Source organism: Colius striatus, chromosome 4 (assembly GCF_028858725.1).
Source record: "Colius striatus isolate bColStr4 chromosome 4, bColStr4.1.hap1, whole genome shotgun sequence".
NCBI lineage: Eukaryota > Metazoa > Chordata > Aves > Coliiformes > Coliidae > Colius > Colius striatus.
In genome coordinates this window covers 47,650,531-47,926,570 of record NC_084762.1, presented here as the reverse complement: position 1 = coordinate 47,926,570, position 276,040 = coordinate 47,650,531, and the positions used below count along the sequence as shown (strand labels likewise).

The following is a 276,040-nucleotide window of genomic DNA, read 5'->3' as shown; positions in this document are numbered from 1 at the left end:
GAACACTATAGCTGGGGACAGGCCAAACTGCCTCCTCCTCCCTTATCTGCACAGTCAGATATGCAGTTTTTTGCATAAAAGCACCAGACAGAAAGAAACAGAACAATAAATGGTGTCCTGGGCTGACGCCAGCCATGCAGCACAGCAGTTATATTGGGAAGGTGGGGCCCATCAGTACCTTGCTCCAATGCCATGACTAGCAGAGGCAGTCCTGCAGCCCTGGCTGCTGATTGATCACTCAATACCTGCCCATTTGCAGGACACTGCTTCTCATCTGTGCCAGCACTGGGACTCACAAGGACAACATATTTCTGTGACATGCCAAGCACTGAGCCTGGGGAAATACATTGTCTACATGCCAGCTGCATGAGGTAGCTCAGTGCTGGAGACATGGCCATGGGCTGGGCATCAGGGACGTGCACCATGTCAGTATGACCCGAGCTTAAATAGCAACACCCTTAGAACAGTGCACTCACATTAAATGTGATTAGCTGTCTGGAGCACCTCTTTTACGAGGAAAGGTTGTGAGACCTGGGACTGTTTAGCTTGCAGAAGACTTAGGGGGAAACTTATCGATGCTTAAAAATACCTAAAGGGTGAGTGTTGAGAGGATGGGACGAGTCTTTTTTCTGTAGTGGTCAGGACCAGGACAAGGGGTAACTGGCACAAACTGGAACACAGGAAGTTCCACTTAAACATCAGGAGAAATTTCTTTCCTGTGAGGGTGAGGAAGCCCTGGCACAGGTTGCCCAAGGAGGGTGTGGAGTATCCTCCTCAGGAGCTTTTCAAAACACCTGGACGTGTTTCTGTGCAACTTAACCAAGGTGGACCTGCTTTAGGAAGGGTGTTGGACTAAATGATCTCTAGAGGTCCTTTCCAAGCCACCTAGCTCACTTGATTCTGTGATTCCATGATTAATTCTTCCTATATGTGATATCTGCACACATGACACAAGCAGTGATCTGTTTATAGCAGATGTACGAACAACACCCATAGCTGCCACTTTTCTCCTAGGCTGGACACTCAGCTACAGCTGTGCTGTGGACAACCATCCACAGCCTAAACTGTTGTTACTGTCAGTGATACAAGAAGCCTTTAATTATCTACAGGTTTGTACCATTTACAAAGTGGAGGCTGACAGACATGAAGCCTTAATTAACTTGAAGAATTATGAAACCGTGGCTGTAACTGAAATATAGTTTTGCCTTTTGTAAACCATTTGACATAAGAATGATGAGGCTAAGCATTAGATGTAGGAATACATCTAAATATTTATACTACATTCATTACATCAGTATCCAAGCATATGTTTATGTTGTAACCTCCACTTCTACCTCCGTTAATTTTGCTTTACTATATAACCTTGAGTTACTTACTGCACGGTGCCACAGGTGCCCTCCCTCCTGCAGGGGCTCCCTGTGTCCAGGACAATTCAGGTAAAAACCTTTTCTCTGGGCAACATATTTCCCATACTCTCGGTGCAAGATTTAATGAGACTTCAAAATCAGGATACTGAACTGAACAGACCCCTAACCTAAACCAGGCTGGCAACCACTACCTTGTATAGCCCCAATGAACTAAACCCCCTCACGTCATATTTCAAAGTCCTCTGACACAGAGCTCTAGCCATCACATTTCGTTATGACAAGGAAATGCTGTGGTGTGGATCCAGTAGCTGTTGTCATCAAAATGCTGGCAGAAGCTGAGGTTAAAGGTACTAAATGGTTCACCGTTAACAAAGTCAATGTAGCTTTTTGAAGACTGGGAAAAGGATGACTGCCAGCAACAATTCTGAGATACGTGCCAAGCTATGAAAATAACATTGAATAAGATTTTAGAAGTCTTCTAACTAAAGAAAAAATATGTGCATTTCAGTCAAATGTTTTGCTCCAGCTTGAATGTTCTTTTCATTTAAAATGTTACTCAGTAAATAAATGGTTTATCCAGAATAATCCATCTAATTCTACATTTATTATAGTGAAAAGCAATGTTAATAATTATACACGTGCACACACTCACACAGGAATTTACCATTTTTCTTTTGCCTGTAGAACAAAATTGCAAAGGCTGCAGGCAGAATTTTTGACCAAAGGGCATTTTGTGTTAGAAAGCTAAACAATTTGGGAGGATATTTCTAATTTTTCCTACTAAACTTCATGACACTTTCCCCTTATGGCATCCCAGAAGATCTCTTTTGCAGTCAACATCTTCAAGGAAATAATCACAGCAGAGGCTTTCCCTTGGCATCTTCTGCCTTCCCAGCCTGTCTTTCCTGATGCCCCAAGCACTAGATACAGGCATTCAGAGGTGTGATCACAGTCTCAACATGTGACAGTTCTAGAACTGGACTGACGCTAGTCATTTAACACCATCACATCCTATCTCCTAAGCTAGTAAGAAAAGAAAGTTTTGTTATTCCCATGAACATAATTCTTTCTCCCACACACATCAGTTTCACTAATCAGTGCCCTCAGCATGGCACTGGGCAGTAGCAGTTCCCTTGCCATCCTTCTTGAAAAATGAGTCTTGCTTTGCAAGGGACAATTGTTTTGCTAGCAGGATGGAGAAGCGGAGCACTAACCCGCCTCTCAGACCCTTGGGGAGCGGGTGGGAGATGAGCCTGGGAGAATCAGCTTAGATGGGATGGGGATTTTCCCCCTGGACACATGTTGGCAGGCAGCTGCTGGGTCCCCAGTCCAGAGAGTCCAGGCTCCTCTCTTAGGGTAGCCTTGTGTTTGCACTGCAGGACATCTCTCACCTCCATCCTCATATCTAATAGCAATTCTAATTACTAGAACTCAGCCCCAGACTGTTTCGTGCTATTCCTATTTCTTCCACTTGCTGTTATCTTCTGCTCTTCAGAAATCACTGCCAAATTATGCTACTCTTCTTTTTTTTTTTCCTTTTTTTTTTCTTCCCTCTCTCTCCATCATTAATTTCTTTTCTAGGGTGGAGAGCTTCCCAGATCACCCTCCACCCACTTACACACATGCATGCACACACACTTTATAGAAAGTGTTTACTTATGCGGGGGCAATAGTTTAAAAGGTAAATGAAATAGAGGACGCTGCCTGGATTGGCTTAGCAACACAAACAGTGCCAGCAGGTAAAGGGCCCAGGCCTGTTCTTTCCCACCTCAGAATTGTTTTAAAATGACACCCCTTCATAATTAATTGTACAGCACCTGATTAGTCACTATTGACAGACCTAGAGCCAATTGACTCTCTTTTTTTTTTTTAATCTGGCTGGGGAGAAAATATGAAGTGCCTGCAGGCACACATACAATATACCTCCTGGTGATTACATCAGGCAGCTGAGCAATTACAGCCACTACTATCAGCTCAGGAGCTGGAGGCTGCAGTAGCAGGATCACAGCCCAGCCTTAGCCTTTAATATGAAAATGAAGAAGGGAAGCAACAAATCCAATAAACCCTAGAAGTCAAACAAAGCCAACTGGGAGTTCGTTTGTTGATAAGCCGAAGGAAGAAATGCGTCTGATAAAGCCAAGCGCTTCTTCTGCGGCTCCAGTCTCTCTTGTGGGCGAGGAGGATCAAACCACTCAGGAGGCAGCCCAAACCCACCCAAGGGGGAAGGCAACCCCAGTGACAGAAAATATGTGTGCGTGCTTCATTAGTTGGGTCAGAAGGGGTGCTTTTGTACCCCTTTCCACTTCCAGTTATCTGTAAGGGCTTTGCAGAGCAAATGAGTTCACTCTGGGACAGGGCAAGGACACATCACACCAGGGGAAGGTGCCAGTAGCTTTTGCTTGTCTTGATCTAAAGCATTATCTTGCTGAAAGCTTTGAAAGAACAAAAGCAGTCTCCACTACCCAGAACTCAGATGAAGTCCTCAATCTCCAGATCTCCATCAGCCCGCTTTCAGACATGTAGCTTTCATGCATCTCAGTGCTGTATCAGTTTAACTCGGCCATTGTTCAACACCATAAAGCTGAGTCCTGCCACTGTGCAAACACTTTACTCTCAAAGAAGAGGATCTGTACAAGACCTTAGCCAACTTCAGAGTACTTCTGAGTAAGGTATTAAGCCAATATCAGTGCCTACATAGGTGCTTGCTCCAGTGTGAGCTAATCAGTTTAAACCCATACCTTTATCTAAATACTTGTGTGCAGGCAGACAATGACTTGGGATTTGACCAAAGCTCAGTGAATACAATGTGAATGAATGTGTGCTCTGAATAAATAAGTAATTAAAGAGGCACTTAATTAAGGCTCCTCTGCAGCCATTCTTCTTGCAGAAGAGGCACTGTACACAGAAAACCTTGGAATCAGCTCCAAAGCAGATTACATGGATTTGGCAAATGATCTGCTGTTCTGGAAACTGAGAAGTTCATCAGGAATACGTTACTACTAGAAAGACTCCTGAATGGAAGTGCCTCTGCATAGCCCATATTTAAACTTCTTTTATACAAGTGATTTTACATCTCAAGTGTAGTGACCTCCAAACTCAAGAAACACAGGACACCCCAGAGCAGAGATATCAGCTCACTGACATGGACCGTCTTGGTTCAACTACCTCAGGTCCAAGTTGACAACCCCTTCTAAACGTGCCTAGCCCTGGACTGGGTTAGTATGCATGGTCCAAAAGTGCCCAGAGTTACCTTCTCAGTTGAAACTAGTATAAACTACGGCAAACAGATAGATCAAGATAGCAGAAACAGCAGCAGCTAAACTAGAACCAAATCACAGCAACTTATATTTACAGTTTAGTGTCCTGTTCTCCTTGGAAAAACCTTAGTATTGTACTAGTTGATATTCACACAGCCCATAGATGAAGCCTGAAATTGGGGCCACATCTGTTCTTCTGCACTTGTTCACACCTATTCCAGAGAGAATAAACAGTTATGTCTCAAAACAATGCTGCAAAGACCTTGAAGAAGAGAAACTAAGTCACACCTTTGCTTTTAACTGGGCTCAAAATTATTTTATTTGTGTAAAACCATTATTAATCTTAACCATCATTTGTTTACTGGAGTCATGTCTTTTGAAGAAACACTTCATAAATGAAACTGAACTCACACCACTGAATATTTGCAGAACAAGGGCCTACACAGAGGTAAGGATTCACAACAAAATGAAAGGATTAGGGAATAGCAAGCCTACAGCAGCATTTTGGGATCACAGTGGCAAGACAACACAGCTTCAGAGAAGAGTTCATGAATCTCACCTTGGCTCCAAAACTTTTCTGCTTGTTAATTTTTAGACCATAAATCATATTTCAGTCTTGCTTTACTACTTATTTTTCAGAAAGGGATCTCATACCAGTTCTTCATTCCTGTTTTCTCATTCCCTTAGACTTTCTGCAAGGAACAGGTGTTTCGCATTTTCCATTCCAGAAATCTCTTACAGAATTTGGCCCTACCGTTGATGTTGTAACCAGCAGTCACATCTCATATTTCTTCCTGCTGCTGCTGAAAGAAACCACAGAGCTCCTGCTCCAGTAAAGGGTATATGCATGTGGAGGACAGCTCAAAAGATAGGCACCCAAAGCCACATATGGAAAGAATACCTGAACTAATTTTCCATGGAGAAAAGGTACACAATTCAAAATGCTCTGTTGGTAACACACACAGGTACTCACACTGAAGTTCAGACTCTTAGAGTCAACTCACAACCCATTTAACACTGCACTATTAAATGCCGAGTCAAAAGTTTACGACCAGTTTCCTCTGACCCACCACTAAGCTGTGTACCCAATGCCTAACTCACAGCCTATTACCTCCAAAAGAAGCATTTATACTCTTTCCCCCAACCAAGTTTTGCTCTCTAGGTCCTCAGTTAACTTGTGCAGAGGCTTTTAAAAAGTGGTATTTATCTTCATCAGTGATCCATACTCAATGAAACCAGTAGCTACCTACATGCCTTAGTGACAGAGGACTTTTGACAACAGAGTCTATTCCAGTGGAGGAAGGGTAGAGTAATCTTTGAGGGGTTTCAATCCCCAGATTTTGTTAGGCTCTTGCCTATTACAGAATGGTGGGGGTTGGAAAGAACCTCTGGAGATCATCTAGTCCAACCCCCTGCTAAAGCAGGTTCACTTTGATCAGGTCACACAGGAACGCATCCAGGTGAGTTTTAAAACCTCTAAAGAAGTAGACTCCACACCTTCCCTGGGCAGCCTGTCCCAGTGCTCCCTCACCCTCATGGGCAAGAAATTTCTCCTCATGTTCAAGCAGAATTTCCTGTGTTCCAGCTTGTGACCATTACTCCTTGTCCTGTCACTGAGCACTACAGAAAAAAAGATTCACTTCATCCTCTCGACACCCGCTCTTTAGGTATTTATAAGTGTTGATAAGTTCACCCCTCAGTCTTCTTCAGGCTAAATAGCCTAAGGTCTCTCAGCTTTTCCTCATAAGACAGATGTTCTAATCACCTTTGTAGCCCTCCACTGGACTCTCTCTAGAAGTTCCCCATCTCTCTTGAACTGCGGAGCCCAGAACTGGACACAGTACTCACCAGACCAGAGTAGAGGGGGAACAGAACCTCCTTGACCTGCCCTTGAGGAACTGGTGCTTGAAGATTGACCAGCTTTCTTGGGCACCCCTACCACCTAGAATCCTAGCCCATGAGATTCCTCCAAGGAGGTCTTTGAAGAGGCCAAGGTCAGGTCTTCTGAAGTTGAGGGTTGCAATCCTTGCTGCCCTGCTTCTTCCACACAGGATCTTGAACTCCATCATCTCATGGTCACTGCACCCAAGGTTGTCTTCACATCCTCAACCAGACTATTTATTTATCAGCATCAGGTCCAGCAGCACACCCCTCTTTGCTGGCTCCTCAATCACCTGTGACAGGAAGTTGTCATCAACACACTGCAGGATTCTCCTGGACTGTGTGCACTTGGCTGTGTGGCTTTGCCAGCAAATATCAGGGTAGTTGAAGTCCCCCATGAGGACCAGGGTTCGTGATTGTGAGGCAGCTCTCAGCTGTAGAACGCCTCATCCACTTCCTCTCCTTGATCAAGTGTCCTGTAGTAAACTCCCACAACAGTATCACCCCCATTATCCTGCCTCTTTATCTTTAACCATAAGCTTTCAACCTACTTTTCATTCCCACCTAAGCAGAGCTCAATACATACCACTTGCTCTCACAGAAAGAGCAACAACATCACTTTCATTCTCTGACCTGCCTTTCCTGAACAGTACAGAGCCCTCCATGAGAGTACTTCAGTATAGATCTCTATAAATCACCGCAAAATTTCTCCCTTGCATATCTTCAGAAACAGGTAACTTTACACACAGACGCTGCCCTCCTGGTTTGAAATCATTTCCCTAACCTGTTACTCAGCCACAGCCAATCTTCTTTCCCCCTGACTCCCACAGCTGCTTCTCCTTTGCAAGACCTGTCTCCAGAGAGTTGTGCTAACAGGTCTCTACAGAATCCTTTCTAGTCCCCAGGGTCCTTCCAGCTGCCTGGTACTCGAGGTTAACCCTAGTGCACATAGGCAGGCAGGTCCCACATGATCTGCTTGGGTACTCCTCATCACTTCTTTCCCCATGCCACCCCATTTTGCTTTGCCCTGGCCTCAGTGCAAGGGTAACTTAGCAGGGGTTTGGTTTCCTGCCTCATGGCCTTCTTGCAGGAGTCATCCACTCTGAGTTTGCTTCATCAAGACCCCTAGTGCTCTCTGTTTCCAATCAGGGTATCTCCCTTCTCACTTCTTCCATTTTCCCCGTGAAAATGAAAACCATACCTTGCAGCTACAGTTTCTGTCTCCAGTACTCTGCAAGAGTGGGCAGTGTAATCAAGGAAGATACTGGCTGAGGGCTTGAGAGCCCAAGAACCTGCTCTGTCTAGTTCTTTTCATAGTCTTAACCTTGAGCTTTTATTTACCCACCCCTAAGTTAGGTTCCTGGTCTAAAAGAGTCTGAAAAGTAGGCTTTGCATCAAAGGATTGGCTATTACCCCAGGAGTGCTTCAGGCTTCCCTATCTGAGAGGCACTGGCATAGGTGGAGAGGAAGGACAAGCACAAGGAGCTATGGGTGCTCTCAGATACCTAGGACACAGAGTCATCTGGAAATGGAAAACCCTACTAACCATGATGGTGCCTCTGTCTTCATTAATGCTTGAAGTAAATAAAGAAGTCATTCATTCCTGGAAGACCTACCTAATCTTTTTTGCAGAGCTTACAGTGATCTCACTGACACCTCTAATAACCCATCAAAGCCACTCCACAATGCAGTCCTGAGCTCCCTTAGGATGAATCAATCCTTCTCCACACTGGCCAGTTTAGATATCAATGCTGTGCGGGGAAATGTTACAAATGGACCACTGCATGAGGTTAGTTCTGCTCAGGCTGTAGATTACTGTAGGCCCTGGGTGCCAGCCAGCTCCACATCACTATAACTTCTGAAGAGGACAGAGTCTCTGCAAAAGCAAGCTACAGACTGCAAATCCTTGTTAAGAGTTCACAGGTGAGGTAGTCAGCAGCGGATCATATGATAAATGTTATCTTTATCAGCACAGTCTTCTTACTGGTTTCTTTGTTGGGGAATACAACAAACTTTGTTGGGGAAGGGCTGAATTTAGAAGTGCAGCCCCTATGAAGGCAGAGGGGAGGTGGGGAAATGCTAGGGCAGAGGGTGAACTAAAAAACCTGTAGGTTGATGCTACCTGAGAGGAGACTGCAGGTACAAATGTCTCAGGTGATGCTGAGGTGAAGACCTGAATGCCACTGTCAGAGATAGAAGTAACCAAGAGACAAGGTCTTCCAGGAGTGACACCTGTTATTCTAGACCACATGGATGCAGATTGAAGATGGATATTGGGAAGGCGTTAAGGATGGGAAAGTTGAGCCCAATGACTCAGACACTGGCACGAGAGCATGGAAATTCTGGTCATTGCTCATCTCTACATCTGACCTGACAAGATGACTTCACATGAACTCAGCTCTACCTTACTCTAGCTACTTAAATAACAAGCATTCTAGAGGTTGTGGTGTTGTCTTAGTGTGTGTGTGTGACAGGCAGATTAACAGATTGCCAGATCTCAAGGCGTGAATGATCCTAACAAGAGAAGAAGCGAGGGACTGTGGAGTCCTTCTTCCTCAGGTCCTGGGCAGCTGTAATCCATTACAGATGACATCATAATAAATGTTGATCATTACTTGTTTCTGGAGGAGAAGTGTTTGGGAGTGGGAGGGTGATGTGTTTAGGCTGAGTGCCTCAAGCCAGATGCTGAGGAAATCCTGGCAAACCTGGGTGATGTGAGCACAAGGGACACCTTTCAAATCCTGCTCATCAGAAAAGACCTACCAGTGAGTTTGTACTCCCAGTTTTACTTATCTCTGACATCCTCATGCTTTCTGTGACTATATTTTTCTGGGTTTGAGTTTGGAGGAATGTGAGGAGGAGAGAAAAGAGGGAGATGAAGAGTGCTGCACAACAGGATGGCTTTGTTTCCACAGGTTTGAAGCTATACATATGTAAAAGCATCTGCACTCATATCAGCAGATATGCATTAGCCGTAGGTTTATCTAAGGGACATTGTGTGTGTAGCAGTTCTGATGGACTTGAAATATTACCCTTTCTCATTAGTAGGGGTTAGAAACCATTTGTATTCTGCAAATTATTTTATCACTACAAAATTTTGCACCATTTTGACATCATAGTATAAAGCTGAATTGCTGTCTTATTTTAAATTAGAGAATGGATATTCTGAAGGGCTTTGTTGGGATAATTCCAGAAAACCTCACTTTGACAAAGATGATTCAGTAGTTGAATAGAATCTACAGTTACTAAGAGTGAAACTCTGAAATAAGATTTCAATTTCATCCTCCACACAAGACTAAAGTATTTGCTTCAATATATTCATAGAATCATAGAATGGATAGGGGTTGGAAGGGACCTTTGTATAGCACCTAGTCCAACCCCCCTGCTAAAGTAGGTCCACCTAGATCAGGTCACAGAGGAACATGCTCAAGTGGGTTTTGAAGACTTCTGAGGAAGGAGACTCCACACCCTCCCTGGGCAGCCTGTGCCAGGGCTCCCTCACTCTCACAGTAAAACAGTTTTTCTTACGTTTAAATGGAACTGTTTGTGTTCCAGCTTCTTCCCATTACCCCTTGTCCTGTCACTAGATACAATACAAAAAAGAGATGCCTGAACCTCCTGACATCCACTGTTTATATACTTTAAATATTAAAAATTAATTTATTATACTTTAAATTATTTATATACTATAAATATTAATGAGATCCCTGCCCCCCCAGTTCCCGCAGCCTGTCCTCATAAGGAAGATGTTCCAGTTCCCTGATCATCTTGGTGGCCCTACACTGGACTCTCTCCAGAAGTTCTCTGTCCCTCTTGAGCTGGGGGACCCCAAAACCAGACACAAGACCCCAGACAATGCCTCACCAGGGTAGAGGAAGAGCAGAACTTCCCTTGACCTGCTGGCCACACTCTTCCTGATGCATCCCAGGATGCCATTGGCCTTCTTGGCCACGAGGGCACATTGCTGGCTCATGGTTAGTTTATTATCAATCAGGACCCCTAGGTCTCTCTCTCTATCTGCAGAGCAGGTCAATGGCCAGCCTGTATTGGTGTTCCTCCACAGATGCAGGACTCTGCACTTGCCCTTGTTGAACCTCACAAGGTTCCTCAGTGCTCTGAGAACTGGAGAATTTTTGCATGAAATGCTTATAATTTTCAAAAGAAATAATTGCTCCTCCCAGGCTTTATTGTATCCTGTGCTTACACCAAATGTCACTATTGCTAGTTCTTGTGGGTTTTATTCTTCTCTTTTTCCTTTGCTCGTGGTTGGTAACCCACAGGTACTAATACTCAAGAAGCAAGGCCCAGGGGAAGATCATTTAAAGACTTAATCCATGAGTAAACTATTTCTGCCTAGGAGAAGCCACAAATTTTGCCACATTTGGTCCATCTGTGGCTGTCAGGATGCTCCACAGTGCTCTCATCATCAGTCCAGAGGACCATTAGGTCCTGGAAACTTTGCTCATTTTTCAGCACAAATTTGACCAGGGGTTTGGAATGAAGGAAACTATGGAATAATATCCAGGCAATACCTGTACAATGGCAACATTTGCTGTTTATTGTTTGCAGTGTTAACTTCTATTGTCTTCAAGCAGTTCAGTGAAGATACATGAACTGCACCATGGGACCAGGACAATGTGTCACAAGTTGTCATTGATAAATGTTTTATCAGATAAGCAGCATGTTGATGTAACGACCTATCACAAAGACAAAAAATTGCTAGATAGTTTATATTCAAGCAAAACTGAATCAGCTTGAAACTTGGATAATCTCCTTCCACCAGCAGTCAATATCCTGTGCTTAAAGAAAAAAGGTTGGAAAAAAAACGGTAACACGTCTGGAGAATTGTGCATTCTTGTCAGAGCAAAAAGCTCTACCCCTGTCCCTACTACTTCTGCTAGGTTGCTAAGGGGGTAACGGGGTCCTATCAAGCAGAGACAGGGAAGTGGAGAGGGCATAAGTGTTTTACTGGCTCTTGGTCTGATGTTCACATTCGCAAAAAATGCCCAAAAAAGAGCTGAGAATGTGCAGGAAAATACAGATCAAAGGCACCATCCTTCAATGTTCAGCTTTTTAAAAGTATCCTGGGTCGACTTGCTGATGGTACAAATTTATTCAGGACAAAAAATGGTGACACATAGCAAAACCCACTCCTTTTTTGGTAGAGAAAGATACAACATAAATAGCTGGAAGTTGAAGCCATATTTGAAAAAAAAGCTTTGTGAGAACTAAGAACTGCATTTTTACCAGTGAGGATGAACAGCATGCCAGTAAAGAGTGGTAGCCTTGCTAGTAGACACAGATGCATTTCAGCCAAAGGCAAGCTGCCAGGCTCACCACAGGACTGAAACGCAGAGAGGAGCTGCAAGGCCAGTGTTAGGCAGAAGGCCCACAGAGCTGCACTGCCACTGCATTCCAGCCTTCCACAAATAACATAGGAAGCACTCAAACTACTAACACTTGTGTTTAGCTGCTGCTGCTGTCAGTAGCTGCCTGTTACACAATTTTTCCTGATTTTCATCTTTCACAATCATTTCTATTCCTGTAGGAAACATTCTGGAACCTCATGAGCATCTTTATCCACTTACTTCAGTACATATGTAATTTTTCACAGCACAGACCACCCTCATCCGCTTGCCAACCCCTTAGCTTTCCCAGATTGTTGCATTCCCAGATGCTAAACACTAATCACCAAACAGGGAGGCGTTGTGCGACCACTAGAAATAGATCTTTTACGTCTCACATTATGTCATGACAAATGATTTGCCATTAATGAATTTCACCAGGACTAGCAGGGTGGTGGTTGCAGGTGTGTTTTGCAGAAATCCCAGTGGCAGCCGTTTGAGGTACAGCAGCCAGAGAGACACCAGCAAGGGTGTGCAATGGTTGGACCTGAGAAGCAACTGTCCAAAAGGCAGAGACGTGAATGGATGCAAGAGGCAGAGGGGTCTGAGACCAGCTTAGACTGACACTGCTTGAACAAATCCAAGATGTAGGAGAGGTTTGTTGATTCAGGGTATTTTTCCTCTCTTTCTGCTTTCTTTTTTAATGCATCCTTACCCATAAGATGCCTTCCATTTGTTTTTCCACAGTTCTCCCAGTCCATAGTTCCCCTTCCTACCCCTGACCTATTATTTCTCCACTGCTGATGAAGAAAACCTCAAGCGGAGGCAGCACTGATAGGGTCATTACAAACCAGCGCTACACAAAGTCACTTTGGTGCTGGCCTTGCATTTCCTGAGGGTGGGATGGGGATCCCATGATGGTGCTTTCAGTAGCACTGTGGATGGCAGCACCCTCCCCAGGTTGTCCTGCAGCTTGTCAGCCCAACAGACAGTGGCAGAAGCAAGGCTTCCCACTGCATTCACACAGAGTTGCTTATTTCTTGAGCCTCTTCACCTAGCCTCCCCAAGAAACATCTTCCCTGGCCAGACATCCCATATTATGACTAAGGTAGAAGGCCATGGGTTTAGTGGGTTTGTGTACAGTTTGCAATTATTCAGCTGTTTTAACGAGAAGAAAGACCTTGAGGCCTGTGATGTCAGAGATAAGAAAGTGTGGAAAGCAGCAGATGTGTGACCTCGCTGCTCTCCTGTTGCTTTCTCCTTTGTTCTGTGTGCTGCAGCTCTTCAAGGTTTCAGTACCGGGAAGGGGTGAGGGGAAGGCAAGATGAAGGTTTCACAATCCCAGCTTGTGGGGCAATACAAGCCACTAATGGTAACTGAAATCCAGCAGCTGCTTGAGAGTTGGGATCTTGCAGGCTGCAGCCCTTCCTACTGTCTGGATATTTATTATCATTGGTGAACTGGGATAAAAGTTCTCAGTATTCATATTTTTCCTGGAGAGAGACGTTTTCCAAAAGAAAAATTTCAATTAGTGAACACCAAAAACTTTTTCCACACAGAACAGCATCTGTGAACTTGATTGACTGAAACATTTCAGTTTGATGTGCATTTGTGCCCTTTGGCCTAACAGAGAGTTGCACTCTGAGAGCTGGATCCAGCAAACAGGCATGGGTGCCTAAACCAAAGCCTAACAATCCCGAGGACATCTAAGTACAAAGGTTGGGTGCTTCACTTCTCTGCCCAGGTGCCACTACACTCTTCAGACACCTGAGATATCCCTGGCTTCTTGAGGAGTGGCCAAGCTGAGTTGCAAAACACCTAAACCCTCCTGGTATCTGTGGCAAGGTATCCCCTTAGGTGTCTTGTCAGCAGCATCTTTTCAGCTCAGCACAGTCTGGAGGTGGGCTTGGTGCTGTCTCACATGCCTTCAAAGCTGCCTCACATATCTTCAAGCAAATCAGAAAAACACAGTTTTCAGTGCAAAACTGGATGGATAATCCAGTCCAAGGAGCAGCTGTTTGTGGTTCATCATCAAAAATGAGACAGACATGAAGAGAGACACAGGGCCGGTCTACCTGACATCATTTGTCATAGCATGAGGGAACACAGAGTGCAACTGCAAACCTGGCAGATACAGCATTTGGGAGAGAGGATCAGAATGTACAATTTTAAAAAGGGAAAACAGAGATATGGTTTTGACAATCTAGAGAAACAGTGTGACAAAACTCAGCGGGGAAGAGTGGAAGGTTCTACAAGCAGGATAGAACAAGAGGAAACTGCCTCAAGTTGCACCAGGGGAGGTTCAGGCTGGATATTAGGAGGAATTTCTTTACTGAAAAGGTTGTCAGGCATTGGAATGGGCTGCCCAGGAAGGTGGTGGAATCACTGTCCCTGGAGATATTTAAGAGATGAGTGGATGTTGTAGCTAGGGAAATGGTCTAGTGGTTGATAGGGCTGGGACAAAGGCTGGACTTGATGATCTTAAAGGTCTCTTCCAGTAGAAATGATTCTATGGTTCTATGATTCTAAGTAGGCAGGAATAATCATCTGAATAAATATCAAGTGGAGACAGATGATTAATCAGCAGTTCTGTTGAAAAGATTCTACACCAAAACTATTACCAGAACTAAAACCAAAACCAATAAAACAAACATCATGATAGAAGAAGTAACAAACAGCATTGCCTGTACAAAAAAATAACCCTTTAATTCATTGCAGTCCTGTATGCTGCTGCCGTTACAGCTTTGGACAATGCATTTCAGGAAAGATGTGGACCCTTTGGAAAGAGTCAAGGGACAGCAGAGGTCTGGGAAATGTGACCTGCATGGGAGAGTGGAAAGGACTGGGTGGCTTAGGTCAAAAAAACCAGATAACTGATGCAGATGCAGTAACAACTCTCAACTATATGAAACAGCTCACAGATGAAGAAGGGAACAAGTTTGCCTCCCTGTTCATAATGAATAGGGTGAAAAACCTTTCTGATGGTAATGGGGGGTGCCCTTGAGAGTAATGTAAGAACATCTGTTACAACACAGCCCCTGTATAGCTGGTCACTTCTTGGGCAGAAAGATACTTTTGGAGACCTCTTCCACAGGCACCTCTGCACACAGACAGGCAACCACTCACCCTTATGTACCCAGCACCAAATAAACATCCTTACCACCAGCCTTCAGCAATGGGTCCTTCTGAAATTATTCCACTTTGCACAGAAGGACGATTGAACCATTTGTCTGGAGACAAAGATCACGCTTTCATGGCTCAGTCCTTGCAGATCTGGTCAGTGTGGTGTGGATTGGAAAAGGTTGTCACAGCTTCTGGTCCCTCGTCCTTGATGTGGCCAGCCAGCTGCTCCCCCTGGGGCATCGATAGGAAAGACAGGCCTATTTGAAGAGTATTTAGAACATTCGTGTTACCCCCGAAAATACTTCCTGAGGGAATTTCTCTTCCTTTCTTCACTACAGAGGTAGCTAGGGTGATCAGGAAGCTAGATAAACAAACTAGGTCCATTGGTTTATATAATCTCTCCCTTCCCCAAAATGCCTTGCTTGGAAAAAGCAACATCTTTGCATACATTTACCAGGATGTTGAATTACCTTGTCAGCATTTTCCTAAGCAAGCTGTAGACCTTCAAACTGTGAGGGGTAAATTAGATATTAAAAAATGTTAGCCTTATTGATTGCAGCTGGAAATCAGCAGGGCAGGCTGTTCTCACTTGCAAATATTTTGCCTGACACATCAGGGACAGCAGCTCCAAGCAAGCCACATCAGACATAGCACTGGGAGGAACAGTGACAGCTCCCAGAGCTCACCCCGTGCCTATAGGAGGTCACCACCTCGCCCCCAGCCCTAGCAATGCTGAAGGGATGAAGCAGAGGGAAAGGAGCCACTCTCAAGCTATGAGATTGGGAGCTGTGCTTATCCTCATCTTTACCTGGCTGCTGTGTTCATCAAGGCAACATTTTGGGACAAGCTGCTGCATTCACATTGCCTTGAAGCAATGCTGTGCTCTGCAAATAACACTATTCCTGCCGCACAACAGCTTTCCTCTTCTTAACTCCCATGTCTTCCCCAGAAACCCCTCCTGTTATAGCTTAAACATATGAGAGGACAGGAATGGGTGCATTAAGCCATCCTGCAGTATGAGGGACGAATATGGGTTGGAAACAGCCCCACAGCCACCCTCCCTCACTCCACCAAGCAGGTAGGCCGCTGGCCCCCCCAGCACCCCATTGTAATTCTTATCGGGCCAATGCACATTTTATGCTTAAGGTGGCAAAACGCCCAGGGGCTGCCAGGCTGCCAAGCTTTCTTCTAAAAATACCTTTGAGACACATTTCAGCCTGGGTCTATTAAAGAAAAGAGTGAGTGTATTCTCCTTGCAATGGAAATGACGTGGACTAAGGAAGGGAGAAAAGGAGAGTGAGACAAAGGGGAAGAGATGGGACAAAGGCTGGAGGGCTGCCCACAGCAAGTCAAAGCCAGAAGGAGGTGTTGGCTGTCCCTGGGTGTGATGGGTGATGCCACCAATGTGCCATCTCACGCCTCCTTCTCATGCTGTAGAAAATTCTTGTTCTTGCCATGCTTACTCAGTGTGGTGTCATCACCATGGCAGTGAGAGAGGGAGCACCCACTGCGCTGTCCCCTAGCAGTGCCACAGACAGGTAGGGACCTGATGTGAGGGAGAGGGGGACTGGGGTGAGGGCAGGAAAGAGCCTGAGACCAAGGGGAACCTGACAGAGATAGGACTAAGGCGGTCTCGCATGGGAGACAGAGGATCACAGAATTTTAAAGTCTGGAAGAGACCTCAAAAGATCATCTAGTCCAACCCCTGCTGCCAGAGCAGGATAACCTAGAGTAGGTCACACAGGAACACGTCCAGGAGGGTTTTGCATGTCTCCAGAGAAGGAGACTCCACAACCCACCTGGGCAGCCTATTCCAGTGCTCCATCACCCTCACAGTGAAGAAGTTTTTCCTTATATTTCTTTGGATCTTCTTGTGTTCCAGTTTTATCTGTTGTCACTTGTCCTATCATTGGACACCACTGAGAACAGCCTGGCTCCATCCTTTTGACACTCACCCTTTACATATTTTTAAACATGAATGATATCATCCTTCAGTCTCCTCTTCTCCAAGATAAAGAGCCCCAGCTCCCTCAGCCTTTCATCATAAGGCACATGCTCCACTCCCTTCACCATCTTGGTGGCCCTGTGCTGAACTCTCTCCAGCAGCTCCCTGTCCTTCTTGAACTGAGGGGCCCAGAACTGGACACAATATTCCAGGTGTGGTCTCACGAGAGCAGAGTACAGGGGGAGGAGAACTTCTCTCAACCTACTGCTCACAGCCCTTCTAATACAGCCCAGGATGCCATTGACCTTCTTGGCCATGAGGGCACATTGCTGGCTCATGCTCCTCCTGCTGTCCACCAAGACCCCCAGGTCCCTTTCCCCTACACTGCTCACTGTTCATTCCCCAGCCTGTACAGGTACATGGGGTTCTTCTTTCCCAGATGCAAGACTCTACACTTGCCCTTGTTGAATTTTATTACATTTCTCCCCACCCACCCCTCCAGCCTGTCCAGGTCTTGTTGGATGGAGGCTCAGAGAAGAATATTTCACACACATCAGTGGAGACAGAGAGGTGAGGACAGACAGTAAAGGGAAAGTAATGCTAAGTGAGAAAGGGAAAGGAACAGACGAAAAAGAAAATGAGAATAAACTCCAAAGGATGGTAAAATGCTCTTAGCATGAAAATCCTCTTGCCCTATTCTCTGTCAAATTAGGTGCCATTGGCTTGAAGATCACTGGGGAGATCCCCATTTAGATGGAGGTATATTCTGGGAGCCCTGCACGGTAGCAGGTTTTTCATTGACTTTCCTGGCCTTCGTCAAGGCTAACCTCCATTAAATGTAGATGATTCTGTTTTATCAATATTGTAAATGAAGGGAGCAATTTGGAGAGCTGGGGCAGGAAGGGGTTTATGTTTGTGAGAGTCAAGACTGACTAATACATTTTGCTTTTCTCCTTATTTTTAAATCACACCTCTGTGTTTCAGCAGCATGAGAACTGAAGAACCTTCGCTAACACAGGCTGTACCTCTCTCTGACCTTGCAGATAACCATGAATCAAAACGTACATCTCCCTGATTGCTGTTCCTGATGGCACTTTACAAGCTTGTGCTAAATTTAATGAGGAGGAGGAGGATCAGGCTGAAAACTTTTCCAAACGTTTCTTTCCTGTGGCTGGGGAAAGGATTGGAGGTGCAGGAGGAGTCGCTGTGTACCTCCTGTGGAGGGCAACAAAAGCACAACTTGGCTTTGCTGTATGGAGTTAATCTAACCAGAGGCTGCGGTCTGCAAGCACATATATTGACATTTATATGCCCATGGCAAACATAATACCAGGTTTCCATGTTGCTGGTCACTCTCTCCGTGCTTCTTGTCCTGCCACATACTGCCATGAGGCTGGTATGAAAGGGGAGGACGTGAGGCACAAGGAGCCCCTGCTTTGCCAGGGGTCCTCCTGCCCCACCAGCATGGTGGCAAGGACACGAGGCAGCAGCCAAGCCTGCAGGGCTGACATGCAGCTCCTCAGAGGCTGTGTGGTGACCAGCATCGTATCCCTGGCCCATGGGCACGCACTCTCCGAGCTGGGCCAGCCTCAGTGCCAAGACGTACCACTAACACACTGTAACTGCTGAAGGCTTTGGGGTTTTTTCAATTTCAGAAGATTTTTTTTCCTTTTCACCAATTCTGTCCCTCCTGGGCTGGTATGTTCCACACATGATATCTCAGAGGAAGCAGAAGTTGCGCTGAGCACAGCAATTATCACAGCATTTAGTTTCAGTAGGCTCTTTGGCCTTTTGCTCTCAGCACCTTTCACAAGCTGCAAATGCCAGCCTGAAAGTTTCAAGAGCAAAGCTGTCCCTCAGGATGTATTTCCACAGAAAGACCTTACCACCAGGAGACATCAGATCAGCTTGAAATTACCTGTTTAATGAGTTAGTGCTGCAGGAAAAAAAGGAAAACCTGCCAAAAATACACAAAATAAAAGTCAGAATGTCAAAAGATTGCTTTAAACGTTCACTGGTTGAGAAAAGAGGCTATAAAAATCTATTTAGTGTTGATGTCTGGTTCAGTGGGCAACTTAGAGCCCTGAAAAGCCCTTCACAAGCAGGAAGTTGCATTTAATTACTCCTCACCCTGGCCTGTCTCTCCATGTTTCTTCTCCCTGCCTTTATCTGCCTTGTCTAAGACGATTGCAAGTTCTTCAGGCCAGGGGCAGTTTCTCAGTTTAGTTTTGCATACTCCCAGGACAATGAAGCTGTGTTGGTTGTTTCTCCAATCTGAGGAGTGGCAGTAGGAGTAGTAGCATCAAACTAAACCTTTGGGCACATTCAATGTTGACAAATACCCCCTCTGACTGTTGATGGAGCAGAAACTACACCAGAGCCCAGGCTGGTGTGTCTTTTCCAATTGCACTGTAGGGTTTGGCTTCAAAAATAAGGAGAAACACATAATTTACAAGGATATGGGAGATTCTCCCATTTTCCCACTGTGTTTTTCAGTAAAACAAAATCCACCTTTCCACAGACAGTAAAGACTTAGTGCAGGTAAAATTAATGGTGAGGGTGGTAGATGCAGTGAGGAGGAGCCGAGGAGAAACAAATCAATTCACAAACAGAGAAAAGATAAGAAGCTGATGCAGGTAACTCAGTACAAAAAATATGGACCATCTGCAGAGAGCTACCTGAGCTGGAAAAAGCCTGTGTAGTATATAACAGATGAAAATCCAAACTGGCCTGAAGGATTAGAGAACCACATTCTCGTAGGTGTATAGAGGCAGATGGGACAACAGTAGTGACAGAACTCACTTCAGTGTCTCAGGAAATATTTAAAGGAGGACAGTGTTTTCCAGAGTGAGGGACAAAGGCATAGAGGATATACTGAGGGCTGTGGATGAGCTGCACACGGGAGAGAAGCATTTAATAATGCTTGTGTTGCAAAGATCTTGTTATCCATTTATTTTTCCTGAAAGAGCATTCAGCCATAAAATAGTGTAGGAAGCACCAATTAAGGCAAACACCCACACTCCTGCGATGCAAGGAAATGGGCTGTCAGTAGTCAGAGTCCCTGCGCTACATGTTAAACCATCCAGCTAACAACTCAAACTCCTACCCAAGCATGCCAGGAGTATTCCTACCTTCCCTTCCTGCCCAAGCATGCCCAGATGCACAGCTGCCATCCAGGCACAGTAGCAACAGGAGAGGATATCAGCAGGCAACCCAGGCTGGCCATCCTGGGGTGCTGCCATAACACACCATGAATTCTGCAAAATAGTACTTTAGGAGGCAAGTAGCACAAGGATTCTGGTCTGAAAGGGCCTATATAGGTCTTTCCTGTCTCTAGCCATTTGTGGATGCGTTGGGATGTAGTACCTAACAGAGCATATGTGAATGTCTGGGTTTATTTCTGCTGGAATCCAGGCTGAGCAGTGAACCCAGCCACCTCAGGCATCAGATAGGAAAATGGCAATATCGGCAGTTTGACCAAAATTATGGCCTTAGAACCAAAAATACAGCTCTTTGTATCTGCTGATAGAATCATAGAATGATAGGGTTCGAAGTGACCTTTAGAGATCATCTAGTCCAACCCCCTTGCAAAAGCAGGTCTACCTAGATCAGGTTGCATAGGAACATGTCCAGACGGGTCTTGAAGACCTCCAAGGAAGGAGACTCCACAACCCCCCTGGGCAGCCTGTGCCACTGCTCCCTCACCTGAACAGTGAAATAGTTTTTTCTTATATTTAAGTGGAACTCTTTATGTTCCAGCTTCATCCCATTACCCCTTGTCCTGTTGTTAGCTACTCTCTTTTCCTTGCCAGCCCCAGCTCCAAAGTCAACTGCTGTGGAAAGGTGAAGAAACCTTAACTCTAGTGCAAATGGCATTGGGAATTCCCACCTAGAAGTAGCCAGTTAATAATAACCTTTACGTTTTTCCTAACTGCCATGTTCCCGGGCACTTGAATTAACAATTCACCAAGCATGCTCATTTTGAATGAGTGCATTGAAATCAGCACAAACTCAAACAGAAGCCCTATAAAAAAAGCAAAGCTTTATCGTGTGCTCGGTGGTAGCAGCAAGGCGGCCTGTGGGAAGGAAACAATACCCGTCTGAGTAGAGCGAGGGTTTATCTGCTTGCCATCAGAACAGACCAGTCGTGTTGTTTTTCCGTTCGTTCACCATGTGAGCAGGCGCCGGTGTACAGTACCAGGCTGTGCAAAAGCCTGTGGCTGGGTCCTTCTGTTTGTAGGGCTTGCTGACATAAGGTGGAGTTGAGGTTATTGTGGTGTGGGATGTTTCCTGCCCTGGCTGCTGATAACCACAAATCCCAGCAGCCTTACAGGCTCTCTTTGTCCATCAGTCCAGGACCAGAGCTATGTATAGTCCATACCAGCCCAGCCCGAGGCGGGAGTGTTCTCATCCCTGCGCCCAAGGATGCTGCACTGCACGTTGATGACCATTTCCCCAGCGAGTCCAGGATGCTGAAAACCTTTCCATGTGCAGAGCCTTGCTGAACTTTTTACCTCTAGGAGCAGAGGAGGCTGAGGCTGTCTGTGTGGGGCAGCCCCAGACAGGGAGCACACATTCCTTCACACCAGAAGTAAAGGGATTAAATTGACTGCTAAAACCTGGTGTAATTTATACCAGCTGAGGTGTAAATGAAGGCCTTGCTGTGAGAACAGCATTGGGCTGACTTTGCACCCTCCGTCTCGTCTCGGATGTCAGTGTGGCTGGCAGCAGAGTGATGCCTCTGCATTAGCACGTGCCCCCTCCCATCCTGCTGCCCAAGCAGGCAGTGCCTCTGTGCCAGTCGACGAGTGTGGTGACGTGACTCTGTGTGTGGCTCTCGTGAGCACAAAAGTGATGCAGGGAATGTGTTTTCATAAAGAGGTGATACAAGAGTAGGTGTGGACAGTCAGTCAGAAGAAGGGTGAAGTGTGGGGATGAGGGAGAGGGGAGTGCAAGTGCAGCAAGGTTTGAGCACCAGCTGCCGGGATGTAGGCAGCACAGAGGTGCTGCAGGAGGCAGTGTACAGGGAGGAAGACCGCTCTGGGAAGAGAATGGAGCAGCAAAGGAGTAATGCCCAATAGATTCTAAAACTAAAGGGGATAGAGCCCCAGGAGTTCCTGAAACCGGGATTCTCTTCTGAAACATGCTGCCTACCTGCTGCAGGATGAGCACAGGGACTGAGCTCTTCCTGGTGCTGAGTGTGCACTACAACAGGGAAGGAAAGGATGGTTATAACTATGAAAGTAAATAAAACGCTCCAGGGATGTCCACTGGCCCCAAAGCCTGCTAGCCCAGTCAAGTCTCAGCTGTGCAGCCAGTTCTCATGCCTCTCAAAACACACCACAACTAACATGCTTCATGGGCACAGTTACTGCAAACACCTAGAATGCTTCTCATCTCATGGGGGTGGTAATTGGCATGTGCCAAAACTTTGTGAGTACAGTGCTAACAATTCAGTGCTATAGAACAGCTCCATACCAGCCTCATTTTATTCATTGTCATAGATATTGCTAATGACATGGAAGCTTTACCTGTTAGCATGGAAAAGGTTCCTCTTTCCCTTTCTAATCCTTTGTGTGTGCCCAGACTGGATGCTCCTTGAGCTGCCGTCTACTGATGTTTTCCATCTCCAGACCCAGCAGGCAAAGCACACAAGACCATCACTCCCAGTCAGGCAGGCTCTGCTGCCCTCACCTCTCTCTCTGGATGCATCATACTGGCCACAAGAGCAGAGGCTGGTATTACAGAGATGGGCTCAGTCTGGTGAACTTCTTTGACATGCAGCAGGGATTTGAAGTCTCTCCCCCCATCTGGACATCAGGACCATGCTGCAGGGAGCACAAGTCTCAGAATAAGCAGAGAGGCAGCACACATCCTTGGAGACTGGTAATCCCCTGCTTTCAGGCTGGTGCTGATACTTGGCAGGGAGATGTTAACAAGCAGCAGAATTTACCTGGACTTGTATGAAGCTGGTCAAGCTATGCCCCATAGCTACACTGTGCTGTTAAAGCAAATGGCAGTCTCCCTGAGCGCCATGGGGGGCTTACAAGGTGTCCCTAGTGCCATATCTTCTCCCAGCATGGAGAGCTTCTCCTCCCTGCCCCACGTGGTGAGCACACCCACTCTGCACTAGGGATGAGGCTGCCCAATGGCACCTGCGAGGAGGAAGACAGATATACCACCGATTCCCTGTCCTTTGCCACAGTACTCCACCTGCGCCCCAAAAACCTGCCTGTGCGATGGCTTCAGTGCGGGCCTGTGAGTGGCAGAGCAGAGTGTGGTGGGGGCAAGCAATTCAAACCTCAACTTGGGAGTCTTGGTGGCTAAACCTTACTATGCACAAAGTATGAATCACTTCTTGCCTCCAGAAGTAGCTCGGCAACTCCCGTTAGTGCCAGTAGGAGCTACAAGCCATGTGCTGCTGCATTCCTCCCACAGCAAGCCAAACTAGTGTGCCTTCCAGGCAGGAAGCACTGAAGACTTTCGCTTTTATACAATATTTGCTTTGCCATATTCACACCAGCTTGGGAAAACAGCACTAATGCCATCAGCTACCGACGTCTGTCTCCCATAATCAAACATCCTGTTCCCCATGAAACTCAGACACTGGGCACCAACACTGCTACCCCACAGGGCTGAAAGGCAAGATCCCTCTACTGAGTAAATTCAAGTGAGAAAACAAGCTGAATAAAGCTTTCTGCCCACCTCTATCTGCAGGCACATCCCCTCAAACTCACAAATTAGCCAGCCATGCAAATCCCATTTAACATAAATGTTGGTTTATCAGGTGTTTCATCTCTCTTAAAATGCTAATTTCACTACCATTTGAGCAGGCAACATCCACATCTTCCATTTGTGTCAGTGTTTCCTACCCCTTGAGTGCTCAAGGCTCTCATTCCCCTACTTCCACTTCATCAGCCACTTTGTTCACTCCATTCAGGGACTGCCATCCTCTGTGAGATGTCTCCTTACCCCTCGTGGGTAAAGACCTCTCTGTCCAAAGATGGCAGCAGGCATGGTGGCAGAGACTGGAAAAGGTATCAGGAAAAGGATGTGGCCAATGCAGTTACAGAAAACCCACTGTTATATGAAATCTGTAACCCTAATGGCCTTGTGAGTCAGGCCTTGGAGACTCCTCCTTCCACATACCGTGGCAGTTGCCAAGCCATGGCACGGGCAGCAGTTTCTCTTCACCCATCCCCATGGCTCTTCCATCAGCCTGGGTGTGTTCAGTGAGTGTTTTTCATGGAACAGAGACCCTTTGACCCCCCCTTGAGGGCAGTTTTTTGTGTGTTATCACTTCAGTGAGCGGATGTCCTCCAGTCTCATTTGAGCTGGAGCTTCTGCCTCAGCTTTGCTAGAGCCCAGCGAGCTCCTCTGACCAGCTGGCCATACTGGTTTGCACACCAACCACAGGAAGTATAAACCAACCTGTAGAAAAGAAGGGGAAATAAACAAGCAGAATGTGCAAAGCTGAGACTGGAGCAGATCCGTTGGCTGCCTGTGGTTTAGCTAGGCTGAGCTGGTGAGAGAGAGTACAGGTTCTGTGCTTGCAGAGCCATAAAGACTGGGAGGGAGGGCCCTCAGATTAAATCACATTGGAAACATGGGAGTGTGGGTGCACAAAGGATACCCAGGATGACATCTCAATCGAGACCAAATGCTCCATCCATCTCACTGTGCTAGTCATTGCAAATTTTGTTCTTTGTGACTGTTCTTCCTGACTCCCCCAACTCGCCTGAATAATGGCATTTCTATTCAAGTTGCTTAAACTAACAGCAGCACAGTTCGCAGCCAGCCGCTTCCCTCACTTTGTGTTCATTTGTTCAATCAACGTTCACCCCCTGGTAAGTGACTTTCACAGAAAGCTGTCACTGGTAGACAATGAGCTGGCAGTTAGCAGCAGCAGTTTTGTGTCTAAATGTTTGCAGAGTTGGGTAAAATGTCTCAAATGAAATTTAAAAGGACAGTTGCCTACCCTCAGTGCACGGGGCTGGAGAGGCAGCAAGGAGATAATGGTGCTTTCCTTTACCCCCGTCCCTATGCCGGAAAGGTGGGTGGAATATGTTTCCAGGTGGTGAAGCCCAGTGCCACTGCTGATCCATGACCTCCTGCCTTCTCCACAGACCACCAATGGGGAGTTCTTTCTCTGAAGGACACAGCTCTGCTTTGAAATACTGCTGCGAACACCCATACCTCCCAGGCTTGACGGCCCCCTGCCACCGGGAGCTCTCTGGCACTGCCTCCAAACCTCAGAACTTCATGACTATAATTTGACTCTCTCTCTGCGGCTCACTTCAAACATTTATTTTGACAATAAAAATTATTATTAATTCCACCCATTGATTTATTTTTCCCAAAAGCCCATTGTTACTCCTTAAATGTGCATGATAACTTGCTACTTCAGATACCAGCAAGTGGTTTACAGACTTGACTACCAGAAAAATCTGTGATAGTTTATAAATGGGCTGGTTAACACGGCTCCCTTGTGGCAGTGTCCTTATTTCACTTTGAGAGTTTATACTTTAGACATATGGTTACTTCAATTGATATGATTTTCTCATGTAGCTGAGACCTAACACGTCCTGGCTTTGATCATGCTGTACAAGCACTGAATACCTGCAGATCACCCAGAAGTTACTGTTGGACAACAGACTCTTGTCCTTCTAATGAGGAAAAGGCTCAAAAATATTGTCAGGCATCCTGTGGCCACAATGGAGAACAGATCAAAAATTTTGTAGTGATAAACGTTTTTGATGTCATTGTTTCAGACACTTATATGTGTGTGTGTGTCAGTAAAAAATTCCCGAGCACTTTTTTTCCAGAATGTGACTCAAATCAAGCTGCAATAGTCATTTCTATCCCCAGTGCAGATATTTGTGTCCACCAGTTCCCTCTTTCCTCTCATCTGGGTGTCCATGTTAAAGTATTGAGGACTATTTGTTCTCTCTGGATAGATGTGTGGATCCTTTCTTTTTCATCTCACCTTGCCAGTCTTCCTCTGAATCTGCCCAGGGAGCCCTGTGGGGTAGAGAAGGACCATCCCCCACAAGTGAGTGAGCCAAGAGAAAAAGGTAGACATCTAGACGTTCATGGGACACTCACCATGTATGTCATGGTACATACCACGTACATACCTTTGTTGTACCATCCACTAAAGTCATGATAATAACTGGAGAAAGTACCAGCTTGTTTTTAACCAGCATGCCCCAGAGTGCCAAAAAGAACAGGATCAGTGCACCTGAGGTTCTGCAGTGTTGCCAGTGTCAGTTCTCAGTGTACACTGGTATGTCTTCCTTAAAGCTTTTCTTGAAGTCATCAAATCTCTCTCACATCTTAGGAACAAAAAAAGAGCATTTCTAGTCTTCCTGGTTGTACAGCAAAGCTTGACAGAATATCTTCCAAAATATCAGAATATCTTCCAAAGCTTGACAGAAATCTTCCAAATACCCAAAAGTCAGGAAGAGAAAAATGAGGAGCGTCTTGGACTTTTCCTTCAGACTTTTGAGAGTCTCCAGCTCTTCAAGCCAGATCTGATTGCTGCACATATGAGGCTCTGGTAGCTCAATCTAGCAGCCTGGGCTCCTGTCAGGTGATGAAGCTCCAGGTTTGACATAGTGTGAGAAAACTGTGCCTGTTTTTTACCACCAGCATTTCCCACACAGCACACATTAAAATGAAAGCTAAGAGGATATGCCAGCATAAATCACCCTGTGCACCTTCCGCCTCCCCACAGATGCACAGAGACCATGCCTAAACCACGTGCTATCTCCCTTCAGAGTCTCTTTCCCTTCTCTTCCCAGTCACACTACCAAGACCCTCTCTCCCAGGGGTCTTTCCCCAGGGATGTCTCAGGGATATTCCCCCTTGGGAACGGATGGCAGATTGATCCAGGCTCTGCCACCCAGGGCCTCAAGCCTTCCAATGCACCCTGCATTTTGGGAAGGTAAATACACAACCAAAATATCCAAGCTGCGGGGCAGCTTGACCTTCGAGCGACCCTTAGCCTGACCTAATGCTGGTCACTCTCACCAGCAGATTTGTTTATCTTCGGACTTCGAGCCTCCCAACCTGAAAGCATGGGGTTGTCTCCCAGCTCCGAGGTCTGCTGGTGCTAGCTGCCAGCCCCCATTAGGAATGCCCGACGAGATGCAGGTGTGGTTTTCAGTCCTGTGCCCAAGACCTCAGGCTAGGCAAGCAGCTGTGGTCCTGCCAGAAAAACCTCAGTGAGTTAAATCAGAGGATGAGCCCCTTGGCCAGCCTGTTGAGCAGCTGTGGCCGTGCACTCAGGAAATGGGCTGCGAGAGAAGTTTTTTCTCAAAGGGTTTCCCCTCTTCTGGCTGGAGAACTGCAGTGTGGACAGAGAAGCGGTTAGGGCAGCTGATGTAGAAATGCAGGAGGTTTTTTCCTACCTTAAGAGAGACAGATGCAGTGGGCGGGGAGAGGCGGCAGTGAGACCCATCATTTTGGGAATGTCTGCTATCCCAGAAGTGAGTGGAAACAACCCATCTGAAATATGCAGAGCCATTATCAGGCCAGGGCTTAAATAAACTTTACTGTCCATTCAGTGATCAACCTCCCTGGGAGCCGCAGGCTCCATTCATCACTGTCACCTTTTCAAAGTGACTGTGATGACAGTTCATGATCATTAACTAGTAATGGTGTGCTTTGCATTAACAGGAGGGCACATCAAACGGGCAGGCTCACAGCTCCAAAGTTAACTAAATTATATAATAAACATTCTCCACTAACCATGTACAGATGGTGACAAAAGGTGGGACAAAGTGGCAGCCAAGAGAAAGAGGGGATGAGGAGGTGGGGGTCAGGAGAAGCAGCACTTTGGTGCCATACATATTGTGCCACTCATTCTCATCATTGGGAATGATGAAATATGGCTCTTTGTCCCAAGGGACCAGAGCTGTTCGCTGAAGTTGCAAAAGTCTTACTGTCAGCAAAGTTGCCTTAAGATTTCACAGATCCACTGTGACCATGGGCTTTTTTTTCCTGCATTTTGTCTTTTTTTTTCTCCTCAAATAGCATTCAATGTAGGCAGAACTGAGGCACTCTGGGCACAGTTTGGATAGGAAAGATTGAAAATTAAAAAGATGAGGATGTGGGGAGGGAGATTTCAAGCTCACCCTTCATCCTGGAGGGTCAGGACAGCTGGTCACAACTTTCTACTGGCACAGAGCACCGACCACAGACCCTCGCGCATCCCCTGGGAACCAGAAAGGCCGCCTCTCGAGTGGGCCCACCAGCTCAGCTGGCTCAGGGAGGACATCCTTCTTCAGGGAATAGCTTGGGAGGCAAGACCTCCTAGCAGAATTCCCAGTGCAAAATCTACTGACTGAGAAACATTTTTTAAAAAAAAAAATTAAAATTCTAGTTTTTTCCATCCATTCACTAGCAAAAAAGGCAAAAGCAGCCATAAATCTTTTTAGTGCAATTCATTATATTATACTCATAAGAAGATCTTTCACACAGACAAAAATGGTGCCTAGAATCGGGTTCCTAAGTTTGTCATTCAGTATGTTAGGGAACTGGGAAAATATCTTAGATGGGACTTCAGAGGGAGCTGTTGGATGCTCAGGGCTTTTGCAAAAGTCCAACAAATCCACTGAAGTAAAGGAGTCTCTTGCCACAAACTTCAGCAGCCTCTCTACTTAAATGCTTAACTGTGTATACAAGGGATTTAGATTTAGGCACACATGTCTCTTAACCACTCATTTTAATGTTTTTAATTAGTGCACAGTCAGAATCAGGCAGACTTTTGTGCTCCCCATGACTTAGAAATTAAGAAAAAAACATCAGTCACCGACAGTTTGTCCTCACTTCCCCACACCTCAGTCCCTTCACCAGTATCTCAGATTACGTACTTTTCCATCATTTACCTGGCTTTCATTTCAAAGTTTTCACAGAAGAAAGTCCCAAGAAAGGTAACCTGGACTCAACTTTTATCCTGACCTTAAATGGTCACTGGGGGGTGAGGAGAGGGAAAGAGTATGGCCTGATTTTCACAGTTCCTTTCCCAACAATGCTTCAGTCTGCACTTGAAGAGCTGACACCCCTGAATAATGCAAGAAACATTTTTGGACATGTATTTTTTCAAAGATCATCAACTTTTCAATATTATAATGATCTGCAGGGGACATTGACTTTTCTTTTGTGCATGTAAGCACCTGCCTCTGGGCACCATGGAGCAAGATGATTTTCCCACTGGTTTACTGTAGCTGTGAGGAAAATTTAGTTAGAATTCAGATTTTCTAGAGAGTCTTAAATTTGGGTCATTTGCTGTTTGGGTGAAAAATGTTGAAAGCCTGTGGTTTGACTTTCCAAGGTGCTCAGAACTTCCACTTGTGTTAGGCAGGGACTAAATATGCCAAGTCAGTAGGAATGCTGTGGGTACTACATCACTCGTTTCACAAGTAGAAGTGTTTAAGCAGATAGACAGCAATTCAAAGCATCTGTCACTTCCACCTCCTCTGTCCCAGAGATTGCTTGGTCCCTGCACCAGGTTGGCAGCAGGAGAACATGAGCTCTCCCATCTCAGCAACATCCCTGTCCAGCTCTGGCTGATGATAAAAGTGGGCTACTTCAATACCACAAGCTGTGAACTGCTTCAAGATATACCTCTGCTTCAGTGTCTGCCACTGCCCATGCATGAGGAGTCACCTCAGGGAAATGGGTAGAGCAGATGACATCAACTGGTTTGTCCATTGGAGCTCCTTCCTTCATGAGGCACAAGCCAGAGCTCTTTGTGCCCCCCTGCTGTTGCGGTCACTTTGTCCCCAGCCTTCCTGGGTCTGTAAGCCTGGATGAAATTATGTGCAGTTTGAGTCTTTTGTAGCACTGCCATGTGCTCTATTCAAGGGGCACATGAGAGCAAAATAAATAGTTGTCAGACACTGAGGTGAAACACCATGTGAAGTCAGCAATTTAAACAAGGAGCTGCAGGTATGGCAACCCCCCTCCCTTGAAGGCTGAGGAAATGAGAGCAGGGCTCAGCTTCCCATACAGCTGCCCTTGCTCCTTTAAGATGCAGGAAAAGAAGTGACAGTGTCCAAACTCTAGCAGGCCAACTAGGACACTCACTGTCTTTCATCTCTCCTCTCGTGCCCTGCCAGGATCCCAGCTGGCCTCCACTGCCTGCCTAGCACAGCATTCCTCTTCGGCAACATGTTGGGACACCCATCGTAGACTATCCTACAAGGGACAAAAGCCTTTCAGGAATCAGATAGGATGAAGAAGCTGCATTATTTTCTCAGGAGATTTATATTGCTCGTGGGATGTTGCTTAACAGATATTTCTGTCCCTCTTTCTTGGTCCCAAAACAATGCTTCTGACAGAACAGAAAAGCAGAAAACTGCAATTGCTTTATGATTTGTTCTTTTCTACATGAAGATGTTTCACAAACGTTTAAAATAACAATCCACCCTGGGAACACAGTGGGCGAGAATGGCAAGACGGCTGAGGACTTTTGTGTCCTAGTCCTGCTCCCATCAGTCAGTCATCGGCTCTGTCATCTCACCCGAGTTGCCGCAGGATTACTTCGTGCCTCTGCCTCCTGCTCCTTTTTCTGCTGCATTTCTTTAGCTGGTGAGCACGTTGCGAGGCAGGAACTCTTCCTTCTAAAGTGTTTGTGCAGCACCCGAAATAATGGGAACCCTACATGCAGCTGCCTTGTGAATCAGATGCTTTGTATTCTAGTATCGACGTAGTCCTTCAGGCAGCCCTGAAGCTGATACTGAGTGGGAGAGCCGATGGACTCAGATGTTCTTAAAGTAAAACCAACCAAACAAACAAAAAAAGAGCTAAGCCAGAGTGTAATATTAACTGTATGCCCCATACAGGATTAACGGAGATTTTGCACTTGTTCCTGAAGGTCTGTGCTGGGCTTAAGGTTACCATATGCTGTAGGAATGTTCTGTAAACAACAAGTGGCCATGAAAGTTGAAAACTTGAAGTTACTATACAGTCAAAGGTGGTTAATTGTAGCTTCTACAACCCCTTTGCCCAGGTATATAGAGTATTCAATGGCTTGGTGACAAGGGATGTTAGCTTTTCTCCTCACACATGACTGACTGATTTTCTACATACCATTTACAAGAAAATGCAAATAAAAGTGGTTTTCAAACAGAATGGGTTTTCTTCTCCAGTATGACCTCTACAAACCTTTATGAGTTCTACGGTGACTAGGCAGGAAGAGAAGATCAAGAGCCATAGCCAAGTGACTTAAAAAGGAAAAGGACTGGAATTTTAAGCAGAAAAGGCAAACTCTGATATTTCTAAGAACTGTTTTCTGACTGTACTGTATGGTCTCCATCTATTTTTCCAAGCAGTTAACTGCTTCCACACATCTCGTTTGTCAGACAACTTCACTGGGACTCTGATGTGAGTGGGCAAAGGCATGTGGCAAAGACCATATTTTCCAACAGTCTTCAGCTTTTTCAAGTGTTATGAACATTTCATCCTAAATAAAGAACAAGAATATAGATGGATATCAAGGAATGTGGGATCCACAGAGGCTACATTTATACCGACAAACTTCAAGGACTGTGAAAGCAGAGATGAGAAAAGTGAGGCAGGCAAACATATCAGAAGCATGAACAAGACTGGGGTTGTATTGTAGGATCCAACTGTAATCAACAGAAATTGAAAGAAAATAGCTATATTGGTCTGACAGTATCACCCAGATGGAACTATTCAAACTGAGAGATAGAGGTCTTTTTTCCAGGCATAACTCAAGCTGTGGGGGAAGACATTCCTCTGAAGGAAACTGTCTCTTCATTCACAGAAACTAAATGAAGGAACTCAGTGAGATGAGGAATGCCAAGCTAAAACACAATAGGAAAGTGCTTCTAAGGTGCATACTCCTCTGCTGCTGCAAAGAGTAAACTCAACAACACAAACCATAGAATAATCAAAAGTGCAAAAAACACTGGAAATAAGTCTGACACAGAATCATAGAATTATTCTAGTTGAAAAAGACATTTAAGATTAAAGCCAACTACTAATCTAACACTGCCAAGCCCACCACTAAACCATATTCCTCAGCACCTACTCTATGTGTCTTTTGAATATTTTCAGGGATGGGTACTCCACCATCAACCTGGGCAGCCTGTTCCAGTGTTTAATAACCTTTTCAGTGAATAAGTTCTTCCTAATTTCCATTCTAAATCTTCCATGCCACAACTTGAAGACATTTCCTCTTGTCCTATCACTCATTATTTGGAGAAGAGACCGACTCCCACCTCACTACAACCTCTTTTCAGGTAGCTGTAAGAGAGCGGTCATGTCTTCCCCCAGCATCTTCTTATCCAGGCTAAATAACTCCAGCTCCCTCAGCAGCTCCTCATCAGACTTGTGCTCCAGACCCTACATCAGCTTTGTTGCCCATTTCTAGACACGCTCCAGCACCTCATTATCCTCCTTGTAGTGAAGGGCCCAGAACTGAACACAGTGCTCAAGGTGTGGCCTCACCAGTGCCGAGTACAGGGGGACAATCACTTTCCTGATCCTGCTGGCCACACTCTGATACAAGCCAGGATGCCATTGGCCTTCTTGACCACCTGGGCACACTGCTGGCTCATGTTCAGCTGGCTGTCAACTAACACCCCCAGGTCCTTTTCTTCAGGACAGCTTTCTAGCCATACATCTCCAAACATTACCCGGGGTTGCTGTGGTCCAAGTGCAGAAGCCGGCACTTGGCCTTGTTGAACCTCACACAATTGGCCTCAGCCCATGGCTCCACCCTGTCCAGGTCCCTCTGAAGAGCCTTCCTGCCCTCAAGCAGATCTACACATCCATCCAGCCTGGTTTCATCAGCAAACTTACTGAGGGTGCACTCGATCCCCTTATCCAGATCATTGATAAAGATATTAGACAGAACAGGGCTTAGCACTGAGGCCTGGGCAACACAACAGGTGACTGGCCAGCAGCTGGATTTAATCTCATTCATCACCATGCTCTGGGCCCAGCTATCCATGGAGGTACTGTAGTGAGTGGCAGAACCCAGCTATTCTCCTATGGTCTTGATTCAAAAGTGATTGCTAATTGCACTGGAATCCATTGAGGCACTGCTGTCCCCAGCAGCAGCTGAATAATCTGTCACTAAATGCCTGTCCCGGTTTCTCAGCAAATAGCTACTCCAGACCACTGGCTTCTTTGGAAATGTTTTTCCCCACCCACAATTTATTCCTTCTTCACAAAAAAGACAAAAACCCAGGTAGAAAAAGTATGGCAAATTCATTCCCACCTGGTAAATGTGACAGACATTGTTAGTAAAATGACTTGAGGAGGAAACCATGTCAAAAGTTGTTCTATTCATCCAGAGAGACAGTAGAAGACAGTGTACAGGATTCTGATACTAAGCTTTGCCATAAAGGTACGGGAAGTACAGGCTGCAACTGAGCAAAAGGGAAAAAGAAGAAATCCCAAATAATGGAGGCTGGAAAGAAAGCGTTGCCCATGGTCCTCAGTGGCAGACGAGCTAGTTTGCCAATTTCAAGAAAAATGCTCCACAAAGTCAAAATGGCAAGCTCAGTGCTGACTAGGAAGCAAGTCTGGTTAACATTATGAAAGGAACTAAGTTTCCCTTCCCCCGGCCTCTTCAATGGCCAGAGATTTGTGTGTAAAATAGCTTGAGCTTTTCCCTGTGGTCAAAGACTGGTGTTTTATTTATTAGTGGTCAGTAATGTTGGACTTCTGTCATATTTCGCTGTGGTACTCTATTTAATAAAGTCCCATGGACACCAGCCAATGCCTTTGCTTGACAGAGACTACTTTCTGACATTGCACCTGGCCAACAGGATCTGTTTTTTTATTGAGAGGAGGGGAATTAAAGGTACAACAAAAAATTGGTTTATAGCCTGAAGGAAGGGGAGTTGTCAACCCTCGTAGCATTTTTTTCCTTAATGTGTTAGATGAACGCAGCTGCTTATGCCACAGAGCACTTGTGTATATATCTCAAGCTGCTTTTAAATCCTTCTAAGCAGCACACACCTCAGCAATTTCCCCTTGCAACAAAAGCAATAATGTGCCCAGCCACTGCTTAAGAAAGCATTGGGGTTTATTCTTGCTCCAACTCCAGAGTGAGATTCCTTGCACAGCTCCTTATTCCCTGTCCCAGGAAGGCAACCCAGCTCTGTCAGTCCCCTGTGCTGATAGTCATCTGCCATAGTCAGATTTTACAGCTTTTCCTCAAGGCGAGCACCCTTAGCACTGCTCACTGCCAGCCCAGGGCCTTTGTTCCTGTCCTACAGGCCTGAATTTTGAACATTATTAGACTTTCAGGATGAAAGCTTAATGCAGCAACACCACAGTATGTTCTGCTACTGCAGGGACAAAGTGTGAAAACAGGGACCTCTCTGCCTTCTTAGTGAGAATGCTTCAAGACAGCAGCTACCAGGCCTGGGAAAATAAACCAGGGGAATTAGACAAGAGAAAATTATAAACTGTTGAAGTTCTGGAGTACTTCCAGGTATTCAAACAGGTAATAGATTTGTTTAAATAAGCGGAAATAGTTTCAAAACGTCAACTTTACCACATTGTCTAGCTTCTCCTTTCTTGTCCAGCTCCAGTCTGGGAGGTTTCTTCATGCATGAGCTCAGAGAAAAGCACCTACTGTAGAAATATACCAAAACTCCACAGAATTTTGGGGGTGAGTGGGGTGTTCATCTGTCCCTTGTCTAACGTTTTCATGATTTCCTGTTGGGCAAGTAGCTTTGGAGAAATGTTTATGTGACCTACTGCTCAAATAGCAACAAGGAACTATCTACAGAACTACTTATGCAAGCTAGGTAAATGCCACACTTGTTACTCTCCTTGTTGCCAGACTTGTTAAGGCCGTTGGGTTCTTGATAACCCAAACACAAATCTCATCCAAAATTTTACAGCTAGTTTCAATTAGGTAGGTGGCACGAAAGAGCAGTAGCCCTACCAACTCCCAAAGGCCATCAGTAGAAATCAACAGGTACATCAGAAACAACAAAAATAATATAATGGTGTTTCACCTAGGATGCAGTATGTGTGAGTGTATTTCCTTCAAAGAGGAATGACAGCATTGTGAGTCTATGTGGATAACCTATTAAGCTCCACACATGCTTTAAGATCTTTTTACCTTCTCAATATGCAACATTAATTTGGGATAATGACTGCTATTTGAATCCTTCAGAAATCATTGTTTTTCTCTGCAGCCCTGGGTAAGACAATAAAATGACACTCGCAAACAACAGCCATCTACATATAAATCTTTTATAAATATGAATGGACTATAACACCTCTGAGGTTCTGTAGACATTGTCCTTAATCCAGAGGTACGGGAAAACAAGGCAGTTAGTGATTATTGGTTACTCATGAGAATTGTTGGTGGTTAAGAGATGAAACCGACCACACAGCTCTCACAAAGGTTCATAGACTTCAAGACAATCTCCCTTATTTGTGTTAATGATCACAAAGGGGATGCAAGATTTACACTGTTTTGTATTTAGCGCAGCATCCTATGGAACGGAAACTTGGGCAAACCAAATTTGACAAACTGAACTCAAAGTTACCAACTTCAACAAAACTTGAGGAAAATATACAGTGGCATAAAAGGAAAGAACAAGACTGGTGAGGGAGAAGAAGAGAGACCAGCATTGTTTACTTGCGTGGATTCTCTGAGCTTTAGCTGTTCTATGAGTGAAGCTGATGAAAATCTGACTGAGTTCACTCGGTTGCTCAGAGTGACTTGTGCCTCCATATGCTCCATAACAAAAGCACTACTGATGTCAGTAACATGTGGAGAAAGCAAATATTTCTCAATTGCAAATGATTCATTGACTCAATAAGCATCTGGCCTAAACATCTGACATATATTTAAAATTTCATCTATTTCCTAAAAAAATTCCTTATTTTTTGAGTGATCAAAACCAAATGACAACAGTAAAAAAGGTAACAGGATAGTCTTCTTTGATGCCACTTGTGATCAGAGGCAAAAGCTGTTTACCATTGGTGTGGACCAGATTGGGAGCAATTCTTTGCTAAAGCCCTTCAGTTGCTCTTTTCTCAAGCAGAAGAAGCTGAACACGTTTGCAGCCAACCAACTCTGGTCAATTAGCGACCAGCCCAGTGATGCTACTGTGGTGTTGTGGAGAACAATTGGGCAGGAGAGGTGCTGATAACATTCTTGTGCCAAGGGTTATTCCCAAAGGCAATTAGTGACTCACACACAGCCACCCCAAGAGGACATGGCTCTGGCTCCAAGTCACACCCTTCACCACTGGTCTCTATCAGATGACTTTTGCCATGCACGGAAACTGGCATAACTTACAGATCCATTTGTCACTTTGGAGCTGGATCAAACCCCAGCCCTCCAGGTTACTGTGGCTCCAGTTGTACGTGAATCAACATTTAATATGGCATTAAAATTCTCTTGTGATTGCTTTTAACTTTTGCAAGGTGTGTGCTTAGGACTGCAGGGTGGGGGTTCTCCCAATGTAGCCAAATGATTGTGTTTTGTAGGCCAGCTTTGATTGCATGTAACATTCCTCTCCTGGAGAAGAGGACTCAGAGGTGATCTCATCAACACTTATAAATACCTAAAGGGTGGGTGTTAAGAGGGTGAGTCTTTTATTTCTGTAGCACCCAGTGACAGGATGAAGGGCAAAGGACACAAACTGGAACACTGGAAGTTCCACTTGAACATCAGGAGAAACTTCTTTCCTGTGAAGGTGAGGAAGCCCTGGCACAGGCTGCCCAGAGAGGCCGTGAAGTCTCCTTCTCTGAAGGGTTTCAAAACCCACCTGGAAGCACTCCTGTGTGACCTGATCAAGGTGAACCTGCTTTAGCAGAGTTGCAATGATAACCTCTAGAGGTTCCTTCCAACCCTTACCAGTCTGTGATTCTGTTATCCCCAACAAGATGCTTCCGTTCCCTGCACTCATTTGCCCTCTCTTCACCAACTAGAAACAAACTAGCCTGGTCACAGTGGATCACTGTATACTGCATCCCTCTGATCATGCAGCCCAGTCAGGATATGAAGGAGCACGACACAAAGGCAAATTGCTATCATTCACTCTTCCAGGATTTTACTTTCTGTTTCTTCCTGATTTTTGCTGGATGTTTTTCTAACATAATAGGACTTACTCTGGGTATCTAGGGTAGATTCAAAGCTCAATGATGTTCTTTAGTTTCCAGGAAACACTCTTCCTTCCACTCCTCCTGTGATTGTTCCCACAGGTTTTAGAATTTGTTGTTGTTGGAGAACTTTTCCTCCTTTGCTCTTTTAGCAAGTGTCTTGAGGGTCTCACAGAAGGACTTAATGTGGTTGTGCTCCTGTCCAAAAGGGGACTTATCTGAGCAGATTGCAAGGCTCAGAACTTCAATCATTTACTCAACCAGTGCTTTGTCCTCGCCTTACTCCACATGGAAATTTAGACCTCCCAAGAGACTGCACAGGGCACTCATCAACGCAGGAATTCATTGCCTCCTCTACAGACTGCAAGAAAGTATGGCGACAAGAAAGGCAAGGTGATTTGCTTTCTTTTGCAAAATTTAAGGTAACACTTCTTGGAACTGAAGTATCCTTTTGAAACAGGAATATCTTCCTTACCCAGACATTATCAAGGCTTTTCACAAAACCTATATAAATATGTGAGTATGTATAAAATAGTGTAGAAATAAAATGTTGTCTTCCAGTATCACTTCCCACAAGTGCCTCTTCTCCAGGGCTAGGTAAGTACTTTTGCAAAGTTCACTACATTTATTCTGAGCTGCTTAATACCACTCTGCTGGCAGAGAAGACAAGACTTCAGGCAAGTGTTATCTGATGATCCAAAACCTTCACATCTTTCCTGTCCTTCCAGCAGAGTCCTTTTGGCTCATGACTGCTCCTGCCCTTCTTTTCTAAGGATCTCTTAAGCATAGGGTGGCGTTACAATGCATATTGCCCTGCCCATTGCCAGCTTGTTTGCCTCCTGTCTTTGTCCTCTGCAATATTACATTTTACCTCTCTCCTGCTACTGGGATTGTTTCATTCTTGTGTGGATCAAAATCCCACTCTTTATGGATAATGTTTCCCAACCCTAGGTCACCAGCACATTCCTACATTGACACTTGGTGAAAATACTAATGCAACTTGGTTGCCAAATTTATTTTTAGGAAACGCTGCCAAGAAAGCTCCCTCAAATCAATTATTTCTTTTTCCCACATAAGTCCCTCCTATTGCCTTACTAACCATTATTACTCATGCTAAATAATAATTTTAGCATAATTCAAACATGATGGGAATAGAATTTAAAATACTATAAATGTTTAATAAACTTGTGAAAGATTAAAAAAACATGTATTTTCTATCTATAAATACAGTTATATTACAAAAGGAAACAACCCTGCTAGTCTGTCATGAGTCGTTTTTGCTCTTTTATCTTTTTTCTCTTGGTCACTTGCCTGCAAGTATTTAATAATTCTTTCGTTCAAAATCTGCATTGAATATTTTTTTAGTATTTGAGGCTGGATTGACAAGGGAGTAGGTACTAAAATTCCATAACGCTGCTTTCTTAAATATAGGTACTTGCATTTGCTGTTCATTAACCATACACTGAATTCCCAAATTTAATAGCTTTACTCAAAGTTGCAATAAAAATCAATACCAGTAATTTCATCTGCGAGTTTTTCTTAGTTTTGCGAGACAGAAATGGAGATGAAACAGTTTCTTTCTATAACTTTTCTGTTGGTATTACCTGTGCCATCTATGCCTTCATTTACCAAAGCAAAAGGAACAGGCACTCTTAATTTCAGTTAAGGTAAAAAAAAAAATCTGCATTTAAAAATAATCAGACTTGTAAGTTGTCACGAGCTAGAAGGTTTTACGTTCCAAAAACCTTTTTCCCATTCAATTTCCTAATCGATATTAAAAGTACAAAAACATCCTTTACTTGGATAGACTTTGAGCTGATGCTGCATTAATTCTGATCTCCTAGCAGCAAGGAGAAGACTCCAGACCAACACTGTTTAACCAAGACCCTCCAAGACTTTCGCTCAGTCTTTCTGGTACATTTGGCCTGTGATTTCTCCTGCCTCTCTCTCCAAAGAATCCCTTAAATACAAGCTGCATGAATTGCTTTGCCAGATGCCAGTTGCAGTTTCTCCTGGAAAACACAAGGGCTGCTGTTAGTCTCCCATTACATTGGCAGATTACAAATACAATCCCTCTGGGGATTGGAAAAAAAAAAAAAAAAAAAGAGAAAACATCCTGCTCTTCCTTTTCTATCCTCATATAAAGCAGGTTACACGGAAGAAAGCACCCTGTGGGTCTGTGGCCTACCAGTATGTATGTTCAATTCTCCTTCTGCATCAAACTGCCCTAAATTTGTGACTCTACAGCTATGGACTACCTGTGTTTCCTTCATCCCCAAAGAAGCTCATGGGTTTGGAGACATCTTACTGAGCAAACACAGCAAGGAAAAATCTTATTTCCATCTCTTTGGACCAGAGCTAATGTTGGGGACTAAATTAAAAGAAAAGGAAAAAAGATCAGGTAAAAAAAAAAAAGACAAGCTGTGGCAGTTGAGGACGAAACTCCAAGCCAGGACTTATCCAATATTACCACAAGCAATTCTGTTAAACTAATAAAACCTGCATGAATGCAAGGCAAGGCAAAGTCTCGCACAACCTATCAATCAATTTGTTGGCACCAACTGTCCTCCTTTCTGGTAACCCACCACATAGCTTCTGCCTCAAACTCCTGGTCCTCTGTCAAGGCAATGTGGTGGACATGAGCCCTTGAACCCTTCTCCATTCCTTCTGGCTGGCCTCCTCACCCAGGGGCAGGCCCTTACATTTAGGGGCACACGTGCCGAGCTGCCAGGATTCATTAGCCAGGACTCGGTCTGCTTGCACAGCCAGGGAAACCCAGCAAGCTCAGCACCCTGTCTGAGGGGTGCCTGGTGTCTCTGAAGATCAGGCCCTCCGGTACTCACTCAGTGATGACATGAATGGGGCTTTCTCTCTGCTCTTGCCGCAGACAGTGGCAGCATTGTTAAAGCACGAGCACAACTGAGGCTAAAGTGGCTGAAAATTTGGCCCGCCAGCCTGTTCGCTGCAGCGTGATCAACTGGCAACATTGCTCACCGAGTTTGCAGGGCATGAAAGGATTAGCTGCCCTCCCCCCTTCCACCAAGCAGGTGAGCCGAAACCCTTTCCAATTCACTACATGTCAGTTTACAAGTAAAACATAAGGTATAAATGCAGCTATTGTTAAGGTGAAGCAGCCATCCTGGCTAGGGAGTTAGATTAGCAATTTAACCTTTGTAAAAGGATTAGCAGAGGCCTATTGTTTCAGTGTTTATACATCAATTTGCATTTTTAAAAGGGGGCATATGTCTGACAAGGGCCCACATTCTATGTACTCTGGGCCACACCATTTTCTTCCAACTCCCCATTGCCAGAACCTACCAGAGCATTTTATAGAGGAGAAATCAAGGAGAAGCCAAGTCTGTAGCACTGCCAGTGCTCACAACAACAACGTTTTGCTGGGCTGGCTGGCATTCCTGAGACTTTCAGCTGAGAACAACTGCTGGGGTTGCTCCTAGCCAGTGCAGAGCAAACACCAGAACTGGTTTCACCTTTTCCTCAGATAGCTGAGCTGATGGCACAGACATTTACAGCCCATTCACCAAAGTTTCTAAGCACTTGAGCTCTAGCACTCAGCCTGTGGAAAGCCATTCCCTCATATGGATGCAGGCACCAAGGTAATGAAGCATCTCTGTAATTAGCACCATTTCTACACTTTCAGTCTTCAAAGCTCCTCAAATAATTCACACAGCTTTCACAGGGCTCACAAAAGCCTGGGTTTGAGGCTGGTTGGTGGTGAAGAAATTACTTGGCCCATTAAACATAGAGGTTAGCACCAAGGCAGCAGTTTTTGGCATCCCCACATCTCCAACAGGTCTTCTGCTTCGGGCTCCCTGTAAAGGAGTCTTTATTGCTGCAACAACTAGTTCAGTCTCCACACACCCCAGGGATTCCTCGTTGGAGTTCAAGTTGAGGGAAGAGGTTTCACACCAAGCCATTAGCAGCACGGGAGAGGGGGAGCTCTGCTTGCTCACCCGCACTCCCCAGCAAACTCTGCCAGGAGCTCAGGCTGGCCATTTGGCAGACAACAGCTGCTCCCTCGGATTAGGTAAAAATTCCTTCGTTAGAGGGAACGGGGATGTTTGGGAAGGTGAGTGAGAGAGCACATTTTTTAATTAAAGCGCTGCCAGTGCCTCTGCGCTCTGGTGCAGCCCCACACCCGCTTTTTCACAGGACGGCGATTTAGGAAGCTATTCTTTTAAACCGTAAAAACAGCTTAGAAAATGAACAAGCATCCAGCTGTGCTAAATTACTTTCCTACTCCCCCAGGACTCGGCAGCAAACTATAGCATGTATTTTACAGGCCTATGATTTATTTACATAGCGTAACACACAGGTATTGGTTTTGACCCATAAAACCCCTCTATGGCCGGGGGCCTTCACATCCAAAAGCCTTCTCCCAGTCCAGGCTTCACCACCACAGCTGTGCTTGAAGCAGGACCTCTGCCCTTGAGCAACGGAAAATCAACTGCAGAGCGTTTTCTGGCTTTTTGTAGCTTTCTCCACCCACCCACCCACCTCTTTTTCCCCCAAACAATCAAACTTCGTTGATCATCGAGCATCCCGCACAGGCGATTCATTTGTCCTGGTCATGGGGGAAATGAGGAGGCTCTGGTGGGATGTGCTATAAAGATCTTAAAATATGTTCTGTGCTGCTGGCTTATTGCAGATACTCTGATTCATGGTCAGAAACTGAGGCCATGAGTGGTCTTGATTAAGGACGTGAATTTAGGAATCACCAAGAAGCACATAAGGCAAGCGATAGGGTTCTGCTCCAAGGATCCTGTACAAATATTTAACAGAAAAAAACCACATAGAAAGAAAAAAAAGAGAGTGGTGTTTCAAATGCAAGGGACAGGCCCTGTCCCACAGAGCTTACAATTTACATTTAGATTAGCACAAGTAGCAGTAACATTGCAGGGAAGGCGGATAAGGGTTACAACAACAAAACTTTGTGTCTGCCTTACATTGTAATTTCACTAATTAGAAAAAAAATGAAATGTTTCTACCTAATAAATCAGCACTATTGACATTTCCAAAAAGTTGAGAGAGGTACACAAATACCTGTGGGATAAACTCTTTGATTGGATTTAGTAATTTTACTCTCTAGAGTAATGGTTTTCAAGCAACAGTCTTTGAAGTGTGCTTTAGAGATATGTGAAAGGTATCTCTTGAGAAGAAACAAGCCTTTCCCCTAAACTTACATACACTGTATGTCCCTGGATATTTCTGGTGGGCCAGAAAGAACAAAACATGTAATATTGTAAGCAATTGCTTCAGAAGGACAGACGGGGAGAGAAAATTAATTACTCCATCCTCATGGGCAAGGCTGACAATCACAGAACCACAGAATCTTAAGGGTTGGAAGGGACCTTGAAAGATCATCTAGTCCAACCCCCCTGTCAGAGCAGGATCACCTAGAGTAGGTCTGCATGGAGCTACTAACCTCTCCATCGGAGCCAGGCTCACAAGGCCTTCAAGGATCTATATACACTGATGTACTTAAGGATGTCACAAACTTGCAAGCAACTCAACAGATCTGCAGAGGACTCAGCTTTTAGGCTGGACTAGCATGACTGTTACCAGCAATTATCTTAATCATACTGCAACACAGCAGGAGTCCACACATATTCATCTATCACAGCTGCCACAGCCACAACACAAAGCGCCACAGCAATGCAGTGGCTCTGCTGGCACCACCACCACCGCTTTTATCAGCGTTGTATGCACCTCCTGAAGCAGCATGCTTCAGGAAGGCATTGCTGATGGCACACAGTTATTCACAGCTCTTCCTGTAACACAGCCCCTCTTTCTTCTGGTTTTCCAAGGTTCCCCTCTCAACATGGAAGGGCAGATGTGATTGCAACTTTCAAACCTCCAAAGACCCCTCTGGGAAGAAAACTGCCAATGCCAGGACCCGGTAGCGATGCGCAGTTTCTGTCAGTTCAGTGTTCCAGCTTTGATACTGCAGGGGAAACAACCACCAGGCATGGCTGAAAAGAGCTGTGTGAACACAACCAAATACATTGCCTGAAGAATAAAAGGAAAAGTCAATTATTCAGCACCAAAAATGTCTTCCCATTTGACTAGCCAGAAACAGACCAGGGATCTCTTGGTGCCATCAATATTTAAACCAGTTTGGTTTTCTATACTGGATTATCATCAGATTTTCAGCCAAGTACTCTGCTCTCACAAACTTTCTGGATCTAAACGAGGAAATGGAAATCAATATCTATTCAAAGACGGATGACATTTTGAATGGCAACCACCTTCTGGCAATTCAGCAGAATTTGTGTTAAGCATATGTGACTGGGGCAAGACTTCAGCACAGAAACTGGAATTCCATCCTAAGGTATCATCCATTGCTATACTTCAGATTCCTCTTCCACACACTGCCAACATCGCTGAGTAAATGAGGCTTCCTGAACAAAGCACTTGGCCGAAGTCAAGACACTTTATATTTTAACTCGAAAAATAATAAAAAGGCAAATCAATGACGGTTTTAGAATGCCCACGGTGAACTGCTTTAAGAAAAAACAAGAGGACGAGAACTACTTCTTGTTGGCTGTTTCAAGGCAAGGAGGGGCGAGGGATATTGTTAGAAGATACAAACAGAAATCACAGAAAAAATAAATTGACATAAATTCTTAAATACAAATAAAGGTTTCTTAGAGATATTCAAACCAGAAAATTGTCAAATATGCATCCTTCAGAAAAGCAGGCAGGTAGATGGCATTGCTGCATACAGTCTTGAGCAAAACTTACATTTCTGTTATTTGGCTGCACAATGTATTAGTAAAGTGGACTTTCAATCTCCTCCTGGAGCCTGCAGATGTTCTGCAGTGATAATAAAGAACAGAACACAGAAAGCACAGTGTTGCATTCATGAAGCACTAAGGCGCAAGACCTACGGGTCACACTGGACTCGACACTGCTATATTCCAGGGATTCTATCGGTACAAAATAGCATTCTGCTTCAAAAAATACTGTAGTACTGGGTGACCAGAGAAGTATTTGATGCTTAGGGTCAAATGGACACCAGGGCATCAGGTAAAATAGCTTCATCCCAGGCAAGTCACAGAATCAGTTTCGGCTAGAAAAGACCTTTAAGAACAGAGTCCAACCACTAATCTAACATATAAATATTCTAGAGTGCTGTGACTACTGTTTAAAGGCAAATAGATAGAATGAATTGATAAGGCAAGGGTCAACAATTGGTTCTGATATAAAGCATTTCAGAAAAAGCAGACCAGATCATGCTACAGTAACTTTTATTGCAGGGATCAGTAGTCACAGCTATTCATAAGCAGCATACATACAAGTGGCTGCATGCCTTGGCCAGCCAACAGCACTAAAATGGAAGCATATAATAAATTAGTGTTAATAAGCAAGTAATCATTACAAGTGTTAAGAAGTGATGGTGGAGAGGCTCTTTTTCATTTTATTACTGATCTCTACTAAGTGTTAATATCCTCATAGAATAACATTTGATTATGAAATGCACATGTACAGCATTAAAGCCTTTGATAGTCCAGTGCTTGCCAGCAAAGCAATTTGCTGATTTGCAAATTTGCCTGCAGCAAAATTGTAAATAAAGTGAAAGAATTGTTTCTTAGATGCCAACAGCCATTAGTACTCACAACACTTATAGGACACAGAGAGCGCCAACGTTGAAGTGTAAATAATTTACTATGACCTGGGGATCTAAAGAATCAAATTGAATATTTTGTTTCTTACCATTTTTCAGAAGAGCCTAAACATACATACTTCATCTTAACTGATTTCTGCCTGAACTAGGGTCTTGAACGTTAGATATTTGCAATTCTTTTTAGCCAATAGATTCCTTCAACATTTCCCTCTTTTATAATAAACCAAACAGCTGCAACTAATATTTTTTCATTTTGGTTTTGTATGTTTTGTTTTACTTAACAAAAATGCAACTGAGCAACTTCTGCTCATTGTAGAAATAAGATTTTTCTGACAGTGGCAGAACTGTACATGACAATGTGTTTAAGCTATTGCTAAGAAAAGGACATGGGTTCAGGAAAAAACCTCACAACTTTGAAATAACGAACAATACAAATAAATACTTAGTATTTGCTTTCTCTCTATTACTGTTCATCACAACCAGATTACCTGGAAATTATTGGTGCATTTCATATGACTACCTGTTAGTTTACTGCAATCATTTCTTCAGCTCTGACATACAACCAGAACACTACGTCAACTAGGCTGACATTGCCATGTTGCAAATATGCAGTCCTCATCCATCAGGAAAAATGGCAACGGGAGCTTAGTCCACATTCTGTATCATAACTGAGTAGAACCAATCCTCTCCTGACCTATCTTCAGCAGCAACACACCACAGCAGATAAAGTGCACACAAGTCACTTTACTGCCACACATAAGCTAAACTTAGGAAAGTTTACTGAATTATTAAATAAGCAATGATGATAACAAGAGATATTAAATAAGATAGGGTTGTGCCAACCAAGCTACTAACTTTGGGTTGATTTGGTTTTTTTATTCCTCCCCACAGAAATATTAGAAAGCAAGTAAGTATGACATCATCCCTTCTCACACGTACCTCTCTTCAGAAATAGCTAAAAATCAGTGGAGTAAAAAAAAAAAAAGAATATAATACAGCAAAGTCCTACTGAGGAATAGAGTTTTAATGAACACACAAAGCAACTAGGTGACATCTTTATCAGCCCTCATAAACCTTGATTGAATACACAGTGATAAGGCCTGTTTAAACTGTCATCCTCATGATAACATAGGCAGAGACAACGTGGGCCTTAGCAACGACCTGTGTAAGAGAGGCCCTTCCAAAAGTGCAGGCACCGTTAGGTAATGTATATCATGTAAACAGTTCAAAGCTGGGTCGGCTGGTTTGTTTGTGTGGAGGTGGGAGGTGGGGGCCTGCCCAGGAGGGTACATGCACATCTTCTCATGGCACCAGCTTGAAAGGGCGCTGGCTTCAGAGCTAGTCTGGTTTTGGGGATGGTGACCTGTCTGGGGAAGATGGGCACTTTGAGACAGAGTGACCTTTAGCACTTAGACCTGCAAACACCAAGAATTTCATATAAGTGGTTTTAAAGGATTAAGGAAAGCCTGCTCTGTTTTGGGTTGGTGTGGAGTTTTTTGGTTTTTTTTTCTTTTTTCCAAACCCAACCTCACTCATGATGTGCATAACATTCAGCACCAGGAAACAAGTGGGCATTTTGGGCCAGCAGCATGACTGTGGAAGTTCGCAGTGACGTGACTTCTATAAGAGAACCTGGCCTCAGCCACCTGAGTTTTTAAGCGTTTCCAAGAAACATCTTGGCAACTGAATAGTTAGTAAGCAAGGATTTAATTTATCCTTTTTAAAAAATTATTTCTAGCTTGATAAAAAGAAAACATACCCTTGAACTTTTATTCTTTTTCCCCAAAATTGTTCTTCCCTCACTCCAATGCTTGCAGTGACCCCCACTGGCTGTGGCACCTTGAGTTTCAGAGTCATTACTAAAATGCTTTAGTGCACTGACAAGATCACCAAGAGACAAGAACTCAGAAATAACATTGCCACCCAAAAGCTGTCAGTTTGTCAGTTCACTTAATATTTAACTCAGTACCTGTATTCAATGCAGCTTTCTTCCATTAATAGCTTTAATAAGCAAATAGTGATCAAGTTACGTGTTAAGCCTAACGAAATATACATTTGTATATAAGAATAATAAAATATATATTTGTGTGTGTGTGTACATATATATATATATATATATAAAAATATGTAATTGCCTGAGTGGTGGAAAATATTGATTCGTTTCAATCCTATTTGGTGTTTAGCAAGTCTGTGAGGTAGCACTAGTACTAGGTTTTAGATTTTCCACCAGGAAAACACTGAGCTGGTACTCAACATGCCTGGCTGGCAGGGAAGGCATTTTAGTTCCTCAGGAACGAATTTGTGCTTCTTGTAGGCTTCCCTGCCCACACTGGCAGATTTCTCTTAGTAACTCCAAGGAGTATTTTTCCCATTTCACACACAGGAGAGACAGGAATCACAGAACTACATGAATGGAATAAGGACTCAAACCTAATAAATCCCAATGTAATGGCCTCAATTAGAATACAGCTTGTTCCTTCAACTCTATTAAAGCAATTTCTCTATAGCAGTGTAAGTTCTCAACCTTTAAACAAAATTACCCAAGTTTAAGCTGGAACACAGACAAATAGCTCCTGTTTCACAAAGCTGTTCACCAAAGAAAAGGCTAGGTTTTAATTTAACTACAATCTGATCGCCTGGAAAGGATCAAGGGAAACTTCAGAAATACTAGAAATAAAAAACAAAACCAAAAAAGCCCCAAGATAACTACCTTTGCCTGCTCTATGGCATGAGCCAAGAGCAAATGGCTGTAAGCACGCACAGTGTGTTTGCAGACTTACTCAGGTTAAAAGCATTTTAGTCAACTTTATTCCTCGCTCTATGGCCACTAACGTTCTCTCCAGAGGAGGGTCAGAAGCAGAACTATTATATTCATGGAAAACACATTTGTACAGAACTTCCCGTAAAGCTGAAAAAAAGAGGAAAAAAGTTATCCAGTGTCTTCCCAGCCAAACTTCCTCCTGAAGTGAAAAACCCTTCCCTTTGATAAGCTCTATCAGACCACATTTCTGTCCCTGAAAAAAAAAAAAATCCTGCTCTCCCTTGGCTTGCTCGAGTTTTGGCAGCTGTGCTCAGCAGAACCACACAGCTCTTTCCAGCTAGTCATCGTGCTTAGCTGAGCCACCAGCTTATCTTTGACCTGAACAATAACACAAAAATGAACTATGCACAAACAAGCAGTTACCGTGGGTAACACTACCCACCTCAGCTCTGGGGCAGGTAGTTCTTCTCTGGGTTAGAAATCCCATCAATAACCTAACACGTCATTAAAGACCTCCCTTCTCCTCCCCCTTCTCCCCCTTTTTTTTGCCTCTCTAGACTCACAGCTATCTACAGAGCTCTTCAATGCTGCATGTACATGCTTCGGAGAAAAATAAGCTCAGCTTGTTAGCTTCCCTTCTCCCCTCAGATGTCCTTTCCATATCGGGAGGAAAAAAATTATTAAGATGTGGGGAAGGACACTTTCACTCAAATATTGAAAGATGGTGCCTTTTAGATACCTTTTTTTTCTATTCCACTGACAACCAATTCAAGGATATATACAGCTACTTAGCAACTCTGTTCTAGAGTTTTGGGGTAATCATGCAGTGGTCTATGTCCAGGTTCCCTGCAGTACGACTGACCTCCTCTTAGGCTATTTACTCTTCAAGAAATGCCAGATATACTAACTCATGAATAACATTATGTTATTATGGATACCCTGCACTCACTGCTAGCTACTGCTGACAGGGTTATTGTTCTGTCAAGGTGTCTTAAACCACACCTGCCCTGTAAGCAAAGGTTTAAGACCGCAGTTCACACAAGACTGTCCAAGCTAGCGTTTGGCCATGACAGGGAAGAGCTTAACTTACGAAGTACCAAAGCCCTTACCCAGCTTCCCTAGAAACACCTGCCAGCCCCAGGCCACCTCTATTAATATTTCTATAAGCATTCAAGCTGGCTGGCTTAGTGGTTAAACCTGTACCTGATAAAATAATCAGGCCTAATTTTCTAGGAAAGTAGAGGGCCAAATCTAAGAATTCCAGCACATCAAGGATGCCCTCATTGACTTCCTCTCAAAATTACACACTGTCTGAAAAAATCTAAGGCAGCCCTATATTTGATAATTGAAGATGGGACAGAAAAATACCAGATCAACTCAACATTTAAGTCCTTTCCTTGTCCTGGAAAATTACAGAGGAAAACACTAGCTTTCCCCTAATCTCACATGTGCATCATCACACCCTGTTGGAAGGATGATTGGAGGAGAGGTAGGGTAGTCGTTAGGAACAGATGAGATGGACACAGGGGAGACAGGTGAGGAGAGAAGAGAAAAAAATACTTCCTTTGATAAATCCTCCAGTCTAGATGCCTTTTTTTTCTGAAGACTTTGACTACCTCTTCAGAGCTGAAAAGTTCCTGCAAATCAAAATACTGAAATCAAATAGTGACTTACCTTTTTGTGGAGTGTTCAACAACAGTTTCCCAAATTTTAGTGTCACCCTTTGATTCAGCATAGCACATAAAGGCTAAATTTAAACACTTGGTATCCCAGTCTTGTTAATGAAGATAAGCTTTTCATCTTTAATTTATATCCAAGCCACTTACCAATAAAGTAATGTCAGTTCAGGACAAGCTGATGCCCAGAGGGCCTGGCCCACTCAATCCTACTTGGCTGCAACACTTTAAAAGTGTAACTGGCCTCCAGCTACTGCCTGCGGCTGGGCAAGCACCTCACACAGCTAATGACTGGGCAGTTGATCTGTGCTAGCTTTTTTACACCTGTCGTTTTGCAGACAGCCAGAGTTCACACTAAACACAAGTCAAGATAACTTACCCACTTACATCCTCTGTGTCTGTTATGGGAAGAGTTTTATTAGATAGAACCATAACTTCTGCATCCCACACCTTCCTCCTCCACATGTGGAATAGTTACAAGTTTAGCTATAGAACATCTTACTCCCAGGAGATTTGCATGAAGGAACCTATCCAGCATAGTGGGACATGCAAGACAAAGAAGATGGAAAGATTACAGAAGGACTCAATATATCCCTAATACAAGCTCCCAGGAAATAGAACAGAATTTAAAACTCAAGAGACCCCTCTGCTCTCAGCCATTCAAATTTCTCACCTCACAAAACTTTAAATAATTATGCTTATGACTGCAGTTTAGTTTTCCCCATGCCCTTATCCTAACACACTATTCTATCCCAACAAGACATGAAGTGCTTCCAGACTCTATGCCCTCCACGTGAAGCGGCAGGATAACATGGTTTCACAGGACAAGTTACACAAAGACCCCCTCGGCCTTACACAGTATCAGAATCACCTGACTGAAATCCAAGAATAATATTAATTAGGTGCTTTATGTGCCACGTGGAAGTCAAAAACCTTGGGCATGATGCTTTGAATAGGAAGGCTATACTAGATACAGCTTAACTAAGGCCTTTATATTAGTAAAAACAGCCCTGACTAGATAGACCTGAAGTAGTCTTTATTTTACAGGTCTCATCACAAAGGAGGAAGAAGAGAGGAAGAAGGGTAGTACTGTAATTCAAAGCTAACAAACTAACATGCCTATTGGGGAATAAATGCTGTTTAACTGTGACTTTATATAGCTTTCATAGAGGATATCACAAGATACCTTATGATCATATACACAGTAGCAATTACAAAATCTTAGTAGAAGAGTATTACTTGGAATGTGGTTTCAGGTTTATGTTTTTCAATGAGGCAGAACTTTTTTATGCTTCTCTATGGAGGCAGCAAGAAGCCCAGTAATAGAGCTCTTCTCTTTGCAAACAATCCATGCTCTTGCAAGCAATCCTACTGAATTGAATAGATTGCCTCCAGGCAACTGAAGTTGCACATAACCAGGAGACAGTAACTTCCATCCAAAGTGAGTTTCTCTGAGAAGTACTTTAAGTTGTCAGCAAAAACTGAACCTAAGAAATGGTAACAAAGAAAACTTCAGGCAGCCAATGGAAGAGAAAAAAACCAAAACAAAACAAACTGCCAAAGCCAAACAATCCTGAAACTTGTTCCTGTTTTTCCTCATATGATCGAGAACAATTCTAACTAGACCAACACAGAGAAATAAGGGGTGTTGATAAATTAACGTAAAATTTTGCTATGACTGAATGCAGGAACTCCTCGTCGGTACATGCAATTCTGAGTGGAGTCAGACACAAGGACATGGTCCCACTGTGCTTATCCCAAAGCACCATGCCAGTCTCAGCGTAATGGAGGAAAGAAATACACTGAGAAGGGACATACCAGGAAAGCATTTCTGCTGTCAAACAGACATAGAAACAAAGGTAAGATTTGAGTAGTGGGGGACAAAAGCACTGAAGACCTGAAACACACGGATGTGAAACAGAATAATGAGAGCTGCAGACATGGAGGTTCATCCAGCAGGCCCAAGTACAGAGCTGTGCCAACTCTGTATGACACTGACCATCACAGATTCCTACTTGTGACGTACAACTTTGGTACAAGAGTTGGAATTTTTTTGTCTAGTGAATAGCTGCCTGGTCTGTTGAGCCTCTTGGTAGAAAGATAATGAGTTATTTCAACTTCTGTCTTCAAGTTGACTTGAATACTCAGGGAAGTATTGAGCCTGTTGAGCCTCTTGGTAGAAAGATAATGAGTTATTTCAGCTTCTGTCTTCAAGTTGACTTGAATATTCAGGGAAGCCTTGAGAAGCTGGACATTCCTTCCATCGAGCAGACTGATAGCCTTCAAAGCATATTTAAGTAAAAGCTGTGTTACTATAGGGCAGAAAATATTAATCAGCTCTAGCCATCTACAGAGACTCTGGTTATCATTAAGAATGTGTGAATTCTTTTCCCCTGCCTGCTGGATAAGTTCTCTCATATAGTTTATCTGCTCCAACTGCACGCTTTTGAAAAAAAGCTAGACTAAATGAATACTTTCAACTAGAGCTAAAGGTAAACACTCCACTGGAACTTTGCCCTAATCAATAGTGGCAATGTTCATGTCACATGAGAGTCAGAGGACAGAATATGGTGCTTACTGAAATCAGCAAATAAGCTAATTATACTTAGCCTGCCTGAAGAAGGGGACAAGTGAGGTCTGGTCCACCCACATATTAATGCAATCATCATTATCCTTATCCCTTGTTTGCTTTGTGCTTTTATTACAAAAAAAAAAAAATGGCCACAAACAGATGGTGCTACTGACCCCCTGCGGAAGAAACACTCAGTACAGTCAGGTGAGGCCGTGTCACCGGGAAGACCAGCTCACATTTCAGTTTGTACTGACGCCTTCCAACACTGTGACACCACTTCACTGAATTTTCCTTAAACCCATGGGAGGGAAACAGTCTCACATGTGTACTTTCCCGATTTTTGGCAATTTAGTGGAAATTAAAAAGTTTTTTATTAACTTCTTCAGAGCAGTAAATGTCAATAAATCCAATGTAAGAAACAGATTTTCGTACTAGATTTCCTATAACTTAAAGTCTTGCATTGCTACACATTACCAGCTAGCCCAGCTCCTGATTTCTAGTGTAATTTCAACCATTTCAATTCATCACAGCATCACTCTCTAAAAAAAAAAAAACAACTTTAAAAAAGTAAGACTTAACTATCTCCTAGAGAGCCTGAACATACTACTCTCATTACTGCAAAGGGAATAAAGTATTTAAATACCTAAAGTATTTTCCAGACAAAACCTTTTCCTAAGTATCCAGAACAGTTGACAGATTTCACTCCTTAAAGTAAAAGCTTACCAAGGCAGGCTACCTTGTTGACTTCAACAGGACTGCACCAAGCACAAGAACAAGACCTTCAACAACATGGTTTCCGACTGACATTACCTTTCCCTGTTGGGGAAAACCAGGTCTGAAAAGCAAAGCTATCACTTTTTATTTACTGCTGCTATTTTTTTCTTACCTACAGCATATCCAAGAAGCACTACCCTCTGGACTTAATTAAATGTCAAATCCAAAGGAAATCTCCATGGTTTCATTACCCTCATCACAAACGGATGGCAGCATACTGGATACAGCTGTAATTAGTTTGAACAGCAAAATGCATTATACAGACATTAATTATATCATACAGTATTTATATTAGAAATTATATTCATTATATCACACAGTATGAAGCAGCTGTCTCAAAATCTAAAATCATCAATATCAAACAAGCAGCTTTCATTGTGTCCAACATTAGGGCCTGAATATCCTGGAGACCACAGAGATCAAGTCTTAAACCTATGCAACTCTGCTCCCATTACCTTCAATGAACAGGTATGGAGATGTGACCGGCTTCTAAGTCCCAAAGCAAAAAAAAAAGTGGCTATTTAAACTGTATTTTGACAATTTGCATCAATTGTTTTCAAACACATTTTTTTTAAAAGAGATGTCTGGAAAGACCATATTTTCACATAGACCTTTCATATAAACCACAGCTGAAGAAATCTTGAAAAATGAAAAGAAACAGAGAGAGAACAACAAACTTTTTATTCTGTCAATTCATTTTTCACTTGTACACTATGATAAATTAAAACACTAAGCCATTGAAGTCTGGTTGTCTCTGTTGCCTTCATTTCTATTTACATATATTTCTGAAAGCACCCATTAAAAGGATTCCTAAGATGTATCAACTATGACGCAGCACTGTCTCAGAATATGAATTACTATATCTGGCAAAAGATTTTTAGATGATCACATTCACGCAGTCAGATCTGTAAAGGCCATTCCATTCCAAGTAAACCCAGAGACTAACATAAATTTAACAGCAGCTCTAAACAGTATCATGAGCTGCATATTTACAGAAAAATTTGCACAAATGTCATAGATAATCAACCTTTTTTTTTGTTACAATATCATCCACCCTTCACACTTCCACTATGCTGCTTAATATTTGAGTACCTGGGTGACTAAAAGGCACGTAGCATTTCTGATGTTGCTACAAACTCACTCTTTGGGATAGAAGATAAAGAATGAGAGTTTTTTGAACTTTGCAATCCAAACTTCCTCAAAAAAGAAAAGTCTGGTGAACTTTTAAACATTGTATGTCAACAACTAACAGTTACCAAACATTTGTTCACGCCTACAATTTTCCAGTTCTGTGGTGACACCTAACATTGTTACAACTAAAAAGGAGGAAGTTAAATGATCCACTGCTCCCTTGTCACCAACTTGTGTGCAAAAAACAGTATTAATTCAATCCAATTATACTTTTAAATGACAGCTTTGAAAAAGTCAGTATACATCTTATATAGTAAGTTTTATTAACCATACAGTACATCAGCATTTCCTCTGAAAAGCTTAGACCTTACTAGGCAATTTTAATGAAGGCAGTGATATAATGCTATCTACATACAGAAACCCACTACATTCACATAATCTTAAATTTCTCCAATAAACAAACTCCACTGTTTACTGAAAATGCAAAGTCAGTTTTAACAAAAGCAAAAATCTTCCTCGGATTCAGTAAAACCTGTTTTCTAATATGAACAGTCTGCATTCATAAAGACACTAACTCTTAGGACAAAGAAAATATTTTTTAGAAGCTCAAAATGAGACTTAATATTTTTTTTAACTATGGAATGGCATGCAAACACACAGATTTGTTGCTGATCATTTCTCTCTTGTATAAAAGACTTCTTGGGCCAGAGTAAAGCAGGTATTTTTATGTATTTGTTTATACAATGACTCTCCCTGCACACTAAAAATGTCACATACGGAACATTATTATCTGTCTTTGCCACAAATGCTGCTTCTGTAAATTTGAATACTATGCCCTTCAGACCCCCAAGACTGGTGCAACCATTAAATAACCTTCAGAAAGCTTAACAATACCTAAATTTGTGGATTTTCTTTTACAGAAAGTATATACAAGTTTATAAATCCATGGCAGGGGTATTACATTAATATCAACTCATTAACTAGATTCAAAAGTTACTTGCATTCTGTTAAGGACTCTATGGCTGCTGCCCACTTAATAGTTCTATCAAGGCACTGTATGGTCACTACATCTCTAATATTCTCCAAGATGTGCTGAAGGATATTGTGTATGTGTGTAAGTTGTTAAAAAGCCCTGAGTCAGAACTTGCCATAGGCTTAGCTATAAAAATGGAACAGACTAAAACTTCTGCAGATAACAGTTTCGCTTCATCAACACAAATTATGACATGCATAAAAAGACAACGGTACAAATCCCCGTAACTTACACAAGAACGGTACACAAGGTACATGGTGGCAAAGCACACACTTCTACTGTAAGGAATTTATACAGTCAGTAAAAAAAACCTTCACAACATATTCAGGCATCAAAACTGACAAAGCAAAACAAAATGAATGTGTTCTCTGTCACTTCCCAAAGACAAAGAACAACTAGAGAAGAATTCAACACGTTGACAGAAAGGAGGTAGCACTGCTAAAATTTAGGCTGTAGTGTTTTTCTTTTTTTTTAAGTGAAAACTTGACCCATGCAGCACAAAGAACAGGATAGGTTCTTCGGTTCACCAGCTGCTACTGGAAGAGTAAAAACTCAGTTTCTGACATGTAATTTTTTAGAGGAAGCTTAGATCACTAGCTCAAAGCAGCTTCTTCAGACAATTTAGTGTTTACACACACTGCAATTAATACTGCTAAAAATAATTAGGCATACATAAAACTTAATCTCTAGAAAATATCTACATAGTAAGTACTTAGATGATTTTTAAAGACTATTTCATGCCTTTAAAAGAAGCTAAAATATCAATTTTAAGACAATGCTAACAAGGCACAAGCACTTGGTGCAAATTTGCTATATCCTCACCCAGTCCAAGTTAAGTACAATGCCTCCTAACCAAGCTTTCACATTTACAAAGTAGCTTGTTTATTCTCTTGCAGTGTAATTTTAAGTATCCACATCAGAAAAAAAGGATTCTTGCAAACTCCTAATGTGCAAGTACACAGTTATTTCAACAAAACGGAAAGTTGGTAATAATAGCCCAAATTTTGAGAAGTGCCATGCAAGCTTGCGGTACAGTTAGTATAGTTAAAATGATAGTAGGCTTGGGGAAAAAAATCAAACGTAGTTATACAGAAGTTAACAAGATAAAACTATTTAGCATATTTTGTTAGCCTCTCCGGTTGTCTTTATACCTTAAAAATCACTGTGTACTGATGTGATCTTTTATGTATTTTACTAAACGGGAAAAAAAAAGTATTTTATTTAAACATCTGAGCACACCACACACCTGAACAAATATGTATTAAGTGCCTTCTTGATTGGTTCAAGAAACAAATTGAGTTATTTAATTCAATTTAATTTCAAAACCATTATTAAATACTGGGCAATAATTATAATATTAAAAACTTGCAATACTTATATTTTATGATTTTACAGTATATTAGAGAGAAATGCCTTCCTGGTTTTTCTTTCCTTCCACATTACTCATATTAGTGACAATAATAATAATAATAATAATAATGAGATTTACACTTTTATCTTTGCTGAAGATAGAGGCACAATGATATACCTTCAACTCTCCTACTTGTTATGATTCCCTTTGGCTTCCAACTGAGCTTCTGGTTTTAATCCTTCAATTATTTAAGGGTTATCCAACTAAATACTTGCACACTGCAGAGATGCACATTGCAGAGATGGTATCAGTTAAACTGAGTGAATGAACTTAACCAGCTTCCTCAAAACTGGTTCACTTTCTACATCAGAATCCAAAGACAGCATATGGATCTAAATATCTGCTTCCTTAAGTGATACTGGATTTGCAAACATTTTTCCTCAAGTTTTTTGAAATGCAAGCACTGTGTAGCCTTTCCCATGCAAGGTACAGCTTTTTCACCTGTTATTAAGAGCTGTTTCTCATGGCACCATAAAAGCATCAAGTTAATACACTTGTAATTTCAACTGGCTCACAACATTACCAAATGAATCCAATCTCAAGGCTGTATGCAGTCAGAAACTTCTGGTGTGACCACATTACAAAAAACTACTTCAGTCTTTGTCTCTATTTCCACAGGACTGTGATGGCATCCAAATATCAGAGTGTTATAAAATAACTTACAGCTTCTCTGTTGAGAACTACAAGCCTAACAGAGTACTCACCTATCTACGCTACTGTATGTGCCTCCTGCAGGTATGGAGTATTTAATGTTCAACTCCAGTTTTCCACCCAGAATGCTTTGGATCAGTTCTTCCTCATCTGAATTATTAAATTGCTGCTAAATTGGAGCATTTTCAAGTAATTTGAAAATAAAAGCATTTTCTGCCTTGGTTCCAGAGAAAAAGAATTAGGAAAGTGTCAATTGCTACACCCAAGGCTTATTAGCAAGAAGAAATCCACCCTGTCTTTGTGCTGACAACAGTTTATACAGGTCCCCTTGAAGAATAAATAGGATACGAATTTCAAAATTTGCCTACCCAGACCTAGAGGAAAGAGAGGTACAGATCTGAACTATTACATGCTAAAACTCAGAATGGATTGTCAAATGGCACATCCTACACTAAAATTACTTTTAAGTGGAAACGGTGAAATGCTGAACTGAATTAAAAGTCTTATATTAAAAACTTTAGAAGATGATTGACATTTAGATATTTTAGAATAGGGACTCAAGAAGCAAGAAAGGGAAGGCTATTTCATTTGGCCAAGACCATAGATACACAGGTTATCTGAGAACAGATGACTACCAGTATACAAAATAAACTATACTACTATATTGACTCTAGATTGGGATTGTGTCCAATGAAAAATTACTGAAAAGAATGATGAACATTTGCAAATCTGGATCAAGATTAAAGATTGCTATAGAAAGGCTGTGTGTTACATCACTTTGCTATGTTGAACGCCACTCTACATACATTTTTCTAACATACCACTGTAGTTGTTTCCTGGAAAACTATACTCAGTGGTTAAACCTTACTGCTTACAAAGTTCATTTGTCTTTACATTTTACTAGTAACACTCTTCTAAGACTTTTGCCAACATTTGCAGAATTCAGGCACATCAACATAAGCTTCAAAAGACTGAAACTGATTTATCTGAAGAGATCACAATTTGATGCCTTTATCCCTACTTGGATCTTCCTCCGAACTATCCCTTTTCCCACATTTTTCACATATGCAATGAGAATTAAATGAGAAATTAATCTTAGCTATAAGATTAATCATCCAAGTGATTCCGGCATCGATTTCTTTCTTGTTCTGCAAGCACACATCCAAGTGAAGTCTGCACAATGGCTAAGGGCTACATAAACTACGCACTGTAAAAATTGTCAGATCACTTAGGACTAAGCACACATTCCTTTTAGCTACAAGACGTCCTTAAATCAGCCTATCTTCTTCCATCTGAAAAGATGGAAGGATGTACTTGTTATCAAAACATTAATAGCCTGTAGTTCCTGACAGCAGCCTTTTCAGCGTCAGGAACACCACTGTCACATCAGTGACAGCTAACTCCTCCAGCCAATTTTAATTCACCTAGACACGGCTCACAAAATTCATTGCTCTGTCAGCAGTATCTTAATTTGCAGTATTACCCAGTAACATTCACAGGTTAAGTTCTGGCGTTAAGACACAACCTAGATAAATAAACAATATTATATCTTCTCTTTTGCTGATGACACCATTTGCCTAGAGACCAAATTATTTACAAGAAGAAATCTTGCAAACCTCTACTATTTCCTAATTCATAGATTCAGACTTTTTAAATGGCCCCACATACATAGATGTTCCTCTACAACTGATCAAATTCATTTGTCTCAAATGGATAACTGACTCAGTTCTCAAATGTTTTCCTTTGAATTTAAGTTAAAAGCAATTCCATACAAAATTAAGTGCTAGTAGAATTAAGAAGTTAACTATTTTAAGTTAGCCTGAAGTTCAGTTTTGGGGACATCATCTTCCTAAACTTTTTTTTTTACTGTTTCCTTCCCAACTCACCCTTAGCAACAAAGGGCATGATAAAACTAGAATTATTTTAATATTGTATTTTGAGGCCTGATCTTATTGGGATAGTATATTTATTACCATGTGTATACATTGGTATTGATTTTGCATTATTGTACATTTCAAGACAGAAATTATTGTGAATTAACTGTCACAGGAAATATCAACATTCTCCAGAAAAACATAAACAAAAAAAAATCCTAAATGTTTATATTTGATATTAACTGACAACATAAAAAAACTCCTTACATCACTGGACACCCAATACATACAGTAAAAAACATTAAAAAAACATGACTGAAACAAAAATAAGATTGTCCCTTTAAACTTTAAGGGGAAGATGACAGAAAAAAAAAGAAAAAAAAAGACTGCTTTAAGTTAGCTTCAGGCTTAGATGTGTTTTAAGAGTAAAGCTAAAAGCTGACTGTTGAAATACTGTTCTCTTATTTGGTGTGTTCACAGTCTTCAATCAATATCATCTAATGAACCTGTGCTACAGTAATAGAAATGTTTTCATTAGAACCCTTTACTGCCTTTCAGAGTTACAGAGGTTTCAGTCTTCAAAATGTCCTTACTATTTCATAAGCTAAGACAAGACATTGTTTCCACTGTTTAATACAAAAGGATCCTTCTTTCAATTGCCTTGCGGCATATAGGGCATTCACTCATTCGGTCTCCACAAAGCTGACACGTTCCATGGCCACAGAGAAAGATCATATTCTTCAAACGGTCCAAACAGACAGGACACATTGTCTGTAAAAGATTTGGACAGATTATGTAGTCAATGACAGTCATGATACATATGCAATGTATAAATTATGGAAATTTAACAACAGATAATAAATGTGCCACCTTAACCCCATGAGATCATTGTCGTGGCATAACTAAGCCACTGACCTTAAAACTGTTCTTATTTTTTTTCTTAAATCACATTTTTACTTCACATTGGCTTAAAATATTTGGGCTCTTCCAATACTATCATGACACAAAAACTATGTACCTTTTCTCCAAAAAATACTCCTAAGACAAGCCAGTAGTAGGCTGACATTGCTTTTACCCAAGTTTGCAATGTTAAGACATTCTGGAGCAACATGCCCTGTTACACCATGTAATCTTGCAGGGAACAAATGACACAAACAGCTTTGTATGTGTGATTCTTGGGTAATGGTTTACCAATTTCTTGTCAGGCTGCCCAGCCATTAATTTACTTACATTTATGTACCAAGCACCGAGCACGTGAAGAGGCAATAAAAATGCTACATAATGAAAAACATACATAAAGATTAAACACTGATAATTCCAGCCTTTGTTCCTGGAAGTTATCTATATTTTCAACTCAAGTATCAAATGAAGAATATTGAATATATCTGTGACCTTCAGTCATAACAGCAGCACAGCAAACTTTTAAAATCAGTTTTAATTGCTGAATATTAAAGTGACAGTGAATGCCCCAAAAAGATCTCCTAAAGTTCTTCAATGGCAAAATTCATTTTGTACCAAGCCGCCAGGGAACAACGTCCTTCACCTTTTGTCACGTGCAGAAATTGAAGTTTTGGTAAGGCATGTTCCTTCACCATAAGCATATTGCAGCTGTATTAAGATTTCATTTATAATGGTTTATCAAAGGTTAGTAAATGAATAGATGTTATAACTGATAATAGTTGTTAAGACCATCCTACAGTCCAACAAATCCAATCTAAGATGTCCCCAGATCTGAGACACACTAATATCTGACACTGATATACGTGGATGTCATATATGATAAGAAATAGCGACAAGGGTCATGTTTCATCAAATGCAAATCCATTTTATCACCACCTTGCACCTGTAACTGGTTTCCATACTCATCATTGGGGGTTTACTTCCATTTCTCTAATGAGAGTGTGAACACATAGCAGGAACCCTGCTCAGTATAACCAATAAAGCACACTTTCTAGGGAATCAACAGATATTGCTTCTTAGAGTTTATAGCTTAGTTGATGAACTAGAAAAAAAAAAACAAAAACATCACCTTCAGTCTGCTTATACAGAGTTTAAATTAGCATGCAATCTGGTCAAATGCCTGTTCTAGTCTCCAAGATACCAGTATAATGGGCTAGCAGGATGTCACCCTTCCAGACAAATTCTTATGCCAGTTTATATTTTAAAAAACCTCTTCATTCTTCCCAAAAATGCTGTGTTCAAGCTTTACCCCAGTACCGTAACAAAACACTCTCAAACTAAATATTTGCAAAAGATCAACTGTCTGTCAGTAACCCAGTCCTACTCATTTCTCCTTTCACACCAAGCCATCACCTTTACATCCCAATGGGACAATCAGAGCATTCTTCCTCCAGTAATCTACCATCTTCAAATATCAATGAAACAACTATTTCTGATGATTATATAGCTGTCCTGTGACAAGAATCTATAATCAGATAGGACTAATGTATTTCCTTTGACAAAGGATGGACAAAGCAAACTGAAATCTTATTTCTGGAGGAAGACCTTGTAGCCTTTATTCTATGTTTTCAGCTTAATTATATGATTTGAAAATGAAAATATCATCCATTAGGGGACTCAGAAATAAAAAACCAATCTGTTCAAACATCATCACTTTTTACAGTGAAGCACAAAAATCCTAACATTTTCATTTTATAGATCTTTTCTGCAATTATATATAGTACAACCAAATTGCCAGTTTCTCCTGCTTAGAAGAAATGCAGAGTAGATAAAATACATTACCTGGTTTATTTCTTAACGTAATACTATTTTAAGTTACTTCATACAGTAGGAGAATTCAGAAGGCAGGATCAACCAAACCTGGTTTGGTTGCTATGAATTGTTATGCAATTCCATTCTGACAAAGATTTTCTCAATTAGTTCAGCAGTTTCCCAGTGGGGTACAAGCTCAAATAACTAAGTTTTATCCAACTTTCAAGGAGCGTTCATTACTTAACCAATAGCTTTTCATGCTTCCAGTGGAAGAAAGTTCACTGCACACCTTATATCCAATCTGTGCCACAGCAACAGGAAATAAGCAGTATCTGTTTCTATTGTACTATTAGCTTGTTAGAACGTTCTCTATGTGAAATCATACTCTGTTTTTTTTATCTGCTTGAAACATCTGACTCTCACCTTTTGAAGGAAAACAAATGGTATAGAAAGGCACTATACCTGTTCTATGTGAGAATTACTTCTTTGGATAAACAGAAGTAGTCTGAAAAAGTGCTAATCGCATCTTTAAGTATAACTGGGTTTGCAATTCAAATAGACTTTTACCACTAACACACTGTTTCAAACTGCTTCAAATATCAATTCCTCATTACTAAAAACTGTTTTCCAACAATATACAGGTGCGCAGTGACAAAACAAATTTAAGGACAAAGTGATGTAATTATGGTGAAGGAACATACGTAAGATATAAGACAGATGATGGTGATTATGTATGAAATGGAGCAAAGGTATTGCAATTACAGTCAAAAAGGTTCACATTCAGGGAATCCCTGAAGAATGATGTGGTCACAGATATGGGAGACTTGACATCAGCATCACTTCTGCTTGGCATAAGAAACGGTTTTAAAAGCTTGCTGCACTAACATACTAGATTATCATTCAAGGCATGAGTTGAAACATAGGATTATACCTGCTGAAAGAAAACAAATGAATTTTAGGTACAAAAACATCAACATAACATGAAGACTGGACTGTTAAAGCATAAATCAGAAGAATACACAATTATAGTGGAATGCTGTGTGTCATTTGAAGCACAAATTTAAAATAGTATGTCTAATTTTAATCAAATCCAACAAGTCACCCACACATGCGACACACAACTTGCCCTGTCACAAGACTAAGCAGAAAAGACACTGAGGAAAACACAAAAGAGTCTCAAGCCAAGGTGCACATAAAAGTGACCAGAATGACCTCTTGCTACTCAGGGGCACTGAATAATCTTCAACTTTATACTGATTTAAAATAAATTACTGGACAGAAGTGCATTTCAAAGCAAAAGCATGCACTTAAAATTCCAAAAATAGATCTTTCTTACTACTGCAAGTACTAAAACCAGAAAATGCAAGTAGAAAATGACATGTATAAAGTAATTTCTGTCTCCACCCTAATACAGCAGCATAATCTTCTGGAAGCTTCTGGCTAGCAAATCTCAAAAGTATGACAAAATTTTTAAGAACAAAAGAGTGTCCAAGTAAAACTGGAAAAAAAACTGAGATCACATCTAATCAAGAAGAAAAATTGCAGTGTATTTTTCCTTTCATGCCCCTATACACAAGACTATTAGCATATCCAAATAGAACTCAAATCTTCTATGAACTCCTAAAATAACATAACCAGAAAAAACAAAAAAAATCTGAAGAAAACAGATTATTTATTTTTAAGCATTCATCTGCATGTTTTGCACATAGAATTTTAAATGCCAAAGAAGTGAGCTTATTCTTTTTATCCAATGTTAAGAAGTAAACCAGAAGCTAAACAGTAGACATAAGACATCAGAGAGATCTAGAACTCCCAGTTGTTATCATCAAGATGGACAGGCACTTTTCAAATGACAATTTTTAATTTGCATGTCTTTTTACAGACAAAAACTACAAAAGGAATCTGTTTTGAACTAAATATTTGAATTTCTGTTTCAGGAAAAGCTCTTCAGACATGCCACTAAGGCTAGCTCTTAGAAGGACATTAGCTTCCCAATTTAAGTCATTTAGAGATATGGTCCCTAAACCTGGCAATCTAAATATTTTAACTTTCATGCACATGGACAGTTGAGAGCAAAAACTCTCAGGACATCTCTACCAGGACAAGATGCGATGCTACTACCACTGAAGTATTATTGTCTATTATTAAGCCTACAAGAGGAAAAGGAAAGTAATACAGTAAGAATGCTTCTCTGTTTCCTATGCACATAAAAATCTCCTTCCAATTGTGTTATATGTAGGGGAGTCCAAAATTACATTAACAGGGTTTTAAGACAGTAAGTTCATACAACAGTCAGATACCCCAGGCCTTCTACTGCTGAAAAATCTCAAACTCAAGTTTTAATTTGTTCACATGGAAAGGCAAGGAAATAATAATTTCACAGAGGAAAGTTCCACATGCATACAGCTACTTAAGCATTTATAATGGAACTGGGCTTCCAGTTGAAATCCAGAAAGTAGTGTTTCAGGTAACGGACAGTTACCTATTAGAATTTGTTATATCTTTACTTTCTGGATTTCATTAAATTTCTAAATTGCATGTAACTTAATGAATAATCAATACAATTCATACTCAATTTGTATAAATTACTGTTCTGTGGAAACAGCTTCTGCTGTACCTATACACTCAGATGAGCTTAACAGACAAACATAGTAAATACTGGCTCCTTTTTTAGTCACTCCAACACAGGTACTCTAATAGATGAATTATCAAACATGGCCTCTTGATTTTTATTTGTTTAAATCTTTACACAGAAGACATACAAGTTACACCACACCTCAAAAAAATTGGTTATTTAACTAAAATGGCAGAAGTGAGGCACTTCAATATGCCATCTTCTTTTGAATAACAGAAGATGCATTGGCTTTCTCAATTATTTTGGTGGTCCGTAAAATTTTTTTATCCAGCACTTTTACCTGTTCCTTGATGTCTTGTAACTGTTGCTGCAGCTTCTGTACATCCGCATTGACGTTGGTGTTGTCTTTGTCCTTCTGTAAAACTGGAATGTTTCCACTTGCTGTAATTTAGAGAAAAATATACGTGATTATGCATCAGTCTAATGTCAAAGGAATAATTCTTTCCAGCGTGCTTCATCACTGCAGCTCAACTCATAAAGAATTTGAGTTTAGTGACAATGCTTTGACAAAAATTTCCTCAATAATGATGCTCAAAATGCCTGTAAGCCCCTTAATGTTCTTAGAGCTCTTATTTGCCAATTGTATTTGTCAATACAATCCTGCAGTAATTTTTTTTTGTACATGTGAAAAATAAAGGCAAATCCTTTCACATTGAAAAGACTTTTTATCTATGTAGATGATTGTATTTGGTGTTCAAAACTGCACAAGCTTCTTGGAAGTGGTTTGTTTAAAATTTGAACAAGCTCAGACTAACATTCCTGTATTTGATCTAGGAAGCAATGTCACAATAAGAAACTGAAAAAATGCGAAGTATATCAAACGGCAAATTTTTCATTTCCAGGGTATTTAAAACTTGATTTTAAGGATTATTCTTATATTTATCTATTTAGCAACAGTATGACAAGAATGATCTAATACTCTAATTCACATAAATTCAATTAAAACACTGCATCCCACACATACAGAGTTAATACAAGTAACTTATAGGAACTATTCAGAGAAGTCACAAGAAATTTATAAACTAGTCAAAGCAGAAGAAGTAAAACTGAACAATCTGTCATGTAAGTTGACTGTACCTTAATGCAAATTATTTACTATTCCTTTACCAGTCAGTTACAGAAGTAAAAAGAGAAAATATTTACTTGCACAATTACAATCTTCAGCTTTTGCCTTATAGGCCATTAATAAGTGGCCCAAAAGTCATATGTTTCAGCTTCTACTCTGGATGCTGAAAGCAATCCTTTAGTGCAATGACTTGTGTTACCATTGCATCTGCTGCTACCAGTGTGGAAAGTAGTGCAAAAAGCAAATGGAGTTTTCATTAAACTTTTCATTAAAAAGGAGAGGAAAGATTTAAGTCATTTAAAAGAACGAGAATAAGAAGTTGGTGAGGTAATGTGAAAGTCACTCACAAATATCATCAGTGATATCTTCTGTACCTTTCCCTCCGCAACACATTACAAAAGGCACTCGTCGCTCAACCACTGCCCGACATTGCACACACTTCTTCATCAAGCTTGCACAATCTGAGAGGACAGACAAATAAATCCACTCTGATTCCTGCTATTTAGTTTTTCTTCTTTCCTATCCGTGAGCTTGTTTATTCACAATAACTATATAGCAATGTCATAACAGATGCTTCTGTGAAAAATATCCACTTGTGCTCATTGTCACACAGTTTTCTGCAAATCATATCCATAAAAAAATGTCTTGTTTGGGATTCAAAGTAAATCTGTTTGTCTTCTTTTAACATATTTCAAGCAAGGAGGTTCCTCTTTCTCCAAATAGATGTCTATTCTCCAAGAATTACAGAAGTTTAAAAAGTAAAATCATACACATTTGAGACCAGGGCTTTCAAGAATGTCTTGACTACCTGCTTTTTCCTTAAGAACAAAGGATCTCACTTACTGTCCTAATGCTCCAAGGGCAAATAGGTATGGTTCCTTAAATGGGCAAAACTACATCTTTTGATATAGTTTGATATAAATAGCCCTTGTGTAAATTTGGAGATTAATAATAATTAATAATGAAGCATATTAGATGTTTATTTGCAATATTCTCTTAAAACACCACTTTTGCACATCTGAATGCCAAAAAAACCCCTCCACAAAGCCACAAAATTAAGCCTAATTACTTCAGAAGTTTTAATGATATACAGCAGGTTTCTATAATCTCAGCAAGCCCACTCACAATTAAGTAATTCAAATGGAAGAACACTTGTTTCCTGAATTTTTGAAAATCTCGTTTGTCCTCCAATTATTTCAGCACACCAAATAATGCCAAAATTCTGACTATCACATCTAACCCATCAAGTAAACTGGAACAGAAGTCGAATTACTTACAAGCTTTTAAACAATCCGATTAAAAAATGTTCTGTTTCAAGGTTAGTTCAAAGAGAACTTCTGTCAATTTTACTTACTCTCACAGGCACACATATGACCACAAGGCTGGAATAGCACTGCCGCCTTTTTGTCTGAACATACTACACATTCTTCTATCTGTAAAGAATGATAAATACACACGTGAGAAATGCTCTCCACATTAACTAGCTTTTACACTCTCTTTGGCACGACACGGGGACTTTAAGAAGCTACATCTAGTATTATTTTAACTAATGCAGTACCTCAAAAATGTAACTTATATGAGCTGTCACACTGACTTCTAAGAATATATACTTGTTGGCACTGTTTCAATGTTCAGTACACTGATAGACACAGAGAAGCAGCTAAGACAGTATATATTTATTTTTCCTTACTCTTTTCTCCTCTTTTGTTCCATCACATACACTTGGGGAAAAGAAGGCTCCAGGGAGACCTTATTGCAGCTTTTCTGTACTTAAAGGATGCTCATGAGAAAAATGGAGACAGACTTCTTATAGCAGGGCTGTTGCAACAGGATCCAGGGGGATGGTTTTAAACTAAAAGAGGGTAGATTCAGGCTGGATTCGGGAAGAATTGTTTCACAATGAAGGTGTCCAAACACTAGAATAGAGAGGTGGTGGATGCCCCCATTCCTTGACCCATTCAAGATGAGGCTTGACAGGGCTCTGAGCAACCTGATCTAATTGAAGATGTCCTCGTGCATTGCATGGCAGGTTGGACTAGATGTCTAACCTTAAACATTCCTTCCAATTAAAGGTATTCCACAATTCTATGCAATTCACTTACAAGAGACTTTAACAGTAATCTGTTTTCATATTTTGTTTCTCAGTATACTAAAACTAAAGGGTTTCTCAAACCCTTTAATGAGATTAACTGAATATACGGTGTGAGCATAGGCACCACATATAACTCCATTCATACTGGCCTGGACCACCTCTTTCAGTTCACAGAACTGTTGTGAAGGTTCATTACTTTTTCAGCTTTGCAAATATTACTGTAAGTTTTTACACAGAACAGCACAAGAGAAGTATTGAAGAGATAATCCACTCTCAATCTAGTTTGGCAAAAACTGAAGGTTATCCGAAAAAATTGAACATTATCAAAATTGAAGGTTAGCTTTCACCTGGGAAAGCAATTTCCATAGATTAGCTTCTTTAGATGGATGAATGGAAGCAGAAACCTTACTTTGCTGCTCTGAATCACCCAGTGGCAGAACCTTTTCACTAAGTATAAAGAAATTCTAGAGAAAATGAGCTCACACAATGTTAACGTTTGGCCTTTGAAAACATGCATTCCACAACAGTTAAGAGTGTAAGACGTAAGAATAAGACAGTGAATAGTAAAACCAGTACAACTTCGTGTTTACAATTCCTATATTTACTCTGAGGCAGAGAAAAAAATATCACAGACTAGTCAAATGTGTTTGGAAAAAGATTAAAAAGAACACAGTCAATTTCCTACAGATCAGAAAACCTGTGTGGGGAACGTGAGGGGTTTTTTTTTTTTTAAACCATCAAAAAGCAACAGAAAGACAAAGAGACTTGGTGTTGGGAATAAAAGAATACTCAAAGAAAAGCACCAGAGATGTATTCATATAATCACAGGTACTTGGGGACATCCATTTGAGAAACCCGAGGACCTCACTGAAACTAGGTCCCCAAAATACGGCAAAAACTGCTTGCTATTCTGAAGAAAAAAGACAGCATAATAAAATCTATTACTCCAAAGAAAGAGGAGGTGAAAGCTGGAAGTAATTATTAGCTTCAAAAACAATTACATATTAACTAACTCAGTTTACAGACAATTCATCTTTCTAAGTAGTGCTAAAGAATAAAAGAACTCAAAAGAGTTGAATATTACTGAAGGAAATTATACTCCAGGAAAAGCTGCAATTTATCTTAACATGGAAAACAAAAAAAACCCCAAACACGGGGGGTGGTGAGGGTGGGAAGGGAAAGTCAATTTAAATAAAGTATCCTCAAGTGACTGTGATTAGGAACTCTGAAGACTTCAATAATAAAGACATTGCAAAGTGGAGAGAGAATGAGAGGCAGGTAGGACATGGAGCACATGCAAATAGAAAAGAGTAACATACAATGTTGGGACAAGATACCATTATGATTGAAAATTAATTCCATTCAGTGAGACACTTGTAATGCAAAATACAGCTTAAAATATACTACACTTGTCCATGACCTCTTCTTCTACTTTTCCATTAAAAACAGATAGAGAATCGATAAATTTTGGAAGTTTTTACCTTTGTTCTAGACTGAACTTGTTCTTTACAGATGAGGCATTTTTTCACCCGTGGTGAGCACAGAGAACACGTGGCAATGTGTCCACATGGGCCAAACAGAGTATCTCTCTTCATGTCTGAACACACCATGCATTCTTCTAAGGTTTCAGAATCATTGTTGATCATAGATGGGCTTCTGGAACCAACCTGACCACTACAAAGAACCATGCAGTCAAACTTACTTTTAAGAATTTAAACAATTCTTAATTTTAAATGCACATCAATTGTTTGATTATCCATATACTCCAATGCACTCAGGCATCAGTGTACCTTCATAAAGCAATCTGAACTGTATTATTTCCAAATGTACAGCTGACACAAGAGAGTGCAAGATCATTTGATCAGATGAGACACTGTACAGAAAGAGGTCACACAAGTTAGAATAGCATCTCATGAATGTAAGAATAAAATCACCTTCCCTCTCATCCTAAGAGTTTATTTTATTAATAGCGATATATCCTGTAGACTCAGAACTACACAGCTTAAATCACCTTCATCTTGACTGTACCTCCAATACCTAGCAAACGACAGGCTTGTAATGGATTCCCCGGGCTCTGATGGTGGATTCCCTTGGGATCTTTGTGCTATGCTGCTGCTCGCCCAGCAGAGGGAGCACGTGCCGAACCCAAGCAGCTCAACCCTACAGCTCTCTCAAGCCCCGAAGAAGAGCGGCAGAGACATGGCCAAAGACAGACTCTATAGAACATAAGCACCTTATATACCAGCGCATCTGAGAAGTGCATCTGAGACAGACTCACTTCCTTCTTCTTTTTACAGAATCACATAATCATTCAGGTTGATGGGTACTCAGAAGGTCACTCACTTAAAGTGGCATCAATACTGAATTCACAACAGGTTATACTGAGCTTTGTCTCTTCCAGACTTCAAATCTGTCACAACGCTTAGTTATTCCTTCAGTGATTTCCCCACTACACTTTTGAAGTTCTAACTTGAACTTCAAACTACTTGAAGTAATAACTTCCACCTGCACATTGCTACCTTCCCAGCCTCCTCCCTCCTGTATTAACATGTATGAAAGGCCTGCATGGCCTGTGTAGTTCAAGTAATGTATTTGTAAACAGCATTCAATATATCAGAAAATAATTGAAAGTCAAGAAAAAGCCTGCATGTTTTAACACTATTTCTAATAAAAGCATCGTTTTTAAAAGATATTAGTTAATTTATAGAAAGCAGAGATTTGGAAACTTCCTGTTTTCTAAATATACAAACCTGACTTTTTCTTTGTGACATTTAGCCAATGCTTTGCAGAGACTAGGATCAGGGCAGAGATCGAGAGGAGACTGACCCTTCTTATTACGAATGCTGAGGTCAGCTCCGTTGGCTGCCAGGAAGCAAGCAATAGATGCTGCACTCTTCTTCTCTGCTCCCTGAGTGCCAAGTCCCATTATTAACTGAAAGAAAACAAATACGTAAGCAACTTAAGAGACTATCTAAACACTTAGGAACAATCTGGCTAAAGGAAAACTACTTGACATGCACACATGCACGTACACACACATATATGTATAAATTTGTAAGCCCAAGGAAGCACCTCTAGAACGAAAAATCAAAACAATCACATGGTTGCTTATTTTTCAGTCAGCTAACCTCAATTTTCCTTTAAGGAAACAACATCGAGCAATGAACAGTTCAGCTACTGAAGTATTCCATCTCCTGCACACCTATACTCACTTGTGAGGTTGCTATTTTTCTATACAAGCAATGTAAGGTGAAAAGTTCCAGTTGGTATATTCAGAATATACTAAAAATATACTAAAATTGCTGAGTTCAGACAAAATGCTACCATCACTACACTTGGACTGAAAACATAGCTGGCCAGAGAAATGAACACATGCTTAGTTTCAGTATAGCAAGTAAAGCAGCTGCCCTAGAGAGATATGATTTCAGTTACCTTCTCAGCCCAGAGGGATTTACACTCACACACCTGTCCTCCTGTTTTAATCACCTAATGGTCCTTTGCCCTTTTACAACTAGGAGTGTATTTCTATATTAGTGTACCTACTCAGCACACAATTCACAGGGCCAGCTAGAAAAATGAAGAGATAAAGCTCATCACCAGGGCCCTGCAAGGAGAGGATTCACCTACTGTGGAGAATTCTGGGCCGGTTCCCAACATCTTTTTCTATTAAATCTTTATCAGATAAAACACAGAAGTATAAAGCAGACTACATATAACATGAGACTCCTGGCACCACTACAAATCCCTCAGCAAACTACACTAGTCTATATTCAAAGGAAGACCTTTGGCACAGCTGGTACAGCTCTAATTCAAGGAGTTTTAAAGTGCTGAATTCTAAAATTATAAAGGCTTCAACAGTAGAATAGAGGTAGAATCACCCATTAATAGATTTAATTGCCCAACTTGACTGATATGCATCTTTCTATGCCATTTTCAGTTTGTACAATCTATCCCTGCAGCTGGTCTTCTAAAAGCTGAGTGCCAAGTACCACCCCTAAAATTAAGAAATTTGGACTGGATTAACAACCATTTTGTATTTGATGAACTGAACATGCTATTTTAGAGACAACAGCATACAGGAATACATTTAAAATACCAGATACCTGCCAATGCAGCCCTTAAAGGTTGCATATCTTGAAGTCTGAACTATGAAGAAAACAGTTTTTAAAACTTTTATACTTATTTCCCCCCTCTCTCAGCAATGATATGCAAGGGAAAAAGGCTAAGTTTGAATATATGTCTTGCAGCACCTGAAGTACATATTAGAAGTTTTTACCCTGCCTTGATAACTGCAAGACTATCCTTTTCATCATATAGCCACACAGTTTTCTAGGGAAGCAATTCTCTAAACCTCAGTCTATATGGGTTTTTTTCTAGCTAGGAGTTCTTGTATCAATAAGTATTACTGAAGTGCTACTGGACTTTCGAAGGTCACTTCATGAATACACAGATACTCAGAGTCTGGCATTTTTCCCTACAATCAGGTAAGAATAGTACTGCTTGAAAAACTTCATATTAGCAAATCCAGTAAGTTATGGAGATAAATTGTTTTGTGGTGTTCAGATCATAAAATATTTTTGTCTACGAATTCAGACCATTTTTCTGCACCTCAATTTCAGCACTGGCTGAAGAAAAGCAGAGTTTTTTTCTAGCTTCAGTCCAGCTACCTTGGACCATGTCCATAATTCAGCCAAGGCAGAACAACACAGTAAAAGTCGATTTGCTCTGAGACTGGCAGAGCAGACATCTTTGGAAGGCATGCCTAAAGCTAACAATTTGCTGTAGTCCCTTCTTAATTGCTGAGACAAGAGTTCTCTCATCATCCACACTTGAACCTTATGGGTTCTAAGCTGTTCCTAAAAGAAACAGCTATTGTATCTGCAGAAGAAAAATCAAATATAGAATGCTTGCTTCACTTGGTGTGGATGCACACTATGCCCAAGTCAGCTCCTCCACCTGTAACAGTCATCAACATTATTCAAGAAAATCTTGAGTCCTAAAAACACCTCTATGTGCTGTATGCTTAGCAAACACCATGACAATATTGCATCCCATGACACATCTCTGGTAGTCTGCAACACCTCAAGTACACAAAATGAAGAAACCCAACCAATAACCCATATAAAAAAAAACCCCACTCCATTGTGTCTTAGTGCCTAGTATGGCTGCATCAAGTTTCCTCTGGAGGGTGCCAGTCCTTAGACACATGAACACAAACCAGTCCTGGCCAATTCACATGTGAGGGAGAAGTCTTAGTGTAATCCACACAAACAGTAAATATATCAACTAAACGATCATAGCTACTGCACTATCTTTGAAGTTGTAAACATTTAACCAGCTTTCATTAGCATTTTTTCCTTGCAAGTTAGAATGTAGGCAGCAGCATAATTTTTAATTTTAGAAGCATTTTAAGGGTCTGAAAGACACATATTAAAATAAGTTACACTAAATGAACCTGGGGAATAGTATCTTTATTTAGAATAAAAAGTATCCTAGACTAAAGAATATGGCAACTGTAATAAAACAACTGAAATTACTTTTTCTGTGGCAGTAGAGACTGTACGTCTCTTCCTCTTCCCAGCTGTACAATCATCACAGTGTGTTGAATAAAAAACTTCAAAATTATTTAAAGAAATGAAGTTTACCACTCATAGCACTGGAACACAGAAATGTTTTTCAGATTGATACCTAAAATGCGTAAGGATTTGGGTACTATCAAGATTGACAGAATACTTAAAATGCATGTAGTTAACAACAACAAACAAAAATATCCACAAGTGAAGAAACCTGCCAAAAATTGTTTTAGGTATTCCAACAGCTTAATGTTGATATTCAGAAGGAAATACTGAAAATGAATGCTAAAGAAGTTATTCCATATAATTCCACTTCTGAAGTTCACTGTATCAGTAAAAAGTATGGTTTCATATTTAAAACATGCAAAATTAAATTCTATCAACCAATGACAGAATTCAACAAAGCTGTTGTCCAACCAACTTTATCAAATATGAAAAATATCTAAAATCATGCAAGTAAAATTTCTCTTTTCAGTTTATTCAACTGAAAAAAACCAAGTTGAAGTACTGTACTATAAAGAGGCATCCACACAGGGCTCAGTAGGTCCAAGATGGCAGTCTTCAAATTTAGCCAAGCAAAAATGAGCTCAAAAATACTTCTTACATATCAAACTTGCTATCATACATAAAGAAATCTGGCCTGCTTCCCTGTCTTTAAAGGGATTAATAAAAATTCATCAAAAAACCCCCAGATTCCATCTATTTAACTTGACATCAGATTCACATAAAGAAAGTCTTACTGTTTGCCATACTAAATTATTAACCCTATTTAGCCTCTTTTATTTGCAGTGCTACACAAGACAAATTACAAAGGTGTTCTTGGATAGCTTTAGAGGTCCAGACACCCACATATATTTTAGCAGTCTAGATCCAGTCTTTTTTAAATATAAAATTTTGGGCCAAAAGTGGTTTATTATTAAAACTGTTTACTGGTAAATGAAGGCAGACAAGCACAAGTACTGTTCCCATTTGCTGCTTTTCACAGAACAACATTTTCAAGACAGTTTAATATGCTGATCATCTTAAAGTTCTCAAGCATATTTCAGTCAAGCTTTACCCCATGTTTTCCATTTCAGCCACACCTGACATTGTTGCCACATAAAATTAAAATAAGCAAGTTTTCACCTCTTATCTGAAGGCAGTCTTCTCCACAACACTTAAACCTTCAAAATTTGTCTGTTAGGCAAAAATTTTCTCTGCTGCTAAACAAAGTGCAACAAAAATGAATGATAGCTTGATCAATCTAATATAGGAGGCAATGGTTGACTGTAATTTTTTTTAAGCATTAGAGCATTTTTAAGTGATCAGAGATACAACCATGCAATGACATTTTTGTTTGTTGCGGTGTCTCCCCCTCCACCTCTTCCTTAATTATCATTTCAGTAGAAGTAAACCGTAAGTGTAATTATTCTTTTTTAAATCAAAGTGCATCTCAGACGAAACTAGATTAAAAACTTCACTAGCTGAAACAGAAAATCCCCCAAAACTGAAATTTTAAAAGATGGCAGAAAAAAACCCACTTCTTGTGTTAAAAAACTAAAAACACGGCTCTATTTTCATTGTGGTTGCCAATAATAAGATGGGTAACAGAGAAACCTATTTGTGAAATTACAAATTGGAGAAAAAGTATTTCTTTCTCATTTGTTTCACAATTAAATAAATGAAGTATTTTGGCCATTTTGAAGTCCATTTCAGATAATGGAAAGAAGTGAACTGCAATTCCTTCCCCCCTCTCACTTAGAAGGACACAAGTATTTTCTTACATATGTCAGTCGTATTTTAAATCTCATTTCAAAGCTTATTGCAGTGTATTTCAGGGATATGAAGTAATCAGTCTGAAAAACATTTGTGGTACAGTAGAATTACTGGTTTGAACAAAGGCTTTTTAATAAAGTTGGTAGTTTTTTTTTTTTAATGAAATATAAAGAACTCACTTCATGGTTAAAATTAGAAAAAATATTAAGTCACTAATTAATGATTCAGCAAATCTGATTCACTATCGTGTTGTGCATCTTCAATATTTAAAGAAAAAACTGTTGGTTTTCCTCAGTCCCAATCACTTCAGAATTTCTCCTTTGCCTATCAGCAATACTATAAATTTCACCTTTGCATATGGGGTCACATTGTTTTTTTTTCCCAGTAAAACACTCTAACTTTTATTACGTGGAGCTATTTTGACCATTTCCTTACTGCAGCACAATTGCTGAAATGAAATCTGTCAGAAAGATACATACGAAGACTAAGAATTCCTTCTTCTAACAGAACAAACTTTAAGAAGGTTATAGAAGCAGCTAAACAATTAAAGCTATAAAGACATGCAAGATATTGAATCATAGAAAACAAGTTTAGTCTTATTCTGTACTGTAATACTGTTTATTTTGCTTCACTAAAAGCTACTTTTGAATTTTTGGCAGCAATACACATTCACTATGGAAGATGTATTTGTAGAAACATTTGGAACTAAATAATCCTACCTTTCTTTAAGAAAGATTAGGACTACAAGTGAAAAGCCATCTATAACAATATGATTTCTGCCCACACTTCAGTTTAATGCAGAACGTCCACGTAAACTTATGCTGCCAAAAATCAGTTCAACAGTACAGAACTAGACAGACACAAACATAGAGAGAAAAAAAAAAAAGAATAAATAAATGCATTTTATTTACTGTGTTCTTTGATGGCTCCCAAGCAGTATCTACCTTGCCCACATCTTGCATATCTTGGAGCTGGCGAAGCTGTGACAGGGTGTGGTGTCTCAGGGCTTCATGCAGGGGAGTATCCCCATCTTTATCCTGAATATCCAGCTTAGCACCTGCACGGACTAAGAGCTGACAAGAGAGGGGAGCAATTAAAAACTCAAAAAAGCCATTTATTCCTTTAAAAACTAATTTCACAAAGCTATGATTCAGGATGCTCTAGGAGGTACAAAAGATTTACTCTTTCCCCTTGCTACAATTCACAATTTATTTTATTTTCTATACTTGTAGCTCAGCCCTCTACTGAGGCATTCACCTCTTTCAAATATCATGCTTATTTCAGCAGAAGCCTAATCCTTGTCTGCACTCTGAGGGAGCATCACAAAAGATGATATTTGTAAAAGATAGTCTACAAACAATATAACATATTGCAGAAGTACCTCAGAAACAAGTGTGCAGTACTTCAGATATGTATATACTTTTTACTATTAGGTTTTGATGACCTCAAAAATAACCACTTTCACACCACGCTAAATTTTACAACTTAATTTACAGAATCCTCCCATTTACAAAGTAGTTAAGCATGTACTTTGGTTTATCCTTATTCAGCAGAGACAAAAAACCCCATGACACTATTAAATACTAATTTCAGAACAGTTTGGAAAGTAATGAACTGTAAGACTTGTCTTTAAGGCTAATTTTAGACACATGTTCCAGGTCACATGACATGAAAGCAAGCTTGAAGCTGCACAGGCATTCCTATTCCTGATGCATTTGCATACAGCCCTCCCACAATTCAATGCACCATAACTTTCTTAAATATGCTGTTAAACAATACAACACATGATACTATTAAAAATGAAACCCTGATGCTGTCACTCTTCAGAAACCTGTAGATAGAGTTGAGGTTTTAACCTCAGTTCTGAGATTTTCATATTCTGTAAAATTCTGATTAGCAGCACAGACAAAAGGCATAGCCTAGAGACAGGAATACGTGAAGGGGGATTTCTCTCTTCAGAGCCAGGATGTCAGCCTCTCAGAACTAAAGAAAAAGCCAAAAGGAAAATAGCTTAAAAGAAATTCAGAACTTAATTTTCAAGGAAATATTTGCCTGTAATTGACTACAGTTTACTATTCCCCCTATCCTTTTCCTCTTCAAGTAAAACCAATAAAACCAGCTAATAGTTGCAACAGTCTTCTCCCTTCTTCCACTGTAAATGGACTTACTCTGGCTCAATTTTTCTCCCTCCTGCCTTGTGTCTGCTGACAGCTATTTAGTGCTTAAGAGTTTCTCCTCAAAGGAAAACTGTGAAAAACCTGGAATCCTTAGTTACCATGGAAATTCAAAGCCTTTGCAGAAGTTTTAAAAAAAGAAAAACTTTAAAAAAAAGCAGCAAACCACCAACCACTCTTTGCATGGCAGCAGGGCTTTTTAAAGAACCCTGCTACCTTTGACCACTATTCCATAGATGCCTGAGGGTACAACCCAGCTCTGGAAGGTACCCAACGGGAATTAATTTTGAAATATGGAGCCAACGTGTTCTTTGCATGGCTGTGTGAGTTATTTTAAGACTTCTCAAAGTTAACCTAACTCTGAAGTACAGATACTCTACCAGGTCATTCACTTAAAACACTCAGATATAAGCACAACAGTTCAATACATATACTAGTTCTTCTAGGTGTCTGCTTCCCTGTTCATCTGCTACATTAACATTGTACTCCCAGGTACATTGGCAGTTTCAGAGGGCACAACAGCTCACCAAATACAGCTGATGAAGAGCTTATAGGATGCAAGTGACCCTGACTCTAGGAAACCATTCTTTCAATAGCAAGCAGTTCCAGATACAGGGCCATATCACATGTTTCACTGTTAATGGGATCACATCCATCAACCCTTGGAGATGGAGAAAACTTACGGCAAAACAATGCTGAACAGAATCACAGACACGGGCCTGCATAGGCAGAATAATTCTCCCTAGGTCTGAATGAAAGAGTTTTTAGCGTAAGACAACTCTCTTCAAAGATAAATTTGAAAAAAGTTACGAAAAGGGCTGAGGCCAGGTTGATGTATTCACTCATAGGGAACATTTCCTATAGCACTGAGTGCTCTGAGTCTCAGCAGCCCACAACAGCAATCTAAACACTAAGTCACATAGCTTCTACGTTGACAGTGCACACAGGACAGAGCACGCAAGCTGTGCCAGGCTCTTGTTTCCTGTGTCAGTAGCAAAGTTTTGTTACATTGATGTATTAACATTTGCAACTGTGTAAGCAAAACCAGAAACAGAGTTACTTTCACCAGTAAGGTACTTTGTTAACTGCTTGTAGCTCTCCCAAGATAAGAACAGGGAAAGTTAACAGTCGGAAGACTGAAAAGTATAACATGCATAAAAAGACATTTCACTTCGCTATAGTTTGCAAAACCTACGAACAAGAACAATTAGTCCTACAGGAAGAAGCATCAAAAATTCTAGTTGAAGGTCCCATTACAGGACCAAAGGACACAGACAAGTAACACATTCTACTTTACTCAACAAGGAAGGATCATAGAATTGGCAACTGTGGACTGGAAACCATCATGTATGCATACAATAATTTTGCGTTGCTGAAATATCCTTCATATGGGTGACTGACATTCTGCACAAGTTCACAGGTTTCTGAATTCATCAAAATTAATCATACATTCAATGGCTACATGTTGTTAAATCATTTTTTAAATGTTCATGGAATATCCATGTCTTAACAGCTACAACCGGCTTAAGCCAAGTACCATGAACCATATGGCTTACTGCAATTAAGATACTTACCCTAACAATTTGTGTATGCTGTCGTTCAACGGCAAGGTGCAGAGCAGTCTGCTGGTTAACATTCTGGATATCCAGGTTAGCACTGCCCTGAAAGATATTTAAAGCATTAGAGCATTATCATCCCAGTAATTAATCTTTATGTAAGGCAGTTCATTAGGGCTCTGAATACAACCTTGAATATAACTCCTAGTTTGCAAATTTGTGAGTAGAAATTATTAAATATTTTTCATCTTCCACTGTAGAGATGCTGATCTGCTGAATCAAACTAGGTGTCAAATTTTTCAGTCCCCCTGCACCATTAGGCCACTGTAACGATCTCAAAGACAAGGTTGACCTTTAGAGCTCATCATCACGTTCTTCCCCACTCCACTGTTTCTGCATTGTGATTGCAGGCATAAAGAAGCAAACTATTTTCACATCAGATTGTTAACCAAAGTGTGACATTTAAATCCTCCTGAGAAAAGAATCCTACCTGATGCACCAGAAGTTCAGCCACTTCCACATGATTATTGAGAGCTGCCAGATGCAAGGCAGTGTAACCATCATCTTTTTTCTCGTCAACAATCCATGGTCGCGGTAACTTGGACAGCAACACACGCATTGCACTGAAATGAACATGCAGAGATGGCACAAATGCAACTATAATGTATTTGTTGAACAACAACGGGACAACAGTAAAACAGTATTCATTCTCAAAATTATAAAGTAGTACAAGCTAAAATAAGTACTTTTTCAAAAACACAAAGTGAGTGAAGAGCTATACTGACAGTTCCAAAGCAAAATCATTTCATGGTCAGTTCCCTCTAGTTCAAGCATACAAACCATATAATACCCAAAATAGTATGTGGGATGTGGTTTTTTTTTTTCCAGAAGAATGTTATCTAGCTGTAAAAGTTACCTTCAAAAACAGCATTCACACAAATTCTGAAACAGAGACAACACAACCGTTCTCCCTTAAAATCCTTATAGCATTCTTTACTTCATTATTTAGTAAGCAAGTTCCACTACACTAGATTTCTCCAAAATCATCACTTTATAAACTGATGCCATGGGCTGCAGCAGTTAAGACTTTCAATTGAGATAAAAATGGAGCAAGATCTCTTAGGCATAGACAAGATAAATGCTGAAGTGGTAAATAAATATTAGTGGAATACTTTCATAATAGATAGTGCCTGAGTATAACAGACATCACAGTGTCTAGAGTACTCCCCACCACTTCTGTATGTGTTTACCAAGATGCCTATCAAAGGAACGGGATTTATTACCTTACATCTCAAGCTCAAGGGTAGGGGAAAAGCAACTGAGTTATTGGACTATTAAAGCAGACTTAAATCCATGAAGTCCAAAGACTGCAGTGTTAAGGGTATTGATAACACAACACTAGATAATTGCTCCATCTCGTATTCTCTGAGAAGTACACTTTTCTTAAAGTGTAAAAGTGTCTTCACTCAGCTTTTGGAACAGGTAAGTAACCAAACTTGATTCCCTTATTGTCTTTATAAACAGTACATGCATCTCCCTTATGACAGTTCCTGAGAGACAAACAAAACCAGAAAGTGCTATAATTTTGTGCCAGGAAACCTCTTCTGTCATCTGATCTTTCCCTATTCTTGAAGCAACACAGGAGAAAATACAGCTTCCTCATAAAATTCAAATTTCAAAATCCAAGTAATACTAGCTAATGCAAGTGGAACCACCCAGTCACAAAGAAGATATTGAAACTGAATTAAATAGTTCTTCATTAACCATCTGGTATCGAAAAATGTATGATCCCAATAAGTCTCAGAAGTATCCTCACAAAATGAGCAGTTCAGTTTTTGCTTAAAAATATTCTCAAGAGACAGCAATAAGATTATTGCACTGTCAAGCAATAACTGAGCTCCTAATTCATTCCAATATTAAACATTCACAGTGCATAAGTAGTACTTACTCTTAAGGTCTCTTTTAGAGTAAGTCATTGAGTTTGACACATGACAAACAAACAAAAAGCTGTGGTTCTGGGGAGAGCTCACTACAATAAGCTCTCCTAAAAAGCAGAAATGAGAGTCCATGAGGTAGGCTACTGTACAAGTAAAAAAATGCACTTCATCCTATACACTGCTTGGACACTATCTGAACAGACTCCTGCTACTGCAGTGACTATGCAACATAAGTCTTATTCTCACACCACACCATCCTGCCGCAGTGTAATAGTCACTTTTTTTCCCCAGATTCGGAGGACCTGAAGGAACCACAAATAAGCAACTGCATCCTCAGGCTGCAGGATCCCAGAGGCTCATAGAAGACCCATAACCAACTGCAGGTGTGGAGTACCCACAGCTAGACTGCCCTGTAGGTTTGTCCTCTGCAGAGTGGACATTAGCATTTGGCCAGTCTTTTTACATTTCGTTATAATGTCAGTTTTCTTGAGGGAAGCAAGTAAATATGAAGCCATTCTCAATCTCTTTGGATTTTTTGTTTTCTGGCAGGACTAAGCTTCTCACTTCCTCACAGTCCAAATCACTTGTAACACAACAAGATAAGACAACAACACTTAACAGATTGTACATCCCTTATTGCGAATCATTGCTCAGCTTCTATTCATAACACCTTCTACAACTCTGCCACATTCTAGGAAAAAAAAGACTTGAATATTTGGAAAAAAAAAAATCCCACACCATCATTAATTCTTTGAGAGATTGACTTAGGATAACTTTCCAAATTTAAGGATATAATAGAGTAAGATAAGCTACAAAAGCTTTGTGAAATGTGGCAAACTAAAGAAATATTAATTGCATTGATGAAAATAATTTATTTTGCAATGAAATGACATATCATCAAATCTAGGATACAAATATGTCTCTGGTTTGCAACATCAGAACTGTCAGGCTGCTGCCTCACAGAGTCTGGAACCCTGGGGTTTGCATCACACCTAGGACTGCACCTGGGCACACCACCAGCAGCTCTTCAGAAAGCTAAGCTGATACAGAGCATGCCTCAGGAACATAGGATATCATCAGCAAAACAAGCCTGTCTACTTTCTACAGTGGCTTCCCACAGAGTATCATATCACATAAGCTCTTATCTTCACCAGCCAGGCTCAGTGCTTATACAGACACTATAAAGCTCTAGAGTAATGTGCATCATCTAAATAGCACAACAAATATTACCTGAAAATTCCTCAGGACTGACAGAAGCGATATGACCACTGTGAGCAAACAGTAAAAGCTGGGGCAACAATAACCTAAGAAAAAACCCAAGGTCAAGAAGTTGTTTTTTGTTGTTGTTTTCTTACAACCACACCTAAAACTTGAAGAAGCTATGGGAAGACACCAACAAGCAATTGTAACAGGCTTGTCTCCAAAGTATCTCTAGTCATTAAACAGAGAACTGTCCCGACCTACTCAGATAATTTTATTTCTCGTTCTTCAGTAAGGAAATAAGGAAGTTGCCAACTCCAAAGATAAGTAAGATATAAAGTACATTCACACGATTTTAGCAGATACATTGACAAATGGGTATACTTCAGAATATAATTCTTTTAACACCTCTCAGATTTTAAAAAAAAGGTAAGAAATTAATTGACAATATTTTGTATGCGATCAAAAAAATCACTCATCTATTTGCAAGAGCATTATCCTTACCAGTCTCTCTTTCAAATCAAAACAAACAGGTTCTACATGTAATAGATTTTTATCGCACTTTTCACAGCATCAGAGGGCCAGTAACTACTCCTCAGTCACTTCTGCCTATGTAAGAGAGAGACCACATCTCTCTCTTACAGACTGTGCTAAATTACTGGACAATAGGATGAAAGGTCAGTTTTATGGAAATGACACCTTAAAATTCTGCAAGATGTTAATATGCCATGAAGAGCAAATTATTTTATGATGCTTGGTTGCTGCATCCTCCTTCTCAATTAGTTGAGAGGTAGTTTCTTTCAATGCACAAGATCCTGTTTCTTCATACCGCAGTCTTCCTTCCTACAGCTATCCTATTTTGCAGGATTTTCTAGACCTGCTGCCAAAATTTTGACAGCTAAGTGGCTACCATTCAGAACAGCACTCACTGGAACAGGCAGGCATCGTATCATAAAAAGTCATATTAGTGAATTAATGTTGCACGTCAATTACACGGTAATTCTTGATTCTCTTTTCCACACAAAGCATTAAAGAAGAAGCCAAGCTGTAATGCTCCATTTTCAAGGCCACAGTGTAGATGTGGTCCTGAAAACTTGCTTCCCTCTTATACATATGAAAACAGACCATAGATTGTTTTCTCTGTAACTATATTGAAAAGATTAAGAAATCAGCAAAACTAATGGCAACTACAGCCACGAAACCAGCCAAAGAAAACTCCTCAGACTATCATCATCAGGATATTCAACTATGCGGACAACACGGCTGAGTAGCTTCAAAGATTATATTAATAAAGATGCTTAAAAGCCTTATGAAAACACTGGAATTATGTCACAGCTATGCTATTTAAAGATTATTACTAATGAAAAAATATTAACAACAGATAAGTTTTGGCATTTGTTGGTCTGCAGTATTTCCGACTAGTAGGAAGCTGACAAAGATTTTGGCCCTTTTTCAGCTGGATGATCTTTTGTAAGTTCTTAAATTTTCTAGATGGGACAACTGAAGAAATGTCAGTGAAAATTTTTGAAGAAGTTGTCTGTAAAGCTTTGAAAGGGATAAGGAAACAGTTATTTCATATGAACTAAACACCTGCTCAGTCAAAAAGGTAACAGGAAAGCACACAAGTCTATAGGGGGCTGAGATCAAGGCATCTGTTGCTTTCTCTCAGCTGTTGAAGATACAGTGACTTATAAAGTCCACCATAATTCACATAATTCATCCTCATATAGCAACAGTCCAAGCTTTATAACTTAGAAGCGATTTGGTAGAAGGAACATCCATTTATACTGTATTTCATTTAATGTGAGAGGTAGAAGAATGACAGCAAATGCTGCAGCTGATCGCACCTTTAATTTGATCTTGCCACATGACTTTTTTGGCCGGTTGGGTTTTTGTTTGGGTGTTTTGAGAGTCTGGAACCACGGCTTAACATATATATGATTATATCAAATGATAAATAATAGCAGAATGCAATTTCAACAGCATGAATTTTATATTTACAACATAAAATGCATTGCACATCTGAGCAATACATTATTCTAAACAATTCCTTATTAGCCACAGTTGTTTCAACACCAGTTATCAATATTAGACATAACTATGACCAAAAGTTTTATCATATGGTATATTATTCCTTATCAACCTACATATAAAATCTTTTTATGTGGTATTTTACTTGTAGATTTTTTTTTTACAGGTGCTCATCAGCATTACCTGAGAAAGCTGTATACAAAAATTATCTGAAAAAAACCCTACAACACAAAGTACTTGTAGCAAGATGAAGCTAGCATCTCATTGTATAGGAAAGATTCCTGATTTAGCACGTTTAACTGCAAAGGCATCCTTTCACCCTATTTTTCACCTTAAAAAAATATATAACAAGAAACTAGAGAAGATTCTCTGCTATCAATTACAATTAGACTGCAGAATTACTTAAATAGGGAAGGCCAGGATTTATGGGATGGTGGTAGGGTGGTTTTGTTTGTTTGGCCTTTTGAGGTTTGTTTGGCTTTTTTTAAGGAACAGATACTTAGGCATAAAAAAATTGTGAGGCTACTTCACAATCATCATAAACACATTTAACTTAAATGGCTACTGAAAGACAATCTCACTTTTCCCTGCACTTCAGTTCCTGCATTATGTTGGCTCTACAGACATATCACTGTCTAGCAAGTGAAGCAATCTGCCAGACTCTTGATTTGGCAAGTTTGCTTTCAGACAGATCAATGAGATAATCCAACTTCCTCTGTGACTTCACAATCACTAGAAGTAATAGGAATAAGAAAATGATGAAGCTAGAGTTGCAAGAAGGGCAGACTGCCTTTTCCAGAAGCATAGTCTTAGATCATCATAAACTTACCAGGAATCATATCTCTAGGGGTTGTAATGATCCAATGCACTCTTTACTACAAGTTCCTCTACTCCCCTGCCATTCTCTTCCCTCAGGTCAGCTTTCTACTGGCTCAATGTGACATGGTTTCATAATAGAAGATATTTTACAGCAATCCTGGATTGAGGTATTCCCCCTCCACCGAAACAGAGCTCACCTTGTTTGCTTATTCCCACCCCTGGGTCAGCTAAACATGTTCACCTGTTTCCTGCTAAGTCCTCAACAGTTGAAGGAACAGATCAGATGTAAAGACAGTTTCCACTGCAAAATTTTACTTTAAGGCTATGTAGTCTGACAGGTATCTTACAACAAAATAGATAAAAGACTACTAATCCCATTTTTATCCTCTGACTGCCATCTTTGCTCAAAAAAAAAAAAAAAACACCAAAACCTCAAAGCCCAAAACTGCTGCCAACACAACATTTTAAAAGTTACCCCTTTCTGTTGGACTATTTCTCATACAGAATAGTACTCTGAGCCTGCTCACTGTGAAGTCAAAGAAATATTTGTACCAACATAGTGCAAGAAGTAACACAGGAGCAGGACAATGCTATTTTTGGCAACGATGTGATCTTAAGTGCACGTCAGCACACAATCCCAAGCCAAATCAAGTTCCCCAATGTGCTTCACAGCACATTCATTGTGCAGTACGGGGACTTATGCTGGAAGAAGGAAGTTTTCCTCAGGAACAAGTAACAACAAATAGATTAATGTCTTAGACTAGTCTTACTCAGCATGCTGTATCTTGAAAATAGAGTTTAGTATTTCATATCTGACTGATAGGTCCATTGGCACAAGTTTAAACTGGCAGGCTGTTTCCTCCTTCTTGTCTTCAGTTTTTCAAGTATCTCTTGGTATTTGAAAAATCTATTTCAACATTTCTGTGAGACCACAGAAACGAGGTAAATAAATTTACGTGACATTGATAAAAACATATTCAGTATTAGCCTAGGCCTTATGTGACAATTTTGTCTTCAGCGTGTGATTATGAAATTGAAGAAATTTTAAAATGGTCTTCTACCAGTAAGCTACAGGGTAACAGAAGTTACAGAGTAAGCAAAGGACACAAAGTCAACACAAAAAAAGAGAAAAGAAAGAAAGTGTAAATCCAAGAGTGTTCCATTCCGGACTCCGCAATTCACCCTCTACCCTACAGTAATGAACTTTCATATATTAGTACCTACTAATCACATTAATATTACTGAGATGCTTTTTCATTTAACAAGCTTTAATTAATTTTAGATTGAGAGATTTTCAGCTTTTTCACTTCTTGCTCTTGAGCAACAAAGCATTTTGTCTGAAAACTACAGGGAAAGTCTTGAAGTATTTGGGTTCCTTAGCACTGTACTTAAATGGCTAAATTTCAGTTTCTTTATTCTGTCCTGAAGAAAACACTGCATATCCCCCTTATAAATAAGAAGGTTCCCTTTTCATATTTCGAATGTGTAGTTATAGGTCAATCATTTGACACCAGATATGACCGCACTGCTCACTTGATTTTTTTTTTTTTTGGTACTCTTTTCTTCCAAAACATTTGAGATGTTTTCAAGGAACAGTAGTCCCTAACAGCACCTACATGTTGTGGCTTTCTGAAGTTACTTCATGTATTACAAACAAAATACTCCTGAGTTATTAAACTCAACAGTATGGAATTGTACGGACTTACTAATGAATGGCTTTTCAAATAATTTCTAAACTGAATATGGCAACGTGGGGTCACAAATCGGTACCGACTCAAAATACTGGTCATAATTTGCAGTCGAAAACTTTAAAAAAAGGATGTTTTTAAACCGCCTGCGACCTCAGGTTATTCGGCATGTTGTCGCCCCTGGCATTTTTCGCTGATCAAAAAAGCAAGTTACACAACTACGTGTCGCTGCCCCGCAGCCTAGCGACTGCTCTCTGTCTGCGCGGAGGCCGCGCCTCGCTATTAGCAGGGCTGCCTTCGCCCTCCCAAACCCCCGCCCCGCTCCCCTACACCTCCACCTTCCCCCCCCCCCGCCCCTCTCCGACGTTTCTAAGTATAGTGCCAACCTCAGCAGGGTTTACTAGTGGCAACGCAGGCTCAGTGCAAACCTGGGAAATCTAACTGGCAAGCCGAGAGCGCGCTTTATTTGGCAGTGCTAAAATAACCCAGGGACAAATGGCCGGGCGGCGGTGGCAGTGCAGGCTGCACAATCAATAGGCAGAGCGGCGGATAGCGGCTCCCTCCGCCGCCGGATCGACAATCGACAGCTGAGAGACTATTTTTTGCAATGGTTGACTAAATATGGTCAGGGAAGAGAGAGGCACAAGAGAGCCTGTTTGCCTGGGAGTGCATGTTTCAAATGCTTAGCTGCCTATAAAGCCGTAACAGTTTTGCTGGTGCCCTCTAAGTGGGAAATACGGTCAGTGTCTTCTGTAGTGTGCGTGTGGAAGCCCTGACCTCACTAGCAGACTTGACCTCTGAAGATGGAAAGTAGCTTCAACACAGACCTGCCTACAGTTAAGCCTGGAAACATAACCTCGAGCAAGAAAAGATGCAGTGCAATATCTAAGGAACTAGAAGAAACCAATATTTTCTGGGGGAGGGGGGAGACGATCGTGCTTTTTTTGTGTGTGTCTTTTTTTCTTTTTTCTCTTTTTTTTTTTTTTTGGAAGCGACTCCAACTTTTGGGGGCTTGGTTTTGGTTTTTTTTGTTGGGTTTTTATTTTTCTTTGTGATGGTGATTATTTTCATCTGACAGTGGGCTAAGTTCAGCTTTCCTTGGCTTCCTAGCATCTATCCTTGGAGTCTTTTAACTCTCAGTCCAGCAGACATAAGGTATAATTTCTATACAACATCATCCATATTTTAGCATTCCAAGAAAAAGGCAGCAGGTGCCAATTAGGCACCCGGCTTGATGTTTTGGGGTGGTTTTTTTCTCCTTTTTAAGTTTTATCTGTTTAAGGTGGTGAGGTACTGTGTGCACCGACATTCGCCCCCCCCTTTGCCTCCCCCTCCCATGTAAAGAAGAGCTGATTCAGCGAATAGAGTGAGAGCGCACTCAGGATGAGATGGCTGCTGCTGATGTGTCTCTAGGTCATTACCTCTCTTCCAACTGCAAATGCTGCATGATACTAAGCTTACAGGTAACAGAACATCAGGAGACCTGCATTATTCTGCACGTTTAAAGGATGTCTATGACTTTCTGCATGTATATCTTAATTACTAGATTGTTTTTTAACTAATTGTTATATTAATACCTCTACTCTGGGAACAGCTTAATTTCGAGTATGTTAAAGTATCAAGCATTTGTAGTGTAAAGAACAGGTTGAAAGAAAACATTAGTCCAAATTTCATAGCAAATAAAAAAACCCAACTTGCTTAGTATGCAGAATTCTTTTTCAAGAAGATAAACTCAAAAATTGCAATGCCATTCATTAACTGGTTGTTCATTTCAGTGAAATATATTCTCATCTTCCTATGCACAACTAAAAAAATTACCAACTTTAAAAAGAAAATCTAATAAACAATGTGGTAGTGTGATATCAAGTTCTCAAGTAGGTCTAAGCAAAATTTTCAAGGTGCTTTCTCTCAGATGTACATGAAAAACAACCTACTTAAAAACTAGAATGTGACTGCTGTGATTCTAATGCTGCATTGCTGTTTCTCCTTGTAGTACTGTGCTAGCTACTGCTACACTCTGATTTGCTCTCTATCAGCTGCACTAGGTTTTTGTCATGAGCTGCAGAAATTCTTACTTCCCTTGCTCTCAGCTTCCCTTACGATATTACATTTACTAATTGCTAAGCTTATTTCAAATTTACCTTTTAATGCTGCAAAGACAGAGCTTACTCTCTACTGTAACTCAAATCAACTCCTGAAATACAAATGAAGTACACCATAATCGTTATCTGACAGCCCCTTAGAAGTCAAATCTGTGCTGTACATCAAATATTTGAACTGCCATTCCAAACCAAGGTGCACAGAGTCTGATAAAATAGAGTTAAACTTGGCTTTTGTTTCTTTGAGGGTCTGGGAGTTTTTTAGTTGTCAAGTATTTCACATGTGAACAAGAATTTGACTGAAGCAGGTGAGTTCCAATTTTGAAAAACGAGAAAAGCTGCTCACAGAAGTGTTGAATAAGTATTAGCTTTCACATGTGACCTTTGGCCTAACAATCCAAATCCTGTCAAAGCAGTTAGAAGTTGTTTTCTTAATTCAATGTCATCATCTTTATGGCAAGCAGGGTCACCAATGGCATGTGCTGTTGATTTTTGGCTTTTTTTTTTAAATTGCTCTGAACTACAGCAGAAATGTGTATAAACCTGCAAAGAGCTTACAGAATAGTAGATAGGATACAAAAAGCATGGAAGTGGGACTGGGGAAGGTATGAAAATAAGTTTCTAGCTGACAGACAAGTCTGTATTTCCCTCCAGGATACTAGACGCAAACAGAACACCAGCATGGAAATCTGCTAGAAGACCTGGGAGGAAGTTCAAATCTTTACAGTGGAATACAAGTATGAATTCTGAGAAACCACGTTGCAGAGCTACCAGCGATTCAACTCTCCACTCAAATGTGGTCACTCAAAATGAGCAGCAAGAGGCTGCAAAAATCTGGAAAAGCACTTCAAATGTCCATGTCATCCCAGAACAATGAATTATAACCAGCTTTAAGTCACTGCAGGTAAATTGTATTGCAAAGTTCAGTTAGAACAGTAAGTTTATTTTTTTAACATCAGTGAATCATAACATTGTTCTTCCAAAGAACTGTCAGCCTGAGTTTTACCTAATTACGGCAACAGAAAGCAGCAAAATACTTACAGGTTCATCTGACAGGCAGTCAAGCAACTCTGTGTGTACCTGCTCAGAGTACATACTTCTTTATGTACCCATATGAACATACAATGCTATGGAATGTAAAGAAGTATGTATTTTTGGCAGGCAGGGAACGACTAGTAAGAGGAAACTAAACAGGTGTTGGAAGAAACAGGTTTTCCTCTTGTTTGAATGACATTTGTGTGACAAATTAGCTACCTAAGGGTCAGATGGTATTGCCAAAATAACTCATCCTTGTTAGTAACAAATCACAAAATATCAAATTAAACGTTTGTAAAAGTAGGCAGGAAGAACTGTTGCGCCTCATAAGCAGAACAGTTAGTTGTAAACAAAGAAATCAAAACAAGGCTCGAAATGAACCCTTGAAATGTAGCCATTAAGACTGCAGCATAGCTGCAAAACTTATCATTACCAGTACCTCTCACTCAGTAGATCCTAATCTTACATGCCAGATTATCAAAACATTTCATTAAAAACAAGCCCCTGATCTATTAAATCACAGCTAGTTCTGTGTGCTTCAGATAGCAGTATTTAAGTTGACATCTACCACAGACTATTTAATCTACAGGTTGCAACTATATCATAAGTAGAAACAGCTAAGAAATTAAGGCTGTGATTTAGAGAACAGGACAGCTAAAATAATTGAGTATGAAAACTTCTGCAACTTAATATATGAGACTTAAGTTAGAATTGTCTCCAAATCAGCACTTATTATGCTCACTGAGCTCTTCAATACAAAATGCAGTGTCAGGTTTATGCACAGAACGTGACAACACAGAGATTTCTAGGCCACAGTTGCAGATTAAAGCTATTGACAAATTCCTAAATAAAAACAGAAATGACAAATACAGCCTAAAAGGTAAGTTATCTTAAATATTCATTTCTAAATAAAGTGAAATTTGGATTTTTAATAAATTCAAGTAAATTGGCCATGAAAACATGACTTTGAAACATCCAGAAAACTCTAAGAACTATATGAGAAGTAGTCTTGCAACAGTTGCAAGTTCTAAAAATGGCTATTAATTAAAATATACTAGTGCATACCATTCCTAAGTAAAGACATTCAACATCAAATTCCGGAACAGGTCAAAACATTAGGAAAGACTGCCTGGTTAACCCATCCAGCCATTTCTATACATGACAGCAACCCTCTAAAAGCAGTTATTAAACAGGATACATCAATGAGAAGTAGGCATATTTGGTCTGGATTAAAGATCCTAACTATATGCCTGTGTCTCCTGAACTGTCTGGGAAGAAGAGGAAAAAAACCCACAAACATGAGAAAAATAAAAAAAGGCAATGCATAATTTTCAGATGGAGAATCTTATTTTTAAATACATAATTCTCAAATAGCTAACACTATACATAGCCTGCTATTTTTATTGCCTGAAACTACAGAACAACATATATACAAGAAGAGACATTATCTTATCAGAAGCATTCTCTTAAATATTAATTTTTCTTTTAAAGCTATTTCTTACAAGCATATATTTTGGCAGGAACACTACAGTATCTTAACATCTAAATTAAAACCTGCTTTATAGTGTGAAACAAATCAAATTGTAGTAGCTTTTCTAAATGGAGCAATGCTACTGAACTCAATCGAGCTCACAGAAGCAATTTGGTATTACCAGCAGCTTTACAGAGGGGTTAATTGCTAAGCATTTACTTCTTTTCCTGAAGAGTTCCTGCCCTCGAATCCACTAATTGATTTGGCTTCCACTACATAATGAGACCAACTTTTTAACAGCTTAAATTTATTTTGAAAGGTTTTTGATAGCAATTCATCACGTCGTTTTCTTTCTTGTTCTTTATATAACACTGCAATGCTATTCCGAAACAAAATGACAGTTTGGAGTGATACAAAAGTTAAAATTATATGTTGATATTGCTTCCTGCTAGTTCATGTTAGCATATCTCTAAGAATACATATCCAGTCACTCTAAAATGTCACATCCATCACTTAGATCAGCTGTTCACTTTTAACTGAGCACACGTTGAACTTTGGGCATCTGCTGACACAGTTGTAACTCAAACATTTCAACTGTGTGAGTGACAGGGATAACAGATGCTGACATTATCAAATGCTACACGGCTTTTTTTTCCATGGCCATTTTTTGTCCCGATATGGCCAGTACATGAAATGGTATTGCTATCCAAAAGTGCACTTGAGCAGCTGTATCTGTAAAACAGTTCCTGTATAACTAGTAAAAATAGAAGCTAACTTTATAGCCATCTTAATGCTTAAAGTCCAAGTGACACACCTGCTATGCTTCTATTAGGATACATAGTGTTGAGAAAATATTTACATAAATCAGACTATGCAACAAATGGATGTAGACTATACTGGCATAGTCATTACTAGTGAATGGCTTTAACTAAGGTTGCCCTCTACTTCCCACTGCAGCTAAAGCTCAAAAAGAATTCAGCATACAACATAGAAAAGCTACATGAGCATGTGCAAATGTATTAAGGACCTTAATTTAGATGAAATCAGACGCAAGCCCATATAATTCTTAAAAGCTGTATTTTTCTAGCATTAAACAAGTTTACATAGACTATCAGTGTAAAAAAGACAATCTATTCTGATATATTATATAATCATTCCTAAAAACTTAATACTAACCAGAGATATAGCAATGGAATTAGAAGCACTTGACATTTATATTTGTGCTAACCACTACAGCATTAAAGCAGCTGCAAAAGGGAATCTGCCAGAAAAGAAATGACGGGGAAGGGTAGGAGGGAAACTGAAACTTTCCCTGGTCAAGTTTAATGCAGAGGCAAGGGAGCCCTACGTGAGTAGGAATTGTAAGACGACAGTTTTTGGTCACTACTCTAGAATTTCGTTGCTGCAGACAGAAAAAGAAAGTTAAAACTGTAACTATAATTTGACTTGAGACTTATCCAAAAAGCCTCAAGGAAATACTCGAGGAACGAACAAACCTGGATCCTGTACAGGCCTTTCTGGTATAAAGCATTCCATTTTGCTGTCTCCAAATTGGTGACAGAATTTAAATTTGTGTTGAGTAGGAACAAAACATGTAACAGAAGAAAACCATATGCTCTTTGTAAACTGTTCATGTACTTAAAAATATATTACTAATTTTAACTTGCCTGCACTCCAATGCTTTGCTAAAGCTGGTAAAATGGAACCAAATCACCTCTTCAATGGATTTGGTCCCCTTCAACCAGCTGTAGCTATGCATTGATCACTACAGGATTTCTCATATTTTTAAAACCGGACATTAAGCTCAGTGTTATTATGCAGCTTCTTTGCAGTTGGGTTCAATTATTCTAGGTAGCTTGGAGATGGAAGTAACAGGGAGCATAGCAAGTTCTGTACTCCAAAATTTCAAGATTTTATTTGTAAATAAACAGCTACTGGTGTTTAAGATTCTGTGTACATCCACTGAAAATTCATCTCTTACAGCATTTATAAAGAAGATAGGTAAACAGTGAAATAAACACATTTTTCCAATGATTTATTGTCTCATGTATTTTTCCTCTACTATGTTGCCCTTTGTAACAGAACTGACTTTTGTACTGCCCTTTGTAAAGAAAAAAAAAACGAAAAACCAACTGATCAAAAAACAGCAACCACAAACAGTATTGGCAGTGGAGGGACAGTCTGCTTTCTGGATACCTCACTTTCCAAACCCCCTTTCTTTTTTGACTGCACAAGGAGGGAAACTCAACAGGGCAGAAACTGTATTTGCCATCCTGCACATCTTGGGCATACTATTTACAGATAATAAACTTGTTAGGCCTCAACAGGTACAGGTTAATCTGCCATCTAATTATAAGTCTGCTCATGAAGAATATTTTCTTTCTCAGGGTCAATTTGAACAGAAGTCTTTTTTCCAATCATTTTCTGACACAATACTTTAGTAAGAGGTTTCAGGAGCATGCTTTTTTTTTGCATTGACTTTCAACCAACCTTCAGCCTATACTTATGTTTGGGAACTGCGAATACAAAAGCGAAAGATCCCTTCTACTGGTTTGGAAAAATAATTGTACAACTCTCTGATTACCTCACAACTTGTCTCTGAGAATGACAATACAGCAGGAAGGTTGCCAAAACAGTCATTAACACTAATTGCAAGTGAGAAACGCCACCTCTTAAAATACATGGCTAAAGAGAGTTAAAGATTTCACCACCCACCAGTTCAAACTATCTGCAAGTCTGAAAAAATGGAGACCTATTAAGACAGAAAACCATGGGGAAAAAAGTATAACTCCATTTTAAACCACAATATCCTACTTGCTAGTTTACGAACATAAAGATGACTTCTTGCTATTGGAGAGCTATCTATGAAATCTGCATCTTACCCCATCATCCAAATTTTTTAATTTTAAATCCAGCAGAATGTATTGCACTGAAGAACTAGTTGTATGCATGTGCAAAGTCAGGTCAGCTCTAAAAGCAGCTTCTATTTAAGATGCTAGATGTGGTGTGAATAAAGCTCTCTTCACAAGATACAATGCAAATCTAAAACTAACTGGGGCATCGGATATAAAATACGCCTACACTTCACAGGCACGTCTTCAGCTCAAAAATCTGAAGTCACAGGTATCCGAATAGATCAAACATAACCAAGAGTTGAAAACATTGAAAAAAATAACTGAAACATTTTCTTCTGTCTGAAAAAATCTCATTAACACTGAAAAGGCAAAGCCTGCCAAGCTTTGAGGTTCACAGTAGTTGAAAAAAGTCCAAAATAACTGCAACTTTAATATGACTGACTCAGTTAAAAACCATGAACAAGAAACAACATATTAAACAAAAACCTTAACTTTCTCACACTTCAAATTTCTTTTAAGCACTCTCTCCCATGCACAAGTTTGAAGCTACCTACAACATAAACTCAGTGACTTAGAATCTACATTTCAACATTATACAGTAACATTAAAACACGAGGTTCTTTTTCCATACCAATTCACAAAGTATTAACAGAAGCAAATTATTAAAAGGGTAAATATTCACTGATAGTAGGATGCTCTCCAAAATACACTATACTTTGACTTCTGGGAAACACGGCTGAACTGTCATGGAAGATTAAGTGATGAAAAATAGCTAAGCTATTTTAGATAAATTGCTAGCTTTCTTAATATTTATCTAATATCCAAATGTTAAAAATTGAATATAAGTATTAATTTTCATATAAAAAATAAAAACTTCCAAATGTTATCCCCAGTATAGTTTGTGTGATTCTTTTTCTTGGAGATCTATCTCCTGACTGTTAGTAATGGCCAGAACTCAAGCACAAAACAGAATAGGTTTTGCACTGAAAACGAAATTGGTTCCAGATACCTATTTGCTATCACCTATAAAAAACTTTATACAAATCTGCTTTATTGTGGTATCCATGCAATTAACACATGCATTTATTTTACTATCAGTATCTAGAAAGATGGATACAGACTTCAACAACACTTACATTGTAAGTATTTTATGACTGTAGATATAAACACACATTCATACACACTTATATACATATATTAATATATGTTTAACTCGCATAACATAGCATTTATTTATTTATTTGACCTTAAGGGGAATTTAGTGCACTGTATTCCATACAAGGTACTACAGCTTGAAACCACAAAAACTCCAGTTTAGGTGGAACGGGAAGGCTTAGATTAAAAAACGCTAAGTCCTCAAATTATGTTTCAAACGATACATTATGCACTTAATATTTTAGCAATATCCATTGTCCTATATCAGATATTAAAAACAAAGTGGTAAATACAAAACCTTTGGCTTCATTCAGGAAGAGGTCAGTGGCAGAACTACATAATCAACAATGCCATTCTTAAAATTAAAAATCACTACAATCTTAAAAGAAAACAAAAAGTCCTACATGAATCAAGTTACTATAATGATTTCTTTGGTCAAGGCAGAAAAATAAAATAAAAAAAATAGATTTCTTTAGGTTTTAATTACTTTCTTCCCAGGTTGATATGTAAAATATCTAACAGCGAACAAATCGCATTATTCCTTCTGTGATGGAAACAAGATTCTCTCTTCTTACATGCTTCAAATGCTCAGATATGAGCTTACATGCTCAGATATGACCACAATAAAAAAAAATTAGATATCTAATAACTTGAGATATCTACCCATGGGAAACACCTATATGGGGTTCAAATCACTAATACTGGAAATATTTTCCTATTCTTCCAGTAAAAACTTCCATAAAGGAGAGAGGACTCTGGGAAAAAATTACACTATATCTCACATTCTGTCAACCATTAAAGTGACCTAATCCAAACTATAAATTGGATCCCTCCATCAAAGAAAAGCCTGCAGCTCCTAAAACATTCATTCACCCACAGAAAAATCTTTAGCATTCCTTTGAAGAGCTTTTTTTCGCTATCCTTTCCCTGCATCTCATAAGAGCCTAAGGAAAGCATCAGAACAAAAAACTAACAAAAAATATCCCATCTAGGTAACTGGAGGCAGGAAACTGTACTCCTAGCTAATGCTGTTATGTAAATACGGAGAATTCATATTGAGTTACCAAGTCAGATTTGAAAGAATTGTCTCCTGAATGCCAAAAATAAGTTCCTTTCACTAGGTCCTTGACATGTTCTCTTACAGACCTTTTAGACACTGTAGAAAACTGTAAACACATTTATTGTTTCTATCAACACTTCCTATCTCTACTTTTGCTTTGTGAAGTGCTATTCCATTCCATATACACATATGATTATGTTTTCTTTTTAACTATCAATCTTGAGACCTACGTTCTAAGAGACTAACCCAGATTTTATTCCCATACATTAATATGCAGCCTTATTTGTCCAATTGCACTTAACTGAAAAGAAGCAGAATTTAGCAGCTAAATACACCTTTATTTCATGTGAACTACACCAAATTCTCCATCAGACAATTAACATCTTTAGAATGTTAGACATCTAGATGGCTAGACTGACATCTCTGAACAATACCATTTATCCACAGCATAAGCAACCAGCAATGCAGTAAGTTTTCCATTAAGTTCTACCTACGCAATATAGTTTTTGAAAGCTATCTTAACTGAAGATTGTATGTAGATGTTTAGTACAGAGCTAGCACCAAAAAAAATATGCCTTTGAGATAAGCTGCTATATACAAGCTCAAGTGAGAAATTCCTTCATACATACTTTTAAGAAAAAACTATACTGACAAATACAATTTAATGCAATAACCCTAAGACCACTTTGGTATCTTCAATAATTACTCAAAAATATGTGTTTCTTAGAAACAAAAATGTCCTCCTTAATTCTAATATCTGAGAAGGAAAATATAACTTACTTACCAAAATGAGGACTGTCAAAAATCTTACAGCCACCATATGTCCCAGTGATTTGTAGTTACCTGAATACAGCATTAAACTGAGCAGACTAGCATCTTCATTCTGATAACGGCTTCCCAAGTATTAGTAAGACGCATATCTAAGCAACACCAAAATTCAAGACATTCTTGCAGGCAGGTTTAAGGATCTCTTGAAAGGAAACTATAATTCTAACCTCCCATGCACTTGTTGCCCTTTTACAAATGATAAAATAATCTTGAAAAACAAGTTTTTACCTAGGGTTTCCTCTTAGTGCAGCATGGTGAAGAGCATTAAACCCATTGTTGTTGGTGATAGTAACATCTGCTCCAGCTTCTAACAATACAGCAAGGATGTCATCACGCTTTTTACTTATTGCATCATGAAGTGGAGTGTCACCTTCAGAATCCTGAAACCAGAAACAGCTTACATGAAGTTTTACATGCATTCAGATTAAAGAAAGACAGATTTTTAAATATCACTGGGAAAATTGACTACACAAACATAAAGTCGCTTTTTAGTCCTAAAAGAGTTGCTCTACTGTAGAATTCAGAGCACGTTACTTTCTGATCTTGCTCTGGGTTTTGCAAATTCTTCAGCGAGTTCTCTCATCCAGGGCTCCACTCTTCAATCATTACACATTACTACTACTACTATAAACTACTACTACTACATACCACTACTAGTATGCTTTGCATCTGATAGTATTGAAGACTCTGATGTAGATGTCAACTCCTCTATGCCTCACATCCAGGTGGAGTTGATGTCTAAGTTAAAACTTATGTGTAACAGAGAGTCAACAAAAACTGACACAACAGAGAGAAGATCAGCCAGGGAGGAAATTTTGAGTGATGAAGGCTAAGATTAGTCCGGCAATTCATAGACTGGTAGGGTTGAAAGGGACATTTAGAGATCATCTAGTCCAATCCTCCTGCAGAAGCAGGTTCACCTAGATCAGGTCGCATTGGAACATGTCCAGGCGGGTCTTGAAGACCTCCAAGGAAGGAGACTCCACAACCCCTCTGGGCAGCCTGTGCCACTGCTCCCTCACCCTCACAGTGAAATAGTTCTTTCTTATGTTTAAGTGGAACTTTTTGTGTTTCAGCTTCATCCCATTACCCCTTGTCCTGTTGCTAGCTACTGTAGAAAAAAGGAATATCCCAACCTCCTGACACCCACCATTTAGGTGTTTGTAAATGTTAATAAGATCTCCCCTCAGACTCCTCCAGACTAAACAGCCCCAGTTCCCGCAGCCTTTCCTCATAAGGAAGATGCTCCAGTCCCCTGATCATCTTGGTGGCCCTGCACTGGACTATCTCCAGAAGTTCTCTGTCCCTCTTGAGCTGAGGAGCCCAGAACTTGACACAGGACCCCAGATAATGCCTTACTACGGCAGAGTAGAGGGGGAACAGAACCTCCTTTGACCTGCTGACCACACTCTTCTTGATGCATGCCATTGGCCTTCTTGGCCACAAGGGCACATTGCTGGCTCATGGTTAGTTTATTATCAACCAGGACCCCCAGGTCTCCCTCTGCAGAGCTGCTCTTCAGCAGTTCAACCCCCAGCAATTAACCATGTAAAAGACAATACCAAAAGAAAGTGTGAAATAAAAAACATAAGCAAATCAAAATAAAACTCAGTCCAAGTAATGAACTTAGGCATATGTGCTGTTGTAACTGAAGCAGATAATTTTCCATGAAGCGAAGTCCAACATTATAAGCAATATTAAACTTGCTATGGCTAATACCAGATTATATGACACAAGGTACATGAAAATATTTCAGTGCACAATGGAATAGAGAAAGAATTTCTATTTTTAGCTTGACATTTTATTTTTCAAATATGCCAAATAATGGAAAAATACTTTTTATTTCTAGAAGCATTTTGTACATTACTTATTCAAGGACCCAAAGGGCTGCACCAAAAAGGAATGCCCCAGACTAACAGTGAGAAAACACATCCCCTTAAGCATGTTTACTGCTATATAGGCAAGGTCTCTAGATTTATGCTTCCAGTAAAATTCTAACATCATGTAAGTCAGGAAGCCTTTTGTCACTGACTCAACTGCAAACTGACTAACACAAGAACTGAACATTTTAGCAATACATTAATAAGAAAAAAATCTTTACAGTCTGTAAAGGGAGAATCAAAAACTGCCAAACAAGAAGTGCCAGAATAAGGAAACACTTGAATCAGAGTATACTAGTTTTTGATAAACTGAATTATGTCTCTTATTTGGTTTAACTGATCGTGTTTCCTGAATTTACTGTTTACAAACTAGCATATATTTCTGTTCATAAAGTGAACTGGCTTGAGTAGCAATATACCGGTCAGTTGAATTCCAGTCATGCCTCAATCTGACTCCCCTGTGCTCTCATTCACCAAATCAGTCACCTACTCACATTTGCACATCAGAATTCCTCAGCATCAATGAAGGACCTGGAAGTTCATTATTTTCAACACCAATTGTATTTTCCAATGTTGTTTCACAGCAACATTCTACTGAATTTTTCAATCCAAACAGTATTCTATAATTTTGAGTCAGACACAACCATCTTTGCTACCCATATATCAAATATCATTGCATGATATACAATCAGCCTGTATTGGGCACCTTTTACCAAACTCCTTAACTGTTCAAAACAAACTACATAAGGACTGGATGGATACTGGCTAGCTAACACCTCAACTTCAGCAAGATCAAGACAGTACCTATAAAGCCAGGTGTAAGTCGATAAATAAACAATCACTACATTCACTAATTTCAAGGTAGTTTGCTCATATTTTTTCCATGGATATGCATCTTCCAAAAAAAGAAAAAAATCACTGCTTATTGACATGACAAAAAAAGGAAGAAAATGTGTTATTACCACTTATCTTGATTTGCTGAGGAAGTTACAGTTTTTCTTTCCGTTGCAAACCTTTTAAACCTTACCCATTCTGATTTGTTTTACTAATGCACTACATGAGGCTGCAGACTCCTGCAGAATGTGGATGGCTGCTTATTTGATACCAGATTTATACTTTACATTCTCAAAAAGGGGTTGCACATGTCACAGCTTCTGCCACATCCGTTATAGATAATACTCCCCATTAAATTATGGTACTTGAGACTTTAGGCATGTGAGGGCTTTTTAGACAAAAGGTTGAACATTTTTAAAAGAGAATCTGGCTAAATAGTTCTATTAATGATAGGTTAATTCTAGAAAAGGGTTTCTGTTAATCCAACATTCCACAGTATTGTCAGCCACTAACTGCCAAGCTGGGGATTTGATACAGGAGGAATTAATCTGGAGAGAAAGTTAAAAATTACAGATAATTACCAATCTGTGAAAATATCAATTAACATCAACTGGCTAGAATGTATCAGGTGCCTACCTAGCCATCAAGAAAACAAATGGATTCAGTAACATTTTTATTTTAGCTGATCACATGTTAAGGTAGAGGCGGTGACAGATAACTTCACAAGGTCTCTTCCTTTCAATTCTATTTTCCACTATTCTTTTATCGCCACCACACAATAGCTAAAAAGTGAATCTACCCTAATATCTACTTTACCTGGAGACTAGGATGGCAGCCAAAGTCCAGTAAAGTCTTCACAACTTGCAGATGACCCTTGTTGACGGCAATATGAAGTGGAGTCTGCCTGCGTTTGTTGCGGGCATTCAAATCTGCACTGCCTCGGTGCAAAACTTCTATCACAGCACCCTCATCACCAAAGGCTGCATGATGGACAGCCCTGTCTCCATCTTTGTCCTAAAGTAGAAACATTCATTTGAACCACTATATTCCACACTTCCTTTGTATTTTAACAAGTTAAAAATAACAAGCTAATTTAAACATATTTTATTTCTTTAAAGAGATAGAAAAATTAGATAACCATGATAGCATTCAAATACCCATTTAAAACAATTGCTCAAACCAGGACAGCACAGGATGAAAAATTTGTTTGCATATAAACATACACATTCCATGACATATGACATTCTATGCCATATATAACAATCACCCTGAATTTTTGTGCAATGTGTTCATTCAACTCAAAGAGATTCATTGGGGTTTCTACTACAAAACAGCATTGTCAGTAAAAAAACCCAACAAAACAACAACAAAAAAAACACTCAAACAAACAAAATCAAAACCACAAACAAAACTCAACCTCCAAAATCCCCAAAAAGTTACACCCCATAACCCAAGGCAAGCCTTCTTGTAACCCAGGAAGCATTATAGAGTCTAAGTCATGGTGTAAGACAAGAGAATTGCTTTGCTGATACTACTAAGTTACGTTTATTAGGTTTTACTCTACATGTCTCAAGTCATCAGTTAATAAACCTTTTCCAAAGGGAATTTTGGATGGATGCTGAAATTAATTAGAAGTTCTGATTGTGTGATGATGATTCAACATACAATTGTTTATTGGTTTCAGCCAAACTGAGAGTTAAGGTATGAAAGTTATAAATTTGTCAATTCACCTTATTTTAACATCTGTAAGAGTGGACTGTACTATGTGAAACAATTGAAAATATTAATCAAGTGATTTCAACATGAATGACAGTATACAATAGCTTAAAGTAAAATGGAAGGTATATAACAGGTCTTAATGAAATAACTTCCATATGCTAGCCTCTAACTAAATTTTTGTGCATGATGGAATACTACTGTATATTTGTAGGATTTGACAAAAAAAAGTCCTGAAAACTGGAAGGAGGAGAACCTCATTACTCTTAAGAGTGCACTGGATATCTCTCTTGGATAAGCTTAGTTACTCTTACCAATTTGCAATGTATTTTTAAAATAATTTTTATTATGTGTAATTCATTTCCAATATGCAGAAATTAATATTTCTTAGAATAAGTTATAGTTTTACAATTACAAGATAAAAATTAGACTGTATCATTTTTAAATTCGGGAAGGAGACATTTTCTAATTATCAAACATATCTTTTTGGAGATATGAAAACAATTTTTGAGATTGTCAGTGCAGTAAACAGCAGCTTCATTAGCTTTTGAAAACAGGACATTTCCATGCCTTCCAAATTAACTCATGCTATGAAGTTGTCTTCCAAAACAGCAGAATTCTCTCAGGCTCATCTAACACAAGAAAACAGTCAAAAGAAGCCAAAGCTTGCCCATTTGGAAGGAGATGTCAGGAAGGGGAACTTCTCTGTGTTTCTCATCTGGTTATAAAGATGATTACGAGATGAAACTTACCAATAGTGTAAGAGTAGTACTAAATTGCTACATTTATATTTACAGAGCACTTTGTTTCACAGATGTGTGGTAATTTGTCTTCTCATATTTGCAGTCTGCAAAGTACACTGAGATACTTACTGATGAAACTCCTTTTTTTTTAATTAAATATTAAATGGTTTAGATATAATACATTCCAATTTTTAGGTGAAACGCCCAATTTTGCAAAATCTTAATGTATAGAATTCCTACTTTAATGAGTACAGGTCCATGAAAGAACATGCTTTAAGATCAGCATCAAAACACACTATCTCAGGAACTAAATCCCACTGTCTACTTTCTCCACAACAGCATATTAACATACGTAGAAAAATCTAGCAACTAATTATGCATCAGTCCCAAGATTTGCATTTAGATACAGACCTAAATATTAAAAGCACTACATTTCTATAAATGCCAACAATATAATACTGTTGGTAGTGCCAATATAATAACTGTTGGCCATTAATTTCTGCAGACTAGAAGGCTATGTATTTTCACTAATACCTACATCAAGCTTTTTGACCTCTATCAATAACCAATCATTTTCTGACTTAACAGAGGCTACTTTTACTCTACATTAAGCTGTCTGTGACATAAGCACAGAGGAGACAACAGGGTGAAGCCATCCCCAGAAAATATCAATGTATATATCCTGTAGCAGTGTCTAAGTGTAAGTATATTCAATTTAGCTTTCAAGCAGGCAAAGTAAGGATTCTTATCCTCACTTCCATGCAACAGACCACAAACATTGAAGTAAACGGACTAAATTTTTGCTCTCTGCTTAATGGGATGACACTGCTGTATCTTAACATCACTAATTTATAGACAGCTGACATTTTTTAATGCCTGAAACACAATCATTAATCTAATAATATATGATTAATATTACAATAATGAACACAATTAAACAGGAACACCATTCTCACTTAAGCTACTCAGTTACACAAGAAACACCTGAAAATTCAAATAAACTCCCTGATTTTTTTTAATGTCACAATACTTCTGAAGCTTAAGCAAACACACACTTTCAACAATTCTAAGTACCGGTCCAAAACTTAACACAGCAGCTTTGATGCCACTATACAGATGAAAAGCAATTTAGTCTAGTCCATAACACTATATGCTACATAGTGCAGTAGTACTATGTAGTGCTACTACTTCAGACATTACTTCACAGAAATCAGAATAAGTATATACTGCATCAAATCTAAACCATACTTAAAATTTAGCACAAAACGTTTATAAAGTATCCAAGAATATAAAAATCATTTTAGTTTCAAGAATTACATCATTGCTTCATTAATGTTTTAACATATTATAACTGCTGTATATCAAATACAACATAATGCTAAATGTCCAACCACGTAAAGTTATTTTTCCATTATGCAAACAATAATTGGGCACACTTAAGTCTTCTGTTAGAGTTTCATTTATATTCTTAATAAGACTAATTTGACATGTTTCTTGTGGTTCACAAAATGAGCAAAGGCTGCAATATCAGTGCATTTTGTAAGTAAACAAGTCAAAATCAATTCAAAATGTAAATACCACAGTATGCCAACACACAATGTTCTCACAAACAATAATTTAAAAAAACTCTAAAGAAATAGTCCTATTTACTGAGTTAAAAAAAAAAAACACTACCACAAACACAACCAAAAATCAAAGCAAAAAATCCCAAAAACCCAAAAAAAAACTGGAAGCAGAAATACTGTTTAATACTTTCTCCTCAAACTTGCTTTTGTTAAAAATTAATAACTTTGTCTTAACTGTACACTGTATATAAGAAGCATGGTAAATATCTAAAGTTAGAGATGCAGGATCCAAAATCTTTCTCTCTGAATGCCACAGAGCAGTGTGCTAGCCTATTGCATTCTACTGTTGAAATAAAATAAAGGAAATAAAGAAGAGGCTTCATCCACTACAATCACATACTAGCTTACATAGCTTTACTGTATTAGCAGTATAGAATCATAGAATGTTAGGGGTTGGAAGGGACTTTTAGAGGTTATCTAGTTCAACCCTCCTGGAGAAGCAGGTCAACCTAAATCAGATCGCATAGGAACATGTCGCACAGGAGACTCTACACCCTTCCTGGGCAGCCTGTGCCACTGCTCCCTCACCCTCACAGTGAAATAGTTCTTTCTTATATTTATATGGGACTTTTTGCGTTCCAGCTTCACCCCATTACCCCTTGTCCTGTTGCTACCTACTATAGAAAAAAGGAATATCCCAACCTCCTGACACCCATCATTTAGATATTTGTAAATATTAACAAGATCCTCCCTCAGCTCCAGACTAAACAGCCCCATTTCCTGCAGCCTTTCCTCATATGAAAGATGTTCCAGTTCCCTGATCATCTTGGTGGCCCTGTGCTGGACTCTCTCCAGAAGTTCCCTGTCTCTCTTGAGCTGGGGAGCCCAGAACTGGGCCTCACCAGGGCAGAGTAGAGGGGGATAGAGATGCTAAAGAACAAGACATTGACCCTCTGTAGAAATGTTAGTAGGAGGCTATTTTGGGAACACAATCACAGCAACAAAAGCAGTTTTTCACTCACTAACATTTAAAAAGATGGCAAGTCCAATAGAATTGTTATTCCTATATGTAGCACAATTTAAACCTTAAGTAGACACAAAGTGTATTTTGAAATATTCAGGTTACCTCTGCTTCTACATCCACATTCTGTTTCAGAAGCAACTTCAAAATGTCAACATGGCCATTCTGACTAGCAGCTTGCATAGCTGTGTGTCCAGCACATTGTCCATTCACCTGGAGGCACATTAATACTTTGAAGTAAGTTACAAGATACACACACACCCCACTGTGAAACACTAGTAGTACATATACAAGAGTATTAGAAAATTTGAAGCAACAGCATGCATTTATGAATGAACAATGTTTAGGTATATGCCTTCCTAGCACATACAGATGATCTCCTAGGTCTTCTATATTTCATTTCTATAGCATTAGCTAGATTGGAGAAGAAAAATCCATTTATTGCTTATTTCAAACATTAAGAACTTAGTGACAGTTAGTTAAAAACTCATCTTTGGGCTACTGTAAAGGCAAGATTTTAAAAACAGGTCTCAGAGTTATATCAGTCCTCTACAGTATATTTAACTTCATTTTCTAATTTATGGCAACAACAGGAGTCAGTCTGAACAAAATGACACATTTTGTATAATCTTGAGCTACAGATCAACCCTCAGAACTGGTTTAGTCTCTTATCTTTAAGAATCACTACTGGTGTAGTGAGAAAAAACATTTGATTGTGATTCTAAAACATGTTCCCTGAATCAAATCCTTTAATTCTTAAGCACTTTCTTTTAGACTTTTCAGTACTAGGTGATTAGACAACTTTGTGAAAGGAATCAGACAGAACAGATTAGATGATGTACCCCAAACCAACCCAAAATCTATACCAGCAACAGCAAAAAGTCCTCAAAATCTAACTTACTCCCTTCTGTCCTTCTCAAAACAACAGTTGTTGAAGATCCTTCACCACTACTTTTGAGCATCTGGTTCTCTGCCCTAACTCAGGCAGACAGATGCTCAAAGGTATTTTAAATCATGGCAAACAATAGATTACAAAAATCTGTCCCATGAATAATGGTGTAAAGCACTATTTTCACACAACCCCAACTCATCTCATAGGACAATAAATGGGAGAGGAGACTTTGGAAACAGTTTTATTGTCTCTAGGCAGACACACTACTGACTGGCAAGGGGTACCTAGGACAGCTTCACTTCCTTTAGTGTTACAAGTCCTTCCAAAACAGAATACTCACATCTACATCTGGTCTCTTTAGCAAGTCTTCCACTTTAGCAACATCTCCATTGGCAGCAGCTTTAACCAACTCTTCATTGAGATCTCCAGATTCCTGGGTTTCAAATAATTTCTTCAGTAGTTGAGACAATCTCTCTATGATTATTAAAAAAATTACAATTAAGATTAGAATTGTGATCACAAAAGAACTGAAAAATAACTGCTAAATTTGTCATATTTCTAAAAGCGGGTATGTAGTAATACACAAACCACCATAAAATGGTAGCTCTCAGTTATTATTCACTTCTGAGTAACTACTGCACTCTGGTACTCTTTAGACAGTTGAGACTGTCACACTAGACACTTCAAAACAAAGCTGATTGAAAAACAAGTAAGTTTGTCTACCACAAAATGTAGAAGGGTGGGGACAAGCTAAATACATGAGTTTACATATTGATATAACAGACTTTTTTGTCTTCTAGCTTAACTTAGGGTATTATCTTGCGACTTCAAACACTAAGTCACATTACATTTCTAGCTAGTTTTAGAGCCAGCATGACTTTGTCACATTATAGAAAATGCAGCATAACTATGCTTTCTTGGGAAAAAAGTCTAGAAAACTACATACACAAAAAATGCTTGGTATTAAAGCAAATATATCAACAGGAAAAAACAACTAGCTATGTTCAAAAAATGGAAAAACATTCTGGTTTAATTGACCTGTGAAACAGCAGAACATAAAACACATTGGACAGTCTCTCTGCCTCAGTACTAGACAAATAGCAGGTGGTTCAACAAAACTGAAATGTGATTACATAGACAGAAGTCCTACCGCAATTAGTCAAAGGATGTCTGACAATTCTAAGACAGAAATTTTAAGGCAAGAATATTATCCTGAGTAACCAGTTGCAACAGATCCCTCATTCATGTTTGCTATCCCACACCACCTATTAAAAACAAAAAGTCTGCTGGCTACAGCCGGTGACACTCTCCTCATGCCTTGGTCCTTATTCCAACCTAACATCCTTTCCAATCACTTAAATTCCTTAGAGTAGGCCTTCATAGAGATAGCTGCACTGTGGCCAAACAGAAACAATCAACATCTCCATAGTGACTGCAAGCTGATTCTTGTATCTTTCTCAAAGGTGTAACATCAATTAACAAACCCCAAGTCTGAGTATTATTAATCGACATACAAACTACCTACTAGTAATTATTAACAATTTTTTAATTAAAGCAAATACTTGCCATACAGTACTGGCTTTTCTTCAAACTTACCCCCAGACGCATTACTTATAGCAGATCCCGCTGATGCCACCTTCGAGACAGCTGCTGGATTATAGGTCCAAGATGTCCCACAAACCTCTACCTTTAAGTCACTGTCTGAATAGATCTGCTGGACTCGACCAACTTTACCTAAAGTCTGCATGAAAGAAAACATCGAATGCAAATAGTACTAAAAAGAAAGTATTTACAAATCTGTTAATCATAAATTAACAAAGTAAATAACAAATTTTATGAAGGCTGTTGTTTAATAGTGCAGTCACTAATATCTTTAACTTACTTCGATCATGCTAAGTAGATCACTGCATCTGAGCAAGTATCACACTGAGTCTGATGAAATACACTTTCTTTATTTGTCTTAGAAGAAAATAATTTTCACTCCCACAAATTCCAGGTATCATTATCAATCATAACTAAAAATATTATACAAGTTTCACCATTTTGTGATTCCAAACATACTCACTGGAAGCATTGCTTCAGCCCACTCTCCATGACCTCTCTGAAGAAGCTTGATTCGCTCCAAGTCATAACATACTTGAACAAGGTCACCCACTTGAAATTGAGAAGTACCTCCTTCTGCACCTTGAGCAGCATCTCCACTTCGGACAACGTTAGCTTTGGTGAGAACAGCTGGATTAAATGTCCACCTAAACAATTTATAATTTAAAATAGATTTTAAATATTCAACACGAAATACGTGTTTAAAAATTATCTGCTAGACAAGATTCTGCTTGTATGTCTACAAACTTTCTGCAATGGCATAGTATGGCATATTTGGCTTTAATCTTTTTTTTTTGTCCATAAACTTGTTTGTGGCTCGTTAGTTTAATATTTCCCAGGTAACCGTCAGAGATGTAAATTTTTTAAACAAATGAAGAAATATCTTGCCTAAGTGAAAGTAAGCTGACAGCAATATAGTAGTTCTGAAAGTAGCTATACAGTTTTTTTGTTTTTTCCAAGGAGAGGAGGAGGTGTCTCTGGTTGAAAAGGGGAACATCCAAGCTGTCTCACAGAGGATTGAACTGTCAGGAAACCACAGGGGAAGAACATGGAATTTTCTTCTATGTCAAAAGTTGCATCACTTATAAAAACACTGTTCATTTAAATGGATGTCCTAGATACACCTTGATTTTTAATGAAACTACCTTAACTTGCACTAGAAATTTTACTAATTTAGAGGCATTTAGTTGTTTTTATGCTAAACAACATTGTAAGGTATAACATGGTAATCTCTCCTTTATGTGCCACTTGGTCTGGGGTCAATTTTCATTCAGCTATCTGATCTAGTTCAGAAGCATCAGTCTCTACAAAGGGCAAAGTCAGAGAGGAAACCACAAGACAGCAGCCATAACTGTTAGAAGAAATGCTACTTGCATCCCTTCAGCTTGCGTTAGTTGGGAAAACAGTTTTGTTTTGCATTACTTTGCAATATTAACAAACAATATATTAAGGGAAAGCCTGAATGAATTACACACTGTTTATCTTTCTGGACAAACTGAGTAGGTCAGTGTCCAGACACAAATAAAGTGATATTCCATTCATCAGACAACACAAAAACATGTGGACACATCAGCTCAGACCCAGCTGTAGAGCTGAGTTTGAATGCTGTTAGCAACCATGCAGCTCAAACTTCAAACCTAAACTGCTCGCAAGGAATGGTTTCAGCAACAGCTTCCCCAACACTTCCTATTCTTCATCCATATTTTCATTAATTAACATTCCTTTGAATAATAAAACACTAGAAATAGATCATGCCAAGGTCACCGTATTAAACAAAACCCCCAACTAAAGTTTGTGACCTGTCCTCTTAGCCCATTCTCCTGAAAACCCTCACAACATTGCTATTACCATTCTTCTTGATACCATGGGATATTTTGTAATTAAAAAATAAACTAAAACACTACACTTTAGAAATAAGATAGTCCAGAACATCATTCCTTATTTTGCACTCAAATTTGCACTAAGTGAGAAAGGCAACAAACTTCCTTTTCACACTAAAGCATATTTACAGGTAAGTCTTCATTACACATTGTAGAAGGAATGTAAAAATGTTCAAAGAAATATTGTTAGATACAAAAGGAGAAAGTTTCTGTTACTGAGTGATCACAAGTGCTGAAGGCAAAGGAAGTTTGTGAGAATCAATGACGAAGGCTACATAACAAACCTGTTGCCACTTGGATATTGTACAACAATGTCATGATCTTCATCAATGCCACAAACTGTTCCAGTTGTTGTTAAAGTTTCAAACATGCCATCGGTCCATCCTCCATGACCATGCTGCAAAGACTGTACAATTTCCAAATCAAGATCAATGTTTACAAGGTCACCTATTTGCAGTCCACCAGGGTTTCTGTTACCATTTTGTTCACCTGAAATGCAGTAAGAAGAAAATGTTTACATGACTACACTACTTTTCCATGCAATTTAAGAACAGAAGTTAGTTTCTGAGACTCAATGTCTCTTCAGCTCTAGTGGCCAACAGGTAGAAGGGAGTGTACAGATGAAAAAGAACTATGAACCTCTGACTGTGGAATCACATGTTTCTTGTTGAGTTTTCAAAGCAAACAGCAATGATACTGGCAAACGCTAAATACTTTTAAATAGGCTCCACTACTGACCCTAACTGGGATGGTAACAGTTATATAGTGTTAGACACCTAGATACATAACAGCTCCAACAATTTTTAGTGCCATCTATCCACTCAGAAGATGAAATATAAGCAGAAGGCCCATAGAAAGTGGTTTTGAATTAAGTCAGTCCTTGAATGTGGAGAAAGTACTAGCAAAAGAATACCTCCAAAATGACCAACAATGAAAATCTGTAACCTTCTAAGTGGGGAGATGACTACAAACAAAATACATTTTTAAAAACCCACAAAAAAAAACCCCACTGCAATTAAAACATTCACCCTTGACAGTGTCTGCTTTCAAAAGATGTGTCACAGCAAAACTTTTTTAGCTGGAGGGAAATGGTATACATTCATACACATCAAGCTGTGTTAACCTATGAAGGAATACACTTGTGGACTCCTCACTGTGAGAACCAGAGGACAGTACCTGGTGCCATCCACAGAACAGTGAAGAGTAGAACTGTAGAAGTTACGTAGATTGAGTTCACTGGCACCATTGGTGTCAATGGATGATCAGTGTCAGGGTGAGCACAGTTCCTTTAAGATTGCTGTCTCTAGGATTGGGTGGGTGTGGCTTTTCCCCTTCATAGAATCATAGAATTGTTTCAGCTGGAAGACACCTTTAAGATCACCAAGTCCAGACTTTTTTCCAGCCCTATCAACCATTAGACCACTTCCCTAAATGCAACATCCACCCTTCTCTTAAAACACCTCCAGGGATGGTGACTCCATTACCTCCCTGGGCAGCCCATTTCAATGCCTAACAACACATTCAGGAAAGAAATTCCTCCTCATACGCAGCCTGAACCTCCCCTGGTGCAACTTGAGGCCACTTCCTCTTGTTCTATTGCTTGTTACTAGGGGGAACAGACTGGCCAGTTGCCTTGCTACAACTTCCTTTCAGGTAGCTGTACAGAGCCACTCCCCCTCATGTCTGTAGCACTAGTAGGGGTTGTGGCCCAAGTGCAGGACCTGGCACTTGGCCTTATTGAAACTCATAGCACTGGCCTTGGCCCAGCCATTCAGCCTATCTAGATCTGATTGAGGGCAGGGAAGCTCTACAGAGAGATCAACACTTCCACCCAGCTTGGTGTCATCTGCAAACTTAATAAGGGTGCACTTTATTCCCTCATCCAGATCATTAATAAAGATGCTAAACAGGAGCAGCCCCAGTACTGGACCCTCGGGGACACCACTTGTGACCACTTGTAACTGGATTTAACTCCATTGACAATGACTCTTTGGACCTGTCCATCTAACCAACTTTTAACCCAGGAAAAGTGTATGCCCATCCAAGCCAAGAACAGCCATTTCTCTAAGAGAATGCTGTGGGAAACAGTGTCAAATGCCTTACTAAAGCCAAGGTAGACAATATCCACAGTCTTTCCTCCATCCAGTAAGCATGTCACCTTGCCATAGAAGGAGACCATGTTTGTTAAACAGGACCTGCTCTTCATAAACCCACGCTGACTGGGCCTGATCACCTGGTTGTCCTGCATGTGCTGCATAATAGAACTTAAGATGAACTGATCCATCAGCTTCCTGGGCACTGAAGTAAAACCCACAGGCCTGTAATTTCTCAGATCATCCTTCCATCCCTTCTTATATATCAGTGCTATATTGGCTGACTTCCAATCAGATGGGACCTCTCCAGTCAGCCAGAACTGATGATAAATGATGGACAGTGGCTTGGCAAACATCCCTGCCAGTTCCCTCAGCACTCTAGGATGTACCTCGTTCAGTCCCTTAGATTTGTGTACATCAGTGTGGAGCAGCAGGTCACTGACCATCTCCTCCTGAATTGTAGGGGGGACATTTTGCTCCTCGTCCCTGTCTCTTGGCTTGAGGGGCTGACTTTCCCCAGTGGAAATGCTAAAGACTGAGGCAAAGAAGGTATTAAGCACCTCAGCCTTACCCTCATCTTTTAATATCAAATTTCCTTCTGGATCTAATAGGGACTGGAGTCTCTCCCTGGTCTTTCTTTTATTGTTAATGTATTTATAGAAACTTTTCTTATTACCCTTTACCTCTAAAGCCAGTTTGACTTCTAGTTGGGCTTTTGACCTTCTAATTAACTCCCTACACAAGCTAACAACATCCCTCTATTCATTGTGAGTGGTCTGGCCCTTCTTCCAGAGGCCATAAACTGTATTTTTTCCCCTTGATTTTAAGCCTTCCAAGCAGGAGGTAATAATAGAGAAAGAGTGCTTGCACTGTAGCAATAAGGAGGTACAAATTGCCTGACATATAGAGACAAAAAACCATTATTTGGAGGGAGACTGCTTCCAGAGCTCGAAATCCACACCAGATGCTGGCAACACTTAAAGTCTCCAGAGGACAGAATGTCAAAGAAGAGAATCTGATACTACTGAAGAAGAAACTGCTGAGACAGGAAACACAGCGTTGAATAAATGCTCATGTTTAATGGACTTTGACTTTTATGACGACTCATTGATTTCCCTCCATCCTGGTCTCATTTTACAGGACCTATACATGGAACAGTATTTTCAGTCTGCACCCTTCACATTCACAGCAATACCCAGTGTAACATAACAGAAGAAAGTAGCCACTTCTGCAGAAGACAAAATCAAAGATTAATTCTGAAAAGCTAGAGACAGTCCTGAGGAGATTAGGGAAGTCCAAGAAAGGAAGAGATATAGAATAGCAAGAAGTTACAGAAGCGTTAGTCAGAGGAAACGATCTCTATAGAGTTCATCTGGTCTGATATTCCACACAAAGCTGAACTACAAATCAGTTAAGGTCATCTGCAGCTTCGCTTATCTGAGTCCTAAAAGCCTTCAAGGCCTAAGGTTCCACAATCTCTCAATTAACCTTCCAGTGCTGCAATATAGAGCTGTAGGTGTAACAGAAATATTCAATACATGACTTGAACCTCCCAAGTCACTTCAGGTGGCCTTAAAGTCACTACCATTTGGGTTTATGCCTATTGCTGCTACTGAAATTTTCAATCACCCTTCAAGAGGTTGTAGGTGGCTAGGCAATTATCTCTTAACCTCCTTCTAAACAAGCCCAGCCCCTCCTCCTTGCAAATCATGTCTTCTCAGTTTCTTAATCACTTTAGCTGATCACCATCAGACCCTTCTACATTTTCTCGAATCTAGAAGGAGAAGGAAGAGAAGATGGACAATGACACAAATAGGACATAGAATTCTAGATACAGCTTCATCACGAATGAGATAAGCAGGATAACAACTTCTCCTATCCCGTTACCCATCATCCTCCAAATGAAATTTGCTGGTTTTGCAATGACAGCACACTGCAGTCTCATTCAATTTTGTACTTAGTGCAATACCCAGCTATTCCTCAGCAAGGCTCTTTATTCAGGCCTTCACCATTTCCAGTCTGGTCCATAGGCTTATTGCAACCTGAGTGCAAAGCTGGACTTCCTATTGAACTCCAAGAGGTCTGCATTCATCAAATGCTTCACTTCCTCAAGGCTCTTCTGAATAAAGCTCTACTTTCAACCACATCCCTCTGCCAACTTGCCACCACCCACAAATTGCCTAAGATTGTATTCTGTCTCATCATCAAGGTCACAGATGTGGTATTGGACAAAATAAGGTTCCAGTATTTTGCCCCACTTACACAGTACTCCATATTAATTACTTATATTATTACATATTATTACTGCTGGAGTATTGTTTGCTCTCTATTTTAAATATCACAAAGCTTCAAAATAACTTTCTCAGTTTTAATGCAAGCATACATTTAAATTCACAGCATGAACATATCTGTGAACTACATGCAGAATACAAATAGAATGGGCAGATCTTCTAACAAAGAGCAAGACTGAGAAGTTGGAGCATAGTGGGGCACAAACGATGAACTGAGTCCATCATCATCCATTAACAGCAGCATCTGACTAAAATGACAAAATTCATTTCAACTACAGAACCAAGACACAAAGATGTGAGTACCTTGGCTTTTTACTTTCAAACAATTACTCAACAGTAAACAGCTTAGTCACCTCTTGGACAACTGCTTCTCCTCTAAACAAAACCGACTTTTACTTGTTTTTACATTTTCACCAATGCTGTCAATAAAATAACAGTGCCTGCAGGTCATATTTGAAGTATTTGTGCAAGGAATTGGATTAAGACTAATACATGAATTAAAACACTCAAGGAATAAGTGCAATACCTGATATGGAAAACCTCGACTAAGATTTTACAACATATATTAGTACTAATACAAAATAGCAGGTCACTAAATATCTCTGAATATTTTAAACAGTCTTATAAGAATGCAAAGCTATGTTTGTTGCTTTGGAAATAAACTGTACAAGATGTGACTCAATTTATTACTTAGTCAAGTAATAAATTGCTTAATTGCTCCCTTGCTACTTGGCACAGTATACAAAATACATTTAGAAAAGTGTTATAATTTGCCATTAATGAATTGAAATGCTATCACTTACATTTCACTAGCAAGGATAGTTCTTTTAGTTAACATTTAAAAAGGAAAGAGAAATACAGACTAAGTATAATTAACACACATTAACATAGGTTAACTTTGTCTTCAACTCACCTAATACAGGACAATGGTCTCTGTAGAAAGAGCCGCCTTTTGCATCTTGGACACATTTCAGGTCAGACTACGGAGAGAGATTTAGACAACTTTAGTCCTCACTGACTAAGTCTCCACATTAATACAAGTCAGTGAGAGTAGAACTGAAATGCAGTCAGTTAAGAAACACGGAAAATTACATGTACAAAAAACATGTCCCATGAACTTATTTCTGATCCATATAATCGCAAATACTTTCTGATCCATCAGTCTTAACACAAAGATTTTAATAACCTGTACCAGTATAGAAGACTGTAAAGGATGAGACACTTTTAACTCAAAGAAAGTTATTTTAATAACACAAAGCCCCTTTACATTATTATATAAAGTTACGTTTCCTTTTGAAAGTCTCTGAACACAAGCAAGGAAACAAATGAAAAAATATATGCAGATAGTGCTCAAGGCCATAGCCTTTCCTGTACAAATCATTTAATGCATGTCAGCACTGCTCCCGCTTCCAAACTCTTTTTGACAGATATATGTTTAACTTAGAGAAGAAAACCTGCCACCCAAACTCTACAAAATGAAGAATTTCCAATTGAGGATATACAGAACCCAAGATTATTACTTTATAAAACCCTCTATGCTGAGCTAAACATGATCTTTTTCAAAATTCTCAACCTCATCCTCCAGAAAGATTCTGTTTCATATTAACTCAGAAACAGAAGTTTCAAGTGCAATAACTCCTATTCATCAAGTCAGCAAAGTTCCTATAACTCTCCTTTCCTCTAGTTTTTTTCCTGTGGAACTCTTAAAGCCAAATGGCTACCATCTGCCATTGCTCCTTACTGAACAAGTCTCACTGAACAAAAGGCATCTTCTTTGCATGGTAAGTTTAGGAAGGAGTTAGGAGACTGTTTGTAAAATGTATCAGAATAGCCTACAGGATGGAGAACGAAATGGAGGACAGGTGGTAGTTTTGCTATAACCATCCAGAAGAAAACAAATACTTAAACAATTATTTTTCTCACACTCAAGGTTTATTGAGAGACAGTGCTACTGCAAAAGGATTAAAATGAAAATTTGAATTCTTCCAAGTCGAGGCACTGATGAACACAATACTGTCCTTTAGTAGTACCAATCTGTAACCACTACGCAGGCAGAAACAATACCAAATACTCTGATCTGAGGAATGCACTGACACTTTTTCAGAAAGTGATGAAAACAGACAGATAAAAATAACGAGATTTAGCTGCTCTCCAAATCCCATCAGAAATCAGAGGAAGATTTTGCTCAGCCCAGCGGCAACAGCAGGCCTGCGACAACATGCTGCTGCACAGTGGGCAGGTGCTGGGTTTAACTCAGCCAAAGACAAAGAGGCCACATGGATCATCCCAGATGGCAAACTCACTCATTCCCCCAGAGATTCCCCCAGACCAACAGAGATTTTATGAGACTGAGAGCAACTGGTCTCACCCACCAAATACAAACTCTTCATGTCATGCAACAATCAGCCAACTGTGCAGGAGTCAAGAAGGGGTATATATGCAAGAGTTGTTTTCACATTCTTCAGAGAGTTATGAAGAGAGCACAGAGGGTCCTAAATGGTTCTCCTTACAGGCAGGCAAAATCTGGGTGAAAGACAGCCTGCGTTACAGCAAGTGTTAATGTATTGATGTACATTAGTGTTAGCAGATTGATGGCTAAAAGCTAGCAGAAGAAATATTCAACAAAAAAGTAATCACTAACTTGCAGCAGAAATCATTAGGAAGCAGGTTAAGATACCTTAAATTTCACAGAAAAACACCACCCACCAGAAATCTACAAATCTGCTCTCTTTTTTTCACTCTGCCTGTACTGTGAACTACGCACTATTTCTGGAGTATAATTATATACTTGGCTGTAACATTAAGTGCTAGTTTCATGTTGAACCTCAGCTTCGTATCTGTCTTCCTTTCACTTAAACGGTGAAGTCAATGTTAGATCATGAAAGCATAAACCAAGAGTCTGATCTCAGTACCACAGAAATGCAAGGTAACATTTTGGGGTTTTTTCACATAAGCCTTCATCAAAAAAAGCTGAGGACTCGAAACACACAGAAAGATGAGTCACTGACACAGATAAAGGCAGTATGAAACTAACTCTTATATTCAGCAAAGAGTTCCTTCAGCAACTCTGTAAACTCCGTTACTAAAAGTAACATCAGTGTGATAAAGGCCTGCAAATGTCTTAAACCAAGCCAAACATGAAAAAGATCCTGAAGTTTTAAGACAGGAATCTGTACTTAGCCGTAGTTCAGTACACAAAAGCAGAGTAAACAACTATAATTCTACTTCTACCACTCAGTTACTCCATTTAATCAGAAAAGAAAACCAAAGCTTTCTTCTGCCTAAGTAGTTTAAGTAAAGAAATCAGGATTAAGGTCTTGGTCATCCTTCCCCAGAGACTGTGTGGCAAGGGGCCACCCTAGTGAGGATGGAGCACAAGCATACCCAAAGCCAGCCCACGGCAGGTGCCAGTGCATTGCTGCTGCCAACTCTTATGCTCGCTCAGTGATGTCTGCTCTACCAGCTCTACTCTACTGCACTTCGGAGAACCCCACTGGGACTTTGTACAAGTTATTTGAGTCTCCCTGATTTTTGTAAATGGACTGAAATAATGGATCATTTGGAGATGAGAAATACCAGTGCAAAAGGGAATGTACCAAACAAAATAACAGAGAAAGAAGTAACAATTGTGAGGCTTTGTGTAAATACATGGAGACAACTGTGCAAAGTGGAAATCAAAACATAGGCTTTCATAAGCTAAGTTGATGGAGAAATCATTTAATGAACCCTAAATAGGATTCTTTCAAGAAACAGAAAAACAAGTTGTAGATTCTGTGGAATTTGTGTGTAGTTAGAGAAGAGATGTAAACTCCAGCTAAGCAGAAAATCATTATGATGAAAACTCCAGAACAGTATGAGCACAAAGCATTGCACAGCAGGATTTTCACATCAGTAACAGCAATGGCTAATAAAGGGTTTGGCCTACAGCGAAGAACTTTGGTCTTCTAGCACTACCTTCTGTCTTGCTGAAAATTTTTTGCACGCCAGCTGTATGTGACTGGATTACATAAAGATTGTGAACTGCTCATCCAAACAGGAAACACAGAAAACTTAAGTTTAAGTTTTTTTACTTACCATCCATTGAAAAAAACAGCAACAGTTTCATCACCATAACTTCAGAGAACGAAAAAATGGACACTTCGGCAATGTCAGTAGTGTTGGCAGATAATGTAAAAGCACTATCACCACTCACCTTGAAGAGGAAAATAATGCTGAAAGAGCACCTGCCCACTGGAATAACTATTAAGTTCTTCCAACCAATATGTAATGCCACCCATCAAAACCAGGAGGGGAGTCTACAGACTTGCTAAGAAAAAAAATACCAATACAGCTAAGCAAAAGAAGAATGCTTGATCCAGGTTGCACGGAAATAGCATCCAATACCAGGAGGGAAATTAATGCTGATCTTAAAGATACACCAGCAGGAACAGTGCTGCAGGTGTTTGCAGCAGAATGTGTACATTCCTTAAAGGTCATTTTAAAGTCTCTAAACCCACATCAGCTTTGGAAAAGAAACAAGCCCTTACAGGGCAAACCAAGTAAGCCCACAGTGTGCTGCTTTGTCACCTAAGACAACAAAAGATTGGATAAATCCATAAGCTTTAAAAGTCTATCAGAAATGCTTATTTCATATTTCATGAACTCAGATCATATTGTCTCAAGAAGCAGAGAAAAGTGAAAGCAATAAAATAAGACATTAGAAAATGGTAGATAAAGTGGTGCAATGACAGAGAGGAGTGAGGTATAAAAACAATAGCAACGGCTTCTTACAGAAGAAATTGGATCTCTGCCAAACTGCTGAATTAAAAGTTTATAACGTTTCTGTCTATTCATTTAGGCAACTTTCCATATGTAACTTTTTGTAATTTTGGGGGATTTTTTTTTAAGAAAGGTCATTTTAAACAGTCTTCCCTGCACTTTAATACTGTTAATAACAACATTGAAAAAGGACCCGTAAATCATTTCTGCTTAACAGAAATATGTTCTTAAGCAACTCAGAGATGAAAATATTGGCTTGGTTAAGACTACAGGAGAAATGTAGAAAAATAAGACTACATAAACAAGAAGCAAAACAAAGTCTGCTGACAAATGCAAATAAATGCACAGGGTATTCGTAAGTATCTCTCTTCCTCACTGGAACAACTAACAACCTAACTTTGGCTACTGTAACAAAACACACCTGCTGCATGTGTAAAGGTGGCCAAAATTCATGTTGCTGTGTTTCAAATCAGTTTTGATCAGCACTTAGAAGTAACAGGAGGACTCTAAACTATCAAAGTAATGACAATTCTTGTTGTTCTTTCCTAAACACACTATTCTGAATATATCAGGAACAAGATAAAGGACTAGAGAGCTCAAGATTTTACTTACATTACAGACCTGACAGCTGTAACTGAACAGAATGCATACTTCTACATGTTTTACAACACTCACTTGCAATGTCTAGTGTGCTGATACACTTACTTTGTGGTTTGTTTGTTTGTTTGTTTTTTAAAAAGAAGTGTTAATAGTCATTCCTTAACTCTTATAGAATAATTTCAAGGATTATCTCTAAGAGTAACTCAAATGTTGATGAACAAACATTAGGTATCAATCAGGATAAGAAATTTTGAAGTAACATCAAAAACACAAGTGCAAGGAATCTTCTCAATTTCCCTTATGCACTCAACTTCAGAATTTCTGGAAAAAAAAAGTACAGAAACACAGATGGCTTACAGATTGTGACAATGATGGATGATAACTACAGTTACTTCTTTCAGAGACTACACAGATGAAAGCAAAATCTTCCATAATTAAAAACAAGAAGAGGAGGTTAATCACAGCAAAAAAAGGCAAGCGGTGGAAAGAAATTTGGTGGCACAAGACAGATTCCTAAATAATGAAATTGATTTAGGGCATTCTTGCTGATTGAAGTATTTTTATATTGAAACAGTGTTTATTGAAAAACCAACAGAAGTCACACCTTTACATCCTCAGCCATTTTGAAGAAATAAAAACTAGAAACAAGTCCAAAAACCTAAATCACAATCTTATCATTAACGCTCTAATTTTTTTATTGCAAAAGGCTAAGTTCACAAATTTCTACAGCAGGTATTGTGGTTAACAGCTCAGTTTGGCTCTAGGCTCTGAATACATGTAGATATGAAATGCAAGCAGTGTCAACAGCTGCAAAAGCCAACAGTACTTTATTCCTACTATGGATGTAGCAAACATTCAACCTAATAGCATCATAAAAAAGAGATTTCCATTTGGAAATTTATGGTCTGTGGCAGCAGAAACTCACAGATTTACACGTCAGGCTTCATAAAGAAAGGCAGGCAAGATGCACCTCTCAACCACTTCATATGTAAACATAGCAACAATAAATCTAAATAAGAACTCTTAAGGATTTGACCACAAATACGTGACAGTTCTCAGCCAGCACCTGCTGCCCCACCAGGCAATCCTCGCCTCTCCCAAGAAAAAGCAGGCAGGCAGGACAGATTAATTTTCAGGACCAGATGCAGCCTGTCAGCTATCAGACAAGCAACTGACTTACAATAAGCTGAGTTTCTTTAATCAGCTCCATTTGCATCTGAGTCAAGTGTTATTCACTTGCAAGTAGGGATCTCTTCCCAGCTGTATTTACATGGACACACACTCCACAAGTATTGTTCATTCCACATTCTATGGACACTCTTAACCATTTCCAAGACAAGTTTGCCCAACTAGATATCAACTTTCTGACAGTCCATTAGCTTTACATAATGGCACATAAATAGTATAAACAGTTATAATGAATTGTACACTTTGAAAGAAATGAATCGGTTATAAAATTTAGCATTACATTCAAATGAGTATTTATCAAAAATATCTAAGAGTCCTTTCTGTCTGATAATGTTATTGTAGAAATAGATTACCACCAGGTAAGCACTATGTATAAAAGCTTCAAATTATCTTCTTTATACAAATGTACATACATATACTACTTTTATACTATCCTATATTATACATATAAAACACATGTAGTTTCAAATATATTTTAACTTTTTTGTTGTTCTTAATTGACTACTTCTACATGTACAAATTTTGTATGTAGGATGGGTCAGCCTTATCCATTGAAATTTACAGCTGCAACAGGTATTCTAGGAATTTGTAATGCTTCCTTAAGTGGCAATAGTTTGACAACATGCTATAGTTGATCTATGAATACTAAATATATTTTTATTACTGAGGGAGTATTTCAGAACAGAATATAACTTCTTCTAAATGCATCTTTTCTGAGGCTGGAAGGAACCTTTAATGATTTCACAGCACTGCTGTTATGTAGTCCACAAATTTTAACATAGTAACTGAAATCTCAAATTAAAAAAAAAACCCACAAGGGTTGATCTGTATCTCCTTCTACCTAGATTTTGTAATTGTGTTCCTTTTCCATGCTTTGCAATCAAATATAAGAAGAAAGATAACAACCACTGATTTAACAATACTATACTAAAAAATAATACATATAACTTCCTTATCTTGGGTGGGGAGGAGGATCATGAAGCACATAATTCAATACTGACTTTTAAACCTGACACTAATATACATATTTAGAGTAAAAATGGTATTGAGTATTTATTTTTAATTATTAAAATGAACTTTATGTCAAGTGGCTCTATAAGGCAAAGTATTTTACTTTCAAAGAAGTAGACTAGTCATTATTTGACATTCTATTACTGATAAACATCTGACATGACACTTGATCATGAAGTTAACAAAAAACATGCAAAGAAAATGCTAATTAAGGTGTTATAGGCAGCTGATAGTAAAAGTAACCCTTCCATGACCCACATTAGGATAAAAAAAACCCAGGAACAGAAGGCACTTAGGCTACAGTCTGACCCATTTTCTTTGTAAAGCTGTAGAAATAGCTGAAGAAGCAGCTGTTGAAGCTAGGAAGTGAAAAACACAGCCCTACAGCAAATTAAGGTTGTAACTTAGTTCAACAACTTTTCATTGACAAAAAATTTCCCTGAAGAGGATTCTGAGTGTTGCCAGTAATTAAAAACTTCAGATGTTGTAGTAATCACACAAAATATGAAATAAAGAGTTCAGGAGTGAAAGAAATAGGGTCTTGAAAAACTAGGGTTTTTTTTCTTTTCTGAATGTTAAGCACTATAGTAGCATTGTCTTAAAATAATCCCATATGTTATGTCAATATTTACTATACCCTGGCAAAAAACAGCCAATAACTTTGTCATTCATTTTCTAAGTTCCCAGCTCAGACTTTCTTACTAATACATATGCATTAGCCATACAGCTGTATTCACAATGACCTGGCTAATAGCAGGCAAACTGACAGAGGCTATTACAAGAGCAGGATAACAAAGCACAACAAGTTGTTCTTATTACCCTTCCCCCACCATGCCTTTTGCCTTTGTGTTCTTTTATACTTACCATGCCCTCAAAGCCAACTCTGTAGAGGTTTTTAGCACCATTGTCCCAAAGAACATATGCTGCACTATGCGGACTAGAGGCACTCCAATCTTGGATTTCAGTTACCTATTCAATTTTAAAAATAAGAAAATTATTTCTAGAACAAAGACTCAGAAGCACAATTTGAATTTAAAGCCTTGCAGTTGTGTCTTCAGGATAATTCAGGATACACCAGTTTTACTGAATTGAATAAAAAAATTATTCTGAAGATGTTTTGTTTGATGAAAGTGTTCCCTGGGTGTCTTTAAGATGTGAACCTGAATGCATACTTTGTCAGCCAATTTTTCATTTGAATATTTGGTAGATAATTTAACTACATATGTAAAGAACAAAATCTGGAGTGTACAAATTAATGTTACGATGCTTTGTCATGTTTTTACAAAAAGCAACATTTAACTAAGAAAAACAACACAAAAACTACTTTAATTGCATGGATTTGTCTAGTTTATCCCGCATTAGCCTGGTAGCAGTTCACTATGTCAGGAGACAAAGTTTTATTTCCAGAGCAAATTTGTTTAACGATAGTACAAAAGAAGATGATCAAAAAGGCCTTTACCTGACACTTCCAAAATCCTGAGGCCAGGCACCAAATTCTGAAAACACTTCAATTATTTGAAAAAAGAAACCAAGTTCCGAAAGTTGTCTTCATTTTTATTTGTAACTAAAAGCTGTTTTCATTATCTACCAACTATTTTTCCTCGATAAAAACATTTACGTGCATTTAGACATATTTTCAGGTTGCAAATAAATCTAACTCACCTTTACTACATAAAGCAGATAATGCAGGACAAGACTCTTATTTTGCAAAGTTTCAGAGATTTCAAAATATCTTGCTAAATGCAAAATGTCCAGCAAATTAAAACTGTAACTTTTATTATTATATTTTTACGCTATAATTTTGAAAGGCTGCTGAGGCCATTACATGAGCACGTATTACATGAGCATGCATCTCCTTATTTAAATCAGTTTCATTTTTACCTTTCCTCTACGTCCATTGCCACCATCTTGATCTTCCCATTGCCAGTCAACCCCTCGCACCACCCTGGCACCTGCAAAGATTCCTCTTGCTGTAATTTTCTTTGATTTACGGCGAGACTCCAACAATACCCTGAAGTTATTAAAAGAAGAACCCACAAATGTCAAGATAATTATTAATAAAGTCCAAACCTTTAGGGATGGCATTAGAGGAGAGCATCTTGAAACTAAAATAAATCCACAAAAACAGATTTCAGTGCATGAATCACATATCCATTTAGTTCTCAACTTGAACAGCAGTCCATAAGATATAAAAAACCAAACAGGATCTTTCTCTATCAGATCTATTGTATGTTTATAATCAGTTTTTAATTGATAACTTCTTTACCAAACTTTCTACTACCAGGAATAATCTTCTGTTTCCATATAGATCTGTACTTTTATTAAAATTATTAAAGAAAGTGTATATAGAGTCATATAAACGATACACATCTGTTTCTCTTAGATGCACCCTAGGCTAGTATTACTGTCCCTCAAGTGCAGCACCATTTTTTTCACAATTACACATTAAGTGTAACATGTCTTTACCCTCCATGTCTCACTATTTTCCACATATTTCTTCTGGCCTACTTTGGCAAGTTTAGTTCAATATAGCAGCATCTATTTTTTCAGTTATATGTTATTTTTCTAAAGCAAACCTCTCCTTTCCTTCTCACTTAAACAAAACTGGAGCAGATAAAGCTGAAACAGAACAGCTCATCAGTATTTAACTTACAAAAAGAAACAGAGAGAAACATTTTGCTGCATTTTCAGTCATCCCAAAAGTCACTAGTTCACGTGCAGCCAGATTTCTTACTTCGTGCCAGGAAAATGCTGTCAGATAAAAGTGGTTTTCAGCTGAAATTCTGAATGTTTCCCGACTTCATCAGGAAGTGTATCACCCTCCTGCTAAACTTTTAACATCCAGCAGATGGCATACAAGGAAAAAGTTAATCTGTTAGAAGCAATGCAGAGTTCATGAAAATATTAGCCATTTTTAACTAAGTAATATGAAGTGACAGAAAGTGCACAAATAATATTGTGAACTTCTTAAAATACTGCCATAAACATCTACAAAACTGAGACAAAACCTAGCACACTGCCTGTATATCCCAGGCTCAAGAATAATATACGTAGAGCTTCCCTTCCATCCTTTAGATGTCTCTTGCCATTTTTCCTAAGAGATAGCCCTCAAATCCAATAGCACGGCTTTGACCTTTTCTGTTTCCTCAAAGGGTTAACTTTAATCAATTTTTCTCAGCTAAGCTTGATCCAATAGAAGCAGTTCCTTGGCAGATGAAGCTGCCTTCTGGATAAGAAGAGAGCAAAGCAGAGCTCAATGGAAGTAAACAAAGATAGGGATAAGCAACAAGATGTAAAAGATTTCCTATAATTCTAACAATGCATACAATCTATCTCCAAAACTAACACTTACGCTTTATACACCACAATAGATCATTTAAAATTACAAAGGAAACTTCAGCTTAAAGAACAAAAAGAAAAAAATCTGACAAGTGTTCTCAAAAGCAATGAGATTCAAAAAAAAAGGAAAAAGTAGTTTTATATTTTGTTACCTATTCCGTATTAATTACATAAAGCTAGCACTCTCTACTCTTGGATCCAACTTGTAAGTTTTGTTCTTCATTAAATATTGTAATTGATTACAATACAATTACAATTGATTATTGTAATTGATTGTTCTTCATTAAATATTGTACTAAGCTTATGTATCTATTCGATACCTAGATCTGCTGACAAGAATCTCAAAAACAATAAGTTACTTTTTGATTAAGCCAGCTACTTGGGCAGTTCAGCTACAGCCAAATTTCAAGACAAACTTTTGAGAAAATAGAGTCCCTAGAAGGAAAGATACAAGAACTCAATTTGTGTGCTCCAATCATTTCCCTTAACTATAAAAGCACTAATAGAAGCATATAATTCAATTACAACCTACTTGTAAACCTTACTTCTCCAATAAGACGAAACAAATGTCTTATATCAACCGAGTATTTTATCTAACAAAAAAAGCTTGATTTAATAATAGAACATTCTGGATAGTTAACACAAAGGTGATACTCACACGTACACTTTACACTATGCATTGTCACAGTTCTTCAAGTATTTACTAACAGACAAATAACACTGTACTCTTTTAACCAGCAGGTAAATCATGACAGAGAGGGGCTTTGGATTTCGACAAGTTATTTAAAGTCAAGAGCACAACAACAGCTCTGCAAGAGCACACTAAATGCCAACTGTGTTCAGACTTCTTCTTTGGAAGACAATAATAAATGTTGAAAAACATGAAAAACAAGGCAATGGTAGAACATGCCTCACAGCACCTTTTCTCTGCTTCCCCTAATAAGCAGTTTAAGTAGTTCCAGTCAGAGGTTTAGTCCCAGATCACTCAGTATTTCATAGCCCACAAGCAGGGTACTTTCCATCAATCTGTCTAAACCATTTTTTAGCCTAATAGAACTTTCACATTCAGGGATTAATTGAAAATTTATTTTGTCAATTACACAATCTGTAAAGATAGTTGGTTTTGTTTTCAAGCTGCTAAATGATAATATAAGAACTAGAAAGACTATAACGAGTTTAAAAGAAAGTGAATAATCATACCATAACTTTTTTCTCTACTCCATTCTTTCTAAAATTTCCATGTTTTCCAAGCTCCAAAGATCTGTTCTAGCTACCTTCCTTCATGAAGTGGCAGAACCACCAGTATGGAATCTATACATCAAGCCACTATCTTTCCTAATTCATGTTTCTGTAAGTTTAAAATTTAACCACAATTAAATGTTCCTATTTCATTTGATGGGGAAAAAAAAAAAATATGGTTTACCTTTCACTTCCTGGTGTGGTAATTCTGTAAAAACGATGCCTCAAGTGATGTTTGTCCCCATGATAGCAAACTGTGCACAAGTCATAATTTGTGCATTCAGCACATTTCCATCGGATGCCAATGATGGGCTGCTGTCGACAAGTATCACACATAGTCCCATCATGCTTGATACCTGAAGGAAAAGAAAAAAAGACAGACAACTTTGCTGTATCATTACACAGATTTATGTTGAAACCATATACTAAAAAGGTAGCAATAAAGAAAGGCTGCTAGTGATACCCTATCAGCTTATAAAACTAAGGGGAAAAGATAATGAACTTTGCCTCATCTCTTCAGATGTCAGTCTGTTCCTGAAACATTGTAACTTTTCTCAGATCTAGAAGTTGAGAAAGCTATGTTTGGGGTTTTTTCCAGCTATACATATCAGAGAAAGAACATGAGAAATTCTTTAACTACATGTTAAAGGGTAAGAAATATGTATGTCAAAATAGTCAGCAACCTGGAGTTCTATCTCTGGATTAAGACTATCAGCACACCTAATACCACAAAGGCTACTGCGTTCAACTGTGCATGACAGTTTGAAAATCACTGGTTTGACTTACTCTTTCCTTTTTTAATATGGCAAAAAAATTAAGCTATCTTGGATGGATGCCAGAGCTTCATGAAAATCTATTACTATTTTCAAAGCATTTTACTCCTTTACTTTTTTCAAAAAGAACGTGCCAAAGACAGACCAGATATAACCCACCAGCATGTCTCAGCCTTTCACAGAAATTTACTTCTCAAGACTGTCTACTCTTATAGCTTTGCTTTTTTGCAGAGTGAAAAGTGATCACAGTTTCCATCCATACATTCTAAATGCAGTGAACAGCTACAAGTTTTTTGGTTTTTTTTTTTTTTTTTTTTTTTTAAATCTATTTCTGCTGCTGTTTGGAAAAAAAAATGAGCAACAGAAGAAAGAAGCACTAGCACTCAGTCTATAGCACAAGATAATAAAGATCAGAGTAACATGGAATTTCCCCAGACACTCACTCTTAGAAAGAAAAAAAAAAAAACAGACAGAAAAAAAAAACCAAAAACAAACCAAAAACACAGATAACTCAAATTACCAGGGAACACTAATAGGTTTTGCCCCTTCCAGAAGCGATGCTTTTGGAAGTGTCTGCCAAATTCACTATAAACGTGTTAGTCCAATAGTTGAGTCACCTACAATGAAGAAAAATCAACAGCTGGAAAGGAGAAACTGAAGGAAATGCCTTTTTGTCTGATCATTTCACAGAATCATGCAATAGCTGAGGTTGGAAGTAATCTCTCAAGTTTGCCTACTTCAACCACCACTGTTCAAAGCAGGGTAAACTAGAGCTGGCTGCCCAGGACCATATCCACTCAGGTTTTGAGCACCTTCAAAAACATGCTCCATAATGTAGCCTGTGCAAGTGTCAAATCATTCCTATACCAAAAATGTTTCTTCTTAGGCTTAAATAGAAAGCCCTGTATTTCAATTTGTGCCCATTGCCTCTTGTCCTATCACTTGATGCCACTGAAAACAGTCTGGCTCCATTCTCTTTACAGACTCCATCAGGTATTTATATCCCTCTCCAGATCCCCCTGAGCCTTCTCTTCTTCAGAGGCTATAAATACCACCAAATCCCTCCATTACTCCTCACACCACATGCCTTAGGATCTCTTAAAAAACATTTTCAGCCCTTCATTTGACACACACAGTATGTCCATGTCTCTCTGGCATTGGGGAGCTCAGAAGTGGACCCAGCACTCCCAATGTGGCCTCATCAGTGATAGAGAGAAGTAGAGTGGAAGGATCACCTCTCTCGATCTGCAGGCAACAGTCTTCCTAATGCAGCCCTGGATACCGCTGGCCTTCCTTGCCACAAAGGCACACTGCTGGCTCATAGTCATTTGGTTGTCCAGGTCTTCCCTGAAATGCTGCTTTCCAGTCAGTTGTCCCCAGCTTGTACCGGTGTAGCAGTTACTTCTCCCCAGGTGCAGGACTTGGCCTTTCACTTTGTTGAATTACAAGAGAGACCTGTTGGCCCATTTCTCCAGCCTGTAAAGGTCCATCTGAATGCCATCAAAATCATCTCATGTTGTGTCTTCTAACCATGGCAGCTTCCCACTCTACTCTCTTCCAGCCTTGATGATAAAATGTATTTAGGAATTCTGGCCTCATGAATGATTATTCCTGATGCATGAACATCGGAATAAATATTTAGTCAAGAGTGGAAAAGGCAACAAATTTGGAGCAAGGTCTGCCACATAGCACCAGAGATCTGAGCAACTCTTTGGGGCAAACTTCAGTGACAACAAGAACTCTGAAACTGCTGATGTTACACTAAATGATTACTGCAATTCCTGAAGCAGTTAATGACTAAGGCAACATAGATACCTTGACCACAAAGTCTGTGCTAAAGTTTTGAAGGCCTAGCAGACAAGTCTTATTTATAATCCATCATGTTATTAACCAACTCCAACTGCCAAATGACATACCTCATATACCACAGCCATTCTTTTTAACTAGTCTTCTACATTTAAAAGTATTTAATGTCTGGAAACAACAGGTAAAAATCCAGTTCTTATACAAAACAATAACTTGGAAATCACCCACACAATTTCTTCCGCCCAACAACTCCATTAATGACCTTTTTGTTCCCAACCATGATGGTTAATATCAAGGAGAATGCTGTATATCCTGTTATGTGTCTGTTATCTGTTAACTATCTGTAACACTGAAAAAGATGGAATTATCTATGATCTTGTGCTGACTGTCTCATTGCTACGAATTATATTGAACCATTTTACTATCTTTTTGTTAGTCTTCAAGAGTAGGTGCATTGAAAGGCTTCAGACAACCTGTGAAGTGTTTTGTTGCCTTGATTAAGAAGTCTAACTAGTTAGGGTGCTTGGGGTCAAGGGGTGGTATTTGTTGGCTTGGTTTTTTTTTAAAAAAAAAAAAACACCCTGCTTGCTAAATTGGCGTTGCACATAGAAACAGAGAAGTTACACCTCTTTGGATTTTTTTTTTAGCAGTTGCTGAACTTCAGGAAAGACAGTTTGCCAAGGACCACATTTATTTTGTGCGTAAAAGGACTAAGGAATTGGGTGCTGTAGGATTCTTCAATTTGTCCAAAAACAAGAAAGAGGGCAAAAGAGAGGCACAATCAGGAGTCCCATAATACAGAATCAGGTCATCTCACAGTAAACAGTAATAAGAACTAAACATTTCTAGCCAGTGAAATGGAAGCCGCTGTGGAAACACTCAGAAAGACTCTCTTAGGAAAGAGGAATTAAAAGAAAAAAAGATACTTGACTGAAAAGTCATTTTATTGACAACAGTGTCCAGGACTCTCTATTTGGAGTCTCTGCTCAAGAATCAGATCTCTGTCTCACAGATCCCTAAACATCATCCTGATAGATATAGCCTTTCTTCATCCATTCCCTGACACATGATTCCAGCCACAACACCCACTTCAGCACATGCCTCACCTAACCACGCTGCTCCATTCTCTTCACTATGCCGACAAAACGGTTTTGCACAGCTGAGCTGTAAACTGGATCAAGAAACATGTCCAGCTGGAAAATAGCCAGGAGGAAAAGTAGACAGTTGGATTGGTTTCCCAATCCCATTCTTAGAGGTGCTGCACAACACTGCTGGCACAGCAAAGAAAGCATTGCAGAGCTGGAGCAGGCAAGTAATCCAGTTAAAGGATGTTTCAACAGTGTACTAAAGATCTGGAGGAGAAGTAGATTTGTATGCCTCTGGTGACAGTGGACTAAGGGACTACCTGCCAAAAAAAGATGGTAAAACAAAGTGCTACTATTGGATCACAAACTGTGACAACTAAACTCTTATGTACATAATACAAATGAAATAAGTTATTTAAATCAATAGTATGTTTTAAACGTTGAACTAAACATTATGTCAGATGCACACCCTGCTGTACTCTCACTCCCTCCTTAACAGGACAGCAGGTGAAAATCAAAGAAAAAAGCTGATAGGTCAAGAGAAAAGTTACCAATTATCATCACAAGCAAAGCAGGCTTGACTTGAGGAAAATTAGATGTATAGCAATCGAAAAAAAAAAAAAAAAGATGATGGACAAAAAAAAAAAAACCTCCTCCCTACAGCCCGCCTTCTTCCCAGACACAACTTCATTCCTTCATTCCACACTTCTCTATCTCCCCCCTCGTGCTCTACTGTGGCTCTCCACGGCCACAAGGGGACAACCTAGATCACCACATTCTCCATCTACTCATCACCACCTACTCACCAAAATTCTGTACTGAGGACCTGATGTTGGCACTACACACACTTTGCGGGAGGAAAGGAGATACTATTTCATTATTTGCAATGTTTCGACTAGATCTGCTCTAGGCCAGTGGACTGAATCCTCACCAGCATGCTCATTACACCTTCATCAAAAAGCAAACCAGTTTGTGTGCTCCAAAACCACTTCAAGATGTTAACTGAAGCACTGTACACGGAATAATCATAGAAGTGGCTCAAGCAGAGGCTCTGGAGCCAAACTGAAATCCTGACTCCAATGCAACCTGTATCTGTCGCATAAACCGCTTCCGCTCTTCAAAAGGCAGACTGTTTAAGAAAAGCTGAGACATACAAACTTTACAAAGTTTATATTAGGAAAGAATGCCTTAATTAAACTGCAGGAATGCATTAAAGTGCCATAAAAAATTTATGATTCAAACACCAGCTCTGTAGCTGTCCAGTTGAGAACCAGAAGCACACTTTAGCTCTCTAAAATGAAATCATGCAAAAACTGAACCTGTAGATATTCTTTGACATTTTCCAGAAGCAGACCATTTCAAAACAAAACAGGTTTTGCATCATCCTTTACACTGCACTGGAAAAAACTAAAGAAACCCAGTTATGAGAAGAGTACTTTCATCATGCTTTCATCATTACTTCTAAAAAGCTGACATTTCCTGATGTCCCTCCAACCTTAGTATACCACAAATCCCAGTACTCCTTCACTTGTCATTAATGTTTTGATGCATTTGAGTTTCTTACCTTTGTGTCCCTGACACAGTTATTTCCACTTTTGTCATCTATTCCCAAGATCTTGCCTGAATTACCTAGCCCACCATTCCTCCATGATCACTCATTCGCCGACTTTACATTCTTTGCCTACAAGTTTTTACAACCCATGCTTGCTCTTAAAGGTGTGAAAGGAAATAGAAGCAGTGTTGCTCAAATTGCTATTTGAATTTGTTATGAATATCTCTTTTGTACTAAAGAGAATTAGGTGTCAATATACAGCTGCCTGATAAAAGAACACTTTAACAGTAAAATACAATGTACAAGGGTATCCATACCACTCACTAATAAGCACAGAAGTCAATAGTGATTTCAATTACTTCTCAGAACCAACCAAATCTGGTTTCCAATGGGCTTATTATTCTCTATAGAACTCTAATAAGCCAAAAATCTCTTCATAACATAATGACAACACCACCATCAGACAAGAGATACCACAAACTGATTTATTTACACTCCACTTTAAAAAGTAATAACAACGTTTTGTTCTTGCACTTCTTCCACTCCAGAAAATTTTTACACCATGGCCAGACTCCAGGTAAATCAAAACCAAAGAATGTTTAGAGTTTAACCAGATTTCAACAAATTGTATGAAAACTCAGACGAGTATCACACAAACCCAACTCATCTATTAAACATCCTCTTTGGCAGCAGCCAATTGACCAATAATTATATGCAAAAGATATCAGACTTGCCAAAGCACATGTCCTATCTGGTAAGTGTATCACCAGATATATGAGCAGGGAGAGGATTATTGTGTAGGAGACATGGGGGAAGGGCAAGAAGAACAAAGGACATATTTAAAAAAAAAAAAACAAAAAAAAACCCAAACCAATCCAAACCCTGGCTTCCCAAGTGAGGAGTTCTGTAAGTGTGGACAATAAGATACTAAAAAAAAAAAAATCTTGACTAAGACAATTTAGTTTAAATTACATTTAATGTGGAAAAAGCAAGAACAAATACACAAGATAAACTATCTGAGGTGGTCTACCATTTAAAATGTTCCAACATGTATGACTCCATGATAACTTATGTAACCCTTCAAGTTTTATAAAACTATTAATACAAGTACAGAAAACCACTCAGATCGATCTTCGACAGAGAACACCTAAATTTTCAGTATTATCAGAACACAACACATAGAGCTTTTCATGCTGCACAGATGCTTGCTCTAGTTGTAGGATAATTCCACATCAATGTTTCATTTTCACACCCCAGTCTCTCTGCCATCTCCCCTCATGCAAACACAATTGGGTAAATATTTTAAGCTGAAAAACAACATTGTTACTTTGAACCAAGCATATAGAAGAGGAAATGGATAACAAACTTTTGCCCAAGCTTTGTAGAAAGCAAACCTTCAGAAAGATAATAAACACAGAAAGTTTCTGTCTTGATCATAAGCATTAGGTGAGCACAGTCAAGAGCGTTCCTTACAAACATGTTACGGTATGGCCTTTACCTTTGGCAAAAGGCTGTCCTCCCTTCTAAATATAAAGATTGGGTTTACATACTTTTAGCTTCTGTTAAGTATCTCGGAAAATTACGCCTTTCAGTTTCTTTCCCACAACACTGCCAGAAAAAGGGGATTCTCAAGACTCCTAGATCTCAGCAAGTGGCTATTTTAAAGAACGACCAAGATTTATTCGCAAGTAACTGGCGAACAACAACACTGTGCTGTTAAAGTATCGCATCTATTTGCTCCATGTAGGAGATCACGACACAGGACCTAACTGAAGTTTCCTCTATTTCCAGATTCTTGGTTTACTAATCCCTCTCGTACACTCTGTCTTGCTTAAAGAAATGCTGCTCAACGTAAATATGACCACCAACGGGCAGCTAATACAGCTAGCTTGGTAGGCATCACTGGAAAACAAGTCAAAACGTCATCTCACAAATCAATCGTTGCCCAGATGACTACATCTAGAGCAAACAGCGTACTTGTAAATCATCAGTGATTTTTACAATAAAGTTTTTTACAATAAAGAAGACCATCCTAAAACCTTAATACTAAGGCTATTTCAGTTTTAGAACAAGCTAACATAGTCTTGCAATGCTGGTAATGGTCTACAAGCATTAAAATACAAGAACAGTGTACCATTAAGTCTAGTAAGCATTGTTCTGGCATCAAAGGAAAGGCATACACGTATATACCTGAACATAGTTGTATAAAACTCAAGTTTGTTTTGTTAGTTGTTTGGGTTTTTTTTTTAATAGAATGAGCTTCAAACACCACTTCCATAATACAATGGGTTCCTGATGCATCACTAGTACTTCTGACTACATAGGCCTGAAACTCACCAAAGCAGTACCTCTGGTTGCAAAGCACTGCTTGTAAGAACTTATAATCAAGTCTGGTTTTGAACATCTAATAAAAAGATCTCCCAGCAATAAATAATTTCATTTTGCTTTCTACCAAGGTATTTTTATATTTATCCTCACTACAAATGTAACAATTGTCTTGTGACCGTAAATTCACGGACCAGAGATTTTTTTTTTACCATTTTAAACTATAAGAGCTCTAAGTATCATCAAACCAAGAAGTCACCCCATATTTTATAACATTTCCTTGCTCAATAGCATCATTAACACTACCATTACAAATTTTGTCACCCAATCCCACTTTTCCTATAACTATTTCCATCGAAGTTATCTACATGTCCCCAGAGAAAGTACCAAACTACCGTTCAGAGTCTCTTATTCTAAACAGTAGATCACTACCATGGAGGAAAATAAGTAACTACTAAAATGTGGCAAACTGAAGAACTGATTTGCCCAAGAATATAAAGCAAACCAGTAGTAAAAACGCGATTTCAATCCAAATCAACAGCAGGCTAATTCTATGGAGTTTGCCCTTCTGCTGCTACTGCTTTATGGATTTTTATTCTCTCTCCAGGGAACTGTGACCTCAAAAGTAACTCCTTCTAGTAAAAAGCAATCCTAGGTAGCTCCATAGAGCAGTTCCATGAGGATGATGCACATATTGGACAAAAACTTCAGGAAGAAAAATACCATTCTACAAAATGTGAAAACACCAATGTTTGAGTTTTCCCCATAGCAATATATATAGTCCTACCTGAAGAAGAAACTAAAATTCCAATAAAAAAGTGTAAACAAAATTGAAAATTAGAAGAAATAAACCAGCAAACTGACAACCAAAACAGAAATCGGGAACTTAAAACCGAGTATTTAAGTGTTGGCTTCCAGATGCAGTTAACAGAATACTATCAGTTTGCAAATACACCAAGCAAAGCTAGAAAAATGAGCATTTAAGGCTCATATTCATCACTTAGGCATACGCTTCAGTTTTAAGCAGAAGTAGTCCCACTGGTTTCTACAAGACATCTATGCAGGTAAAGTTTCAAAGCATAAACACATTTGCAAGACAAGGATCAACAACCTGAAAGACTACTCTAACTTATTGTTCCAAGGTCCATTTCAGAATTATTTCCAGCTCATTTTAATGGCATCTGCCCTCCAAAACAACAACAAAAAACCAGTCACAAAGCCAGAGGAAAGTAAAGTATCTAGACTTAAAAAAATTAAACCCATCTCAAAAGCCATACGTATGATGTTCACTTCTGAGTGACACTTTTGTAATTAATTAGAATGAATTCCATGATGCTGTCTCAAAAAGTCTATTAGCTTCAACCCACTGATACATTTTTAGCTCCAACCCACTGCTACAGTTTTCTTGTCCGTAATACTACACATGGCTGGCTCAAAGATGGTCTCTCCTCTCCATCATACTCTAAATGAAAGACATGTTATTTGTTGGAATACTTAGACGTATTGTTTTTATCAGTCCAGTCACCTCATTATTGAGGTAATCCTGCCTAGCCCAAAACCAACTCAGTATAATGGAACTAAAAGACATATTTTTCTTTGCGAGTTTTCACTGTGAAAACAGGTGCTAAAATGAACATTTCCCTGCAGCGTTTGCAACACTAACACTGCCGCATAATGTCAGTGCAGATCTAAATCCATTGTCCAAACTGACTAAATTTAAAGCATAACTATCAAGCAGCTAAGTCATTCAAAGAATTAAAGAATGCATTTTTTTCCCAGTACCTTCACTATTTTACAGTAGGTCTGACAATAAAGATAAGAGGCAACATACAGCCTACCAGACAAAACACTATTTCAACCACTTGCTGCGATCTTTAGCCAAAAGGTTTCTGTGATCCCCCCTAAACTCGATTCAGAACGACTGTCACCATTTTACAAAATAGCTCTGAAATATAAATTCGGGGTAGTGAGGTGGAAGTGGTATGTATAAAACCAAAACAAAATCTTGAGGTTCCCTTTCTCCACTGCCCTTCCTACCTCCCCAGCACACTGGGAGCCTGCTCTCGATGGCAGATCACTTTTGCTTTGTCTACGCCAATTCAGACGTCCCAGGACAACTTCTCCTCTCCCCATCGCCACACTCTATATGTTTACTCTAAGTTATCTAGTACATACACATACGCACCCACGCATATAGGCACCCACGCACAGCCATGCGAAAAGAGGGAGAGGTGAATTGACTTTTACCCCCCTGAAAAAAGAGAGGTAAAGGCGTACCTCGAAAAGGGAAAGGAGGGGAGCAATCCGCCCCCAGGGACGGGCCCCTGACCTCCACTCTGCTGCAGAGGTCTAGGGGTCTGAGGTCCCGCGCCCTTCACAGCCGTGCAAGCTCGCCCTTCCCTCCTCTTCCCTCCCACCGCGTCCCCGGCCGCCGCTCACCCGTGGGCGCGCTGTCGAGGATGCGGAGGTCGTAGGCCCCGGAACAGCGATAGTTGGCGGCGGTGCCGTTGTCCCATACCACGACCACCTCCTCGGGGCTCTCGAAGCTGCGGACGGTGCCCACATGGCCCTCGCCGCCATCCTGCTTCCCCCACTTCCAGTCCGGGCCGCGGACCACCCGGGCTCCGACTCCCTCCACCATCACCCGGTTGTTCCGCGAGCTGCTCATCCCGGCGAAGCCCCGCGGGCCCGGGCCCCGGGGCGGCAGTGGGGGGCGCGCAGCCCGCAGGTGGCGAAGGGGGATCCCGATGGGGACGGCCGCCTCGGGCGCGGCGAGGGAGGAGACGGGCCGCAAGTGCCGGTGCGGCGAGGGAGGGAGGGGGGCAATCCTGACGCGACGGTGAGCGGGGGAGGGCGGGAGGAAGGAGGAGCCCTTCCGACGGACCGGGGGACGCGCCCGGGACGACAGGGGCCGACGGGATGGCGTCTCCGGCCGACTCTTCTCCTCGTTTCCTTCCTACCTACGCACTCATCCCCCGCAGCGCCGCGGCAGTCCGCTCGCCCGCCAGCCAGAGCGGCAAGCCACCGCCGGCCCCCCGCGCCGCCGCTACATCCGGGAACTGCGGCCGCGACGGCGGCAGCACCAGGGAGACCGCCGGCGGCCGCCAACGCCCGCCCCCGCCGCGCGCGCGCCCAGGCCCGGCGCCTCTGCGCAGCCGCAGCGAGGCGCGGCCCCCGGGCGAGGCGAGGCGAGGAGGAGCGGCACTCGATCGCCCTCTGCGGGGCCGGAGTGGACACTGGCCGCTGTGCTCCGGTGCTGCTACTCCCGCGTCCTTCACCGAGCCGGCTGCGGGCCTGCGCCGGTGGAAATAAAAGGAACCAGAGGATGGAAGAGAGATGTACTTGTTCCTGGTGGCACAGCCGCCGGAGCTTCTTCCAGGTCGCCAGCCTGGCGGTTCTTCGTGGGGGGCTGGGGCGCTGCCTCGCCCCCCGTGGTTCTAAGGTGATTTTAAGTACTAGGTTATGTAAATCTGTATTGTATTTTCTTCGTTTTTCAGGATTTTTTTTGTGCTCCGAAATCCCATTTCATTTTCAAACTGGACGCGAGTCTCGCCTTTGAGGTGAGTCTTAGTGGGGCTGTACTTTTCCAGCCCAGGAGCTTTTTTAATTGGTGTGCAGGTATACCAGCAGCAAAAGGAGGGAATCTGTACCTCTGGTGGCCCTTCTTGCCTTGAGACATCCCCCACAGAGATGGACCTACTCAGACTTTGAGCACATACCTGCAGTGCAGTTCCTTATAAGCTACCCTTTTTGACTGCACTCTCATGACACTCAAAGAGTTCCTTTAACTCCACATATCCAGGCTAATCTTATATACAATATGATCCTTCGTTTTTAAAAAGGTCCCTTTTTTTTTGTCATCCTTCTCTAATTGTGCTCTGTGACAACTTTTAAAAGCATCCATCTTAAAAGACTGACAAATCTGAACCAGACAGAAGAATACCATTTGTTAGTCAACAGGGAAATGGCTGATAAAAGGCAGCCCAGCTACACTGGTGTTCTGGATATTTTTACTGTTTCTGTGCTTCCTTCCACCTTTGTGGTTATTAATGGGCTAGAAAAGTCTGTGAGATCATTTCCTGACTTCTTTTGTGTAATTTTCTCACAATATGCATAACAAGAGCAGAAGTATGAGCATGTAACCACCAGACTACCACCACATTCCTCACATAATTCATTCCTTCCCAACCCATGTTAAGGGTGAAAAATGTTGCCTTAAACGTGAAATTGTGTCCTCATAATAGGCACTCCCAAGCAGTGTCTGATTTCCACTTCTGCAGTAGAAACCTCAAAATGCTAACAGACACCACCCTAGAAAAGACATAAAATTGCCATGTTGTTTGGGTTTTCTTGCAGATGCTTCTCCACATACAAAACCTACCCACAGCTTGTACTGGCTTATTACATTTGGTACATGACATTTATAACACATGGCAGAATTTCCCAGTAGTTCTGGAGGGTTCTTCATTTAGAGAAGGATCTAGCTAGGCTTTATCTAGGGTCATTTCCATCTGCCTCATTCTACTTTTTTGTGCTTTCCTAGGTATGGGCAAGTATAACTTTCATGGATATCTAAAGATAACCTCAACTATGTTTTTTCTATTACTTTTAGATAGGATTGGATAAAAAAAGGCTTTTTGGAATGAGGAAAAGTATGCCAGGAAAACCAACGAAGTCTGAGGTCAGAATTAGACCTACTCATCTGACAACATGTCCTGACGGATGCTGTGAGGGACAGTATCAAAACCTTCCTAAAACTTAGAAAAACTACCTCCACTGCCTTTCCTTCATCCACTGGGTAGATGACTTTACCATAAAAGGATATCAAATTATTTAAACAAGACTTTCCTTTGTGAACTCATGTGCTCACACTCCAGGTATTTGAATCAATTAGTGGAGGACTAGTGGAAGAAAATGACGCCTACAACTTCACAACTACAGTTAGCAGAAAGGTTCTTTCTCTGTCTTTCAGGTCTGCAATCTAGAAACTCACTGGTAACCTTCCTCAAACCTAGCTCCAGCAGAGGAATTTTTTTTCTGCCATTGCTCTTATAGGATGAGACCATCAAGGCAGAGCGGCAGAGCAGTACTGCCTTAAACTTCTGCAGCAGAAGTAAGCAAAGGTATCTGCTAAAGGCCCTATTTACTTGAACACTGCTGCTGTAATTAACCACTGCTATTCACCTTGTAAGGCAGGGCCCACTTTAGGTACCTCAAGTAGTTATGACACAACAGTTAAATCAGAGACTGGTGGGAAAGAATCTACCATGCTTCAGAAAAACTCACCCGTAAATGAAAAGATTCATTAATGTGCACTCAGTGCACAAATATAGATGCACAAAAAGAACTACAGACCAACTTCCCTTCTGGCTACCCAAAACTGCGTATACTGCTGAGTCACACCATCCTTCCAGCTGGCGATTATGGTCCTCGTCATTACTTTCTGCCATATTAGAGCGATCCAGTGAGGAGTCCAGAGAAGACCTTTGGTTTAAGAAGAATTCAGCATTGTGCATAACCTAATGACATCCCCTTCAACTTCTTGTTATTGTTGGAGAGCATATTGGCTTTTGGTTAAGAGCAGCTGCTACCCTTCCAGAGGGTAGGACAACCCTCAAGAGTTATCCAGCCTATGCTCTTGTTCATCAAAGCTATTCCAGAGAGCTGCTGGCCTGATTGCCTTTTGGTTCTGCAAAATGTCACACTCCAGCAGGAATGTGATACTCACTCCTAATGTACATATTTGCATGGATTGAAGAGATGGTTTTTCTGGACTGTCTTGTTTGATTAAAGCCTAATTTGCAATGGAAAATGCAGCACAGGAAGGGGACTGTGCCTGTTGCAGGAAAGAATCCCATATGAAAATCCTGCTTTCATATGGTTTGGAAGAAAAAAAATCCCAATTTCTTGGAAAGACAATTATTAACTTGTGGAGTTACAAGGTTTTGTTTACAACAGTGCACAAATCCTGAGTTCTAGGGATTCATCATATGAAGATTATATACAAATAGCTTCCCAGGGGTTGCGAAAGATCATCTGCTTTATGTGTAATGAGTGGACTGTAGTTTTCCTTTTAAAATACAAAGGTAGAGCTTCTTAATTTATACCAATCTAAGTCCCAAAATTCAGCCTCCTCAGTTCAAGACTCTACATTGGAACAAGTCTTTCTTAGTCCTCCTCTTAAAAATTTCAGTTTTCTAGTTTTCCACAAAAAGATGTTTTTATACTGCATTTTTTCCTGTGGACTAAAGTGTTAAGAAAAAGTAAGCAACTGCCTTGGTTTTATCAAAATACTCCTACTAGGGTGGAACTAGACTAACTGAGATAGAAGGATGGAAATATTGGCAAATGTGATTAAAACTAGTGTTTTGCTGAAAAAAAAAATCAATTCCTCGAATAAATAAATAAATATTTTAATGAAAAGCATGCAATCATTCTCCACAGAAACTTTGGTCTGAGGAATACGCCACATATTTTTAAGTGAAAATATACATAATGCATATTTTCTAGAACCTGAAGAATCAGTTAGGAACTTAAGGCCATATCCCGTTTATTCATAGTTTAGTGTAGATTAAAAAGAAACACCAAATTCCTCAGAGTCTGCTGCCATCATGTGGCCGTCTACAGTCTCTCATCAACGCTAAAACATACCTGTCCCATTAACTGATGTACTATATATTCACTGCTCTATTTACCAGATCCATTATCCATAACACAATGCAGTTTCTTCATCAGTTTGCAGAAATGTGATCAGTAATTGGCATTGTTTTCCTGGTTTCTGCATATCGAAATATTTTTTAATGCCAGATAGTGAGCAAGCTGTCATGTAATAACAGCAAATGGCTTTACGGTGTTTGGTTTTTACTATGCTACTGGCATCCTCTGCGGAACTGTAAATTAGAACACATATATTAACCCACAGTGTCCACAACACTGTTTCTTTCCTGAAGGAGTTCTATCTGCTACTTTTTTTATAGGAAACAAAAAGAGTTGAGCAGAGAACAGATTATAAACACATGACTTCATTTTCTTGCTGTGAAACAAAACTAATCCCATGGAGATCTGCTAAAAGGAAGGACCTTTTTTTCCCTGTATCTGGCTAAAAACCTGAACATGTTGAAAACAGGATTTTAGGATAAAGAAGATTATACTTCCCTACCACAAGCATCATGGAATCTTCTCCCTTGGTTAAGGTTTTAAGTTTTACTAGGCTGAACTATTTTGAGTGGAGAGACAGGAACATATGTAAGAAGTTACACTCGATGTTTTAAATACTGAAAGACAAAAAGATAAAAATTCAAGTAGCAATCTAGAGCAAACACACTGCCAACACCATGCACATCTATGCAAATTTTAGTATATACCTCAGAGGATTAAAGAATGTATAGGTACACGATATTGCCAAATGTTTAGCCACATATTGATGTTTTATTCATAGGTAACTTTTAAATAAGATGGAAGAAGCAATTAGAAGGAAGGATTACTTTCTTCCCGGTATTAAATTCCATGATTGTGATTGTTGTAAAGAAAGTACTTTCTTGAAATTCTCAGATGTAGTCAGAACCAGCTACATCATAATTTTAGACTGATAGGAATATAAATTGTCTGCATGGATCATCAAGATATTTTAAGAATGTTCCTAATTTATGTGCATGACATTTATGTGCACGACATTTTGTTGTTGTGATCAATGGGACTAACCATGTGCTTACAGTCAAATACAGCTCTTGTGTTACAAAGGCACACAATATGCACTAACTAATCCCTGAAAGATGACTTAAGCACTGAATGGCAACTATGTTTTATTTTAATAATCTGCTAAAATGGTAACAAACATTAAGTAACTCAAACAGAATCTAAACATTGTATGTTTTACCATGAGAAAATAGTCCTAGTCACATTATGAAATCCTAAATTCTGAGATTTCCAGTACACTCTGATAGACTTATTGCAATTCTAAACAAGGCTATATGCTTTGCATGAAGTAAACATTTTTAATATACATAATATCTCATTTAAGATTGTGTGTAATGCTTATAAATATTTTTCACTATTAACATGCTAAAGCAAATCTAATAAATTGCCTGAAGCAAAAAGATTCATTGGACATATTTCTGACTCCACTGATGTGCTGGAGCCATATTGTTGATGTAGGCAGAACAAGAGTTTGCCAAACGTATATGGAAGTTGTTGGGGTGGTAAAAATGCTTTACTTGTGTTTGCAATGCAAGGTGCAATTTTTTATCCACTTTGAAATGTTTTATAAATGAATGAAAGTAGATAAATAAAAATGAAAGTATTTCACTTTAAGTTCTAATAAAGATTCCTTGGAGCACGGAGAGAATTTAACCTAGATTCAACATCCAGCTCTAGCATACTCTTATGAAAATTCTCCAAGTAGCAGCTGCTGTTAACGTTTTTAATGGGTTTGAGTTTTGGGGTAGGTTTTGGGATTTTTATTAGGAGAAACATCCTCAATATATTTGCTTACTTTCAATTTAGTTTTTACTGTACTGTCTCATATTCTCAGTTTTCAGCACACTGTGGATCATCACCTTTGGTTTGTGAAGAAAACAATCAATGTTAACTCACATTTCTGGGAATTATACTCAGCTATATATATAACAGAATTTTAACCTTTATTTTAACTCTTACGTGGGCATTTCAGATGACATGAAACAGTTTCATCATCATTGTTTAACATGATGAGTCAAATTGGTCTGATCCCCTGCTCACCACAATTTTCCATTTAGCTGTTTGCCAGCTGTATTCAAATGCAGAGAACTGGTTTCCTATAGCCTAGATCCTGCAAGACTCATTTCATGGGGGACAAACATTGGTCCTTCTTTGTGTTGCAGCAGCTGTCAAAGGTGTCTTCAACCACCTAAACAGAGAGTGAAAAGATACTTTGCGGTTGCATTTGTCATCAGGATACATGCTACACCTGCTGAACAGAAATACTCCCATTTGAATTCAAGAAAACATAGTTTAAGTTAAATCAAATTATCCAAAACACTCCTTTTGAATCCTATGTTCCTTCCAACTTCACCACTGGTAAGTGCTGAGAAATACTTCATGAGGGAGTGAAGAAGCATAGAAGAAAAAGATATGCATGCATGGATGCATGGGGATATGGAGATAACAGTAAGAGCAGCAAAGCTCAAGGGAACAATTAGATGTAGCTGTCCCTAATGCCACAATCATTGATTTTTTCATGAGCACCAAGAGCACAATCACAGCCAGGCTTTTTCCTCTGAAATCTGATGAGCCTCCAACACTGAACATTTACATTGACTTCATTAATTCCCTGCTTCTTTCACACTTTACGGAAGGAAAAACCTATGATATGCAAGAAGAAGGCTTGAGAAACACTGACTTGAATTTTTCAAATGCCCTTTTTTCTCCCATTCCCCTGCTGATAATAAATATCAGAAACAGTGAGTACCCTCATCTCAGCATTGATGGAAACCTTTTCAGCCACTTTAAACATAGACTTAGAGCTTTTTAAGTATTCCCAAAGTAGGTCAGGCTAACATAAAGATACTAGTCCCATTTTGTTAGATGAATGCTAAAGTTGAAACAAACGTTAAAATAGTATGAAAAAAGAGAACCTTGAATTTAAAACTCTGAGGTTAAAGGTCACCTTGACCCTCCTCAAAGGTGCTGCATCACGTATTGAAATCAATTCCAAGAGTGGGGCTAAAAAGAACTCTACTGGGATCAGCTTGCAATTGTCCACCAGAACGTTAGTGACACCCTCCCAAACCCCAAATGATCACAGAACTACCTTCTCTAACAAGAAAAAATAGACAACACAGCACTATTGTAGCCTCCTAGTTAAAAATATAAACTGAACTGTAACTAAACATTTGCTTCTGTAAATTATTACCTATTGCATCAGCAAAACAAATCAGGAGAGGATATAAAAGACCAATCCCCCATCCTTTTCTTTCTCCCTAATCTCTTATCCATTAGAGCTGGGTTGATCATTTTATGTTGAGCAGAGAGCATAGTGTAAGTCTCTCTGGGAATGTAGGACTCTCTTCCTCTGAAAAAAAATGCAGTAAGAGTTCAAAACACCACAGTGACCGTCTTCTTTTCTTCTCTCACACAATTTTGTCACTAAATTGCTTGGAAGTGGATGTAATATGAGCAGAATACAGCCCTTTCTTTTTCAACTCTGCAAAACACATTGTAGGCTGAAGGATAACATTTCAAAGACTTCAAAAAAACCCCTCAACACTGGAACTGGAAGATTTGATGGGTCTTGCTTAAAACAGAAGGACGTTATTAACAATACTGCTACTGACAGTGTAGTAACACACATAGTAAAGAAAAAATCCCTCAGCCCTTTTCAGTCCATGTAATTTGTTTCAGTTCACCTATGACATGTCATAGATGCCTGACATTGTTAATACTCCCATGAGTAATCCACACAGGGCAGTGGTCAAAGAGCAGATAAACCTCATCAACCTTTGTGTCTAGCTCTCATTTCATGTATTCAGTCTCTCTAGATTGTTGATCAAATCTTTAAACTGCTGATTTTTCATGCTGCAGAAGGGCTTGAGGGTGTGGCACAGGCTGCCTAGGGAGAACGTGGAATGTCCTTCTCTGGAGGGTTTCAAAACACGCCTGGACACGTTCCCGTGTGACCTGATCTAGGTGGACCTGCTTTGGCAGGGAGGTTGGACTAGATGATCTCTAAAGGTCTCTTCCAAACCCTACCATTCTGTGATTCCATTTCTCTTGCCATCAACAGCCACGCTCTCCACTTTTCAGTCAAATGTATGTACGTGCAATTTATAAGCCTTCCAGCCTCATAGACATGTGCTTGTTCTCTTCTTTCTCAGCTTTAGTTTTTGGATGGCTCAAGGATTTTTCAGCTTAATGGGGATAGGACTTGAATGCAGAACAGCCTGCTGCAACTGACAACCAGTTTCTCCCTTCAGAATTATCAGGTTCCTCTGCATCCTAAGGTCTAGTCCTCAGTTCAGCCAAATTTAGTGTCTCTTAATATGCCTACGTTCACATTGTTGATGAGGCCTACATGTTCTCTGAACTAAGCTATCTACTCCAGCTGCTCACACTGGAGTGTTCCTTCATGATAAATCCATTTATCTGGGTTGTACAACACACATTCCTAGCAAGTCAGGACCGAGACCAGGGTACGGCTGCTCTCTGTAAGCAGAAGCAGAGGAAGCCCAATGTTATAACGACAACAGGTTTTCTGCTCATGTAGTTAGTTTCCTTTAACAGCTGCTGGGGAAAAATCCCAAACCCCAGACCCTTCCTAGCCCCTGCTGACCAATTCCCATACTCATTTGAACAGCTGCTGTAGCTCTGGCCCCCTGTCTCTGGAAGCTTTGGTCAGCTGACTGGATAGGAATAGCTATTTTAAAATTTCTTCAAAACTTTGCAATATACCCTTATTAGTTTACCTTTCTTATTATAATATCAGTTAATTACTTTGCATACTTTAACAATTCTGATTCTTTAATGAAAAATGTACAAACTCCTTTTACTTGAGAAAAAAGACAAGTAGAAGATTTCTGCTTGTCAGATTGCATAGTAAAACATGTTTTACATTTCCAAATCTCACATCCAAATGACTAATATAATCAAAACCAACCCCTTGATTGCAAAGCCTTTAGATATTACAATGAGTTTTCAAAAATAATTGTCAAAGGAGGACTGGAATCCACTGTTGCTACACCAAAGCAGTGTTCTGTCATGCAGCAGGAACATGGTAGCACTTTACAGTACGGAGTCTGCCCAGGGAAGGTGTGAAGTCTCTTTCTCTGAAGGTTTTCAAAACCTGCCTGGACGTGTTCCTGTGTCACTTGATTGAGGTGAACTTGCTTTAGTAGGGGGTTGGACTGGATGACCTCTAGAGGTCTTTTCCAACCCCTATCAGTCTGTGATTCTGTGAAAGCTAAAGTCCCTTTCAGTATTTCTCTAAACTGTGGACCAATATCCAAGAGCTTGCCACCACCATTTCATGGTGAACAAGAAAAAGTTGTGCCTAGATGCTTTATGGGTGAGCAGAATCTCTCTGGTAAGATCTGAGTAAGGAGAAGCAGTTGAAATTGGCCACATTTCATTTTCTGGTCTTACATTTTTTCTTTGGTTATGGTCTCCAATTAAATTAGAACTTAAAATCTGGATATAGCAAGAAAACACAGATAATGAAGTAAAGGAAGAGTCTCACTGAACTAAGTCTGTCTTCTGTCAACAGTTCATGGAGCTGAGGCATAAAATCAGGAGAGGGAAAGTACTTCTGTGGTTGCATGCACGAATCTCAAACAGCAGATGCTCATCTCTGTGACCTTTGTGTTCTCAGCTGTGCTGCTAGGGCTTTGCCAAGGAAGAGATGCAGATACTGTGCGTCTTTTTCTGAAGCTGAAGGGGGAAGCATCTGAGTTAGCAAACACGAGGGCCTTCATGCAGCAATCCATACAGCTGAAAAGGGAGCAACTAGAATTTCTCTTTGGAAGTTAGAGAATACAATTACTCCTTTCTGATCCTCACTAACGCCTTATAACAGCGGTAAGAAGTAGAAAAGCAGTTGCACACTTAAGTCTCACTTCAAATATTTAGACAGATATTGCTGATTAAGCAATGCTGCACCTAGAAGCCCCAGCATCCCCATCCTGTAAGACACAGGACCTGTGTCCTCTATAAATGATGGTGTTTGGGAAGGGAGCATGCTGCCTGCCCTGGAGTGACTGCGTTTCTACATGCCTGCATCGGCTTGCCCGTCACGGTTTCGGACAGATTCCTTTCTACTTGACTCCAGGAGCCCTGCCAGAGGGGAAGCACAGGGTGACACGAAAGGCGCCCCAGGAAGGCACCTACCATGAGGTGGCCGATGCGGGCGGCCGTGCAGCGGAGGAGCCGGTCTCGCTGGCCGCCCGGCTGAGGTACCCCACGCCGCTCCAAGACGCACTCTGCCGCTTCGCCCGCATTTCCTCCCCTGAGAGCGAGGCTGTAGCCGCCGCGGCGCGGCTCGGCTCTGCGGCCCGCTTGCGAGAGGAGGCCGGCCCGCCGGCAGACCGCGTCCCCTCGCCAAACCCGCTCCCAGCACCTCCACGCCGGCCCTGGCCCCGGCCTCGGACCCCCGCCCGCACCCGCAGGCCTCGGCTGGCGGGGGCGGGGCGGGGGTGGTGCGGAGATGCCGCGGGCGGCGCTGTGGCGCGGAGCGGTCCCGGGCAGCGGCGGTGGGAGCAGGGAGACAGCTCCTCCTCCCTCCGCGCCGGGGTACGCTCGGCCGCGGCAGCCGGGCTGCGCTGCGCTGCCCTGCTTGTGCCGCCTCGCGTGTGCGCGATGGACTGGCAGGTGCTGACCAGGGAGCTCTCCCTCTACCTGGAGAGCCAGGTCCGCGTGGGGCTCTTCGGCTCCGGCGTGGGCTTGTCCCTGGTGCTGGGCTTCGGCGTCGCCTACGCCTGCTACTACCTCAGCAGTATCGCCAAGGTGAGCGGGAGGGCAGCAGGGCGGGAGGGCTCCTCAGGTGTCCCGCCAAGGGGGGAGCGTCCTGCTGGGGACCGTCCCGCGAAGGTCACCTCGACGTGCTCCCCTTAGGGGAGGCAGCCGGCGTCCTTCTAGCGAGGGGAGCGCGGCATCTGACACGGCTGGGCGCGGGAGGCAGGGCGCTGCGCCCGCCTCGTTCTCACACCTCCCGCCCTTCCTCCGGAGGAGCCGCTCCCGGTCCCGACTGCTCGAAACCCCTATCACTCTCCGCACAGGCGTGTCTCCGCGGTGGGGCCGTTGCGGGATGGGCCGCGCAGCCCCCCTGGCCGCCTGCCGGGCCACCGGCGAATTGCCAAGGCGCCTGTCGCCCCCGGGGACTGTCCGGACGGAGGGACCGCTCCTCTGGCCTCGCCCGGCCTGCGAGGAGAAGGGGGGCCTGGCCTCAGGATTCCCCTAAATGCCATTGTTTTGGAAAGAGAGGTCAGGAGCACTCCTTCCATGACAAAAACTCGACCTCTCTGGGTTCCCAACAGGGCGGGTGATTTAAAGTAGTTTGCTGTCGTTGTGTCTGCCATTGGCACCGTTGTTAATACCTTTGGAACCACTATCACGGTGATTTGGGGGCTACATCCTCTTGTCGGTAGGGTTTTCACAGATAAATTAGGCATTCACAAACTACTTGGATACAGTGAGCCTGATCAGGTCAAAAGTGGCCCCATGGTGAGAGAGCACCTGGTTGAATGCTTAATCAACTGAAAATATGCATATCAAAAGCTTTATGACTGTTGACCCAGGTTGCCACAGTCCTTCTTACAACCACTGAGAACATAGCCTTCCTCTTCATCGAGAAGAGGGTACTTGGTTTTGGTCAGAGGAGAAAAACGAAGAATGAGGAGGATGGGCCACTACCACTGTTGTAATGGTTTTATTTAAAGCATCTATGATTGTCCTATTAATGCTTGCTTGTTGGAAAGTCAATATAAAAGAGAAATTTAAGAAATGTGGTTGCTAAAATATGAGATGTTTGGTATACAGGGTTTTCCGTGTTATTTGGTACACAAACTGAAGCTGTAAGAAAACGCTGTATGCGAAGCGTTATTAGAGATGAGTAACCAGTGCAGTTGTGTACTGTACTATGAGATGGGAGGAGGAATGTCCTTCCAGGTTAGAATAGGTACTGGAAGTGAAGAGTCAAAGTACACAGATTAGGCATCATTTCTGCAAGGTGCAAGAAAATCAATTCAGTAAAATCTTTCTTGCCTACTGTGAGACAGTGTGGTTTTGATTTGACAGTGAAAGACATAATGCTGGTAAAAGCAGAGCTAGAATAACATGTTATTTGAAATAGGTAAAGAATCCATTATGTTTAGTGGGTTTCACTTTTGAGTTGAGCATTTTGTCATTTTGTTTGTTTTACTTATCTCTTTATTATGAAAGGAAATTGCAAAATATTATATGAAAGCAATCAGTTTATCAGGAGAGGATTTAAACAAGCTTTTAATGTCTGTCTTTTTTTGTTGTTTTATATGAATGCTCATGCCTGACTGTAGCCTCTTTTCCTAGAAACCCCAGCTGGTGGCCAGCAACGACCGTTTCTGCCGCTTTCTCGAAGAATATTGCCCTGTTGTGACAGAAACTTACTATCCCACGATTTGGTGCTGGGAAGGTCGAGTGCAAACACTCCTGCGTCCCTTTATCACCTCTAGACCCCAAGTACAGTACAGGAAGTAAGTGCCACCTTCTGGATGGTGACTCATTTGGTAGTCAGCAGTTACCTTACTCTGACTGTGTCACTTACAATGACTGTGTCATTGCTCAAGCTTGTGCCCACTTTTTCTGCTTTATGCCCACCTTTACAACTCCATCCTACACTGGGAACCATCTCTATCCTGGATTGAATATGTAGTAGCTTTAAAAGCTCACAGTTCCCAGATGGCCTTGTTTTAGCTCAGATAGTTTTGGAGTACTGAAATATTGATGACAGCATAGGAATTGATGTGATACAGATGTCCAGAGGATCACACAGTGGTTGAGGTCAGAGAGACCTCTGGAGGTCACTTTGTTCAACTCCTCTGTTCAAGCAGGGCCACCTAGAGGCAGTTGCCCCAGGCTCTGTCTAGACAGCTTTTGAACATCCCTAAGGACAGTGACTCCACAGCTTCCTTGGGCAACTTATGACAGTACTTGGTCACTCTCACAGTGAGAAATTTTACCTTATGTTCAGAGGGAACCTCCTGTGATTTCAGGTTGTGCTCATTTTCTCTTGTCCTGTCACTGGGCATCACTGACAAGAGCTTGGCTCTGTCCTCTTTGCACCCTTCCTCCATGTATTTAAATGCATTGATGAGGTCCACCTGAGCCTTTTCTTCTCCAAGCTGAGCAGTCTCAGCTCTTTCCATCTTTCCTCATAGGAGAGGTGCTCCACTTCCTTTGTTATCTTTTTGGCCCTTTGCTGGACTCTATGTCCACGTCTCCCTTGTACTGGAGTCTTAGAACTGTATCCAGCACTCCACGTATAGCCTCACCGGTGCTGAACGGAGAGAAAGGATCACCTCCTTCAACCTGCTGGCAACAGGAGGCTGTTGGCCTTCTTTCCTGTGAGGGTGCATTGCTCAGTCATGTTCAATGTAGTGTCTGCCAGGACCCCCATATCCTTTTCTTTCCCAGCAGTCAGCTTCTAATCTCTATGGGTGCATGGAGTTGTTTCTTCCCAGGGGCAGGGCTTGGCACTTCCCCTCATTGAACTTCATGAAGTTCCTTTCAGCCTGTTTCTCCAGTCTGTTGAGGTCCCCCTGGATGGCAGCACAGTCATCTGGTGTATCAAGTATTCTGGTGCTTGAAATCTGTTGTTTTGCAAAGGTCATGCAATCACTGTACGTGTCCATTGAACCAACATGTTCTACTTTGACCATAGCGTGGCCACGTTCAGCTTTGTTTCAAATATATAAAACTTCAGGGATTTTCAGAGTAGCTTTTACTTGTGGGCTTTATGTTGTGTTCTTTGATGCTTGAATTCTAAAAGGGAGAAAACTTATATTTATTGTTTGTCCTCAGCTGATCTCTCTCACACAGAAATGAGACTTAGTCTGGCAAATGAAGCATTTGGCACAAGACCTAAGGAGAAGTAGTTTTATGCGCCGGAACCTGGATGCAGCACAAGTTGTTTCAGCTCTGTTTGCATGGTAGAATAGATTTAGCATTTAGCAGCCTCCCTTAGTTTTAGTAACTAGGAAACATTTCAGTGGTATGACCATGTCCACTTTTTCTAGCCCTTCTTGTATACTCTTTATTTCAAGGTTTGTGAGGGAAGAAACATAGTTCCATGGGGCAATGCTTATTTTGCACCTTTTGAGATTGTATTGGCAGTACACACCAGAATTGCATTTACTTCCCATTACTGAAAAAGGGCAAAGCTGAGCTAATGAGTTCAATAAGGATGATGAGCTTTAAAATCTGCAGTAGTTGTCATCAAGACTTGCAAATGAAGTATCAAATGCAAGGTTGGCTTATATTTTGGTAGTTTCTACACCAACTCTCTCATACATTGTCTTCATTGCCAGAGAACCAGGAGGATACTGTATGTTTCTAAAAAAGACTGCAACTTTCTTTTCATTGTTTCTTGCATGCTTAGCTGCTTGGGATATTATCACATTTGTTGCATTCTTGAGATAAATAGTTTAAGAGTGCATTCTAGCAAAGTCTGTGGAGATAATAGGGTGAAAGACATAGTAGCGTATGTCTGTACGCTGCGTGTTTAAAACATAACAAAGTGCCTTCCATTATGCATGCTGCTTTGGATGAAAAGGAAAAAATGTGATAGAAGTTTAACACATTGCCCAGTGCACTATGAAGAGATTCTCGGATGAGAAAGGAAGCTTGCAGTACACAAGCCTATATAAAATAGAAGGCAGTGCCAAAAATCACGTTGGTTACAAGCTTCCTGTACATCGGCAGCAATTCTTGAAAGCCCAGCTCTTTATTTACTGTAAACAGGAATTACTCCTCAATTTGACTGTGCTAACTCATGTGAGCTGGAGGCATGCCTCTTTGAGTGGTATAAATGTGCAAACATACCAAGTTTGATGGCACTTTGAACATTCATATGTAATTAAAAATGCAGAATTCATACCTGGTAACTTGTGCACTGTAAGTGCTCTTAATAGTATGCCTGTATTTTCCAATCTAATCAGTGTTGTCTTGAAATGTGCCTTTCAGTGAGCTCATTAAAACAGCAGATGGAGGACAGATTTCGTTGGATTGGTTTGATAATAATGACAGCTTATATTATCCGGACGCCAGCACAAGACCCACTGTCCTGTTATTGCCTGGCCTGACAGGAACTAGCAAGGAATCCTACATTCTTCATATGATCCATCAAAGCGAGACCCTGGGATATAGGTGCCGTTGTATTTCATTGCTAGTATTTTGCTGCTTCTGCTAAGATCAAATATAAGTATGTATACGTATAAGATGCCTTCCTAGGGAAAATGAGATCTAAAGACATTAGTTTATGTAATAAAGTATTATTAGTAATAATAATAGTAGTAAAATTATGTAACAGGCAGTACATTTGGAAGGGCTGTTTTAATATTTGCAGATGTGCCCCAGAGGTTGCAGTGAAAACGTCTGGATAGGCTTTTGCTGATGCTTCTGAAATACCTGTATTTGTGTTACCTTTACACTTTCTAGAGAAGGGGTTTATACTCAGCTCTGAGAAAACTCATGTGGATGGGTTGCTGGCAGCAGGCCTCAGAGGAGGTCAGCTTCTGAATACCAGAATTGCCTGATTCAGCAGCCTCAAAACTTGGGAGTGCAGAAAGGAGAGCTAGCCTGCTCTTTCTGGTGGTGGTGAAGGAAGAGGTTTGTCACCTCTTAATTGTCACTGCTGAATTTAGGTTTTTTATTAAGGCTTCTGGTCAGAGTTGGGTAAAATAAGTGGATTAGTCAATGATCAGATTCCTTTATGTAATCATAGTGTTGCTGTGCTTTAAGTTGTCATTGTTCCAGGATCTGTATTTGGAAAATTACATTTTGTCTTTGCAGATTCGCTTCTGGTACTAACTGTAATAAGTTCTTCAAATACGTATATATGAGCTTTTATCTACGTGTCTGGCTGTCTGTTCTCTCTTTGGAGGTTTAGATAACTGCTTTACTAAATTATGAAAGTGAAATAGCACTTTAACTGTTCAGAATACTTTAAAATCACTTTAAAACCTACCAGTAAAAAGTATCAGAGGAGCAACAACTTCTCAAAGCAACAACCTTTAACTATTAATTTTGTAAGTATTCTTGAAAGAAATATCTGTATTTGATCACCTCAGAGAAGAAGGTATAGCATTAAAAAGGAAAGCTTTAGGTATAGCATTAAAAAGGAGAGCTTTAGGTTAGATTTCATCAGTGCTATGATTTTGTTTATAAACAGCAACATTTGAGAAAAATAATACAGTAAGTAGTTTTTCATGCCTTTATTTTAGATAGGTTATATATTATCTAACAAAATTATTACAGTGAGATGGTAGGGGAGGACTAGAAAAGTAAGATATATTGAGAAATCATACATCCTGAAATCATGGTACGAATGCTAGAAAATTCAGAGACTCCCATCAACATAGAGAGAACAGAGAGAAACTTCTGCCAACCAGACAAAAAAAATATCCCATCCCTGAGAACCTGCAATTCAGATGCAGCTGTCATCATTTTGACTTGTTTCATTTCTTGCTATTAAATACAGTTATGTAGCTTTGAAGGGTGTCTACACCTGAGTCTCTGACATTGTCTTTCAGTGCTCTGCTTTAGGCTCAGCCTTGCACAAGTCGAGCTTACGTCTTGTATTTGGGCAGATGAGAGAATGTACCCTGGGGCTTTCATCCAGCAACCTGACCAGCAAATCCCAGGTCATGTATATAGTCCCACTGACTTCAGACAGATCCATTTTGGTAAAAAAGTTGTTCCACACAGCTCAGACTTCAGGATTTGTAGGACTGTAAATATTTATGTGCTAAACTTATTCATAGAACTGTCTTGTTTTACTTTATGCATTTTCTTTTAGTGTGTGTATAAGTTATCTCTTTTTTTAGTGGAGTAAACAATATGTATAATTGCATTTACTGTCTCCATTTCTAGATGTGTGGTTTTTAACAATCGGGGCATTGCTGGTGAGGATCTTTTGGTAAGGATGACTTCTAAGATAAACCTCTTTCACTTATAAGTGGTACATATGGAATCATTCATCTCTATTTGTACAGCTGGATTTAAATAGAGAAACTCACAGCATATGTTGAAAATGCAGAGAAGAGAATCTAGTCATCTGGTAGATCAGTCAAGTGGCAATATTGATCTTCTGTTTTAAAACTCGGAGGTTAAATGGTCAACACAAAATTTTTGTGAACTCTTCACTTTAGGAAATAAATTACTAATATCTGTAACATTAGGTCAAAAGAAATCTTATATTTCTCTTTCAAAAATACTGTGGTATCTAAAATGCACATATCCAAGAAATTATATTAAGCCAGTGCATTTTTTCTCCTATTTTAACATAAAAATCCAATTATAAGCAATTGGAATTACTTTGTCAGTTACCAGTATGAGTTTTAAGTAGATTTTGATGTGTTTAAAAGGTTTTGCCATTAAAATTGATACATATTATGTGTTACTGAATTAATGAACCAGATTTTTACAGATAGCCGTATCCTAAAAGTTAAGTTGGTTTGTGTCTTTTTCTTAGCAGTTATGACACAAACTCAGCAACATAAGACATTTTTTGTGTTTGGGAGAAACATACCATGTTTGCTTAGAAATAACTGGCAGTTCCCCAAATGGCAAAGGCTTGAAGCTAAACATTTTCTGGAGCTAGGGACAAGGCATGATGAAATATTGCTGAATAAGCATTGTTTCTTCATACATGTTTTGTTGACAGTTTTGCAGCTGGATTGAATGTGCATAATACTGGGTATTGTTTTGCATTTTTTAATCCCCTGGTTTCAAACTTTAAAAAGCTCAGAAAGTTTTCCCATAATCAGATAAAGCATTTCAGTGCAAATATTGCCATGTTAAGAGTAGTTTTCTGCATACTTTTGGAGATGGATATACAAAGCAGTTTCGTGACACACAAAGTCCTTATTGATTAATTTCTGAATCATTAAGAGAAAAGATCTCTTGTTTCAATGCATTGTGTGTATTTTACTGTAATCGGATTTCCATCCTTAAGCTTCATAAGGTCCTACTGTGAAGGAAACCATCTGAAATTATCACATTTTCTGCAAAGTGGTTTCCACATTTTAATGTAAAATCCCTAGTTAATGAGTTTGCGGCATAGTAGAAATTAGTCATGCAAATAATTCTTTTTCTAGTCTCTTTAAAGATCCAAATGTACACCAAATAATAGCTACTTTAAGAATCAGTTTTAAGATTGAACGCTGTTCTCATTTGTTATTGAAAGTTTTTGTGAATTATTGTTATGGAACAATCAAATTTTAGGTTGACTATAGCCAATAGGAGCTAAGAGGGTGTTTTAAAATATCTTCATATGAGTAGATAAATAGACATTAAAGTGTCAGGAATTAACTGAAACTAAAATGCAACGTTATCTCTCTACTTTTATAAACTTTTAATCAAATACACATCTCTCTAGTTTTAAGCAGACTTTTAATCAAGTATGCAAATACATTAGACCCTAGCTACCAAAAAGAATTTATTTTTCCTTGTAAACTTGACAATTTAATTAGAATAAACCACATTCACACTGTTAATAGGGTGTAAACCAGTGATTCATGTAGATGAGAACTGGAAATGTAACATAGATTAAAATTAAGAACATTGTGTTTTAATTATCCAGATTTAGCTTTTCTTTCTCTTTTTTTTAAATCTTTGACTTCAACATTTCAATATTCGTCTTAGCTTCATCTAATTAAACTTGTTAAAATTGCCCACAAATATCCAGGATTAAAGCAATTAAAAAACCCCAACCAAACAAAAAGTTATAAAAAATTGTTGCTTCAGGCATCAAATAAGTTCAATTAACTCATAATTAAGTATTTTTATATTTATTTTGAATGTTTATACTTAATTCTGTCACACCAGCCACTACCTATAGTTAAGGTTACTAACACGTTAGTAGCAACTCTATAGTTAAAAGCTCTCTTTTGCTGTAGATGAAGTCTAGATAACACCATTAGAAAAAACCCTTATTTTACCATGATTCTTATTGTACCTGAAAGCATTTATCTCCCTTATACTGCTCAGTTAGTCTCCTAGATTGTGGCTTGTGGCAGCTGTCTGTGCAGGTGAGGCTCAAAGGCTGTCCCACTTCAAAAGCAGGGAAAGGGTTAACCAAATCCCAGTGATGCTAGTGGAAGCCATTCTGAGTCTTAATTCAAGATTTGAAGAGATACTGATGGTAAATAGAGAAGGGATAATATATGTGTTTCATTGCCTTACATAATACAGTATTGTAGTAAATTAGGTAAATGGCACTGATGATGATTATCTGTTTGTTTGCTTGTGTTGTGTATAGAATCTAAATATTGGCTATTTTTCAAATGCTAGTTGACACAACTTGAAACTTGCTTTTGTATTAGAGTGGGGATGAAGATGGCAAAAGTGTCATTATAACTTTCTTTTCTGGAAATTGTGGCCTTTGTGATATGTTTCCATTTCCTTAGGGTATTTTAAAAATAACGGTGCCTATCTAGTTCTGATCTAATTCTGTCTAGTTTAGATCATTGCTCTGTGTTCAGATTTTATCTAATGACCTGGAGGTTGCAGATACTGAAAATGTTTGTCACCTGATTTATTTTGTAATGATAACAAGTGTAAGTCCTTCCTCCACCTGCTTCTGAAACACTCTGGGTTTATATTTGCAATTAAGCCCAGCTTCACAATAAATGCTAAATTTATCTTGTTATATAAATGATCCACTGTTCAGTTTGCTTTGTCCTTAAAGGATAATACAAAAGCTTATGATGGCATTTTTCCCTCTGACTCCTTACAGACACCAAGGACTTACTGTGCAGCTAACACAGAGGATTTAGAAGCCGTTATTCATCACGTAAACAGCTTGCACCCCTCAGCTCCGTTCATGGCAGCGGGTGTCTCTATGGGAGGGTAAGGTATTATGTACCAAAAGCTTAACTATTACCATCAATTAAGACTATTGCAGCCTGATTGGAAGCTATTATTCTGCAATACTTAGCATTACTTACTGAACTGCAACTAACTTGAGTCCGTCTCTGACAGTCAGTAATCATGAGCCTTTTAGAAACTTCCATGAGGCTCTTAGCTCTGTGTCAGAGAAGGTCAAAACTGTCCAGTATTCAAAAGTCGAGGGGGATGGAGAATGACAGGCAGTACTGACAGACAGACTGACAGCCAAACAGGTGGGCAGTGCAGTCTTTGGAAACTGTGGAGGCTGTCGTTGGAGCAGAGGGGTAAAAAATAGGAACTAGAGATAATATACTATGTTTCTTAGCAACCTGTGGAAATGACAAGACTTATCTTCACTTTGTTTGGGTTCTGCACTGCGTGGGTACGTTAAGCTGGAAGAAATGTGGGTATCTGCTCTGTCTGTCTTGGAAGCAAAAAGTAGTATTGTTGTTGAAATCAGTATGGGTTGATATAGCATGTGCTATATAAGACCTACTATGTCCTGGCTTCTCTCCAGAAAGCACAGCTAGAACAGAAAATGATAGCACAGTTACTTAGAAAAATTACTGCTAGAAGCTAGGAGAAACATTCAGACAACCTCTTTAATGAAAATCATAGGAGAGGAGAACTTACATTAGAAACACTGCAGAGTGGTAACTTCCTGAGAGTTTCCTTCTTGCTGATAAATTTTATGGAGAGTGGGCAGATATATCACTATATATTGACATTAATCTACTATCAACTTGTAGGAGCTTTGAGAGAAGTACAAATTTGATCAAGCAAACATGAATTTCTCCAGCGTCTTCAGTATGAAGACGTATGAATCTTACCAGTATGTCAGTGTCTTGCCAGGAAGGTAAAAATTTGGCATAGTACTCCAGATGCAATCTCCCAAGTGCCAAATAAAGGGAAATAATCTTTCCTAGATATGCTTGTTTTGCTCATACTAACGGCACAGCATGCTATTAGTTATCTTCATTCCTACAAGGGTGCATTGCTGAGTCATGTTCAATTTGCCTGGGCCTTTGTCAGCAGAGCTGTTTTCTGTCCAGTTATTAAACCGTCCTATGTGCAGGACTTCACATTTTGCCTTTGCTTGAACTTCATGAGGTTTCAGCTGCCAGCCCATTTCTCCAACTGCTGAAGTCTCACAGAATGGTAGCCCTGTCTTCCAGCTCACCATTTGACCTGCAAGCTTACTGAGGATGCGTTCTGTCTCACCATCCAATTAATGAAGATGTTACACAGTATTGGCACCAGTATTGGCCTCATGAGGATCACTATTAGTAACTGGTCCAACTACTCCAGTTGGACTTGCAGTTTCTGACCGCAGCTCGCTGAGCCTAGTGGTTCAGTCAGTTTTCCACTGATGTTCCAGGTCACCTATTCAAACCATGTCACTCTAGTTTGACTACGTGGAGACCATGGAAGCCTGTCAAAAGCCTTGCGGAAGTCAAAATAAGCAACATCCACTCCTTTCCCCTAACTAGTGAAGGCAGTCAGCGCATCATAGAACGCAATCACGTTGTCTTTGACCTTGGTAAATCCATGCTGGCTGTCACCTTATTTGCTTTTACATGCTTGAAAATGGCTTCCAGATGATATTCACAAAGCATTGAGATTAGGCTGCCCACCTGAATTTCCTGCTCCTTGTTCTTGTAGATGGGTACCTTTTTTTCCAGGCATCAGGAATAGTCCACATTTGCTGCAACCTTTCAAAAGTCATAGAGAGCAGTCTCACGATGATATTGGCTGCCTCCCTCTGGAGCTTTGGTGTGTCTCACCAGGTCCCATTTACCTATCTACGTTCAGTTTGCATAACTGGGTCCTAACTCAATCTTTGCCATAAGTAATGTTCATTCTCCCATACTCTGACACCAGGTACAGGAGCCTGAGAGGCCTGAGAACAGACCTCAGCAGGGAAGACAGGTAGCCTTTGCCTTTTATGAGTCTTTTGTCACTAAGCTCCCTACTCTGTTGAATAGTGATCCCAGGAGGGAATAAAGCGGGTCAGCCTAACTTCGGTTCTTTGGGAACATCCTCTGGAAGCCATTTCCAAGCATATGAAGGATAAGAAGGTGACTGCATTTACCAAGCACAAAACATGCCTGAGCGGTTTGGTAGCCTTCTACGATGAGATAACTGGCTTCACTGATGAGAAAGGAGTAGTTGTTGTTTGTTCTAAGCCTTTCTTTGTACCAGTGTACAAGAAAGCCTGCAGCAGAAGCCTGTCTTGTTGCAGAAGCCTTTTTCTGGTTGTCCTGCATATCTCTTCCTAGTTCCAGCTCCAGCTGAACTTTAGTTGTCCTAACTGCATCCCTGCATGCTTAGGCAATGACTGTTTCTCCCAGAAAGCCCTCTTCCACCTTCAGAATGCTTCCTTCTTGAACTTGGAAGTTTTTGGTTCCTCCATGTGCTAGTCTTGCTCAGCTTCTTGCTCATCAGAATTTACCACACTTGTTCTTTATGTTCAATTGTCCTTAATGTCAGTTTTCCTAGACCCCTTTGCCCATCAGGGCCATCTCACATGTGCTTCTGTCCACCAGATCCCTCACCAAATTAAAGTCAACTCTCTCCAGTGTTGTAATTCTGCTGCTTATCTTCCCCACTTGTGTTTCATCTTAAAAATCCACCACTGAATAATCTTGGTGGCAACAACTGTTGTGCACCTTCTGAACCTCATGGGTTCTTCGTTACATATGAGTAACAGACCCATAGAACATTTTCATTATATGGGTCATCGATTATGTATCAAAAGATTGTCCTCAATACTCTCCAGAAATCTGGTCTGCTTGTGTCTTGCTGTGTTGGGATGGTTGCTCTTCCCCATGCCCCTGTTTAGGAAGCTTCCTAAACATACCTTTCCAAAGACTTAGATTTTCTAATTCCTCCTTTTCATCAGAAAATCTATAGCAGACACCTACCATGATATCCCCTTTGTTAGCCTCCTATCTCACTTTGACGTGTCAGCCCTGAATTGGCTTATAACCTGCACCAGGCTATGCAATTAAATGGTGGCTTTGTCGAAGGTGCAAATTCTCCTCCTTGCCGTCAAGGCCTTCATGAAGAGTTTCTTTACATCTATCATAGAATAGTCTTGTCTGCTTGGGACTCCTCCGTGTCTCTGTGATCCAGTAAGCTTGTTCTCTGACTACACACAGATATCTGCTTCCTCCTGTTTTTTTCTCATGCTGTACGTTCCTGCATGTGCCAGCACATGAGATGGGCCACAACCATGAAGCTTTCTGAGGGAAATGTGAGAGCCTCCCCTATTAAGCTAATCCCTTGAGTCTGCTCGGTTTTTGCTTCTCTTCAGGGTTTGCTCTCCATCCCTTGACAAACCTAGTTTAAAACTCTTATTTGCAAGGTTAGCAAGCCTCTTGGCTCATACCTCACTTGGCACGCCATCTCTCCCCAGCTCAGACTTCCTTGCACGCAAAACATGAAATAAAATGATGTATTGCAAAACCATGTTTCATTGGAAATGGGGAAAGCCAAAGAAGCATCTGTAGTAGAGGCTTGTTTGAGTGATGACATACAGATTTAAGGCACAGTAGTTCTTCATGGATAACTTCGTGTTTGGTGCACCATTAAACTAGAATGAAGAGGACCAGAGTGTAGTAGGCGAGGCACTAGGTTTTCACGGCAGAATGTGCAGCAGAAGTAGCTGTTCGGCAACCAGTTCAGCCCTGTCATTGCTGTCCTTGGCTTAACCTTGTTATGGTATCATAAATAGTGGTGAAGACACCTAGTATGGCAAAGAGGATCTGTGTTGTGTTCCTGGCTTTTACTTCACCACCACCACTGTGTAGTTTTAGGCAAGATGTTTCACCTTTGTCATCCAATATATTTTCCAAGTCCTGAACCACAAAGAGAAAGCATATGCTTAATAGTACAGGAAACTGGAAGAGTCCAGGTGGGAGCTGTTTCTATGCTTAAAAATTTATTGGAGCACTTGCATGTTTAAAATTAATCAGGAGCAGAGGTCTCACCAGGGGCATCACTTGTCTTAATCTTACAATAGTTTTTATTATCTATGCCTTTTAAAAGCTTTCTGAATAGCCAGTTTATACAGGACACTCTTGTCCAACTAAGAAGAAAAATAGTCACTTCACAAAGGTGTAAATGGAAATTAAAGCCCTCTTGTTCTACTGACCTTTAGTATGTATTATTTTCTAATATGAGATTACTAACCCTTCTCTCCACCACATATATTCTGTGAATTCTGATACAGAATTGACTTCTTCTGTTACTGTAACCTAGTTTTTATTGTTTTACATCTTGATGTTCTTATATAGAAATCGTGACACTCTTCTGTGAGAGGGAACATATGCTGCCTAACTCCTATATATGCCACCTCATTGGGCTCAACTGTGTGAGCTGATGGTAGGAGCCACCCTCACAAGCATCTGCTGTTCTTTTCCTGCCTGTTCCTACCAACTGACAAGTCTTTGGTAATGCCAAAGACTGATTTCCCTTTTGCACTGCTTTGCCTATGTTCTGCTAGATAGCTCATTTAGATAAAGTCTGTGATGGCAGGCTAGTTCATGACATCTTTGCTAAAGGTTGCCGTCTCCCGAAGTATGGTAGATGAAGCCAAGGTACAGACTGTTGGTGGTCCAGAGAGCTATAGTAAGTCATAGAACTTCTCACGTTTTGCGTTAAGGCTTGGTATTAAAATGTGGGTTGTAAACTTTGCCTCAGGCAATAAAGTAAGACCCACAGCTTTTCTGTTAGTATTTTTCTCTTACTCATTTGCTGCTATTTAATTTTTCTACATATGAACGGTTGGGTACTGGTGAGCTAGTCTATTTTTCCAACTTGACTGTACTTCATCAGTAAAGATGGGAAATTGTAATTGGTCAGAATTAAGCCATGTGTTTGGTTCATAATTTTGTTTTGCTAGTTTTACTCATTGTCCAACACTTCATTCTTTACATGCTTTGTGTTAAAGAACAGCTGTGTTCTCTCATATGTGTGAGGCAGGGTAAAGGCATTATCTTCATCTCAAAAGACAATTTCTTAGTGAGGCAAACACGCCAGAGGCAGCCTGAATTTGTCAGGCAAATTGATCAGATTTATCAGATCAGGAAGACTAAAAGCTTGTAGAACACTAAAACTTAACTAATAACTTGGGAATACCTGTTTCATAAGCCAGATACATTTATTTGAACTTTTCCTCCCTTTTGGTGACATAAATAAGACTAGTACATCTCTATTTCTAAATGCACTCCTATCCTCCATCCTACACAGTGCAATCAGCTCCTCTCTGACAGTAGAGAGAGAAAGCAAACTCCATGAGTTTATTTTATTGACTACCTTTTAGAAGTATTAGGCACATTTGTAGGGCTGATACAAGTAACTGTTGAAAAACAGACAAAAAGGTGTCTGGTTGATGTATTTGCTTTAAATTGAAGCAAAAAATTTGGTAGTATAAATATTTTTGTTTTTCATTTCTGTTTGTAGCATGCTGCTTTTAAATTACCTGGGCAAAACTGGCAGAGACACTCCTTTAATGGCAGCAGCAATTTTCTCTGCGGGTTGGAATGTTTTTGAGTCTGTAGAGTCTCTGGAGAAGCCACTAAACTGGCTTCTTTTCAACTATTACTTGACTACTTGTCTACAGTCCTCTATCAGCAGGTGAGTTGCCTTCTGAACTATTTATCAAGGTGGAAGGATGTTAACATGAGATCTACCGCAGGTATAATAATATTGACAGAATTAAAGCCGCAACAAGACTTTACATAGCTGTTCTGTGTGCATTCTTCTGTAAGCTTAGAAATCAAAAGGACCTTTGCAAGAAAGATTGCCACCAGTGTGACTAAATTTCTCTGCTACTCAAGGGACTTGGCACAAGACCAATATACTTCCATATTTATGGATTAAGTGAACGGTTTAAAAACATTTTTTAGACATGCACGTATTGATTTTGAGTGTATTTGTATACACATGAATTATACTAATTCCTCAGCGTTGACTGCAAAAGCATGGAAAGGACTAGGTCATGCTTTGCTTTATAAAATTAGGGTGTGTTTTGTATTATCAAATATTTAGTTATCTTACCTTTGCCATCTTTCTCACGACTTCAGAAATTTTTTTGCCGTGTTGCTGGCTGTGCCTGCATATGAATGAACAATTTGTCTGGTCTTAGATTCCAGACAGATTTTTAATATGCCATAAAATTATAAACAAGCGTGTTTTTGTTACAGAACTATTTCTATAAATGTATCTGTAAAGCAAAAGATTTCTGCATCTCTCTGTATATAAAAACCCAAGCCCTCCAATTTTTCTTTCTTTCTTTTTAGACATCGACAAATGTTGGAGAAATTGTTTGATATGGATCTCGTGATGAAGGTATGTGAAAATGTTATTTCTGCTTTGGCTGGATGCTGTTTTCCAAATGCTGACATAGTTCCCTATTTGAATTCTATACTTCAGGCTAGAACTGTTAGAGAATTTGATAAGCAGTTCACTTCAGTCATGTTTGGCTACCGTACAATTGATGATTACTATGAAGATGCTAGCCCATGTCGCAAGCTGAAGTCAGTAGGAATTCCAGTGCTATGTCTAAACTCTGTGGATGATGTTTTCTCACCAGGTCATGGTAAGTTTAGGCTTTAAAAAATATATTTATCTGCATATGCAATCATTAAGACAAACTACAAAGGTCTGAGGATGAACTCAGACCTATGTGTAGCATTGTATTTAAATATTACTTGTACATAGGACCAAAACCTCCAGGGCTAGATCAGTCTTGCAATTTACTTACAGCGTGAGACATACAAAATGCATGATGGTGGAGAGACCTGATTAGTACAGACTGCAGAAGCAGATGGGGTGGCAGTCATTAGCCATTGATAAACTCCGTACAGCCAAAAGAAATATGCACATGAAGGGCGTGACCTGTCTCACTGTAAGGAAGATATCAGATGTATTGCCCTCTCTGAAGCACTCATTTCTATTCACCAGGAGCAAAGAAAGCCTATAAAGAGAAACTCAGATTAAGTTGTCTGGATTGCAGACATTCACAGTTCAATGAAATTGAAAATAAGTTGGGATCTTTTAATTGTCATTTTTCAATACAGTCCCTACAAAGAATATCTGGAAGTTGCTTATGTTTCAGATTACTTAAAATCTGCAGCTGTTGATCTCAGTGCCACCTCCAGTGCCTGAAAATTTAAAAAGGTAAGAAAAAGTGTAAATTGGCATGTAGGCCAAAATCTAGGGTAAGGGAAGAGATATAGACAAGGTGAGCTCCTAGAAAGAAGCATGTTGAAATTAATAAAAATCAATCTTGAAGCAGCAGAGAGGCTGAAAACTCTTTTTTCCCCTTTCCTTCCTATTTTCTGCCAAACGTGATCATTATCATAGAATGGCAGGGTTGGAAGGGACCTTTAGAGACCATCTAGTCCAACCCCCCTGCAGAAACAGGTCAATTATGAATATTTTGCTTTAATCTGAAGATCAAACGCCTATTGCTAACTGTCTTAAAAAGATATGCTTGTTCCCTGCAGTCTTCTCAGACACTCTGACTAATATATAGAGAGGGAGAACAAAAGCTAATGTAGAGGAAAACCACTGTAACGAACACCTGGTTGAGGGGATGATCTTCAGCAGGAACCACCTGGCACCTTTAAATATGAAGTTCATATACTTAATTTATTTCAGGGAAGTTTTATTCTGCCACAAGTCAAGTGAGATTCTTATAGAATGAGTCACAAAAACAAAGTGAGGAGGCAACATCAGAACAACAAACAGAAGAATGAAGGAATTTGAAGAGATTCTATGTGTGTATGTGTATGACTTATCTGTGCACGCACATTACTGTTTATAGTTCAAAGACCTCTTAGAGACGAATGTGACATGAGGAGAAAAGGGCCACTCCAGTAGAGTGCATCAGAAAAAGTTTGATTTCTTCCCCTCTTGAACAAAAGGCATCCACAATATGTATGAACAGTAGAAAGAGGTGAGAGCTACCTAGTATGAGGGGAAAAAATGATGTTTCTGGATTAGCCGAACAGATGCTGTCTCTGTCACCTCTTACTACCTGATCGTTGCTTCTCATGTAGCATTTTGTACTTCCCAGCAAATATTTCTGAATATATTGTGAAAATGTGCCTTTTGATCTCAATCTATTATCAGGAAGGAACAATTAATTTGCAGTCTTTCCTTAATGCTGCTATTTAAAGTTCTAAGGGCTTGGCAGCTGATGTATCTGTAGTTTAATTCTGGATTGCATAATAAACTTCTGATCTTGCATAATTCTAACTAATCAAAACAAATGCCTCCTTCATTGCATGACACTTTTCTCACCATAACTTAAGCCACTGCTTCTGGAAATATGTAATGCAACCAAATCAAGCCCTTTTATTTTTCAACTGAGAAAAATCAAGAAGATGGAATTATAGCATTTGTTATCAGTGTCACATTTAACTTTTCATCTGAAGTGGCATTTTTCTCTTCTGGGACTTTAAATAGTGTATTAGACTTAAATTTCACTACACTTAGCTAATCACTGCTGGTGAGCACTGTGCCCAAGCTCAAAGCCTGCCCTTGAAGCTAGGTACCATGCCAGCTCCCTCTTCATCCACTGTGCCAAGTAAGTGCATGTCTGAAGCTCAGTTGTACTTTCTATCAAACTCTCTGAAGTTGGGTTGTTTTTTTCCCCTCTGAATCCAAACTTGGAGTAGTTGCTCATAGGTGTTACTTTGCACCCTATTAGGTAAACAGCACAGTTTGAATTAAGTTGTCTGGAGAGGCCAAATGGCCAAGGAATGAGCAGACAATAACAATCAGGGTAAGATTTTAAGGAACAGGGTGAAATCAATGAAACAATGGAACTGCAAGTCTGACTGAAGTGATTTACTGAAGCTGATGCTGCTTCACATGTATAGTTTTTCTATTGTTTTCCTTTTTTAAAATACTTTTTGCAAAGAATGTACAACAAATTGATTTTGAACGGGGTAATTCTGTACGTACGTATCTACATTGTGGTTCTGTGATCACAAACAACAGGCCTGTGCCTGCTGGATCAAACAGCAGTAAAGAATTTTGGTCTGTAGAAATCTAAGTACAAGGTTACACATGAATAAAAATTAATCGTATGTATTGGTATGCCATCCTATAACCCAGAACACATTGCATCCTGTGCTCCATTCATCTGCCCTTTGCACTGCAGAACTTGCTCTGTCGCATCGTAGATTTATTTGTGGATGGCTAACAGTCCCTAGAAACAGCCTTGAGAAAAGTACCACACCACTGCCAAGCATTATTTGCATTTTGGCACTGGAGAGCAACACAACATACTCAGTTCTCTCCTGGGAAGCTGCAGAGCAAGAAACTGTTGGGGAGGAGTCACACAAATGGTGACCCAAGTATATCTAGACTGACTATGCCCAGGGCAGGCTCTCCTGCTCACCACAGGGGAGGTAAGAGCAGAGAGGTAACAGCAGGTCAAACTTGGCACCTACTGAAAATCCTTGCTGCAGATGGAAGCAAATGCATATTCAGCACAGTGCTGCAGCTTGTGATAAGAACAATCATCTGTGGTGCAATTAGAATCATAGAATCGTAGAGGGGTAGGGGTTGGAAGGGACCTTTAGAGATCATCTAGTCCAACTCCCCTTGCAGAAGCAGGTTCACCTAGATCAGGTTGCATAGGAACATGTCCAGGTGGGTCTTGAAGACCTCCAAGGAAGGAGACTCCACAACCCCTCTGGGCAGCCTGTGCCACTGCTGTCACCCTCACGGTGAAATGTTTTTTCTTATTTTTAAGTGGAACTTTTTGTGTTCCAGCTTCACCTCATTACCCCTTGTCCTGTTAGTAGCTACTATAGAAAAAAGGGATGCCCCAGCCTCCTGACACCCACAATTCTGTGGTAATTTAGCATTTCAGTTAGAAGGGGGAGGACTTTTCAATGGGGAAGATGACATTCATGAAAGACCTGTGTGTGGCTCGCACCTTACCTGGCACAGAAGATATCCAGCAGCTTAGCGCTGGTAGGATTCTAGGAGGGAGCTGCTGTTTGGCGGCAGGCAGCACATGGCACCCACCACAGCCCTGTCTGTCAGTTTGGGAAGGAATAATTAACCACTGGCAAACCAATCTGGGAGATATCATTACGCTGACAACCTTTGAATGACAGGTGTGCAAGGCTTCCCCAGGTGAGTTGTCACAGCAGAGGAGACATTTACTCTCATCTCCCTTCCACACCCCCAGCAAAGCACTCTCTTGGCAGGAAAGGATATTTCTGTCTCCCCTTTGACACTAGTCTGACAAAGTGAACAATCATCATGTTTTTTGCCCAATCTTAGCTAGTCTGGAGATGTGTTTGCGCCAGTAGGCAGCTCATCTTGCATCCATTAGGATCCATGGAGTCCTCATGTTATCTCTGATTTTTGGAGATCCAATCTGTCTCTCCTCACACACTCCTCTCCATATCCTATCCATTATTCCCCTCAGTGACCAGGGAGACAGATGCAGAATAGCCATGGAAAGTGTGATTCCTTGCCAGACGCAGGAATGGAGAACCCAGCATTCAGTGTGATCCCTACTCCCCCATCAGGATTCCATTTAACATGGCCCACATGCAGTTCAAGGGAAGAGGAGCAGATGGCTTGGTAGAGATAAGTGGGCAAAATCCCATGCAGTCGGCAAAAGCCGACATGAGTCGTAGCCACCGTCTTTCTACGTGGCAGTATGTTCATGCACAGCATCCAAGCAAGCCAGATCTGAGACTGCTGGGCAGATTAACTCAGGCAAAACTCCAGACAAGCGCTTGCGGAGTCTGGAGTCTGAAAATGACGGATGTGTTGGATTGCAAGAAATAACACATTGTTTTTGGCATCTCTTGTTTTCAGCCTGTGCAATTTTGCAGTTGAGGCTGGCAGGCCCTAGGCTTTTATTTCATTGACTTTTCTTTTTAGTCTGGCCTCGATATTGCTTTAAAAGGCCCAGGTACTGCATATTGTATGTTCAGTTTTCCAGCTGAACAAAGGAGTCAAGAGCTTCTTGTAGAGAGCACAAGAAGCACCATTTCTTCCACTTAGTAAAAGAATTGAAATCACTTACTAAATACTGGAATCTATAAACTACTTAGATGCATGCAACTCTGCAAAGAGGAAAAAAATGAAAGAAATGAATAGCAGCGAGTAGCAAAGAATCTCACGTGCTCTACAACAGCATCCACATTGCTTTTTGGAACTCAGTCCGTGCTGCAGTCTGGGCACAATCAAGTGCCGTATATTATGAGCAGGAACCTTACAGTAACACAACATTCCTAAAAAACACTGAGTATCCTACACCGAGTATGGTTGGTTTAGCATCCATGCTGAGGCCTTGGGAGTGGAACAGAACACATCCTCCCAGGCACTGCCAGTAAGGACCTCTGAGTGAGGTACAGGCTGCTTCTCTGACTCTACAGGTCTGGTGCTTCTGCCCCTATCTATTTTAAGCTCACCACAGTCCTTGCATTCAAAATCTCATGTGACTGACTGTGGGGACCTTCTCTGGCCAAGGGATGGGGACCATGTTGTCCTGTAGTCATCAAAAATAAAAGCAAATCAGCATCTGAAGCATACAGCAATGAATCTGCCAGCATCCAAGTGAAAGCTGGGAACTCAGCTACAAAAGAAGGTAGTGATAAGCAGGGATAGTGACTATTCAAGGACAGTAACCTTTGAGGTAGCAGACATATAAAGGAAAGCAGACTCCTAGGAACAGGAGTGGAGGTTGTCTCTGAAGGAAGTTCAGTCAGAGTGGGATCTGGACAACCAAACACCCCTAAAAATTGAACCCAATTTTAAAAAATCTCTCTTCAAAAATATTTCAGAAGACATGAGGCTGCAACAGAAACCCTGCAAATGACTTGCAGCTTTGTGTTGCTGTGCCAAGGCATTTTTTCCTTTTAGCAGTCTATGATCTAAAATCAGACTTATTTTACTATGGAATCCTAAGCTTTTTTAGACGATACAGTGCAATTGCTACTACTCCCTTCTGTCTGGACAAAGCAAGTCTTCTTTTCCTGTTGTTTTTTTCTGTCAATCCTAAATAATAATTTTCTAAAAATCTATATGACACTTTTTTTTCCCCCTTCCTTGAAGTTTATTATTCAGAAACTGGAACTTTAAAAGACATGCTTTACTGAAACATGTTGGGATTTCTGCTTGTTCGGGAGTATATTTAGCACAAGTAAAGCTCCAGAGGAATTTGCCTAAATAACAATTTTTTTTGAGCTGTGGTGCTTGCACTCTTGATATAAAGCTCCACCATTATGACAACCAGTTCATACAATAACACGGTCATCCCAGCCTGCTGAAATGCCATTGGTAAAGGCACATGCTTTCTCTGTTCTCAGTCTGCACTAACTGACCTTTATTTTCTTTGTGAAAGGGAACTGACCAGGTGGTAGCATTGAATAAGCCACATATCTATGCATACTCAAAATAAGCTGCACTGAAGCCTCCCCTGCTGCACATGTCAAGATCAGTGCATCTCAGGGGTAGTTCACCAAGGACTTCACGGTAACCATAGGCTGGCACTGAAAGGACCACTGAACAGCAGGCCTCATCTTCACCGTGCAGACTGGCAGTAACAGGGGGAACTAGATCAGGGAAGATGAAACTGAAATGAACCCAGCAAAAGAAAAATCCTCGTCATATCTGGTCTAACAATCTAAATTGAATCATTTTCTAGCAGTCAATATCCAGTAGAGAATTGCTAACCTACTGGGTGACACAGAGCAGCTTTCAGTGTCCCCGTGCATTTGGCTGCCCTTCCTTTTTTTTCTGTTTACCTTGTGTACTTAAGTTAGGAGTTCCTCAGGGCAAGAACCATCTCTCAGTGTGCTTGCATGGTGTAGTCTGAACACTCAAGTGTCAAGCCTGATATAATGGTGATAAACCAGGATAATATTTTATATCAGCTGACAGGACAACTTACAGAATCTTGTCGTCATATTCAAGGTTTTGTGTTCAGTCTCCTACAAAGAGAATGGGATTCACAACTAAGGTCCCAGTTCCTCATTTTTTTCCAAAGTTGAATATTGCAACACAGGTTAAAAACGACAGGCTTGGTTGGCTTCTCACATATACTATTACGCCAAGTCATAAGTGTGCCTTAACGTGGGTGCTGTTCCATCAGTGGGACTGAAAGAAAGATGATGTCCAGTTGATTTCTGAAACTTGCACAGCAGGCAGAAAAATCACACAGGTAAGGCAAGTTAAATAATGAAGGGAGAAATGGCTTTGAACACAGCTGTGGTTCTACATCCTGTGGTACGTTTAAGCGTATGGTAACATTGTGCCCATTTATTCAAGTATAATGTGAGACATGATTAAGAGAAATTATTCAGTGGCTTCCACAGAAGGAGAAAGACTTAAAACTTTTTTTTTTCCCTCCTCCTTTTTAGCTATACCAGTAGAAACCGCCAAACAAAATGCAAACGTTGCTTTGGTTCTGACTTCGTGTGGAGGCCATATTGGTTTTCTGGAAGGAATATGGCCAAGGAAGTGCACTTACATGGACAGAGTCTTCAAGCAGTTTGTGCAAGCTATTTTTGAGCATGGAAATAAAATCTTTAGCATGTAGCTTTGGACCACTATTATAGCGCAGTGGCATGTTCTGAGAAGGGCAGTTAGGCTTAATGCACAAATTTTAACTCCTGTAAGCCAGCAAATGGATCAAGTCCATACTACATGCAAAAATATTTTTGCCTAAGATTTTGTAGCAAGAAACTAAATATTATGTTGTCACTTTTATATTTATTTTTAATATGCCTTACTAAGAATGACCTTAAATGAAACAGCATTCTGCATTACATCAAATTGCACTTAACTGAAGCACTCACGTAAACATTATAATTCCTCAGGATTTTCATTTAAACCAGTACATATTTAGGAGACTTAATTTAGGTGGCTTTTAATATTTAGAATGGCAACACTCAAAATAGCAAATATTATCCTGTCACACATAGTAAATACAAGCTGGCCCATTCCTTAGGGCACTGTTGGTGAGAATCCTAAAATATGTGAACAAAAGGAGGAGGGAACATAAGGAATCGCTGGTTCCTCAAATAACTCAGTAGTTCAGCATGTTATTCCATAGCATTAGACTGATACCTGCTTTTGCTATTCTGCCCTGAGAGTATTCAGATTTAGGGCTAGTTATTGGTTTTTAAACTATGTCAATGCCATACAATGTCTTACATGTTTGGTTTTTTTAAAACAGCTAATTTATAGTGTTTACATATAACCAAAAGATTCCTTTATAACAGTACTGTAATAACTTATGTAATTAAAAGATGTCTTGCATTTCAAAGTTCATGTAAAGCTGGGTGTTGTCATATGTGTAATACATAGAATCATAGAATGGTAGGGGTTGGAAGGGACCTTTAGAGATCATCTAGTCCAACCCCCCTGCGGAAGCAGATTCACCTAGATCAGGTCACATAGGAACATACTTCATATAACTGGTAAACTTGATGATTCTATTATGTTACCCTGCAAGAACATTTCCATTTCTAAGAATAAGCATTAGAACATCAGGAAAGTATGATATAATCTGCTTTAAATTAAAAAAAAACCAACAAAACAAAACAAAGAAGAAAAATGCACAGTAAACCCACCAAACCCTTTGTCTCTCCTATTGTTTCAGACAATTTCTAAAAATAACCGCAACCAATTGTTCAAAGGAAGCTGGGAGCTGGGATAGGGCTCAGAGACGGTTTATTTGATCATTTGTTAGCACTTCGGCAATAGGGTGTCAAATCGTTGAAACCTCTGCAAAGTGATTCTGCCCCAGAGGCTTACAAGTTAGTGAGGCTGACCAAGGCATCACTTCTTAGCTCTGAAACAGTGAGAGCCAAAGTGGACCTTTGGGGGAAAAGCATGTGTTTTGAAGGTGTTGGGAAGTCCTAATCTAGGGCATACTGAAATTACAAAAAGGCTTTTTAAGCAGCTTCTGTGGAGGTTCCACCTTGGGCCCATCGACTTGGGCCCAGACACACAAAATTAGTTGGTAAAGACATCTTTGCATTTTCATTTTTATCTTTTGAGCAGTACAAGAAGAAAACACGGATAAAAAAAGCAAGTCAGGTCTTTTGTCTCAAGCGGTACGTGAACAGTCCTCTTGGAAGGCAGGTTTCCTAGTAACAGCAAAGGAAGAACAAAAATACTTTTTGTCTTTAGAAAAAGAAATTGGGACATGCTACACGAAAGCTAGTTTTGTAAACTGGAAGGTTAAATTAAGAAATTAGAGAGTGCTTTCAAGTTTTGACTTTTCAGACAAGCATTGGCTCTCGCCCAAAAAACAGTCTAACTTATTTTTTCTCTAAGAAGAAAAATTAGAGAAGTGACTTGTAAAAGCAAAATGAAATTTTCGCATGCTACTACAATACACACGATCGGTGCATTAGTAGGGTGCCTTATTTATTCTTACATTAATTTTCAGTTCTTATGTTTGTACAAAACCAATCATCAGTAAAACAATGTATTGAGCATTTTATCTGTAAAACTGTTTGGGCACGGTACTGTTCAAAACTCAGTATCAAGTATTAATAAAAATAAAAGCACTTACATTAAAAGCAAACATTAGTGTTTAAATAAAAGTAACACGATTAATGGCAGAATTTCTGTCTCTTTGCACTGTCATTTCATTTAGGTCCAGTCCCATATACAAATCCCCATGTGACATTTCTCTTTAAAACTATGTCTACCAGATGTCTATAAAGTTAGGAGGTTTTTTTCCCCAAAGGTAGAGTGTTTTTCTTTACATCCCACTAGAGAAAGTGCATTATTGAAAGCATGGCATGCAAAGTGGCAACAAGCAAATTTTACTATCACAGCATCACAGAATCCTAAAGGTTGGAAGGGAACCTCAAAAGATCATCTAAGCCCAACCCCCCTGCCAGAGCAAGATCACCTAGAGTAGGTCACACAGGAATTTGTCCAGGTGGGTTTTGAATGTCTCCAGAGAAGGAGACTCCACAACCCCTCTGGGCAGCCCATTCTTCAAGCCTTCCTGGTCAGATATTCTGAAACAAACAATGAAGACACTTAACTCAGTTCTTGCCGGGGATGCACAAACTGGCAAGAAATGCATGACAGTTTTCTTACATTTTATCTTTGCACCTTGTACCCGATATTCTACCAGCAGGACAAAATCCAGAACATGCCCCCTAGTCAAAACAGGATGGATTCATATGGTCTTTATTTGGCTTTTCATGCCAAATATTCCAATCTGAGTACCCAGACAGCAACAGGAATATGAAATTATGGAGGTGGGAGAAAAATCATTAGTTATCGATGCACTTGTTATTGGAAAGATCGGAATATAATGAAAATGAAATTCCAAGTCACAAAGGTTGCAGACACCTCTTAAAACTTTCTTCCTCGCTCGGAGTCACATAGTAGTTGAAGTTGGAAGAGACCTCTAGAGATTTGTCTAGTTGAATCCCCCTGCTTAAAAGAGGACACATTACATACGTGCTCCAGAACATTTACCTCATCTCAATTTGCTCTTGGAGTCAATGCAAGGAACTCTTCTTTTTAGCTGGGAGGCCTTAGCTGTCTTAGTACTAGATCATTAAGACCAAGACTTTAAGGTGTAATTTATTTTGACCACTCTTGGCTAACAGATTTAGAAAACCTGAAAATTTCAAATTAAAACACATGATTCTCGGAATGCAGAGAAATTGACCCACAGAATATTTCACACTGAGCAGAAGGATTAATGCACAGTTTACAAGACTTAGCAGAATGGGCTATAGCACAGAGTCTACTATTCTACAGGAGCTGGTGTCAAGAAAAGGTTGACAAAACATGGGTGACTTCAGGTAGGTCAACATGGCCCTGTCAATATGGCACAGAGGATAGCAACATGCCAGTTGTTGCAGAATGTGATCACTCCAATGTTGTTCTAGACCTTGGAGCGATTGCACTCTGCAACAAATGAGACGACAGAGACTGGAAAAGGGCTCAATTTTTAAGGTTTACTCCCCAGATGCGGTTTAGAAAGCTTCCCTTTACCTCCTCCCTACTGCAAGCTGCCATTTTCAGCTGGATCTAGTAGTCAACTGTTCCAGCCCTTCAAGTCAACAGAATGGAACAGCTTGCTTATCTCAGCAGCTCCCAAATGTTTCAGACAGCAGCCCCTTTCCCCTTTTCTCTAACTGTCTGGACTCTTATGCACATATATAAACGTGCCAGACATATATATGCACTGCCTGGCCTGGTCCCAAATCTCTGCAAACCACCTGCCAGCCTTCCTTCCAGGTGTAGCTATGTACAGCCCTCTCTGTCGCTGCTCTCCCCATCGCCTCAAAAAAAAATCTCACATGCTCTATGCCAGCAAACTAGATAGAGCCCAGCCCAGGTTTGTTCCTGTCTTCCTGCAAAAAAGAAAACCACTGAGCCAAAAAAAAAAGTTACTCCAATATCTGTCCCCCCCACCTTCCCCACCTTTTTCAGCATGAGCCCCTGCTTTCTTAGCTAAATTGCCTGTAAGTTCAGGTAGTTAGAGCACCTTCCATTTCCTGTTGTCCCATCATGGGCCATCTACATGACAATTTCATAGGGGAACTGCCACATTCACACACAACTCCTACAGCTACTTGGCTCATGCCAATGACTCAGAGCTGCCAGGAAGAGACTGCTGCCCTGCATGTTGTGCTCTCGCTCCCCAGGCCACTGCAGCTCAATGCACCACCATTTGAGCAAAAATCCCCCAAGGCACTGAGTTACCATCATACACAGGCACCCTTCAGCCTGAGTCATGTGCTGTGGCTCTCATCCCAGGATGCCAGCTGGTCAAAAAGAGCCTTGGAATGCTCAAGGCAATGAAAAAGAAAGAAAAAGATATAAAAAAGCCCAAGGAAAATCTCCCTGGGGACTTGCCACACACTTGCAGCATACATGCTGCAGCCCCTTCCCACAGCAGGCTACTTGGTGCTTCTTGCCAGCCAGCAAAATAACTCTAATAACTCCCCAATAACTCCCCAGTAACTGCCAATCTGCCAATCCCTGACATTTTACTTTTTAATTTTCATTCCAACCAAAGAAAAGCAAAAAGCTGCCAAATGCACCATAAGCCACAACAGCCAGCGGTGCTTCAATGGTAAACATCTCTTCCTCTGAGGGGTGCAGTTTTCCTGCCTTTTTCTTTCTGATGGAGATGCAAAAACCAGCCTCTCTCCTTCCTCCTGGAGGAGCATAAAGTGACTTTTTGAATCTGCTGAATGGATGGAAGTCAGGGTCCTATGCTGCCTCAGCTGCTCCTCCAGTTCTTTAAAGGATCTATATATATTTAGTGATTAGAAACGCTAGTTTAAATCAGCTTCACATATGGACATAGCTAACTGAGGCATTCCTGATGTGCTTGCAGAGTTAATCAGAGCTGAGAGGCTTAAGCAGCCACTGCCTCTCCACTGTCAGTCACCGACTCCTAGGTCAGATGAGATGCCTCATAGGCAGGTTGGGAGTGTGTTAGCATGTCAAAAGGGGCTGCCAGATGTGTGTGGTAGTAGGACTGCTTCGAAGGAGCTTGTGATAAAGAGCTCAGCTCTCTATGTAGACTGCCCTAAGGCTGCAGTTTCACAAGCAGCTGTCAATGTTAACAGCTCCTTCACGACAAAAGGGGATGGCTTACTCTTCCTCCTCCCCTGTCTTTTCTTATCCTCCCTGGCTCCATATGGTCCTCAGCTTTTCTTGCCCTGGCAGAATATGATCCAGTTTTCCCTCTGTGTTAATTTTTTGCCAGCTCAGGTGCTAGAGAGAGGGTGGCACGAGGTAAGGGGTTGGAGTACATTGCTGAGAGTGAGGAAAGAAAGTGGAGAAAGAGGCTTGTCCTTTTTGGTGACAGCTCTTGCACAAAGGCATTGCATTTCCCCAAGCTGTAGCCCAACGGGACACTCTGATGATGGTGTATCAGCTGAGTTTCTGCTCTTGTGGAAAAAAAGCATATAAGCAAGTAATTTTTAACACAGCTGCAGTCCAAAGACAGTCCAACAGTATTACAGTAGTGGTAAACAAAGCTAAATAAACAAAATCCCTTGGGGGTTAAATCTGTCCTATCCACATACTGTACCTATATGGTGGTTGTTCCTCCTCCCTTCCCAGGTCCCCTAGCTCTAGAACAAATCTGTGCCGAAGCACGCCTGTTTATGTTCGCTACAACTGCTGAGGAGAGTAAATTTCTGTCAAGTTTGTGGGTTTTTAGCGAAGTGACTTTTTGCCAAGGAGTTCAGTCCGACGTGAGTGCTTCAAAATGCTGCCACCTTCTGAGGAAACCCAGAAATTTACTCATATTCTTCTGTTCCACAAATTGCATTTTCCCAAGTTTTGGAATGTACTGCTTTACAAGAATGCCTGCTTTTTTACTACTTCCCTGATGCACAGTGAATTACTGTTCCACAGAAGGATGTGAGAAAATCCAGCTTACTTGCTACATGTTCCTAAGAAAGAGGGATGGGAAAACATCCTGTTAAATTTACGAAGTCAGTGCCAACATAAAGAAATTCTTTTATCATCCTCCAGGAAAGTTACAGGCAACCCAGTGATTAAAATATCCTTCATCTGGAAAGTACTCTGAAAGTTGCTGTAGGAGAGCAGGAGACCACATGTTGCTGCGTTCATTGTAAAGTCACAGCAGATTATCATGCATTAAAGAGGAGCTGTTATAGGGAGTTATAAATAATATTTCCTCCTATCAGCTTTTTCAGAAACTGCAGCTGCTGAAAATTTCCATCTGTCTAGGACAAACTGTGCTTCGATTTGCTGTGTCCAGAAAGAAGACTTAGCAAGGAAGACAGATAAGAGAGACACACAAAAAATTTACAGGCAGAACAAAATATCTCGATCTATATATAAAAATGTTTACACTAATCAGCAACTTGACTGAAATTTCCAACAATTAATCCCCTAAATGCAATAGCTATTGAAATCAATAAAATTTTTGGAACGTTATTAAAAAGGCCTAAAAGGTTTAGTATAAAAATCAAAATAACCATTTTTCAAATACTTCAAACATCAACAAAAGAATATTTAAATATTTGTGTAGTCTGTCTGTTAAATCAGCAAACTGTCACCAGAAATCTGAAATCTCTGGGAGAAACCCCATCACATACTGCCATTCAAAAACTTTTCTTCTACCATCTTTCACAGTCATTTATTGGTTAGCTAATGCCAGGGTTCACTGATCCGTTCTCCGGTATGGACATCACTATGGAAATTTACAGTAAAAATAAACTGAGACCATGTCTGTATTAGCATCTAAAATATACTGATAGGAGAGCTACTTAATATTTAGATTCTGACACACATACTTATAGTATACATTCACATAGGGTGTACTTCAGGTTAGCCCTAGCCTAGTAACATGGATGGAGAGCACTAGGTACATATGAGATTATCTCTATGGTAGTATTCCAGTTAGGATCAGCAGAAGCTTTTAAAAGAAACCTGATTGCCCCCACTTGTCATGCAGGGTCTTGGAGCATGTATAATTGATTTCTTTCCAAGGAAACCAACTGATACATCTCCAGAACATACTCAATGCCTTCCAACCCTAGCAGGCACTGCATTCACAAGATAGACTAAAGCTGGTCTGGAGTGGCTTGCGAGTGGTATGGATGTCAGATGCTCAGCTCCACTTCTCAGAACATCTATTACTTACCAACACAGACATAGGCTTAGACTCAGAAACATCCTGAAACAATGAAGCCACAATGTAAAGTTAGGCGAGGTGCAAATCTGCTAACCTGTGTAGTAAGGACTGACATATCCCAGACAATGGGAAAAAAAATCACTAATATATGGTTACACTTCTAGAACAAATTGTGAAATATACTGCAGAACACAACCTTTAAAACAGCTAGTGAGCATCTGCAGGGTTCCTACTCAACTCAGGAAAGCAAACCTCATTGGAGTCAAAATGGAAGTTCAGTGAGTGAACTCACAGCTCTGAAGAAAGAAATGGACACTGCACAGGAGCAGGACACATCCAACTCTTCAGTCTCTCAGATACAGACAAACATCTGTCCTGATCTGATGCTCAAGTGACATGCACAGTGCTTGCTACACCTGCATGAGGACTGACTGCTGTCTGTGCACCTAAAGTTTACCAATGGAAAACCGCCACAAACTCCCAAAATGTCCCTCTATATCCTTAGGGAAGTTTCTAAAAGTGGAGACAACCTCCAGTATAGTACCAAACCTACCCTTAGAGGTATTTCCAAACCTCTTTTTCAGAAGCAGAGAACCGAACACCTCGGAAACGCTGCTGCGAGTACGTACTGCTCTAACACCGCCATTACCGGCAAGGGTGTAACTTGGGTAAGATGTTTCACTTTGTGCTTAGCCGTGCCAGCCGTGAGGTGCCACTGACACACCGGGGCCACCGCGCAACTCACTTCGTCACGGCTGGCCTGAGAGCACATAGTGCTGCCCTCTCCCTCGTTTCTGGCAGGCGAGGAACCTGACAGCATAGGACGACGCTACCAACCAACTCTGGCGCGAGCCAGTCCGAGCTGGCAGAGCCGCGGGGATTACGCCGGACGGGACGGCACCAGACGAGCGCCGGACACCCCGTGATGCGGACGGGACAGGCGGCCCGTTCTACAGAGAGTCGCTAAGGGAGGCCGGGCGGCTCCCGCGCAGCCGGCACCGCTTCCCTCACGCAGGCAGCTGCCGGGCATGCGCGACCGACACCGCCCGCCGGAAGTGTGCGGTGCGGTGCCGTGCCGTGCCGTGCCCAGCGGGGTTGGCTGGAGCGGGGCGGGGCGGGGCTGCCGCGGTGCCCGCCTGGGAGCGCGCCTGGGGCTCGCGCTCGCCGCAGCCTCGCGAGGGGACGGGGACAGGCCGCGAGCCGCGCTGACTTGGCCGCCGGCCCCCACGCGCGCCCCCGCTCGCTCGCCCTCGCTTCGGCCCCACGCGCGTGCGCGCTCTCCCCCCGCCCTCTGTCCCGCCCACTCCTCCCCCCGCCCCCGTCTCCCTCCCCCGGCCCCGCAGCTGGCGAGCCAGGCGAGGAGGGCGGCTCGCGCAGCCGGCACGTCGCTGACACCAGCGCGAGGTAAGCGGCCGCCTCGCGCCGGAGGGGGAAATGAGGAAGTTTGCTGCACACTTTCCCCCCCCAAACCCCCGACCCCTCTGCTAAAGGTTCTCGTCAGCCTCTCCCCCACCCCGACCTCGTCCAGGTCCGTGACTGGTGGCCCGTCCTCGCGCGGAGAGGGGCCGTGTGCCCGCGCCGCGGGGCCGAGAGGCCGTCAGCTCCTCCTGGGGCCTGCCGCGGGCCTATCGCCGGCCGCCGCTGTCTCCGCGGTCGCGGTGCGAGCGGGCGGGCGGGCGGGAGATCCCCTCTCACCGACTGCTCACCAGTGGGAGCTTGGACGGGGGGGGCGGCCTGCGGTGTGCGGCTGCTTCTCCGCAGCCCCCGCCTTGCCCCCTCGGTAGCACTTGCCATGGCCCGAGGAACTCTTGGCCGGGTGCAGGGGCTCCCTGACAGGCCCTGCTCCAGAAGGGTTGTCACGGGTGGGCGCTGAGGCGGGTGACACTGGGCCACGCTTGGAGGGAGGCCTTCCCTTTTCTTCCTTCAAGTTCTGTCCAGAGGTCTCGGCCGGGCATTAAGGCACGGAGGCTGGGGGTTCTGTCGTGGCAGTCAGTGGGGGAGGCTTATGCGTGAGACATCGGCGCCCAGTCAAGGCAATTGGGCCCCCCATCTCGGTAGAAACCAAGGGCTGGCCCCTGCTTTAAGGATTTGAGGTTGTGGGAGTCCTCTGCTTCTGTTTTTCCTTACTTCTTGCACCAGAACCTTTGATTGTTGTTTAGTTTGTTCATTTGCTTCTGTCTTCCCTTCTTTCCATAATCTGGCTTCTTCAGGGCAGAAACGGACAGTTCTTGAATGTCTGGAAAAGTCCTTGCGCTGTTGTGCAAAGTATTAGTAGGAAAGACGTTAACTGTTAAAAGATCTAGTTCTCTTTGTGGGAGGAGACTGCTATTTGTCAGTGTCCAGAGAAGCAGTACCGGTGAGGCAAGGATTGTATTTTCTGCTGGTGCTTGAAAGTCCCTGCTGAGTATGCCATGTCATGTGGCTAAGAGTGACAGTGATATCTGTGTACATCTGGAAAAAAAATGAGAATGTTTAGGGGTATACAGTATATGTCATGTTCTCAAATTTTGTGAGGCAAAGTTGCAGTAAAAATTGAGGGAATATATGACTGAAGACTTAATTCAACAACTAGAGCTGTTAATTTCAGGGCAAGTGGCTATACTGTGGCTCTGATGAATAATGTTTGACTAGTAGAAACCACTAGGCTTGTTAAGTGTCACAGAGGTTATGAGCTATTAGAAGTAAAGCACACAGATTCTGTTACCGGCTCCTTAGGGACAGACGTAGAAATAGCTCCATGAAGAGTCCTATTTGAGACTTCTTGCCTGGGTAAAATAAAAGTTTAACTCGAATATGAGTCACTGGTTATGCAGCTTTAGAGGAGAAAGTCTGAAGACAGCAGTGGTCACTGGAATTTGAGCATTTGCATGTTTAGATGTGTCTTTATAAAAGAATGGATAAATGAAAATAAGGTAAACATTAAGTCTGACAGAAAAAATGTACAGGTCTGTACATTTTCCTTTTTGATAATAAACAAATATTAAAAAATAGTTTAAGCGTCTCAGATTTTTAGAGAAGGACACATGTTTGTCAATACTGGAAGGCTTATTGTAGTTGTAATGAAAGTATCTGGTCTGTGTTATGCAACCGTTAACTTAAAAATTCCCGTTTGACCTTAAAATCTGTCAAGTTTAACACAATACTTAAGGTTTGAAAAGTAATGTAATTTTGTTACAAAATATTTATTTATCAATCTATCAGTGGCAAAAAATAATAGATTCTTTACCTGAAAAGGTAATTTGGAAGTTCTGAGCAGTGAATCTTCCAGTAGACTTAAAGCAGATATTAGTAAAACTTTGCTGAGTAATTATTACTTATGCTATAATACAAAACTAATGTCTTTGAACATGAGAACTTAAAAGTTTCAGAAGCCAAAAACAGTTGTGAAAGGAATAATCAAATCTGTGAAGACTTCTTAGTGAGGATCTCTGTTAGTTTTCAGACTCTTGTGCAGATGAACTCCTATGTTGTTAACATTATTTCAGTTCTCACAAAGACATCATCTTTAACTACCCAAGGCAGGTGTCTCAAATAATGGTACTTTATAGGATTTCTGTCTCTTACTGGTGACTCTTAGTCATATTAGGAGGAACAGTTCTAGGCAGTTGCTACAAAGTTCTGTAGTAGCAGCCACAAAACTTAGTAGGTCTAATGGATTGTTTCTGTGAGGCACAGGATTGACAGCAGGCCCACTCTGTGGGCCATGAAAGGGAGCAGCGTATAATTTTCTGGAGAAATGAGAAAGGCTGAGAAACTTCCTTTCAAATGGTACTATTATCTGCTGCCTTTTGAAAGGTAAAAGGATTTAAGAAAGCAAAAAGCCAAAAAATTGCTGAATGTAGAAATAAAATTTGTAGTTTGTTTTGTTTTTTAATTGTCAAAGAAACTTTAAAGCTGAGTATTGTTTGAAGGGGTGGAAGTGGGTGATAATATTAATTTCTTTCTCGGACTCTGAATTTAGCAAAGTGCTTACTGAATTAACATTTTATATTCTTCATAGGTGGCATGAAACGTCCTGTTTGTAAGCATCTGCATAAGGAATGCTCTTGGCACACCTTGCTAAGTTACTTTGGCCTAAACATCGATTGCCTTTTGTAAAAACCTGTAAGTGAAAGAGTTTGATTTGAGATTGCTTTGATGATTTGCTTTCATTTCACAGTTAGCATGGTCTACCTCTAAAAGGAAAAGTATCAACTACCTTATTTTGTAAAACAGGCAAATCTTTGGTTATATTAACTGACACTGTAACAACAGTTGACAAAGACTCTAAAAGCTGAATCAATTATTGTGTTTTACAGAAATGGCAGCTCAGAAAAGGAAGTCTACGTTAGTAGAGCCTTCTGCTAAACGTCCAAAGCTGGACAAGAACAGCAAACAGTCATCAGCAAAGAAAGAAAAAGAGGTGTCAGATACAAAACATGTCTCAAATAAATCAAAGCCTAATCAATGTGGAGTGCAGGAGAAAACTGTGCTCAAAACCTCTGTCAAATCAAACAGGTCAGTAAAAAAAAATTAAGTACTTGTTCTAGGTTATTATTGTAGACTAATTTAGTGCAGAAACAATCTAAGCAGAATGAATCTGAGTTAAAGATACAGCTAAATACTTAAATAGTACTAGTGGGAGGTCGGCCTTAAACCATAAACTGTGATATCTGCTACGTAGTCTTCTCTGGAACCATATTTGTGTCCTGAAATCCAGAAAAAATTTCTCAAAAAAAGTTTCTGAAGTGAGAATAAAAATACTTCATTTGAAAGTCACAAGTGTCAACAATTAAAAACTGCTAGAGATGTTAAAAGCATTCATACAGGGGTATTAGTTCAGTCTTGCCATGAATAAAAACTGTTAAGTACTGCACTTAAGCGTAACCAGGTGGAAGTCAAGTCTCTTTAGAATTATTCTAGTATTGAGGGTGCAAGATGTAGTATTTTAAAAAAGAAGATAGAAAAAGAGGCAGACATTAGTAAAACAAGAAGACTCTTATGACAAATTCTACTTTCTGGATGCTGACAAAATAACTCTTTCAATCTTTCAGTGACAACACCAATGAACCTGAACTAGGAACACGTATGACTACAAGATCATCAGTACTAAACTCAAATAATAAAACAATACCTGACAAAAAGGTCCAACAACAGCCTAAATCTGCAAAAAACAAGGAATTATGCCAGAAAAAATCTGTGCAGGCGATTCCTAAGTCAAAATGCATAATTCCACCAAATGAGCCAGTAATGAGGAGATCACAGAGACTGCAGCAACTGACACATGTACATGTACCAGCAAGATCCCTGCGCAACAGAGAAGTTAAAGAAGAAAAAGCTTTGGAAGTTAAACAAGGTAGCCAGCCAAAAAGGCACACTCACAGTGTTGCAGCAAAAATACTTAAATCTGCTGGAGAGAAAACAGAACAGAAAAACACAAAACCAAAGCCAAACAATACAAATGAGGATAAAGAAATACATGTTCAAGTGACTGGCTCTGCGAAAGAGAAAAAATGTAAAGCAGACAATAAAAATAATGCCAACGTCCAACACAGCCTTCAAGGGTCATCACTGTGCCCTGATGAGAGTCTTGAGGAAGTTAAGAAAGACCAAATAGGCCTTGTATCTCCTATTCCTAGCAACACACAGAAAGTGGAAACAGATTCTCTTAAGCCAAATTCTAAAACAACAACTAAGGAAAAGCAGCAAACGCATCAGAACATTAAAACCAGTACAAAACCAAAAAAGATTTCACAGCCATCTGTAAGTGAAACAAACGTGGCTGATCAGCCAGAGAATGATGCAAAATCCAAAAGGGTAAGCATCCTTGAACTTTGTGAAGAAATTGCAGGTGAGATTGAGTCAGACACAGTAGAGGTGAAAAAAGATTCCCCTAATGCCGAGTATAGCAAAACAGAAGAAAAGCATGCTGACGTACAGCTTCAGCAAAGTGAAATGCTTACTCCGAAAGAACCTAGTCAAAGTGCTCAATGCAAACGTTTTTTCCCTAGCAAAAAAGGAATGCCTGTCAAATGCACTCTGAATGGTAGAAACAATTCCTCAAACAAAAACTCTAAATGGACCAAAATCAAATTATTGAAAGCTAGTAACATGAAGCAAAGTAACTTAAATGCTGCAAATACTCCCAAGCTTTCATTGTTAAAAGATTACCCTGAAGTGTCAGAGGCAAATCAAATGGCTACAGAAGCAGAGCTTTCGAAAGCACAAGGCAAGCTGTCAATAACGAGACTCTCCGAGAATGAAAGTGCAGCTTGTGTGCAGAAGCAATCAGAGCCTTCATCTGAAAGAGCTGGAGCTAAAGAAGTAACATTAGAAACTAAACAGCCCACGAAGAGAGGTGCAGAAAATGGTTTGTTGCGTAATTTGACAAAACATTTCTGTGAGCCAAGACCAGATGAGGTTAGTCATTTTCATTATGGTGTGTGGTGGGAGGGTGTTTTAACAATGCCTTTAACACATTTGGGAATTTTAAGTTACTGTAAAATAAAGATCCTTTAGTGGTAGGATGATAGTAAGCTGGAGAATGAATCTCTTCCACTCTCCTAAGTTCTGCAGTTAGCTAAATGTTGATGGATAAATTTTCCTGATGCAGAGAGAGATTATACAGATTCATATGGACAATTTTCACAACTTATATTTACAAATCTGTTTTGTTCTGAAAAGGTGTATTAAAAGAAGTGAGAGGGACAAAAAGTAATATGTCTGAATGAGCTTCTATTAAAATTTAAGGTTTTACGGACAAAAGTGTTCTATAGGAAGTATTTTACAAATAAATATAATATGTTATATGATGTTATAAATAAAATATCATTTATTTTTGTAAAATTAATACCTCAAACTTCAGTATGGACTAGCTAATCAGTTGGATTTCATCTACTTAAAGTAACATGGGAGCTGAAAAACTGTCACTCTATTAAAAATGTTAATACTTGGTTAATTTTGTGATTTTGTTAGTAGATTAGAGGCATTAAATAGCTTGGGGTTTTATGTAATGGTTTCTGCTTTGTTTAGAACTTTCGATTACATTTGGAATCAAGTCCAGAAAGTTCTCCAGTAAAATATGTTACAGCTTCTAAACCACTGAAACAATTTAAAAAAGAACCTGGAGAAAGGGAACCTCAAGGTAAGTGTTTACTACTGATTTTTCCTCTTCTTCTGACCAATTCAATGGGTAGCATTGCTTTCCTTTCAGAGGAGTGTTTCACAGATTAGTGTACACTTGGTACAGAATTAAACTTCTGGGACTGGAGCAGTTCACCAGGGTTTTCATATTTCTTTGTATGTTACACTCATGTCCACTTTAGTAGCAGTGAATGTCCTTTTATCTCTGGACTATGTAGTGGGAAGAGAGAAGTATCTGATTTTCTACCCAGCTCTGCTTTTAGTACATCTTTCTGCTTTATGCATAAGTACTATAATGCATAAATATACTTCATTTGAGTGAAAGTGAAGTGCCAACTTTTAAAAGAAATAAACAGAAAATCTCCAAGCAAATTCTTTCATTTTTTTTTGTGTAATAAAGTAGTAAAATTTCCATGTTTCAGTTGGATTCTTCTCTTGCATCGGTTTCTGTTAAGGAGTCTCTTTTGGTTACCGTTTCCTTTGAATAAGTATACACACTTCTTTCTCCTGAAGTGTTCTACTTTTTCCTTTCTTTTACTATTCTTGATTGTTTCTTTTCCTTAAGTGTTATAGAACGCACCTCAAATTTAGGTATACTATATATTTAGGATACTAATACTATACATAGAACTATTTGTGTGGATTTAAATATAAACAGATTTAAACTCCTCTAGTTTCAATACTGGCCTTGTTTAGCTGCTGGCAATCTCCTTTGCAGAACTGCTGTTGAAATGCTGAAGAAAATGACTTTTTTTTTCAAGTATGTGTGGAGGAACATCTGAACACTGCCTCAGGGTTGTGTCTTTTTCTTTTATTGGCCATGAACAAATCGCATCATTATCTTGAATATATGTATCAAAATCACTGTTACTGTAGCTCACATTTCCTTTCCAACTAAAAACTTTATAATTAAGTTATAATCTTTGGTTAATTATAGGTTTGGCTCCCAAGCTGTTGACGCATACTTCATTTACAAATCAAACTTCTGAATCTGAGAACAGGTATAGTATTTAATACATCTTGAAATGACAGTAACCTTCCATAGTGTTATGTGAGGTTTTGTAATAAATACTAAATGTTCTTTTGTCTCCCAGCCGCATCTTTCAGTTTCAAATAAGAGACCCATCTTTTATAAAAACAGATTTTCATTTTAACTGGTTATTAATTAAGGGGTATTATTACTTTGTTAATAAAATTAGTTAGCAAGGTATTTGTTACTGCACAGGTCTTCTAAAAAGTGGAATTTAACAGAGTTGGATAAACATTTGTAATGCTCTCTTCCTCAAATCAGGTGATAACGAAAGAGCATGAGAAGGGTTTACTATATGATTTTCACATAGTGATCTATTTCACTCACTTCTGGGAGGGTTTTGTAATCCCTAAATTATGGTAATCTTGTATGTAATAAATCTTAGGTGAAGAGTGAATTTGATTTGGGGTTGTTTCATGATAGCTGTGAAATGAAGGAGTTGACTGTCATAAAAAATTATTCTTACTACTAACAGTTCAGATTTACATTTTATCTTTGATCATGTTGGCTGTTGTAGTTTTTGTTCAGTTCTAACATAGTCTTTGATTTTAGCTAATTACAAGCTAAAGACAATTTCTTCATACCTGATACCTTCAACAGCAACATAGTTGACACAGTGGTTAGTATTGATACTATTCTCTATATTCATAATGGAGACAAGAAGAAATGACGTAGTTAATTTTCCATACATCTGTTGGAGGCCAGATTATCAATTCTGACTAAGCAGCTCTTTTGTACATGTTGAAAACCTCTACTACTCAGGAATTTCACAGAAGAAGAGTGATAAGGTAGATGTAAAGCCACTTAAAGGAATGGTTTTAGATTTTTAAAAAACTTTGGTTTTTTTTGTTTTTTTGGTTTTTTTTTTACTTTTATTCTCAACAGGCTCATGGTGTCCACTCAAATTTACGAACATTATTAGCTGAATAATCCCATATTGGGTTTTATTATTTGGATATATATTCTTCTTATTCTGGTTTCCATACACTATGCAAGATTTAAGACATCATACTTTCAGTGGTACTCCTGCCATAACATGGAGTGAGGTGCATATCTACAGTGTACCTCTCTTTAGGGCTTTGTAAGAAAAGCTATCAGCAGGAAGAGGCAAACCATGAAGTAGCTACTTATTTTTGGGGCAGATGACAGGAATAAAAAAATAGCTGTGATTCAGTACAAAAAACCTCTGCTTTAAAATTGTCTGGCAAGAATTTTTGGTTTTGAAAAAGCTCACTGAATTCACCTGCTACACATACTACAGCAGCTGCTACAATTAATTTTTTGATCCTATATTCTTGTCTTGCTTAGAAACAGAAAATATGTCAATAGCTAGTTGAAGTACAAGTATTTTTGTATGTATTTTGCTTTGGTGATCTCCACAAGTTTTATCCAGACCTGGAATTAATGTTATTTTTCCCCTGAATATAGTCGGAAGTTCACAGGGATAGATATGTTGTTGATGTATTATAGTACTTTCCAGTGTTTGTTTCAGTTATGACAAGGAGAAGCTGAAACTGAAGGAGAGAGATTCCAGTGATATTCATGTATTTATTCCTCAGGTCCTCTTTTCCCTTCCTTCACTGATAGCCATTAGAAGAGAATGAGTTAAAGTTGAATTTGGGAAGCGTATGACATCCATTTTATATCATAGAACGGTAGGGTTGGAAGGGACCTTTAGAGATCATCTAGTCCAACCCCTCTGCAGAAGCAGGTCAACCTAGATCAGGTCACACAGGAACATGTCCAGGCGGGTCTTGAAGACTTCTAAGGAGAGAGACTCCACAACCTCAGGGCTCCCTCACCCTCACAGTAAAATAGTTTTTTCTTACGTTTAAGTGGAACTTTTTGTGTTCCAGCTTCATCCCATTACCCCTTGTCCTGTTGCTAGATACAATAGAAAAAAGGGATGTCCCAACCTCCTGACACCCACCATTTAGATATTTGTAAATATTAATAACATTGCCCCCTCAGTCTCCTCTTCTGTAGACTGAACAGCCCCAGTCCCGCAGCATTTCCTCATAGAGAAGATATTCCAGTCCCCTGATCATCTTGGTGGTCCTCCACTGGACTCTCTCCAGAAGTTCTCTGTACCACTTACATTTGTGGGAGTGTTTACATGGTCTGCTTTGGCAGCCTGATGTACGATACCTAAAACTGGAAACCTAAACCTTACATAGGAAATATATAGCATTAGACAGAATCAGTTATGAAAATGTCACAATTAAATGCTTATAGTAATGATTGTGACTAACTTACCCCACCTGATTATAAATGCCTTTTTTAAAAAAGGAAATTTTAAAAAAATCTTGAAATCAGACTAATGTTTATTGGTTAATCCTTTTGTTTCCTGATTTTTCCATTTGAATTACAAATTAAAATATGTAGGGCTGTGGTTTGGTTAAAAACTTGGATTTGCATCTTGTCAAAATTTAGTTACTCAAAACCATTAAGATTAGTGTATGTAGGATGACATGTATAAGCAATCCTTTTTTAACATGAAATATATTTGTATTTCTAGGGTTCCATCATCAAATCCTTCATTAGCATCAAAATGCAGTAACTTCCTAACATCTGAGGAACATATTCAGAAGCTAAAAGAGGCAGGAAAAGATGGTGATAAGCAGCTGATCATAGTAAGTAATACCCTTTTAGTAAGGCTTATAGCTTCTCAAAGAAATTACTTTTTGGATTTGCAGTGCTGTGTTTTATGAAATTGTGTAAAAATAATTACTTCTACACACTACTGTTACCATTGTAAATGTTTCAAAGTAGAACCTGTACTAGATTACCATTCAAAGTTAATGGAAAAATGGTGGCAGACTAACAGCATTTAAAGCTGATTTTTCTTAAAAGAAGTTTCTGCATTTTTTTTTTAAATCAAATGACCGTACAGTAAAAATAGACAAGTTTTAGGGAGAAAAAAAAAATCTCAATTTCTTATAGCTTTAGAATTACAGAGGGAGACGTGTCTGGCAGATTGTGTTCAAAATTAATATCAACAGTTTTATTCCTGTGTTATTCAAATATCTGTTGTTCTGAGACGACTGAAAGATTTTCCTGTGGATGCGCTCATTTTCACCACAATATTTAAACAGCAATACTAGTTTGATGATTTGTTCTTACCTTTTTTTGCTGTTAGCTACCAAATACAAATTTCTCTCTTAAAACAAGAAATTGCAAAATGAGGAAGGAGTGACACGGTCATTTTTCTGTCTTGTAGAATCACACAACCTGATGGTGAAAAAAATTCAAGTTTTTGATTGTGTTTTGTTGTATGTTTTTGATAATCCTTGCAAAATGAAAGGCTGATACTGGGAAGCTACAGGGGGAGAGGAATCCAGGCCATTAAGAAGGAGGACTGTGTATAAGCTTCTTATGAAATTACCTCTTTCATATATATAACTGGTGGTCTTGCTAAATTGCATTTTTTTAATGTAATGTGTGGAGTGTGCACATGGAAATATTGACTAAAACAGAACCAGGTGAATTCTGAACACACCATAGTATGCATACTGAAAATATTTTAAAATCAGAGCTGCTGAGAGCTAAATTGATAAACATATCGTTGATTTGCCTAAAGTGATACAGATCTAGGCACTTGAATGCCCACCCACAGGATCATAAATGAACTGTATCCAATATTTAAGTATTTTAGCTGTTGTCTCTTTGAAACTCATTTTACCGACAGAGTTAAAATGGTTGATTAAATATCTTAACTATATTAAAAGGGCTATAAGGATATTCCTTTTCATTTCAATAGAGCCAACTTAATTTTTGCTCATACAGTAATAGAACTTGACTGGGGAGCTGCTAGGGTCATTGACAAAAACGTGTAACTTTCCGCTTAGCTACTGAAGGGAAGTTGTGTAGTTCTCCACAGTATTCAAACAAAGAAGTTTTTTGCAACTTCTTGACTATGCTGGTGGTATTCTTTTTCTTCAGCCCAAATTAGAGAGTAGTATTTTGTCCTAGGTATTCATCAGTAAAAGTTTTAAGTTCTTTACCTAGAAAAATTTTAGAATCTAAAGAATGAGTCATTAGTGAAGAACACTAGGGAAAATTTGACTTAGTGTCTTGTTTCCTGTGTTTATTTCTGGAAAACACAAGTGAGCACTGTATTTAATTTTTAAATGTGAAAGTAACAGCTTCATAATATTGAATATATTTCATCACTTTATACATTCACTTTGACTTCAGAGTAGGCTTTTTATTGTGTTGAAACAGCATTTTGATAATGCCTGTAGTTCCCTTTAGCAAGAAAGTATTAGGTAAGATATTGTTCTGTTATTCTTTTACCTGGTGGAGAACTGCATTTAGCATTGTCAAAAGGTATAGAGGGACCTAAATATTTGTTAAGCCGTTTTGTAAAATACTGTACCTGGCATTAGTTACTGTGGAGACGAGACATAGTTATGTCTGGAAGAGTCTATGCTAGCATCTGAAGGGGAAAAATCAGTGAACTGACTTCTAAAGTACCATTTGCTGTACAAATACTCAAAAGATTTGGAATTAAATGCATGTAATAAAATAAGGTGTATTTTTTAATTAATAGTTTTGTTTGTATAACTGTGGAGAATTTCTTAAATGTGGATTCTGTATGACTAGGTGGTTTTGGTTTTAAATAGGAAAAATTTTCAAAGGTGTTTGTGCACTTAGGTAACAAACCTCTGAGAATAGAGATTAATTTGATTAAAAAGCTTCTCAAGTTGAAATTTCTGCTATACAGAGAGCAGTCTTACTACAATGAAATAACTTAAATTAGCGTTTATAATGTCTATAAAAATAATTATAGTTAATAGCTAGAAATAATTTTTATTTTAAGTTTCTATCACATTGTATTAAGAGAAGCAGTTTCATTATCCTTTACCTTGAGCAAAGGTGGAAAGTCAAGGTTTTATTAGCAAGGAGCATTTAACCTGCACTTTTTTATGCTAAAAAAAAAAAAAGAAAAGCCTGACAGGTGTGATTTTTGGGCTCTATACCTTGAGATCTGATTCTTTTGGAGATCTGTAAAGCTGTTCCATCGTAACATATGTTTAGAATCCTTTCTTTCTTTTTGTAACCAAAGTAGAAAAAACAGTTAGGCTCAGTTTGACTCAACATGTGATATACTGTGCTTGTTTTGCTGTTGAATTTTCCTAGTCTTTTGTATTTAATTTTTATGTCTGCCCTTTTAGTTGTCTATACAGTATCTGAGGCTTAGAGTCTGAGATGTTACAATATCATCTGTATATTCTTTTTCATTTCCAAAGCTGTATTTAGAGAGGAGATGTTATGGTAAAATCAGTCTTTGGTTTCCACAAAATACTTTATTTTTCTTATCTTTAATTCTTAAGGATGTATTTTACCATCCTCCTTCTCCTATAACCTTCCTGTCATGAGTAGATACACTTTCTGTTTTTCTTAAGTAATATAATCTTTAACAAGCTTCAAGGCTAATTGCCTATAATGGAACTAAAATAATACAACTTCCATTTGTAGAAGAATATTTAATAGCTGTACTTGTACCATTCTCTTTCTTGGTACACATCATCTAGTTGTCTGAGCAGCTTTTAAACGTAAAATTGTTGGCATTTGTTAAGGTACAACTAAGACAAAAGATAAGTTGTTTCTGGTTTTTTTGTATGTGCTTGCTGTCACATTCCCAAAAAGCAAGTCTCTTCAGAGCACAGAACTTCAGCTGAAAACACCTGAAAGTCTAATGCCACTACAAAGTTTTTAAAACAAACAGTTACAGGAAGCAATGGTATTTGAAGTGATATACAAAGGTTTGGGTTCAGACCAAGGAGAGTATGATGTCTTTCTGGAGGAAAGAAATGAAAATTGAAGCAAAAAAGTTTTCTTCCAATTTCATGACTTGATGTTTAAGGAAATAGTCTGTTCTTAATATTTGTGAACTATACCCTCTTGCACTTTGTTTAAATGTTCAGTTGATAGGTTGACGGGTCACTTGGAACTCCATATTGGAATTTTTATAGAATAATGCATTTAAGTTGTCCTTTGCTTTACAAGTACTTGAATCTGATGTGCAAATATGAGGCCTTGAATATGAAATCATCTGCTCCTTGAACTTCTGAAATGGAAAGAAATAAAAATGTGCAAAGCATATGTTTTCAGTTTTCATAAAATGAGATTATGCTTTACATCCAAGACAAGGAAAGTCATTGATTTGCTTCTTGTAAAAATTCTGCTTGCCTGCCAGATCTAGGACAGAATTTTTACTTTAAGAATAGGAATTGATAAAACCTACACTACAATGAATATTCTAAATAATGACCTATGAGATACAGGGGCACTTCCTTCCTTCTTTTTATGCTACTAGGGAGACCTGTTCCTTCGAAAACCGAGCTAGTTTTTTGAAAGTGATACTCATCAATTTTAGGAAAGAACTTGTAAAATGAATGAACATCAGAAACAAATTGCTGAAGCAATACAAAGATAGTAGAGAGTTGCAGAGACTTTTCTTCCTTTCTAGAGACCTGGATGCAAACAAACATGATTAAATGTAGATGATCTTTATAAGTATCAGCAGATGCATGAATCTGGATTGCTTGATGGAAGATGCTTTTGATTCTGACATTTGAATTGATGCTCTATGTGGAAGTGATGCACAGGCTAATTCAGTTTATGTATTTGTATATAATATATGAATTTTTCTTTACAAATATTTTGGTTTAACTTGAACACAATTGCCTATTTGACTGAAATATGGAATATATGAAAGAAATGTTTTTATTTAGGATGAAAACACAATCCTTGGTGGAAATAAGAAGTGAAAAAGTGATTTCTGATGAGCCTGAGGAAAGCTGCTTAGCCATCATAGAAAGTTGCTGTTTTCTCCCTTAAATTGGTATAATCCCATTGGCAAATTCTTAGAAGAATTGAAAAATTGCTTTTGGGCAGTCTTTTGTCTAAATTACAAACTACTGTCTGCATTAGTTAAGTATTGCGATTTCTTCCCTGTAATCCAAGGGAAAATAAGGCAGTGGTTTACTGCATAAGTGTCTGGGGAGGGAATTTGGTAGTTGAGAGCAGTCACTCTTCCTTTGTTCTCATACAAATCTTACCCTTTGGGATAGCTCTGCTCTTAGGCGGTAGTGACCATCCTTTCTTTTTATCACTCCTTCTTTGTACTTCACTGCACCAACCCCGCTTTGTCCGGCATGTTCAGGTGGGTTGTTTGGTGTATTTTGTCCCGAAGGTGAGAATGTTTTGTTAGCTGGGGACCTGATAGAGGAATTGAGGCAACAGGTCTACTAACATTGTGTTGTGGGTAAACCCTGTCAGGCAGCTAAGCATAGTGCAGCTGTTCACTCACTTCCTCCCAAGTAGAATGGAGGAGAAAACTTATGGTTTGAAGTAAAGACAGTTTAATAGAGCAAAATCTATACACACATGCAAAGCAAAACAAGGAGGAATGCATTTACACAAGGAGATGTTCAGCCATCTTCAGGAAAGTAAGACTCTGTTGTGTCTAAAAGTTGGGAAGACAAATGCTGTAACACCAAATGTCCTCTTCTTCCTCCCTCTTTCCCCCAGCTTTTATTGTTCAGCATGATGCCATACAGTATGGGGTACTTCTCAGTTGGGATCAACTGTCCCACCTGTCCCTACTTCCTAACTTCTTGTGCAACCCCACTGGCAGGGCAGGGTGAGAAACAGAAAAGGCTTTGATGCTGTGTAAGCACTGTGCAGCAGTAACGAAAACGTCCCTGTGTTATCAATGCTGTTTTGGTCACAAATCTAAAACATGGCACCATGGCAGCTGCTGTGAAGAAAATGAATGTCATCCGAGCCAAAAGCAGTACACGTTGGAACACTGTAATATTCTTGAGTAATGTTTTTGTATGGGTTGAGAATGGATTAATTATCCATTGTAAATATTGTGTAGATTTGTGTTTTAACTTTGTGGTTTTGTTTCGTATTGCTTTAGCTAATGATCAGTGAGAATATAATTTTATAGTGGATAATGACCCTCCATTTCCCGTTTTCAAATATGTTAAAAAAAATGAGATACCTCACAGTTCTGAAAATTTCAAGCTGATTTATGTCCTTTGACTAAAACAGCTTTTCAGAAAGATGGCTATTAGTGACAGAGTGTTTTCCTACTTTTTTTTTTTCTACAGAATTCATTTTAAAGTGTAACTTGTTTCCGAGTTGGATCATGTCTTCTGATCCTTCTGGTCAACAAAGGCATCTACCCATCAGCTTCGGTCTTAAATGCATCTTCCGTTGAAATAGCATTCTTTGACCTTTTCATTTTCTGTAGAGAGCCCAAAAATCTTTGTGTTCTTGCTCCTCTTGTATTCCCCTTCCAGCCTGCCTGTTACTGTGGCTGAGTTTGATTCTTTGTTCTGTGAAAAGACTAAAGAATAATCCTCGTCTAAGTAACACTAGGTAATCAAGAAGGAGGTGACCTAATCTGTGCCTGAAGAGAGAGAAAAGAGAAAAAAAAGGGCCCCTTTTCATCTCCTACAGAGGCACCAAATGCCTTTTTTGCTTGCAGGGCTCCTTATTCCACATATGGAGGATCAGCAGACATGCACCTTCTCAAAGAAGATATTGGTAAGACTTTTCTTTCTGTCTAACACAGAATTAAGAAATCCTTCTGGAGATTAAGACAACGTTGTCACAATGTTCAATTCCAGTTTGTCTTGAAACAGTGGATCTCATATATCCTGTGCTTAAATTCATGAGGATTGCCTGAGATGTTGGGAATGCTTAATTACCATCTACACATGCAGAATTTGCTTAGGAAATAAAAGTATCTTTATTCTTTATTACTACTGTTCAGAAAATTTAGCTTTAAATAGAATAACACACTTTTTCTGCCTCCAACCCCATTCTCTTAAGTTCTGAGAGTCAAGCCTCTTGCATCGTTTTCTAGTTACGGCAAGACTACAGTTTATACTCCAGTACTCGGTATCTGATGTTTACTGAGACAAATTTTTACCCCCACTCCCTGCAAAAATCCCACATCTAAGATTTTATTTCTTGGATGGTTTGTGGCTTTTTTTGTGTTTGGCTTTGTTTTTTTGTGGGTGGGGATTTTTATTGTTGTTATCTCTCCATTAGGAAGGACTGTCAGCCTTAATTGACAATAGTGCAATGTTATTGCTTGGGAGCAATTTTCCTCTCTTGATGCATGTCCTTTCCACTTTCACTTATACAATATTAGGTTAAAAATAGTCAGATTTTGTAGATATTTTGTTGAAGTACTTGACTATATTCTTCATAATTTATGGCTTTATTTTTAATGTCCTGGTGTTTTGTTGTAGCGTGCATTAGATTTACAAAGCTGCTTTTTTTCCCCCCTTTATTTTTGTCTGAATTATATTCTGTGGTGTGGCTTTGGAGTAATATTTCAGTTACACAAAAATTCTGCCTTTTAATTGCCTTCAGGATACTACAAAGTACTTACTAAAAGTATAGTCAGCATTTCTTAGGCCTACAGAGTTAAAAAAACCTGCTTTATCTACTACAATGTCTTGTTTTCTGATAGTTTACATAAAAGGTTTTTAATATTAACCTGTATGTGGCCCAGTGATACACCTGAATGCATTTAAAAATTGTAGTATCAGTTAAATCCTTAATTAAAAAAAACCAAAACAAAACAAAACAAAAAAAGAAGCATTCCAACCCCCCAACCCCACTGATAGCAGCAACATCCGAGAAAGTCAGGCTGTAATATACAATATGACAGTACTGTTCCTGGGAAATAATCTCTTCCTGGAGACTTCCAAAACAGCATATGTATTTACAAGGCAAGATGGGATGACCTAATGGGCCTGACATCTTTGAGGTTATTCTTGCCCCAAATTTTTTTATGACTTCCTACGTAGGGTTTTTTTTTTTCACATGAGATTTTTGGAAGTAAATTCATTGACACTTTAGTTAAAATAGCTTTAGCTTCTTGATCTTCTGAACTGCGACATATTTTAAGAGTTGCTTCATGTAGCTGATTTCCTAATTTACATGTCTTATTTTTTGAAAGTATATTCCAAGCATCAAAGTAGACTTCCTTTTCACGTATCCTACCCTAGAGATAGGGCATATGTTCCCCATCTTCAAGACAGGAATTCTTAAGTTCAGTTCAATTGGTTCATCTAAAGAGAATCGCCATACACCATCCTTCTTGCTGAACTGCCTTTTTCCATCTTTCATGTGTAAACCCTTGAAATGCAGTATATTTCATTGGCCAGAGGGGTACTTTGTTTTGAACTATGTTGCTACTTTAGAGGAACTCTACAGGTAAAATAAGTTAGAAGCCTCATCCTACTCAGACTTTACAGATCCATCTTCAGGGTTCTTCTTTCCTTTTCCTTCCAAAAGTTACTACACTCCTGCTGCTCCTTCTGTATACAATAGGAATGTATAAGTTGACATGACGTTAAAGCAATGACTTCTCAGATTCTGCTTCTTTCTTTTGGCTGAGTTCCATATGCGTGCTCTTAAAGAGAAGCTCCCATCTGAGTTGGCCTGGCCAGTTGTACCTTTAGTCTCATCCTAGAAAAAAACGCATCTACATTTTAGATTTCACTAATGACTGCTTGAAATCAGATGCTTTTGTGTGTAAAACCAAACTGTCATCAGAGTAGGAAGTGTTCTGTAAACACTTTTGCTGTGTTGCAGAATGCTTTTTCTGTAAAGTAGGCTTTTTTACTATGAATATTTTCAACTCGTAGAAAACAAAATTAAATTCAGGTGATCTGTTTTCTTGCAAGTTGTGCACTTTCCATTTGTGTGCATAGATCAATTTACTTTTAAAAGACACCCTCAAGACTTCTTTTGCTTGTATAGTAGCCTAACTTAGAGTTTAAAATAACTTCTTGCTTTTTTATTACTTGTAAAATATGTTAAAATAGATTAAAAGTGACATTTACTGCCACTTGCATAAACTCAATTTCCAAATGTAGTTGAAGGGAAAAAAAAGTATGTGAGCATTAGGCTATAAGTTAAAACAGACTTTTTTGGGTAGAGACTTCAATCTAACTGATATTCTTTTGCTCTTTGCTAAAGACACCCCCTTGCACCTGACACTTCACTCTTCATTGAATGCTGACTCCTTAATCTGAGCATACTTCCAAATTAATAAAACTCCTTTAATAAATAAACAGCAAAGGAATAGGTGCTGAGTAGGGCCCTTAATTTAGTAATTGGTGTTTATAGAGTATGAGGATAACCCAGAGGATCAAGAGTAAAATGCTATGATCTTCCGTTTATATTCTAGCTGCTAACCAGTGTCTGAAAAATAGAAGTGAATGAACCCTGTGCAATTAAGCACGTCAAACGTCACTGTTAGTTGCTTCCAATTAAGGTTTAAGTCTTGGGAGTATATTAAATGAGACTCAATGAAGAGTTGGATAAAAAGCCATAATGCTTGATTGCTCTGAAATACTGGGGTTTTTTTTGTAAAAACCGAAAAGGTAGCGATCAGGTGTGGCAGATCTGTTGCTGATCTCAATATTTTGGGGTTTATAATATTTTTCAGACATTCAGGAAAATATCTCTCGTTTGACCTACCTGAAAGCAACTCACAACCAAGGGACAGGCAGCAGCACTGTAGGGAAAAGTAAATAATGTGAGACTGGATGTGCGAATTTTCTTTGTGGCAGATGATTACGTTTACGGCAAGTAGAGTAATGAAAGAAGAATTCTCAGTATTTCATAAAGTGAAAGAGAAGTCATTTGTTCAAAGCCAATGGGAGTGGAACTGTTTTTACTTTCAGGTGATGTTCACTCTGTGATTGATGCCAGTGTCTTTTGAGGCTGCGTGGGTTTTTGAGACATGGAATTCTAAATTATGTACTTGTTCTTTCTCCTATTTCACTCCATTTTAGCCTTTGAGTTTCCAGAAGATAAGTTATAAAAGGCATGTCTGATGAGATTAAAGTTCTGTTGAACTGTATTTACTGTGCTTGCAATTGACAAATACCTTTTTTCTTTCTTTCTTTCTTTTTTTTTTTAAATAGGATGCAGGGCAGAAGAGATTCGGTGCTATTTCCTGTAACATTTGTGGAATGCTTTACACTGCGTCAAATCCAGAGGATGAAACCCAACATCTGCTATTTCATAACCAGTTCATAAGTGCTGTAAAATATGTGGTAAGAAAACTTATCTTTTTAAAGACATAAGCATTGTCGTTTATTTGCTGTGTGCTAGTTACAATTCATATTACTTTAAGTTGTGTTTTAATACGTTAGTATTGCAGTAGGCCGCAAATAATCCGCTTTGGGAAACCAACATTAAGAGCCATGGTAGACAGGTTGTATGCAATGTATAAAAATATTTAATAGGATAGTGGTGTTTCACTGCCATTGTATTTTTTCTGTTACAATTCCCTGATCTTGAGGGAAGTGAGGGTGGTAACAGGAAACCAAAGGAATGTCACTACTCTGAAAGTGCTAAATACAGGTTTTGGTACAACTGATGTTTGCAATGGTTGGCTTCATAGTCAGATAAAGAGCTGATTGTACTGTTTTTGTAATTGTGTAATCTTAGATGACTTCTAAATTACTTTTTCTTAATTATATGTAATTTGAAGGGAGACTGACTAGGAATCCAGCTGATACAACTTCATAGTGTATTGAAACTTGACTGAATTTGTAGTGTGATTGTCCACAAGTCCAAAATATTATTTCATAAGTTCCTTATATGCGCTGTATCTGAGTGCTATCTCTCTTATTAAAGCTCAGATTTGAAAAATTTTGTACAATTTGAAGTGTATTGTAAAATCAGCTATTTACACTAGCTGATATTACAAGACTCATAGGAAATACCTGTTCACATGTCTGAAATCCAGAATAGAATCCACAAAGTCTATTTTCTTTATCACACATGTTACCTTCAGTACTCTACACTCGAGTAGATAAGACCTCCAGGATAACTGAACTGAGGCCACCAATTCATTTCATGTAGGTACCAAAAGGCTGTTGGGCTACTCTTCAATCTCAAGCTCAATTTTACCCCACTGTTTACGAATACAAGATACATCTTCATGGCTAAAGTGTTTGAAGCTATGTGTTAGATAGTTCTGGTATTTGTTCTGCTGGCTGGTTTTACTGAATAAATCACATACCTTGAGAGACCTCTTCTGATACGTTAGCTACATTGTAACGTGAGACTGGGCAGAAAGTGTGATGGAACACAGTAGAAACATAGAATGGTAGGGGCTGGAAGGGACCTTTAGAGATCATCTTGTCCAACCCCCCTGTAGAAGCAGGTTCACCTAAATCAGGTCGCATCTAATGACAGCAGTTAATGCATTTCCCCATTTTATTCCTATTTGTCCTCTCTGCCCCTGCTCCCCAAGTACTTTCAGATGTTGAATGTTACCAAAGATGTAACCATAATTTACAGAAGATGGTGTTAGTTCTTTTGGATAGAAGCTGGCAAATGAGTTCTGTAGTTCCTTAAAGCTTCTATGTTCACATAGGTGGGAAGCTGCACTGAAGTTTGAGTTTTTCGGAAGCTGAAAGAGATTAAATTTCTCACTTGTTATGTATGTCTAGAGTAACAACATGATTAACATAAAAGTGAAAGAGCAGACTGCCTTAAAGCAGCCATAAAAAGCTATGTGTAAAGTGAAGCATGCTTTTAATTTGAGAAAAACTTTACCTATGGGATGGATGTGTGGTTCAATTTCATAAAATCCTTTAGCAATCCAGTGTCAATTGTGTATCCTCTCTATGATACCACTTCATATCAAGTTAGTGTTTCTGCAATATTTTTAAGAGCAAGGTATTACTTTTCATAGAACCATGGAATGTTAGGAGTTGGAAGGGACCTTTAGAGATCATCTAGTCCAACTCCCCTTGCAGGTCCACCTAGATCAGGTCACACAGAAACATGTCCAGGCAGGTCTTGAAGACCTCCAAGGAAGGAGACTCCACAACCCCTCTGGGCAGCCTGTGTCACTGCTCCGTCACCCTCACAGTAAAATAGTTTTTTCTGATGTTTAAACGGAACTTTTTGTGTTCCAGCTTCATCCCATTATCCCTTGTCCTATTGCTAGCTACTATAGAAAAAATGGATGTCCCAACCTTCTGACACCCATTATTTAGATATTTATAAATATTAATGAGATCCCTATGAGGAAAGCCTGCGGGAACTGGGATTGTTTAGTCTAGAGGAGACTGAGGAGGGAAGATGCTCTAGTCCCCTGATCATCTTGGTGGCCCTGTGCTGGACTATCTCCAGAATTTCTCTGTCCCTCTTGAGCTGGGAAGCCCAGAACTGGACACAGGACTCCAGATGAGGCCTCACCAGGGCAGAGTAGAGGGCAAGCAGAACCTCCCTTGACCTGCTGGCCACACTCTTCTAGATGCATCCCAGGATGCCATTGGCCTTCTTGGCCACGAGGGCACATTGCTGGCTCATGGTTAGTTTATTATCAACCAGGACTCTCAGGTCTCTCTCTGCAGAGCTGCTCTCCAGCAGGTCAATCCCCAGTCTGTACTGGTGCATGGTGTTGTTCCTCCCCAGGTGCAGCACTCTGCACTTGTCCCTATTGAACCTCATGAGGTTCCTTTCTGCCCAACTCTCAGTTTTTAATGATGTTTTCAGCACAGCCAAAAGTTGAAGGTAGGAAATGCCTGTGGATTCAGGTTTCTGATGTGAATGCAGTTAATGTGTTTGTATTTCAAGCTCATCCTCTTAGTTACGAATATCATGGGCTGAAGAAAGTGGAAGCAGCTGTTAATTGAGCTAATGTCTAATCTGATAAATTTTAAATAGCTATTCTGCTGTAACTGCACCCAAGCCATCTGTGAGGTTCCTAAGATTTTCAGCAACATTTGACTCCTTGGCACCTAAGTTTAATAGAATATAAGGGATGATGAACTTCATGTCATCTTAGAAAGATTTCTTGCTTGCCTTGATTTGCATTAATTCGAGAAGTGATTCATCTGTACCACATCATAATACTTCAAGTACATTTCTTACTACTAGCTGTCTTCTGAGAGAATCTTGGTTTTAACAGAGGGTGGCATGTAGTAGTTACATTGAGGATTTTGGTGTGTTTTACAGTCAAAAACCTTGTTCTCCATATTACATTTGTAGGAAACGGGCAGAATATCTTCCTCATACTGTCAGGAAGAAGGCAGTAGACCCATTTCTCTGCTACAAAATACTAAGGATAAAATTGCACAAAATTTCATACTGAACTTGATTATTAGGGGACAATTTCATAAATGCTTTTCATAGTGAGGACCAAGAATTATCCAGTGTTAAGCACGTTTTCCTCACTGCCTCAGGAGTTTTGTGGGAAAACAGTATAAGAAAAAAACACCACTGATTTTCACGTGTTTATTCATTTGAGAAATAGGGAGTACAGACAAGCCAGAACTGACATATACAGAAAGCTACCAGGTTTATCGTCCCTTCTTACTGTTACATCAGAACTTTTAAAAATTGAGGAAGTGTGTGGGAAACAGTGTATTGTGTCTTCCAGCTTATGCTTTGAAAGACAAATGTACACCAGAGATTATTTTAAGCTATGAGGAGAACATAGTTCGTGTGAAATTGAGGGCTGAACCTTTCAGTTACCATGCTATTAATGTTGGAGCTATCTTTACAACTGTATACTGCATCATTCATTATATAGAATCATAGAATGATAGAGTTTGGAAGGGACCTTTAGAGATCATCTAGTCCAACCCCCCTTGCTAAAGCGGGTCCACCTAGGTCAAGTCACGCAGGAATGCATCCAGGTTTTTGGAAACCTTCAGAGGAGACTCTACAACCTCCCTGGGCAACCTGTGCCAGGGCTCCCTCACCCTCACAGTGAAATAGTTTTTCCTTATGTTTCAGTGGAACTTTTTGTGTTCCAGCTTCTTCCCATTACCCCTTGTCCTGTCACTAGATACAACAGAATAAAAAGTGATGACCCAGCCTCCTGACATCAACCATTTAGATATTTGTAATATACAAATATATGTATATATGTTTGATATACAAACATAATATCTAGTGAAAACAATGCATTACACAATGTAGTGCTAGTTACTGTCCATACTATTTCATGATGTGGTAGAAATTGGACTAGATGATCTCTAAAGATACCTTCCAACCCCTGCCATTCTGTGATTCTGTGAAATTGCTTGTCTGCATTACCCTTCTTTGAATTATTTTTTCCATCTGTAATTCTATTGTTATTACAACTTAGTAGACAAGCAGAAGCAATCTTGAATCTTGTTTGAATTGGGAGGAAAAGTTAGAAGTAGATTAAAAATGAATTAACTGTGCATTGCAGAGTTGCCTTGTTGTTCTTCAGCGGTTACAGATACTTGTAGGATAAATAGCCATAAGGTGGAGGGGAGGAAGCTATTGCAACAGTTACAGTTGCCCCCAACACACTGCTGGTGCTCTGTACAGCACAAGTCCGCTCAGCTCTGCTGATTGGGGTATGTGTGCCTTGCCTACTACTAGCTATAGGTGATGTGTCATTGACCATGGGCTTCTAGTATCAGGGAGAAGTGGTGTAATCATGTGCTTTTACTCTAGGCTTTGTGGAACATGTGTTGTCTCCCAGTGGAGACAATAGCTTTACTTTTTAACTTCATCATAAGCAATGTATGCCAATGCTTGGGCATCTGATTCAACAGTAAATGAGTCCTAAAGCTCTAAAATAGTGTCAATTGAAAGGACAAGAAAAGCCATATTTCTAACATGGCAGTAGAATATTATGATGTATATTGCAGACATACTTTAGTTCTCAGTACTTGAAATACCTGGCAGACTGTTGTATTGTAATAGTGTTCAAAAAATGGGATTTTCTTTAAAAGAAAAAATGTCAGTACATGTGTTAAGGGAAATCATCTTCAGACTACGTGCAAGTTACTGGTGGTAGTAAAGCATATTTTGTGTATTGTAGATATCTAATAGGATCAGTTCCAACTGAAGCTATAGCACATTCTCTTTGGGAGCTTTAATGTTAGAATATGACAGAGACAGTGACCAGTCATGGGCACTACTTCCGTTTCTCTGTTTTAAAGGAAGCATAGTTCACTGAGACTGAGGAGTAAGGATACTAAAGATGCAGATACTTAAGTGAAATGTTAATTTTTCTTTTTCAAATTCTTAGAGCTTCATCAGTAACAAAGGAATATGACTTTAACACATCTTCACTAAAAATCTTGGATGAACTTAGGGTTTGCAGAAACTTTTTGGAAACATTCATCTAAAAGATGTGTTTATGAATAAATTCCAAAATATTTCCATTTAGAAACTCTCTCTCCTGTGAATATGATCAGTCTGATCATGTCAGAAAATGAACAGGTGGACAATAATGAAACTAAGTATTAGAGAGTCAGTTACCGCATTTCTACAGGATTATTTTTAGACTTCTGCTAATATGCTGTTGCTTAGAAGTACAGTAGGATGGTCAGAAATGTTGTCTTCCATTGGATTTCATTTTGTTGGAAGTATCTGGCTATAGCATTTATGGGATACGTTAACCTATATATTAGAGTTACATGTTCTGTATTAGGCCTGCAGCATTCTGGATGCTGTCATGGTAGGATTATCAAACACGTTGCATTTATTTGCTAAGTGGTAGTCACAGTTGGTTTAAATAGAAAACTTCTTCAGTGTGAACAGGTAGCCAAAAGGCAGCGAAAGACAAAAAATGGGGAGAAGGCAGTGTTTTGAGGTTGATCCTTGCTTGAATCTTTTGACACCTTTTCTAACAGTCTCAAAAAGCACTTCACACAAATTGCGCTTTTCTGATGACTGGAACATTGTGACCCTGCTGTTTCCTGCCCTTTGTGTTCAGATCATAAGGTATCTAAGTTTAATTAGGATCTTCACTTGTGTTGGTGTTTAGTGCAACTACTACCAAGAGGAAAAGGAGGCTGGACTTTAAAATGGTGTCTGTGTTGCAACCATTGCCATGCTGGATGCTAAGCTCATACTTAAATAGTTCCAGGGCTACCAGCAAGGAATAGATTTCTGGAGTGATTGTCATCATGTCTTGTTTTGGGGTAAGGGAGTAAAATTGGTATGATTAAAATGAGATACAGGTCAAGTGTTAAAACACTTCAGTTTGACTCTCTTTTGTGGTAGTATATATGGCATTCATTAAGTGCCAGTTTCCATTGTTTGGTCTGTAGTTGAACACCATTTTATGGGAAGGGACAGATTTCAATGAGAATTAGTCCATCAATACTGGTTCTTCAAAGACTTTTTTGTTTGAAGTTGCTTTGAATAAGACTTGTAGATCAGCCATTTTAGTGGCTGAAATTACTGCTGCATTCAGTATTTTTAGGTCCCATCAAAGCAACTTGAATTCTAATATCTACCAGTCCCATCTTACTAGATTTAAGTGGCTTTTTTGTTTTGTTTTTTTCCATGCAGGTACTGCTCATTATTCACCACGAGTGTGGATCTGAAGAAGAGTTAATTACCTCTATTTTTTTGAGTATGTTTATACTTCAGATACACACAACGTAGCCTCCTTTCCAATTAGATTCTTAGAAGGTAGTTATAAATTTTTTTCTAGTATCCTTCTTGTGGCTTTAACAGTAATGATCAGTAACAAAATTAACTATTCCTTACATTTTGGGCAACTGCATGCCAATCAGTTCACTTAGAACCTCCTGGAGGTCTTTCGCATGCCAAACTTTAAAACTGAGTGTGTATTTGTGGAGGTAACTATGTTAAAAAGAAACCTTTTGATAAAACTCAGGTGTTTTCCCATTCACTGGACTTTGGAAATAAGTGTAACATAGGTTTGGAAATCAGTTATGTGAGCCGAGTTTGCTGCTTCTACTTTAAAATCCAGTTTGCGCTGCAGTCCTGGGGGAAAAAAAAATCTAGTTGGGAAATTCTAAGACACTTTCACAAATTGTTTCTAGATACAGTTAGGTCATTGTAAAGACTGATGTATAAATGAGATAATAGTCTATCTGTTGTGCTCATTTAAAAAAGCTAGCTGAAGTTCTCGAGCAAAGCAACCGCTAAATAGCGTGAAGAATCTGTGTAAATTCGGTGCCTAGAACAATAATGTGCAATTTCTGTTTGCAAAAGTACAACTTGTGTGTGGTTTAGGTAAATGTTTGTTTTATTTAGGGTTGGAAAAAGGAGAGAATTTTGGCTGAATATCCGGATGGAAAGATAATAATGGTTCTTCCTGATGATCCAAAGTATGCACTTAAAAAGGTATGGTAAAAAGAACTGAACTCGTGTATCTTACCTTCTTTGATGATGTCATGTGAATCACGAGAATGTTCATAGTAAAGTTTGTATAATTTTTTGACTAAGCAGTCAAAGTTGGACTCAAAACTGCAGGGTTATGTAGCTTTTTCCACAAATAAGTTGACATCTTACTCTTACCTGCTGCCCCTCTCCCCACAGGAGTGAAGGTCAGGGGTGGGAACAGCATCAGCCAACTGACTTTTTTTTAATATTTTTTTTTTCAATATACTTACAGAACGACTGTCAGATACGGAATATAAACTTCCTACTATATTTAAACAAACTGAAATGTAGTAGTGCATTTTTGCAAATCTCTATATGTTTATATTTACTTGTATTTCTTATACAGCATTTGAACTTATTTTAACAGGTTGAAGAAATTAGAGAAATGGTAGACAATGACTTGGGATTTCAGCAAGCTCCGCTCATGTGTTACTCTAGAACTAAAACTCTCCTTTTTATTTCTAATGACAAGAAAGTTATCGGCTGTTTAATTGCAGAACATATCCAGTGGGTAAGTGATTTAATTGGAGGAAAGCAATCTGTGTCAGTGCTTAGTGGCTCTTTTTTTCAGACATTCTGAAACTAGAGCATTACTTTGGAGTTGTAAGTCTGGCCATTTAGCCGAAAAGTATTCTGCCTGTGCCTTTTCCACAGAGGACGTTACTTCTGGTGGCAAACCATTCTGAAATGTAGTTACTCACTGAGAGACACATATGGTGTCATACTTGGCTCAGACCTATTCGTCTAAGAACTTGTGACAGCCAAAGGGTGGAATTTGATTTCCTTTGCTATTCTTACAGCAGCACTGGCTCTCCTATTGCTTGTTGACAAGCAGTTTCAACTCCCTGCCTGGCAGAAGTCCAACATGGATGAAAAAATGGGCGCTCTGTAGGATTGAGTTGAATCACTGTGGAGTTGTATGACTCCGCAGTGAACAGGAGCAGAGGACAGAGTTGTGCAGCAGAAAGAAAGACAAGAAGTGATGCTGCCAGTTGCAGTACTAAAAACTGATGTCAGAATTTTGTCACGTGTTCTGTCTGTTCCCTTGTAAACTGTGGTGTTTTCCACCGTCCCTTGAGCTTGACAGATGAGAAGCAAAACCATGTTAGTCCAAGTGAGAGAAATTGGTGCAAACGCTTTAATACAGGTGGTAATAAGAATTGGATTATTTGTTACTGTTAAGCCAGATAAGCTTTAGAGGGTTTTTTGGTTTAATCTTCTACCATCTGTTCCAATTTTGAAACTGTTAAGAGAAATTAGATGAGACACATGCAGTCTTTTTGGTAAGGCATTTTAGCAAGTAAGGATGGTTAACTGAAATAAATTACATGGGAATTATCTTGTTCAGTCCTTAGTGATGCTTTTATGAAGTGACAAATGTGTTTTACATCACTTGCAGGGCTACAGAGTTATAGAAGAGAAAGTTCCAGAAATCAGTTCAGAAAATGAAAAAGTCATCTTTGAGAGACAGAAGGCGTGGTGCTGCTCAACTTCTCCAGAGCCTGCCATTTGTGGGATTAGTCGGATATGGGTGTTCAGCATGATGCGGCGAAAGAAAATCGCTTCGCGGATGATCGAGTGTCTTAGGTAATGTAAAAGAGTTCCTCAGTTACATGTGTTTTAGATAGAACTGGGCCCAAGACGTTTATTGCTTTGTGTGTCTCAAGCTTTTATTTTAAGCTGATGGTGATACTGGGGATGTAGATTTGAGCACAGCTGACATTTCCAGTATTAGGTGGAGTTAAGTAACTAAGATCAGTATTTGTCACTAGCTGGCCTTGAAGTGTATCTGCTGAGGGCAGCTGCAATGAGCTGCCCTAGCAGATGGCCGGTGAGTTTGGGCAGATTCCTCTCAGGGTAGTTTCAAGTGAAAGAAATGAGACTGTCCTTGGTCAAAGCATGAGATAACCCAAGTGTTATGCATTGGGACTTAACCTTATGTTTCTTTGGAACCTCTTGTGTTCCAGCTTGTATCCGTTGCCCCTTGTCTTATCATTGGACATCACTGAGAAGAGCCTGGCTCCATCCTCCTGACATTCACCCTTTACATATTTGTAAACATTAATGAGATCACCCCTCAGTCTCCTCCAAGCTAAAGAGCCCCAGCTCCCTCAGCCTTTCATCATAAGGCACATGCTCCACTCCCTTTGTCATCTTTTTGGCCCTGCACTGAACTCTCTCCAGTAGTTCCCTGTCCTTCTTGAACTGAGGGGCCCAGAACTGGACACAATATTCCAGATGCGGTCTCACGAGGGCAGAGTAGAGAGGGAGGAGAACCTCTCTCAACCTGCTAACCTCTCCCCTTCTACTACACCCCAGGCCTTCTTGAGTCAGGTGGCTTCCAGCTGGTTTTTGGTTCGGATTTTTTTACTTTGCCTCAGGATCACTGAGCCTTATGTGATATTTCCATGGAGCTTTAGTAGCTAGTGAATGCAAAGTGCTGGATCCATCAAAGGACTCAAACATCTGTGCTGCAGTTTAAATAAATGTTTAAAGTATTGAATCTCCAAAGCTTAGATTTCTTCCAGTGACAGTTCCTAGAAGTTTAAATGCCAGTTCTGCATAATGGTGAGATGTACCCCAGTCATAGTACTGCTGGGCTGTACAGTTTGTGCTGTGTGCCTGTGTGGCTCTGTCTTGTTGGAGTTTGTGGCACGGGTACTGCCATGTTTGGCCGATCCCCTGCCTATCTTTGGTATTTGGAGAGCATAGCAAAGCTGTTCTACTCTGCAGAACACATCTTGCCTGGTGGAGTAACGAGAAAGTTCTTAGCAGATCAGATTCTGTCAGAACAATGAACTGTAGAGCTGTATTCAGATAAGCATAGTAGCTTGATGATTTCAGTATATTTCTGGCTGATTTTTACTTGTGTGTTCATCAGCTTCCTAGAAACTTTCTAAAGAAAAGATTTCTTCCCCGAAGGGATACTGGAGTTGCTTCATCAGTTACAGCTCCAAAGGATCTTTAGAATCAGTTTTAAAGGTTTGTTGCAGCTAGCAGGAAGAGATCTCAGTTATCCTCTTAGCTATGGCTTCCACCAGCTCATTGCTACCTGGGTAGAAAACAGATTTGCTAGAAAGAGCCTCGTGCTATTCTGGTGCTCTGGTAGAAAGGTCTGAAGAGCTCTGGAGTTGGTGTAAACAATGGAGCCCAGAAAGTTGCAGAAAGCAAAGGAAAGGAGAGAGATTTGCTTCTTGATGGCAGCAGGCTGTTAAAGCTGCTCAGCTGCCTTCAGCCTAAATGTCTTTTGTAGCAAAGGGTAGTTTGAACAGGTTGGTTCTGGTAACAGCTAAAGCCTGCAAGTCTATTTTGAGAATGTCTGCCTTCGTTCATTTGAGCTTTCACAGCTGACCTGCAGTCACACACTCCAGTTTTAAGAACCCTGCAAAATTGTCTTCCTGATTACACTAAAGAGAAGGGACTAAAGCTAGAAAGAATTTAAAAGGATTTTCTTCCTATTTCCTTTTTACAATGGAGATGTCCATGTGACCAAAGTTGATACTTGCTTTACAAGTACGTTTTTTTTATAGGAAGGAAAAACTGTAACTTCTCTTCTGTCTCCAAGGAGAGATGTTACCTCCTCTTTCCCCTGATGGAGCTCTTAAGGCCTGAGATCACTTCTCTAAATTTGCTCAGAGCCATGCAGAAGAGTATGATGGTACCCCTTGGTTCCCTCCTCTTTCTTCAGATGAGAGTAAAACATACAGAAAATGTTCTCAGGAAGAAATTCAGCAAATGGAAACTTCACATAGTTACTACTTGAAAGCACTTTACTTCTGAATGATACCTTGAGGGGTTCTTGGATATCCTAAATTAATCCAAGATGTGCTCTTATCCAAATGTCAAATGCTTTTTTTTCAAACCAGAAACTTGTAACGTTGTCAGGTCCCCTCAGCCCCCTTGATGAGCACCCAGACGTGTTTGGAGCTTGTTTTCATTCCTAGCAATTGCAGTCACAGTCCCCACAGTCTCTATTCTAGAAATAGTTGGAATTAATTCAATAGCAAGAAATAGTTGGAATTAATTCAAACCTTTTTAAACTCTGAAATTGAACTCTGGATGCAACTCACAAGCAATTGCTCTGGAAGAACATTTCTTCTAACTCACCAGAACCTCATAAACCCCCTCCTAGAACAAGCGAATCCTTCCTGCTGTTGGGAGGGAGGAGACGGAGCACATGGATAGAGCCACCTCCTTCTAATGGAGCTTCTTCCTTTTGAATGTTGGGGCCAGTGCATTAAATCGTTTGTGCCCTGTAGCTTAAATGTGATTCCATCATTCCCTGGGGGTGATTCTCTTTTTTTGTTTGTTTGTTTTCCCCTCCCTGTTTTTAAACAGGAGCAACTTCATCTATGGCGCATACTTAAGTAAAGAAGAAATTGCTTTCTCTGACCCCACTCCTGATGGAAAGCTCTTTGCAACGCAGTACTGTGGCACCGGCCAGTTCCTCGTCTACAACTTCCTCAACGGGCAGCACCAGACTTAACTGCTCCCGAGGGAGCTCCGTGGTTGTTGGGAGGCTTGTGGCAGGGGGCACGGAGCGGGCACGCACCCTCAGCGGGAGCCAGGGCCATTTTTATTACAGTGAACTCAGGACTGGTAACAACCGCAAGGTTGTGCTGTTTTATTAACATTGTAAACAATGCAGTAATAGGCTAACTTTGTTTTTTTTAAAAGAAAGATATTTTATTAACTTTTACAAAGGTTTGATTGTATTTTATCTAGTTAGTCATGTTTACATGCAGCAGAACATTGTTCCTAGTGGACTGTAAGCTAATGCAAAGCCTCTGCTCTCCCTGATGAGTGGGTGCTGAAGTGAAGGTGGTAATCCGGCAGTGGGGCTCGGCCGCGGGCGGGGGGCTGCTGCAGGCAAGGGAGCTGCTGTGGGCAGGGGGCTGCTGCGGGTTGGGGCACTGGCCCTGCCTCGCCTCCGAGGGAGGGAGGGGGGGATGGGGCAGGGGAGCAGTGGCTGCGGGCAGCAGCCCTCGCAGGCTTTGGTGTGGCTGCCAGCAGCCTGCCCTGTGCCAGCAACTTGTGCCACCCGCATCCCCTCCTCCCCAGGGCTAGCTGCGGGGTGAAAGGTGAAAGGCAAAGCCCGAGGACTGGTGTACTCGTGTTTCTTCAAGTACTGTACTGAGTCTATACCTTTGTTAGCAGACTTCACTTTGCTACTTGTCACTCCTTCAGAAATCTCTCCTCTTTTAAAGGGTTTGTATGTTGAAAAACTGCTGTGGCCTTTCTTGATCTGTACATAATGTAGATAGGTTAAAAATAAAAGACTTGATAGCTTTTTTTAAAGTTACCCTGTATTGATACAATGTGTGAATGATTCTTTAGTGCATTATTTCATACTTTTGCATGGGAAGTACTACCTCAGTAGCTAAGGGCTGTGGGTGTTTTGAAGCAGTTTCTTTTTGTCTTCCTTTCTGCTTGTGGTCAGAATTGCCTTTGTGTGAGCGTGTTTGTATCACACCCCCAGTATTCTCCAGAAGCTCCAGAGAGATCCTGTCCTGATGCAGGCTAAAAGTGAAAGGCAATACCTTTGGCCCTGAATAATGACTTAAAACCCTAGTATAAGGCGGGAAAGATTTAATTAAATTTCAACGTAGGTTTAAACTTTAATTTTGGAACCTCTGTGTGGTTAGGATACACGTGTTTGAATTGTCCTGTCCTGACTTTGGTCTAGAGCTGAAGCAAAGAATGTGAACCACCTCTGAAATGCTACCTGTGGCCCTTAAAAATGAAGTAAGTAGCTGACAGGTGATGAATTCTGGGACGTGGAGGCAGCTGTTTGTCAAAACAAGTGGTGCAGGATCACAGCAAGGCTGAGGGTGATCCTCTGGAGCCAAAGTACTTCTGCTGTTACGTCCTGGCCTGAGCCAGACTGCAGTGGGGCCAGGCCAAGCTTGTTTTTCAGCTGCTTAAGGGGGCTGAAAGTTGGTACTTACACCTCATGTACCTCCTCTCTCTCATCTTTCCGAAACACAGGTGCTCACCCAGCACCCAAGGACCCCTCCCTTGGGCGAGCTCCATCGAGGTAGGCACGTGGCTGCGTGTGAGGGGTGGCCTGGGGAGGAAGTGAGTGCAGCCGTGGCACAGGAGCAGGCAACAGAGAGGCTGGCTGCGGTCAGAACTTCATATATTCAAATTTAATGAAAGCACATGAGAAACATACCATAGCCACAAGTTCAGACAGTTTCAGTTCATAAACAGTAACATGAGGTAGACTGACTAGTGAAGCTAAATTCACCAAGTTTTTGGTTAAGAGAACTTTACACTAGGAAAGCAACATTTTTAACCCTCTTCCAAAAGTCACAAAAAGCAATTACATAAGTTAAGCAAAAAGAATCTGCATATGATTCTTTAAATCTTAGTTTACATTCAGATTTAACCTGTGAGTAGACAAGAACATCTACAGGTAAAATACAATGCTGGCCAGCTGAATACATTCATAGGAATGGCCTTGATGGTGAGGCTTAAAACCAAAAGGGAACGGCAATACTCTTGACGACAGATGCCGGCCTCCTTCCCTGGCCCTCGGTGGCAGCTGGGGAAGGTGTTGAGAGGGACAGGATGGGAGGGGACAGGCTGCTGCCTGCTGAGCTGGTTGTGTGTGCTCGGGCCAGAGCAGTACCCACACCCCCTGCCTCTGCGCCAGGGAAAAGGGGTGAGGAGGCATTGGGGGAGGCAGGCAAAGAGGCTGGCGCACTCACTGCAGCTCTTCACCAGAGGGCTCACCCACTGCTCGTGGTAGTCTCAGCACCTGGAATTTTAAGAACTTAGTGCAAACGTCAAACACGCAAACAAAAAGGAAACCGTTTTTGAATACACAAGAGCTGGAATGTCTACACCATGCTACGACTTGGGGTTGGCCTTGAGCCCTTCTGGTAACACCAGAGCTAATGGAATACATTCAGGTGTGTATCAAAAGCTTTGAGAAGCATCTACGTCTCTGCTTCTTCCATTTGTTGCAATAGAAAAGGTAGGTTGTGTCTGAAGGGGAAATAAAAAATAAGTGTACAGAAACAGGTTGTTTATCTGAAATTTGCTAAATTTACAGCATCAGAGTCAAGCTACAGTAACACAGACATATGCAAACCATCTTCTTTTAGCCTCTGTTGAATATATTATGTTTTTTCATCTGTAAACATCTCTCTTCACAAGATAAAAAAAAAGCTGCTCAACACAATGCATTAAAAAAAAAACAAACCCAAAGCTGCAGCTTTGGCAGGTCCTTCTCCTACGGGTCACAGGTCACCTATAGAGATGCGTTAATTTCATTGCTTTTGGGGGAGTCCTGAATGGCTTTCAAGAATATGCTGCATTTTAATTCCCAATAAAGGGGTCTCGCTGTGCAGGAAGATTATTTTGTTATTTATTTATGGAAAGCTCAGTGGTGCAGCCCAGGCTGACTGTGTGACATGATGTGACCCTGACAACCCAACGCTACCACGCCAAGTGCATTCCCGAGCAATGGAACAAGGACCAGTAATAGGCTGGTAAGTAGAACAAGGTGTGACTACCACTGCAGCCAGGTTTTACAGAGGTTACTCAAAAATTAAAGGGCTGCCAGTACTGGGTGATGCATTCAAAGCTCTTTGCATCCGGACAGAGTCTCTCTGGAGCTTTCTCAGCTCCCTGGGACTTCTCTGCCCTGGAGCTATTGTAAAATACCTTCTGTGTCTCAGCTCCAGCTCGGGTAGCGTTGCCCTCTGTCCCGCTTTTCACTATATCAGCTTCACGTAGGGGTGTGACATGACAGACCAAACCTCAGCTCCACAGCCAGTTGGAGTTGAATGAAAAGGCCATGGAAAGTGAGTTGCGTCGGGCCCACCAAAGGCACCGGACATACAGGAGGACTCGCCACGGGTTTTCAAAGCTCTGAGGAAAGCGAGGAGCTGCAGGTGATTTGCTGACACGTTCCTCTGGCCCCTGAGGAGGGAGCATCTCCAAGAAGCCTTTTGTTTTGTGCTGGGAGCTGAGGCAGCGGTGCCTAACAGGGTGAAGTGGTGGTGCTGGGAGAAGCTGCGTGCACGGGGCTGGCCCTGCCTCTACCTGTTTGTTCAGGTTTAAGTAGTAAACTTTGAACACCTGTGGAAATCTTGCCAAAGACAGTTTCAATACAGACACAGTAACAAATGTTAAACTAACACTGCACAGAGAACAAGACTATTCCTTTTAATACAAATATCTACGTTACATTGTAGTTTCAAACCCCTGAGTATTCCTGTACCACAGTACAGAGCTGAAGAGACACGGTGGGCTCTCCTCCACATATCTTCAATAAATTCCACACGCTGGGCTGCGTTTCATGTAACACATTCAAGCTAGCAGCTGCTGACAGCTGCTTCTTCCCCTAGCTCAGCTCAACATAACAAGGATTCTTCTTCAACCAATTTACGTCCTCTTTCTAGATCCTACAGCTTGGCTGGCTGTGGGATTAGTGTCGGTGGTTGTGACTGATATGAAAATAACCGGAATCCAAGATCCTTTAAATCAGAACCGATGGGGTAGCTTTATCCTTAGGAATAAAGCCTACTGCAGACTTGTGGGAATCCTTTAGCACAGTCTCGATAAATATTGGTTGCACTTTGCTCCACAGTGATTGTACTTTTAAAAAAAGTTATTTTTTTCCTTTCGTTACTAATGGTGTCTTTGCGAAGCTTAGATGTGGCGTCCAGTAAGAAAATAGAGTGGTTTGTCATCACTGCTGTTAGCAGTCTGAAACTCATCCCGAAGTCGGAACTGCCACTCATCCTCCAGCTCCAACCGGACTATTGTCTGCCGTAAAGAGCTTCTGTCTTGACATATGACACACAGGGTGGCACCTTCAAGTGAAAAGCATGTTAGATTGACTTCATTCATTTTCCTAGTTTAAAGAAATCTCTGCTGCTAGTTTGGAAAAGAGAAGTATTAGAAAGGTCTGTCACCGATCACACAGCTCAGGCTCAGGGCAGTCCCGTGAGCCCTGGGACAGAGGTGCATGTGTCTGTCTGAAGGAAGTCATGGACAGGGAGAAGCAAGCGTGGTGTGGGGTCTGCTCTGAATAGCAGAATGTCGCTGCCTGACTGGTGTTAGGACCATCAACTAGAGCAGACAGAATGTTAACTTGAGTCTGAGATCCTTAAATCACTACTGGTAATTATGCCACAAGAGTAAAATCTGATTGGGTTTTTTTTGTTTCATAGGACATTTGAGTTTACAAGGTCAATGATGAAATTCTACTAAGCCAAAGCAGCCCCAAAACTGACTCAAGAGCAAATTGGCTATGACTTCTGAAGGATAACCACTCCCCTCTTGGAGAAGCACTGCAAGAGGAACTAAATCCCTAATTTCTCTGGCTTAACTGTCAAGCTTCCTCCCACCTGGTGTTACCAGACTGCACAGTCATTAAATGAGTGGGAGAGCTAGACACCTTCAGGGTTTCCTCTGTTCTGTGCTGCAGCTCTGACACATGTAAAGTTCAGGTTCAGACCTTACCTCTGCTTGATTTGAGCAGGGGAAGGCCCTTCCTAGCAGGACCCACTGCCCATCTTGGTGAAGAAGCCACCAAGAAATAACAAACAGGGCAGCCCTCTGGCTTCAGCCCCAAGGGGCTTGGTGATGGCAGCCCTATCCCCACCATGGCTGTTGCACAGCTCTGCTTTCCTGCCCTGGGGAAGGGGGGTCCAGGCAGGGGCAGGAGCAAACTCAGATCATGCTTCATTGGACTGGCTCAGGGTCACCCCCATTGCTGCCCCTGCACATGCATGAGAGGGAAACAATTTGGCTGTGCCACCACAAATGCACTGAAGCTCTGTAATGCACTTTAGTGTTACCAAGTACTGATGGTGATTTGTTAGTATTAACACAATGAAGAAAGATTTTAATGAGGTTTATAAAGTTCTGGTGAAGGTAGACCCCATCATCCTCCAGCCATGAGCTGCCCCAATCTACAGTACTGAATCTTTATTGCCATTATAGATTACTAAAACAGAAATTCTTGAATTCTTCAGTTCAGCATTAACACCTATGCTCTAAACTCTCAAGAAGCTGACTGCAGGATTCACTGATTTGCACACATCCTTGTTTTTCTGCACCCACTTCCATTTGATATCACTTTAAAATAATTTAATGAATGCAATGTATCAAAACTTGGAGAAGGTTCCATTCCTTGCACTTATTATCAACAGGAACAGAAGTCTTATATGCTGCCAAAAGAAACACCCCATCTACTTCTTTTGAAAACAATGGTAGCAATAACTGAAAATAATGGAGCTGTTTAATGAAGCTGGTTTTCCTCCACTCTCTGACGTGGCAGGAAAGCCCTCAGCCCTGCCTGGCAGATCAATTCTGCTTACCTTTCAGAAATCTGAACCGCTTGAGGAGCTCGGCACCAACGAAGGAGTCGCAGAGATAGAGCAGGAGGCCGCTGAAGAACACCCCTTCGCAGTTGACATTGACCGAGTGCGGACGGGAACTAACGTAGCATATCGCCACCTGAGACAGGAGGGGAAAAGAAAGGAAGCACTTCTGAGTTAGCAAATGCCTGAGCATGACTTCAAGTGGAATGAAATGCAACTTAGTGCCAATGGGCAGTCAGATGGTGCTGCCAAAACTGCCGCTGGCGGAGTAGGCAGGAACAAGCAAACATTCCCTAGGAAATCACACATGGGAAAAACTTCCTGATTCAGATTTGGTCACTGACTCTGCAATATGCTACTTCAGCGACCCCCATAATTCAGTTTGATTTTCTGCTTCTCTCTGAATGATCTGCTTATAATGATGGCTGAGATCATTTAGGTTGCTCTAAGAAGGACATGTTTGCCAAACACAGTATGCAATTCCACAAGTGGTGAAAATGCTGAAGCTTGAGCCCCGCTGTGCTGGAGCATGTCTTCTCTTGCTGACACACTGCTCTTGCAAACATCAGCTAAGTAGTTCCCAACACTGGGGCGCTCCTGTGTTTTGGTGCCACAGTGGCTGTTTTGAATCAAAGAGTTTCTTCTCTATCTTGCCACTGACCCCCACAAAATTTGTCAGAGCAAAACCCCTGTTAAGACTTTCACCTTGCTTCAGATCCAGTCCAAAGCGACAAACGGGTTCAAAAATTATGATTCCGTACCTACAGCATGTAAGACATATTTGCAAAAACCTCTCTAGAAATCCGGGTTCATAAAAAGAAAAGCATCTGAAAGGAGAGCTGTGATACAAAGGATGAGCTTTGTCCATCAGTGAAGCAAGCCACCAGAAAAGGATTGTATCAGAAACTCTCAGCCAAAACAAGTTTGTTGCAAGGACAAATCAAACACAGATGATAAAAGGCTGTATGTGTATGACAGTGATCTAAACAATTTTGTGGATGTTTTTTGTTCAGAGAGATAGGCAGTACACCAAGTTCTGTTAAGAATCACTTCATGTTAAATATTAATTAAGATGGACATGCCTGATTCCTTTGCAAATCACATCAATCCATCACAGACCTCTCTACCTGCATCAGCCAGCTAGGGGCTCTTCCAGTGGAGGTGATCCACCAGCTCCAACAGCACAGTGTCACTGTTTGAGACCAAAGTCTTCAAACTCTACCCTTGATGCTGAGGCTTCATAGAGGAAGGTGTTTTCAACACAAGAAAGATGATGAAGTAAAGGTTTGCATTTCATGATCCCCATTAACCCTGCAGATATTTTGTACCTCGAGCCCAATGTTCAGGTAGCAGTCAATGGCCAATACAGGGTTCTTGAAGTTATGGATGGCCTTTGGGAAGAGTTTGTACGTCGCATGTTGAAGGAATTTCTCCAGGAGGAACTGAGACGGGGCTGCCAACAATGTATGCTCGCTGTCAGGCGCACAGACGTACTGAAGAGGCATTATTGGTGCCAGGCTATCCGAAACCTGCAATGAAACCAAGGGGAGCCCCTTTTAACCCACCTCCTTAGTGTATCAGTGTGATAGGGCAGGAGGAGTGAGGATGCTGGGGGAAAGAATTAAAACTCCCCACTCAATTTTGTCATGGCACCACAGCACAGAAACAGATTCATTACTTTTCTGCGGTTGCTAAGTACTTCTGTGGATGTCTACTAGTTTAAAGAAGGGACCTAAGATAGGAAGCTCAAATTGTCACAACACCCTCATTCTGCCCTATTCCTGGACAGTACAGGAAATGACATCCTCCTCGTGTGGAGTCATCCACAGAAAACATTTCTTATGGAGCTCTCTCATAGGCCAGGCCATCACTACAGATTCTACTGCAACCACAAGAAAAGGAAAATTCAGAAAATGGCCTCCCAAAATACTCAAATCCAGGATTTAATCACTTAAATCTGAAATATGGAGGTGATTTTTTTCAAAGGAGGGGTGTTGGGGGATGTGTTTAAAGCCACCAGGACCATGAGCTACAAGATTCTCCAATTAAAACCAGCCCTTCAAAGTACACCTCTGGTTAAAGCTGACACAGGTCTAACATACTCTGCATAAAGTATTTGGTGTCCCCACACCATTTTTATAATACTTGGATTTCCCAGGTGGATTTCAGAAGTTCCAGTTTTCAGTCCCTTTCTTCAGGTCTCTCTTTGTCAGCAAGTGCAAGGATTGAAACTCATCACAAACCATCAAACACTGGAAACTATTGGCTGTGCTAAAATTATAGAAGTGGGTCCAGTACAATTTGCCTACTTTTGATCAGTGTATGTCTGCAAATTCTTCCTCCATCAGATACCACTGAACAGCTAGACCAAACTCTTTCCAATCCCAGTCCATCTTCTAATAGATCAGCAGGATTATTGTTAGCAATTTATAATTAGCAAAATATTTATTATTTTCAGTTTCTGATGAGGCAGCTCCACCAGAGCCATGAATGATTTGTCAAATCAGCATGAAAGGAATCTAAAAGGTTAGAGAATTCCTTACTCCTAGGGGGAAAGAGGTTCTGATTTTACCCTTTAGGTATGATGGGGCACACGTCCACACTCACCATGATTTTTGGCTTAACAACAAAGTCTTTCTGTCCTCCAACCTGAATATGTTTCTTCATGACACTGAAGTTGTTGAAGCGGCAGATGAGGAGGCCGCTGCTGTTGGTGCGCAGATTAAAATCCACATCTTCACAGAAATACCTGGACATGAAAGATGAGATCCCTAAACCAGCTGTGTGGCTGTCATGCATGAGCAAGCATTCACACACCCACTGCCAAGATGCACTGGAACAGGCTCAGTAGATTTTGGAGCCCATCTGACATGGTGCCTATACAAATTCTCTACATGGCTCTGAAGATATTCCTTCTATGTGCTCCTGATGTAGGAATGCAACTTCTGGTCATCTTAACACCAAACAAGTCTTCTCGGTGTCTCTGTATACTTCTTCCCTATATCAAGTCTGACTAGCCCTCTCATCTTTGTCATGTACTGACATCAGTCATTTTCTCCCCACCCTCTCTTTTTTACTTCTTTTTAATTCTTTTTTATATGTATATTTTAGAACTGAGAGAAACTCAGTGACAAACCTCCTTTTCCAGAACAAGCCAGTTCCAGATGACGTTCTTTGATTAACTGGAATCAAGGGATAAATGTCGGTTTGACAAATACTTGTCTATGGGAAACAAAGCAGCTGAGAAGTTCCATTTATCCTGTGCTATTTATTAACTACTCACTTCTGTGGGCCAATTCCCATCTCATGATTCAACCAGCCAGAGAATGTGAAATCAAGAGCTCTGGAAGCCACACCTGACCTCAGCTTGCACTGACACGCTACAATTCCTCACTGAAATACACAAGATCCCTGAAAACAGCAGCAGATCAAGCTGAGATGCCCCAGGGCTAGTTTATGGCTAGCAGACACAGGGCTTATTCTAAACTCACTTGGCTGGGGAGAGAGGGAACTGGATATTGCTTCAGTCTGTGTGAGAACTGGCAGTAAAGCCCCACGATAGCAGTGCTTTATTGCAAATGCTTCAGGATGATGTCAGGTATACTTAGGCACAAGTGTTGATCTGCTGGAGAGTAGGAAGGCTCTTCAGAGGGACCTGGACAGGCTGGAGCAATGAGCCAAAGTCAATTGCATGAGATTCAACAAGGCCAAGTGCCACTTGGGTCACAACAACCCCAGGCAATGCTACAACCTTGGGGCAGAGTGGCTGGAAAACTGACCCGCAGAGAAGGACCTGGGGGTGTTAATCAACAGCCATCTGATCATGAGCCAGCAGTGTGCCCAGGTGGCCAAGAAGGCCAATGGCATCCTGACTTGTATCAGCAACAGTGTGACCAGCAGGACCAAGAAGGTGATTGTCCCCTGTGCTTGGCACTGCTGAGGCTGCATCTTGAATACTGTGTTCAGTTCTGGGCCCCTTACTACAGGAAGGACATCGAGGTGCTGCAGCATGTCCAGAGATGGGCAACAAAGCAGGTGAAGGGTCTAGAGAATAGGCCTTATGAGAGTGGCTGAGAGAGTTTGGGTTATTTAGTCTAGAGAAGAGGAGGCTGAGGGGAGACATGATCACTCTACAACTACCTGAAAGGAGGCTGTAGCAAGGTGGAGGTTGGTCTCCTCTCAAGTAACAAACAACAGGACAAGAGGAAATAGCCTCTAGTTATGTCAGGGGAGGTTTTGAATTGATATTAGGAAACATTTCTTCACTGAAATGGCTGTCAAGCACTGGAACAGGCTGCCCAAGTGAGTGGTTGAGTCTCCATCCCTGGAGGTAATTAAAAGTGATGTAGACTTGTCACCTGGGGACATGGTTTAGTGGTGGATGTGGCAGTGCTGGGTTAACGGTTGGACTCAATGATCTTACAGGTCTTTTCCAACCTATACAATTCTGTGATTCTATAGGTGAGGAGGGGTAAAAAAGGAAATAGTGGGAAGTTATTCATTCCTTTGTCTTTATTGCAAACCCAAGTGGCAACAGGGAGGATAGTTGACTCTGAAGGAAAGACAAGGAATCCCTCAGAGCATTTGGCACAGCAATGACTAAACCGTTTCCTGTACTCTTGTTCTTAGTAATGCAACAGGCCCCTGACTCTTACACAGGCAGTCTGGAATCTCCACACTCTTCCTGTGACTGGTGTAATTTGGGCTTCTTTCTTTTATTTTCGGTCCCTAGTTACTTTTTTCTTACCAGATTTCTTCTTTCCCCCCTTCACTTTTCAGTCCTCTCTATCCCTTTCTTGCCTTTGCCTCACACTCTGTCTCTCTCAGGTGTTTTGGCTGATGGTCACTTTATTTTTATGCCTTCTTCATTCAGATGCAATGTACATCACTTTGTGTTTTAATTTTGTGATGGTGTGCTCATTACCTTAGACGGGATCTTTCTATTTATCTCAACATCATTCAGAAATATAGTGACAAGATTCTTATCACATCAGCATATTATTTTACTACACACACACACATATATATACACACATAGCCTACCTGTTTAGGTCATATTGCACATTCTGGGTCAGGTCTATGTTGAGCAGTATGAAATCATGCACGTGGCATCTGGAGAATGGAGTCTTTGCTTTCTTGGCGTTCAGCTTGCTGTTCCACTTCTGAACACCCAGTATTGCATATTGAACAATTTTGGGGGTGGCTTCAATGTGTTGAAGGACACTCTTCAGAGATACATTCTTGCTGGAACCCCCAGGCTCCAGGGATTGGCTGCAAAACATGATCATACACAACACACAAACATGACTTATTGTTTTTATATATCAACCACTGCACTTAGATACATATATATATATAAACACAGAAAGGAACAAGAAATTACATTAGCAACCAAGAGCATTTACTCTAGATGCTGTAACAATATATACATCAACACAGACTTCTTAAATAACAGCCAACTAATCTCATCAATTTAGTCACTATATGAAAACGGGCCCTTCAGCAGAACAAGGACTTGCATAGTAATTTACAGAGGGAAAAGGAATCGCCTTACGCACCAGCTCTGGAAGAGTATTTTCTCTGTAACGGACAGCAGAAGCACTGAGAAGGGCAGGAGCTTAATGCCTTCTAAAAAGCTAAAGTTCCCAAAATAAACTGTTTTCATTGAGAAACATAAATTGAATCAAAACACATCAGGGAAGTAATATATTAAGAAATCATTCAAACAGTCATTAAAGCAAGAGCGGTTTCAGGCAAAGGATAAACACAAACACAAGTTTGGTAGCAGTGCTGAGAGTGGGACATGGATGTAAGGGGTAGAGACAGGTGGAAGGGTTCAACAGCAGGGGGTTGGATATTGGTGGTCAACAAGGTGAAATCTACAACCTTTCTCCTGCTCTAAGTAAAAGAGCTGATTTTTTGGATTTTAGACAACATATCTAATGTCTAAATGTATAGTTCCCAGGCTACCTGAATAACAACTGAGTGAATAGCGACCCCTGCGAGGCCCTTTAGACAGATAGCTTGGTGCTATTACATCAAAGCCACTGCCAAGGGCTGCTTTTACTTGGCAATATTTCAAGTGTGTTACCAGCAGCTTCAGCTGCCCAACTTTTCCAGTTATCTGGTCTTTCATAAGCTGTCAGGTGCTGCAGATGAGAGTAAACTGCGGGTTTGTTCCTGGTCTGTGCTGGATTAGTTCAGGGAACCCAGTGCCAGGTGGTTACTCACCTAGACTGTTCGTGGATGCTGTTCACGTTCCACAAGACACAGGAGTCATCCATGACCACAATGAAGGGCCACACACACTGGCGCTTGACTCCCAGTTCCTCCAAGCGGTTTCGTTCCAGTTCTAGATTGTGGTAGGAAAGTTCCTTAATAAGAAACCTGGCAGCTCCTGAGAAAATACCATAAAAAAGACATACAGAAATCTTTATTAGACTTTAATTCTCCCTCTTCCCAGAGAAAGGCTACATGAATATCTGTAGTTGTTACCCATTATGAATGTAGTGCTTGCAAGATTAAAAGAAATTAAATCAATATGTTCCTTTTTCAGCGTCAGTAAATCTAAAAGGCAGATACCAAGAAGACTGGACCTTTTAAGAGACCCTGCAGAATGTGATTTTGTGGGCATTAATAAAGTAACTTGAACCAGAAAGGAGCTGAGATTCTAAAACTCAAGCTACTTAAAACTTCTTGCAGGAAAAAAGTCATCATCCACGAAAATGAAATCCAAAGTTCAAGCCCCTAGAGTTCAGCTGCAGTTAATATTTGGCTTCAGCTAACTAAAAAAAGTTTCAGTTTGGAAAAATCACATGTAAAATGCCTGGAAAGAACATTCACACAGAAGAGCTGAGTGAAATTAGTATGTCCTACAAAATCTCAGATTTTAAATTAAGCAGGCAGTTATCAACACAAACATATATTCCAGTGTCCCTAACAGCAGTTCCCACACATCATTGTGTTTGTCACCAATATTGCTGCTGTTACCACAGCACCAATGTAAGAAGCTGCTGCACTGTTTCCTTCAACAACACAGCCCACAGGTCCAATGTGGATTTTGATACCTTCACAGCAATGCATTGATGGTGCTTCTTACCCACGCCAGCATTGTTGAACATGCCTGGCAGGACAAGCATGATGTGGTTGGGCCAGTATTTACGGTAGAGAGGCATTTCATACTCCTTGACAACAAGAAGGTGAAGGTGGCTGATGCCTTCCATGGCATGGTAGAGGTTCAAAAGGCCATGTTCATGCCGTCCACTTGATGGAGTGAAGATGGGACTCTTGACTGCATTCAAATTCTGCTGGCACAGGACAGATTTTGGCAACATTAGGTAAAAAACAGGTTACTCCTGATATGGCTTTTTATTATTTAAGATTATTGATCATTGCAACACATTGGAGCACAAGTCTTATCAGGAGCAGCTGAGGGAGCTGGGGATGTTTAGCCTAGAGAAGAGGAGGCTGAGGGGAGACATGATCACTCTCTACGACAACCTGAAAGGGAGTTGTAGTGAGGTGAGGGTCGATCTCTTCAGTAACAAGCGACAGGACATGAGGAAATGGGCTGAAGTTGCACCAGGGGATGTTTAGATTTGACATTAGGAAGGACTTTTTCACTGAGAGGGCTGTTGAGCGTTGGAACAGGCTGGCCAGGGAGGTGGTGGAGTCACCATCCCTAGAGATATTCAAAAGATGCATAGATGAAGTGCTGAGGGATATGGTTTAGTTTAGTGATGGGCTTGGCAGTGTGAGGTTAATGTTTAGACTCAGTGATCTTAAAGGTCTTTTCCAACTGTAATGAATCTGTGATTCTATGAGTCTACAATTCTATGATTTTACATTTGAACTGGCCACTAGCAATATGAAAAGGAGTGACTGTCCTCAAAACCTCTGGTCAGGCAAGAACTATGCAAAGGACTTTAAAACAAAAAGAAAACAGAAAAAAAAAACAAACAACCAAACCAGCCAACCACCATTTATTTGTAAATGTATGTCAAGTCGACTGCATTAAGCATATTTAGCCAGCAGATGGGCAAGAGTAGCCTACGCACCTTGTCAGAAACGAGTGGGAGACGCATGCTTTCTAGATGTTTTCCCTGCTTGCTGAAGACAAAATGGCTTTCTTTGGACTTGGGGATTATGAAATGCAATTGAACCTCTTCTCCTAGCATCGAGGATGAAAACGTGAATGCATGCAGAGTGGAGTCAGAGATCTGTACACACACACACACATACACAAAAACAAAGGCAATAGTTGCAAGCAGGTAACATGTAAGGAGTACAAGGCAACCTGCTTTTACAGTCACAATACTGGAAAACATCAGAAAGAACATCCAAAAAATTCTCTTTCAGTAGAGGTAACTATTATATTCTAATTTTCCTCTATCATTTCCTATTGCTTAGGCATATAACTGATCTACTATTGAAAGAATCAGCTCTCTGTACCAGAAATGATCTTTGGCCCAACTGGACTCTTCTGAAGTCCACTTGAAGTGGAAATTGTTTATCAATGTCTACAAGGAGAAGTGAAAAATGTATATACTCGCTAACCAACTGCCCAAATACATTTTCCCAAAAGATTCAAAGTGCAGTGTAGTGTATGAGAGCACTGACACTCAGACACCTCATGGCTGCATTAGTGTGGTATTTTTCTTGTGGCAATGCTCTTCTAAGCAGCTAGGTAACGAAAGCAGACCAGGTCATTTAACAAGGCTATGAAAAATCTGGGTGTGCTTCAGTTTGCACAGTGCTTGACCGAACCATGTAAGTGTATATACAAAGTGCTTATGTATCTGATAAGGTTTCACCCTACAGATGCATCTGCCTTTCTACAAGGTCAAATCATTTGCTCTTAGCAATTAGTCTTCTATAATCTTTACTACAGAACTGAAATAATTAGCCTGAGTAAAGACAAAAAATGACAGGGTGCTTTGTCTAGGTTCTGTCGAAGCATTTAAGAACCTCTCTCCCTTCATAATGCTTGCTATCCAGTCCTCTTTGGATACGTAATTTCTCTGAGTTCAATGATCATAATTCTATGTACACAACTCACACTTGCAAATTCAAGTGGATGTTTATATTTATTACTCCTCATGTTTGACCACATGCACAAAGAAGAGCAGAGGGAACAACAAATGTCTTTTGGGAGGATTTGCTTGTGTCAACGTACTTAATGAAACAAGAGGTTTTAAAATCAAACCTGCTGGTGTTGCTATGAGGTAACTGACACTGTACATTGCCAGGTCAGCATGTCTATGCTGTGATAGCTTAACAGCAAGCTGTTGGGAAAAATTAGCAAGCAAGGAAAGAATGATTTGGGACAAGAAACTTTTGAGTAAACTATTTTTGATGGTTAAGAAATAATGTCTGAGCTATTAACGAGGAATAAGCTCACCTGCCAGTCTCTTGGAAGTGGAACTGGTTTAGAGACTGATTTTTTTTTTTAACTAAACAGTTAAAAATGATCATTTTTGTCCAGTGACTCAGAAGCAACTGCTGAGAAGTATGCACGGTTACATACAACGGGAGGAAGAAGTAAGCCTTCCAGTCTCCCATCACAGGTGTGGACGGCTGGCATTTAGGGAAGACAAGCACCTCTCAATTTTACAGTCCTCTCTCCCATGAGATACTGTGAAACCCTCTGGGCAGGCTGAATAATGCTTTGGCTTGAGACAACTAGTTACAATATTCACCCTTTGTCAGAGGCAGCTGGAGAGGAGAACTGCTCATGCAGAATGCAGCTGACAGTTGACGCTCCAGGGTCTGTAGCTCAGTATCTCCCCTGAGAATGGAAGAATTAAATGATTCCATCTCAGGGAAGGTGAAAGCATGAGTCCAGAGATCAGAGCAGTACTCCTGGAGAGACCACAGCAAAGTCAAGGATATAGTTTACCCTTGGACCTTAACACCAACCTGTGCTGCAGGATTAATGTCCATATACTGATGGCACTGCTCACAGTGATGGAAGGTATTGTAAGCTGCATATTTAGTCAGCATCATGGATACAGTCTCCCTTTTCTTAGGTTCCTCTGATTTTGTTTCTTTGCTTGTTTCTGTGTACAAAGAAAAGAAGAAACAGAAATTTTATGAGTGTTAAAAAACAGAGACTGTGACCCCAGTAACAACTGCAAAGCACACTGATTATTTTGTTCAATATCATTGCTCAATCAAATCAATAAAGACAGATACTTGTAGGATAGCATTCCTAAAAATCTCTACGTTTTACTCACCTTGTTTCACTCTTGAGAGTTGTTCTGTGTATACGGGACTTATAGTTCTGTACTTGGGGTCATGTACACTCAGGTCAAAAGACATTTTGCTGAAGATCTCAATGTCTGGCCAGTGGTCATTGTTAGACTGCGTAATTTCACTGTTTTCTGTATGACCTGCAACAACACACTTTAGGTAAGCAGTATCAGATACCCACTGAACAGTGTCTAAGTGATGTTTGCTGATTTACAATTGCACAGGAACTTACACAGGTGCAGAAACACACAGAGAGACATCTTTGAGAACTTTATAAATATTTATAAAATTGAAATCCTAATCCACATAAAGCCATTCCAAAGAAATGGCAATTCCTTGGAAACTGTACGCAGGCAAAGGAGCCTCATCGGTACCTTTCTGCTCTGCCTCTGCTCATCAGGCTGCTGAGGTATAATTCACTCTGATTTAAACACAAAGTGCCCAAATGATTGATTCTATCTGTGCAGAAGATACAAGCTCAGTCTCAAGCCTCTCTGTGGTAGAATGAGGAGCACTAGATAAATGAGATGCAACAGCATCCAAAGGCAGAAGGATGAAAGCAAGGAGAAAAATGCTGTATGCATTTATAATGAGTAGCTGGTGGCACATGATAAAAGGCAGTAAAATGATATGTTCCTGTTACAGAATGGGATGTGGCCAGTGAGGACCAATGCAAACTTCTTTGCTTTGATCCAACAAAGATAATAGAAAATCAAGTGTAAGTAATGGGAACATTAGAAAGCACTGGCAAAAGACACAACCTTGGACTTGAACACAAGTCAATTCAGTTTAAAATGAGATAGAACAACACACAAAAGTAGGTGTGTAACTGAGGTTACTCGTTTCAAAAAAGCAAACTCACATGAAATGAAGGTTGGGTCTACAGACAAGCACATGCTCACTCTATTCTGCAACAGGATGTAAGCCGGCAGCAGTTTAGATGCCATTAACCTCACTGGCATCCTGTCAGCCTCAAATTAACCCACACCACTGGTCAGATGAGACCTTACAGACAAATCCTGAGAAAGCTCACTCAATAAACCAGCTGGCCTGAGAAAACCAGGGACTTGCCTGTGAATGAAAATTGGACTTCTTGGAATTGCAGTTGCCAACCAACCAGTAATCAGCATATCAAGCAAAATAAAAACACCAGGAGGAAGGGGCTTCAGAGTGGCTACATTAGAAAGAACACTAAGAACAAATAAAGACCACGAGGAAGGAAAAAAGCTCATCAGTCAATCAAGTTTTGTCTTAAATGTCAACAAGCATGACATAAAATAAGCTTTGTCAAATGTCAAGCTGAGGTAGATCTGAGAAAACTGCAAGAAAACAAACTACAACCTTCTTTGCTATAGGACCTCAACTACAAATGAAAATAATTTTTCATTTTCTTTTTACTTTGATGATTAACTTTCCAGGGAACAAGAGGTCTACTTATAAGCCAAGAAGAAACAAAACCTTAAAAGCTTGATACACACTCAAAACAGAGATAGAGAATAATCAGCATGCCGGTTCTCTGAAAGAATAGGTATGTGAGATCAGATAGGAGACTGATTTCAATGCAAGCTTAGCACATTTATTATCACCATTTAAGGGGAGACAGAATAATCTTTGACCTGGGTAATATTCAAACCTTGGGGAGGATGAAGAAAATAATTAAAGCTGTTGAAGTAAATGAAAAATATCATAAAATGCAATATGGGCTGACCAAAGAAATTCTGTGCTACTTTCATTATGCAGCTTCTATATATCTATTTCTCTGAACAAAGGAAATGCAACTCATCCTTTAGGACTTCAGTATTTGATATGATACTATATGACAAATTATTAACACAGCTGAAGGAAACTGAGACAGTGAATGGTCTGTACATTGAAAAAGTTGATTAAACAGAAGATGGCAGCATGTAACATTGTAAGCATTAAGGTAGATAGAGAGTACCAATGAAGTTAAAAGATCAGTAGAGAAGCATACTGTTTAATATTTTCACTAAAGTCACAAACTCAATAAAAACATTGGCTTCAGCTTGCTGGTGGCATGCTCTAAGAGTCATTGTCAATATGGAGAAGGACTTGAAGATCATCCATAAATAATTAAATGCCCTGGAAAATGGTAACCTCAGAGTCACATTTAACAGAAAAAAAACATGAGTCCTGTTTACAATCAAGGACCAGTAAGAAGCAGGCTGCCCAGATGAGTTGTTGATTTTCCTTCTCTGGGGACATTCAAAATCCAGCTGGACAAGTTCCACTGTGACTTTCTCTAGGTGTTCCTGCTCTGGCAGGGGGGTTGGACTAGATGATCTTTTGAGGTCCCTTTCAGCCCTTGAGATTCTGTAATTCTGTGATTTCTGCAGCAGGTTGGGAGCACCTCTATTGGAAATGACTGAGTTTCAGAGGACTCTGAGTACAAGCTACATATCAGTGCCAGTAAAATGGGAGAAATGAAAGATTTCAATAAGCATGAGGCTTTCAGTGGGGCAGGGAGCTGTTGTGCTCTGAGTTGGTTAAACATCCCACAGAACATGATCTTCAGTTCTGGTCACCCATGTACCAGAGGGATACACTGAAAATAGATGTGCAGGAAAAAGATACTAAACTGATATGAAGAATAAAGAGCTCATAGTTTCTGAGTATTCTGTAAGAAGACCAAGGCTACCTAGATGAATGCTGAAAGATAATAAGATTGCTGTCTCACTACACCATAAAAGCAAAAGTCAAAGAAGATAAAAGGTGATTTAATTCAATTTTTTTTGGTCCCAATGAGAATGTTTACAATTGAGACAGAAACATCTTTGGGTTAGAGAATAAAATAGTGTTTTCAATCATCAGAACACTAAGGCTCTGGAAAAGCATTCCAATAGAAGTAGTGGGAACAAAAAAAAGCCACAACCAAAAATCCCAAACAAACCCAAACTGCTCTTCTGATGGAGTTCCATGCATTCCTGGCAGGGGTGTGACATATTACTGTGATCATAAAAGGCCAGAGAGCACGATGTAGAACCTCTCTTATATTTTCATATTTCATCTTAAGTTTCTGGGTACTTTAGCTCAATTAACAAGAGAATAACAGCTCCCAAGTATCCAAATCAAAAGAAACTACTTTAAAAAAAATTAATAGCGCTTTCTGAGCAGAAAAACAATTTTGTTTTTGACAACATCTACATTTTCTGGATGCCAGTTTAATGGTTGTGAGATTTACACATCATGGAGTTATCTTCACTACAAAACCAGAAAATTATGCAAAGAACACCTTAGAAAAGCTAATTTTTAAAAGTGTTTGTGAATCTCAAGGCAAAGCCCTGCCACAGCAGTTAATGGATCAGTGAGGTCTGACAAATGAGCAAAAATCCAAAAAGGCTCCTCCTCCCTTTTTTCCTCACCATAAGATCTGTAAACTGCAGACAGAAGACATTCTTACTGAAATCTGGTATTTCATTTCCAAATAAACATAAATACTACTGATGTTTTGCCCAGAAACCAAATCTTCTTAATGTCTTATCTGCTTAAAAGCAGCCAGCACTTAAAAACTAGCGAGGAGGGATAACAGGGGCAGATGTTGCACATTCAGTTTTGTATTCACTTTCATTTATTCAAATACAATTTTAGTGCAATCCAAAACATGTTTAATGGTTCTCAGCTAAAGCCAAAAGAAAATTTACATTTTTATTAATCTGTATTGAAATATATGCAGACACCTACAGCGAGTCTAGCTACATGGTAATGGACAGGACAAGTGGTAGGTGCAATTTATAGTCTGTCTCTGAGCCTAAAAATTTGTCACTGATGAGTAACAGATAATAGAGGCTGTTACTAATACATATTAAGAATGACTACTAAATACTTACTGGCATTAATCTCTTCTTCATCATACACATCTACTTCCAGCAGTCGGATCAGCATTCGGAAAAGAATCCTTAGGAACTGCAAGTATGAGCCAGTCTTTCCCACCTGAGCCAGAGATGGAAAAAAGTCCAAATCCCAACTCTGACTAATACGAAGGAAGGATACATTTCAGATAAATGTCTTTGGGCTTACCTCATTCTAGCCCTGCCTGAAAAGATTAAAAGATGCGCTATTTCCCATTATGCTCAACAGTATTACACAATTGATCTGTGAGCACAGCTTGGCCCACAGCCTGAATCACTTCTGCACGCAGGGAGATAGATCAGCAGGATAACTGCTTCTCTGTTGATACACTTATGACAATTTTATACCCAGTGCCATACACATGTATTTAATTTATGGTAAAATATAACATAGAGCATCACCCTTCCTCTCTTCATCGCTTCCAGCATGGGCTTAATCTTAAAATCTGACTGATTTTTGGCATAGAAACCCATTACTGTGTGTGACATTACAGGGCACCTCTGCAGTACAATATGCAATCCTCATCATGGGTCCTCTCATCCTGCTAATAAAGCAAGAGGAAGGAACTGTTCTCTTACTTGTGGTGGTCCTGTCAAAAGCAGCCGCCTTGGGTGAAAACTCCTCGAGCCAGACGCCTCACCCTGATTACTGAAGTCCGCGTGGTGCTGTCGGGCTGTCGTCCACTGCCTGTAGTAAAGAGACTGCTCTTCACTGTTCATGTCCTTGTGAAGCAGAGGTCTCAGAGAGCTCAGCCAAGACACATCAGCATGAGGCAGGAGGGAAGAAGAGGCAGGCAAATTCCCGCTTTTCTGTGAGCTCAGGAGACAGTAGGCAGCTTTGGAGAGGATGACGATGCGTGGCAGGGCAACATGGAGGGCCTTGCTGGCTTTGGCCGAGTGGGCTGGCCACCGAAATGTCTGCGAGACTGAGGACAGGGACGACAGTTTTGAAGTGGTGCTGCTTGCCATTTGGTTACCCAAGGAGTCACATTCTTGCTTCAGGGTCTCTCCAGCTGTGAAACTGGGGTAAGTTCCCTCATCTACCGAGCTGTGTGCCACAGTCTGAAAGTTAAGCGATGGTGCTTGCTTCTGAGACTTGTCTGCAGCACTTGAGGAGCTCACACCATTGTCAGCCAGAGAACCTGGAGAAACAGAGTAGGCAATGAACAGACACTGGCTGACATCAGAAAAACACAAACTCGTTTGATCTATGAGACAATCCTAACATACAAATACTTCCATTCAATGAGCGCTGCTGTGGCTTAGGTCAGTGTTTCACCACTGAAAAAGAAATCATTGACATCCATCTGTCTCCTCTTTCTGGAGACGCAGGGTTCAGAGACCAAACACTCCGTGTTCCAATCCCAGTCTCTGTATGTGAACCATCATTTCCCATCTAAGACTTGAAATTTGATGGTACAATCTTCTGAAATTCAGGTATAACACACTGTAGTATACATAGATCAATTTCACCTTCCTTTCTATGGAGAACAGAGCATTCATTTTACTGTAACTTGAATGTGATCAGGCCATGCACCTTCTTCCATACCAGCCAGTTTTAGTTAGTGTTTGGGAAGATCTAGTACATAGTAAGGATGCAGTTCATCTGTCTTAATGCCCAAAGCTCATAGGGAAACAAAGGGAAGGACACAGAAGTGCCTGAAGAATGCAAGGAAGGGAAGGCTTGGTGCAAGATGAGGTTCCACTGACGCCTGTAGAGGTAAGGCAAGACCCAGCCATTCTGTTCGTCTTGGCAAGAAGGCAAATACCCATTCTCATCCACAGCTCCCTCTGCAGTTACAGAGCATTTTTCTATTCCTAACATTTTATGCTATCCATTTTTACTCTCAGTTTTTAAGATCTTTTCAGAATCCACCAAAACTAGTAAGAAGCTATAGTGTACCATCTTCCCATTGCAACATTATCCCCTTTTAGCTGTGGACAGGAAAATTGCTCACTGTAGAAAGAGTCTGCTACTGACATTTCACTGTGTAGCCTGCAACAGGATACTGCTAAGCAACCCACATTTGACTAAGCACCTCAGTGTTTGCATTCAACTTCCAATGATGAAGGAACTAAGACCGTTTTTCAGACCAACAGCAGAATAACTGACCTGAGGTTCCAGTGACAGCGCTGCTATTACTCTGGGGTCGGTCCAAGTCTATCAACAGCTCATCAGAGTCATTCTCGCTACCATTAGTCTTCTCCTGCTCCTTCTCACTAAGGTCAAGAGCTACAATAGGCCCTCGAATTGCCTCCTTCGAGACGTAGCAGCATGCCAGGCCTACTTCTTGCTCTAATGCAGTCCGTGTTAAGTAGCTTGAGTCAATGAGTCGAAGGTCACAGTATTTCAATGACCTAGAAAACCCAAGGAAAAAAAAGGAAGTTTTGTTTTCTTTGACTTTGAAGAATACTCTCTATCTTTAATTGCTTATTAAATATTCCTGAATAATTTAATTAAAATTGTTTGAAAAAATTCAGCACATGGGTTATACTCCTTGGTACTTTGCACAGACACTCTTTGAACCACACAGCTCTGTAGCTTTACTTTCCAAAATTTTAAACTGTTCCCAAATAAAGTCTTTCAAAACACACATCTTTTGTGAAAAAAGAACAACAAAAAAAAAAGCCAGACAGTATTAAACTACTTATCCACCCTCCTAAACACCCATCTAAACATGTTAGAGAATAATCATATTATAAGTGTAATAACAGCACCTGGGGAAAGTTTCTCCCAGAGGGTCCTTGCCAGTTAGAATAACAATGCAAGGTAGACCTTCCAAATCCTGGTAGGTGCGAGGAATCCAGTCATCCTGCTCATTGCCCCTCCAAGCCTGTGAACAGAGAAAATTCCAGTCACATCTAAATAACACCTTTTAAATTTTCACTTGATTTGGTTTCTTTGGGTTCCTGTTTTTCCCTTGTGTACAGGGCTTGTTTACTCAACAGCCAACAGGAAGGAGAACTTAGGTACAGGCATGCATTTTTTCTGGTAGCCAAATATTAGCCAAACATTAAATGCAAAGCAAAAGGATGCACAGCATACTTTATACAGTCCTGGAAACCTACACCTGCTGTGGTAGTGGTGTAATCTGTCAGAGAAAAATGCAGCTGATGCCTTCTATTTCAAGCTGGCATAACTAAAAGTTCTTCCAAATGAACGTAAAGATAAAATAAGACTTTCAAGTGGATTATTAAAATGATTCAAGGAACTTTTCATAATTATTCTATACAATGAAAGATTATAGAAAAGAAAAAAAAAATCCCTTTCACTGGAGGTAATCTCACAAGAAAGGACGCCTTACCCTTTACCAAGGCTCAAACCAACAAAACTGTATCATTTTCCCTTAGTGCTGAGAAAGCTGGTAACCATCAGTCTCATGTCCCATATCTTGACACTTTTCCGACCACTTGGTTCAGCAGGGGGTAATGAAACTGAGCCCATTTGTGTTCTCTGTGTTGGATGTAGCCTTCTAAAATGATTGCTCTATCTTGAGCAATAATATCTTTCTTACTGTGTTGCATAGCAGCCAGACTTCCAGATCATAGAATCACAGAATCATTTCATTTGAAAAAGACCTTCAGATCATCAAGTCCAATCACTAACCTAACACTGCCAACCTCATCACTATACCATATCACTCAGCACTTCATCTGTGCATCTTTTAAATATCTCTAGGGATGGTGATTACACTACCTCCCTGAGTAGTCCATTCCAATGCTTAATAACCCTCTCAGTAAAAAAGTTCTTCCTAATGTCCACTCTAAAGTCCCTTGGCACAACTTGAACCCATTTCCTCATGTCCTGTCACTTGTTACCAACCTCCACCTCACTGTAACCTCTTTCAGGTAGTTGTGGAGAGTGATCATGTCTCCTTCCAGCTTCCTTTTCTCCAGACTAAACATCCCCAACTCCCTCAGATGCCCCTCATAAGACTTGTGCTCCAAACCCTTCACCAGCTTTGTGTTCCATCTCTGGACAAACTCCAGCATCTCAATGTCCTTGTAGTGAGGAGCCCAAAACTGAACACAATATTCGAGGTGTGGCCACTGAGTGCAGGGGGACAATCACTTCCTTGGTCCTGCTGGTAACACTATTTCTGATACAGGCCAGAATGCCATTGGCCCTCTTGGCCACCTGGGCACACTGCTGGCTCATGTTCAGCCAGCTGTCGATTAGCATCCTCAGGTCCTTTTCTGTGGGACAGCTTTCCAGCCACTCTGCCCCAAGGTTGTAGCATTGCCTGGGGTTGTTGCGGCACAAGTGCAGGACATGGCACTTGGCCTTGTTGAACTTCATACAATTGGCTTCAGCCCGTGGCTCCAGCCTGTCCAGGTCCCTCTGAAAAGTGTCCTGCCCTAAAGCAGATCTACACATCCACCCAGCTTGGTGTCATCTGCAGACTTACTGAGGGTGCACTCGATCCCCTTGTCCAGATCATTGATAAAGATGCTAAACACAACAGGCTCCAACACTAAGCCCTGAGGAAGAACACTGGTGACTGGCCACCAGCTGGATGATACAGGCAGAATTTGATCAAGACAGGCATGGGCACCCGGCAGCAGCTGTTAAAAGGAAGTAAAGCTGAAAGACTTAGTGACTCTCAGAATAGAAACAACCCATTCTATCTCTACAGACACTGAAATGGTATTAAAAAGTTGAACTGCAAAAAGGCAGGTTCATATTTTGTTGGCACTGCTGTGAGATTGTTGGTGACTTTTTTCAGTAGAAATACAGAGGGGTTCGTGAGTGGGAAACATACTCTTAGGCAAGTGTCCCCTCATCCATCTGTCCTGGATGCGTTCCTGTGCGACCTGGTCTAGGTGAACCTGCTTTAGCAGGGGGGTTGAACCAGATAATCTCTAAAGGTCCCCTCCAACCCCTACCATTCTATGATTCTATGATTCTGCAAAGTATCACCAGGAAAACAGACAACACAGCCTCTCAGATCACTGACCAGGCAAGATGGGAGATCAGCAATGAACCTCTTTCTGTATAACCCTCAGAGTTCACATTTCTATGCTGATCAGACAATAAGGTCTCTCCAGGCAAGGAAATTAAGCCCTAATGGTTAATGAATCATCAAGTATTCAAGCTATGGCATATCACTCCGATGGAAAAAATTTTTCCTTCTTTCTTATTGGACAAAATCAGTTTTGGAGAAGACTCTTATCTAGCTGAGGAACAGAATCTATTTTGCTGTGTCATGACAGCAAGCACAACCACTCAAACTGCTCATTAAAACAATACATCCATATATTATTCTTCTCAGTACAGACATGCAAGACAGCAAGGCACAGGACTCTTGACAGAGCAATAAAACTTATGCAAGTTTTGTGGAAAACATATCTTGCAAGAACAACCTGGTCTTTAATTCCCTCTTCCTTCTCTTAGTCTCAGCCTGTACCCTTGACCTGTTCTCTCCTTGCCCTTCTCTCTTCTTTTTCCCCAGAAAGGCCACATTTTATGAGTAATCTTCTCAGGGGAAGATGAAGGGGATTGAAAAGAAGGACTCACTAGTAGATCAATGACTCAGTGTGCCACTTGACCTTTTGAAAATTTCCACTGAAAAAAGCCCTACGATTATCTTCTTTTTAGCTTAGGAAGAGCACAATTTGGAGTAATATTCCCATTTTCTGCTGTGTCTCTATTCTCTTCCCCCAGTCCTGATTTCTTTCCCCCGCTGATTTCAGCATCCTTTATACAACACATTCACAGAAAAAAACTTATTTCTCCAACTACCTAACAACATCTACTAGCTCAGTAAAGCAGCCTTATCAGCAGAGAGATGTTTTCTGGCTCGGCAGGGTTAGTCTAGCTGTGTGTTACCATGCCTTTCCAATGGCTGAGGTTTCTGTGAAAATGCGAGGCTAGAAAATGAAACAGGAGAAGATAGATAGAAAGCTCATTTTTCTTTCTGCTAGACTTAAAAAGAAGTCTGACTTCCTGGGGCTTTGAGCTGTAAATTTGCATATAGAAGATGTATTTCTTGACCATTTTACTCAGGAGTGGCAGAAAGCTGCAGCCCTCTCAGCTCCTCACTTCTGAATGCCTCCCAAATGGTTTGATTTTTGTTACAGCTAAAGGGTATGCCATGAAATTATGCCTGATCAACAAAATAATTAATTAGTTTCTACTTTTTCTTTCATTCTGTACCTCTGGATGTGCCATATGCTTTGAAGCCTGTCTCCTTGATGGAGAGGAATGACCTGCCTAGCTGGCCAAAGGGCTTGTCTGACAGAAAGGGGAACAGCTGAGCTACCAGAACTTCAGAAACAGCTGCCCACCCTTCCCTGCCCTGCTGTGGCACCACACACACTGATGCCCTCTTAGGAAGAGGCCAAGATAAGTAAAAGTTTCCAACTGGGGTCACTAACAGCTATAAAGTTTTCCTCTCTGCTCCTGAAAAGGTTCACAATGAAGTCTCATCCTCCCTGGAATCAACAGCAGTTTTGAGCCTCAGCCTTACCAGAAAGCACTCAGAAGCTTCATATTGCTCTCCCCCCATCCCCCCCTCACCAAAAAAGGGCCTGAGCGTAATAGAAACAGGCAGCAATCAGTTCCCCACCTTGCTCTAGTCCTCCAGCTTCAGTACTCCACCTAACATCAGGCAAAAAATGAAGCAGCGTGGAGACTAAATCAGAATTGTGTGCAATAAACTAGACTCAGTGGTAGCATGGCAGATAAATTTTATAATGGGTGTCAGTTGCCTAAACATATGCTCACACTGTTTCAGACAGTGTTATTCTAGGCACCAAGCTAGTAGATATGGCAGCCCAGCACAAGACTCACAGATAACCTTCATTATTCTGGAGTTTCACTGAGACAGCCCACCTAAAACAAACATTACAGGCTTATCTTTGGGCAACTGAATTATTCTCCTCACTCCTTTCATACATGTGTGTCTTAAAATAGGTTTTTTTATAGTAACCTGCAAGGAAAGGAACAAGTCCAGGATCCTATAGCTTTACTCCATATAAGCATCTTCTTTTTTGGGGGGAGAGGAATAAGAAGAATTACTTAGAATTTTTGTTTCATTCTCTTCCCGATCTAATTCCTCTATTTCAAATCAGTGGTTACATGGATATTCACGTGCAACAGCTTCACACTCAATCCTGATTCCAAAGGCCTCACAGGTTACTCCAGCAACAGATAAGGGCTGCGACCCTTTATGACAATGGGTCATAAAGAAGCCCTCACAGTATTCACAGTTCAGAATGATTCATGGTTGAAATTAGTGCCTAGCTGAAACCCACCCTGCAGCACAGAGCTGCTATCTCACATTTTCTCCTTCACAACTACCATTTTCCTCTTTTGCCTCTCCTGCTGCAGAGGTGTTAGCTTCTTTAAGGACATTTTATCCACTTTGGGTTGTAGGCAAGCTCTTTAAGGAAGGCCCACAAAATTAATTCATTTCCTGGCTGGTTTTGAATACACTGTATAAATCCTAGCAGAAACAGAAATGTAATCTCTCTGTGAGACTTAAAGCCAGGATCAGGACAGATAACCAGTGTTACTTTCCAGGTGGTACCTAAGGCAGGCAATGAATTTCCCTTTGTTTAGGGTAGTGAGGTTAACTCAGGAAGTGGGCTTGTCTAGTTGAACCACGCTCTTATAAATCTATGCCAGAGTTTAGCCTGGTGCATATATGCCAGGCAGAAGAAGCTTCAGCATGCAGTGACTTGAGAAAAGAAGCCCATGACGAAAAGCATACCTTACCAGTTATCAGAAGGGCAGAAGATTGATGGACAGCAGAAAACAGATACACTAGACAGACAGATAAGGTGGTGGAAAGAATTAGTTCGTCTAAGGAGATCACAGCTCTGCTTTAAGAAATTTTGAGATGAACCTTGACTCATGCTTTACCTTAACTTTAAGAAATAAGATAACATCTCATGTTTGACTTCACGGACCAGTAACACTTCAGGGTTTTTCTCAAGCTTCTAAATCATTTGTGCTCATCACAAGTACAGTAGATGTCCACGGAGACAGATACAGAATGTGCATCCTTTTTCTAAACAATACATAACTTACAAACATGTGGGAATAAACAGGAAACATGCACAATAGATAATCGACTACAATGGGCACACAAACAAATATGTATTTTCTGCTAACCTTCAATCGTGTCACAAAGTGTTTCGCAACAGTAAGCTCTGAGGCAGGGTTCCCAAGGAGGATCTCAAAACGATACTGCAGACCTAACTTGTCTCTTACTTCTTGTAACCTCTCCTTGGCCAGCATGGCCAGCTGCACAGATGGCACCCTAATGACGAGCATGTGGCCACAGCCATTCTTATCCTTTCCTGGAGAACTGATAAGGTCATCCATTATGCTGAGCGTTTCGGGTGTGCTGTGATCTCTTAGTGAGGCCATGGTCGTGACAGCCATCAGAGCTTGGGAATACTGCTGAATGAGAAGGTAACAGCGAACCACCATGCTGTGAAGCCGGGGGTACCTTGGAGGAGATAGCAGAGGTTATAGTGGTGTTAGAGGAGGCAAAAAACCACAGTAATGTCTGAAAATTAGCCAGAACCCAGGACTGTGTGGTAAAGAGTGCCTGTTTTTTTCAGTAGTGCTCAAAGAATGAAGTCTTCCTTTACAATGGACAGAAATTTTGTGCAAAATCTGTGGTTTAAGTCAATGAATACAACTTGGTCCAAATGCAGAAGATAAAGAGACAGGTCCTATGCTCAAGTATTAGGAATGATAAATTTCTGTTACCTTCATTTGGACCAAAATTTCAGTACAGATCTTTAACTTGATGGAGATAAGGATGGAACAACTCAGATCTACTTCACTCCAAGAGCACAGGCTAATAATTGCTTTGCTGTCCACAAGATTTCCTACACTCCATCACTGTTTCAAAGGGTTTGTGGAAGAAGTGCTTCATTATTTCACATCTCTCAACTTCTCACCAGAAAGTTACACTTACCAACAGGGACGGCTGGCTCTGAGCCAAATCGGAACTTTCATTTTGCTTTTTAATTCATACAGCCAATGTTTCTTTCTCTCTTGTTAAAGCTATATGCAGTGACAACAGATATCATCTCACAAAGTGAAATGCTAAGAAAAATTAAAACCTACTCAAGTAAAAAAAGCACTCCATTCCTAGATGTTCCCCATGAAAAACTATGCCATTGTTTCTTGAGTGCTAGGCTTGCACCAAAGAAGTCCAAATGACTAAAAGAATCAAAACTTCCAAAATTTCTCCTGTCTCTTTCTTGAGTAATTTATGGAATCTATTTGAATAAAGTTTTGTATTGGTCTTTAACCAGTAGATACAGTAGCTCACTCTGTACACCATAAACCAGTCATTACGTCAAGAAATTTTTAAAACACTTTTTATTCCTCCTCCCACAAAAGTAGCCACTGCACTTTTGCTGCCAAAACAACCGGAATCCTTCTTACAATATCAAAATGTCTGCAATGTTTTCAGACTTGTAGTCTTGGATGCTGACACCCACCCAGACAGAGAACCCAGTTTCCTGAAAAAGGGCTAAACTCAGGAACCGTGATGCAAAAGCATATCCTGGCCTCAAAGCAGGGGCTCACCTCCTAGGAATTTCTACTCTTATCCTAACCTCACATCAGAGTAGTATTTGCACATGCTCTACTAACTCATCCCCATCTACATTTTAAGAAAAGAAAGGGAGCAATAGTGACCACTATCTCTTCCACTGGATTTGACCAGAAAGACTAAGAGAAGAAGCCTGAAGAGCTGATGTATTAAGATTAACCAACCTTGCTATTATATATTATTAATTGTGTACATATTTGTAGATAGCTAGTCAGTATCAATGATGTATTTAATTATTCAGTTATGTTGCTAATTTAACACATTTTTATATTGTATTTAATAATAAATATAGATATTTACCTTTACTATATTGACCTACCCAAAACAAGAAAAACAGTACTGAAAACAGAACAACCCTTTTCTAGTAAATGAGAAAATACAATCAAAACTATAACTTAAACTGTTATAAGGGATCTGTCCAGCTCATATACAGAATAGATTAACTCCACATTGCTGGAAACAACAGTATTGCCTTCATATCTGTAATATGCACATTTAACTATAACGTGGATAAGTGCTAGAAAAGTAGCTTCAAGCAACTGCAGGGTACTAATAATATCACTTTCAGAGTCTAAGCTGCAGAAACCAAACCCATAGCTCACTATGAAACAATAAAAATTATGGTTTTGAAATAACATCACTCACCTGGGCCACCACTGACATGTCTGTCAGTCTCAACAAGAGAAAGAGCAGAAGTGATGAGGTACAAAACCTTTGGTACCTTCTTAGCTTAGCAAGGCAAAAGAAAAGAGTAGCACAGCTGAACCTGGACTGCTGCTGAATGAGATTAATCTCTTCCATAAACAAATTAAGGATATCCTTACAAAAATAAAAATTGCACACATTTCACAGATTCCAAGATCAACATCAAAGGTCACTATCTCTTCATCCCCCTGTGATGGGACTCATAAATATATCTGTATCCTTAAGACCTCAGTTAAGCAGAATCCCAAGTTCTCACATCACTATTTACCTTTCTAAAAGTGTGTTGACCATTTTTTCAAAGGTTTCATCACATCTCAAAAGGGGACTTGTGACTCCCCATTGGAGGGACTTGCTGTATTCATTCAAACCAAAGTACAGCTTCTCTTCACTCGCTGCATCATCCTGTTTCATACAGAGACAACAAAAACATAGAGAAAACCAAAATAAATTTTCATTTCTTCTGTCATTTAAAAAATAAATGGAAAGTATTTTCTGAAGCAAAGTGGAATGAAATGAATGAAAAGTAATTTATTTTCAAAGTGAATGAAAGAAATGTCATTAATTTTCCCTCAGTAATGCTATTTGTTTGTTTCAAAGAATGCAATGAAATAAAAATTGGGTTTTCTTATTATTTGTCTACAGCTACAGACATGGGTCATTGCGGGGGGGGGGGTGATTGCAGGAGGTTTCTAGAACCTTGCTAATTATTTTCTGACTCTCTATCTCTGGCTTTGTATTTACTGGCAACTTTTATCTCCTTTCTATTTAAAGCAAAACTTAAAATCAGAAGGATTATTAATTTCCAAAATGCTTTTTGATTGTTAGATTCTACAAATCTCTAATGGCAATCAGAAACGAATTGATGATCTCTAAAAGTCCCTTCCAATCCCTACGATTCTATGATTTCTTTACTGGAATGTAAATCTACAGACAGCAATCAGAAAAGTAGAATATTTGCTGCCTCAAATTTCACGGGCCTTTGCTGGAATCACAGCATGGTCTTCAGTGCGTTTCCATCACCAGTAATCACTAGGAGTGTAATTAATCACATATAGTCTCCCTTCTTTTTTTTTGTGGGTTATTTTTTAAATCAAAATATTGAAAGGTTTTTTTCTACTTTTGGGAAACAAGAAGTTGTGAAGATCATTTTAAAAAAAGTTCTGTTCCTGGGCCTAAATGTCAATGCTACCGCTACTATCAGCATCCCAGGGCTACGTATCTTGTGCCTGAGAGAACAAACTCCAGCAGACAGAGCTCCCTTCTAACAACTTTAACATACATCTGCTAGATTCCCTTTAGGCATGAAGTCCACATTAAAATTCACCGTTAAAACTAACAATTAAATACTTACCACAGTGTCAAATTGTATCCAGTGTACCTCATTGCTAGAGTTGATCCTGGACTGCTGCGTTTGCAAGGCATAAGGAAAAGAGCTGACCTGAAGAACAAGGAGGTTGAATGCTTCAAGGACCTCCCTGCAATTAATAACTCTATCAGCCAGACCATGACTAGGCTCACCATGTGACAGGGAACTTGAAATGGCACTGCAGAAATAAGAATGCAAAGAATTACCTTACTGACATCCTGAGATTCAATGGATTACTCTCCTCCTGCAGAAAAATCTCCAAAAGATCATGACACTGACAATCACAGCTCAAAAATCTCTTTGGAAGGGTGAAAGACGACAAAAACATTTAAGTGTCAGGGACTGAAATCTGCTGACAGTGAGCAGGTGCATTACTGTATCACTTTAAGAGAGTGTTGGGTGGTGGAAACCAAAAACAAACCAAAGCTGATGAAATCCTTCTCACTGAGAAACACTTTTGCATGAGCTGTGGGCTTAGGATATAGCAACAATTTTACAATATTCACTGGATATTCCATAACATAGTTATAAAAGATCGAGGAACCTGACAGTCTGCTAATACCCTGATTTTCAGCTCCTGGAATTATTTTTGCTTCCAGGACATTCAGGAATTCCAAATTCTGTGTACAGCAAAGACAGTAACAAAAACATGATGGTAGGGATAAGAAAGGAAGGATGTTGCTTTTATCTGGTTTTCAGCTGTCCTTCAACGAGAGTATTCTATTTATCACAACTCCGATACTCAAATTAATCCCACAATCTTACACATCATGTCTGAATCACTTTAAGATTTTTCTCCTCAGTGTACCCATGGAACAAGAGCAGAATAGTTAGGTTTAGTTATTTACAACTCTTTTTTTTTTCCATAGTAAAATTGTAATTCAGTGTAAAGACATGTTTATACACATATGTGTATGTGTTGTGTTCAGATCGAATGCTAGCCAAATCCAACAGAGCTGTTTTTAAAGTCCTTTTCTTACAGCAGCTAGGGCATTTTTCAGATGATGTAAAGAATTAAATGTCTGGAAGGATTGTTATATTAAAACTAACACTATAATCAAGGATAAAAACATGAATTAAAACATGAGTGGCTTGTGAACATGGGAGAGATTTGGGTTTGAGTAGAGAAAAAGGGGTGGAATAAGGAAAAGACAAGTAAAACAAAGAAAGTTGCAAAATTCAGCTCTTTTTTTCCTGGACTTCAATACCATTGCTCTAACCTCTACAGCTTTTTTCGGATCCAAAAATCTGAAACTAGTTTCACCTATTTTCAAACCAGTCAGAATTAATAAACAAACATCGTGGTCAAGCAAAAAAGACGATTTCTGATCTTGAAACGCCTTAGGCCTAGAGAAAGCCTTGGGTGTCTAAAATGGCATGTCTTTTGAAAAACCCAACTGAATCTGGAAAAAGATAGTTTTCCTTTGGTAGATTGAAGCAGCTACCTTGTTAAATCCACGTGGGCATTGTCATGAACCAGCACAAACAGTGTATAGGGATTCTGCTTCACTCGTCTCATGAAAACTTCAAATTTTGTTTGAATCTCATTGTCTAGCCGCACCACGTATTTCTCGGCTTTTTGATATGCTGTTCCATTGTCTTCTAGGCCCAAGTCCACAAGGACACCTGTCAGAAGAATGAAACAAAAATATTTTCCTATGAGTGCATCCAAAAATTATTAATGGTAGGTTTCCACTTGCCCAGCAATATCAGGACTTAGACAAATCACTGATACACCCTAGTGTGAAGATGATTATCTGAATGCTTTTTCTCTCACAATGGAAACTAAAATGCGCTTCTTGGCTTTCTGGACTTTCTCCAAAAAGTGCCTTAAGATGTTTCAAAGACTTTTGACACTCCCAAAAAGAAAAAAAACCCTTGAGACCTCCAGAAAAATTTCCAGATCAGTGCTCAGTTGGCTATGTTCCACAATTCTAGGCCAAACTTCTCAACATTTAGGTAATACATTAACCCTGCTCAAGTCAGAAATAGTTATCTTGACTTTTTGCTTTGCAAAAAATCATTTAATTTATATAAAACTGACTCTCACAAATATATTTTTTCTCATGCTCTGCTTCAATGTTACTGTCAATACAATTACTCTCTATCAGTGTCTGTAATGCCATCATATTCATAAGGCAGGCACAGGGCAACACTTTTTTCTGTAGTGTCCATTGATAGGACTAGAGGTAATGGACAATAGCTAGAAGATAAGAAGTTCCATTTAAACTTAAGGAAACACTTCTTTACTGTGAGGGTGAGGCAGCCCTGGCACAGGCTGCCCATGGAGGATGTGGAGTCCTCTCTGGAGGGTTTCAAAACCCACCTGGATACATTTGAGTGACCTGATTTAGGCAGACTTGCTTGAGCACGGGGGTGGATTAGATGATCTTTCGAGGTCCCTTCCAATCCTTAGCATTCTATGACTCTACGATGTAATGTCTACAGCTTTGAACACCATTTGAATTAAAGAAGTAGCACTAAGCTACTGTGAAATCTGAATCAACTATATATTTGCCAGGGTCTTAATAATTTTAATAAGTTATTTTAAGAAATAAAGTAAAAAACACTGATGTGAAAAAATTAAATACATGTGAAAACCTGTTCAGAGATATCTTTAAAAAAACACCATAAAGTTATTTTGGAAAGGAAAAGAAACTCATACTTAAGTAATCCATTTTATTCTTTTCAATTTACAAGTATAATAGAGCAAAGTAGAGAAAAAAAAATAGAGAGATGGTCCACAATACTGTGCAATGTCAGAGCATACCTACACAATTAAAAAGTGTGGGACTTTTTAATTCGGAGTAGAAATTGAGAGGGGAAAAAAGCCAACAGCTACATAAACACAATCATAGAAGCTCATAGTCCTGTTTTTCAAATGAAAATACATGGGATTATTAGATAAAGCTGAAGGCAGAAAAAAAAAAAATATTCAGCTGATTAAAAAAAATTCTACATACAAGGACTTCAGTATCTCCAGATACCAGAGATCAAGGCTAAAAAGGGATAAACATCTCTATGTCCTTAGTTTTATTATACCAGAATTTTCTCCATGGAGAAAATCATATGCTTTTCTGGATACACGTCAGTCACTAACAGAGTAGATAACAGAGATTGTTCCCAAGGGAGATATCTTCCATAACCTGTCCACTAAAGCTTTCTTGCCCTTCTTGAAGCCCTTGGTATCAGCCACAGTCAGACACAGAACCTCAGTCAAGAAAACTCACCATCTGAATCAGCATGACAATTAATTGTGTGCCAATCTGTGTGTACTAATATACTACCTACCTAGTAGGAGAACATCTGTGCTAATACATATGAGAGCACATGCACAAATGTGTACTTAGAACAAATGGCACTAACAGTTCCAGGGGGTAAAAGCTTTGAACATTTGCTCATTCACTCCCTTTCTGGACAGCTGAATGCTTCACCAGGTCATACACTCCTCAGATCTGAATGAATATGAAAATTTCTTTCAACACTTGCATGGCATAGCTTAGGCCTAGTTTAAGAAAAAAAGAAATTTAGAATTCACCAATGATAGCAACTAATGGAGCTAACATTGGATACGCAAAATATACATTGGAGCAATTCACTTCTCTATTTAGACCAGATATGATTTAATAAGATCACATACTTTGGTTTAACAGTCTCTCTTCTCTCCCTTCCCTTTTACCTGATTGTCGAATCCGTTGAAGTGTCTGCTGCACCAGGACTTCTGAACGGGGAACTATAACGATGAAGTCTACTTTGCTGAAGTGGCCCAGATCCAGGCTCTGATTGCCACTGTCTGCTATAGCACAAACCTGGGACAAGAGCTTTCTGGCAACTGTGAGCTGTGGCTGGTAAATTTGGAAGGTATCAACATCCAAATCTAGAGTGTGTTTTTTGAAAAAGAAAATAAAACACAACAAGAAACATGTTTACTTTCCCACCCCCCCAATAAACACGGCCCTCCAAATAGCCTACCCTCTGTTACCAGAAAAAAAACCCAGTCATCAGAATATATTAAACTGTTAGTTACTCAGGAGCATTCGTCCATCACTCCAGCTGGGAGAACCAGCCATGGGTATTGAGGTTGCTGGGTGCTGAGATTGCTGTGCACAGGGTACAATGGGATGAGGGCCAGCACACTTATTAATGCAAGGAAATTGAGCCTGTGTTGAGGATCTTGCAAAAAAGACTCACGGGACAGTAGGTCATTTACTCTAAGAGAAAGGTCCCTCTCATTGCCTAGGAGACTTATCTCTCTTTTTTTTTGTTATTTTTTTTTAATTCAGGCAGATTCGATCATTGTTTAGTCATATTTAAGGACAAAACTAGCTCAGAATAATTGTTTGAGAAAACGTAAAGGTTTATAAAAGCACTGCTGCACAACATCATATAGAGAGTACAAAAAACCTACACCACTAGAATCAAAAGATCCTTCTCCCCTCAAATCTACTGTGTGAGGAAGCTCAAAACGTGTCCTTCTAGAGGTGTCAGAACAAAGTACGTCAGCCTTCCTAATTGGATCTTCCAATCCATATGGAGACTATAAACCACCTTACTTTCGTTCTAACAGATTTAACACTAAGCTGATTAATTTCAGCTAACTAATGTGAGTCAAGTGTATATCCTTCTTTCACAAGGAAAAAGCTTTTTTGGAGGTTGAATTTACTTTGATATCAGATCTAAAAAAATCTTGGTTCTCACAACAACTCACTGTATCTTTTACCATTACTACCATACGAAAATGAAAGTATGGTTAAAACTCTGAATAATGAAAGAATTTCCAAATGGGAAAATGACAATTAACATTTTTAGACAGGCAACCCTAGCTCATCTTTTACACCTAAGTATCTCAGCACATTATCCTGCATGACACATCTAAAATAAGCAAATCATAGATTACACTTGCCTAGCACTTTCAATCCAAGATCTTAAAACACTTTTCCAAAAAGTTTAAGCCTCAGAGCACGAGTCTATAGTACATATTATTGCAATTTCACGTGTAGAAAGTGAGGAATATCAAAAGTTAAGAAACAGGACACCTGGGGAGATAAGAACAAGAACACGGTTCGACCCTGTTTTAACTCCAAGGTCCTTTTCTAGGTGCAAAAGGGTGAGATGAGTCCACACTGTCAATGTTACAAAGGAATATCTTATCTACTCTGCCTAGTGCATAACTGAAGATCATATATTTTAGCTTAAGAATTATGAAACATAAGCGATGAAGGTTGCTGGAGGTTATGACAGATTTATATGTGTGAGAGACTGCTGTATTGCTACATTCAACACACTGACTGCAGCTATGCCCTCAGATTCTCCTGAGGCACATGCATTTTGACATTTAACAAACTACTCATTTCACATTTTGCATGTAAAAAACAGTTACCTGGTTCTTGAGTAGAAACCATGGCAATTGCCTCTTGAGATGACACACACTCACTAACATCTCCATTAAAAGGAATAATGACACTTTCCCCTCGCTGCTGTAGCATTTTCTCCAGCAGCTTGTCCAAATCATCACCTAGACAAGAATTAGCAACACCAAATTACCTGAAAGTCATTTCAGATAAATGATGTAGAACATTACATACACAAGAGTTCTCACACAGCTGGTGTCAAATGTGGGAAGGGGCAGTAGACTGAGATACAGGGAAGAGAGGGAGAGAGTATATTTTTCTCTTTTATTTACTGATTTTCCAGTTGAATGAATTCCAAAAAAAACCCCAAATTCAGCTGAACAAATTCAGCTCTGTGCCTTTACAGTTGGTGGTGACATCACAATTACAAAGAAATGAATGTTATAAAACAATCTATAAACTTGGGCTAAAAGCACAAAGAAGAAAACATCCATTCACTTACATGTGCCCTGTCATCACATTCAGCAGTATGAACAGTGTTAAAAACATTTTGCTGCAGGAATAGTAACTTGCACTGCACAGGTGAAAGAGATGAGCGTTCTTCTACACACAGTGAATGGAGGGAAGGAAAGAATGCCTCTTGGTAGGTAGGGTAGAGCTGTATTCATATACCTTTAACTGCTGAACGGTAGACACACTGGCCCTAAAGAAATTACTTGGCTAGAACTTCAGTCTCTTGGGATTACTCACCTAAAGATGTATTTTTGAAATGTGATGCCAGGAAACTAACTTTCCCTGTGATGAGCTCGTAACTGATCTCTTTTAAAAATTCACTGGTGGTAAGCATGCTCTCTGCAAGTGCCCTAGATTGATATTGACCTGGAGAAGATAGCAAAAAGCAAAAGCAATCTTAACAACACTATCAATGCAACATCTCCATCTTTCATCATGTGGAGCATGATGATCTTCAGTCATGATCTCCACTGCCTTTACCCAGTAGACTGAGAGAGCAGTCTCAAATACATTTTGCTAGTGACAAGGGAATTAGTTGTGTTGGTTTAATACATCCTTTGCAAGCTGTGGCCCATAGTTTTGCACATTTGGGTGACAAATTATACGCAAAGTATTCGTGCCTTAGATGAAATGAAGGATTCTGGGTAAACATGAAAAAAGTCATTATCCTTAATGTGAAAAAGAGTAAAAAAAATCATATTATTGATTCGTTTGCCTACAAAGATTGCTAGTCAAAATCCACTTCCATGTACTTGCAGTCATGCACACACACACATCCAGTCACCAATGCAGAATTTTAAAATCAACATGATATCAAGGATAAAATACATGTTCTGTTTTACAGTAGTCTGCAGAAGACTGTGGTCAGTCCAGTCCTGCCACATGAAATAGCACAGCTGTTAGACAAAACAGAATGAAAAACTATCTATTTTGTCACTGAGTCATATCAGGATATTTTCCAAGGTAGCCACACAAACAATAAAGTCTCAGGCCTCTGTAGGAATAGTAATGACTACCATACAATTATTTTTCCAGAGCCTCACAGACATCGGTACTCCAAATCTTGGTGGAGAAACAGTAAACTGTGACATTGCAGCCTAACAATAAAAACAAGAATCAAAAGGACAAAAGGGAATTAAAAGCTGGAACAGTGACTTGAGAAAATTGATTCAGTAAGATTGTATTAGTATTTTAAATGTACAGCAAATATACTCACCTAGGACTACTACACAGAACTCATTTCCTCTTATCTTTGATGCACAAATGGCAACTACATAATCTGGTAGCTTTTGCTGATGTTTCATTTCATTGAGAGACCTCAAGGTCTCTGAAATGCCCTCTGCCAGTGAATTCTGGGTAACAACCACGTGCACAAGGTCCCGGGACACACTAGCGATTAACCTAGCAAGCCAAGGGAGTTGACCCGGTGACACAGAGACACACTGTGCGCTCATTTGCAAGGATCGTTCTTTCACAGTGAACTCCTGCATAGCTTTCAACATGATCTGCTCAAATTCTTCCCTCAGGGGTATCTGGTCAGGACCTACATTGAAAACAAACAAACAGAAGAACAGTATCTCATATCAAAATGTTATTGAACCAGGAATAATCACACGTCTGTCTTGATCTGACAAGCTCTACCATATTTTTTACATTTACAAAACACACTCACTACTCAGTGGGTATCTACCCACATGGCTAATTCTTTAGTTTCCTTATTAGAAGCCTCTCTCTCTCTCTCTCAACATCTCCTTCCTTTCTCCCAACAGTGAGGTATTTCATCTCAGTCCCAGGTTTTATACCTTCAGAAACTGGTGGGAGAAACAAAGCACACATCTTCTCACTGGTGGGTGAGAAGATGTGTGCCTTTTACCTGGAATAGGAGGATTAATCATGTAGCCTCCATATGTTTTTACAGCAGAAAACCCAAATGCTTATCCTCTCAGTCTAATCACAGTCACTCAGTATGACAAGGCCTGTCAAGTGGTCTTTGTTTTGCTTTCATCTATCATGCACACTAGTAAACTAAGTATGGATGTAAACCAACGTGTTTAACCTCTTAGTTTAATTAAATTAGACTATTTTAGTAAATCTCCACACTTGTAACATAAAGAGGTAAATGCAACTTTAGATCTACATTGTTCAGACTTCGTAAACTGCATTGTGAACTGGAACTGGAAAGTAGAAATATAGGCTACCCTTTTCCTTAGCATTGGTCCCTCAATCAAGCTACCATTAACATTTTCCTCATCAAGATGTGTCTCATTGTAAAAGATGCTCAGGAATGGATGAAAATACTCATGAGTGCAAAGTAAGCATAGCTTAAATTGCAAGATCTCATAGCAGAGTCAAAGGAGATAGTTTCACATTTCAGCAGCTCACTTTTCTATGACAAAGTGAGGGGGCTTAAATAACTGAGATAATGCTGGTTTTGGTTTTATATTTTCTTTCAGGGCCAGAGACAACATGCAAAGAGCATAGTGGAAAAAAGGAAACAGAAAGACTTTGTGAGAAACAGGGCAGGAAGTGGGTGAATCACCTATAGTACAGAATCTGTAAAAACTGTCACCTGTTGTCATTTTGCCTTTTTGAAAAGTAACATATGGTTGTTACCATAGGATGATAGAACAACTATAGACCTGTAAATGCAAAGCTCTTTTCATTTTTGACACAAACTGAAAAGTTCTGATCAGTTTAATTTAACACAGCATGGGAATAATTCTCTCTTTATAGCTCTCTTTTTCAGAAATATATTTCCTTTTTGCCTTCTAAGAAAGCATCATACATTCCAGGTCTTTTAAGGAAAAAATAGAGATTTAATGACAGACATAAATCTTCTACAGAAATAAATTCTATCTACAACATATCAACCACAACAAAAAAGTCATTATATACTAAATGAAATAAAAGCAAGCTTCCTTAAAGGACAGCGTTAGACACAGAGGTCCTCATGAATCCAAGGAAGTAAAAATAATTGTACAAATGGAAATATTTCTGTATGACAACACACGGAATTTCATTCAGATGATTTATAAGAGAAAAACTTTTAAAACTAGTGATCAGAAATAGGAAAGGAAATATTTTGAAATGAGTGTTTAATAACACACTTGGCTCATGTCAGTCTTTCTCCACAACTATACAGAAAAATAATGAAACTATTATCAGATGAGATGGAAGACAAAATAAGTTATACTGAGTTTCATTGTGAACAGTTCCATAAATACATATATAGGAATCTGTCAGTGTTAAAAGGGAATATTTGGAAGCTTCTCTATAAAAATGAGTAGACAAAAGATCATCCTGACTCCAAAAAACAAAACTGCAAAACAAAGAATATCAGTAAATATGTTTCCAAAAGCACCTATAGTTTATGACAACGTATTAAAATGCCATCCATTTCTGGGTAGACACGCTCCATAGTGCACCCTACAAAGAACTATCCCTCCAGTCACTTAAAAAAGGACAATTGTTGGAATAACCTCTTGGTTTGAGTGTCTGAATATCCCCTTTGCTGAAGCCAGAGGCTTGTTTCTGCCTAGAGTGTGGATGTGCATTCAGATACTGAAGCTACAAACTCCAGTGTACACATAGTCAAAGCGATCTGAATGTACCACAGCAAGAGAGGTGGGAAAATGATTTCATAATTCTGAATAGGCAGTTAACAGAAGGTCCAGAGATCTCCTTCAGCTCAAAAACCAAATCACAGACCTTAGCACTGCGTAAGATGAGATTGTGTTTAGAGAAATTGTAGTGCAATAGCAAAGAGCAGATGATTACAAATGATAGAATGTAACCCATATTGCAAATATGGGCATATTGAGGTATGAAAACAAACGTTGAGAATACTTTGCTATGAATGCTGCCAAAGATAACAAACGAGAAGTCTTAAAACGTACAAGAGATGATAAGTACAAATCACTGAAATCAAACATACTTCTTGATCTTTCTTATTCCATTATCACAATGGAATTTATTTATAGCAATGCTATGGCTCACAATCACAGCTTTAACTGTGTATAGTCTTCACTGTAAGTTTAAAATGAAAGTGTCAGAAATACACTTGGTTTGTTTTGATTTGGAATATCATTGCGAGATTGCTCAGCTGATTATTTAGAAATCCTACAATTAATAATGTTGTAATAATCTTACAAGAAATCTGAAAGGAATTCTCAGATACTTTTTTTTTAAAAAAGGAGCACTTTCATAAATAATACTCTTATGATCTGCAATCACAATCACTCATAACCATGAGCCAGCAATGTGCCCTAATGGCCAAGAAGGCCAATGGCATTCTGGGATGCATCAAGAAGAGTGTGGCCAGCAGGTCAAGGGAGGTTCTTCTCCCCCTCTACTCTGCCCTGGTGAGGCCTCATCTGGAGTACTGTGTCCAGTTCTGGGCTCCTCAGCTCAAGAGGGACAGAGAACTCCTGCAGAGTCCAGCACAGGGCCACGAAGATGATCAGGGGACTGGAGAATCTTCCTTATGAGAAAAGATTGCAGGAACTGGGGCTGTTTAGTCTGGAGGAGACTGGGGCATGGGGGGAGTGGGGGAAGTGGATCTCATTCATATTTACAAATATTTAAAATGGTGGTTGGGGAATCACTTTTTTCTGTTGTATCTAGTGACAGGACAAGGGGTAATGGAAATAAGCTGGAACACAAAAAGCCCCATTTAAACATAAGGTAAAACTATTTCACTGTGAGGGTGAGGGAGCTCTGGCACAGGCTGCCCAGAGGGGTTGTGTAGTCTCTTTCTCTGGAGGTCTTCAAAACCTACCTGGACATATTCCTATGTGACCTGATCTAGGTGAACCTGCTGTGGCAGAGGGGTTGAACTAGATAATCTCAAAAGGTCCCTTCCAACCCCTACCATTCAGTGATTCTATGATATTTTGTACAAGTAGTGAGCTCTGAAAAAATTAGGCAAGACTCAGTATCTAATTCATTCTTCTGTCTGCTTTGCCTTTATCCGATTCTTTCACAATATACTCTGGAAAAAACAATAAGTTTTTTGGCCTACTTTCTCAAGAAAATAAAGAGAGGTTCACTGAATAAACTGTTAATTTATGTGCATATTTATTTCTTTTGCTCATCCAAAACTTTTGGAGTTGGCTGCCCTCCAATTATCATTAATCTGCTTTGATTTTACTAAATGGGATAAAGGCTACAGTTCAGTACAATTGTCACAATTCCAACAGTTTTAAGTTTGTAGCAATATTTAAACCAACAACATGTTTTGATCCCTGTGCTCTGCAGAATGTTTTTACTTTTCTCCTCATTAGGCTCTTTCATCTTACAGTGCTGGCACCCATCTCTGCATAAGGCCAAAAGGAAAATTATTCAGCTTTGCAGAGCTAAGAACAAACGCCAAACTAAACACTTGCTAACAAGGGAACTGCTTTATACTGAAGGCACGGTGCTCACTAGACTCAGCTCAGCTCCACGGGCTTTGCATGAAGCCTCCTCTAGTTTGCAACAAGTATAGTCTTGCTGCATCCATCTAAGGTTGAATTGGCTCATGGAGTGTGGTTCACTGACTCGATAAGTTTCAATAAACACTTTATTTTTAATTGGAAACACTGTATCAGCTTGCTACATGTTTCTCTGAAGGGAATTTGAAGGCGGTCTTTATCAATCTAGAGCTGTGCAAAGCTGCTGGTTTTAACATGCAGAATCTACAAACTTTCCAATGAAGGTGAAAACCTCAAATAACAAATTTAAGCTCACTGAGAGAAGGGTAAGAGGAAATCCCATAAAAAAAAAAAGAAACCCTCTGTCAGTTCTAACATGACATCCAATGGACTACAGAGACAGACAATGATAAATAAAACACACTTGGAGAGTGTTGCAGAAGATGGCCTCTTTCTTGTCTCTAACAGTACTGCATCAAGGGAGAAGAGCAAAGTGTAACAATCCATGGGTGAAACCTGCACAGAGCACATTTGTTCCCCAAATTATAGGGCTATCACCAGTTGTGCTTCTTTTGAAACATTTGCACATTTCACACCATTATGTATTATGGATGTCCTAGTGGAAACTCAGTACAGGAAAAGCAGTGTGCTCTTCACGAAAGTCATTTCACACTTCTCTGTGGTAAGCAGCTTCTTTTCAAATACAGAGGTTAAGACTGAGACTGCTGTGGGAAGTTTCGCAGAACTATCTTGCATTATTCTTTTCATTTCTAAAACCTTACTGTTAATAGTGCTGCTTTTTTTTCTCTAAGGTAGGGAAAATGTCTGGACCTGTAGTAAAAGAAAGAAAATGTGTTTTGCTGGTTTGCTCTCCAACTTGCAAAGAGTGCATTTCAAAAACATTTACTAGAATGAGATATTCAATGAATCACTTGCCTTAGTCTGAATAACAAATGTGGTTTTCATGTAAACAGTGCTGTCACCAAAACAATGATGACCATCACACATCTGCCAGCATTTGTCACAAAACTGAATAAAACAGACCGAGTGTCCTTAGAAAGAGCTGTGATAACTGACGGTTTGATACCCTAAGCAAATGAGTTATCTGCATTGCAAATCCATTTGCACAAAGGTGACCTGGTCAATCCCCATATGGAGAGCAGAAGCGGTATCAGCCTTCAAATTCACTTCTTCCGTCTCATGAACAAGGTAGCAGAGTCTCACACACACTAGGTGGAGCCACTTACCTCTTCGAGTCACGAAAATAGCCAGAAAATTGGCTCTGAAACGGACATAAAGAGGGTGAGGAGAAAAAAAGACAGTCACAAATGAAAACACGTGCTTATGACAAATTGCTTACCTAGTTGGACAAGATACTGAATAGTTAAAAGTATCATATTCTCCACACTTAGCAGCTGGCTGCTGGTCAAATCCAAGAGATCCAAATCCTTGTTTTCCAGCTGTGGAATCTTGTAGCAATTCACCAGCAAGGGACTTACAACAATATCACCGACATTTCCATAGAAATAAGGTAAAGTGCCATAACCTTTGATAAAGGAAACAAAAAAACCCCACCAGAAATTCACAAAAATATTCCACTACATGAAATCCTGCACAACGTATACCTTTACAAACTTCTCTTTAATGTTATCTTGCAAAATATACTGCACCAGAGACTGTTATTGACATTATAATTGCTTACAAAAGAAATGAGATAGACCAGTGATCTTTTGCTGTACTTCACAATAAGTGATCACATAGATTTTCAAAAACTAACAATAACTGCACACTAGCAGGATAATAATTATTGTCATACAAATACAGATGAGAATATTAGCTATTTGGGTCTTACTCTGACTTCTAAATACAGGTTCTCCACAATATGGTGTAGTAAAAAGAAAAATCAATGGAAGCAAAAGTATATTGATCTTAACATCATGAAAGCAGCACAAGTCACATTAGCATTGATTCAGCCACTGTGATACTGCTGTCACTGATTTCACTTTTTTGCCACATTTCCATCCTATTTTCATAAATAGGTTAAATAAACACCAACAATGAAACATGTTGTTCTGTAAAGTAAAGCACGTGAGCACAGGCTAACTCCTCTTTTCCTTGAGAATGTTTCCATTTTTAAAAGATTTCCACACAGGTTTTGCCAAACCCATCCATCTGGGTACATCTGGTTCTGTACTATTAATAGGATGCTGCTTCTCAGGGCCGCTAACATTTAGCCTGAGGACTTCACTGGCAACTCTCCAAGAGCCTAAGGGCTGCATTCAATTTGCACTTAAGCTGATGACTGTAGGCACCCTCATCTTTACTGAGGAAGTGTTTCTCTGAAAATGGTTAGAGCACCTTGCTAAAGCTTTACAATAGGCTTCCAGAGAACAACACTAAGCAAAACAAATCAGAGGTGTAACCCCATCCTTGATGCATTTACTAGTGTAGATGACCCTGTTAATTCTCTGAGAAATGTGTGTATTAGGATTATCTGTGCAAGTGAGGACTCGGAGAACTTCATTTCTTCAGAAAGGATAAAATTATTCAGTGGATTATATTGACAGTCATGTGCTGAAACTACTCTGAAACTACTTTGTACAACTATCTGTACTATGCTGGACTGAGAAGAGTTCTAGAGTTCAAAAAATGAGTCATAAAAAATCTTGCAGTATGCCCAAATAATTCAGGCTGAAAGTCATACTCGCATTATGAGTCGTACTTTTAAAGTCAAAGCAATGTCTTTCTAAGGGTTAACAATGTGCTTTATTGAGCGAAAGGATTTTAAAAGTTTGATCTGTTCTCTCAGTTGCTTCTAAGAAGTATGGACCATAAAAGACAAAAATGTTAGTGTGATTTATATCTGATCAGTCCGTTCAAATAAATTTTCTGGTTCTAATGTAGAATCCCTGAGCTTCAAGATCTGGACTATAAATGCCGCAGGAAATATTTGCTTACTTTGTAAGTTGTTTACTCTGGAAAGCTATTTTCATTACATGGAAATATTTCTATTCTTGGATTTATTAAAAAATCTTCCTTGTACAAAACTTCAATTTGGCCAGTGGTTTTGTATAAACTTAACCTAGTTGTGACCCATTTGCAGATCGGGTTCACCTAGCTTCCAGTTTTAAATGCTGAGCAACTAAAGTAAACTATCCGTAACAAACTGGCTTCATATTGGCACTGAAGGCCAGAACCAACAAAGCCCCACTTCTCTTTGGGGAACACCTATTTGTTCAAAATGCAGCATTTGATTCTCCAGTGTAAGACTTACCTATCAGAATCACTGGTCTGACTCCGGAGTTATTCAGAAGGTTTTCAGGAACTATTACAGTCTCCCCTGCTGGGATGGGTTGAGGCTGTAAAATTCCAGTTAACATGGATTGAGGAACTGGGACTGACAAAAGAGGCTCTATAAAATAAAGAAAAGAGAAGCTTCCATTACTAAAAGGCTCATACTGTGATTTGGCCATATGAACAGATAAAAAAAAATTACTTCAGATCACTAACTGTAATAAAATTCAAAAGGGTTTCTGCATTTCCTGCTATAGTTTTAAGTAATTTAAATTAAGAGCCTATATCCTCCTGTAGCCCCACCCCTAAAATAAAACTTCTTCTGACCACTGTATTGTTGGTAGGAATGAGAAAGGAAAACACAGGTTTGAATATGCATCTTTAAACAAAGCCAACTACTAAGCCAAAAGGTTGCCTCTAAATACTGCCTCTCAATACAAGAGAAGAGATTGCTCTGAATTCTGACCTAGAATATACATAGATAAGAAAAACAAAACCAGGCCAAAATCTCAAAGCTGTCCTTAAATAGTTGGTACAAGGATAAAAATTAGGCTTTACTCATGAAAGAGCGAGAGCAGCTTTCACAAGTAAATGGAGACAAAGTACAAGAATCAGGTTTCAGCGTGAGGTCTGCTTCAGAAGTTTCCCAAGCTTCATTTAGTGGTTTGTTACTGACTTTTCAACCATGTCATCAACAGAAAAGCATGAAAGGTAGCTTGAATGAATGCATATGGTTCAGCAGTGAAAACTGTTTATCCAACAGAAAAAAATACTACAAAAAACTTGAGGAAAACACATTTTTTTCATGAGTACACAGCACAGATTGGTGTAGGGAAACTAAACAAAAAGGGGAAGATTGCCATATATCACATCTCTTCAGCAGGTCTTCAGCAGATGCTAGAAACCTACAACAACTATGATTGATTGTAGGTGCTCAAGAAGACACGCCTGCACCACCATGTTACCTTTCCTCCTATGATGAGTTATCTCTGAAAATTAATTCCAAAATATCTTAAAACCAAGACCTCCAAGGCAGAGTTAAAAAACAAACATCGTGCATGTTGACAAATGGCTTTTTTTCTTCTTTTCTGTTTACTCTCTCAGTCTACAGAGACAGGAATAAGTAACTATTTACTCCCCTTTATAAAATATACTGAATCCCACAACTAAAAAGTGATTAAATAGTAAACAGTTTTATTAAGTTATGTACAAAGAGGAACCTACAGAGGTATCGATGAGTGTTTCGCATATACTCATAATTAATCCTGTTTCATATCATGATGGTCAGTGTCAGGAGGCTGGGGCATCCCTTTTTTCTACTGTAGCTAGCAACAGGACAAGGGGTAATGGGATGAAGCTGGAACACAAAAAGTTCCATTGAAACATAAGAAAAAACTATTTTACTGTGAGGGTGAGGGAACCATGGCACAGGCTGCCCATGGAGGGTGTAGAGTCTCCTTCCTTGGAGGTCTTCAAGACCTGCCTGGACAGGTTCCTATGTGACCTGATCTAGGTGGACCTGCTTCCGCAGGGGTGTTTAACCAGACTATCTCTAAAGGCCCCTTCCAACCCCTACTATTCTATGATTCTATGTCACATATCCCTCCTTACAGCTTTTCCACATACAAAAGACATTTGGTCTCAAAAATGTTATGCTCTTAACTGAAGATGGCCTAGTGGACAACAGTGTCCTTTGTCAGGCCAAAATGATATAAAACCAGTTTTCCTGTGCAGGAATGGAGTGTATGTTTTCTGTAGCATGCCACACCAGACCAAGACACAACATTCAAGACAAAGGCTAATGAACATCCTTGAAATATGTTCATATATCCGTAAACTTGCATAATTTTAGAAGAACTGAGTTAAACTTGGGAGACTTAGCTTTGGAGTTTTATTAATATTGTTTGCATCTTCCTTTCCTCTGTCTCCATCAACACTTTCACTTTTGCTCTTTCCTATCTTAGATGATGGCAACAAGGATCAGGCAATTGTGTGGTTTTCTGAGGCATCTGAAAAAATCTCAGTGGTGTCCTTAACTACTTCAACCATCTGAGTTATGTTTTCTGTGCAACGCTTGAGAGAAGCAGCACAGAGATACCAGTCTGTCTGAAAACAGGTTTTTACAAACAACATCTCTGTATTATTCAAGTTTTACCTGGTCTTGCTGAAGGCCGAACTGTCGGAACAGGTACTGCTAAACCAGGAGTTGGGACTGGAGACCCAGGAGACCATCCCCGGTGACGTTTCTTTGGTGGTCCAGAACTGGACATTGATGCTGAGGAGGAAAGCAAAAACCAACTCTAAACCCCATCCTCCCAAATCACATTCCAGACCACATTTCCTTTTCACATTGGTGTTGAGCTAGTATCATGTCACAGAGCACCAGAGGTTTATATGTAGATACAAAAGAAGCCAGACTATGATGTGAAAACTGTTGTCACCTGTGTTTAAAAGTACAGCGTTATCATTAATGGTCATGCTAAAACCCAAATGTATCTGTAAAGATTGAATTGTAGAAAGAGTTATGATGGGAAAAAGAACAAAGCTCATGAATTTCAGGCTCAATAGCCAATGCAACTTAAAGTAAAAGAACAGAGAGGTTTCCTTTACCTTGGTCTCCAGCTGCACAACCAGGACTTGGAGATGTTGAGTGAGGCATTGGCCGAGAGACTGTAGAGTTCAATACATTACTTCTTCCTCCATTAGCGTTTCCATTAGTAACGTCAGCAGTACGCAGTGAAAGAGGAGCTGAGTATGATAAAATAGAAAGAGTGTGGCTTGAGACAATCTTGAAAACAAAGAAACAAAATAATACAGCTACATGTAGATAGAGAAGATCAGGGCAAAATGTGTCACTGAAAGAAACATACTCCAGCAAAAGTGTGAAGTGCACCTGGCAGAGAACAATTCCCTAACCTAGAAATGGAGTCTCCAGATTTCAGAGCGGGGAGGATAGGTGGAAGAAAAAATACAAAACAAACTCCAACATATACACAAAGAAAAGAAAATTATACCCACAAAAAAAATATTGTGATGTTTGTGACACTTTTTCTAGACACTTTTTTTTTTTTTTAAATGCACATCATTAATTCAGTTTGTAAACATTTCAAAGCTACTTTGGCACATCTGTATCTTTTTCCCTTAGTTGTCCGTGTGCCATACACAGTAATTCACTACAGGGCTCTCATCTAAAGCCTTAGCTAAGGTAACTGGGCATGGAAGACATAGTAGCTTGCTGTAAAGTGTATATAGTCTGAGCATTACTGAGGTAGACTATGCTTAATTTTGTTATCTCTGCCTAAGATGAACCTCCAGCCCCAGCAGGCCTGATATGTTGGTGGGGCCCACTACACAAAACAAAACTACAGCAACAGAGGATCACGAGAAGCTGCTTCTGCACTGCTGAGCTCTTTCTTTTATTCAAAAATAGTATCTTTTTCAGAGGCCAATTCTAGGAGAAGAAAAAAAAAAGACAATAAAACTGCACAGAAAAGACATTGAGCCCAGTGGGGATTATAGCTCCTGTTATCTGCCAGCTTCACATGCATTTAGCTCCCAGGAACATTCCCAGAGTAAGGGCAGGAGATGCAGAAGCAGCTTGCTGACGTCAGCTGCAGTAGAAAGTGTTTGAGATGGTGAGACTCTCCAGCTGCAGTCATCCAAATAAATTCAGATACAAGATTCTCATCAACTAGCAAACTTTGAGTAACATCACTTGCCCATTGTAAACTCCCCATTTGTACTTGAGTCAATGAGATGGTAGACCTGGGGCAGTTACAAAAGTGGTTGAAAACGTGGGAAGTAACTTCAGTGCAAGATAAATTCTCTCACACAAGTGTGGAGGGAAAAAGGAAATTTTACACATAGAGCTCAATGATTCATTAGATACAGTATAATATTACATACATAGAGCAATATATATTGTATAAAATAGCAGATATAATATACCAGGTATAAAATGTAATGCTTATATGAATATACAAACAAAATAAATTTATATTTTTTATTATTCAAATATACTTTCCTCTAATAAGTGTGATAAGGGTTTTTTTCCATTGCTTAATGGACTAACCAGCTAAAGCAATAAACAAACACAATATCACAATAGGGTACCAATGAGGGATTTAGATGCCACAGTTGAGGGTTCTAGATTATTTAGCACACAATACAGAAATAAATAATTAAAACAACACAGAGATTAAAACTCCTTTAAATGAGACTAAATTCCACTAAATGTATGTGGAGGAACTATACCTGTTACAAACGCAGAAGAACATACAGCACAGTTACTGAGGCAAGAACCAGTTTGATATCAAGAGGTGACTTTTATGCTCTCCTAAGTATCTTAGGAACTGTGAAGTGAGATATGGTATGCACTTTTACTGGAATATCAAATCTGAAAGTCAAAATGTGGCTCAATTTGAGGACAGAAATGTCCATGGAAAATTTCTCAGCAGAGGACTGCAAGAATATGAGAGTTTTGGAGAATGCTAGTGAATATTTTCCTCTCTCTTTTCCACCAAAAAGATGATTCCCTCATTTCTTGGCTGTTAAGCTGGTAATTCCCTTGTCTCTCAGCTATCCTTGAAAGCAAAGCCATACCTGCAGCAAATGCCTTTCCTACCAGCTGGACTGACAGAGCCAGAGGTTTCACAATGTTCTTGTTCCGGGATGGGTCTTGAGTTCCACTTAAGTTAACAGCAGAAGATGATTTTGCTGGACTGAATACTGAAGAATCTGAGAAAATAAATTGTTTCATTAAGTAATGTTTAAAATATATATATATATATGTACATATATAATTTGTATTATATATGCATGAACAGTCATACACATTTATCTAGACTCATCTCTGCATATAATACAATTTTTTTACATTCCTAAGAAATCAACATGTACCAGGATCTTTTAGAAGTTGTAACAAACATTTATCTGCATGTTTCTGTAGAATCTTAAAATCTAACAAATCCGCGACCGATCTCTTTCAAAATATTTTGCATTCACATACAAAAAAATTTTTATGTAGAAAGGGCTCCTTAAAATTACGCCTCAAAATATCCCCATGAGACAGGTAAGTTAAAGTGGTTATCCCATGTTACAAATGAGAAAGTTAAGGCAAAGAGCTTACATGACTTGCACTCTGCAAGTATAGGGAATAAGCACTGGAATAAGTTGTTTAAAAAGACTGTGGAATCTCCATCAACTGAGATTTTCAAGAACAAGTTATTGAACCTCTGTCAGATACAGCTGAGCTTGACTTAGAGCAGAAAAAAAAAAATCAAACACCTTTTAGCACTACCGGCTACAAGACTACGAAAAGTGTATGTCTATATGTAAGCCTGAGTAAGAAACAAAGGACATCAGAGCCCAAAGTCTTTGCATGAATTCACAAACAGAAACCTCTTAGAGCACTTTACCAAGGCTAAAAAAGAGTAAACCTTATTTTAAAGATGGATAAACTTACAAACAAATTCTAACACTTGTCCAGTATGAAACTGTAAATCAGAACTGACTCCAAACCTCTCAGCATGTAGGCCCCTACTTTAACATCAGGCATTTAATGTCTGCAACTTACTTCAGGAAAAATCAGACATTTAGATGCCGATACACTGACAAATACAAATTCTTATCAGTGCAGTGAAAGAATATTAACTTGGCATCTGTCCAGAATATAGTTTACAACAAGCAGACAAAGTAGGCTAAGTTCACCTACAGATGTCCCAGTAAAAGAGTCAGGTAAAAAAAACAGAAGGCAAACAACAACTTGATCTGCCAAATACATTCACCCTCAGGCCACGCACTGTTTGGTGTAGGAGGGTGGGGAGGGAGCCTGCTTTGCCAAACAGACTGAGATGCAGAACAAACACAAAAGCCTCTGCTGCTCCACCAGAAACCCTTGTCCACGTCCAAAGGACATATGCTGAATGGCTAACAAAATAGACCACTGGGTCAGGGGCTTTGTTGGAAAACAGTGGTCTCATTAAATATGATGTAACAAATATGTAGTGTTAAAGCTTTTCTCAAAGTAAACTGTCCAGAAGCTCGATACCCTCTCCATAGTTGTAATATGTTTTATTGAAATTTTCTTTATGAACATAGATATCGCTGGTGTATGTTTACACATCACACTGGTACCTAAGCAGAACTTCTTGTACTACCAGTTAGTAGAATTGTTCATCTTTCTGCTCCAAAACACCATTTCTAGTTGCTTAACAACCTTTTGACAGCTGAAGTTTTCCTTCTCATGGTCTGCCCAAAACTGAATTTTTGATACCATTCAAGGTTTCAGCCTTTGCAATGGAACTGCATCTTCTCACACTGTTTTGAAAGGTAGACACAACACCTGACTGCAATGTCACGCATTGCACCATACCATCAACTACAGTATTTTGAAATTCTCTTGTGCTCTAACTTCTATCATGAAATTACTGTTGTAATACAGTACTCTGAGTGTGCCCATAACTGTCTACCTGTGGGTATCTTCTAGAACTTGGAGACTGAGCTGCTCACTCACAAGGGCAGAAAACAAACATGTCCACAGCTTTAAAAGGAAAATTGTGTAAGAGTTAACAGTAAACTCAACAACAACAACAACAAAAAAAAAATCAGAAAGCAACTTGCTATTAAGTTGTCCTGTTACACTGAGAAATCTATTCAAAATACATGCAGAGACCAGCAGAGAAAAGATCAGATCTCGATCACAGGTGACATGTCAGAATTCACACTACTAAAAAACTATGCTCTACCTCTTTCTCTCAGTCACAGTGGATTTGTATGTGTGCATGTGGCATTATCTTCATTAGAAGATAACAGCAGAAGGAGATGAAAAGGTTTTGACAACCGTGACCTAAGAGTACAAACAGTGACACAAAGAAATGCCAAGCAAATTGAAAATCCCAGCGAGTGATAAGGAGAAAGCAGTATATAAAAGGTGTATCTATTAACTTGGCAGGTACAATAGAAGACAAAGCTGTGTAAATATTGAATCACTTGTTGTCTCAAATAAATAGTTTTCTCATGCATCTGCACAGTTCTCATGCCAGGATCTGGAAGCCAAGCGATCATGCAATGAAATGCAGATGTGTTTGAACAACAGCCTCATTTAATTTTAATCAAAGCCTAAAGCATATGGCTTCCTAAACAGCAACAGGGGCGACCACCTGGGAAAAAGTGTCTCCGAATGTGCTGATCAGTGATTACAATTTTACAAGAATGCATATGTTCAGCTTTTGTTTGTTATTCAAGTGGAAAAAAGTATTTTAACAATCTTGGTTTGATATATGCATTTCATACTGCTCTGGAGAAAGATATGTTCTGGTACATACATATCAGCCAACTACAAAAACTAGCAGGAAGTTTTCTCCTATTTTTAATTTTTCAAGAAATAGCACAAACAGACATAAAAACATATAATGGTACAGATGAAGCTGCAATAAAGCAATGAGAAAAAAGCTCAAAGAAAAGCACTTTGGCTAGTCACAGTAATGGATAATCGAAATTCAGATGCTACTTCTTTATAAGCCAGCGTCTATTTGTTTGTTACAGTTTCTCCTTGTTTAAGTATGTCACTAATAGCTTCTAGAACGGTTACAAGAAGCATGTTAGCTCACATAACACTGTATGGGGTTTATAGGGAAATCCTAATCTAAGTACATCCTTCTGGGAAATAAAATTTAACTAAATAAATAGGCAAGCAAATAAACACAAGCAACTCCTTAACCCCAAAAGGACATTGTTTTTCCTCTTCAAGACAAATGGCCTAGTCTATATACTAAATAAACACTTTCCTATAAATGTGTAATTAAAATTTCTTTAGATCCATGAAAAATTAAATAAAACAAACTAACACAGGGAGACATAGAATCAAATAAATGAATCAAAAAGATCTTTTAATACTCTTTAATCAACTACTCTCACAAAGGCTAAGCAAACCTTCTGCCTCACCTGGGTCTTAATCTTTCACAAAGCAAATTTTGATAGGCATTCTTCTCTGTAATGTATACACAGCTTGAGGTAAATACTCAGTTGTTTACAGCATCTCTGAACCACCAGTATCTGAGGTAACTTACCACCCCCAATGGTTATCTTTATAGCACTTTCAGCTCCTACCTGTCTGAGTGAACCCTGATTTGTATCCATTAGCTGATCCACCCTCTGGGGTCGTGGACGGTGACACCGAAGAATTTGGTTTAGCAGAGAGGCTAGCAGCAGATGATTGCCTGCTTCTACATTCTGCAAACGAAGCAGCTACAGTACATATCAACAAGGCCTGCCTTCCAGTAGGAAAGTTCAGCAATGCAGTGGCAAAAGGTGACAAAATGTTAAAAGCATACATGCAGCACGCACAACAAACAGCAGCAAATGGTAGCATTTAATGAAATATGGCTCTCGTAATTTAGTCAATTTTGTCTTCTAATTAAGAAAACCTCCCTGGGGGCCACTCAGAGGGCCAGGCAAATACAGACCAGATGCTGCAAAATGGCAAGAGCCCTGAGTTTGCATCTTCCAAGAGATTTGAAGGCATTGAACATATCCCAAGAAACACTCTGCAGCTTCTATGGCACAACCTTTATATAAACTGTCATATGTTGCCCTTTAAAAGCAGAAATTGTGCTGAAACCTAGATTCTTAGTATGCCTCCACAAAACCTTCAGAGAGATCTCTATGCCTCCACAAAACCTTCAGAGAGGGGGGAGAAAGTTACTGTAAAAACCACACATTAATCCATTTTCAAAGCTGAGATCTAATTAGGTTTTGTTTGAAGAGATGGGGGTGTTTAAAAGCCTTTCTCTTCTTCTAATTAGAGCTTTAATGTAAATAAAGAGTCAAGGGTTACCAGATGGATGGTAGCAATATGGCGATAGAGCTTATTAAAATTATGTCCATGAGGTCAATTCTTGGTTGTTTTCTAAACTTTTGTGGGTTCTCAAAACACTTGCAATTCAAATAACCATAATCTATATAACCAAACGTGATCTCGGTATCTGTCTCCTCCACATGTGCGTTACTCCTGACTATATTTACCAGGACACATACCAACCCCAACTGCATGAGCATCAGGGAAGAGTTTCAGAAGATTCCAAAAGCAAAATAAGGTTTCTTTTTTTCTGTGTTAGAATTTCCCTACCAAACGAAATCTTTCTGCACTTTTTGTGAAAAATGCTGCTGAAAAACACATCCACTCTGAAGCAGTATTTAATTATACTTGTAATTCAGAAAAGCAGCTGAAGTCATGATCCCTTTGAACCATTAACTGATTCAATACTATAATCACTCATACAGCTTTGGTGATAACCATCTCTCTGGTGTCATGCTGCTATTCACATGAGGATGTGACTCTTCAGCTGTGTGTCATTCTTCCCATGGAGCTTCTCCTCTCCTCACATCATTCTCTTTGGAACAACAGGCACCAGATCAAATTCTGTCTTCACTGAGTGAGATCACAGCTGAGGAAGACAGGCAGTCCGCATATTCACCAGCTTAGTAGCCAGCAAGTAGGTAAACTGTCCTCTCCTTGAGTCTTTGCACAGCTCTAGCTTCAAAAACCTACATCCTTCAATAACAGATGCCATGGCTACCTCGCCTCGAGGCTCACAAATGTAATCTCTTTAGCACATAACAATATTGCACAGGATACTGCAGTAGAGGGTAAGCACAAGTGGAAACCACGTGTAAATGGCAAGAGTATGTAAGATTTCTCCTCTTTCCCTGAGATCACTGACCTGAGCTTTCTTAATCTGATGGTGTGCTAGCCATCCTCAGGCATTAGATTGATTGAATTGCATCTACTAAGATGAATATCAGTGGAAATCCAATGTTGGAGCCCTGATGTGAGTCACCTTGCTTTAGCCTCAGAAAAGTATCTGCAGACCGAGTAACCTTATTTCTTCTACCAAGATGGCTGCACATCCTAAGAAGGGCATACTTAGTGCTCCCACCAAAAGTATGAGAAGATGGAGGAAGACCATATGGTGACTATTAAAACTTAAATAAATCTCTTTAGCAAAATCCAGACTTCAGTGAAATCAGTGAGATTTTTTCCTTCTAGCAATAAAGTAATTTTCTACAGTTCCTTTTTAATGCACCACTTTCAACTGCAACTTTCATTTTTTCTTTCAACATCACAATAATAAAAAAAAAACCCCTAAGTGAATGGGCACCTTTATTACCTTTCCAGCAAATAAGGGGTCCCTTTGACAGTACACCTTGAGAGCTTCTTACTAGGTAGTACTTTAAGTGCTTCTGCTTCTTTGGCTGAGTGGTTAATTTCAGGTTGATGTGATTCGAAAACTCTGTGAAGTACCGAAATCCTCTTTCTCCACAGCCTATACAATTCCCAGAAAATCCTGGCAGAATGAACAAGAAGATATAGTACAAGTCACTTAATCTATGTATATCTGCTAGGAATAAGGCCATTTCAACCTACCTGCACATCCTTTTTGGAGGCCTCCAGCCAGACATATGTAGATGTCCTGCAGAGCGTGTGTGTGTCAGGAAGCAGCCCAACACAGACAAATTTTAGTTTTCGTTTTTCTGAAACTCTTTCATTTTTCCAGGTCATACCAACTCATGCTACCACCAATTTTCCACTCTACACAGTGCAGAGTGGAGTAACTACTTGGCAGAGGGGGAGCTATCATACAAGACTAGGAAATTTTCATAAAAGAAATAATTCATTTTTTTCACATTAGAAAATCCATGGGTTCTAAGCTGTATGCATCTCTCTCTTAAAGCAGTGGCTAATCCATAGTAACCAGTGCAACTTCATGTGACTAAAATGAACCTTAATATCTAATAAGTTTTTTTCTGAGTCTCCTTATACAAAGCACTTTCCAAGTAAGCTTAAAACCAATTATTTGATGTCAAGATTTTCATGGCAAAACTTAGAAGTGTTTTTAAAAACCTACAACCTCTCATGAAAAGTAAGAGATTTAGGAACAAAAGTAGAACACTGTTTTTTTGCAGTGTTTTCAACATGGTTTCACAGAAGGGGAAGAAATTTTGACTTGAGGCCTGGAGGACAAGGTCCAGACTGAGAACTGAAAGCACCCTTGATTTCCAGTGCCATTCACAACTATGTTAATGAGAACATTGCATATACATGGCACCGCTCTAACATTTACTAGAACAAAGCACAGGGCATGTTCTGAAATGGGTCTGCCTTAAAATCCTTGTTGTTTGAATAAGCCCTCTGTTATCTAATGCTGAACAATTAAATTCCTCTGGCTTACTTGTCATTCATCTCTGAATTGCTTTCAATCTTTAATGAAGAAATATTTTATATGCTTTCTGGATCAACAGTGATTCACAATAACACCGGAAAGATTAAATACCTAGTAGATTTGGGGCTTTTTCCATTTACTAATCAATTCAAGATCTGTAACAAAACCAGTTTTTTATCCCCACTACTGTCACTATTTTCCACAATGCAAAGCACCTTGGCCAACACCGGTTCCTACACTCACATGTCTGCCAAATCAACATTTTTCTAAAAAAGAGTCTTTTCAGCAAAATATATGTTTCATAAAATCCTTGTTAATTAAGCCATTGTCTTGGGCCTTACTGTGACTTATTATCACCTTTTATCATCATGTTGCTGAAGATGCCAAGACGTGGATTTCTTCATCCCATTTCTCCTGGGACTTAACCAGTCTTTCCCTTCCCCTTTGCAACCCACAGGAACTATTGGTACATTTCCGTCATTGTCAGAAACAATCATCAGGTCTCACAGAGCTACCAAGTCAATTCTTTGCTCATAGGTACCAGTTACACAGGCCTATAGGCATTTAAATATGTATCATCAGCAATGCCAGAGCAGAGATGCGAGTCACTAGGCTCATTATCAAGTGATATCAGAGTTGATAGATGGATACAAAGCTAGGATGGGTGGAGAGAAGGCTTAGCAACAAAGACAAGTAGCACCATATTTAATTAGACTAGACAGACAGATGGCGTTTATCAGATAGTTCTTATCGATCAACTCTTGACACTTCCTCTGCTGAGGAAGAAGCTCCTCTGAGGATGGCAGTATACATCAGGGTAGCTCATGATCCCACATCCCTAGCCATACCCAGCAAGGCCACACCACATCACAGCTCCTATCTAACTCAGGCCAGTGGGATTTCTGCCTCAGTTCCCAAGATTTACAGTGTAGTAGCATATTAAATGGGTTTAAGGGAGAAAATAAAGTTAAAGCACATAAGTACAAAAACAAGGTGTTTCAACAGTTATGCAACATATTGCTGGGCTGGATCACAATTCAAGCAGTGTGGTTAAATCCGTATCTATGCTTTATTGTAATTTCTTTCCTGTTGAAAGGCCTTTCTGAATATATTCAAGGCAGTACAATGACTGGAGGGAGAAATGACAGAGTAAATTTAAAACAGGCTAAAAGAGCCAAAATACATTAAATCACTTTTACTAGCCTGTTAAAATATGTGCCAGTTTATCAGCCAGGCAGGAAATCTAGGTACACGTACTCCTGTCTTCAACCACCAATTCACAGAATCTTGATTGTATTAAAACTTTAAAGCTCATAAATGTAACCAGTTATGTCATAGACATGGGGTATTTTCCCCTATGCATTAGATTTTGAGAAGCAAACTGCACTAAGAGTTTTTATTGAGAACAATGTTCCTGATGGAGGCAGAGGCAGAATTTGTCCCTTGATCCAGAGAAAAATAGCTCATCTTCAACAACTGCATGAGCATATTCCTTCTTAAATGAATATGCTGTAAGCATTGGTAGAGATAAAGAGTATGTGGATAGTTCACATTTAGAATGCCAGGGCTGCAATTGATTCTGCCCACACAGAAATCAGTGAGCTTCGATTGTGGTTAACTGTGGAATCAGGGACTTGATTTAAATTGGCTTTTAAGTCAGGTTCAGCTACAGATTTCATTTTAAAAACAAGCCTCTCCTCAACATATTTCTATTCATTAGCTGAAATGGCTTCAGCTAATTTTGAACTGACCTTTTTCTCTGAATTATTATGGCACAAAAAGAAAAAGCCTCTTACCTAAAAGTGCATTTTTTCCGTGATCATCTGGCAAAAACCGCTTGTCAACAGCGCAGACTAGAATGTGCTCAGGAAGGTTGGGAGATTTGGCTCCTACTAACAGGAAGCCTGCTGGGATATCAATTTGCTCCATGCACAGAGATACTAACCGTAAATCCTTGCCTGCTTGACAAAAACCTAAAAGACAAACCAAAACAAATGACAAACCTTCAAAAGATTTCATTTTCTTCTTTTTATCAGTCACAAAAGCAAATGGGCCTTCACAATTTGATGCCGTAACTGGGGTTTTTAATATATCCTTTTCAAGGGAAACAGAGCAAATGACGACAGCACCTCATCAGATCCACTAGCTTAGGGTTTAAGAGAATAGATAAACATTGTTTTAAAGAGATCCTGGACCCATTCAGGCACAGAAGAGACATAAGACTAGACATCAAATGTCTCAGAAACTCAATTTTAACAAAACGCTCATAGCAAGAAGGAAAGTTTGTGATTTTATAATAGAAAACAACTTTTAAAACAAAGAATATTTTTGTTTGCAAATTTTAGATTACAGTCTTTTCAAAACAACTGATTTTGTCTTTGTTGCTTGTAACAGGCTGGCATTGGTACATAAACGTCACTAAGTAATACAAAGGAATGACAAAAAATGATGACTGAAGTTTAGTACTCACTACTAAAGGAAAAATATTTTTAACTCCTTTACTTGCTGGATTCCTGAAATATATAAAAGATTAATTCACTGGTTTTATAGATGTACACCATGTTTTCTCTAAGTCTCCAACAGAGTCTCTGAAAGTCTCAACAGACTGCATGACTTCAAGCCTCCAATTTGACTTTTACCCACTCAAATACATATATGTGCACAAATGAGAACACAATGTTGATTACTGTGCTACTGGTTGATGTAAGGCTAAAGCCAGCAGCAGAAGTGGGCAGAACTGGGGACTAGAGAGAGCTTCTGCTGTTTCATATCCTGCAGTGAGCAGGTCATAGGCTGGGACACATAAGAAAGCACGGCAGGGCAGCTTGGAGCTGCAACAGGGCCCTTGAGAGCTCAAGTTTGGCAGCCACACACCAATGAGCCATCATGGGGATTTTCAGATGGTTGGATGAGACAGCTTAGAGAAGTTATGAGACAGCTGCAGGTCCAATCTTCTGCTCAAACCAAAACCAACATCAAAGTTAGATCGCTTTGACAACATAACTTTACAATATTCAAAGACTCTTCCATTAGCTAAAATACTTGACTTACAGTGACTGAAATCAACCACGATTTTTTTGTACAACTACATTGTACTATTTTTATTAATTTCTGCTTTCATACAAGGTAATGACAGGTGTGACAGAAATCAACAGTCTCGTGGCTTCTTCCACGAGAAAGGATATGATCACACTGAGCCTTCTGATTTCCCTTAGGCAGAAGCCAATGAAAGCAATAGCATGTTTTATGAAGAACCAGATTCCTATTATTTATCCATTAATCATCTCTCCTTTCATGGAATCATAGAATTGTTTCAGTTGGAAAAGACCTTTAAGATCACAGAGTCCAACCACTAATCTAATACTGCTAAGTCCACTGATAAACCATGTCCCTCAGCACTCCATCTATATGTCTTTTAAATATCTCCAGCGATAGAGACTCCACCAACTCCCTCTCTTTCAATGCTTGACAAACCTCTCTGTGAAGTTTTTCCTAACATACAATTTTCTAATATCTGTATTTTGCTACAATAATAGAAATATTATAACATAGACTAACATAGGAATGCATCTGTATGAATCAATATTTCAAAATAAAAAAATAATAATCACAATAATAAAAATTACTGTTAAAAACAAACATATCAAAGTTTGAAATTAGTCAAATATCTATCAAGACTTCAGTTACTAGTGTATATTACTTGCACTTAATATAAAATATTATGCAAATAGTCTATACTTGTTACTGATAGTATGAGGAAAAAAAATAAACCACTGGAGAAAGACAGTGACTAAGCATCTGGAAACATAATGTGTTCACAGCTTACACAGGAGTCACCTCAGCAATTATTAATACACGTCTGTACTCTTACCTACTGTGCTACAACTTATAGTCTAAAACTTCAGCAAAAGTGGTGAAAGTTAACATTTTTTGGTTTTAACTCAAAACTGTACCAGACAAAGAGCATGTGTGAAGTGGAACGCACAGAATCGGCCAGCATGAACTTCCTGGCAAGCAGCAGCTTGCTGAAAACAGAGTCCAATACAGGTTCAGTCTTGTGCCTACACCCACAATGTGTTGAACCAGTTCTTGGTTGAATAGTTGTTCGGTTAGTTAATCAGCTCAGTTCCAGCAGCAGATCATTCAAGCTGAAGGCTAGCTTGGATCTGCACATCTTCTTCCAGCTAATTAATTAAAATAAATTTGGTTTTATAATTTACAAATCAATGGATTATAACAATAACTTACCAACAAGAAATCACATATGTTTAATAAGAAATTATATATTAAAAATGTGTATTTCAAGCAAAATTTATTCTTATTAGATGCAGTTTGATTTTAGCATGTTATACTCTTTTTAATGTATATTCTTTAGGAACATATTGATCCTAATCAAATAGAAGGCTAGGTACCAGGCTAAGAATTATGCAGATTCTTTAATGTGATTTAGAAAGAAACAGTTGCAGATAAATCCAGAAACACATCTACCCTACATTCTGAACAGAATTTGCTTATAGAAATGTTCATGCCATTTGGGTATTATGTCCAGAATTTTCAAAACTGGCCTTAAATATTTAGGCATTCAGTGATACTTGAGTAGATTTAAAATAGAAGAAATTACCTACTGCTGACAATGTGGGCAAACAAGATATCTGTAGATAAGGATTACAAAACAGTTAATGCAGTAAGATTTCAAGACAAATTTAAACCTGTGCTGTTACACAATTACTCTTTAGACTTGTCTCTACCTACAAAAATTCAGGAAATGCCCAGAAGCACAAATGAGGCCAGTAAAAGGCTTCTGAATGAACTGTTAGCAATAGCACTACTAGGACATGAAAGAATGCAGAATTTTGGTTATCAATATTGTTAACAGTTATGTTTCAATATAGACTTGCTTTCAGAAAGAGCATAATAAATTGAGAGGGCTGAATAGCATACGAGAAACTTTGAGCTTCTTTGGATGCTTGAGGGTTTTGATGTCCCAGTGGGATGAAGCAATGCTCCAGCACGCCACAACATCTGAGATAAAAGCAAAGACTCGGCTGTTATCCAGGCTAGGAGCAGAACAATTTCAGCTATGCTTTGAGCAGCTGCACATCACTATCCTGCATGAGTTCCCAGGAGAGAGGGTGCTATGAAACTCACCACAGCATCACAAAATCGTAACAAGTTTATAAGCATTACTTGGTAACAGCAATAACCATTGAACCAAACTGATGTATCTCAATCTGCTATCATGAGCAACAGTCGCCTGTTACCCGAGAGACTGTTGATCTGATTGTATTGAATATTTCCCACTGTTTAGGATATGTAGTACTCTAGAAACGTTGCACCCTGTCTTATCTGCACACAATACTTAAGATTTATGCCCTGTATCATCTCTTACTCCCCTCAAAGTGCTTTCAGATCCCTTCCATGTTCCCTTTCTTCCTCCTTGTACAATCTCCTCTGGCGGCATCCTCTGCTTTGGCTGCATCTCTGGATCAGAGCTATGTGTATGTAGGCTGGCTGGCCAGCACAAGCCTCTGCAATGTTCAGGCTGTGTATGAGGAGTTACTTTTCATATAGTTACTTTTCTGCCTCAAGGGACATGAGTTTGGAGACATCAATGCAAACCAACCAGCTCCCGAATTTCATAAATCTTGCTGAAATGTAGCACCTTTTAGGATCTCTACCTCTGCCAGAAGCACCAGAAAGCAGCTACCTGGCAGGAGAGCTCACAGGCAACTGCCAAAACCTAGTCTGAGACAAGTAACAGGGCTGATACCAAGAGGATTCCTCTAACTCCCTTTCTGCAGAGAGGAAAGGGATCCCGATAGAGGGAGTAGCAAGAGTGGGCAGCAGAGACAGAACCTCGGAGCTTCTGGGGGTCTTGTTTACCCAACGGTGGCAACAAGAGAGCCAGGGAGGGCTGTGGAGGTTGGCCTGGTACGGATGGGGCTCACTTTCACCAGCAGACACAGAAAGAATGCAAGTCTGCCTCTGTGCAGTAAAGTCTTGAATTTTCCTTCAGACATGCAGATGGTATACTCAAGAAGCTTTCATTATCCTTCCTTCCCTTGCCTTTTAGGACTGCAAGTCACTCGTTTTAAGTTCCTGCTGCTTTTTTAAACTGAATGACAAAATTTCACACAGGAAACATTAATTTGGCAGCAAGTGACCTGTGGTGGGGAGGGGAAGGAGGGATTAATTCCCTTCTATGCTATATTGTCTTTTTCTAGTTAGCAAGGACAACAGAGATCCCAGCCTTCTTTTCTGTTTTGCATGATTTTTGCACTCACATTTAATTATCCGAGATAACCATCTCCACATTAGGAAAGAGAAGACACCATGTGTCTGTACAAGCAGAACTAGTGCTGCTCATGTTTAAGATTTAGAACATGCAAAAGCCATTTACATTTCATGATTATGCATTTATAATTGAGCTTGCACCTAAATTTCTATGTCAAGCAGTGTTAACAGATATGACACGAAGAAAGAATGGCACTTCAATTTCACATTTACCGATGTACCTTTTATGCACATCTAAGTATGAAGAGAAAACCCATGAACCACTAAAACAAACCAGCTTCTTTTTAAGAAACTGTTTTTGAAACTGCAATGAAAAAAAAAAGTGAAAGTACACGGCTGAGCTGTTCTATTTTTAAAATCATCTTCTCTTAGATCTCAGCTTCGTTTTAAATAAAGAACAGGCACTTCTGTTCTGATTAGAGATTTGTACCAAAAGCAGTGACAAAAAAGAACTATGAATGGCTTTTGTAGACATTATCTGCATTTATTTGGAGGAAAATTCATTAGTTTTTGCCTCTGAAAAGTTCATTTGCGTTTTCCAACATCACTGCATTTAAATTAATCCAGTCCCATCCTCCTGAAAAGAAGAGAGTATTCCCACAACTGTCAATATCTAGAAGTGCTGGAATTTTCTTAAAAATTAAATTTGTATGTTTTCCCTTTCCCCACCAGTATTTGCAATGTGGGGTATCAGCCCCTTGTTGTACTGCAATGAATGGGATATTTGCATAAGGAATTAGCTTCCGAGAATTACATATGAATTACCGATCACTGTCACTGCTATTGTAACTTCTCAGGAACTGATCAGGTGTTAAGTACCTGCTTATCTAATTGCTTCTGAAACTACTTTGGCCCTTCTTTCAGCAGCAGGTAAATTGAGGATTTACTAACAAAAGAAAGGTGCTACTATTGTGTTTCCCATAGCTTGCATAAAATGCTATTCCACAAATTAAAGAAATCTTTTAAAGCTACAGCAAATAAGTGGTTCAGAACAGCTTCTTGTATTTTTTTTTGATTGCCTATTTCAGCTACCTGTATGAAAATGGAGAAGTATTTGTCTTGAAACCTTATTTTCAAGACGAAATATAGCTCCTGAAAATAGAAGAATCTCTTTTAAGACCAATAGTAAGGTTCAACGGCATATGTAGTTGCTCTTTCCAATGAGCAATCTAAGGGATCTAATATTATGGACAACTGAGAAGGAATCTCCAACAAACTGTCCCTTATGAGGCATTCATTTTTTTAATTGATGAATAAAGGCATTAAGATCTACTTTCTCCACCCAAGCGAATGACAACTTGGCCATCTGAATAAAACAAGAAGTCACCACAGAAAACAATCATGATTATGGCATACATCCTGAATTAGGGAAAAGCGAACAACACAAATACTTTTTAAAGGAAAAAGTTTTCACTCTATCTGTGCTAAAAGGTGGAAGAGAGGTTTTACAGTAAGCAGAGCTATGAGCTGCAAGTTCTAGTCCCATTGTTTTGCTCTTGGATAAGCAACTAAATACATGCTTAGTTTAAAGCATCCAAACACAGTGACATCAATTAGTCTATTAGTATTCCTTAACATTTTCCTAATGTTATTTATCTTTGCAATTAAATAACTAAGATAAGGGATGTAAACAATGGTAGTGATCCTGTCTTACATCTCTGGAAGGCCATATTCATGAGAAGAAAGACGAGATATCAGATTAATATCTTGCTTAGATAAGGCCTGCAGCATGAATGTTTGGGTAAAATCATCATAACAGATCAGTAGCAGTATTTTCCTCTCCAGATACAAAAACACTGCTCTCCTAAATTAGCTCCTTGAGAACAACATTGAATAGTGAGACGGGTTTTCTAAATGCAGAATGATAAACTTGACAGAGAGTAATGAACAATCCTAAAATTCTAGAGTGCTTTGATCATAAAAGACTTACAGATAAAAATCAAAACATGGAACTTTTCCTGGAAGTTCCTCTTTAATCAGGACATACTAAAAAGCACACAGTTACATACATTTTGTACCTATAGCAAAACTAGGCATAACCTTGTGACACGCCATTAGCAGCCACAGCAGAGGTCTATGCAGCAGTGAGTGCTTGAGAGCTGAGCACCTCCTTGCAGTGCCATGTCAGGAAGAGCAGCCTTATGAAGCAACCCTGGGCAGAGGCAGCAAAGGCTCCAGCAAACATGGAATGGTTTACATGTGGATGGAAGATCACCTCTCAGAGATATTTATCTGGAAGCTCACAAATAACACTTTTATTTGGATGTGGATGTACAACCAGCAATCACTAGAAAGTACAAGTGAGACTAAGAACTTGATGTTGTACAAAAACTTCATTCACAATCAAATGCATGGTGTTCTTGTAGACAGATAAGATTTTCAGTCCTACACCTGCTACTGGCAGGCTGGTCCAGCTGCATTTGGAAGGAGTAAAGGCAAAAATGTCAGCATTTGTCTCTAACTACCCCTCCAAAAATGTCAAAGTATTATCAATTGCTAGTGCTTACTTCTACCATTGCATATAACCATACATTACAGTAAGGTATGAAACCATTCTACACATCTTTTCATCAACTCTGCACAAGGAAGCCCATAATTCGGGAAGCTATTGAATAAAACATCAAGAAGGGCTTTTGGATCTGCTGGGAAGAGTTGTTTGTTTTCCAGTGTTTTATGTGGACAAAGGAATTGTTTTTAAGAGAAGCACATCTAATAAATATGACTAGATCTATCTTCTTTTAGTATCTTCAGAATTGAACAATTATGGGATAAGATGATCCCATTACATCAAGTTTGCTTCATTCAAACAGGTATACCTATAATGATCTGACTCTTATTTTTAAACGCATTTAAAACTGAACAAAATAATAGTATTTGTAACAATTTTGCTCATCTTGAATGGTAATAAGGACAACTACAGGCAAGGAAATAATGGCCAGCTGGGGAAGACAAAACAGACAAGCTTCTACTACTACCTATCTTATCCCCTTGGCAGCAGAAGGAACACCAAGTCTCTTCTCCCTTTTCTCTTTCCAAACTCTTCTTTCTGCCCATGGAAGCAACTAAATATGGCCTTGCCAATGTTGCTGAAAATAATTTAGGAACAGATTAAGAAACAGCTATACTAATGCCCACTTACACAACTTCTTTGAGGACAGCAAATCACTGATAACCACGGAAAATGAAGGGCTTTCAGAAACTAACAAAATGGCACGGCCAGTCTCAGACACTGCTTTCAAATAATACATTACATCTTGTATCCTGAAACAAGTTCTCTTAATCTGTGTTTTCTCAGGTTAAGGCTTTGACTATAAATTCTATTCCCAGACTCCTAGGTCAGTAGTTTCTAGCTGTAAAGAGTAAGTATCATTCTAAGAATTAGTTGTAAAGATCAAACAGTAAGAAGAAAACCAGACACCAACCATCAGTAGTGCAAGACCCTTCTGGGGCAGGTTTCTGTGAATATGGGATTGGTGGACTACTTGAATCTGACATGTCTTCATCTTCCTCTTCATCCTCCATTTCATTAACTGTTTGGTTGGTAGAAAAGTCCAGGCTCCCATTCTGTGAATAGCGATGTACTAACTCTTTATCCAACTCTTCTACCTTTGGCTTCACATCTGCAAAGAATAAGAAAAAAAAAATCCAACAGTGCTTTCATCTTATCTCCTTTTAAGATAACCAACATGCCATTCTTTCTCCTGAATGAGGCCTAAGATTCAGACTTTGTGCCACACAATGAACTACCACACAGTTTGGTTTCGTCAATGAAACGCACACCACCCTTTTCTCACACAGAAAAACAACAATTGAAATGTGCCATACTTTCATGGTTACCTTCCGGCAAGAATGGAGGCTGGTCAGGATCCAGGTACAGCTGGGAGAAGATCGGCCGCGGGACAACACTGCTACATCTCAGAGAAGCTTCAATAGAGTTATGAAGAGCTTCTTCAAAACGGGCAGATTTTAGTTGCCCTGCATATGAATTCCCCATGATCTAAAAACAAAACCAAAAGAGCTGATAAGGGGATGGGCAAGGGCATATGCAGACCATGTACTAATGAAGAGCGAGGTCTTATTAACATCCATGACAGCAAAACAAAGTCATTAAGAAAGTACGCTATGAAAATAACAACTTAAACTAGTACTGCATGTTCACATTCTCTCTCAATCTGATAGACTGTATCCTCTTGTTTCAACAACAGCTTTTAGCACATTTCCAACCCACTGCTTTGTGTCTTCTGCATACAAGGCCTCTCCACAGCCTCAAGGACCTGCCCGGTATAAAATTTAATGGAAGGCAGATAAAATCATTATTATGGTCTTTTTTTAGGCTTTTCAGAGTAGGCTACAGAAGGGTGTGTAACACAGAAAATTAAAAACATCAAGTTTGGCTTCATCACTAGTTGTCTGCCAGCGTGTTTACATGATTGTACTTGTCAGTATGCCATCATTTGCAGAGAAGCAATACATAGAGACAGCCAATATTCGCAAGGGCAAAGATTCAAGTTAACTGAAATTATGCAAAAGTTAGTTCTCTATCTTTTCTGGGTCTTCACTCCTTGTCTTCAAAGTAATACTAAGATTTACATATCTGATCCATATAATTCAAGCAATCTAATCATACTCTTACAAGATGTTACGTAAAAAAAGGAGACATAACTAACATCCAAACCATACACAGCAAATACTGTCAAATGTTTTTATTTAAAATCATGCTTTATACTAGTAC

At 39.9% G+C, this 276,040-nt stretch overlaps 4 protein-coding genes across 12 annotated transcripts; 2 read left to right on the top strand and 2 right to left on the bottom strand.

The window, feature by feature from the left end:
* Window positions 1-53,429: 53,429 nt before the first annotated feature.
* MIB1 (MIB E3 ubiquitin protein ligase 1) lies at window positions 53,430-135,601 on the bottom strand. 4 transcript variants are annotated; one of them, XM_061995452.1, is made up of 21 exons: window positions 134,935-135,601; window positions 125,139-125,310; window positions 122,258-122,387; window positions 121,241-121,345; window positions 113,733-113,799; window positions 108,720-108,924; window positions 107,019-107,202; window positions 106,550-106,694; window positions 105,294-105,427; window positions 104,167-104,274; window positions 99,833-100,030; window positions 96,531-96,682; window positions 78,615-78,747; window positions 78,143-78,229; window positions 75,306-75,467; window positions 69,817-69,998; window positions 68,548-68,740; window positions 66,329-66,407; window positions 65,322-65,435; window positions 64,189-64,289; window positions 53,430-59,332 (listed from the first exon to the last, which is right to left on the bottom strand). In XM_061995452.1, exons 1-21 carry the CDS (start codon window positions 135,161-135,163, stop codon window positions 59,192-59,194), a joined length of 3,021 nt encoding a protein of 1,006 aa, XP_061851436.1. In that variant the 5' UTR covers window positions 135,164-135,601; the 3' UTR covers window positions 53,430-59,191. The 4 variants fall into 4 exon arrangements, with proteins under 4 accessions (XP_061851436.1, XP_061851437.1, XP_061851438.1 ...); XM_061995453.1 differs by having other exon boundaries at window positions 65,349-65,435; XM_061995454.1 differs by having other exon boundaries at window positions 75,339-75,467.
* A 10,105-nt stretch (window positions 135,602-145,706) lies between these two features.
* Window positions 145,707-169,431, top strand: ABHD3 (abhydrolase domain containing 3, phospholipase). Of its 3 annotated transcripts, XM_061995457.1 has the most exons (10): window positions 145,707-145,965; window positions 147,526-147,689; window positions 150,178-150,360; window positions 152,086-152,131; window positions 154,952-155,064; window positions 160,570-160,743; window positions 161,409-161,457; window positions 161,542-161,707; window positions 162,227-162,288; window positions 168,513-168,690. In XM_061995457.1, the coding sequence occupies exons 1-9, from the start codon at window positions 145,819-145,821 to the stop codon at window positions 162,274-162,276; spliced, it is 1,092 nt and encodes a 363-aa protein (XP_061851441.1). In that variant the 5' UTR covers window positions 145,707-145,818; the 3' UTR covers window positions 162,277-162,288; window positions 168,513-168,690. The 3 variants fall into 3 exon arrangements, with proteins under 3 accessions (XP_061851441.1, XP_061851440.1, XP_061851442.1); XM_061995456.1 differs by lacking the exon at window positions 162,227-162,288 and having other exon boundaries at window positions 168,513-169,431; XM_061995458.1 differs by lacking the exon at window positions 168,513-168,690 and having other exon boundaries at window positions 162,189-162,271.
* Window positions 169,432-176,934: 7,503 nt separating this feature from the next.
* Window positions 176,935-208,413, top strand: ESCO1 (establishment of sister chromatid cohesion N-acetyltransferase 1). Of its 2 annotated transcripts, XM_061995724.1 has the most exons (12): window positions 176,935-177,166; window positions 179,763-179,866; window positions 180,061-180,259; window positions 180,796-182,161; window positions 182,774-182,885; window positions 183,822-183,885; window positions 186,433-186,547; window positions 195,887-196,018; window positions 202,983-203,072; window positions 203,479-203,622; window positions 204,511-204,698; window positions 207,450-208,413. In XM_061995724.1, exons 3-12 carry the CDS (start codon window positions 180,063-180,065, stop codon window positions 207,595-207,597), a joined length of 2,556 nt encoding a protein of 851 aa, XP_061851708.1. In that variant the 5' UTR covers window positions 176,935-177,166; window positions 179,763-179,866; window positions 180,061-180,062; the 3' UTR covers window positions 207,598-208,413. The 2 variants fall into 2 exon arrangements, with proteins under 2 accessions (XP_061851708.1, XP_061851709.1); XM_061995725.1 differs by lacking the exons at window positions 203,479-203,622; window positions 204,511-204,698; window positions 207,450-208,413 and adding an exon at window positions 202,269-202,391 and having other exon boundaries at window positions 202,983-203,064.
* Window positions 208,414-209,402: 989 nt separating this feature from the next.
* GREB1L (GREB1 like retinoic acid receptor coactivator) lies at window positions 209,403-275,302 on the bottom strand. 3 transcript variants are annotated; one of them, XM_061994929.1, is made up of 32 exons: window positions 275,146-275,302; window positions 274,731-274,928; window positions 266,811-266,987; window positions 263,962-264,138; window positions 261,902-262,024; window positions 258,393-258,529; window positions 256,403-256,514; window positions 255,948-256,067; window positions 253,773-253,910; window positions 251,859-252,044; window positions 246,304-246,630; window positions 245,325-245,453; window positions 244,604-244,738; window positions 242,903-243,100; window positions 240,669-240,849; window positions 239,209-239,401; window positions 238,126-238,259; window positions 235,691-236,030; window positions 230,290-230,405; window positions 229,685-229,929; window positions 228,151-228,713; window positions 227,551-227,653; window positions 223,690-223,845; window positions 223,373-223,512; window positions 221,512-221,673; window positions 220,554-220,758; window positions 219,686-219,851; window positions 218,498-218,725; window positions 216,062-216,203; window positions 214,783-214,983; window positions 213,452-213,590; window positions 209,403-211,939 (listed from the first exon to the last, which is right to left on the bottom strand). In XM_061994929.1, the coding sequence occupies exons 1-32, from the start codon at window positions 275,300-275,302 to the stop codon at window positions 211,776-211,778; spliced, it is 5,892 nt and encodes a 1,963-aa protein (XP_061850913.1). In that variant the 3' UTR covers window positions 209,403-211,775. The 3 variants fall into 3 exon arrangements, with proteins under 3 accessions (XP_061850913.1, XP_010207912.1, XP_061850914.1); XM_010209610.2 differs by having other exon boundaries at window positions 256,403-256,540; window positions 258,395-258,529; XM_061994930.1 differs by lacking the exon at window positions 258,393-258,529 and having other exon boundaries at window positions 256,403-256,540.
* Window positions 275,303-276,040: the final 738 nt, after the last annotated feature.

Bases quoted from the DNA above. Each gene is read 5' to 3' on its own strand.
- MIB1 (XM_061995452.1), bottom strand. From the start codon at position 135,163: ATGAGCAGCTCGCGGAACAACCGGGTGATGGTGGAGGGAGTCGGAGCC. The intron at 107,203-108,719 runs GTTTGTTATGTA...TAAATTGTTTAG, and splicing joins CAATATCCAAGTGGCAACAG to GTGGACATTTAATCCAGCTG. The intron at 75,468-78,142 runs GTAAGTATCTTA...CTCTCTTGTCAG, and splicing joins AGCATACACAAATTGTTAGG to CTCTTAGTCCGTGCAGGTGC.
- ABHD3 (XM_061995456.1), top strand. From the start codon at position 145,819: ATGGACTGGCAGGTGCTGACCAGGGAGCTCTCCCTCTACCTGGAGAGC. The intron at 160,744-161,408 runs GTGAGTTGCCTT...CTTTCTTTTTAG, and splicing joins CTACAGTCCTCTATCAGCAG to ACATCGACAAATGTTGGAGA. The intron at 161,708-168,512 runs GTAAGTTTAGGC...CCTCCTTTTTAG, and splicing joins TGTTTTCTCACCAGGTCATG to CTATACCAGTAGAAACCGCC.
- ESCO1 (XM_061995724.1), top strand. From the start codon at position 180,063: ATGGCAGCTCAGAAAAGGAAGTCTACGTTAGTAGAGCCTTCTGCTAAA. The intron at 180,260-180,795 runs GTCAGTAAAAAA...TCAATCTTTCAG, and splicing joins ACCTCTGTCAAATCAAACAG to TGACAACACCAATGAACCTG. The intron at 204,699-207,449 runs GTAATGTAAAAG...GTTTTTAAACAG, and splicing joins CGGATGATCGAGTGTCTTAG to GAGCAACTTCATCTATGGCG.
- GREB1L (XM_010209610.2), bottom strand. From the start codon at position 275,302: ATGGGGAATTCATATGCAGGGCAACTAAAATCTGCCCGTTTTGAAGAA. The intron at 266,988-274,730 runs GTTGGTGTCTGG...TTTGTCTTTTAG, and splicing joins AGGGTCTTGCACTACTGATG to GTTTTTGTCAAGCAGGCAAG. The intron at 236,031-238,125 runs GTAAATAGTGAT...ATCTCCTCCAAG, and splicing joins GTCAACACACTTTTAGAAAG to GTACCCCCGGCTTCACAGCA.